The sequence below is a fragment of the Sander lucioperca genome, chromosome 15 (assembly GCF_008315115.2).
Source record: "Sander lucioperca isolate FBNREF2018 chromosome 15, SLUC_FBN_1.2, whole genome shotgun sequence".
Taxonomy (NCBI): domain Eukaryota; kingdom Metazoa; phylum Chordata; class Actinopteri; order Perciformes; family Percidae; genus Sander; species Sander lucioperca.
The window spans coordinates 27898503-28186860 of NC_050187.1; the positions used below are offsets into that span (position 1 = coordinate 27898503).

Sequence of the window (288358 nt, forward strand, 5' to 3'; positions counted from 1 at the left end):
GGGTGTTTATCAATGGAGGTATTATGACTTTTCATATGTTGGTTGTAGCCTTGTAGCTTGTGTGTTTACAGTACTATTTACCCTTTCTCACTTGCAGTTTAATGCATATCATACTGCCTGTGGTAGCTCATTAGCTGGTAGCGTTTACCTTGTAGTTGCTGATCATATTTTGCACTGCATTTGTCTGAAAGCTAGAAGCTACTGGACAATGAGCTAATGTTGCATACATGCAGTAAACTACAAGCTAATGTAAACGGTTAGCTACTGCAATTCTCCTTACCGGTAAGTGTTATGACTACTGTACAAACATGAACTCCCACGAGTTTTTAATTTATTGACATGGGATAAATAAGACAAAACGACTATTGCTTACATTAAAGCCTATCGGTGTCGGTAACGTTACCTACCTTTGCACGTTGCGAGCAAAGTTCCTGACAGAATATTCTCCTCCTGCAAGCAGACTGACGCCGATTCACCAACAGCACAGTTCATAGTTCCACATCCATTTCGTCCAGTGTTTTGAAATGAGAAACGGCTAGTCCGTCTGTTAAAAGCATAGACAGTGAGGCACTTTTATTTTTTCACCTCTCCTTCCTGTCAAAAGACAGACAGTGCGTCTGTCCAATCAGGAGGGTCCGTCCTCTACTAGATAGGCCCTACCTTTTCCGGTAGAAGTTAATGCCGTTGTGTTTTGTGATTTGTTGAAGTGTTTTCATATTTGCTGTCGTGTTTTCCTATTTGCCGTCGTGTTTTCATATTTGCTGTCTTGTTTTCATATTTGCTGTCGTGTTTTCATATTTGCCGTCGTGTTTTCATATTTGCCGTCGTGTTTTCCTATTTGCTGTCGTGTTTTCATATTTGCTGTCGTGTTTTCATATTTGCTGTCGTGTTTTCCTATTTGCTGTCGTGTTTTCTTATTTGCCGTTTTGTTTTCATATTTGCTGTTGTGTTTTCATTTTTTCTGTTGTGTTTTCCTATTTGCCATTGTGTTTTATGATTTGTTGTTGCGTTTCTCTAATTGCTGTGGTGATTTGCACTTCAGGGCCACCGTAGATTTCTCCTTATTTTGTTTTGTGGTTCAAACGAAAAAACAAACTATCAAAACGTTTGTATGGACATTGGAAAAACGAGAAAACGGAGCTCATATTTTGGTTTTTCCGTTTTTGGTTTGAAACCAAAAACGAAACATCGACCCGTTTTTTCGTTTTTTCATTTTTGATTTAAAACGAAAAACGGATTATACTTTAGTACCCTGACCGTTTTTGCTAAATTTCCACGGTAAATCCTAAATTAGATCTGCTAGAATGGTCGACATAGTTAGGTTTAGGCATGAGGAGTGGAGATTGGTTAGGGTTAGGGTAAGAATACCAGGGTAAGCCAATCAGAGGCAGAATAAGGCGGGCCACGAGGCACGTACTTTGACGTCGACACTTCCAGCGGATCCGATCTAGTATCTTCCGGTCCGGTGACTCACGTAACGGTAGTTGAGCTCGAGCTCAGCTGACTGAAGACTCCAGTGAAGTTAGCTCAGCTTCCTGCTGCCTTTGATGCTGTTGTTGTTGTTGTTGTTGCTGCTGTTAGGATAGTCTGTGATGCAGTAGACCCAGTTTACCTTTGACTGGAAAATGGAGCGGGGCGAGTCGGACACGGAGGGGGACGATACACCGCTGCTTCACCGAGGAAACGAAGAAAAAGTCCAGAGAGGTTAAACAAAAATATCACCAGCTAACATTAGCTAGCTAACAATGAGGTTGCCCGTAGGCGAGGTTCATTTCGGGTAACATATGTCTTAAAGCCGGGCTGTTTTTCGAAGTTTTATCGGGAAAAGGCCAGGAAAAGCAACGTCCCTTTAACTTAGCTATGCTTCTATAATTTAGTTAGCCTTTTGGCATCTTTACTTAGCGAGGAGACATTAATGATAAAATGAACACCTGCCTATGCACCTATGTAATCTAATATTCTAAAACGCCTAAAAATACCCAAGAGATCGAGATTGATCTGACTATAGTGTAACATAAAATCCAGCATTACGGTAGTAGCGTCACTAACATTGTTATTATTTCAGGGGCGTTGTATTTTATTACAGTAGTGTACAGGAGTTATTGTGTCCAAATGTTTACATTTATCACAACTATCAGCTAACGTTAATTTATTTACAGAAAGCTTTTGTTGCAGGGTGCATGATTCTGGCACCCAAGGTACATCTGAACAAAAAAAGGCTTTCAATGCATTCTCCACACCCATCCTGTGCCTTTGTACACATGCTGACATTTTAATTAGCCACGAGTCACGAGTTTAGGGACATCTGCCCTGAGCTCACGTCTTAAGACAAATCTACTGTTTAAGGTTACATATTAACTATGTCATGTTTTCAGACGTAGATAGTTCAATGAAAATACCAGTGTAAAAGTCATGCAAAGTCTGGATATGATAGCTCTAGTAGCGCTGAGAAACAGCATATCATTGTATAAGAGTGTAATGTTTGCCTTGTTAAAACAAATTATTTTCAAATGTTTTCTGTGTAGGCATGGACCTGCCAGAAAAGGACACTAAAGTTTAATGTGCTAAAGTGCCATTGTCTGCTATATAAAGACTGAGAGAGTAGGTGCTTTCCTGTTTTTAAATGAGCAATATAGTAGCAGTGGTTAACATAATGACATATACAAATTGTTGCAGCTTATGCACAATCCAGAGACTAATTGTACAGCAAAGTTTATAATGGAAAAACAATTTACTATGTCCTTTAATTGGCTGCAGATTAGAATGAGTAAGCAATCTGAAGATACAACTTTTGGCTCTAGGAACATGTGATGGTCTTTTACTTTGGCATTTTCTAAATGATTAATTCAATCGAGAACATTGTAGAGTTATGGAGTCATAGTTTCAGCCCAATATAAATTAGCCTTGATGGGTTATATTCATTGAATAAACAAGCAAAAAAAGTGCAAGAGCAAACATTTCTAAAACGCTACAGATCCATTTTGAGTTTAAAGATAAACATTTCCATGTTTTTTTCTGTATGTCTGGTCTGTATAGTGACAGAATAACTATACTCATGCAAGGACACTCACCTCTAAGAATATTACCTAATACATTTTCCATATTGTTTAATGGATCTGGTAACTACAGCACACATTAAGTATCACCTGCTAAACAGGTCTCATTATTGTTATTTCTGTCTCTCGCTTACCCTGTAGCCCCAGCATGTTGTTCATCGCGCTATGGCCTGGCGCTGCTCTCCTCTTTTGGCTTCTTTGTGGTCTACTCCTTGCGGGTGAACCTCAGTGTGGCCATGGTGGATATGCTTAACAACACCCACCAATCCGACACCAACCACAGCAGCTCAGTGTGTCCTGCTCATGCCAACCCTGCACGGCCCAAACACAACCACACGGTGAGAGCCAGAACGTGGCCGCAACTTAGAAAGACTAATGATGAAAACTGGTTGAACTGTTCCATGGTACGGTGTAATCCCACATAAGAGCCTTTTTCTTGATAAATTAAGTCAATTTTACAAAGTATCAACAATGCCAGTTGAATTTTTGTGCCACTGTATAACTGCATTTGCTGCCTGAAAAGACTTAGAAAGAATTAAATTAATTCCAACTACAAACAGAAAGTAAGTGCCAACTACCACATTCAGTTAGTCATTTCACTCCTCCTTGTGTGTTCCAACACACCAGTACTCACTCCAGATGGCAAACTCTTGTTGGCGGGCTTCAAAATGCGCCCTTGGAAAAACAATGGTTAGTAAAGAAAGCCATGTATTAAGCTGTATTTTTCTACTGTCCATTGAAAAAACCTAAACATGCAAGGATTATGTGAATCAGGAGACCATAGTTGAAATCTGATATTCAGCAGTTTGTCTTGGAAAAAATGAATCAGGGGCAAACAGTATTCTGGGCTGATAAACACATGTAGCTATTTCTATGAGTTTTTCATCTGGAATGACATGGCAACATCAGAAATCCTAATTACAGTGTGTTAAGTGGGCCACTATGCTTAGAAAAAGTCCCAGTTTACTGGAATATGATCTTCAGTGGAAGACTTCAGGGGTTTCAAAAAAGATGAAAAGAGAAACAAAGGAGAGAAAGCATCAAACAGATTCAACAAATACACAGATTGACTAATTAAAGCACATACACATGTACACACAAGCATTGGTATATTCAAACAACCAGGAACACTGTATTTTCCATTCTTCAGTATGGCTTCATACTATTTGACCTAGCTTATTTCCTAATATAATTCTTTTAACTCTTCCCCTGACAGGCCAGTGTATACGACTGGGACTCTAAGACACAGGGCTGGATCCTGGGCTCCTTCTTCTACGGCTACATCCTGACACAGATCCCTGGGGGCTACCTGTCTGGCCGCTTTGGACCCAAGTGGCTGATGGGCTTTGGAATCCTGGGAACTGTAGTTTTTACGCTGCTCACCCCTGTGGCTGCTGACCTGGGTGCAAGCTACCTCATCGCTGTCAGGGTGCTGGAAGGGATAGGAGAGGTAGGTTGTTTAATTCTGACACGAAGACGGGGGGACACCGAAAGTAGAGTTGAAAGGATTTGTTGAAGCCGGTTGTTTGTACCATAAGCATCAGCTGCACGGCATTCAAATATAAAATGTGCCTTATGTGCCTATTAAATCTCTGAGCACCCATAATCAGTGTGTTCTACAGTGTTAAAAAATTTTTTTTTAATAGATTTATAGACACAGACAGCCCAACAAACTAACAGAGATGGTTTGCATGGATAGATACGTGGATAATTGATTGTTCTTGAGGGATTTAGTGCACTCCTGTTGATGTTCTTGTTATGTTTGTCTTCAGGGAGTAACATTCCCTGCAATGTACACTATGTGGGCAGCGTGGGCCCCACCCCTGGAGAGGAGCCGACTGCTCACAATTTCCTACATTGGTAAGACACTTGGACACAATGGGTACAATGTCAACACAAAGAAAAATGTTTGACAAACAGATTAGCCAACAGCAGTGTTGGGTGTAACGCGTACAAGTCGATACAGACATTACATAGTATACACTAACACCGTGTAACGCCGACCTGCTGATGTGCATTCAACCCACGCTGGACTCGTTCATAATGAATCAGCCGTCACTCTGTGAGTAAAGAATCCAGTCTGCAGTGGAGTTCAGACACTTCACTGATAAACCATAGATTGACTTTATGGTCAAGGATAGTTTTTGTATAATTAACTTCAGTCTCTGCCAGAGACGCCTGCTTTTAAAAGTAATGTAAAAGTAACGAGTAAAGTAAAAAGTTACTTTCCATAGGGGGTAACTAATTAAAGTAACAGATTACTTTTTTAAAAAGTAACGAGCAAACACTACTTTTTAAAAGTAACTTCCCCAACACTGGCCAACAGTGAAAAATAATTGCTAATTGCATCCCTAAATGTAGGCACTGTGTGAAACTTTCTCTGATATATCAGTCTCAACCTAACCATGTGTACTTAAGAGGTTGGCATCATCTGTCACATAATCATGCTCTCATCATTCAGTAGTTACACTATATGCATTCAGGCAGCTGTGGGATACATATGTTTGTCTTTTCTCTTCCACCCCAGGAGCCCATCTGGGGACGGTAATATCTCTTCCTCTGTCTGGTGAAATTTGCTTCTACCTGGATTGGACCTATGTCTTCTATGTATTTGGTAATACATTTCCTCCTTACACTTATTCACCACAGTGCTTTTTTAAGCCTTAGACAAGCTGTTTCCAGTGTATGTTCCTTTGTTCCTCTCTGGTCTGTGGAAATGATGATTTAGCAAGTTAAAGAAGAAAATGTGCTCACAATGGAACCACTGCAGACGTATCACTTAATTTACTACTTGCTTTCCTGGGGATCTACTAATGTAGTCTCGCATTGCCAGACCTTCCTCCACAGTGCTGTGGAGGAGGGTCTGGCTAGTCCACACAGCGTTCCCGGATGGGAGAAAAACGGCATTTCCTTAAACCAATCACAATTGTCTTGGGCAGACACAATGACGCTGCCTCTGCAAAATAGCCTCAGGAAGGAACTTGTTTTGGTGGAACATGTGTACGTTCAAAAGTTGTTTTAGTCGTGCAACAGAAAACTCAGATTGGACAGATAGTCTAGCTAGCTGTCTGGATTTACCCTACACAGATCTGAGGAGCAGTTAACCATAGTCCTCATAAATCAAAAGTTTAAAATGCCAACACAAAGGCAGTGGAAGGTTTAGGACATCCGGCCAAAAAAGAGGGACATCCGGCAGAATATCCGGCGGCACCTGAAAACAATTCCGGAAGTGGAACGTCGTCAGTATAGACTAGTTCTAATAGTAACACTATCTCTAAACTAGGGCTGAACGATTTTTGAAAATAATCTAATTGCGATTTTTTCCCCCAAATATTGCGATTCGATTATTTTTTTAAGCTCTTTGTCTTCTGTATTATTCAACAAAGACAAACAATAAATCATTTTATAGTATGAACAACACACAATTACACACTAGACAGTTAAATATAGTATATAGTGTATACACACACACACACACACACACACACGTATTTTTTTTACAGTGCACAGAGAGGAGCTGCCTCCAGCCCCTCCCCCTCGTGAAGTTGCGTGCTGCCGTGTGCATGACACAGAACGTTGCACTTGTTCAGAGAGGCTATCGTTGCGTTAGCTAGTTGCTGGTGTTCTTGCCGTGGGATTAACTGTACTAATAAAACTGTTGAAACACCGCGGCCACGCTGTTGTGAAAGCTCCCCGACCGTTATTAATCAGTCTGATTGTTACCCCTCTCAGTGGCAGCTCCTCCACTCATATCTTTATAACGGAGCTAAACGCTAATCAGAGCTAATCGTTGCCAACCGAGCCTTCAGTTCTGCGTGCCTGTATCCATTAATTGCATGTATGGACTCGAGCCAGAATAAAACCCTTCATTTTATTAAAATGGCTGTAAAAGTTTTAAACTACAACTCAGAGTTGTTTGAATGACAGAAATCAGCTCAAGGTACGGCGTAGCGTTATCGTGCTAGTTGATGCTTTCTCTGTGGAGTGCAGACTGATTTGCTCTTGCGAGTCACGTGAACAAATCGCGTTTTAACATATCGCGATATTATCGCAAATGCAATTAATCGTTCAGCCCTACTCTAAACCCCTGGACTGATGTTAGTGTCAAAAACCGAGGCAGTGTCAGCCAATTTGGCCGGGGCAAATGTCTTATGAATAGCCCCGGATATATATATATATATATATATAATAAAAGCCCCAGAATGGCACATGCAAATTAAGAAGAAAATAATTTTCCAACGCATTCGCAGTTCTTAATTTGTTTTTTTTTGTAGAACTGTAACTTTGTCCAGTTTATTTTTCCGAGGCAAATAGAACGGGCAGCTATGTGCGGTGTGATGTAGAGCAGCGTACAGCCACTTCCCTAAACTTTGTCTCATTCAGAGACCCAAACGGGGCTCTGTGTCTGTCAGAAGGTCTGAGATCTACCTTATCAGCAGAGCAATCACGTAATGCAGAGCAGACTATGGTGCAGGTAGATTATTTTCTGAAATATAGCGACTTTATTCTTGTAACTTTATTTTTCTCAAAATATCACGACTTCTCCAAATCTCAGTGAACACAGATGGGATGAGTTATATTTTGAATGTGCACAAAGTTTTAAACATGAGCAGAAATCTTGCTCAAACTTAACAATATTACAGTCCAGGGGTTTATTAATAAATTAAAATGAAAAATGTATCATTGAGGTGAATAATTGTCGTGCACATTTAAGGAGGTTACTTCCCCAACAAAAGACGCAAAAGAGGAGGGAAGAGTAAATGATGCCAAGGCTACATGTGTGCTGACTCAGAGTTTAGAAAAGTCGATCTAGAGGAGAATAAATAGTTGAAAGCAATACAGAATGCCTGAGAGCCTTACTGCAATATATTCTATTATGTCTTTATATTTGGATTGTAATCTATGTTTCCCTTTACATAAAGATATTTCCAGCGTATTGATTCAGAAAAAGGTAGAAATAGGTGCATAAAAATTCACCAGAATGCAGGAAATGAAGTGTTTAATGCTCAAAAATTTCTTGCTTGAAATTGCTCTGGCTTGCTTGTTTGTGTGTCCAGGCGCTGTTGGCCTGGTGTGGTTTTTCTTGTGGTCCTTTCTCGTCTTTGACAGTCCGAACACCCACCCACGGATATCCGAGCGGGAGAGACTCTACATCACCACCTCACTCAAGAATGAGGTAAGACTATACTATATGCTTTAAAAAAGTAAACAAGGTTTCATAGGCTCAGGGAAAGGTTTTTTCCTTATACCTTATATCACTGGTCTACTGTTGTTGGACATTGTTCCCATAGAGGAAGTCATTATCAGAAATTCCAAAAAGATGGTTTAGTGCAATTTCTCAAAAAAAAAAAAATATACAGACTAGTTATTGTATGAAATGTGGTGGAAATGAAATGTGATGGAAATGTTAGTTTATTGGACTGACATATTGTGACTTGCATTGCTAAAATAGATTTGATTAAAAAAACTATTTTCCTTTGGTGCTTGTTAGGTCCCACATTCAGTGTGTAACAACTAATATACACTCCATGAAAGAGACAAAGTAGAATGTTTAACATAGACTTAAAGGCAAAATAAAACACAGGTTTGTGAGTCCTTTACTTTTTAGAAGATGTAGCTGTTATAGCTATGTAATGGCAGATTATATCCCCAATTGCCATTTTGACATATGATGTACTGTTCTTCACTCTGTTACTGTTAAGACAGTAGCAGCAGAGTACTGGCAGTCATTTCCTGTCCAGTACAGTAATCAGATACTAATGTTACTTAATCTTAGTGTATTGCAGCATTTTATTCTCTTATCTGTCTTCCTCAGCTGTAAGGTCACACCACTCACCATGACTCTGCAGTTTTTAATGACATTCAGATGCTGCCTCGTGACTCTGGACACCTTTATGTCACTGAAGTATAACTGTTGGATTCTTACCAGCTTGTACCAGCCTGGTTATTTGCAGTGTTTAGAAACAGAAAATAACCAAGAACACAACATTAAGTAGGAAAACATATTGGCTTTTTTTGTGGCCATAAGGGGGAGCAAATAACACAAGAAATAAAATGACTGAACAACATATGGTCAAAAGATAATTGGAGATGTAGCCTGTATGATGTATCCGTTTTTAAGGGTGGATGCATTCATTAAAAATATCCTAATCAATCTGTTTGCTACTTCCTGTGTGTCCCAGCTGTCCACCTCAGCAGGCTACATCCCCTGGCGAGCCATACTGACGTCCATGCCGCTGTGGGCCATCGTCGTGGCTCACTTCTCCTACAACTGGACCTTCTACACCCTCCTCACCCTGCTGCCGACCTACATGAATGACGTACTGGGATTTAGCATACAGCAGGTAAGGTCAACATCACATACAGCCATTCATTCATTCATGCTCCGAGATGCTGGCAAACACTAACAGGAAGAGTTAGATAAGGGTCAAAAGGTGATCAAATCAAAAGACAGTGTTCCTAGCCATGCATCTTTTATTTTGTATTACATTTCTATTCAAAATTCAAGATAAATATAACACGTACATTTCAGTACAGGCAAGAAAACCACAAACAAAATCCTCAGCAAACTTCTTTCAAAATTACAGTATCTGATTTAACATGTTCAAAAAGTTTTTTCTGGTCCTTCCCCCACTCCTATTATTTCTACTTTAGTAAAATAATAAAACAATTAATTATTTACCTATTTATATGCATATACACATGCACATACATACATACTTTATATACACACATGCATACATACAAACATACATAAGTATTCACATTGTTTTTCCCAGCTATCCCATACCAGTGTCCATGTTTCATGTCTGTTAAATCAAACCGAACAATAACCCATCCAAACTCGACATAATACTGTATATAAGAATCAAGAACAATACAGTCAGTACACAATACGATCACCTCGAATCCTCTTCGTATCCATTCAATATATTAAATTCAAAAACTTCACTTAAGGTTAGTATCATAGCAAATCCAGAGCACCTTTAAGTCCAGGTATTGGGAAAACATTTGTCCTGTACATTAGTAACAATAATGTATGTAACCGAATAAACAAGGGAGATATATGGGTAAACCCAAATGGGAATTTTACAACACTCATCACAAAATGACTCTTTGGAATGCACTGAACACCGCAGACTATGTAACCATAAAAACATATTCATGTGCTATTGTCTCCTCTTGTCCACAATAGAATGGTATGCTGTCAGCTCTTCCTTACATTGGCTGTGCTGTGTTGGCTGTGCTGAGTGGTCAGCTTGCCGATTACCTGCGGGAAACCTGCCTCTACCCCACCGTCGTTGTCAGGAAGTCCTTCTCCATTGTTGGTATGAAATGACAATATCACTGCTGAATCATGGAGTCATAATTATACAGGCTCTTGACTTCTGAATACCCCATGTCTACTACTTCTGAAGACGGTTATTGCGTTGTTTGTGCAGGTATGATCGGGCCGGCGGTGTTCCTGCTGGCAGCAGGATTTATAGGCTGTAACTACACCTTGGCTGTGACCTTCCTCACCATCTCCTCGGCTCTGGGCGGAGTGTCGGCCTCTGGCTTTAACATCAACCACCTTGACATTGCTCCTTCGTAAGAATTACCTAGTTCTCTTATCAAAATAACCTCTTTACTGTAAACATAATAGTGATTTTCGGCTCATGATGCAAGAATACCAAACCTAAAGGCACATCACTTTTTTACGTCCATAAGAGAATTATTGCTCCCTGAAATTCCACAGTCAATCGTAATTGTGTAATCCTATATCACAATTTTAGCGTCCACATTTAGTTTTCAAAATCAGAATTTTGCAGTAATGCAATGTGTAATTTTTTGCCATAAGTGTTTAAGGGTTTAGTGGGTTAATAACTACTCAGGACTTTCAACCATTAATGTACTTATGTTTGTAGGTATGCTGGTATTCTCCTGGGAATCACCAACACTTTTGCCACCATTCCTGGCATGGTGGGACCAGTCATAGCAAGAGAACTCACCAAACAAGTAAGAAACTCATGTACAATCACACTTTATTAGGTGGTTGTAGACTTTGAGTCCTAAAATTTAACAGAGCAGTAACTGTTTTGTGTTTCAAAAGGTCGAGACTTGAGTCTAGATTTCATATAAACAATTACGACAACCTTAAACAGCTGCCCAGTTTCATGTCATGTCATGGTTTTTTAGTATTTAGTATGCTGCTGCTTGCATACTAAGGTCACTCCATGTGTCCTGACCTCCAGTGTCTGGACTAAACAGATAGTATTTTTACTTGATGCTTCATTTCCTATCTAATTGGTTTAGCAAAGCCCGTCTACGGAAAGCCGTTCCACTCCCTATTCAGCCCCATTGTACCTACTTTGGTTGCAGTTCCACCAGAGTTCCACTGGGGGTGATCACGGTCCAGTGCAAAATGAATGGGACCCTATGGAGCTAGACGGCTAAATTTGTCTCTTTCGCCTGATTGTCGTTGAGAAATCTCAGATTTGATTGTAGTTTTTGCAAGTTCAACATGGATTATAGGTCAAAAGTTGAATGAACGAGTACTTATGCCCTTTCGATTTGTTACAGGTTGAGTCGTTGTTGCCCATAACACGCTAGCATTCTGCTAATGAATGCTGATTGGTCAGTGAAGGACTGATTACGATCGGAGATCCCGTTTGACAGCATCCGAAGCAGAACCAGAATGCCAGATTGAATATTTCGGCGTGGTCTTTAAAACATTAGCAAACCTCTTTCTAGCATGTGTATTGACAGGGAGAGTCTAATCTGTCAGCTATGTTGTCGATGCCTCGAGAGAAAAAAGGAAGCGACTCAAAGCTTGCCGTAAAGCAGAATCTCTGGCCGTATATGTGTATGACGTCATTGACATTTTAAAAGGCTTTTTAGAACAAAAAAGCCACTTTAAAGGAATCTAACACGCAGCAATGTGTATTTTCTTAGCCTCCCCTTTCAAATGCAACATTCAAATTACTAGACAAAATTATATCCTGAGAAAAGTGGATTTTGAGGGGTATAGCTCCATAGAGTCCCATTCATTCTGCACTGGCCTGTGAGCCAGGAACTCTGGTGGAACTGCAACCAGTTCAGAAGCCGGAAGTAACGAGAGAGTGGAACTTCTTCCCATATTAGAAATTCTTTGGGTTTAGTCAGTACAGGATTAGCATGTTAACATTTGGCCACCAGGGAGCATCGACAGTCCTTTAGTCATACACAGTGTTTCTGTCTGGCTTGATGTAGTGCTGCACAATATATCGTTTTTTTTTGTTTTTATCGTCATCGCAATATCAGCTGGCGCAATATATGTCGCAAAAGGCTGTGACATATCGCGAAAGACACTGAGATTATTTTTTTGTTAGTTGAAAGAAAATATCAGTGGAAAACGGCACTTTAAAATGTAACTTTTTTAGTGGTGCCTTTTTATATTCAATTCAATGTTCAATTTGTTCAATAAAAGAATGTTGGAAATGATTTCCTTTCATCGGTTTTAAATTCAACAAGAAATGTGTTAAATAAACAGTGTGCTCAGTTCTGCTGCTTTCAGTATTCTGCTAAAATACTGAAAGCAGCAGCAGTTTATTTACCTTAAGTAATATCGTTATCACGATATTCAACACAATATTTTCCTCATATCGTGCAGCCCTAGCTTGATGATAGCCAATACATTAACCTTGTTACTTGTTTTATTATACATTTCTCTGTAAAGAGGATAAGGAGGCTATAGCGTAAAATGGGAAGACATGCAGTCACTGCTGTAGTACTACGCTGCTCTCTGAAAGAGCAGATTATAGATTTTGAACTCAGGCCAAAGCCACACAATTGAGAACAATCAGTTTATTAGTCAAATAATCAAACAGTCTTGTCATCCAGATCCTCAACAGTGGCATCTAGGGGACAATAAGTCTATAACCCAATCAGCCAATCACATCATCTTTTAAATTATTGAAACTGGTAACCTAAACTCAACGAAATATTGAACAAAGGTGATGATTTTGCAAATTAACATTTTGCTTTGTGGACATTCCAAATATGACTTAATTTGAACATTTCCACCATTGTAGTCAAATTTTTGTGATTGTAATTGTAATTTGTTTTCGGCAGTTAAACAGGTTTTCCTCTTTAAGATGAATTATTACCATTTTGTCATAAAAGAATGTTGATACTGTTGGAAGAGACTTGGAATGTTTTGAATATATGTTCAAACCAAACTTTCAGGCTTTCTTTTGCTAAACCAGGTCGTAACAAATTGTAAAATGTTGACCCTGTTGTATGACTATGAGGGCAACAGTAGTTAGTAGTAGTAGTTAGTGAATAGCATTAGCATGTGTAAATGTTTCACAGAATTCACCAGTGGTTGAGTTAAATCACTAGTGACACACTAGTCCATTGAGGGCCAAAGCCTTATTTTTATTTTGATACTCATTATCAACTGTGCTGATTGTCCTTTAGAACACCATAGAAGAATGGCAGACTGTTTTCTACATCGCTGCTGCCATCAACCTGTTTGGAGCTGCGTTCTACACTCTGTTTGGTCGAGGAACGGTGCAGCCCTGGGCCGTCCACACATCCTTCTCTCATGGAGACTAAGGCAGAAGACGAGTGCCGGACTCGTCAATTTGATGATTCTGATTTGACAGATAGATGGGTCACAATCACGGGCGTAATCAACGGTAATCAGCGAGAGATGTGTTCCAGCTGTGCTTATAATTCTTGAAGCACAGCTAACTAACAGTGAGTAACAGCCATACAGTAATAGCCTCAAGGATGTTCTTTACTGTGACTGTGGGTGTTGACAGATAGTCACAACAATGAACAAAGAAGTTTGCAATTTAAGTAAAGTGAATATTTTTTGGAGGCAGTTATTATTTAGCAGAGAAAACAATCACATTATGCATCTCCAAGAAGTGACAGAAGAGGCTGTTATTTTGAAGAAAAGCACTCTTGTCACCAACTTAAAAAGGTAATGTAGCCAGTTAATTAGATAGCTACAGGTTATCTAGACCTTGTTGATTGTCAAACATTATGAACACCGTGATAAATAAGCTATGAAAGACAAATTTTACCAATGTCGTTCATTTTTGGTGTTCCGGTTTGCCAGTTAGCCAACTTGCTAGGCTCAATTGTTATATCTGCATCCAGACCACTTTGCTTTAAAATATTTTTTTTTTTACCCAAGAACGCCACAGTAAACCCTTCAGAGATTTATTGCCATAGTAATCGTCTACGCTCTTAAGAAGGGTGTTTTCTTTCGCTTGTGTATGGAAAGTTTGGGATAACACAAAATATGCTACTTTGCGACCCATAACTAAGTGCCAATATGTGTTGTTTTTAGGTGTTAAAATGGTTTGCCCAAAAAATAGCATGTAACAAGGGACATGTCATCCCGAACTAGACGCACACATTCGATAACGTCTTTTTTAAGAGTGACTGCACAGCACGCACAAAAACTTGTTTGCCTTATAGTGAAGCCTCCTTAAAATTATTTCTTTGTCTTTGCAAATGGACCATTGTTTTGTATTTACTTGTTATATGGTGCCGTTAAGGGATTTTATGTGCACAATATGTGTTGTCTTTTTTTAAGGATACAGTATGTCCACCAGGCACCTCTTTTTTGTTTTGTTTATGTAGCATATGGAAAGCACGGGTTGTTATATCTTTGAATCTGTAACACTAAGAAGATGTTAAGCGGTTGGTGCTCATGGCACCTTTCTGATGAAGGGTAAGAAAAAATGCTTTAAAGAGGTTTCTGGTGGACCTTACTTTACTCACAGGATTTGCACTTTGTGTCAATTCTCAGGTATCTTATGTCTTACAAGGATCGAAAAGGATATTTGTTTACTTTTTACAGATTGATTGATCTACCACAACCGTCAACTGAATTAGATCCCATTTTAGAATTCTTTCCAATAGCACAGTTTACAACTCAAAATATGGCTGGTCATAATTCTCTTATCAACTTTTCATCATTATGACCAGCTGATTAAATATAATTGTTCCCATAATGTTTGCACTGTATCAGGTCACCTGTAATACTGGGTATGGTATGTACCTTGCCCCTTTACATAGAGGGGCAAATCAGAATCAAGCCACAAGGAAAACGTGTAGTCATGGTTTTAATTTATGTCAACAAGTAGCATCAGCATCCCAATTTAAGATGCAATGCCTTATTACATTAGCTTAAACAGGGTCAGACAATTCAGGACTGTAGACTCATTGTTCTCATAAAGGAATCATTTTGTTACTGCTCTTTATTATTTAATTTTAAGTGTCTATATACAACGTATAAAGGGACCTTTGTATGTGTGTAAATGTATACACACTGTACTGAGTAGTCATTGTAAACTTTCAACCTGGAAACATTCCAGAAATGTATCATAAATCACTGTCATGTATTGTAAATACTTCATCATATACAGATATGCTCTAATCAGATATTGTGTTGGGTTCTTATTTCATTATCTAACCACTGTTCCACCCACATCATCACATACCCTTCACCATACCTAGAGATTGGCATGGGCTACTTTCCATGAAATCATCTCTCAATGCAAATCAAACCAGCTATTAGGCTAACTGAAATAGAACCATGCCAGTCTCTAGGTATGGTGAAGGGGATGTGATGATGTGGGGCTACTTTAATTCCAAAGGCCAAGGGAACTTTATCAGGATGCATAGTATCCTGGATCCATGAAATAACTGGCCTTTAAAAATAAAAATCTGCCTGCCTCTATGGGAATTTAACATAGGGGTGTACTTACCGATGCCCCATGTATTTTAAGGAAGAACATTTATTATAATTAATAATAATTAATTATAATAAATAATAAATAAATAATAATTATATATTTACGATACATTATTCATTCACAAAGAAAATTGGTGTCCTTAAAGGTTGGATTTTCTCCTATTTTTTTTAATTAAGGCATTAAGATCAATTTACAAAAGATGATTTTTTTTTATTCCTCTTTTTAGTCAACTTTAGCATGGGTTCATAAACTTATGAGCACCACTGTATCCCTAAAAAGTGTATCATGATTAGAAATTTCATAACTACACTATGTTTACCTGGAGATTTCTCTCCCTGCATCTTGTGATAATTAGCAGACCCACGCACTGGAAAGAAGTTAAGAGAATGGGGGTTCATTTTAATCCAACTAGGGAGCGTCTGGAAAGGTGAGAGCTGCACCTGCTGTGCGTGACAGACGCTGCTCGCTTCATTTGTTCACCACCCACACTATAGTAGCTCTCTAGTGACCCACTTCCACTGGGTATAATTCTGGATATAATTCTGCAGCTTGTAGTGCGATTTTATTCCTCTCGGATACTTTTTTCACAACGCTAACTAAGGCAGATACAACAGCAGCTGACAACAAAGAACACGAGTCGGTTAATTACATGTAGGCCTATCTACTTTTTGTTTATGTACGTAAAGTAATGTATGCGACGTCTATATTAATTCCCACACAGCCTTACCTAGTCAAAAATAGAGCTTCGCTTTAAGGTCACAACTCATTAACTACAAACTAAAGGTTACAAAGGCACAGAAGGAGAGCTCACGGAATAGAGCATATTCAGACGGGTCGTGTCCGACAAATGGATGCTTCGGTGGTAGCAGTGTCCTATGATAAACTCGTTTGCGGTAACTTCTCCTGGTCCCTCGTTGTGATGATGTACAACAGCGGGTGCGCGCAATTACGCAACACCCCGCCTGCCCTGTGCGCTATAACCGGATCAACGTCTCTCCTCAGCTTCTCCTGTCCTGCACCCAAACTAACACCGGCCAGCTCTCAGGTACGACACAGTAGCCTAGATGACATTATGCATTGAGAGGGATTTTGTTTATCGATATTATCAGGGAAATAAATGAGCGTTTTCTGTAGCGGCTAGAGACTCCAGGCAGTGTTTTGGGAATAGTGTTGTTGTTATTATGATGCCGGAAAGAGGGCAGGCGCCTGGTGCTTAGTACGCATCCAGCGTCAATGAGCGGGCAAATGATAGAACATGGCGTGAGGTTGACATTTCCGTTAAATATTCCAGACATAAAATTAATCGCAGTAGCTGTGCTGATTTTTACGTATTGTCCGCTGTTTTATAGATATATTTTAATAAATTAAAGCGCACTGCGGCAGCAGTCGTGACGTTATACAGTACATGAGAGAAGAGTTAAATACGCACATGTAAATATCTGTCCTGGCACTGAGTTTGTCTGGCCAAGAGATCATGTTACAATTGGATTAAAGCCACTGGCCTGTATACCTGCTGCAAACTAGATTCAGATCAAAGAAATTCTCACAGGGCTTATTTAGAAGACGAGTGCATGTGTCAGTTCTTGTAGTCAAGGTTATCACCATGACACTTCTACAGAGTTAACAACAGTGTTTACTCTCCTCTGCATTAACCTGTGTGCAGTGCACTGCAGTGTCTGAAAGAAATGGCTGCTACACTATCAGTGGATTTAGGACATGACAAAATGGTGGATTCAGGTTTGGAATGAGGCTGTAGTAAGTCTGTGAAAAGAGGTCAGTACTGTGAAACATCAGAGCCTTGTTTTTGATGTGTCTGTGCGCAGCAGAGCGGGGTAGCGAGGACAGGAGAGCAGGCTGGATGTGAAAGAGGAGAGCAGGCACTTGGATGGATGGATGGATGAATAGAGAGTAGGAGGGGCACAGGGTTTTGTGACTTGGCGCAGTTCAGTGGCCATTGATACCATCCCTAATCTTCTGAGACACTGTTTAAGAAGACATCTATTGCCAGTCAAGTGCCGTCATTGTCAGTAACCTGAGTTAAACATATCCAGGATCGATCGAACAGACAGTACAATCAGCTAAGGGCTGATGAACTAAAGAAAATAGACTCCTAACTTGTGCAGCATTTCAAATTCTTCCTGCGCCAGTCACCACAGGCATGATCACTCTACCAGTGTTTTTATCCCTCGTCCTGCAATGCATTTGCTCAATCTCCTGCTGTGTGAGCTTGCAAAGCCCATTCACTCTGACGGTGTTAAATTACCAGACCCTACAGCCTCTCTAACAGTACACAAACAATCATTTGTTTTTTTTTTGCTCACACAAAACCTTAAAATATCTGTCAAGCACAATAACTAGCACATGAAAGGTTTCCATTTCCTTCCCTGCGAACCACCTGCATACCGTACTAACTGTAATTTATTTAACACTGGTTTTAGCTGACAGACTCAGCCTCGTGACTTCAACCAGCTCCAGTTACCATGGGAAAGGAGAAACTCCACATCAACATTGTTGTGATCGGCCACGTGGATTCTGGCAAGTCCACCACCACAGGCCACCTCATCTACAAGTGTGGGGGCATCGACAAGAGAACCATTGAGAAGTTTGAAAAAGAAGCTGCCGAGGTGAGGAGATACAGGCCTCCTTGAATCAACTAACGTCTTTTCCCAAGATCAGGACCCCAACCCCTCTGACCATGAGATAAAAGCCATACCGACTATGAACATATCACTATTTTTTTTCCCCCAGATGGGGAAGGGGTCGTTCAAGTACGCCTGGGTGCTGGACAAGCTGAAGGCAGAAAGGGAGCGCGGCATTACCATCGACATCTCACTGTGGAAGTTTGAAACCAGCAAGTACTATGTGACCATCATCGATGCCCCGGGTCATAGGGACTTCATCAAGAACATGATCACTGGGACCTCCCAGGTCTGTAACATGAGGATGCTCACTCAGCCCTGTGTGTCACAGTTGTGGTGTCGTTTGTCAGCCTCTGTGCCTTTGAGAAAGAATAAACAGTGACTCTCATCTATAGTGACTTGTCCCTGAGTAAATAGCATTACAAGCAGCCACGTGTCATAATAAACAGCATCCAATATGTAGCAGCAAGTTAATTTACTAGGTTCCTGTTGAACAGTACAAGCTGTTCATATTGTTGTCAACTTCAAGTCCTAAATTAATTAGTGCAACGGTCAAAGCCACTGTAGTACTAACAGTCCTAATGTTTTATCTTCTGCATCTTCAGGCAGACTGTGCTGTGCTGATTGTGGCGGCTGGTGTAGGAGAGTTCGAAGCTGGTATTTCCAAGAATGGACAGACCCGTGAGCATGCCCTCCTGGCCTACACTCTGGGAGTAAAGCAGCTCATTGTGGGCATCAACAAGATGGACTCCACCGAGCCAAACTACAGCCAGAAGCGCTATGAGGAAATTGTGAAGGAAGTGAGCACCTACATCAAGAAGATTGGCTACAATCCAGACACCGTTGCATTTGTACCCATTTCAGGCTGGAATGGAGACAACATGCTTGAGCCAAGCCCCAATGTAAGTAGAACACAAATGATAGGAATGCAAGTGCTATAACAATTCATCAGACACACGCAGCCTTGAATTTGATTGCTAATTTGCACGGCTGGTGCCAGGGATGGGAAGCTGTAGCTCAAAGGCTAACCAGTTGCTGTGACTGCCGGTCCAATTCAAACAATCAGAGCAGCTAAAGAGTCTGAGTAACCCTTTTCCCTTTTAAGTAGACATATAAGTGGCCCTTGTGTTAGGTATTTAAAGCAGCTCTATGTAACTATTGCTCAACAGTGACCACTGTCAGTAGCACAAGTATAGAAAAGCCATAATATCAGAAAACTAACTCAGTATGTCACTTACACAGCAATATCTAGCTTAGGTTTGCTAACATTAGCCACCATATGCTACTGGTCATAGCAGACCAAGTACGGCAAAACCCCTGAGTGTATTTAATTGGGAAAGTGCTTTTTATTGCTTTTGAATTCCACGCCTCACTGAAAAAACAAAGATTGTGTTTTATTTAAAAAGTTATGTAGTCTAACTTTATTTAAAAAAATTGAGCCATTGGTGCTTTTTGGTCAACATTAATTACCTAAAAACAATGTACTCCAGCTAAAAATGGCAATCTAATCAGTTGCTCTCTTCTACTATGACCATAAGCCTAATACCTCTTTACTGACAGTAATTGTATAAAATGTATAATATAGTACATTATCTTCTTGTCTCTAGATGACATGGTTTAAGGGGTGGAAGATCAATAGGAAAGAAGGCAATGCATCAGGGACCACACTACTGGAGGCTCTGGATGCCATCCAGTCCCCCACCCGTCCAACAGACAAACCTCTACGTCTGCCCCTGCAGGATGTCTACAAGATAGGAGGCACGTAGCGCACTGATTAAGAAATGGATAAAATCTGAACTACAACAGGGGATAGTGTTATTGTGAAATAGACTCTCAAAACATGGCTCTTGGTCAGCTTTATTAATCAAAACAGTGTAGGTCTAAACTACATTAATGTTCCCTTTAAATGTCCTTTATTGAGTGTTCTCTGTGCTGAACTTCTTCTCAGGTATTGGAACAGTGCCTGTAGGCCGCGTGGAAACGGGCGTACTGAAGTCTGGCATGGTGGTGACCTTTGCCCCCGTCAATGTGACTACCGAGGTGAAGTCTGTGGAGATGCACCATGAGGCGCTGACTGAGGCCCTACCTGGCGACAACGTGGGCTTTAACGTCAAGAATGTGTCGGTCAAGGACATTCGCCGCGGCAATGTGGCTGGCGATAGCAAGAACGACCCACCGCAGGAAGCTGCCAACTTCACTGCTCAGGTAGACATTACAAAGGATCTATTTCTAGAAGTGAAACATGATTCAAATCAGCTTTTTCTTTAGCCTGAACTATTTATAGTCTTGAGGAATATTTGATATAAAATCTATTTTGAGTTATCTTCGAAATCCCACTTTAGCCACAACAATGGTTGGAAAGTCAAGCTGCAAGTTTGTCTAAATTTTTTCTACCACAAAACCCACTTAGACTGACATTGAGGGAAGGTGTCAAAATAAGACAATCACAGCAACAATCACCGGACAAGCCAACAGTTGAGTCTTTGCAGTGAACTTCTTTGACAGGAAGGAAATAATCGTTTGTTAATAGGGCATTCATGTTATCTCTTTGGTTCGTAGGTGATCATCCTTAATCACCCAGGCCAGATCAGTGCTGGTTATGCTCCTGTCCTGGACTGTCACACTGCTCACATCGCCTGCAAGTTTGCAGAGCTTAAGGAGAAGATTGATCGCCGCTCTGGCAAGAAGCTGGAGGACAACCCTAAAACCCTCAAGTCTGGAGATGCTGCCATTGTGGATATGGTTCCTGGAAAGCCAATGTGTGTTGAGAGCTTCTCTGAGTACCCTCCACTTGGTAAGTTCAAGTGTAGAGGATTTGTTGAATTTCACCAGCTTCCCAACACACTTTCTTTCACCCATCATAGGCTTTGTGACTCCACTGTAAGTCATACAAGATGAAACCATGACCTAAAATATCTAGCTCTACTCCTCTTTACCTTGCAGGTCGTTTTGCTGTGCGTGACATGCGCCAGACTGTGGCCGTCGGCGTGATTAAGGCCGTGGAAAAGAAGGTCTCTACCACTGGTAAAGTTACTAAGTCCGCCCAGAAGGCCCAGAAGAACAAATGAATGTTGTGCTACTCTGCCGACCCCAAGGTCTCCCAGGGCAGGACATCGGTCATCCAACTCAATCCGACAATTGGCTGCTTCAACCTAATAATCAAAGACTGGTTAATCATCACAATGCATCGCAAAAGCATTCGAAGGAAAGAACAACATTTAGATCTTAAGTCCTTGAGGCAGCACTCCTGACTTCATTTTAAATGGTTAGATTACCATTACGTACTATGTCATATCAAACAGATAGTTTTAAATGTGCACTGTTGATTTGGTTCAAGGCAATATTTTTCTGTGAAATTGAGACATTGAACAATTAGAGGTATTGAAATGTATCACCGCTCTAGCTCTCTGGAGTGAAGGCACTGGTCTCTTTACATGGTATATGTTGTGCTTATGTCTTGCTTTTAGTGTTTGTTTGCAACTACATGGTGCTCTGTAGGAGCCTATAAAAGATGATAAAACTATGTTCTTCTGAGTAGTAGATTAGTAGTAGTTAGTGATTTGTTGTGTTTAAGCTATAAAAAGCACTTAAAAACAAATGGTCCAAATTTGTCCTTCCCGAGGGACTCTGAGTAGACCACCTGTTGATTCTTAAAGCACTTTGATTGGCATTTTGCTAACTTTGCACTTCCACTGGAAAAGCTTAAATTGGCATAAGCTACTTTAACTTACTGTAAGATGGCATGAGCCTCTTTGTTACATTAAACATGTTTCAACCAAAATGTTGAGCTGTGGTCATTAGTCATTTTTTCTGGGTGTGCCGCAGAGAAGTGACAGGGCAACAGAAGGCTTTAACTTTCCCATCTTGATTTACTGGAATCTTAAATAAAACCGGTCTGACAGAAATCAGAGCATTCTTACGATACACACTCGTGTCCACAAGATGGAGGTATTGGTATAGGAATAAAAAAGGAATTTAATTTTCAAATGAATTGTAAGACTATTATACAATCACGTTTACCAGAAAAACTACAGGGGCGTGCTAAGAGGTGTGTCCTCCTACACTTGCCGGAAAATCTTCTGAGTATAACTGCCAGAGCAGTGTCATTCCTGTCATTGCATCACCATGACTGGTAGAGGGAGACCACGCAAGGCAAAGAGTCCAGACACAAAGTGTGCCACGTGTAAAACTACACCTGAGGAATTGAAACCAGTATCTCTGCCCAAAAGTCCAGGGAAAAGCTTTGCAGAAGAGAAGCAGAAACGCACCACAAAGGAAGAGAAACCAAAGGTGCAGAAAAAGGCAGTCCAATTTGAGGAGAAGCCATGTGTACAGAGCACCTGTAAAGACAAGACCACAAAACCATTCACAGAGAAGACCAACAAGCAGCAAAGTACACCTACAGAAATAACAAAGGCTCCTGTACAAGGCACAAAAGCCTGTGCTAACAGGGCTGAAACAACAGAACAATCTGCAGAAAAGATAACGAAGACGCCAAAGGACACTACAAAGGACTCTCTGAAGCCCACAAAAGCAAAAACATGTGGTGGGAAGGCCAAATCGGCAGAAGAATATTCAGAGGAGGTGACGAAGGTGCAGCCAGAGGCACCAAAGGACACCACGACGGCTTCTATAAAGACAACCAAAGCAAAAACATGCGCCCGCAAAGTCAAATCACCAGGAAAAATCACAGAGACAACCACGGAAATGCTGCCAGAGACACCAAAGGACACCACAAAGGTTTGTGTACCACAAGAAAGGTGTGAAGACAAAGTGAACTCTATCCTCAACAAAACTCTGGAAAATCTGAAGATTAAAAGGGACGAAAGATCAGATGCAGCAGAAGTCATCAATACAATAGTAAAAACTATAAGTATGCATTTGAGACGGAACACCCAATGCTTTAAAGAAGTAGAAGAACTACGCACTGGAAGTTACTATGAAAATCTAAAGGTAAGTAAAGTCTGAGTTCCCTCAAACAAACACTGGGTTCCATATTTTTTGAGGAGAGGGGTTAGTGGTCAGTATGTGTGCATAGCACTTTGATTAAAATAAATTTACTCACATTTGGAACGGTACAATTATGTCATTGTATATTTTGTGGTGCATTAAACAGTGATGTTTTTATCTATACAGATTTCTAATCCTGATGAATTCGACATCATGCTGGCCATTCCTGTTGACCGAGTGAACGTTAATCCATTCGGAGATGATGGAGCCTATTACAGTGTGGAATTAAAACGTGGCAAGAGCCCTTGGCAGAAATTTCAAGTGACCGGCACTTTATCCGCCAGCAAAATGCTTGAGGAGTTCAGGGACGAAGTGAAGAAATGTGTCAAGCAATTCCCAGGTGAGTACCAAAATTAGCACTTTTTAATTGTTGGGTTGGTCAAATGCAGTATGGGAATCAGTCACTGTGGCAGGCAGAAACAAAATGCCCTCCCTATGTTCAGACTACATCCCGCACTATACACAACATGCAATTTTGTCTTAGATGGGAATATATGTCAATGTTTAATAAAAAAGAGCCAGAGAAAGAAATCGTAAAGAAAACATCTGATATAGTAAGATTGTATGGTAACACTTTATTTGAAGGTATCTACATAAGAGTGACATGACTCTGTCATGAACACATGATGACACATGAAAACCGAATGACACTTACTAAAAGAAGCGTTGTCATAAACGTTTATGACTTGTTTATAATGTTTATGACAGTGTCATGTCAATCTTATGTAGATACCCTTAAGTAAAGTGTAACCGATGTTATACAGTTTATAATAAATACATTGGTATTTCCTATTTTTTTCCTTTCAGAATGGAAGGTGACAACAAAGAAAAAAGGCTGCCCTGCAGTGACCCTAATCACAACAGTACAATCAATCACCATTTCACTGGATGTTGTTCTCAGTATCATGGTTAAATCAAGCTGGCCACCATTCACCAATGAAGGAATTAAAATAGATGGCTGGCTGGGAACTAAAGTAAAGAAGGAATACAAGCGAATGCCATATTATCTAGTACCAAAATACGAGGGAAGGGGTAATGTGGAACATGATGGGGTCCTTGCCAAGGGTAAGTCTAACTCTTAACTTAGCTTAAATCTCAACGTGCACACCATTCTGGGGGTTTCATGTGAACCGTTTCATGGATTAAGACTAGAAAAAAGGGAAGCATCAAGTTCCCTTGCCCCTTGACTATTCTGGGTAACACTTTACTTGAAGGTATCGACATAAGAGTGACATGATACTGTCACGAACACATGGCACTGTCATGACACATGAACCCTAACTCTAACCCTAACCAATGACAGTTTCATGTCACTCTTATGTAGATACCTTCAAGTAAAGTGTAACCCTATTTTGTCTTCTATGACATGCAGATACTTGGCGTGTTTCATTCTCTCATGTTGAGAAGGCCATACTGAAGAATCACGGCTCGGAGAAGACATGCTGTGAGAAAGCCGGAGCACGATGCTGCAGGTTAGAGTTTAATGAACTTATTTCTGAAGTCAAAGTATAACAATGTATAGATTTTCTTGTATCCAAGTCAACTTATTTCCGTCACATAGAAAATAGATATAAAGTTAAAATAAAAAATGTCTCTATGTATGTTTGGAAATAATGACCATCATATAATTATTGTCCTCCTCTAATAATCCATAACAAGTATATTCCTTTCTCTTTACATACAGGAGGGAGTGTTTGAAGCTCCTAAAGCACCTTCTCAATCTGCTGAAGGAAAAGGACTCCTCATTTGACAAGTTCTGCTCCTACCACGCCAAGACCACACTCTTACATGCTTGCTGCTCTAGAACTAAAGACAGTGACTGGAGAGGCTCAAACCTGAGCCACTGTTTTCAGCTGCTTCTGAATGACTTTATAGCTCATCTTGAAGCTGGTGTACTCAACAACTTCTTTATCCCAACTCAGAACCTGCTCTCCGCTCCCAACCAGTTGAAGTGCAAAAGTCTGGCTCGTCGTATCAGGGAGGAATGTGAAAATGGTTTTCCTATTTTTAAGTGACAGCTTCACACTCTTTGTGTTGTGAGTCTACGGACGACTTGGTGGGCTAGTAAGCCTTGGTTTACAAGAACCTTTGGGTACGCTACTTTGGATTAGCGCTATGTGTTAAATCCAGTTTTGTGTGTTTTGGTAGATGGAATTCTGTAAAGGCAGAACATCTTCAACTATGTATTGTCTAGATGCAGACCAACATCAGCAGCAGAACATTTTGATGTGTACTTTGGGTCAAGGGTTAAATTCTAATTTTCTGCTGACCATACTCCTCACTGGTCGGTTACATGCTTTCCTAATCTCCGCAATCATTTTGAGGAGGGTAATGTTTTATATATTGTGTCCTATTGTTTTTCATTAAATGTCATGTAACTATATACTTTAGCTCTGGCATGTAGTAGTTTCAAATCATTAAATTTCTCCTCTGAATCCAAGGTTGCTGGGTGCAAGATTGGATCAAGTCTAAACTGTCCTGTCAAAATAAAGGCCTAAATATTCCAAAAATATAATCTTTAAAAAAAAAGTAGGGAAATGTTAATTCTTTCTCTACATTTAATATTGTATTGCCATTTTTTGTATTGTAAAGGTATGTTTTGTGTTGCAGATATAAAAATGGATCAATGTGTTTATTCTGTATCTCTGTCTCTTGCTCCAGCAGACATCCACCCTAAATCGTTGTGTTTTGGTTTTGCACCTTTAACACCTTCACAGCACACTTGACACACAGCCACGCATGGCTTTCATTACCGACTTTGTTAATCTACACACTCCATTGTTGGATTTGTGTTAACTGTAATTCAATAAACTGTTGGTTTTATCTTGCATGGAGTCTGTCCTTGTCGCATTCCCTGAGCCCGTTTGTAACAATAGTGTGTCATAAAAATGCCACAAAAAAACCCCCAATATATTTTAAAAAAAGTCATAGTATAGTAATTCATGAAAAAGTCATAGTATAGTGTCATTAAAATGTCATCAAAAAAGTTATAGTATAGTATGTCGTAGTATAGTAGGTCATAAAAATGTCGTCAAAAGTCACAGTATAGTATGTCATAAAAATAAAAAAGTCAGTCTTGTCAAAAAAAGTCATAGTATTGTCATAAAAAATGCATCAAAGTCATAGTATGTCAGAAAAATGTATATATATATATATAGTATGTCATTAAAAACTCATAAAAGATATAACATAGTATGTTATAGAAATCTCGTAAAAAAGTCATAGTATAGTATGTCATAAAAATCTCGTCAAAAAGTCATAGTTTGGTATGTCATTAAAAAAAGTATGGTATGTCATTACAAAAGTTAAGTCATATAGTATGTAATGTGGTCAAAAAAGTTATAATATAGTACGTCACAAAAATGTCAAAAAACTCATAGTATAGTATGTCATAAAAATCTCGTCAAAAGTCATATTATAGTATGTCATTGAAAAAGTAAAAGACATAATATAGTATGTTATAAAAATGTAAAAAAAAATCATAGTATAGTACATCATAAAAATGTCAAAAAAGTTCCAGCTTTCATAAAATGTCAAAAATGTCATCAAAAAAGTCATAGTATAGTATGTCGTAGTATAGTATGTGATAAAAATGTAATCAGAAAAGTCATAGTATAGTATGTCGTAGTATAGCCTAGTAGGTCATAAAAATCTCATCAAAAAAACTCAGTCTTGTCAAGTGTCACAAAACGCGTCAAAGTCATAGTAGGTCATAAAAATCAAATTCAGAAAAATGTCCAAAAAAGTCATAGTATGTCATTAACATTTCATCAAAAAAGTATAGTGTCATTAAAATGTCATCAAAAAAGTCATAGTACAGGTACATGTGCTGTAACACACACACCTCTCTGCTGTGTGTGTGTGTGTATATGTGTGTAGCGCGGGTATCGCTGTACAGAACCCCCACTATCTTCCAAAATGTAACGCTTGTATCCAAATGAACTGTGCTTGACGCTGCATGGCATTTTGTCTGGTCAAAAGTCATAGTATGTCAAAAAATAGTATGTAATTAAAATTTCATTAAAAGTCATAGTAAAGTGTCATAAAGTCAAAAAAGTCATAGGATAGTTTGCCATAGAAATGTTGTCAAAAAAGTCATAGTATAGTACGTCATTCTAATTTTCATTAAAAAGGTCACAGTAAATTCATAGTAGGTCATAAAAATCTCGTCAAAAGTCATAGTATAGTATGTCACAAAAGTCTCATAAAAAAGTCACAGTACAGTATAAGTCATAAAAAACTCGTCAAATAAATATGTTTTCAAAAAAGTCATAGTATATCATAAAATATTGTCAAAAACTCATAGTATATAAACTCAGCAAAAAAAGAAACGCCCCTTTTTCAGGACACTGTATTTTAAAGATACTTTTGTAAAAATCTAAATAACTTTAGAGATCTTCATTGTAAAGGGTTTAAACAATGTTTTCCATGCTTGTTCAATGAACCATAAACAATTAATGAACATGCACCTGTTGATCGGTCGAAAAGACAATTTGCAGGCTGTAGGCAATTAAGGTCACAGTTAAAAGAAAATTAGGAAAGTAAAGAGACCTTTCTATTGACTCTGAAAAACACCAAAAGAAAGACGCCCAGGGTCCCTGCTAATCTGCATGAACGTGCCTTAGGCATGGTGCAAGGAGGCATGAGGACAGCAGATGTGGCCAGGGCAATATATTGCAATGTCCCTACTGTGATGCCTAAGACAGCGCTACAGGGAGACAGGAAGCACAGCTGACCGTCCTCGCAGTGACAGACCACGTGTAACAACACCTGCGTAGGATCGGTCCATCCGAATATCACACCTGCGGGACAGGTACAGGTGGCAACAACAACCACAATAACTGGCCAGTCTGTTGCAGTACACGAGGAGGAGATGCACTGCAGGCTACTTTTGATTTTGCGCCCGCCCCCACCCCCCCCCCCCTTTGTTCAGGGACACATTATGTGATAGTTGGGGTCGGCTGGCTGTGAGTTTTGTTTATTTTCCCTAGCTGTGGTTTTTTTTCCTGTCGGCTCTGTCTCTCCCTGTGTCTCTTTTGCTCTCCCTCCTCCCCTCCTGTCTACTGCCTGCCAGCTGACGAGACACACCTGCTGCAATCACCACCACCGCTCTCCCGCCACGCATACCTGCCAGCCATCTACAATTAAGCACAGTACTTCAACACGACGCTGATCATCTCCGCTGAATCGTTGTCTCTGCTGCATCGGTGACGCTCGTATACGCTATTTGAGAAAATCCTTCTGCACTTCTCTGTGTGTTCCCCTGTCTTACCCTTTTTTGTGTTCGTTTTGCAGTGACTATTTCCAAGTCTCCGTATCCAGTCAGCTGGCCTCTCCATCCAGTCCCCCTCCCACAGCACCCTGCTTCACCCTACCTCCATCTCCGCGTCCAGCCAGCCCGTCTTCGGTCCTCTGCTTCCCTTCTCCAGTGCCTCCTCCTCGGACCCCCGGCCCCGGTTTCCCCGCGCTCCCCTGAGTTCCCTCGCCATCCTAGCTCCTGCCCCTGAGTTCCCACCGTTTAGAAAGAATGTTTGGTAACACTTTACTTGAAGGTATCTACATAACAGTGACATGACAGTCATGAACACATGATACTGTCATGACACATGAACCCTAACCCTAACCCTAACTTGTCACGACAAAAAACGAATGACACTAAAAGAAGCATTATGTCAAACGTTTACGACTTGTTTATATTGTTTATGACATGTTCATGACAGTGTCATGTCACTGTTATGCAGATAGCCTACCTTCAAGTAAGGTGTAACCGAATGTTTAACATTGTTGTCAAAGCCACACATACAAAAGCTGGCATGGCATCCTTTAGTAGTCAATAAAACATTGTGAAATATTCAATTCTTACGTAATCTGTTCTTGCTTTAATGTACTGCTTTGATTTTTTTTTTTTTTTTACCAAACATCTCTTGTAAATCTTATGGTCAGCTGAGCAAAGCCACTTCCTGTCCACGTACTGCAGATGAGCGCTTGGACTTGATGCAGGGTATCACTGTGGAAAGACTATTTTGGTTATTAAAAGTAGTAACTAGGATTGCCTTTCCATGTTTGAAAAAATAAATAAAACATTTACCTTTGGCATCTTCCAGGTAAACTTTTTTTTCTTTTTTTTTTCCATCTATCCATCCATCTCTATATGGGCGCCCGCTCTACCAACTGAGCTATCCGGGCGCCCATTCCAGGTAAACTTAACTTACCATAATTGTGGAGGTATATAAATGGTGCAAAGCAGATTACTGTATCATATGGTGAAAATTTACCAACTAAAGTTACAAAGCCAATAAAATACACTGGGTGTCACGTCTCTTCAAATGGAGAATTTATTATATGGATTTATTTCTGCCCAAATCCACAAATTACATTAACAAAATATTCATTGTGATACTAAACACTGCTATGGTTAGTGAGTTACAGACAGCAGAAAACAACATTGTAACAAACAAACTAAATTGTGCATTTTAAACATTTTTAAAAACGGGAGCACAACATAATGAGGTGTAACTGCCTCACTGATAATGGATGATAATCCAGTAAAACATAAAACAAATAAATCAAAGAAAACAAAATCAAATATACATTCAAAAGAAATTACAACATGCAGATTCAGATCTTGTTTCACCTTGCTGAGAAAAAAAAAGCACAGGAAAATCTAAATTAGTCCTAAATTATTATTCAATCAGAATACCTACTTTGCGTTCCATTAATACTTCAATATATGAGTCCTTTTGTAGACCTGTGTAGAAAACCTTGTGGTATGTGTGGACTTACTTAGACAATCAAGCATTTAGAATCCCCAGTTTTGGCTTCGATCTCTGCCTCCTCTCCCTCCATCTCTCCTTCCCCATCCTCCTCCTCCTCCTCCTCCTCCACCACCACCACCACCACCACCTCCTCCTCCTCCCCTTCCACCTCCCCCTCCTCTTGGATTGCACAGCTCCTTTTCCCTCTTGTGCCTCTCGTATCTCTCTGCCATAAGCACCAGCTCCTCAGGGACCTCCTGCAACAGGATTCACAAAGATTACATGATTTTACTAGGGTTTGCTAGTGATTTTATTAAATCTATTAAAAAAATGAATACATTTAAATAAGAAAACATGCTTCTAGGGCTGGATCTGAATATCTGTTCAATGGGTAGGTATTCGATTTTCAATCTTTTTAAACACTATGAAGGTAAAAAAAACTGAACTGCCCAAGAGTTTTAGTTACAACAGGTGACTGTGTCCTGCAACAACAAAGCAGTCTCTTTTCTTTCTCTCTTTTTCCGTGAAATGAAGCTGCCTTCAAGTGTGGTCGAAAACTGTTTCCGCCACCGAAGCTTTGAATATTCGCTATTGGAAAGCACTGAAGCTCGAAAAAAATGGTATTCGTTACAGCTCTACATGCTTCCTACTTGATAACACTTTCCAGCTCAGCTTTGAGGTTGCAAATACAACTTGGGAACAAAGCATTCTTTTCTGATTTAGTGACTTAGGGCCATAAAGAGTAGGGAACAATATTTTCTTTTTAATAAAAAACTAAATCAAAAGATTTTCATCAAACAAGCCCAAGTCTGTAATAATGCTGCCAATGGAGTGAACCCCACTATAGCCTTCTATGGCTTATTTCTTAATACAAAATCATCAGTCTGCAGTGAAATACCAGTAGAAGGTAAATATAAAATGTGTTGTCCGAATGAAATGTGTGGGCCCTAACCTGTCCCGCTCGCTCCAGGATGGGAATCAGCTCAGCGGCCATCCTCCAGTCTTGTCTTGTTACTAGGGTAACAGCAGCACCTAAGCGTCTGGCACATAAATGCATCAACGTCACAACCTAACCCAAGAACAGCCAGACAGAGTAAAGTGATCTGTAAACAGAGACACGCGCACACAGCCTTACCCTGCTCGGCCAGTTCGGCCCACGCGATGGACGTACTCCTCTATGTTACGTGGGAAGTCATAGTTAAAGACATGTGTTATGTCAATGACATCCAACCCTCGAGATGCTAAATCTGTAGCAACCAGGATACGAACTCGGCCTGGAAAAATAATAAACAGTTATTCTCTAATCAATTTAATCCTTTAATTATTTGAGCCTTTACTCATGACAGCTCACTGGCTTCAAGATAAGATCCCCAGCTTAACACCAAAATTAAAGTTTCAGTCTCTTCTGCCTTCCTGAGGTAGAGAAAGCCTATTTTTAAAACCACACTTTCCATGTGGTTACGTACTATCTTTAAAGTCTTTGAGGGCCTCTTCACGGTCATACTGTTCACGGTCACCATGGAGACTTTGCACAGCCAGGCCCTGCAGACACATGTCACTGGACAGGTCATCACACCTGATATTGCATGCAAATTAGAGACAAAAACAGACACACATGGAATTGTTAGTAAAAAGGTGGTAAGCGCTGCCAATGTCAATGTATGGTTAACTCTGGTATCTACCAGCAACTGTGGGTGGCAGCTGAAAACACTATTTACTCCCTTTAAATTTCCCCTTGGTTAGTGACCGATTCCCCACTCACACAAGCTTCTTGCCAACAAAGATGAGGACTTTATCAGTGGGCAGCATGTTTCTGAGGAAGTCAAACACGTAGGACTTTTTCTCGTCTTCATGGACGATCAGCACGGTTTGCTGCACTGTGTTAACAGCCTAAGACCCAGAGAAGCACAGGAAGCATGAAACCATGGATTCCACACAGACAGCATCTGAAATTCACTTTCTAAAAGCCATTCAACTTAACTAAGTAATCAGGTGGGACAAAGTAGGAGATTAGAACACACAGACATCAAGTACCCAGTCAACCGAATAAATGATTGACTGTATTCACTTCCACGTACCGCCAAGTCTAGGGTGCCCACATAAACCATCATGGGATTCTTTAGATAAGATTTGGCCAATCTTCTCACGCCGGTAGGCCAGGTGGCACTGAAACATGGGAGTTAAAAATATGGATAAAGTAAGTTCATTTGCAATTCTATACTGCACATCCTACAACATTTCAAAGTAAATCTCCAAAGCACTTCTTTAAGGAACAGTGTAAAAACTAAGTAAACAAATGCAGGGGTTAAATTTGCTTTTAAAAAGTTAAATTTTTATGGTATGATCTTCCTTTTCTTTTGTGAAAATAGAGATCAATTATACATAGTTGTGATACAGAATATATACGTTTTCTCTTAAGACAATCGTTTTTTTAACATGATGAAACAAACATAATCCCAGAGTCCATTAATATACGCATTCTAACACTCTCCAAACTGTGGAAGAAACATGACAACACTGGATGGTCTTAATGCTCAAGGTGAGCAATGTAAATGCTTCCAAGAGGGGGCTGCATCTGTACTTGTGCCCTAATGTCCTGTCCATTACTGTTTAAAGTGCTTCATGTAACTTGACTTGTATTGTACCTGGTCATGACAGTCTGTCGGTCTGGGCGAATGTCCAGGAGAATCTTCATAATCTGGGGTTCAAAGCCCATATCTAGCATACGGTCAGCCTCGTCCAGCACCTTTGCCCAATGATCAGAGCAGTTATTAAGAGCAACCCATCTGTATTCTCACACACAACTTTAAAAGATAAAAACAAAAAACACAAACTTTTGCTACATTGGTTTGAGCTAACACCTAAGACATGAAGAATTTCACAAATAGACTTGAGGCACTGAGATGCACAGAGACAAACAACTGACCAAGTAGGTGATGGAGCGAAGATTAATGAGTTCATTCATCTGTAGATCATTTAGTCGGCCTGGTGTAGCGATCACTATGTCCACGCCCCCCCTCACCAGGTTAATCTGGGCTCTCCTATCCCCTCCGCCATATATACAGACACTGAGAGAAGGTACAGAAGGAACAGTGATGGTCATGTCGCCTCTATGTCGAAAAAAACTATTTATTCTAAGCTCATCCTTAATGACGAATGATGATATAAGACTGCTGGACCTTTTGTAGCCCTTGTAGCTGTACTTTTTGCACTCTGTTTCAATCTGCAGGGCCAGCTCTCTGGTGGGAGTCAGCACCAACATGCCTGGACCACCCCGCTCAGCTCTAGGCCTATCAAGAAAGGACGGACAAAAACACAGAACGAGTTTGACATAATTATCAAAGCTGCAACCATCTCAAACAAATGAAAATAAACAGTACTTTTACGGTTTTTGAAAAATAACTGATGCCTTAAGAAAAAAGAAAAAAATTGCTAAAAAGTAAACAAAAAGGTCATGAACTCACAAAGGCTGTCCATCCATGTGAATGAACCCTGGCAGCAGGTAGGCCAGGGTTTTGCCTGTTCCTGTCTGAGCAATGGCTATCAGGTCCTCTCCGCTCAGTGACACTGGCCACGCCTGAGACTGGTGAACAAACAACCGAAAATACCATCGTACATTTATACGAAACGATTGAAACTACATATACACACACAAAACAACAACTGGTCAAGTAACTACTCTACAAATATACTGCATTAAAGTTAATATGCAAAATTTAAGACATGTAAAAAATTCACAAATTAGCAAAAGCAATCTACAGATAGCATTAAACGCCCCCAGACCCCACTGGAGGACCTGAGTCCCACGTAAACATAGTCTCACAAAATCCGGTGGAAAAAGAGGATGTGTGAGTAGACATGCAGTGTGGATCAAAGTAGAGGGTGCGGCAGTACACCAGCTTCACACCTACCACAGGATTCAGCACGTTTAATCTATTTTTTATTTTATTTAAGTCATTGCATTACACAGAACTGACTGCGGAACTATTTGAATGCACATGCCAGTGATGACAGTACATTCCATCAGACCAAGCCTCTTACTGTGAAATGAAAGTGAAATCTGAGAGGACGATGATGACGTTTCATTTCCCCTTGCAGCACACCCATGATTTTATGTTTCATAAAAAAAAATTACCAAAGTGAGGAGAGAGTTGGAAAGATAGAAAACTTATTGTAAATAAAAATTAAAAAAAACTCTGTAGTTAAAATGCTCACCAACTACTACTTCAGACAAAAGCACTCCGTCTTAATGTAGCACCCAAGCACCCATTTTTACATCTCTGTTGCAGCCACAATTTAATGATTAAAGTAGATAAATGAAAAGGTTTCTCAGAATTACATATAAAATAACTATAAAAAAAGTAACGTAAAAGTAGCAATTTCAGCAAGTTGGAAACAATTTTTATTGTGCATTCAATGTTATATTATTCCCTTGGGCAATAGGGATAATATACCTTCTATGGTGGCTTCCCCTTACTGTGAATACAATGGAAACACTGAATAATTATTCTAAGCAAAGATTCGGTTCAAGAGAATATGAACAGAAGAGTTAATTTATCTACAAAAGTATGAATTACATTTTTTCCCCCTCAGTTATCATCAACATAATGTTATCCAAGCTTTCCTTTCATTTCTGCTTTTTGGGGAGACTACAACCATAGATTATTTTAACAAAAGGCTCAATATTTCCTGTCAAGGCAGCCATTTACTGGTATTTCCAAATATGGATCTTGGTAAATCACGGGGATTACCCATGGAAACAGACAATGAACAAGATACGTCACTACAGCTGCATTTGTGCAATTTCTAACCACATTCCATTAGCATACCACACGGAAAAAAAAAATTCCAAAATAAGGTGCCCATTTAGTAATTAAAACTATCTGTGCATTTTACAGGGCAGAGGGCAATTTTTATCTGGTTGTATACTTACTTTTACACAGTAATTGACCCATATAATTGTTGGATTTGAAAGTATAATTAGTGATACATTACAAAATACATTTTCCCAGGTGCCAGGCTTATACCTGGATGGGGGTTGGCTTGAGAAAGCCAACTTGTTCAATATTTTCCATGATCTCTGGATACAGTTCGAAGGCCTCCAGAAAGGTGCGACAAGGATTGGGAATAAGACGCTTCTCCCCCTCCTCCTTCAGGTCGTCCACAAAGATATCGTTATTCTCCTTCCTGTGGAAAAAAATAACACAAACAAGAATAAGAGTGGTTGATACCAAAACTCACTACCATCCTAGACCAATATGCAATGTGTTATGCTGAAGTTTATGTTAAAAAAACGGCATTTGGTCCAAAGTATCCGATTGCAAACACCACATGGACATCAACTGTATATTGTGTTGCTTTTTTGTACTTTGTTTACAAGTTGGACAGGGAATATTCTTCCAATTTCAAAATCCAAGCCCTCAAGTAACACTAAATAAATTAAATGAACAACCAGAGACACACAGCTAACAGAGTTTAATAACTTGTGTCCTGAGAACCTTCAGATCAGGGCTTGATGCAATTGTGGCCTTTTTGTCCTGCACAACCAGACAACTGTCAATCCTTTGTTGTCAACTACTTTTCGTGTATTGCCCAGCAACGCGCTCTCTCTCACCCTTAATATGAGGTCCTAAAGATTGAGAACCTCTGACTAATTTCAAGTCAACAGGCTTGCAAGCGTCTACATCACACATTTGCATACAGTTTACTGTAAGTATTACAGCTGGACCTGCTCAGAGAACACACAAAGAGATGGACAAATGGCGCCACCTATTTGTCTGAGGCTGTAATGGAAAACAATGCAGATAACACAAACTTAAGTGTTAGTTGAAGAAATCCAGCAAAAGAAATGGGAGATTTCAGGTTTGCAAGCCTGTTCGTAACACCCTCAGTCCTTGCTTTTGACCTTGCCTCAACCCATAAAATTTCTTTATATTTTATTGAAATAATACTGCATTGTATAACATTGTGGACACCCCTTTTTACACCCTCAGGGAAGATGATGTGATAAAAAGGTAACACAGGCAGAATTACCTCCATTCATTGACTTCCTCTGCTGTGAGCATGGATACACTCTCTGCCTCAGTGTAAAACTTCTTCTTTAAGGGTGGGAGGTCTGAAAAAAGATGAAAATATTACAAACACTTTTAAGTCAGGAATGAGGCCCACTTATTTTTGCAAATGAAATTCTGGTGTTATATCACAAGGATAAACTAATCATCATGAGCTGGTAGAAACAACAGGGAAAAGGAAAATATATACATAAGACAGTTTTGTTTGGACTTTGTGCCAAATCAATGAAAAATCTATCACTTTACAAATACATGTGGACTGCAGTGTATGTAGAGTAGCGACTATGAGCCCTCACCCTTCCACTTGAGCTCTGCATACTTGTCCTTGTTCTCCCGGATGGTGTTCCAGTCTATGGATACAGGGGGCAGGGCAGCATCTGCAGCGTCTAATTCTGCAGCAGACCAGACAGAGCTATCCCTCCCTCCTCCACCACCTCTCCCTCTGTGGTCTCCTCCACCACCTCTCCCTCTGTAGCCTCCTCCATCATCTGCTCCACCATAGTCTCCCCCTCTACCAGGACCTTGGAAACAGATCAGTAAGTATCAGTCAGGAACTCAGGTTCCTTCCGTTGTTTTCGCCCAGTGTTTGTAGTTTTTCTCCTCCTCTGTGCATTCATGAGGTACATTCATTAGGCTCCGGGATAAGCACACATTTTTCACTCCAGTTGAAACTTTTTCGTCTTGACAGTTGTGGGTTTTTTTTTTCCCACCCCTCCTCAACTTGATTGGACGGCTAGGTGAAACTCCCGGGGACCAGAAAAAACTCCAAACGTGCATCGCTCATTGCAGAATAGGCACCCAGCGCCTCGTCATGATGCTGGTGTTTGGAGCATAGTGTAAATATGTACAGCACCCAGTGCAAAGCATTAAAGAAAATAGGCTGCCCTTAGACCAAATGCTGTGGTGGACACCACGCTCCCAGGTAGAGTGCACTCAGTGCATTGTGGCTGATTTAGTTAATCTAGAGATACTATGCAGATCTTTTTTTTTTCCCCAATTAACTAATCAATTGGTTGGAGAGTAGGTAGAATTTCAGTAGACCAAGACTCTTGAGTTGACTGCAGCCCTACTTGTGTTAGAATCTGACACATCAAATCACAGAAAATATGACATTTGCCTTAAAGCGTAACTCTCGCCAAAATACAACCTAGGGTCTTTTTGTGAATGTACCAGAGTCAAACTTTCGTTTAAAAGCATATTTAGGACGGAACCGCCACTTTTAAGATTTAAATTTAATTTTTTTCGGTCAAAATGGCCTTTTGAATGGGAGTGCTAGGGGAACTTTTATGCTAGCCTCAAAATAGCTATTTTTAAAACACTAAGAAGGCTCGACACAACATGAAACTTTGCTCTAAGTATCACCAGGGGCTCTACACCTTAACGAAAGCTTTGACAACATTGTTACCCAGAGTTTACTAAAAAAGGTTTTGAGCAACTCACGTTAGCAGTTGTTGTTTATGCTATCTGCCATTTTCCCAGTCAAAAATAGGGGACCTTCGAATGCGAATGAACGGACTCCATAGGAGGAAATGTCATTCTTATGAGGCTCCTTTTTCAACTACAAGGTCAATATTGTGTTTCACTAACAACAAAACAACAAATTATCCGTGCATTTATATGGAGCTAAGCTTTAGGAGCTTTCCATCTTTACTCTCCTCCCTCGACTATTTTTGACTGGCTCGATAGACGGCGACCGGAAGAACAGCTGCTACGGTGAGTTGTTAAAACCTTTTTAGTAAACTCTGGGTACACAAACAATGTTCTCAATGCTTGCGTTCATGTGTAGAGCCCCTGGTGATACTTTGAGCAAAGTTTCATGTTGTGTCGAGCCTTCTTAGTGTTTTAAAAATAGCTACTTTTGAGGCTAGCATAAAAGTGCCCCTAGCACTCCCATTAAAAAGGCCATTTGACCGAAAAACGAAAATACGGTAAATCTTAAAAGTGGCGATTCCGTCCTAAATATGCTTTTAAATGAAAGTTTGACTCGGGTACATTTACAAAAAGACCCTAGGTTGCATTTTGGCGAGAGTTACGCTTTAACACACAACTGCCAGGAATCCTTTAAGATCAAGGCCAACATTTTCTAGAAAAATGACTTTGTACCATTGCGAAATCGAGAGTTGCCATCTGCTACCAGTTCTTCAATCATCTCCTTGGCCTTCTGCTGGGCAGCAGAGGACCCAAAGAGGACCACCTCAGCTTCATGGTCCCCACTGTTTATCTAAAAAACAAAAAAAGTAACAGCAGAGTTACAAACAGGGAAGAAAACAAATATCCTTTACATGGTCTGTGTCATAGGTTTCTTAAATTACATCCCCGGTTCCTGCACTTGCTTCACTTCCTTTCGTCTTAGTCCGTCCCACTGAGGAAGAATAGGAGAGATGTGACTAAATCATGCGAGGAGAGAGGAAACAAGGAAATGTTTTTTGAGGGATGAGAGGTCCTTTCCTCTAAAGCGTCATGTAAATTAATCAGCTGTATGGGCGGAGTTAACAACTGCTTTCAGCTGCAAGGCTTTCAGGAAGGCTGCTGTCGTGAATCCTTACTCATAGTCATAGCTCCTCAGAGATCCCTCCTTGGGGCAGAAATAAGAGCGAAGGAGGCCCAGAACAACTTCCGGTTCAAGTGAGGAGCTATCAAATAAGAGAACTGAGATCCAGCCATGGTCTGACCACAGTGCCTGTTCATGCAAAGAGCAACATTCACAATGTTTAGCAAAGGATACAGGGCAATAGCACAAAAATCTTGCCAAATTCTGAAGATGATTTACAGCTTGACCTGCATTTCAGGTAATCTACTAAATCTACAGTCCATTTCCAGTTTACATTGTCTGGAATTGGTCCTGATCCCCTATGGTTTGAAATTAAGCTGACTTGGTTCTTGTCTTGGATTTGACTGTACCTAACTTAAGAGGATTTTACAACAGTCCTGATGAATAAAAAGACATGCAATTGTTGATTTTACAATTACATCTGGTAATCTGACTTCTGTCATTTACAATCACAGCCAACTGTTGGTTAACTTAGACAACAGAAATGCCCAATCTCATTTATTGTTCCTTTCTCAGACCCAAGGAAGAACATATGTCGTCAAAGCATCGTCAGTCATGTCCACGCTGCCCTTCAAGTGTACACTAATGTTGGCCACAACAGTAACTTATTGATGGATGCGCTAACTAACTTGCCTTGATCCTTGCACCGGTGCTCTCCTCAAGTTCACGAATTTTGGCTCCTCCGCGACCTTTAACAGAATTAAAATGTATTTAGAGTCTGGGCAAAATCTCTAGCTAACATTACATCGCTAGTTAACGTTACAGCAACGGAACATATTAGCTCCATTGTTATATTTTTTTATAACAGTTTATGACAAGTGGTAGAATAGGGATTAACTTTACACTATCATGTCGACCTAATTTGTTAGCATCATAGACTGTATATAGGTTAGCATAGCTAACGTTAACTTAGCTGACAGCTAAGTCAACCGGTATTTTGCTAAAACGTGATACTTATAGCACCCTTTAAAAATGAAACTAATTGTTTAGAAACCTACCTATTACCCTCCCAACTAAAGCATTTTCCACGGTGAAAGTCACAGGCTGGGAAGAGTCCGACTTTTCACCGTCAAAAGTTCGTCGTCCAGGGCCTCCGCGATCCGTGCTCCGGGGAAAAGGACCGACTTCGCCTCTACCTCTCCGACTTTCGAACCCCTCGCTACGATCGGCTCTCCACTCTCTTGAGGCTGCAGACCTGGTTCCATTTCTTACACCGAAATTTACATTTTGGCCTTGACTGTCATACCGTGACAAATTCCATGTATTGGGAGTTGATTTTGTAGCAGGCTTCTGGATAGCAACGCCGCCCTCGCTGTACTCATCTTCCCAGTCAGACATTTTAAATTTGGCTCCACACATCAGTCCTGCCAGCTAACTAGTTCACTAACCGCAATTAGCTAACTGTCAAGCTGTCAATCAAAACTATGCCGCCTTCAAGTTTACTCTGTGAATTTGGTACTTTGGGATGTTGGAGAGATTTTTGATGAATATTGTATTAATAAATATGGAATGTAGCCTAATCAAAACATATTGTAAGTATAGCATTAAAAGGTGAAGAAATTTGCTAAATAAATATTTTTTTAAATACCATACCCTTTATATCCATTATCCACAACCCCGAACTTGTTAAATCCTCATTCCGCAAAAGGCAACATGACCATGTGTCTTTTACTCTGCGATTTTATAAATCTTTATTGTTAAAAAAGACACACAAAACAGAGCAGTTTAGTTAATTTGTACTTTATTAATTAATAATAAAATTATTTAGCATTTCTCATCCAGAAAACATAATGTGCACTTTAATAAATTAATTTCAAAGAAATAATAATGTTAACATCAAGCGTTAAGGCCCAGTTGTGAAATAAATTACTGTTCAAGCAGTAGAGAAATGGTATTTTTAGCATTCAAAGCCATATAAAGTCTGTGGCTTAAGCAACATGATGTGAACTGGATTCCCAACCCGAAATGAGCAGTTTGACTTCAACTATACAGTATGCTATGGGCTATAGGCAAACAGGACCTTATAGCCATGTAAAGAAAAAATGAAGACTTTTCATATACAAGAAAGGCACCCTTAAGCATTTTCCAGATTGCCAAAATTAGCATGTTTTATGAGGGGAATAATCCATGGGCTTTCCTTGTGTTCGATGTATTGCTCTAAAGTAACTGTCAGTTTTGGTTGGCCTCTTTTCATATGTAGCAAACATTAATCAATACCTACCAAAAAATATATTCCAATATTAGGGATTAAACTACCATGTCACATTTCCAGGCTTCCCAAACTCACCCAAAACAACTGCTTTCAAGCTGATAATATATATCATCATCCCAAAACAACTTCTGAATGGGCTGTAGAATATTTCAAAATCAATCTAAAAGTGTTTACAATTGACATTTGTTAGGAAATAATACTTGTTATATTTTACTACAAAATGTTAATTTGCTAAGTAATGCACTTACCATTCAAAACAAAGGGAATATAACTGAAAAACAATGATGAATAAAGGTTGTGATTAACACATTAAATACATTTTTAAGACTGCTGTGAACATGCAAAAACAAATCAAAATGGCTAACAAAAATTAAGATGGTTGACATAGTTTTGTGCTATCAAGTGTAGTTTTTCATTTAAGAGAAACTTGCAAAACACCAGTTTCCATAGACCTGTCAGTGAAAGTTTCTCAATCTGAATATGGACTAAATGTCCCAAAATATGAATGTGTACACTTGAGTAATTTTAAGCTTTATAATAATCCTAAATGGTAAAATATTGTAATTATGATTAATGTGGTGAGGAGGGAGTGCATGCACATTCAAAATCCTGGTAAATTATACTTTTCTTTGTAAAGAGGCCACACATAACTCACATTTTAATTTCAATCTCAGATGAGATGCTGACTTGTCTAGTTAGCCTACTGCCTGTGAGTCTCAAGGTTCCTTGAGGAAATTCCTCTGGATAAGAGCACCTGCTGAGTGCTGAAGTACCAAAGTCACGGTATCAATTAGGATTTTGTATTGAGATTACATGGGTACATTTTTATAATCTCACTCCCTCCCGCTCCTATTCTAGCATGTAAATATATCAAATATTTTGACACTGTAAGCAGCAGAATGGAGACATGGATCAAGTAACAACATGCATACTGGATCAACAACAGTGCATGTACAGTATATTGTTATCATGAGTTCTCATCTGAATCCAAGATAACCTTCTATGTTATAAAGGGAGTATGTGCATTGTGCATTTCTCCCTGTATCACCACACTACACCTATTGTTGCTCTGGACTGGTAAGAGGGAATATGTTCAGTCCAGCAGCCTTTAATCCTCATTGATGCACATGATGCAACCAGCAGCACCCAGTAAAAAAATAGGGTTTGTCCAAAAAAACTTGAAAAGACCTCAAAAGGTTTGTTCTAAAAATGTATCCTGATGTAGTAATTGGGTTATTTATATAACTACTTTCAAATTAGAATATAATATTCATATATATGGATACTTTTTGTTAAAGATTTGGAGGAAACATTACTTTAACATGCAGGACAGCCAGGCCACTAGCGAGTGTGTGACTGCTCTCGCAACAGCTTAGACATGCAGCATCTCATGCTTGGCTGAGAAAGCCCATTTGATAAGCCTACAGCAATTCAGCATTCAGACCATTAGCAACTAACTCACAAGGCTACTGTCTAAAGTAACTGGGACATGGTCCAGCACCTCGTCTTGAGTGATTGCTGATAGGCCAATTTCCCCCCAATAGGATTGGCTCATCCAAATTTACTGACAATTTGCTGACAAATGAAATTACAGTTTTTGCCGATTGCTTACACACTAAAAGTGAATGCTTTGACAAAAGCATCAAAACCCCTAACTTTTGTAAATATGCATTAAACAAAGGCACCAAAAGTACAAACACGTTTTCTGCTTTGCACTTTGTTTGCAATTCTGCAACACACTTCTTGCAAAACACTACACATTGTTTCTTGCATTAGACACTTTGTTCAAGAACGAAAACTCTTGCAATCATTGGGAAATGCAAAACACTATCTGAAATTAGCAACACACCCACACACATGATCACCTTGTGTGCCGCCATTGGTCTGCAAGGAGTTATCCCTCATCATGCCATTTTAGGTCCCTACAATACTGCACACATAATCATATTTCTGGATGCACTATACAGGATGGACCACAGTAGCTGAGGGTTCGTTGTCATCTGGGATATTGTTAGTTTCCACTGGGCTGCTCTGGTCTGGGACTGGTTCACCAACCACAATGTTGAAACTTCACAGTTGTATACTTGGCCCCTTACTCCCCATTTCTCAATCCGAAAGAGGAATTATTTTTAGCTTGGCGTTGGAAAGTGTATGAACGCCAACCACATGCCAACATGCCTCTTCTGCAAGCAATGGAAGAGGCATGCAGAGGAAGGCAGGATCAATTAACCATCCACCCCATCCTTTACAAAAAAAAAATGTTTACCATTGCACTGTAATTTTACTGCAATTATTTATTTTTTATTGTTAACAGTAACATAGTGTACTGTAATTCTACTTTTCTTTGTGTTTTTTGTTGTAAAAAAGAATAAACTGTATAATATTTTTTTTCTAATGCCTTTCTTTTTTTACATTTATTGAAATATAAGTAAATGTTCTGTACTGGAACTTTCACAGGAGCCTGTATGAGAAATATGGGTATACAAAGTAAATTACCAAAGAGAGCAGTGTTTTGTATAAAGTACATGAGTGCGTTGTTGCTGCTTTGAAAGAGTAATTCAAGTGGTGCATGTGTGTATCACTTTGTTGCAAAAATGCCGTTTTCAAAAAGAACTGTTACATTTTGATTGCAGTTTCATCTTGACATAGAACTGAGATATTTATTTAGTGTTGTTTCTTATTTGGCTGTGGTGAAGAGTTTTGACACAATGAGCCAAATTCCACGTGTGTAAGCAATCAGCAAAAACTGTAAGCAACCATAAAAACATTAACTACATTTCTGTGGTTGTAGAAAATGAAAAGAATTGGGACAATGGATTTGACCATTAACTCTTTCTTTTTTTTTTTTTTTTTTTATAACTGAGCTATTCCTATCACACCAGGCTTCACACAGACTGTAATTCTCCTTTCATTAATATATTTTTGGAAACAGTTCATGCAGTGATATGTATGAAAGCATTTGTAAAATGATGACATTTTACATTGCCAAAGACAGACAGTGAATAAGGAGAGTGATTGAATCTTCTCTTCTTCCAAGAAAGTATTTAAATGAAAAGTATTGTATGAAAAACTAAAGTATTAGACAGTAATCTGTCAGTTACAGCTCACTTGGATGTATCTATCTGCCTGCCTGCCTGCCTGTCTGTGTGTGTGTGTGTGTGTGTGTGTGTACGCGCGCATATGAAAGAAGTGGTTGACCTATAGCTTCCAGTGGCTTGTTTGAGGTTAAACTACACTCTTGGCTTTTGTAACTTGCATCTATTTTTGGCTGTGAGACAATCATACACTATTCCCTTCTGATTTGATTCACTCATTCAATTTTCAAGGTTGCCACAAGGCAGATGTCCTTTAATTTCTACAACAAACACTCCTGCTTGTTTCAGTGATGTGCCAAAACTACTTTGGTTTGTGTTTAGGATCAGACAGAAGTTAAAATGTAAGACTGCTGGAAATGAAATTGAAAAGAAAGTTAACATTACTCACAGTATATTTTTGTGGTAAACCAAATTATTTGATGTGCTTCTACACTTCGATGTCTAATCTAGGCTCAGAAATCACAGGTAACATCCCTTTCTTGCTCTTTATTTTAAACAAAACTTTATTTTATCAATCTTTTTTATTAATATATGATCTTGTAAAAAGTTAATAAAATGAATCTCTAAATATCTAAATATCTTTAGATAAAGACCAAAGCAAATTCTCTTAAATGAAGGTATCTTGTATTTGTGTATTGTTTGTGTATTTTGTCTAATGTAAATATGCCCACTTTCATACATATTTTATACTTTTATTCTTAATAAAAGTAATTTTAGTACCCTATAAAAAGTATGTAACATAATGAATGAGTGGATATAATCATGTTAGACAAAATGTGAAACCTTGTATGTCCATATAGAAAACATTGATTGGACATTTCCAACACAATATATATAGAGTGTAAAAATACTTTGAAAGTGGCTTCCCCAACAATGGTTTGTACATACAGTATGCAAGTGTGTGTGTGTGTGTGTGTGTGTGTGTGTGTGTGTGTGTGTGTGTGTGTGTGTGTGTGTGTGTGTGTCTGTGTGTGTGTGTGTGTGTGTGTGTGTGTGTGTGTGGTTATGCCAGCTGTACGTGTGGGGACTGACTGAGAAACTCGGGGTGAGGTGCAGCCTCCTCCACAGTCTGTAAAAGGTCTGAGGGGCTGCTGTCAGGTCCCTGGGACAGTAAGTTGAAATGTTCTTCTGTTGGCTCTAGCTTGCACTCCCTAATGAAGAGTTCTGTTCCATCCCAGTTTCTAAGGTCACCGTAGGCATTGCCACGTTTGCTACCATTGCTGCTGCTGCTGTTGTTGAGCACGGAGGCGAGACCAGGGGCATGGTTGGTCGAAGGCTGGTTGAGATTGTTCACAGAGAGGGATTTTCCAAGACTGCCTTCCCAGTCTGAAGGCTTCTCTTCTGGGCTAGACGAGAGCAGCAGCAGGGGATCAAGCTCCAGGCTCATGTGCCTCCTCCAAACCCCCTCAGATTTCAAGCCAGTCTTCTCCCGCAGCTGCACCCTTCCCTGGGTAGGGCCTGCCTCACTGTCCCCTTCCTCATCAGCATCGACACTGGATCCAACAACAAAAGAGGGGCCCAGGCTCCCCTCATCCACCGGCACTCCATCTGTCATTTCATCTGGGACGGGGTCAGCGGAATATCGGAGGTGGGAGGGATGCATCATGGGGGGCAGCCGGAGGGTAAAACCCCCTGTTGAGGGAGGTGGCGGTGGGAGGTCAGGAAAGTGTGCTCTTTTGGAGTTACTGTTGGGGGTGAGCAAGGTTGGGTAGGGGCTATCGGGAGGCAGCAGGGGTGATGGGGAGAGCGAGGCTGTTGACGGGGGATAGGATGGAGGTGCTGAGTCTGGGGGGCCGTCATCCTCAGCGGGTGCCAGGATGAGCCGCAGGCCTCTAGGGTTGGCGCTAAGAGAACGACGTATAACCCCATTGTTATTTCTTCCGCCTCCAGTCGGATCACCTCTCTGGGGGGAGGGTAGATCCCTGCCAACGATGGAGGTCTGGTAGTCAGAGTTGCGATGCTGGTGGTTGTCCAGCTCGAACAGGGGGAGGGAGGAGAGGGTGAGTGCTGTGGGGCCTTTGTGTAGGACTTGGCGGTAAACGTCCAGCAAAGAGTCCAATTTTGATTCAATGGAAGTTACCTGGGCACAGAGAAAAGCATAAGAGAGTGAGAACATGTAGGGAGGCAGAGAGAGAGAGAGAGAGAGAGAGAGAGAGAGAGAGAGAGAGAGAGAGAGAGAGAAAGAGAATCTTGAAGAGCTGTTAAGCAATTTATGACTTTTATTGATCTCAATTTTCAACCAACAATTTTCCCGTAACATTGACAGATCTCTGGTGTTTTCAAAATAGATTTCAGACCACAAAGTGAATTTTTAAAGCCAGAAATCTCCTGACAAAATAATTCCTGAATCATTGGTATTGATCAAAAGCCCAAATCAGCTCCTTGCAGATCATCAACACTAAAGGGGAATACAATCTTGCAAATGCATTAGTAAAGGATAGTGCTGATGTAGTTTTTCCCATTTAGATTTTTTTCTCAACTCACCTGTCTCTCCACCTTACACACACGTCCCAGCATGCTCATGCTCTCTAGAGAGTCTCCATCTGGGTGCAGTTTGTCCCTCATCTTCTTATCCACAGGAATCTGGCCTTTTCCCAGAATCTGATCCACCCTGATCCACACACAAACTGGTGTTAATATACTTGAAAAAATATTGATGTTGTAATATAAGTAGGCGCCCAAGCTTCATTTCAGGTTATCCCAAGTCAGGCAACAAACCTAAAGCAGCAGTAGGATGTTAAGATTAGAGTTAGTAGAACACACATCACACATAGCTTGGCTGTATCAGTGCCCTTATATGAAAACCCTGTATCTCCAAAATTGTCAGTTTTTCTGGAATAAAGATAAACAGCATTTTCAGATTGGATTAAATGCAGTATGCAGCCTGCATGGGTTTCATGGGCTCTTTTTAACAAAAGAAAACCAAAAAAATAAAATAATAATAATAATCACATTTTCACAAGTCATTGGAAAAGGGAATAAAAGCACAAGTCATTTATGAGAACTATATCTCAAAATTAGGTTAACAAATACAGTATGTTCAAAACAAAGATCATATTGTTGATGTTGGGTGAAAACCTGATATCACAAGATGACAATACAGTTTTGAGTTAAATGAATTCATCAGACCAAGTGTTCAGAAAATGTTCTCAGCCTACAGGATTACCCTTCCGCTTGAAAAATACCAATACTGAAGTTACAAGGTTTTTGCAGAACAATTTTGTGGGTGCATTACCAGCTATTTATTTCAATTTCAATTCCAAAAGGAATAAGGAAGACGTATATATTTCATCATGTTTTACTTTAATAAATTTAAATCCAAGCTAGATGCTAAATGCTGCATTCAAATTACCAGTGGATCTGTAGCCAGCTTCTGAATGTCAGCATTGATCAAATTACACAAGTTCTTTGACACTGTAATACTGTTGAATTAGTGGAGTTAATAAAGTCCGTACATCTCTAACATGCATTGATCTAGTAAAGGTCAGCACCCAGAAAATGCCACACATGATTTTCTTTTATCTACAACAAAAACACATGAATTGATTGGAAAACACTTTCAAACACTTTTGCACACAAGTTAGCAACATTCACAGGCACAAATGTTTCCCTATGGATGGGATCTAATGTTACAACAGGGATGATGTGTTTGGGCTGGTTTGTGTATGAACGTTAGTACACATCTGCAAACATTTTTGATTAAAACCTCACCAAATGGCCGGAGTTAAATGCATTAGAATAATCATGTTTTAGGTCAACATTTGAATATGCTTTTTACTTTTAAAACCCCTTTTTGTGTGTCTGAATTGTCTAATGCAAACTCCAACCATCTGGTGTAGTAAGAAAGTCTGTTTGCGTGTGACATTTCACAGTCAGTCAGACACTTTTCAGGACAGCAAGGGAACTAATGGTCACCATAGGGGGAACTAATGGGATTCTAGTGTAGGTAAAACTTAAATGAATTTAAATAAAAGTAACCCTGAGCCAGGGAGCTTCTTCCTGTGGTTGCTGTAATAATAGTGCAGGGCAGGAGAAGACATGTTCCTTGGTCGGCTACTCAGGCTGGGACCAGAGCCCGCTGCACTGGCCAGTCTGGAGACAGGAGAAATACTGGGTCAGATACATCTCTCTTTCTCTCTCTCTCTCTGTCTGTCTGTCTGTCTGTCTGTCTGTCTGTCTCTCAACACACACACTAAAGCATGAAGCACAGGTGGACAAATGAACAAATCCAGTCCTATACCAGCTGACATTGACATGTAGATAAACACAGAGGATGAGAGGGAAATGTAGGCTGAAAATGTAGTTATCAAAGGCCAATATTGGTACTGACATTTTCTAGATGGTCATGCTCTGATTTTTTAATATTTTGAAATGTAATTATTTTCAGTTTGGCCATATTTGCAGTCTTAGTCCCACATTTGTATTCATGTCAATGCAGATAGGTTTATAAAACAGCATTTAGACTGTGATGTGTCAATAATAACCCACACTTCACTAATTCACAATAAAAAAGATAACTGAAAAAAGTATGTTTTTCATGTCATTATGTCTAGATTAATAAGACTCTTTTGATGAGGGAGGAACATACAGGAGTGGCAAACATGCCATAGCATGCACATAGCTTATCCACAGGTCAAAGGTTCCTCTCCAAGCCATGTTTAACAATGAATTTATACAAATTCAAAGAATCAGTTTTGCACTTCTGTTTGCTTGTCATGATGTTGGCCACATTAAGGTTTACATTATTATTACGTTATTTCTATCATCCTCAGAGAGTAAACCTGTGAAAACATAATATTACTAAGAAGACCGACATAATGGCGGTCTAGTAGCAATGCTAATGAGATACAGTATAGATTGCAGCACTCAGGTGGTCTGTGTGTACCTACAGCCAATAGACACACTTCTAGTCTTGCTGACAACACTGGCATCGTCTAGCATCACTCAGCACAACAAAACACAAGATGACCAAAAGCTTAAAACAAACTTCCTTTTTAAAAACATGGTTTGTAAATGTGAAAGTCCCAATCCATAACTGCATCATAGCACCCCCTGCTGAAACAATATTTCCAGTTTTGCTTTAAATAAATTAAGTGATTATAGACTTATTATACAAGAACTGAAAGTGTCTATATTGAAGCTGCAAAAGGAAATAGGAACTGAACTAAAACAGCTGGATTTTGAAGGAATTATGATAATCAGTTTCTTCATGTATCTAATATGATAAATGAAGTTGTATGACTTCAAATCAACTCTGGATTGGAGCTTTTACATGAGGTCAAAATAGATGCATTGCTTCTCTAGGTAGCACTGAGTATCTTTTCTGTCACCTATGGTATGTTTGTTAGCTGGCAAAATGTTCTAGTTGGATGAGGTCATCAAGGAGCCCAAATCAGGATCATCAGTTTCCAGTGAGACAGAAATAACTTATGTTAGTACTTAAAATATTATGTTACTTACTACTAATCAAATAAAAATGGTGTGATAAAGCACCACTTCCTTAGTTGAACAATGTGGTAAGAAAACGTTTCCAATGCTTGTTTCTTAATGCATATCATTGAGGCCCAGATCACCACAGTGATTTTATGTCCACAATGTAACATCTCCATCAAAAAGTTTTTTTTCTTTGTAAAACTTTGTCCATTATCTATTGCTTGAGCTCCTTAATGACCTCTAAAGCCAGACGTGGGTCAAGCAGCCAATTTGGTAAATTGTTTTGTGCATGTACAATGTATAAAGGCTACTATCTCAGATTTAATAAACCTCACCTATCTTTGACTCAGAGTAAACTAAAAACAAACTGTGAATATTTAATTAATAAAAAAAGAAAATTATTTAAACAGGACTGCATCTTAACACAATTAACAGAAATAAACCAAAGTTTCCGTGGCTATTTCCAACCTTTATGGGCTATTCAAGTGTAAGGACGCACTGCATTTTTTACATGCATGAATGCATGCTGCTTGACCCAGGTGCAACATCCTCAAAGTTTTCATTATGTTAGCGGGGAAGCAGTTGGCGAGGAGATAAGGACAGGGTAGGTCTAACCCCGGTGCAGACTGTTTCCTCCGGGCCTGGCTATAATATAAATGCAGGGAGGGAGAGGATAAGGTCTTGACGCGGCTGCTGAAAGGCCTTGGAGGGGGACCCACTACAGTGTCTAGTCTGGGAGAGAAAGGGGACACAGGTGTACATATACAGTACGTACACACAAACACACATTGGGTAGAAAAGACATAGTTGGAAGTTAGATCGAGGTTAAAGTTGGTTAATTGTATTTAAAAGAATTATCTGTAGAGTGATAACCTCTTATATATATATATAGGACTAGTAGTAACTGCAGCAACATTGGTGACAACATCCAAGTCCTGGAATAAAAACTTTTATAAAGAACAATTAACAGATATCAATAAAAAATAGTAAACATGAAGATAAGAGCAAGTTCACGTTAAAAAAGGGGTAAAAACATTGCCTAAATGTTTAGAGGATGATTTTTAGACCAGTTTTGTGGGATTTTGTGATGTGAATGTATTGTATGTTGGGGTGTGTGTATGTGTGTCTGTGTGTATGTGTGAGTCCTGACCTAGTCTGAAGGCTCTTGATGCGACAGAGCATGTCCAGGTGTCCTGCAGAGTACTGCTCTATGACATCCTTCACATCGTACGGACGCAACGTCTCCTTAAACTTCTTTTTTGCCACGTGGAACTTCATGATCCTACAGACACACAGACACACACACGCACACACACACACACACACACACACACACACACACACACACACACACACACACACACACACACACACACACACACACACACACACACACACACACACACGCAGGGCATGCTGAAGTTAGTAACAAAGTCAAAAGGGGCTTGAAAAATAATGATGTAATTACTACAAGGAACCACTAGATGGTAGCAGCAGCATTGGGACAATCCTTGTTAGATATCACTTGTTGATTTTTCTTTGGAGTGTTATAATGAAAACATGGTTGTCTTGTCAAATCCATAACAATCAAAATTAATGACTTTGAAACTTGAGCGTAATCTTCTATCTCCTTTATTTGGTGAACAGAGCCACTGCTGAGCGGATAATATTGATACAGGTAAGGGGATCCATATACTTGGTGCATTTGGATTCCCCGGTGGCTTCTGCTTTTCTCCAGTTGCCTGTTTTTCTCACAAATGGAACAAACGGTGACAGATGACCCTCTCTAATAACAGTCCTCACAGGGGAGGGGGTGTCCAACCATCAACCTGACACCCTGGGAAAGCCCTGGGCTCTGGCTGCCCGTGGAGGAGACCGGGGTTGGGTGGTACGGGTGATCTGTGGTGATCTGTGTGTGTGTGTGTGTGTGTGTGTGTGTGTGTGTGTGTGTGTGTGTGTGTGTGTGTGTCTGAGTATAGAGAAACAGAAGTGCTGGTAATAGAAGGGTTTTGATGGTCTTTGATTCACTAGAAAACAAACTACTTAGTAACTGCTTAGTAATTTCAGTTGTACTTGACTTGAACTTAGATCTTTATTTATAAAATAAAGATCTTATTATTGCACCATCTCAGTTTCCTGATAATTTATTAATTCACGCTCGGTATCAGAAAAGCCCCCCTACAGCAAGATAATGTCTTGGCATGAAATATCTTTCTAAACCTGCAAATATAACAGAATTTCAGAACAAGTGAAGTAATGACTGATTGGATATTATCATCAAACTATCATTTTAAGATGGAACATTGCAACAAATTTGATTTGTGTCTGTGGATTTTAAAAAGATTCCACTGGAAATTGTTACATAACTTGTACTATCTGTTAAAATGATAAAAACTGGGGCGCCTGGTTAGCTCACCTGGTAGAGCAGGGGTCTTCAACGTTTTTTAAACCAAGGACCCCTTAACTGAAAGAGAGACGGAGCAGGGACCCCCTACTACATATTGTATAAATTAAGTTGCATATTAAACTGGGCCTACAGTAACGTGTAGGGCGGCCTCAAGCCTTTATACATATTTTTTTTTGCATAGAATACTAAGCTTTTAAAAAAGCCTTATAATTGTTGGCATGATTTTATAAATTACATTTTAAATTTTAAAACATACATGCGGCACAGTGAATCCTTAGGATGAACTGTATCTGTGGATGGCTATCTTAGTGACTACCTTACCTATAGTCCAGTAAGCCTATCATCAGTGGGGATTTATATTTGCTAATAATATGCTGGATTCACTTTTTAATTTTTAAAAAAACTTCAAAAAAATTGACAATAATTTGGAGGCCCCCTGCAGTGACTCTGAGGACCCCCTAGGGGTCCCGGACCCCCTGTTGAAGATCCCTGTGGTAGAGCATGCGCCTCATGTATAGAGGCTCAGTCCATGTCATTCCCCCTTCCATGCCCAAACTGTCCTATCAAATAAAGGCCTAAAATGCCAAAAAAAATATCTTAAAAAAAAAATAGATAGATAAAAACTACAAATTCCAATATGGATAAAGTTGGATGTGACACACTGTGTTATACCCACCTGGCACTGTATACAACACAGGCAAGGGTCAGGTGTAGCTGGTAGAGCTATAGCTAGCTTAGAAAAGTTAAGAAAATGTGATTGGAGTGAGTAATACAGGGGGAAACATTTTTGGTAAGATACAAAATATTACATTTGTATACAGACAGACTCAGAAGCTAATTACATTAATGGAGGAGGATAACTAGGAGCAACACTACAAATCATAATGACTTTGTCTTTTATCTTGCATTAGAATTTCAGACCTTTTATTTGTGATACAGTACTCTCCCGTCACCCAGTAATAACCATAAACAGCTTTATTGGTTAAGTAATGTCATTTTAATGTTTTTTTTTTTTTTTTTTTTTTTTACCTTATAATGATTCTGAATTCTTAATAACATACAGAAAATGATTGCAACTACATCATATTTGAACCAGACGTGATTTTTCTCCCCAACCTAATTTTTTTTTTAATGGAAATACTGCTTTATTGATGGTGAAAATGGACATTTTTACAATAAAAAAATGTGAAGAGGGTGAGAAGCAGCAGTGGAGTGAGAGAATCAGTTGGCGCCAGTTGGATAAACATTTGCTCACAGGGTGCCGGTGCCAGTGTAAGAGATCAGGGTCTGCTGAAATGCACGCACACACACACACACACACACACACACACACACACACACACACACACACACACACACACACACACACACACACACACACACACACACACAACAGCTTGAACCCCCCTCAGGCAAACTCTCAAACCCAGCAGTAGGTCTTACAGATAAAGAGGAAAATATGGAGAACAAATAGAGAAATCAGTTTTAATAAAGCTTTGCTTGAGGGAACCAAATATTGTGTGAACCCCATGCACTACATGTATAGTGGAGGCAAGAAAGATGGGGCTGTGTTGTTGTGTTATATTATCTGTTATTGTAGCACTGTGAGGGGATACACAAGGAGAGAGGGTTTCACCTAAACACTGATGAAAATACAAACGTGTTTAGAATCTTCTTCAACAGTCATAATTTGTGATAAACTAACTTGTTTGGGTGTATCAAACCAAGCTGCAAAACATGTATACAGTAGCTCATTGACTCATTACATTATATAAATGCATCCTTCTGTTAGCTGGTGGTATTTTTTTTATAACCTGGATGGATTCATGTAGCCATTCAAGTCCTGCACACTGAGAGATTCATGAACCTTTCCATCAATAGCTACAGATCATAAACAGCCTATAAAAAATACTTAGGCCAATAAATCAAAAGGAAACGCGATCGGACTTGAACAAGAGCTCAACTACAGAAAAGATTGTTGCTTTGAATAATGGCCAGAAAGAAAAGTGTTTTTGCAGAATATTATGATGTTGCAGTGAAGATGACCTTTGACCACCAAATTCTAATCAGTTCATCATTGAGTCCAAGTGGATGTTGCTGGCGTGGAGGCATAAAAAAAAAGCCCTATGGAAGGAGTTGAGGAATTATGTGACTAATCAATTAGATGCCCTTTGTCAAGAAGCCACAAAATACATAGAAATAGATACCACAGTCAATCGGGAGAGCAGGAGGGCTTCAATGGCACTACTGGCCAACAGGAAACACTGTTGATTCCAACAAACCATCACACATTCCAGCATGGTTTCAGAATCAACAGATCATCAACATATAGCTATAGTAACTAACAGCCAAAAAAACAGCCAAACAGGAGAAGGGAAATGACTTAAATCATGTAAAAATCAAGATCAAGAATCTGCAGCTTCATATTTCCCACATAAACAGGAGAGTGGTATCAATCTTCTCATGTGACTCTAAAGAAATAATATATTTTTCCAAAATTTTACTTTTTTTTTTTTTTTTTTTTTTTTTAAGAAGGCAACAAATTAAAGCAATAGCTGTGGAAAACTCAGCCATGACTAAGTTGCCTGTCAGGGATGATTTTTCATCACCTTTAGGGAATCAAAGTTATTTCAGTTTCTCACTTGATATTAGTATTTGGATGCGCGTTTGAAAATGTGGTTGTTGATGTCTTTTTCACAGTCTCTTCACATCTACTTTACAGACTGAAACACAAGACCTCAAACATTTGTAAGATATTGGTAATTTAAAGATGCTAATGATAAGAGCATCAGCTAGAATGCCTGAAATGTAAAGTGTAGCAGGACCTCACCTGACAGCTCTGATGACAGCCTTGAGGGGAGCCGATAGATCCTCCACTGTAACGTCGCAATGGCAGCCTCTCTCATCAAAGGAATCCTCTGTGGTCATGCCTGTGTCCACTGAAAGAGACAGACCGTCTTTTCATCAATAAATGTAGCCCGGTGCAAAATCGTTTCCAGTCTTTAAATTCATAAAACGCTTTCTGCATAGTGTGTCTGGACAGGAGTCTCCAAGTATGTTTCAAACTGATACTATTTTGGCTTTTAGGGGGTGAGAATGTATGCCCTGCTTGGTTGGGATATTTAGGAATGGGCAGGGTTTTGCCAGCTCAGCTATGTAAGGTGAGAGAAGAGAGTATATATATCCTTAATACTGCCAATAATCAGGAGAGTAGGAGACACGGACAGAGAGACGGACACAGAAAAAATGGTAAAAGAAAAGTAAAGGGGGGAAGAAATGGAAAGAGAGTGAATAATGATATTGTGTAAGTGCACAGGTTATAAAATCAGTTCAAATAAAAGATACATGAGAATAAGAGGAGACACAGAGGTGCTATTAAAACAGTCAGCAATTTCATCTTTATTTATTTTTTTATTTATTTAGTTATTCTATTATTCCCCGCTGTCTGACAGTATCACATATAGATTCAGCTTGTTTCAGCTCTTCATTGAATGTATCTTTTATTTTTATGTGTATGTACAGTCTTTTTTTCATTTGATGCATCATTACATCATTGCCATGTGCATCATCTCATTAAGATTTGCCCCAAATTCAGCCAGACATACGGACATATGGTATCTTAGGAAACAGCATGTGTTTGTAATGGCATACTGTGCTAAAAAGGGTCATTTGTCAGATGTTGTGTTGGTTGGTTAGTTGCCATTAATAGTAAGATGGACAAACACACATAGTCCCACTCACCATCTGGGACAGCAGTGCGAGTCTGGCTCTTCAGCCTCAGTGACGGCCTAAACCGGGTCCGATCATTGAAGCTCCAGCTCTTCTGCACTTTGGCAGGGCTCCCACCCATCAGATCTGCGCCGCCCACCACCTCGTTGCCAGGGGAAGAGCGTTGGCGGTCGTTGATGGACGTCTGCCTGCTCTTCATGCTCTGACCACGGGGACTCGCCATCCGGACCCGCTCCTTAAAACTCAACTTCTGACTGCAGGGAGGGAGGAAAGAAAAGAGAGGGAAACAAGGATGTAGAAAAAGAAAGAGAGGGGAGAAAAACATTCAAAGACACAAAGACAAATATTTGGGATGGGGTAGAGAGGGAGCAAGAGGGATAGAAGAGTTGATCAAGTGATAGATGATGGGAAGACAAAGGGGAAAAGGTAAGGGAAATTAGGGAAAGGGAGTTTAGGATGGAGTTGATAGAGAAAGAGAGTGTGTGACAGAGGTCAGAGGTTGATAGAGAGACACAAGGAGAGAGAAAGAAAAAAGGGATGCTGTCAACACCTATTTCCCCTTAGAGAATAAGAAGAGTTCAGAGTGCAGACACAGGGCAACATTCTTTCTTTCCCTTCAGACCAAACATCATTGATCCAACTAACATGCCAAAACACCAGAACACAGCCAGGCTGCCCGCCAAGCCACCAAAACAAACCCTCAGTTGGATACTGAAGTGCTGCAATCCTCACCTGATCGGCTGATAATCTATTCATGTATTCACTTTTAAAAACAGAGCTAGTAAGATTTTTAAGGTGATATGTGAAGCATGGGAACACTAATACATCATCACCACATTAATTTTGAGACTATCTTAAACAAATGAGACCATTATTGAGAGAAGCCTCAAACAGCCTCAACATGATTTTCCATCTTTAGATATTTTTGGGAAATGTTGGAGTGCTTTACACCGTTCTTCATGAGCAAAAACAGCTAAATATTTTAGAGATTATGAAGGTAAATCCCTTTCAGCATTTGAATCAATGTTTATTGGTAAATCTAAACAATTAAAGATCCAACAACAACAGCAACAGTGTTTTATCAGAAATGTGGTTTTAATCTGAAAAACACAACCTTTGTTTTGGTCTCAATTATTCAATTTAGTTACACCATGGTGTGATATATTGATGGTCAAAATGCTATGTATAGTAACTTTAAAATACATTATACATTCTATTATATTACCATTAAAACCATACTATGAATCTTATTATCTTCCTCTATCACCTTATTTGTCAGTTGAAAAAAAACAACAAAACATAACATCAGCCACTGGAAAGGAAAATGCATTTAACCACATAATGTTTAGATCTTTGGTAACCTTACAGGGGTTGGTGGGAAGGCAGTAAACTATAATGTTGCTAAGGCGAATAGTTGAACATGCAATGCAGCAGACCAATGAGAGAGAGGTGCAGGGTTCCAACACATTTTCAATGCCACAATTTCACATTTTTCCATATCTCAGTGTATCACCTGAAATTCAGTTTTTTTTATCAGTTTGAATCACTTTAACAGAAGTTGCGTTTACTTGCATATTCCAAAACTTTTAAAGACTTTGGGAAGTTTTTTTTAATTAATTTGCCATAATTTCTCTACAGCCCTAAAACAAAATGGGGAGATAGGTCAGGTTATGTGAGACTATAATTTCCTAAACCTAGACCTGTGCTACATTTTCCTTACTTTCCCAGACTTCACATCACATGACAATGCATTCTCACCATGTTCAAGGCAAAATTATATATATATATATATTATTTGTAAGCAATACAGTGGTAGTGATAGTTTCCTGTTCTGAATCTGCTGTATTCTGTACCCTCATATTGAAACAACCACACATTCTTTTGTTAGATACAGTAGATAGAGCAGAATAGATCTTTTAGTAATACATTTATTTATTACAATTCTTTCCATCTCTTAAGCTAAAAATGACTGAAAAGAGAAGTGCAGCAGTAATGCAGGGAGCATGCAGTAAAATGAGGAAAAGCTACAATACCCACATCCATAATATACTGAAAAGTGCATAACTACTGTATGTTGTTGGGGGATAATTTAAGGTCCAACTGAAATCACATTTTCTTTTTTCGTATGGATTTTTAATTCTAAAGTATGAAAGTATCATGGCAAGCGACATCCCATGATGTCTATCTTTTAAGTGATTTTAGAATAAAAGGTGCTCAACATGCAATTTGTTGATTGCTACAGTGAATTCAGATTAATTTTTTCATTTATCTAAAAAAAAATACTTTTTTATTGTTATCTTTTAAAATCCATGTCTACTTTTACAATGTAAAGATTAGTTTTGGTGGAATTCCCCTTTAATTTGTTATACAATACTTGTTTGCATTCGACAGGCAGCAGGCAGCAGTAGTCGTTCCAGACAGAGTCCTAAAAAAGGGACTCAGGTAAGAAGGAAGTTAAGTTTGTTTTCTTTGTTTTTCTTCATGCTATTAGTCATTCCCACTTGTTATTGGGGGCTAAGGGCAGGGCAGAGAGGATGCTGGGTAGTACTGTAGGTACCTCCTATATTTCCGAGTGTACCTTCTGAAGAGCCTCCCATTACGGAGACCCTTACTAGAAAGAAGTAGCATAAGACGGATGGAGGAGGGAATGGAACGATAAAGGAGGAAGGAGATTAAAAGAGGAGTTCAGCAGAGGAAGGATAAGAGAAATTCTCTCCTGTCAATACTGATGCAAAGTAAATACACAGAGAATGGGCAGGGGACATTCCAGAGAAGGATGGGAGTGGGTAAACAGGGATGTAATAGAAGGTAAACCCATCTTAACTCTCTCATTTTGGGATGACAAATATATTTATGGTGTAAATTTCATGATGCACAGTGTCATCAAAGCTATATAGCATATAAAGCTATAGTATAGTTTTAAAGTATTACTCTGTACATGTAAAACCTGGATTATTTTTCCCAACAAATTAGACCAAAGTTTCACCACATGCTTCAGTGAGAAACTATTCACATTTGCTTGCCTGGGTTTGGCTCTTCAATCATATGCAAAAGCTCCAAATGAACTCCTAATGTCCTTGCAACACAACGATTGTTCTGTGACATGTGGTCTAACTGACTATGCCTGCCTGTGTGCCTGCAGTGCTGCTTAAAGTAGTGCTCAACAAAAAGTTGAAATAGTCACTAAAAATCAGGCTGTATTCATATTCAATTTAGGTGTTGTTTTAAATTAAATTGGCCGCGTTTGCCAGTTTAGTCTACTTTTCATTCTTTGGTGTGAATGCTGTTATTTGAGCCGTGCTATGGACTAAACAGCACTCGTACAACTACAAACACAGCACAAAAAAAAAGTTTGAATCATTTGAATGAACTGTACCAGGAGACACAAACACACACACCCTGAAAGGCACACCTGCCTACACACATAAACTCCAGATTAAACCCCATTATACTTTATTTCATGTTGCCTCTCATTGCCAATATCCATACACTCAGCATGATGTCCGCGGTAGCACTTTGTGGTGCGCCTTATGTTTACTACTGCTGGTGTTTACAAGTCTGCTTAAACAAAAACCACTAGCTGTTTACCACGGCACCTACCGCCGCCGAGCAGCCGAAAGTCTGTAAAACCACTAATAACACAGTGTTGTGTGTTCTCTCGGTGGAGGGGAACATAAAAGTGCACATAATTACGATTTCACAAGTGTAAATTGGACTGCAACAAACGAAAAGTGTAATTAAACAGTCCTAAACAGAAGCATTTCTGAGGGATGAATGCTGCTGTGGATGCAACAAAGTCTAATTAAAAGTAGTTGTGTTTAAGGATGCACATTTGTGTGTGTGTGTGTGTGTGTGTGTGTGTGTGGCTGTCTTAAGTTTAAATGCCTAAGAAGCTGCTGGCTCAATTTAAGACTCCCAAATGTTGCCAAAGTAGCGCTGCACTGTAAAAACTATACTAGCATAATTAAACTCACAAATCTCTCTCTGTCTTCTTCCCCTCTCTGAAATCCCCTATCTCCCCCACCCCTCTCCCTTTTTTAACTTTGCTCTGTCTTTCTTAGACTTGTGTTGATGATTATATAAATACCATCCCAATGGAAAAAGTGTGTCATGGTACAGACTCCTGTCTTTAAAGGCGTGTGTGCATGCATACACACGCACATGCGTGTGTGCACGCACACACACACACACACACACACACACACACACACACACACACACACACACACACACACACACACACACACACACACACACACACACTCTCTCAACAAAGCCAAAGAAGTCCATCACCCTTCCCTGCTTGAGAGTCAAGTGCAGAGAAGGAGGAGGAGAGACAAAAACAGAGATGGAGACGTAAAGAAAAAGTTGGAAAAGTGAGGTAAGAATATAAAAGAAAGAAAGGAGAAGAAAGCTGGAAAAGGCAGCACATTACACCTTCCAAAAGGGTAATTTATAAGTAGCTCTTGTAGTACTTTAATTGCTGTATAGCTTCGGTCTACCTGTATATGATGTAAAAACACATCTGTCTCTATCACTGCATCTCTTCCTGCCTCTCTTTCTCAAATCAACACAAACCAATAACTACTTCAGCAGAGCACATGAGATAATGTAGAGAATGTGTTACTCAAATGGTAAATAAATATTGATCTGACACCTCTGGTTTACATTTATCAGAACACATCAACCTTGTTATTGTGTAACTCTCTTCTGCACATTCTAATTATCTCTTTTATGTTGTATTTCATAGCACTGCAGTGTACCTTCTCTCACTTTAAATGTTTCAAACTTTTTCTTTCCTCCTCCTATTGTGGACATCATCATCACTTTGCTAGGTCATACTGGTTAAAAAAAGAGTTTAACATCAATATAAGTCAAAACAATGCCACAACTTAGTATTTGTTCTATAGGTTAAATAAGGGTTCAGTCATTCACTAAATCTGACTGACAAATAAATATATCGCAACCCTTTGATGTCCTCAATTGATTCACTAACCATTCACTATGATCCGGTGAATGTCAATAAACAAATAAATAAATTCATCATTTATTGACGATGAGACCTATGAAAGACCCAATCTGTAATCAAACAATGAATGAACTAAAGAATAGACCAAACAAGTCCGCACACCAGATAAGAGCAGATATCACAGTTTCAAAGGTGTAATTACAAAACATTAGGCATATCATTTAATTATAATTGCATCATATGTTGAGTGCATGTGTTTGTGTTTTTGGAGGAATAAACTGAGAGTCATACAAACCTGTAAGTAGTCTCTCCTTGGTCTTTCCTTCAAGGGTTAGTGGGATAAAAAGGAGGAGACAAAGGGAGAGACATTAGTATTCCAGCAGATTAAAAAATAGCATTACACAGATGTTTTCACTAATGGATATATGACGCATGAAGCCAAAAGGAAAGAAAAACAAAGATACTTGGATTCAATGGGGTTAATTATTTACAATCACGTGCAAGCTACGGCCATGCACAGTAAGGCTAAGCGTTAGCTGAAAGACAGACAAGGAAATCGAAAAGGTAAGGATCTATGTTTGGTGTGTATATATATGTGTGCTTGTGAAGGCAGGAATGGCAATCTGCTTCATCAGTCACACGCAAAAACTGTAGGACAACACAAATGTTAGTAAGCAACTGAACTCATAAATGCCTAAACTGAGTTTTGTTAGGAACCTCCAAAAATTTGTATCTTAAATTTTTTTAACTTGACCAAAGCTGAATCACTTTATGCCAGTGGTATATTAACAAAATAATGGAAGTTGTCCACTTTCTTTTGTTAATGTTTAAATTTCCTGCATGTCTGGTTCTAAGAACCTGGCATGTTAGTGTTTTCAACAGTAAACATTTATATAACTTCAATCTCCAAATTAATTAGGATTGTGTACTATTATTAACATAATACCTCAGTGACTTCCAATGAGCCATTCAGATGTTAATGCATTCAGCTGTCTGAATGTGAAAAGGGTGTTAAAGACCATGCATGCTAGGCAAACCATTCATGTTTGGAAAAAAAAGGTTAATATAGGTATGTTTATGAAAGAATGATTGCAATGCTGCATAACAGTGAGTCATACGGTGGAAAAAGAGTTGAACCTACACTGATGGCAAGGAGCAGATGGAGATGATAGAGAAAAGATGAGGAGAATGGCTGAGCAGCAGCAGCCATGTTTGTAAGTCTGTAAGTTGTTACCTACTTGGCGGGGCTGCAGGTATGCAACGCCTTCAAATGAGGCTTCCAGGTAGCAATGGAAACCGAGTTCTCATCAGCAGCATAACTACGCCAGACACACTACGTGCAGAGTCGACAGGATAAATAAAATAATGATAAATGAAACAATTAAGTGAGGGAGGAAAAAGGGGGCGGGGGAGGGAATGTATAAGTTGGGTAGGAAGTGAGAAAAGGAAGGTGAGGAGGGAAGAAAAAGAAAAAAAGCTGATTAGTTGTTGGGTAGTGTTGATGCATTGGGGCTGGGGGTTGTCGGAGGGAGCTGGGGGGGAGGGGGAGTGAAGGTGGTGGTGGGGATACATGCCTGAGGGGGGGGAGGGCGCTTTGGTAGAGGTGCCAGGTGGCTCTGAGGTAGGGACGAGCACCGTCAGTGGAGTACAGACGCCAAGCCGCCTGGGTGGGTGGGGGGGGAGCAGAGATGGACAGAACACACACACATTCAGATGTACACACTGACAGACACACACAAAAATGACACAGAAGGGCAACAGCACAAACATAGTGAGGAAAAAGAGACTGAGAAATATGTGAACAACATGTAACATTCACAGGACGTTTTAGGGGATGTAACCAGCTGGCAGCCATATTGGAGGTCCTCAGTATTGCCATGAAGTATGAAAACGACTTATTTTGACTTTAAGTTTAATAGGTTGTCTTGCTATTTGGACTACATTAAAATGTACATCCATCTTAGGCAACATTTTAAAAGCCAGCCAGAACCTGTCACCTGGGGTGCCAGTAGCTCAGTCTGTAGGAAGTTGGGTTGGGAACCGGAAAGTCGCTGGTTCAAGTCCCCATATGAAGCAAAGTATGGTGGTGGACTGGTAGCTGGAGGGGTGCCAGTTTACCTCCTGGGCACCGCCAATGTGCTCTTGAGAAAGGCACCGAACCCACAACTGCTCCAACTGTGACAACTGTCCATCGACAGCTACAGCCCCGTAACTCTGACATCTCTCCATTAATAATAATAATAAATTGAATTTGTATAGCGCTTTTCAACATCCTAGTGCATGTATAGGTACTGAGCATGTGTGTGTAATTCAGGCCTGGGTGTAATGTGTATTCTAACAACAGAGTGAAAACATTGTAATTTCCCTTGTGGGATAATAATTTATTATTATTAAATGTTTAATGACTATTGGCAAGTTAAATAATGGCTGTGATGGATGGGTTAGATTTAGCAAACAGAATGTCTAAGTTTAACTGACGGCAAGATGCTACTCTTGTGTTTTGAAGTCTTGGTTTTAGCTAACATAAACGGCTGGATTTTGTCAAAAAATGGACAAACACAGTTCTGTGTATTGGTTGTTCGCATATATGGAATTGTTTGTCGGTACGATACTAAGGTACAGTCCATGTGGTCATACATTTTGGCCTGCATGGGACATGGACCCTCACATGCAGAACATAAAACTTGGGCTCAACAGCGACGTTTATTGGGAAACAAATGTACCTGATTCAGCAGAAATGGCCTATATCCACCACATTCATTTCTGCAGATTGTTTCCTTTTTATTTTAAATCATTATTAACTTGCAGCCAACTGAACCTCATCGATGGCGCCAGGTGCCGTTACAAGATTTGTGATATGACTGGAAAGCTTTTATATAAACACTTTACACAGACAGGGTGGGACATTAACACCAGTCACTTGCCAAATGCTGGTCAATTTTGGCTGTTATGCTAGTCTAGAGACTGCTTTAAAGTAATTTGGAGATTCAATGTTGTTCTAAAAATACAGTAGCAAAATATTGTTGCAGCAGGTGAAATTTCGAATCGACCAGCTGCTGAGGCTTGAAGACAATGCTAATATCCTGCACCGCATACAGACAGAGACACACACACAACACACAGTGGTTTAAAGCAGGGAGAGCTGTGGGAGATGGGGGAGTGAAGTGACGGACAGAATGTCATCCACATATTTAACACATCAAAGCTGCTTCCAAGTTTCCTTTCACCTGTTGAGGAAAATGTTATGAGTTTGGCGGGACAACAGACAGCACCCAGGTGCTTGATACAAAGCCAAAAAGACAGAAACAAGATCAACACACGCAGGATTAATTGCTCCCTTAGTTGGTTATTCAGGATCAATTGGGCTCCAACTGGTCTTTGTCAAGCATAGCAACTGAAGCCCTGTTTACACGAAGGGAAGACGCAGATATTTTCCTGCGGTTTGGCCTCTCATTTACATGAAAACCCCGTTTTTTATCACAGAAAACGATTATTTCTAAAAACTCCGGCCAAAGTGGAGATTTTGGAAAACTTCGTTTGCATGTAAACTGAGACAAACGGAGGTTTAGGCAGCCGAGAGAGAGAAAGAGGAAGTGAGTCGTTGCTGTTGTTGCTATTTTCGGGATTCTGATTGGCTAACATGGGCTTGAGCTTCTTGTTACACTGCCACCTACAGGTGTGGCATGCTCTTGACGGCATTGACAGCATATATACACGGGTACATGTAAACGAACACTTTTCTGAAAACATAGAGGTTCTAAATGTCCGTTTATGAAAATAGCCGGCCACGTGTTCTCGTAGTCTCGTATTTCTAAAAACGTCTCACCGATTTCATACTGAGATCTGGGAATGAGGCAGCACAGGGTGAGGCAACTAGACAGGTTTGAACAAATCTCTGTATCATCTAAAACACTTATTTGGAAGTGAAACAAAAGTGAATGCACCCATACCGTCCTCATTAATAAACCGCTGTGTTATAGTGCATTCATGTGTCCATCACTAAGGTAAGTACTGTACGTCTGAGAAATTGTGGCTTAATGAGGTTTAATGATGAATATACGTTGTGATGCTTCTCTTAAACAGACAATGTACAACTTTCAAATGATGGTACATACCCATGCAATTTCCATTCACTGTAATATCCCGTGATTAACAATATACAATCAGTGAAGTTTATGGTTTCCATTATTTACACCCTATAGTGGCATTTTCATTGGTGCAGTTCAAGTGATATATTTACATGATCATATGATAGTTCTATGCTTTAATGTACAAGTTGATTGCCTGATTGCGCCATTAAATAATTGACAGAATGAATTATGGGATATCGATGAAAGAAAAATGTAGCATTTGTAGGTGTTGCCTTGTCAGCCTGCTGTGACATGTTCAGTCTAGAAACCCCTTCATTAGGACACGGATGTAATCTTTTACAACAGTTTGGGTAACAATAGACCTTTTTAGCAGCAGACATTTTGACTTGTCATAGTAGGAAAGAAACAGGTGTCACTAATAACATTAACGATCACTCCGTTCTATTCAAGTGTTCCAGTGAGATTGGCAGTACCAATACCAAGATGCTTTTCCTACTGTGACAAGTCAAAATGTCTTCTGTGAAAAAGGGATATTTAGAGTTTTAGGGTTATTTCCACTTCCAAATATTAAGTTTTGGTAGACATCAAGGAAGAAGCCAAGGCACTCGTCTTTTATGAAAAATATATATAAAATGCCTTTAATGCATCTGGCACATTTTAAATAGAATAAGATAAAAACAACTTCAACGCGTTTCGGCGTCCAGCCTTCTTCAGGAAGTTACAGGCACAAGAGGTGGAACAATTGAAAGCACCAGGTGCGAGCACATCAACAGGTGCAGCCATTCAGCAATCAAGGTCAACCCCTCTACATCAGTGTTCACTCAGTCTATCACAAAAAATGAATGTTGTCAGCAGGGTGCATCATCCCCAAAGGCCATTAGGGTCATTTGGTTTGGACAAAACATAATACCATAGCAGGCACTTTACTAGATGACAAGTTCAATTTAAAAAGTAGGTCAAGGTAGTTCAGTACAGTAAGACACACAGACACTGTCAAAGATACACATTCAGACAAACATAGAGAAACACACACACACGCGCGCGCGCGCGCACACACACACACACACACACACACACACACACACACACACACACACACACACACACACACACACACACACACATGTCAGGTATTTATTGTTCATTAAAAATTAATACAACTGGTCTTGTCTATTACAATGAGTGATGACTTGGAGGAGCGTCTGCCCAGGGACTGATTGCCATGGAAACGGCTCATAAATCCCAGCAGTGTGTGGGACACACACACACACACACACACACACACACACACACACACACACACACACACACACACACACACACACACACACGTATTAAGTACACTCTTAATAAAACAACCTCACTCTAATAGGAGGACTTCAACACACTCATCATCAAACTGCAACAAGTAGATGCAAGTACGCACGCACGGACGACGCACACATCACACACACACACACACACACACACACACACACACACACACACACACACACACACACACACTCATGCTGTTATTCTGACTCAGAGACACACAGTGAAAGGCTAAGAGCTGGTCAAAACAGATGCACACAGTGTGAAAATTTGCATTGTATTCACACTGGTCCTCAGCTGCTGCAACAAAGTTCAGTAGAGGTGAAGTGTATTTGTTGTCTGCATGTGTGCGTGTCTACCTGAATGAGGCTGGCAGCTGGGTTCCTCCTCTTTTCAAAGTGCTTCTGTCGATGCTGCTCCTGCACTTTCAGGGCAAAACCTGACCCGAGGATGCCCTATGCGCAGAAACACACAGAGTTCTAAACTTACACAAACATCCCCAAAGATAAATCAAGGTCCCTACTCCTGTTAGCATTAACTTTCTGGAGCTGTGATGGAATACATGTATTCATTAATTCGTTCATTATTCTGTGTTGTCATGTGATTTACTCACAGCTGGAAGAGCGAAGAAAGAGATCCCCAGCAGAGCAAAACCAGCTGATAATAACCGTCCGGTCCACGTCTGCGGGGTCTTGTCACCGTAGCCAATGGTTGTAAGGGTGATCTGAAGGGTGAGAGGTCTTGATTAGAAATTGCTGATTAGCAGATTTAAATGGATGATGCCCACTGGTGATGGCTCTTAGTTTTCTCTTGTGTTGACTCATACATATTAAAAGTTTATGTGGCTAAACTTCACCTTTTCACCATAATGATATAACAGTTTTTAGGATCTACCAGAAAGTAAGATACCCCTGGAGCAGAGAACGTGGGAACACAGTGTGTCTGAGTGTCAGTCCCACAAGCCTAACGAGTCAGTCTCACCTGGCAGCAGGAGAAAATTGAATTTATTGATTGGGCCATTTATTGTGTGTTTTTTTTCAAGGCATAATGGGTTTCAGATGTAGGAGGAAACAGTGCAGTACAGCCAGCCAAGTGTGACTCTAAAGGCCTTGTATTGCAGGTGTCATTAAGGTCAAACAGAAACTGTTAATGGTAATATATAACAGTTGTCAGATAGAAATACCCTAACTCCAATTGTGTTGCGTCCTTTGATTTTGCTTGGGATTAAAGGGAGTGATTGTACTGTGTTGGAAGGGAAAACTTATTCAAAACATATTTGATGATTTCAACACTATGTGACAGTCAATTTAATGACTTATAGTTGTTTAAGCCCTATAAAATCCCAGCCCTTGTGTGATACAGTACAACACACATAATGCTACGAAATGAGCATGAACAATGATACATCTTTCACCAAATAACACCCAAAAAGTTGATCGAAGTTGAAAATAATCAAATCACATAAATGAATACACCTTATTTACAAAGTTTGATTTTGAAAACACCTTCAGAGCCGTTACCACCAGCACAGCATGATTGTATTCAAAGGGCTTTTAAAAGGCCTAAACATATGTGTGTATGTAGTGTGTATATGTGTGTAAGCCTAAAGGTGTTTAGTATACTCAAGTGTATCTGAGTGCAATATGTATTTGCTCACCGTGCCCCACCACAGAGCGTCGGCGTAGGTGGCGAACTCCTGGTTGAGTTCTTTCTCCACCAGATACACCAAGAAGGAGGAGAAGATTAGCACCAGAAACCCAATGTACCAGGCAGTCACCAGCTCCTACAAGACACACAAAAAAATCATTATATTTACTAAATATAAAGCTTTACTAGGCACTTCACACAGTTTGAAAGTAAATCTAATGTATTGGATACATTGACCCTGAAAATAATTAACAATTGACCCCTTAGAGGGAAAAGTCTTCTTTTTATCTGATGAATTTGTTTTTTCACCATGCAGCATAGGCATTGAAAAACACAGATTTTTCCTCTCAGTTGTCATATAATACATACTAATTTTTTACTTACTAACTGTATTGACAGTAAAGAAGAAAAACACCTTAATTATTTGCTGTGATGTACATGTGAAAATTAGTCTACTGTTCCTCGTTTGGTTGATCCTAAAATTCTGTTTAGGATAAAGTATGCAGTACAAAATCATGAAACCACACAAATGGCCATGATATAATATACTAGTAGCACGTGCAACAGGCACATGCGTAGAGCAAATAATGCCTGCATATATAGAACAAACAAAAGAGCATATGATGTACTTGTAGCAATGGGGACTTAAAATAAACATGCCAATTTACAGACGTGAATCATGGTATTGTTAAATGATACTTATGTTAAAATATAGCATTGCTAATTGACAGTATTATTGAATAATAAACCAATGTTTTACCTTCAAGTGAATATACATTCACTTACACTTACATACATTCAATACTGCACATATTTCTAGTTATTTAAGCCTATTCAAACTTGTTCACCATATTCTTTCTTCATCTTTATATTTTCCTGCTATTTTGCATTGTGTTGTCATGTATATTACAACGCAATTATTATATTTATCATATACATTTATTTGAAACAGGCTCAAGTGTTTACACTGTTGATGTCTGTTTACTGTATATGCATGAACAACAGCATTACTCCATTCTTACTTTCTAATTCTCTTTTTCTTTGCTCTATCCTCCTGTTTGGTGCTGCAACAACTCATTTTTTACAGTCCAGCTGATGTTGCTCTACCTTATCCTCACAGTTACTGTACCTTATAGTGACTACACATACTCCTAATTCATTAAATTTGGTGTCTTAAACACAGAGTCTACGTTTGTCTCTAATTTGTCACTCTTTTTTTGAAAAGTGCTACAGTACCTAAATAAAGTTCAATGATATTATTAGTAATACATTTCTGTGTGCAATAGTAGTCTGGAATACACAGCAGAAGAACTGGGTAGTCAGCATGAGAAGCAATAGCCACCATGACTGAACGGACAAAAAAATGCTACCAAGGTAATGAAGACGAACCAAAGCAAATCAAAGGAAAAAGTTAAAAACAATACACACTGCTTGATTAACAGGTGATGACAGATTAGGTAAATATCTGAACCATATAAATAGTTCAGAAGAGAAGAAACTGTTCAAATTGTCCTACCTTACTATGTGCATAAACTACAGATCCCAGCAGCTTCCAGGTCCCTCCCCTGCGGTCCATGCGCACCATGCGCAGGATCTGCAGGAAACGAAGGCTACGCAGCGCAGAGGTGGCAAAAATGTTACCCTGGCTGCCGGCTGAAACCACGGCAACAGAGGCGATGAGTACAATGATGTCTGGGGAGTAAAAGAGAAAATGAAAGGTCATGGGTTCCACAATATTAGTTAACAGGAACTGTGGTTGACTCACCTACTTTTTAGATCCATTCACCGATCCATCCATCACCTTTAAACCAACTATTGATTCACTACATGCTGTTTGCTCCCTTTTCTGTCTCTATTAGTCTTCTTCTGTCATTCTGTCCACAACCCTAACATTTCCCACTTTTTCTTCTCTTGTATTTCAGTAAAAGAGTAAAGAGTGACATGATATCACCAGGGAATAATTAAGCTTAATATAAGAATGAACAAATACAATGTATGTGTTGAAAAAACACCATGACATTCATTTTGACATTCCCATGCGCAGATAGCCACCGAGAGACCTTTGTATTACAATATATATCTTAAAAGATTGTTTGAAAATACCAAGCTTCACAAGTTTTGTCTGACAGTGTAAGACAATCACACACGCGCGCACACACACATACACACACACACACACACACACACGCATACATACACATACACACACACACACACACACACACACACACACACACACACACACACACACACACACACACACACACACACACACACACACACACAGACTTACCTATAACACAAAATGGCTTCCTGGCGAATCGGAGGCGTCCTTGCCAGCCTCGGTAGCGGCAGCAGCAGCCAGCACTCCATATCCTGATGATGTACTCCAGACCAAACACTACAATCATCACAAACTCCTGCAGGACACACACACACACACACACACACACACACACACACACACACACACACACACACACAGACACACACACACACACACACACACACAAAACCCACACATTTAAACCTTTAAATGCTACAAATGCAGAAGCACAAGCAATAACGACAGGCCTAGCAAAGGGTCAAGGAAGTTATACTTTGTTGCTGAGCTTGTTCTAGCTGTGCTCTAACCACTGAAACTACTGCAATACAGAAAACACATGTACTCTCTGACCAATTGGCAACATTCATCAATGATAATACTTTGGGGTGGCAGTAGCAAAGTCCGTAGGGACTTGGCTTGGGAACCACAGAGCCGCTGGTTCAACTCAGTCACTCTCTCCAATTAGTGCATGTATAAGGTCCTGTTTGTGTATTTCAGGCCTGTGTGTAATATGTAACAACATAACAGAGTGTAAAATGTAATTTCCCCTTGGGGATTAATAAAAGTATCTTTTCTTCTTAACTATTTCAAAGGTAAATGTGAAAAAGATTACTTGTACTATGAAAACATGAGTGAGTTGTTTTATGGTAAACATGTTGACTGTCCTGGCAGAAAAAGCACAGATGTAATTAATAACATTAATAATGGCTGTATTCCACTGAGGTGTGCCAGTTCCAGGGCCCTCTCATTACGCATGCTGGCTCGCTAGTTTGACTTACTGCGACACTTCAGTGGAACAGAGCCATCGTTACTGTTATTAGTTTTACTGTGCTTTTCCTGCTATGACAGTTAAAGATGTGTGCTGTGAGAAAGGCTAACCTATGCTAAAGAGTTATATTAATAATATAATATTAATAGCAATAAGTGGCAAAATAATGTCCTTTAAAGGAATAGTTTGACATTTTGGGAAATATACTTAATCACTTTCTTGTTGAGAGTTGCACGAGAAGGTTGATAAGACTCTCATGTCTGTCTGTTGATTATGAAGCTTATGATTAGGTTAGCTTGGACTGAAAGCAGGAGGAAACAGCTAGCCTGGCTCTGTCCAAAGGTAGAATAAATCCAACCTACCTACCAGCACCTCTAAAGCTCACAAATGAACACGTTAAATCTAGTTTGTTTAATACTTGTAAAAACCTGGCAACCACACTGTGACAACAAGATGGAAAGTCATTGTGCTTGGCCAAGAAAGAAATAGTCCCTGTGAATTCTGTGGATTATCCACAATAACTGAAAAGACACGTTGCTGTTGAATTTTTTAAATGAGATTTTTCATTGCTTTGAGCACTATAAACAAAATCATTTTCCTCCTTTTTTATTAGGGTGTAAGCAGAAATTCAGAGACAGATATCTCATAACCTGGACTAATTAAAACAAAACTGTCTGCAAGGCTACTACTAGAGGTGAGGAAGTTATGTAACTGGCCCTATGATGTATCTACTCTTCTCTGTACATACACATGCTTGTTCCACCCCTGCTTCCAGTTTATTTGTGCTACGTTGTTTTCGTTCTCTCCCTGCTCTGACTGATGATTTTCTGCTAAATCACATTTGAGGCACAGACTGTTAACTTCAATTAAATTGTAACAGCGTCATTTTGATCTTGAGGGATCAATCATGACAGTTCTGAGAATGAATCAGCCTTTTGCAAAAATTATCACTCAGCCACCCCCCCCCACACACACACACACACACACACATACATACACACACATATGCTCAATACTATTAATTTTGTGACACTTTCAAAATTCATCAGTGTCGAATAATATGAACTCACTAAGCTCCCCGGGAGAGATGTCTTGATTGTGTGTGTGTGTGTGTGTGTGTGTGTGTGTGTGTGTGTGTCCTACCAGGATGAGCAGGCAGTGTGTGGAGAATTCCTGGTGAGCAGGGATGGTGGAAAACACAGAGAGAACCAGACATCCAAACACCAGGATGAACCTGTGGAGACAAAATGCACACACACACACACACACACACACACACACACACACACACACACACACACACACACACACACACACACACACACACACACACACACACACACACAAATCAGCTGTGATATCTATCTAATCACTAAGAGCTCATTAGCTCAGGTAATGCACACATCAGCAGTGGAACACATAACACACACAACACAATATCATAGCCTGCAGCACTGTATCAACTGCTTGTTCAGCCAGTGTTATTGTGAGAAGAATTTGTTAGCCTTCCATCCATTCATACAGTTCGTGAATCAGCTGAATCGCCACAGTAACAGCAATATAATAAAGCTTGATGGAGCTTTAAACAGTGCTTAGCCTGGTCCTAATAATATTTGGTACGGTTTATATCCTGCTTAATGTAGCCCTGCAGAGGAGAAATAATCACGTCACTTTATAGCTTGCCGGTTCACTTCCAGTAATTCTGCGTGTGTGTGTGTATGTGTGTGTGTGTGTGTGTGTGTGTGTGTGTGTGTGTGTGTGTGTGTGTGTGTGACTACGTTTGATTTGTAGTTAAGTTATCACTTAAAAAACTGAAGAGGGAAGAATAATTCTTTTAAAATAAGAATCTGCAAGTTATTTTAGCATTATTGTTGGCTCAACTTCATCAGTGGCCGCGTTCACATTTACCTCTAGTGGTATCTAAGCATATAGTTTTGGTTCTATTTTTGCATGTCTTTATGAATGTTATTTTCATTGCTATGAGTCCACAAAACAAAATCCCATCTACCACTGTATCAGGGTGAGGAAGTATCAGAGCTGATATCTCAAAAACCTGGGAACCTCAAACCAAAACTATCATAGACACCAATGGAGGTAACTGAGAAAATATATAATACAGACTGAATCCCCATTCTGACAAATGTATCAATGAAAAAAAATTGCATTTCTGGGGTGTGGTGCCTCTAAAGTTGCCAGTAATACTAAAGCTACTATCAGGATCAAAGTGGAGGTTTGGAGCTGTGATAACACTAATACACTCAGAGCAGAAAGATCCATAAAACAATGTTTCTAATTACAACGTAAACACAAATCTTTAAGCCCAATCAGAGCCCTCCTTACTGCCTGACTGACCCAAAATACCCCTCCTCTGCTACCCGCAAGGAAACCACTCAGTCCTTTGTAACTTCATATGGTAACTTGGTTAATGAGCAAATACAAATTCAAATTCATAAGGCAGCTTCCAGGCAACATATGCACTTGCCAGCAGCCCCAGCCTGCTGTTCTCCCTCAACGGAGGGAAAGAGGCCATTTTTAAAGATGCCATCTGTCTTTCTGATGTTTACTGTCTTCTCATCTCTGTAGATCTTTGAGTGTTTGTTTTCTGTGTACAGAATGTGTTCCAGCCTTGTCCCCCTCTCCTTTCAAGACCCCTCTCTGTCTTATTTTTTCTTTAATCTTTTATGCTCTTTGTCTCTCCCTCTACCTTCCTCCTCGCCTCCCTTCTCTATCTCCGCGTCAGTTCGTCTTTCTCTCTCTCTCTGGATTCCCTTAACATCACTTTGTCTTTCTCTCTCCTGGCACTCCTGTATAATTAATGCCACAATTTATTTTCCACGGGATCCAGGGGATCCACCAGGAATATAAAAAGGGAGGCATATGTGCATGTGTGTATGAATAGTGTGTGTACCTGCGGCTGAGTTACAGCAGAGGAGGACTGATGGTTCCTAACATCCAGCCCACATCTGCATCTGATAGTGGCTCCCTCTTTAATAGCTCTTTACTGTCATACAGACAGACACACAGCATGGAGAGCAGATTTACAAACAGCATCCAGTTCTGGTAGTGAAGTCTGTGTCTCTGTTGGCAGTGGTGGAATGTAAATACATTTACTCAAGTACTGTACTTTAAGTACAATTGTGGTTTACTTGAGCTTTTCCATATTTTGATACTTCTACTCCACTAAATTTTGGAGGCAAATGTTGTACATTTTACTCCACCACATTTATTTATTGGCTTAAGTTACTAGTTGCTTTGCAGATTTAAATTATTAATACAAAATCTAAAATCAAATAATAAATTATGGTTGAGCTACCCAGCAGTATATGAAGTAATTAACATTAGCTCCACCTCTACCAGCTGCAACATTAAAGTGATGTACACATTAATGCATTCATAATTATAATCCTGTAATATAATATAAATTATTCTGAAATGGGCCATTCTGTAAATTGAATACCTTTGGTACTTCAAGTATAGTTTGATGCTAATATTTTTACTTGACTACGATTTTGAATGCAGACATTTTACATTTAGATCACTTTTCAATGTATACTCACAGTCCAAAAATCTCCAGAATAAACACCTACAGTAAGTGGACTTTAAGTTTAGATTGTTTATCCAATGCAGTTTACGGGTCAAAAATGAACTGTCAAGCTCAACTTTGATTAGTTTGTGCAGTTTTTCTTGATGCAAATAATAATAATAAAAAAACACATTTGCAAAAGCAGCATGGTCCTCTTCAATGGCTATGCTCAAGGGTTTGCAGGTGTCAGTTGCATTACAAAAGCAGGTACAGGTAAAGAAACACAGATGTAAACAGTAAAAGTATGAGCTACTTTGTGCAATGGAAATAAAGACTGTGACTCCTCATGAACAAAGCAGAGTTCATGAGTGCTGAGCATATCAACAGGTGTTGTCAAGTTGGCTAAGCTGTGCAGTGAGGCTCTCATGTGTCAGCTGATAAGCCTGACCTTTCAGCTAATCAGAAACCTTTCAGATTTACAGATGTGTTAAGGGAAAAGATGCTTCAAGTCAGTATGTGTTTGTGTGCACGGTCAGGCCTCATCCTGCATCGGTGTGCAGACAAATTGTTACACTGAGTGAATGGATCAACTACATGTTAATGCCCTAAATAATGTACTGGTTTTAGGCCAAGTTAAAAAATAAAAAAAAAAGTTTCCATTGAAAATTGTACTTTGTAACATTTGTAGAAATGGGACAAAAAAAACTAAATCTGAGTCCCTATTTCTGAAAGCAGAACATAATATTTCAGGGTTAATGACAATTTATGCGAGTGTATGATGGGGAGGAATGAACACCAGTCCCTCCAGTCAACATATGAGCAGTCTGTTCTCAGGCAAACTCAGAGAACATTGTCTGACCCATGTCATATTCTCCACACCGAGTTTGCGCTCTTACCCTCTGGCAGAATATATAGAGTACCCAAATGTAAACTCAGCCGTTAAAAAAACTAATTTGTGCCTACCTCAATTAAAACAATTTTAAATAATGTTGCTTTAGGCTGCAGGGGTTGAGCAATAGCTTCATGGTATTCTTATTACTGGTTGTGCGATATATGTAATGTGAAATATGTGTCATTTGTGGTTGTAATTTTGCTACAGTATGTGCTGTTTTGTTTATATGTTTTTTTTATATATATATACAGTATTTCTACCATGGGGGCAGCTTTATGATTGCAACATTTGTGTCCAAGACAAATTTCCTTATGGGGACAATAACATGTAGCCTATTGTATCGTAAGGTATCATATAGTGCAAGTTCAAAAACTGTATTGACAATCAAATTGGTTTATAATGTACATTGAACAGCAAAGTGAATGTTCCTGACTTTTATTTCAATCCTACAACAGACTTTAATATAGTAAAATAAAAAGCTCAGTTGAATGTCAGCGTACAAATGAAATCATTAAGGCTATGTGAGTTTATGTACAATTGTGAAATTAAATTATTTATCATCAAAAAATCACATCTGCAAAAGGGTTGTTGCTCAAGGTCTGAAAAAAAATCTCGTTTCTGTTCTCTCTATTCACATTGCAGAACTTTGAAGTCTTGAGTGTACAAACATGAGAGTGGAATAATACAAACCAAACTGAATAACGTGCGTGAATACAGTGAATGAAACAAATACAGCATTATTTCTGTGTTCAGAGACCTTGCTTACAGCCTCAGGCGAAATGGGCCCATTATATGAAATTGAATAGCTTCTACAATTAACCATTCAGAAGCTACATGTATAACTTCAAAAATGCACATTATTTTTCTTTGATGGTCAAAACATTCAGCAGTTAGTCCTTTGTCACATTCAAAATTGCATCTACTACAGCAGCATTTTCCCTTTTGAGGAGGCCAGATACAATGATCATATGCCAAAGGAGACTATTAACAACTATTATGTTGTGTGGCAACGAGAAATACATTAACATGTACACTCTGGCTAACTTTTTTGTTTAAGTTAATAAGATTGGCATACTCTTAAATATGAAATCATTCTGCATTCAGCATATTATCAACATCACTATATGCACTCAGACACCCTGTGTGTTTTCTATCTGAGTGTCACCTCTGCCATATCATTTGATGATGAAATTATTTAGTGGGTGCACACAGACGAATGAGAAGCTGCTATTGAACGATGGGAGCACGATGACACATGCAATCAATAACCCTGTTACACTGATCAGTCCTGAGGTGAATTAGTTACTTGGTAGTCACTCACAGAACAAATTGTTGATTCTGATGTCATGCCATGTTTGAGAAGATTAGTGTTTGGGGACACGTGTGTATGGATTTGAGGCAAGGTTGTTCATTAAATATATATGGCATATATGTGACAGATCTCCTTTGGACTGTTGGGAAAAGGTCCATAGGATGCAATTTGTCATTTTCGCAATGATTTAGGCTATGTGCTGTAACTATTTCTTGGAAAACAACAGTGGGCTGCAGTGACATCCCACAGTGTTGTTGTCAATGTGTAGTAGGCAACCAGCCGATACGCTGCATCTACGTCTAAGATTTAGAGGTGCTGGTAGGTGTGCTGGAAGTTTGCACAGACTCATCTGCTTCCAGTTTAAACTAAGTTATTCACCTCCTGACTCTAGATCCATTGCAAAGACATGAGGGAGGTATTGTTTGTCTCTGCTAACTCTCGACAAGAAGGCTAATGAGCCTATTTTACAAAATATCTAACTATTCCATTTACTTTAACTATAGTTTTAAATGAAATGCTTGTGATGGATCACCTATCTCAAGCATTTCTAGTCTATGCAAGTGAATTTTACAAAGTGATTTTTGCGGTTTAATATATAAAATGGACTTCTTAAGTGCATAACGTTACCCAGGGGAAGGGTGTACGTTGGTATTGATGCTTAGCAGACAGTTAATTCCTTTTATTAAATATCTCAGCTGAGTGCTGCCCGCTCTGTCGTCAAACCAACATCTGGTAAAGTTGGTGCTTGACAGTGGACTCCAGACAATTTGCAGGTGTGAGAGTGCCAGCTTTGGTGTATATGACAGAGACAAACTCTCTTTGACTTTATGCTGATGAATGACCTGAGGACCCACAGACAAAACCATATACAGCCAAAAACTTGGGCTGCTTCTCTACAAGCTGACAAAGACGCCTGAGGAGAGGTGTGCGTGTGTGTGTGTGTGTGTGTGTGTGTGTCTGTGTGTGTGTGTGTGTGTGTGTGTGTGTGTGTGTGTGTGTGTGTGTGTGTGTGTAATCAGGTCCTTGGAAAAATGTGCGTTTCTAATTCACAGAATTTTAAATAGTGTTCCTTATTGTACTTTCGCCAAATGTTCATCTTGCACTTAACCAAACTAATCTACCTACTTCATTTGTTTTATTCACCAACTTTTTCAACAAATATGTGAAAATGTGTCCTCGTCACATTATCCTTTCATTTTGACGGTGCATGATCCTACGATGGATTGTGTCCACAAATGTCGTCTGAATGTGAGTTTGGGTTGCTAGTTTGCGATTAGGGTGGACAATATGCATGGATGATTTTAAAGGAATAGTTCGAAAATACACTTACACTTATTACTTTCTTGCTGAGGGTTAGATGGGAAGGTTGATACCACTCTCATATTTGTCAAGTAAAAATGAAGCTACGACAAGCAGCCGGTTAGCTTTGCTTAGCATAAAGACATGAAAGAAATGCGGGGTGGTGGGGATCAGCATACCAGCACCAGCACTACTCTAAAGCTCACTAATTATTGTGTTCAAATACATATGTAAGCTTGTTAGTTACAAGTTAAATGTACAAGAAATAATTAAATAAGTACATGCATACACATGCAGTCCAGTACACACCATCCACACAACTTCAGAAAGAGGAATATTTGACTTTGACTTTTTAATGTGGATAATAAATTGCCTCTCAGAAGACACATCTAAGTGGAAGATTTGACATCAAACACACTTTCAGCAGAATATGTGACTGTAAATCTACATCTTGCAAGGTATCATGAACATGTAAATATGACCAAGTATGTTTATGATAAAAAGGATGAACACTATAAAAGGGTGCACATTTTTATCTATGTGTTTATATGAAATAGGCATCCGAGAATGGGAATGAGAGAAAGTGTGTGTCGTGCATGTGTGTGTGTGTGTGTGTGTGACGGATTGGGTATGTGCGAGGTCAGGGTTTTCCACACAATACGGTCTGGTATCATTAACTATTTCCTTCTTTCTTTCTGTGCCAACCATGCATACCCTTTCAATCACGACGAAGGGAGGGAACGGAAACAGAGAGTGAAAGATTGAAAGAGAAAAAGAGAAACTGAGAGAGTCAGCGAGGCCAGTCGCTTTGGATAAGAGCATGAGTAAATGCATCATAAGGTGTCAAGGTAACAGGACAAAAGAAACAATGGAAGGTACAAAAGGAGGAAGATACGAGGGTCATGCAAAGAGAAGAGCAGCAGAGACGTCCACAGTGGCAATTAAAAAAATGCTGAATCCTGTGAACCAAAATGACTGAATGCTATAGGAGAGAGAACAGCAGGTTCTCCTGGATGAAAGCAGCAGGGCTGCAATGGGAAGATAAAGATTGAGCTTAACTATAAATAACATTTCTCCTTCAAGGAAAGGCCAGGTAGATCGATACATCAGAAATAAAAAGTGAGAGAAAGAAGAGAGAGATTAAAAAAGAGATGACAAGCTGAGAGAAAAGACTGAGCACAGTCAGTCTTTACTTTCCTTTCAGTCTCTCTTTGGATCTTACTATGTCATTGTATTTATCCAGTTTTTATTCTAAACAATACCTACAGTATTCTTACAGTACATGTTTGTGTGTGCTACTCATTCTGTCACATTTTGATTTTCAAACGTATATAATGCAAGAGGGAGTTTTGAATAAAAGCACACATTGGTAGATAGAGAGAAGACAAGGAGAGAGGAAAAAAAGGCAAGATGAGATAAAGAGGTGGTGGTGGTGGTGATGGTGGTGGTGGGGGGGTCGGGGTGGTGAGAAAGAGGGATGGAGCCAGGCTGACTCTCTGCCAACAGTCTATTAGTTAATCCTTGTGTTTATCCAGTCGAGTGCAGTATCTTACCTGATGATGGCAGCGATAAAACATAGGGTTTTATTTCTAAGCAACTACTTGACCAAACAGAGCTGGGGCCAAGGACGTTGCTCTGCACAGGCCAGTTTTCTCTGCACACTTTTGAAATGCTTTTCTCCATCAAAAGCAGTTGTTATAATAATAGTCATATATAATAGTTCAAGGAGCTGGGGCAGCCAAGTTGGAAGAAATTCAATGTCTCGATTAAGGAGGCGCATCTGTACTAATGCAGGGCTTAAACCAGGGCTACAGGGTTCTGGCTCCGTGCTTAAAAACACAATATATAACTTTTTACCTCAAAGCAAGTGTATTGTTTGAGTTCTTCTTCCTGAGTTAGTCAATTTCAGGCTCACACATTCAATTGTAACTCTACAGATAGAAGAAATGACAACACCAACAGCGGAGTAAGAGTACATTTCCTACATATCATTTTGACCAATGCGTTTTTTTTTCTTTTTTAAGCTAACTCCGGACAAAACCGCATCTTTGATGTATCATCAGATGTTTGTACAAAGTAACATACACCTGTACAGTGGATGAGCCTTACAGACAGAAGAAGTAGCTTGTCCAGACAACGAGAAAAATCATTGCTTCTCTGGAGCATCGGTGTTTATCAACATTTAGGGCAGTGGGTATCCTGATTACATAGACCATAAAAGAAAAGTTTACATAGAAAACAATAGGGGTTTTGTGTATTACCCTTTAGGCAATAATGGGCTGGCAATATATTGTATTGTATTATTTAAAATTAAAAAGTTGAATATTTGTGTATGTGTATAGAGAGAGAGCGAGCGAGCGAGAGAGAGAGAGAGAGAGAGAGAGAGAGAGAGAGAGAGAGAGAGAGAGAGAGAAATGTTTAGGAAAGGAGTACAAAGAAAAAGAGCTGGACAGGAGCCAATTTTCCATGATGGGGATGCACCGAGGATGGGTGACGGGTACGAGACAAGTCGGAAAGCTTTTAGTGTGTGTGTGTGTGTGTGTGTGTTCTCACTAACTAGACGCAGGCCGACATACTGTTGAAGAAAGCCAACAGCTAACAGGGTTCATAAAAAACATGGCCTTACAGGCGCGCACACACACACACACACGCACGCACGCACGCATGCATGCACGCACGCACGCGCGCGCACACACACACACACACACACACACACACACACACACACACACACACACACACACACAATACATAGATTCCTATCAGCACCCATCTTAGCACTAATACACTCCAAGACTCCTGTTTAGTGTGCTGTGCAGCAGATGTCAGAGGGAAAGATGGGGAATGGGTGTGATAGAGCAAGAGTCAAAGATAGACAGCTAGAGAGAGATAACAAAACTGTATTTTAAATTCATAATGTATGTTTTTGTTATTCTATATGAATCATCAACAAACCAAGCCAAAAACAAAACATCAGTCATCAAAATCGAAAGATGACAGTGAGTAAACTGGAGTGACAGAGCGGGGAGGGGAGGGGGTTTTAGCTTCTGTGTCTCTTTTTCCTTAACTTCATTCAAACACTTTTTATCATTTCATTTCTGAGAAATCAGAGTACACAAAACCACAGTCTCATCCAAATCAAACCTCTGAGCCAAGGGAATAACAAGCAGCAACTTTGCAGTTGCTGCTGCACAGTTAAAGACCTGACGTTATCTATTTTACAATAAACTGTGCTGGCTGTGTAAATCAAACAGATACACTTTCCTCTTTCTTCTTGCAGTGGTCTAAACAGTGCCATTTTTCCACTTAGCTTAGCCAGCAATATCAAGTGTATAATGACAGAGGGCATTACACCTTTTGTGTCTAAGGAAATCCACTGGGCTTAGTGGGCAGCCTTGATTAATGCCACTTAACTGTGAGCTAGCAGCATGTGCATGAAGGTTCATTACTCAGACCTCACTAGTACAATCCAAACCAAGCTATGAGTGAGCGAGTTCAATGTCTATGCAGCTTAATTGAGCTCAGTTAAGCCAAGACAAAAATATGGTTTGTCAGAAATCTTTGCTTTGTGTCTGTATTTTGGCAAGCCAGACATTTTTTAAGCTAATTTGGAAAGCATGCTTACTGGCTTTCTTTTTAAAAGGAAGGAGTGTTACTGTAATTTCCAGACCTGGAAATAAAATAAATGGAATATTTGAACTTGGGTGCACTTGGTTTAGTTTCTTTTGTGGGTAGTGTCCATAGATCGGAAGCAAATAAAAGGTCTGTTTAGTTTAATAAAGTATGTATTTTTTACCATTGATCATTTGAAAGCATAATCTTACCTTATGAAGTATATTTAGTAGAACTCATTACAGAATTGCAAGTTTAGTGGTGAAACATGTATATTTGTTAGGTATGATATTGGATAGACTCTAAAATACACAGTCAATACATGAAAAAGGTTGTTTTTTTTAGATCCTGAAGATTTTATATTTTTAAGATGAGTCACTTTTACTTTTATTTTTGCAAATCTTTTTGAAATCTATCAAGCATGTGTCTATTGCTCATGGTGATTCAATGGATTTGATGAGTTATACTTATTTCTAGGATCCTCTTGTGGCTTCAATGATTTGACTCCGTTGGTTTCCAAATGTTGGTACTATTGCAGACTGATGCATCATTCTTGTGCGACATATTGCTCTTGCAATTGCCTGTTCTTTGTGAAAATATCCAGATAATTTAGCAATTAAAGAGAAACTCCATCGATTTTAGACATCAAAGTCTGTTTACAGGTCTTGGGGAGTTCTACTGAACATGTAAAATAAGCTGTATAAAGGCTTGTGACCGTGTCAGTTGAGTCCGAAGACTACAAATTTGAAAATGAAAAAAGAAATCCAGGGGTGTTTAGTTAGAAAAAAGGGAGGTTACCAGACCCCTGCAGGCTGCTCCTTATTTCTGCTTGAGGCTAGCAGTTTTAAGCTACAATAGCCGCTACTAGCATAACACACCCGAATCTCTGATGAACTGTCAGCGTTTGAGTTGCATTGTGGGTAATGTAGGTACCAGATTCTGACAAAGAAGAAGAATGTGTGGAATAAAACGACAATATCTCTGGTTCGGTTGCATCAATTGGCGTACCACTCTTTTAAACAAATGCATTTAAAGTAGAGAAGCACTTTCGTTGTGGTTAAACAGCCAAGCCATGAGATGGCCATATGTCTGTATGTATGTCTTCATGGCCATATGTACATTTCATTAGGGTATATTTGGGTGCTTTGGATGTCTCAAAAAGAACATGAGGGGAGTGAGATGGGGCCACTAGCCAGATTCAAACTGGGGATGTTGCAGTTCATGTTAAACCTCTTGGTCACCAAGGCACCCCATGGACTCCAACTTAATTGGCCCACACATTTACTAAAAACTACAAATGCATTCAGTACTTCTCTTAAGTTGGTAAGGTTAAACTGAGGCTCTTCGTTCTTTTAAATCTCACTCTGTTACTTTTTAATGCACAGAATATTCATTTCCATTTTAAAACATTGTGCCCCTTTCTATAATAATAAAAAACACATTTTATTCAGTGGACAGTGAGGAGCTGGTAGGTTGTATGAAGCTAACTGATTATGAGATGTGTGTAGTAGAGACGACTGGGTAATTGGACAGTTCGAAATGACCAACTTTTCTATCATTAAGAGAAAACAGAACAAACAAGTAAATGAAATAAAAAAAAAACATAGTCAAGAACTGTGTAAAGCTGAGAGGCTCACACATACTGGGGAACTGTGGATGAGGGAATTAGAGGGGAAGCTTTGGTGTTGAATTGATTTGGTGGAGTAGAGTCAGCTCATTAGGCCAACAGATGGCTGACTGGTTCCCTTGGCACAGTGACAGGGTAACCTAACTGGAGAGAGGCTGACTCAGCGCGGCTTACGGCAGTGTAAGTGTGTGAATCTCTACTATATTATATATATGTGCTGCTTATAGCGTGTTGAGTGTGTGCATGGATATGCATATTTGCTGTCATTGAACACTCAGTCCAAGCAGCTACAGTATCAAGTGCGTCAACGCATGTATCGTCCCACATGGCCCCATCTGTTCTGCTGCCTCTTGCCTCCTGCCCTCTGACTGTTTAGTTTACAAGTTTTGAATATGATACAGAAAAGAGGTTTCATTTTTAAAGGTTAAAAAATGTTATCTGCTTCCTTGATTTTTAATCTTTTTCTTTTCCTCTGGGGTCCAAGTTATGGGAAGGGTGAAAAGGTCTGACTGACAAATGAAAAGCCTCTTAGAAGCTTGATCTATAAGAATTTCAATTCAATTCAGTTCAATTTTATTTATAGTATCAAATCAGTTTTCTTCAAATCAAGAAGAAAATTACATGGATATTCTTCATCTGGCTGTTAAATGTTATTGTACTGTACTGTTTTTGCACTACATTTAACGTCTTAGTTGAACAGTGTGACGTATTTTGGCTCAAATTCTTTGCTAATTAAGTTTGGGAATGATTAATTCCAATTACCTGCTGTTGCTGCTGCTGCTGGCAGTACAAAACACACCATGTGCTCCAGAGGGGAAGCTGAATCAATGTTTATTTTAATTTCATTTGATTTGAAACGGAGGAGCGCAATTCAACAATTCCTCATACCAACATTTTTTTTTAATAAAATCTTAACCTCTCTCTCTTCATTTCATAAAGTTTTAGCAACAATCAAATCAAGCACAAATGATAAAAGTGAAGATAAACTATCAATTCCAATTTTTCATGCAAATGGAGAGTGATCGTCACAAAATGTACATATATTAAGGATGACTGTAAGTGATGAGGAAAAGGTGTGATGCCCTAGAGAAGATGAGACTTAATAAGGAGCCAGAGGGTGAAAATGGAAGAAGAGAGAGCTAGAGATAGTAAGAAGGAATGAAAGTCAGACAGAAAGAAGAGAGAGAGAGACAAAGAGGAAGAAGGAGATTTTCCCCATTTCCAGTCTGGTGGAAATGGGACGCAAACAGCCTACAGGCTACAAAGAAATCAGCTACACCTCCTGTTATTGTTTCCCTTCTCTTTCCTTTTTTTCCCTGAACGAACCAAAAGACACCAAGAGAGCTGTATGTGTTTGAGAGAGCCACAGAAACAATACACTTTACAATTACTCGTGGCCCGTTTGGGAGGAGAGCAAACACATAGTTTTACGTCATAGCCCCAGATATCTGTGACTGCGTCTAAACTATTGATTTTTAATATCTTCATGTATCAAAATAACACACATTTTAACTTTTATATATCACATTTCTCCTTCATTTCATAAGACATGCAAAATGAAATCAACACATTCCTCTCCTACAGTGGAGAGGCCCTGCATCCTCCATTGTTCCTGTCATGGATTCATACACAGCAGTTTTCTGAAACATTTCAGATAAAATGCAGCAGCAGACTAGCCTGGCTCTGCCCTCCTACGTACTTCCGCTCAATTGTCATTTTCCTTCAGTACTACGTCTGGGTTTGCGGTATATTCTTGGGTTTTCTCCGGTCAAATCTTTACCGGTCCAATCAGCGAACAGAGGGAGAGGCTGAGAATGATGATGTTGAGGTTCGGTAACCTTCGGTGAGTTACGTAATGGCCGCAGAGAAAGATGCGAGCGAAGCCATTCGGTCCGTTGTGGTAACGCTGCCGAATATCCAGAAGTTAAAGCCCGAGCAAGAACAATCTTTGCTGAGTTTTCTTGGTGGCCATGATGTTGTGGCCCTCCTCCCCACAGGGTTTGGGAAAAGTTAGATTTTCCAGCTCGCTCTGAGTGGTGAAGGAGTTGGCTAAGGCTAACGCTAGCGATGCTAAGCCGACGTCACAACCAAACGTTAGCGATTGGTTATGGCAGATCCAGAGTGGCTCTGGGCAGATCCAACAGTTTTAAACTTCACCAGAGTACCCGCCTTCAAGGAAGTTAACACTTGTCAATGGAGAGTGGCCAGACTCTCTGTACAAATAAAATGTATGAGGGTCTGGTACAATGCTAGATATATATATATATATATAAAATTTGATGGAAACAGACAAATACAAGCATAACCCAAGACTAATAGGAAAACACATTACATGATTTTTTTTCTCCGTTTCATTATTACCAATTTCTAAATTATTGTTTTTTTGGTTGCAAATCCGGGTCCTTTTCATTGCACTTTTGGATGTAGGGTCTAGGCTGTAGGGGTAGCATTTCAACATTTCAGTGTGTGTGTATGCAGTAGTTTACGAATAATGTGATAAAACATTTCTTCCGGGACTCCTGGAGAAATCCGTCTCATACAGTATGTAAACTAGGATGGATGTCGGATGCAAAAACGGTCAGAGCCACTCAGACTGGATCGAAGAATGAGGAAGCCTAACCTTTCAGAATATTAAAAGAGAACATTTCTTTGGATTCAAGTTTACTAGCTGTTCTGTGTCTGACTGGCAGAAACCATTCCACACTAAGGAAATGAAGTGGAGGAACTGATGAGGAATAGACATGTAGGAAACATTGCTTTGAAGACCATTAGTGGCAGACAAAAGAGGAATGATGTGTAATTGGAGGAAAACTATAGCACTCGGTTTCCTTAGTGTGCACTCTGGACTCTCTTTGGGTTCCATATATCTATGTTGCTAATGGCTAGCTGGTGAAATACAGGCTGGCAGGCTGTGCTGACTGCATGACTCTGCTCTAGACAGGATCATTGCTGTTAGCACTAAGAAGTAAAATACAACCGTTACTCACCACTTAGCTGGACACTCACTGTAACAACGCAAGCCATTATAGAAAGCATGTGCAGATGCAGACACACAGTCACATGAAAGGACACAATATTTCCCGGTCACACAGATTAAAGCATCAGGTGTCAAATGTCGAAATCCTAAATATTCTTAATCTTTATAACATGTTTACACATAAATTGCCATGTTATTGATCGTAGAAGCACTACGTAAAACTGCGTAGGGCCGTTGTGATTATTATTACTGAAATATGATGGAATAAAATAAGAACAATCCTATAAAATAGACATGAAAACAAAATAATTACAAGGAAAAGTGTGCAGTTAGAGCCAACACTATAACAAGCAGCAGAAATGCCGACATTCTAACAGCAGGGGGAAGATGGAATTCTCGGAATGTCCTAGTCAGCCAAGCTGATGGCCTCCAGATAAGACGAATAATCAGCGATAGGGACAAATGGCTCTTTGCTAATGGAGGGAGATGGGAGAAACGTGTGCCCAAATGACACCCATGTAACCAGATCAAAAGCTCTGGCCCTCAGACTGCTGTTTGATGTCTGATTGGAGGGGAAATTGTGGGCAATCTAATGCCTGCGTCTGTTTGTGTAAGATATTTGTTTATGATTGAAGGCGTGTATCAATGAGATGTGCACAATGTGTCTGTGTTTTGTGTGTGCATATGTGTAACGCATGTGCCAGCACTGCATAACACCTGGCATCTGTTTGGATCCCGTCTCCTTGTGTGGTAAGGCCATCAGTGTGTAGGAACACTTTACATCTTCTTTTGTATTGATTTAATGCACCAACTTAATATGATAAAGCTGTTGATCATGATCGGTTGGTTTGAGTTTTGTAACATCACTTGGTTGGTCATTCTCCTGCGGATATATGGCCAATCATAAACAAATTACTGTGAAGCTGAAATATTTCTTGCAGCTTGACAGTAATTTGTTTATGATTGACCGTATATCAGGAGGAGTGTGAGAAACTAAGTGGACTAGAACGCAATGCTGCCACAATGTTGGTATGTTTGTTAAGTAAAAGGTCCTGACTCTTTCTTTTTCTCTCCTGGGAAATCTCACTGCTCTCTAAAGCAAGTTCGCTCTCACAAGAACTTACTAACTAGAAGTGAAAGAGACAAGCGCATGCACTAAAGGAGAGAAAAATAATACTCACGATAATTTATTTCACAAAACAGCTCGTAGGATCAGTATTACCAAAGGATCTCCGGTGTGCCTAAACTCTGACACCTTTTTAGGCAGGCTTATTGTTTATTTCATATATTTTTATCTATAAATTTGAATGAATGTATAGATACAGTTTATTTTAAATTGTCTTTTAAATCCACTCTAATAATTGATTTTATGTGAAGCATTTGACATTGTCTCTCTTATGTGACTTTTTTCTGTGTATGTAAAGCAGTTTGAAACTGACTTGGTCTATACATTGTGCTATACTGTATATGTAAAAACTTGCCTTGCTGTCCCGCTAAATAATGTGCTTACAGGTACTTTTAACAGGTGGCTCTGTACATCAGACAGCTGGATGACCTCACTAACTGCTGGGATAATCGGGACAACAAACTGTACTGGCTCAGGTGAGCCTTGGATCAGTGTTTGATATTGAAACTTTAGAAAAGTGTGGGGAATGACAGCATGACAGTATCATCTTTTTTCTTAATCACAGAGATGTTGCCACGGGAACAATGGCTCTGACCTTTGGTTCATCACTACTGGCTGCTTGTGACGAACTGAAACTTGAATGTTGACTGTAAATGTAGGAGAACAGAGTATAACAGAAGCAGTAAGGCCTTGAAGAAACCATTTTTGGAAAGCTGCTGAGTGTGCTGCTTTGACTGGTGTCTAGCCCCGAATCACTAACCACACACACACACACACACACACACACACACACACACACACACACACACTTCCCACCCCGGCCCACAGGGCTCTGTCACTGACAGCCCAAACATTATTCCAGCTGATTGCACGCCAATTCCCATCAAGAGAAGCTCTTCCCCACCCTGATTAACACTAACCACCACGCACTGCAATGTCTTCAGTATGTGTCTTTTTCCATCAATTCCTTTCCTTGCTGCTTTCTTTTGTCTGTATTTTTACTCTGTTTATATTTATCTACCTTTTAACTTCTATCTTGCATTGTTTTCGCTCCAGGCAACTTACAGTATGGCTCTCTTTTTCTGTCATTCCTCTTTTCCTCATTCCTGTCTTCGTTTTTTTCATTCTTTTTGGTCTTTGTAATGATTTCCATGTCAACAGTTTCCTTTTGGATTACAACCACCAACATTTTTAAAGAAAACAGACACAACCTTGTCCATAAAAGGCCGACAGACAGAGCCACGTAGAGTTTGGCATGATTTCCTCTTACAATTTACAGTAATACCAATTACAAACTACAAGACCTGTGCAAAACAAGACAAAAGTGAAAGGTCATTGATAGTTTTATGATCAAGGCCATCAGTTAAGTCAGTTGAGCCGCCCTGAAAGTCCTCTATCCAAGTATTTAAGACTAGATGATGGGAATGTTTTTGTCTATAAATCAAATCACATGCAGAAGTAACTATCATTCCTGCAGCTAATGTGATTTAGCATGTGAGGTTTTATTATCCCTTTTTACTCAGTGTCTTACAGCATCATAAGTACACTATTTTTAAACCATGCATACTCATAGTCTTTGTCATTTTATAGACTGAAATAAATAAATAAGGTCTTTAAATATCAATCAAAGCTTTGACAAAAGATTTGAGACTATGAGGTGACATTTCTTACTTTCTACCTTTATCTTTTATAAGACTTTTTGCTAAAAGATAAACAAAAACAAACAAACAAACCATACACTGAATATACAATAACCTCACCAAACACTGTTGCTGGTGGTCTGCACAAACAAACACTCAAGCACAGGAGCACTGAAGAGCTTTGTGGCTGCATGCCTTTACACTTGCGTCTATGACTTAAGCTGTGCCCAGCTGTTGCACATTGACAAGACTAGAGCCAGCAGTGTGTGTGTGTGTGTGTGTGTGTGTGTGTGTCCAGGACCGCTAGCTATTTCCTGAGCTGTCTGTTGTGATAGCAAAGAATTATATGTTGCTCTCATGTGCATTTGTGTGAGGTACAGTTGCATTGGTCTGCTATGACTGCATGCAGACATACAGATGAACACTGATTTGTTGCTTCCATTCTCTCATTATCTAATTGATAGGGAGGGCAACCCCCCCCCGCACAAATTCAATTTAATCATCCATGATATCTAATGAATTTGAACATAAATTGAGCGTCAGCGTCAGTTCTGGCAGGCCAGGTAATCAAGACGCTGCTAACCGCTATTGGCCAACAACACACTCGCATCAGCTGAGCTGCAACAGCTGATCTGCATCAGCGTATCAGCTGGTCAACTCCCCTCACTGCTAAATGGCTACACTCAAACAGGGCGCCCTACTTAAGCTGCTTTAGTTTGCTCCTAACTGCTTGTTGCTCGCATCTATGCTACCCATCTCCTCCCCAGCTCCACCTTGTCGTGTATAACATGGCATTTGCTTCTATGTCATCGTTGCTGCTCTGTTCATATGGGGGAATAGTTTAGCTCTCCCAGTCTTAAACTGTGTGAGCGTCCCCTAATGCTGCTGCTGCTGCTGCTGCTGCTGCTGCTGCAGCTGCGGTCAGGGGACTCCTCTGAACAGAGCCATACCGGCAAATTTCATTCGTAATTTATTCAATCAATTTCCTAAAGCATTTTTATTGTCTGTGTTGTTCTTGACTTTAATGGACCTGACCAAACTGAGAAGATCCGAGATTAACTCTGCATAAGGCTTCTGAAGCTATTTCAGTAAAAAAAAACAAACATTACTTTAGCCAGTGTTATTTTAGCATTTTTTTTGTTCAGTAATTTAAAAGTTAATCTCCCTGACACTCGCTCCACGCCAGAGTCTCTGACTGAGAGAAAAAACAAAACCATCAGAGAATTTTAAACATGAGGCACTTTTGGCTTAAATAACAAAATTAATAGCAGGACTTGGAACATGACAAGTGTTTTTTGAGATTGCCAAAAGAAGCAAGAGACAGAGAAGAAAAGAGATTGCATTTGTGTGTGTGTGTGTGTGTGTGTGTGTGTGTGTGTGTGTATGTTTTGAACTGATGGAGAGAATAAGAGTTAAAGCGAGTTAAAATTCACAGCGAAGAGAGAGAGAAGAAACTGAAGAAGAGCAAATGCAGCACATTGTGTGTGATCATGTGGGATGTGCGTTTTTGCACGTGTTCCGATTTACTGTTTGTGTGTGTTTGTGTATGCGAATGCAAGTAAGGGATGGTTTGATCTTGTGTTAAAGTGTGTAGAGATTTTCCATCCATTAGGGTGGCCACACTCCCAGACACAGACGCACGCACGCACGCACGCACGCACGCACGCACGCACGCACGCACGCACGCACGCACACACACACACACACACACACACACACACACACACACACACACACACTCTTGAGAAGGCGTAAGGAAAGTCACTCGAGAGCCAACGACTTATAACTCAACTTAGATGAATACACTAATTATATAATCTTTTGCAAGTTTCACAATTTCGATGAGTCTTTCGTGTGCATGCATGTGTGTGAAATGACTATGAACACAAAAGCAGTAAAAGGTACTCACCTACTCATTGCACAGCAGGAAACCCACATGTTGAACAAACAGCAACAGAGAGAGAAAGAAAACAGTGGATAAGAAGGGATGAGTACAACAAAACAGTGGTCTCATTTCTGTCTAGGCATTCATACATGTCTAGTGCCTAGGGCATCCTAAAAGTTAAGATAATTCCCTTTTTTACAGATAGGCCTATTCTTAGTCAGCAGTATGATTTTAATTGCTGGCCCTGCTGTGTTACAACTGCTACCTCCATGTATTAAATTGGTTTAATCAGAAAAACTAACTCTCTGGAGCTGGTTTACTTCTCAAACTGCAGGTCTACCTTACACCACCAATTACAACCACAAGCAAACCATAAAATATGTAATATGTTGCGGGAAGTCACTATTAGTCTCCCATTATCCATAAGCCTTTGCATTTTAAGATTCAGGAAAAGGGCGGAGATTTCTATTTTTTATTATAAGTCTTTCTGGAAAAGAATGTCAGCAAAATTCCTAAAATGTAAAGTACATGCAAACGTTGTCTCCCTGGAGGCGACTAATCTACAGAGTAAATGTTTAATCATGGCTGTATGATGTGACTGTGAGTAGCCTGCAGCCTTGTTGCGGAAAAGAGCTCTACGTAATGGAATATTAGTGGGTCTCGTGTCTGGCTTCCTATTGTAGCTGTGTTTCATCTCTTGTTGGAACACAAACGCACACACACACACACACACACACACACACACACACACACACACACACACACACACACACACACACACACACAGTAGTGGTGTCTGCGAGCTGCCTGTGGTCTGGACAGCATCACAGGCTGTGGTCAACACTGTGGTGTCTGGGTTACACACAATTTACACTTGTCTTCAAAGACACACAAAAACACACAGATACCAAGTGGAGACTGTGGCCGTGTAACAAGGTACAAGTGTATTTTACAGTTTTGCAGTGGCAAGTAAAGAGTCATATAAAGCCCAAAATCACAAATCAAAAATTTGGTTCAGAGGGCTTTATGGTCTGTAAAAACTGTAACCCTGGATTCGGATATGGAAAAACAATAAACAGAAATAACGATAAACAACAACACTGAGATGCAAAGTACAAAGTTGCAATTCATACTGAAGTTAAACTAACATATTTTAAATGATTGCAGAGTTTGATATTAATTAATAAGTTGTAGTTTTTTTTATGGCAGGTATCTGTGTGCTGCCATCACACATCAGAGTGTTTAAAATCTTAACAATGCAAGACCCTCCTGCATTGCTACAAACTGTGCAGCTAAGTAATGTTCAAACATGTTTATTCAAATTTTACAATTGCCAAAATTAGCAAATACGCATCTTTGGAAAGGCAGATTCTGGGGGAAGTTTTTCTCTCTACTTTCTTTGTGAAATATTGGCTAATTTGAACAGTTATTGAAATTAAACCATGTGAGACATTTAGATGGGAAATGTCTCTTTGGTGGAACTGCTGACAACTTATAGACATCTGAAACATGACAAGGTAGACTGTGTTTTTGTAAAAGGTGACACACCAAAAACACAGGCTTAATCTTTATCAATGTGTTGTATTATATAAACTCATTATAATCTAATTAAATGTATTCATCTGCAAAGTAACTACAGCTGTCAGATATATGTAGTGGAGTAGAAGTTTCAGAAATAGCATGAAATAGAAGTACCTCAAAATTTTATTAAAGTACAGTACTTGAGTAAATGTACTTAGTTACTTTCCACTGAGAAAATGATTTATAAGCCAGCACTGTAACAGCTGGTAGCTGCACTCTCTTTGGCTCACACACTGCTGATTAAAAAGAAAAGTCAAATTTAGCTTTCTGACCTTGCCTTAAAACATGATCCGTGAGCACTTAGTCACACACACATGATCTCAAACACGTGTATGCGTGCACAGCTAGAACCTATGCACATGAAGATTTTAGGAAAACTATGGCCTTCAAAATGTGAGCTCAAGTAATTGTAACGGGGAGGTCTGCAACCTGAACTGAGCCCGACAGGACCAGATCATGTGGCAAAATGTGGGTCTTTTGGACCATTTTTAAATATAGACATTGTGCTTTGGTTGGATTTGGCTGTTTGGTGTTTTAAGCCCCCAACGTCTCCTTCCAGGTAGCGCTGCGACCGTTGACTTCAAGGCACCTAACCCTAACCATAACCATTGCCTAATCCTAGTGCCTTCCAGGCAGCGCTGCCGCTGGGGGCTTAAAACACAGATAAACTATGCAACCGGTCAATAAATTACTAACCAATAAAATTCATCAGAAATATTAGAAGCACATTGCAGTGTGTAGGAACCCTATTTATTCATCTATGCTTTGGTTTACAGTTACAGGAGAGACCATGTAAAATGACATGCATGTTTTTAGTTCTCTCAGGTTACGTTTTTGTGAATAACATCCTTAATTCACCTCTTTCGACTTCTTTATTTCAGCATCTGCAGTTGCTATATACAGCAAATGTTTCTGTGGCCATTACCACTTTTTGTGCCAGGATAATTTTGAACATGCTGAGGTACAAGAAGCAGCTGAATGCCACAGGTGGTTTGGGTCCAAGAAGACAGATAGATGATGGTAGTGAGGTCTATAGATAGTGAAGGTTATTATACATAGCACGACAAAAAGTGTCTGGTGGCTGTGGTGGGAATCCGGGTCAGCTGTGAATTCCTCAGTGATAACTGTAAATCTTTATAAATGTTTGTGTAAAGGAAACAGAGAGTAAGAGATAAAAAGAGAGATAAAGACTCATGTGGTTTGAAGATCACATAAAGGTCTTTTCGTCATAAATATCAAACTATATTAAAAACACTGCTGTGTACTGCTTTTGTGCTCCTATGTGAGTTTCCTGTTATGAAAATATCAGTCACCTGCTTGTATTACTGTCTCCAGGCTGACTTGCCTCTAAATCCACATCTCAACAGCTGCTTTGGAGGTACAGTATGGGTGCGGCTGCAGAGTATCACTCTCTCCACTTAGTGTATGTAAGATGTGTGGTGTGGCGGTGTAAAGGATACACCTTCCCTTTTTAACTGCCCTACATTCCCTATGTCCCCTCCCACACACACACACACACACACACACACACACACACACACACACACACACACACACACAATGCTGTCTGTATATGAGTAATGACCGGACGATCTCATGTGGTCTTTGACCCTTGAACCTTTGTCTCAATGCAGTCTTAGTGCTCCTCTTCCCCGGGGCCCACACTGGTAGAGACTTCAGCATGTGCAAGTGTGTGTGTGTGTGTGTGTGTGTGTGCGTTTAAGAGCGCCTGGAAGAGAGAGGCCCCGCTCAGGGGAGCAGCAAGCCAAGCCTTGCCCCCACAGACGCACCCATTAACGGGCTCGCAAACTGGGGTCGTGGCCCTATTTACCAGCGTTAATGGCTACAAAGGGTGAAGGGGGAGCATTACACTTGGGAAAAATATGACACGAAGTAGCTTTGGGGTTGCCAGGTTAGAATCCAGTCACTGTATTCCTGTTTTCTCAATGCAGGTGTTCAGCGTCTGATGTAAAGTAGAGCTTTGGCAAAATGGGTCTACTTGTCAATGGAGGCGATAAACACCTGTGTCACCTCTTATTCTATCTATTTCTATTTTTTGTTTTGTTTGAGATTACATACCATAATATCACCAAGCAGTAAATAAACTAATGAGCTAATGAGGGCTCACTCTGCATAAAAGCTTCAAGTAAATGGATATAAAGTAGAGCTACATGCCTGCAGAAAAGCTGCAGACCTCGTTTGTCATGTCAAAATACGTATTAGCACACAGTTAAGCTCTTTTAAGGCAATTGTAATCTGGTGTAAACATCATAAGTCTTTGGTAATAGTTGCCATGGGAAAAATTAAAAAGAGCAGCGTGACATACTGGAACAAGCTGGAGAGTAGACACAGGCTCTAAAACAATGTGTTTAGTTAAACAGCAAGCGTCAGCTCTGCCTAATATTGCACAGAATTACATTTAGTGCTGCTTGCTGTATTCTTCATCATGTTGCTAAATTCTTCTGTTCAGTCTGGTTGTGACTATCTGAATCAGTTTTGCAGTGTGTGTTTTACCTCTTGTAGGAGTTTTCAACAGGATAGGAATTTTCCACTGTGGAATCAGTAAAGTACTACTATTTTACATCTAGTGGTATTACTATACTTTTGTATCTCCTGTCACTACAACTGTCCATCATGCTTCTACTGTTTTCTATATTACAACTATGGCTGTGGAGGTGCAGTAGATGGTCTACTGATCACAGGGTTGGCGGTTCGATCCACATGTTGAAGTACATTTGGGCAATACACTGGAAAACAAATTGCTCCTAATAAGACCATGTTTGACAAAATTGAAATCACTTTTATAGAACTGATTGTAAATACATTACATATTGAACGATGCCAATTGAAGGTCTTCAAAACTTTTTGATAATGAGTGGATGGATTGAGATGTTAAATGATGAATTGCAGGAAACTATATCAACATCGATTTGAAAAATATAAACATACATACAGTTTGTTTCTTTGTTTCAAAAGCCTGAAAACAGAAGCCACTCAGAGCTATCAGGGCGTGACTATGGGTTTTTGTAAAACACAGCCAACTCAACCACACTGAAGTAACTCTACTGCAGTCAAATTGCTGAAGATCTGTTTCCAAAAAACCTGTATCCATGGCACAGCGCTGAGGTTTGAGGTCTGTCTTGGTTCTATTTACAGGCTTTCACTGACTTCATTTCTAGCTGTGGTCTCCACTGAACTCCAGAAAACCCTTCTGGCAAGTGGAGAGCTAAATGCAAAGCTTTGTCTTGTCAACAAGGCTGTTTGTTTGGACAGTTTCTGCAGATTGGGCTCATTAAACTTTAACACCAGCAGTGGGGAGGAACGAGGGAGTCTGCCAGGGAAGGGCAGAGGGAGAAAGCTGGGTGGTGTCTGCAAACTGTGCTGCAGTCAATTATTTACGTGCAACTGAACTGACAAAAGTGCCTTCCTCACACTCTGTTACCCACTGTTCTGACCTTTGTGTCTTGTACTGTATGTTAGAGAAAGTTTTTAAAAATCGATTTAGAAGGACTAAAAACTCCCAAGGCTTGTTTTTCTGTACCCAAGAGGAATAACCAGTGAGGATATAATGTGATGCAATATGCCATTTTTACACTACAGTGTGTTTATAGAAAAAGCATGTTGAAGTGTTTTTTTGTTTTCATTACTTAATTTCAGAACATGACAAATAAACACGTACCCTGTAAATTCAGCTGGCACCTGTTTGGCAATTCGGTAGCACAATGCATGATGATCTGTAAAATTTCATCAAAAACTGGCAACTTTGGCCGGTCAGTTTTAGATTTAATTGTTTAGGCTACCTTTCATTTTAGCACCCACATCAAGTTTAGATATGACATCAACATGAAAAGAGAAGAAACAGGAGTCTGCAGCCGACCCTGTGAGGCTTTACTTAGGCACAAATGCTGGCATCAGCATGCTAACATGCGTACAATGACAATGGTGACATGGTGATTTAGCAGGTATAATGTTCACCATACAAACCATCTTGGTTTAGGGTGTTAGCATGTTAACTTCTGCTAATTAGCACAACACACACAGTCCAGCTGAGGCAGATGTGAATGTTTGCAGGTATTTGATCATAAACCAAAGTATTGGACAAATTGAAATTTTGACCTGATGATGGTGCTAGATGAAAAGTCAGGGGATCACAAAAGTTATTACAATTCATCCTTAGAGGAACATCAATGTCTGTACCAAATTTCACAACAATTCAATCAATAGTTACTGAGACATTTCACTCAAAATCACAAATACAAACATAGTGACACCAGAGAAAAAGTCTTCAAATTCAGTAGAATACATCGTCTGGGAACCATGAATCTCTCTAAAAAAATTGTGCCAATCCATGTAGTAGATTTTGAGATATTTCACTTAATAAATGAGAACTTTGATCTGCTGGTGGTGCTAGATGATAGGTCAGGGGATCACCAAAGTAGACTTCATCCTCTGGGGACCATGAATGTCTGAACAAAATGTTATGGCAATACATTTAATAGTTGTTGAAATATTTCAGTCTGGATCGAAATACTGGACCGACTGACCGACAGACATTGTTATCCATAAGGCCAAGCTGCTAGCATGGCTAAAAAGTGGGTTGAAGAGAGTTGGATAGCATCCAATGTATTTGTAACTGTACAACATGTTTTGTTAAACATGATGTGCAACAGAACGCTGTGTTGACAGACCACTAGTATTTTATAGGATATTAAGTGTGTTATATGGCTACTGTGGTATTCGAGAAACTTAATCAGTGAGATGCATTGGCTATGACAAAGAAGTAGTTGAGGTTACTCCCATCACACTACCTCGAACAATGGGGATGGGATGTTATATCAGTAATAACTTATTAGTATGGCCGGGGAGGCTAGTTGGATTCCGACTTTTCGAAAAGTCAATCCAGCGATATGAGTCACCATGAGGACCAAAATGAAAGTGTGACTCATTTTATGAGGCTGCAAATATCATGTGTTTCTGGGAGCCAGATGCTGCCGCTGGTATTCCAACACATGAAAAGTCTCTGTTCCTTCTGCTCTGCAGTGCCACAGCTTATCAAAGCGATGTCTGTGAGGAAATCCCTGGAGTGAGCAGAATGTCAAATATTATTCAGTTTTGTGTTCATCCAAAAATGGGAAAGTGCTGTTTTGTCATGGAGGAGTACTAGCACGTACGTTTGTACATGGTGCTGCTTAAAAAGAAATCATTTCTTTTCAGAGGAGAGGACCATATTGTATGTCATCAGTGAGCCTGTAGAGTGTGACTGGTGGTGTGCTACTCAACAGAGAAAAACGCTACGCAGTGTTGTCCTTAGTGTGGCATTAAGGAAGACAAACTACTGTGTAAATCACTTTGTTGTTGAAGTTTATATTGTTTAGAAGATAAGTGACTAATTAGCAACCCAGGTATTAACTGTCCTTTCTGATCTTAATACACAGAGAGGACAGAGGCTTTCAAACATTACAGTGATTTCTGCTTACTTTCTCTCTCACTGTATGTTACAACTGCAGTTCTACCAGTTCCCCTGTATGTTCACACATGCTAATCACTGAGCTGCAACCACCAGTGGATTTAACCCACAAGCTACTTCTTGGTCCTCTAATTTAATTGGACTCACACTAAGACTGTTTAACCAAAGATGTGAGATGCTGTGTGAGATCTTTGTTGTGTAATATGTTGAGAGTAGGGCTTTAGCGAGATTTTTGTCTCTCTACAGGAAAACAACGGCTCCAGCAGCACAGAGTGATTCTGCAGATGATCATATGTAGACTGTCAAAAGAGCCTTTCAGACCATAGGTGGCAACAGCACCACTGCACACTGAAACCCATTGTTTCCAATAGTGCACGAACTTTGGGCACAGCGCGCTGTAGATGTGCCAAACGCAGTGCAAACCGTGTTTGCTCTGAAGGGCCTATAAGGCCACCCTGAAGAAAACTAACACCAGCTAGCGCAAAATCAAACTGTCCAAGCTTTAAATATCTGAAACAAATAGCGGATATAGAAGATAGAATTCTGTCCGGAGAGCTGCTTTACCAAATAAGTAAAGTTAAAGACATAAATACACAAACCATTTGTCCTGAAGTCTTTTGCATTGCACAAAAGGAGTCATATCACAAAACTATTTATACTTAACTTAAGAAAGGCAAAGAAGCAGTTTTGTGTCACAGTCCAACCTTATTTATTGTATGTGTATTTACAATAGAGCAGCCAAAGATCTATTAAAATACATTGTGTAACGGAGTTAAAAATGCACTTCATTAATTCTAATTTCCAATTTATGTTTCATTTCATTTTAATCATATTTTAATCATTATTTAATGATTTGTTGGGTATTTGTGAATTTTATCTTATTGATTTTAATTTATTTATCATATTGCTATTGTTTCCGGCGGAGATGTTGTTGCCGCACTGTGCCTCTATTGTACCTCCTGAGTTGCCGTAGCTTCCGTCTCCTCCTCACAATACAGTCTTGTATTGCTGAGGTAAGCTGCGTGTAAAATGCTGTTGCGCTATTTTATGTTTATGTTATGTTTTCTTTGAAAATAGTGTTGTGGCCCTTCACTATTTAGTGCATCAAAGCTAATACGATATTAACTAGAGTCTGTTTAATGCCGTTTTTAAGGTTAAATATAAGTTTTAATGATGCTTTGCCATTTTCGCGCTGTTTATGTGCAGTGTGAATAACGGAGGCTCTGCAGCCCAGTTTGAGTGTGTAAATTCTGTTATTTAATGTTTAGGAACAGAGGTGCAGATACAGAGGAAACAGTAGACCAGAAGCCAATTAATGTAATATTGTCTTCTGCAGGTATGTGTATTTCTTTGTTAGATGTTATACTCTTTTTGCTATCTGTGCAGTCACCCAAACCCACGTACTGTTTAACTTTGCCCACTGAAACTGTTAAAAAAATATAAAACGTTGGTTCTCATGTTTGTCAAATAGACTATTGTTATAATTCAAGTGAGGTTTTCCCAGAATATTCTAATTACTCCTGTTGGCTAGCAATGTGCATACAAAGAGTTGAGTGAGATGCTATACTGTGATGGATTTTTGTGTATGTATGGTAGAAAATGAGATCACCCAAACAATACCGTCTTGTATTGCTGAGGAGCAGAGATGCAGATACAGAGGAAACAGTAGACCAGAAGCCAATTAATGTAATATTGTCTTCTGCAGAGAAAATAAAATTTGGGAAAACCGTCAGCTGAGGTTGTCTGTCTTCACACCCTAACCCCATCAGTTACAATTGTTCTGTGTGGTGTAATCCAGTCCAAAAAACACAACACACAACTTCAAGTCTTACAGCGCTTCCTTAGCCCTAAAGTATAATCATTTTCCCCCTTAGCTACTGTATTGTTAAAGATGTAGCTGGTCTTACAGTGAGTGCAGCTTGTTCTATTTTGAATACGATAATACAGATATACAAACACCATATGGCATTGCTAATAAACTTGCTCCCAAACTAATATAACATAATTCTTGCCAACACTGATCGTGAGCAAAGATTATTTCCCCTCTGTGAGCTGGTAGATATGTCTTCTAACAACTCACTACTGCCTGACTCATGGCGAAGGATTCATGGCAGCAGCTGCTCTGAGGCATCAGAATGCACATGCAAGGATAGATAATATAAACACAAATGCAGGCAGAGGCCTTGAATGTGCAAGCTTAAGGCATACTGAGGTGAGATTGCGCACGCCCACACACACACACACACACACACACACACACACACACACACACACACACACACACACACACACACACACACACACACACACACACACACACACACACACACACACACACACACACACACACACACACACACACACTGCTGTCTGCATATGAGTAATGACTGGACAATCTCATGTGGTCTTTGACCCTTGAACCTTTGTCTTAGTCTTAGTGCTCCTAAGAGATGATCCCTCAGTAAATCAATTTGTGATATTTGTGAAATGCGCCACCATAGATGAAATAATGAAATAGTAAATAGGACTACAGTAACAGAAATATGTGCAGAATTAAGACAGTCAAGACGGCCCAGTGTTTGGTGGACCGGGTACACCTTGTTCACTTAATAGCATACAAATCATCCACGGGATCAATTACGCATCACATGAGTTTGCCCACCCTACACAGCGTTTGTTCCTGGGGAGATGGATCCGTGCGTTCCACCTCCTGTGCACCATGGATGTCTGAGCCTCAACAACTACTAACTATAAAGATACAATTTGCCTGTTCCCAGCATTAGCACAACACTTTGCGATGGTTAGCTTGTTACCTGTGACGATATATGCTAAATGTAACATCTCTTTCACATTAGCAAGTGACTGACCTATCTGGGTGTGTTTTGAGATGCCTGATGAAGTTCGAAGTTGTTGATCCGGCATCATTTATCTTGGTGCCACACACCTTGCATGTAGCTGTTCGCTTACTGCCACTGTTTATGAAGTTATTGAAAGCAAAACTAATGACAAAAGGCACAACTCTGGGACGACTTGGTGTCGCCATCGTCAATGCATTTTTTTATATGTGAGTGCGAGCACATAAGGCATAATGCATGCGTTACGTTGCACATTATGGCAAAGGGCAGGGGACATGAGGCTCGTCATACGTTTCCTCAACGTATATGCGCCAATAAAAGAAAATAGAAATACATGAATAAATTTAGATTTAAAAATCAATAATTGCGTCTGAAGTCTGAAGTCAGCTGTTTGTGCAACTTAAGTGCGACTCGAGTCCGAGTCTCAGACTCGAGTCCCCATCTCTGACATGCACACAGACAAAAAACAGTACAATACATACATTTTCTTACAGACAGACACACACACTGAGATGCAGAGGATACACATGCACACACACACACACACACACACACACACACACACACACACACGCATATTAAACATCTCAGCTCTGGACATTTAACATCCATCTGAGTTGGCCCTTTTTTATGTACTGAGCAACAACTGGTGTGAGAAATTCATTAAAGAGCTCTTCCCTCCTGCAGCCAACTGGCTTTGGCTTTGGTTTTAGCAAAGCCCAGAATCTTTACCGTGTAAGTTGTTGGAGCGAAGCTTGGCAGTTGGCAGCGCATTTTGAATACAAATGCAGATCGCCTGACCCGCCCACTCCCCTGGATCCCAAACAACAGCCAATGCCACCGGATGACAGAGCTCCGCAAGTGTACCTGTAAACATATTGTTACCCTGTTTGTTCATTCAGTGGCATCACTATTCAATTATTATTAAGTAAAAACTATATTTGTCAAAAAAATATTTTGACTTTTTTTTTTTTTTTTACATACAGTCACATGTTTCTAGCATGCAAAATCAGTCACCACTGATAACATGTGGATGAAATCCGGGTAAGATATATTTCAACATGGGCTCACAGTGGGTCTACATCATTTTTCGGGAAGAAAATATTTGCTGTTGTTTTTCAGGTTCATTCTTCCATTTCCTCCCTTGCCCTCTTCCCTGTTCCCCTGTTTTCCCTCCTTCTTTCTGCTCCTGCTCGCCATCCTACAGAGGATTTTCCCTCCTGGATGTATTTATAGCCTGTCCTGTCAGAGTTGAGCTCTGAATGTGACAATCATAGTGGATCTGATTGAGTTACTCACAACAGCCTCTCTCTACATGTGGATTGACATGTTTTTGGAATCAAGTTCCTAACGTGTGCTGGAAGTTCCCAAGCTCATATCTTTAACCTCCAGGTTGCTGGTTGTTGTTAATGGAAGGTTCATCCTAATGAAAACTTTTTTTTAAACTCTACAACTAAATCAATGGGTAATTGACATTATGTTAATTAATGAATTATGCTTCTGAATTTCAAAGTAACTAAAGTTGTGCATATACATATGTGAATCAGAGTGCTGTATCTGGATATATATTGCTTTATGAACATGTGTGATTTCTTAGATGCTGACAGGTTTTCTACAGTATGCTATATGTATATTCAGCAGGTGGTTACACACAGACACTTGCTATTTAGTTGACAAACACACACACACACACACACACACACACACACACACACACACACACACACACACACACACACACACAAAACAAGTTCAAAATACATTCAGCAAGATACAAATACAAACAGACACATGCTATTCATACACAGTAAAACCACTGGATCAGAGTAGTGCCTGCTCTCAGTGCAGGCCCAAACACAACTGAATCAAAGGTCACGGCCGAACTCTGACAATGCTTGTTCATGTCTGAAACATCTCTAAACATCCATAATCCTGGTGGGATTAAGAGAGGTTTAGTGAGGCTGAACAGAGACATCAACCTCCACTCTGTTAGACTGTATCCCTCGCTTCTTTTTATCACCACCCTCCATCCATCTCTCCACTTTCCTCTAGCACTCTCTTTACCCATAAGTGCAGAAACTCAGGGCCAAAGATGGAAACACAAAACACATCTACATACTTTACATCAACTAAATATTTTCTTCTATTTGACAATCAATCTACTGCGAACATTCACAGAATCTGAGCAAAAACTATCACATGTCAAGTATTGTTGAGGTTAAATAGGTGGAAAAAAGAGCAATATTTGTATTGTGAAAGTGTTACAAAAGTGCAAGTTACCAGAAACAGAGGGGCTATGTGAACAAAGTGACCAGTTACAGTTTGAGTCCAAACATTATTATTGTAATATGACCTGAAAAAGTGAGTTTTGCTAAATATAGTTCTAGTAGCTTGGTGAAATAGTAACCTCTTGCAGGGCTAGCTGGCAGCTGATGTACTACAGTAGCTGGCGAGCTAAGCGCTAACATGCTAGCCAGCCTCGAATATGTCAACGTTATGTCACAATAGCTCCTCCTTACTTTCTCTGCAACAGGCTGTTTACTCCCTCTGGCATTTTGCTCTGGCTCAGTTCATCCAAAATAATTATATACAGTAAAAGGGAAACAAAGTTCTCCGAACTAATGAATGTGCTGACTGTCCATCTGTGACGTGACAGTTTATTCAAAAGACGTAATTATACTATCAACTCTCATTAAAGTCTAGAAACCGTGTCTCTTTTGTGGAGCAGTTCATACTCACTGCATAAATGGCTTTCTGTTGGTTCACCAACGTTGAACTTGGCACAACAAATTCACACAGATTTACTTTGCCTCTGCCAGCAAATCCACTCATTGTGACAATTCAACATTCATCATTACAATGAGCTTCAGAGCTTTGATTCTAAGCCAGAACCCAACTGGTCAAGTCTAGGCTCTAATGTCCCACTATTTCCATCCATCCATCCATCCATCCATCCATCCATCCATCCATCCATCCATCCATCCATCCATCATCTATACCTGCTGATCCTTTGCAGGGCCACAGGAGGCTGGAGCCTATTCCAGCTCACATTGGTTATATTTGTGGTTTGTATGTCATGTTAAAGCACTTTCTGAAATATTCAGGACCTGATAAGCTTTCTCTGCATTACCATATTACCTCTGTAAAAAGGACACAGATAAAGTGATGAGCATGGTGGTGCCTCAAGGACAGCTTGGCTCTGCCCCCACAGGGAATGTGAGATACCAACTTTGACATTATTGGCAGCAGAGAGAATTGTGGGCTTCGCCAAATATCGAAGGTACAAAATTCCGTTAGGATATGAAAATGAAAAACGTTTGAAAGGAATTCCATATGTGTGTGACTATGAAAATAAATGATTTAAATCAAATATTTAATGTGACTGGGTTCATTAAATGCTGCAGTGGTTTGACTTCGGCTTGGGTTTAATCGGAATCAGTCATTTAATGCTGAAGGACATTCAAGAAATGTACTGAAATGTACCAAGTCAAATTATTTTTCCAATAATTCAGGCTGTGAATATAATATTTTTTTCATTTTCATAATTACAATCCACAAACTATTATTTGATGTCCTGTCTCACTGAAAACAATGTGGTTCTAAACTTTGCTTGATTCTGGAAATCAGTGAGATAGTGTCAACTTTTAAGATAGAAGCCACCTTTTATCTCTTCCCCTGAGACAGGTTTGTCTGGTATAAAGTGTGTGTGTGTGTGTGTGTGTGTGTGTGTGTGTGTGTGTGTGTGTGTGTGTGTGTGTGTGTGTGTGTGTGTATGTGTGATGCCATGTGACAGGTAATGTCCTAGGGCTACTAAAGGATTAGCTCTCCTCATTCCTCTGCTATCACAAGCCTCTGACCACACCACTCTGACCACTAAACTCAGCCCATTCACGCACACTAATCCTGTCTGTCTGTGAGACCTGCTCTGAGTGTGTATGTGTCAGTCTATGTGATGTGTGTATGTGTGTGGAGAAATGTGATAAATGGGGAATAGCGATACATTTCCTGGAGAAAGACGATATATGTTTACAATTACAGTCACATGATTACATAAACCATTAAATTGTGCTTTCAGTGTCATGAGATCGGACTATTTTTAAACTTGCTTTCAAGTTTTGTAACATCATAAAACAATAATGACAGTAGGTCTATTCCACAAATTCAGTTTGCATTCAGTAATATCCTTTTTTAAACCACCAACAAAGAAATCTTGGAAAAATGTTCAGATCTACACTCACAGCATGACAATGTCAGTCCAGCAGAGATGGCAAAAGTACTCACTTAGAAGTACAGATACTTGTGTTAAAAAATACTCTGGTAAAAGTAGAAGTACCGATTTAACTTCTTTACTCAAGTAAAAGTAACAAAGTACAGGCTTGGAAATTTACTTAAAGTATAAAAGTAAAAGTAGCCTTGCGAATGACAACCATTTTTTATGCAAAGCTACCTGGACCACACAAATGTTACTAGAGTGCAAGCTGAGAAACTTCATTTGACATGGAAAAAAGGCTCTTTATATGCCATTACCTAAATCTTAAATAGATGTCTGCCAATAGCCCTAAAACATCACATATATGATTATTGTGACAGAGACTGGGACTCCAGGTTAATAAGATTTTGACTGAGTAGCAAGATATGAATTCAATTGTGATTCTGTGAGAATTCACAGATCCAGTTTCTCTTTTTTAATCTTCCCCTTAATGTTACCCCCATCAAGCCGCAATGATTTGCCGCGAATGAATGCCACCGAATCTGTCGAGTCGTCTCGTAGAAGTGCAACGTATATTCCCATCCAATTAGATTGAATTCAGTATTGATAACGGTAACTCCACTGAAATTATTTGAAACTAAAGTAACGAGCCAATTTTGTAAAATGTAAGGAGTAGAAAGTACCGATATTCGTGTTAAAATGTAAGGAGTAAAAGTAAAAAATAAAAAAATAAACAGTAAAGTAAAGTCAAAATATCTGAAAAATCTACTTGAGTACAGTAACGAAGTATTTGTACTTCATTACTTCCCATCTCTGCAGTCCATACTAAAATATCTCAACAACTACTGGATGAATTGGCACAAATGTCGGTACTGGCATTCTTAGTTTCCAGAAGAAAAGAAGACTTTGGTGATCCAATGACCTTATCTCTAGTGCCACCATGAGGTTGACATTTGTGGTTTTGAGTGAAGTGTCTCAACAACAACTATTGGATGGATGATTGGAAATTTGGTGCACACATTCAGGTTCTCTTCAGGGTGAACTGTAATAGGTGATCCCTTAACTCTAGATCTAGCGCCATCATCAGATAAAAATTTAAATTTGCACAATACTTGACCAAATAGCCTCAGCTGTACTTTGTGTTTAATGCTAATTAGCTAATGTTAGCATGCTGACACGCTAAGATGAGCAAGTAAGCATTGCTTAACATCAGCATGTCATCATGAGCGTGTTAGCATGCTGCTGTGTGTGTGTGTGTGTGTGTGTGTGTGTGTGTTTAGCTGTAGGAGGTCAGCTGGCTATGCTACAGTTTCCATGTTGGTTCTCAACCAACATCCAATACACACTGACTGAGAAAACATTATTTCTTTTTACATCAAATTGAAAGGATCATCTCCAATATTACAAGCACCTTGTATAATCTCTGTATAATCTCCTGTCATACTTGTGAACAACACTACAATACCCACAATTCCAGGCTACAGCAAGAATCAGACAGTTTGGCAGTTAGTTTGAAGAGCTGTAAAACTCTAGTAAAAGACATTTACAAGTCTCTGAGAATTTTTACACACCTCGGACCAGATTGTGTTTCCACTTTTAAAAAGAGAAGAAAAGACAAGAGTATAAAGGGAGAGACAAATGGGGACATAAAAAAAAAATAGGAAGGGGAAGAGCATAACATTTAATAAAGTTAGTAAATTATTTAAATTAAAGACTAACATTTATCACAGCCTGTGAAGGAAGCAGGAAAAGAAAAGCACCAAGACAATATTGTAAAATATAATCAAGCATGGAGACAGATGGGAATGACGCAAAGGCGTACGTATATCAACGCACAGGCAGCGTGTGAACACACACATGTGTCACACTCCCACAGGTGGAGAGGAAAGAAAGCAAGAGCCGAAAGAGAGAAAGAAAGACAATAAAACGTATGAAAAGTGCCAGAGCAGATGAAAGTAGTGGCATATAAATAAATGAGAGCTCATGGACTGTTGCCTGGAGCATTCACTGAGGAAATGTAACATAGGAGACAAATTAAACTGTGTTTTCACTGCCACCACACCAGATGTAATGATATTTACATGTATAGACTGCTGCACATTAATGATTTGATTTGATGCATGAAAACACACACACACACACACACACACACACATAAACACACACACAGAGCTGGCAGTGAGTTGATCAATTGCCGCCAACTTCATATTGTGCAGATGAAAAGGGCTGCTGGAGAGAAACCCATTGAGAGAGGACGACTATTTCTGGATTCCATATCAGTCAGCTCCTTCTCCCTGGCGACTGCAATATTAAAGGGAGGCGGGCAACTGGTGGCATGAAATATGTACAGCATCATTAGGCGTGACCAATGAGTCCACAGAGAGGGGAAAGAGAGACAGGGGGAAAAAAAGGAATCTTTACACACTATGTCATCCTGCTGCCCTCTTAGGTATTTTTGTCAAATTATTGTGTCTGTCCTTTGTTTGTACTATTGTAACTATTGTAATATAGCAAAAACTAGAGAAACTTTCTTTTTATCTCATCTTTATCGGGTACCAACATTGAATCCCATCAGAGTGAAAACTTGAAACGTGTGCACAGCAGCTTGGGGTTTTCATATGACAAGATAGCCGTGTAGAGGTGGGCTGGTTCACACAAACTGTACTAAGTGTGTTCTTAATGGTGTGTGTATGTGTCAATCCACTCTTAAAAAAGTTAACTGCTGAGAAAAAGCACCAACAATATATCTTATTGTGTAGAATAGACTATTTTTTATTGTGGCAATAATCACAAATACTGGCGAAATATCGCATTTCTTGTACTTTTTAGCTGCTTCAAACAAAAGCCCCCCACTGGTTCCAGAGTGGAATGTTTTCATGTAAAGCAGCAGCAACAGGAAAAGTTCAGCCGTCTTAACGCAGCAAATACGGCTCCAATACGGTGGTAGAAAAACACAAAGATTAAGTTACAAGCTAAAAAAGTATTAAAAGCTGAATATAACAATTTACCAATTAAAATATATTCTGACTGAAACAACAACAGTACTTGCTCTTTGTATGATGTTCTTAGTATACTGATTATAAGGGTGTAGAAGAAAATTGCTCTAGCAGTTATCCAACTATTCCAAACCCTGATACAGAGAAATCATTTGTCTGTGGTAAATATTTGAAATCAAAGCCAATCATATGGGATTTTTGATGTTAAAATGTGCCCTTTTTTCACCACGTTCTTACTATCACAAACACCTCAGCCTGTAGCAGTAAGGATGACCAGCCATGAGTTGCTTAGCTGGAACACAAACCATCAAAGTGACAAAGAGCAGGCTGCAATGACATTTGTAAAAGCACAGCGAGTACTGGTCAGTTGTAATGTCAGGCAGATAAACAGCAAATGAGAACACTAAATTCACCGACACAAATGCCCAGACCAGATAGAGGGGGTTCTTTGAATGTCTATATTCAGTATGATGTCGTTTGTGATTGTATTTTTAATGCTGATTCAATGGACTATGATTGGTGTGCAATTAAACAACTGATATCATCTTTCTTTTTTAATCATGGTGTGGTTATTAGTCTAGGGCTAACTCACAGCTGGACTATCACAAAACCTGTTTATGCAATTGTTTTTTTGCCCATTTTTTAAGCAAAAGTAATGGCAGAGTTTGCAGCCTGTGGCTGCACCCGGGTTTGTAACCCGTAAGGCCCCGTCCCTTTTACTATAGTGCAGGTGCATCTGTTGTTTAACAGCAAGTTGTCAAGCAGTATAAATATTGTTTGCAGTACAGATATCCAATTAAAGATTATGATTAAGTGCCTCAGCATAAGTAACAAAGGCTTACTTTATCAGTGTTACTCATATTACTTAGAATCAGTTGTTTTTTTCATGAGCTCTTTGTAAACATCAGAAGATAAATGCAAGGCACCGCGGCCCCCGCAAGCAATCACGGCCATTTAAGTCAATGGTTGATATTCCACCACCCGCGTCACGGTGTGTCCCAGAAGCGTGTCCCAGAAGCGTGTCCCAGAAGCGTGTCTGAAGCGGCTCTCCGCTAAAGATACGCACCAGTTCTATTTTCACGCAAGCTGTGGGCCGTTCGGTGAGCCGGGCAGGGAAGTAAAACAGCTAGAGCATCCAGTCAATTTACCAAAATATACCCTCCCCAAGATCTTATACGTCTCCTCTACAACACCATGGATGACGAGAGAATCATCTTGGAGGTCAAATAACATAATACAACACCACAGATCATTTTTATAAATGGCTTTAATTACAGGAGTGCTTGGAGTGGAAGGTAGATACTAGCTTAATAAACACGTGATTGTTCTTTCAAGTACTTGTGAGTCGGGCAGGCAAGATGCTCCACTTCTGAGACTTGCCCGCTATGGTATGGCGCGTGACAGAAAATGGAACAAAACCGCGGCACAGACACGCCCAGTGGAAAATCGGTGTTACCGTTCTTGGATTGTGTGTAAAAAGCTAGTGTGAACACGAAACGAACCAGAGTAAAATGCCATAATGTATAATTTATTTCCTTGGTATGGACCAAACAAAACTACAGGTGTGAAAGCACCCTAATTGATTTAAATCAAACACTCACCCAATTGAAGAAAAATAAAGAATACTTGCCCAGTTTTGGATGATTAAAATATTACGACTTGATTCAAGACCAGGCAGTGGTTATGTGAATGTGAATGTGAATGTGAATGTGCGTGTATGTGCACACACTGATACGTACAAACCTGTGTCCTAGGTAAGGTTTTGATCTGGTCAACCTGTTTTCCAACGCTTTGGTTGCTAACAGGAACATAAATGTTACGTATAGCCACAGAAGGAAGCATGTTTGCTAATAATATATCTCAAACTTGAATCTTCCAGTGTAAGGAAAGTCTTGCTTAATGCTTCAAAGCAGCTGATGAAATATGCCCACAGAGAGAAAACACTTTGGTATCCATGCTATTTTCATTTTCACAACTTAGATTTGGGTCATTACAGTATACATACTGAGAAAAGGAGGTTGTCTCTGTGCGTGATTGAGACTGATTTGCCAAAGCCTGTTATGTTTCTGTGCCAGTATCCCATGATTACAAAGGCAGGAAGCTTGAAGCCAGTTTATAACACCTTGGAAAGGTAACTGTTGTTAATGATGTGCAGGCTGTGAGGCTATGAGGCAGAACAGTGTAGCAGATGTGAAATATGTAATTAACATTTAAACAAGGGACTGCGAAGGTCAGAGAGAAACTCATCAGAGGATGATGAGACGCGGACACAGGAGAGTACCCAGACTCATATGAGCGCGCTCACATACATGCTTGTCAAACTATACTTGTGAGGATCTTCTATCAACTACACTCATTCTTTGACATCTAAATCTTATTCCCAACCTTTTCCTGTACTAGCCATAGTGCATCACAGTCATCTAGGATCTGCTGGATTTTGTTCTCCAAACTCATTTAGTATGACACAGCTGCTAACTTGTAAATAAAAACATGTTTAGAGACTTTTTACAACTTAAACTAAATCAACTATTTATATGATGAAGAAGATGTAAAAGCAGAATAACAGCACAAGATGTTTTTGTTCATGAAAAGCTGAGTACAACAGCTGACATCCATACAGATGGAAAAGTCAAGTTCTCATTTATTTACATATGATGTGTCAATTATGCATTGATTGCCTTATGTTTTGTGTCTCTCTGTTTTCCACACACTCTGCATTTCACTGAGTTAAAGGGACGCAAGGAAAAGGCAAAACATAAAGATGACTGTGTACGTACAGTATAGGTGAGTATATGAGAGAGGGACTGACAGAGACTAGAGCTGCCAATCTTCCACTAATATATAATACCATTCAAATATATGATGCTCAAATTCAACCCATTATTAATATTTACTACACAACTACCCAGCCTCTCATAGTTCCTTGCTCTAAGATCTCACAATGCCTTGTGTTGCTTACTCCCGCTAACTTTATTGTTCTATTTTCTTCTTGTTCTATAATTTTGTTTCTACATGTGGGTAGGCCATGGCGGTAAGGGCGAGATTTGCTTTGTATGTGTAAAAAAATACACACGAAATAGAAATTTCAGCCTTCGATTAGTATTGATTCTTTTACTGTTTGAATTATATTTGACTTCCGACATTAGTTCCAACAGCCTTAACAGAGACACAGACACAAAAAGAGAACTTTAGAGTGCAACCCAATAAACAGAAACAACCAGAACATAAAGACAGTTGTGTTGTTACTGTAGTGTTCCTTTTTGTCAAAAGAAAAAATATGACACAGATAGCTGCACTGTGTCACAGGGGTCTTGATACATTGTTGTTTTGTGACCACAATTTAAAACTGGATGTTGTTATGAACTGAAAAAGTACATCTCATGAATCGTCTTTACGTACAAGAGAGTTATAGAGATTACCAAGCACAAACAGAACAGAAAAAATGGCATAATTTCTTCTGGCATCAAGATCAAATTAAATGGAATAGAACAATCAGTAATTCATAATTGAAAAATCTAATGACATTTTCCTCTGTAAAATAAAATTCTAAGACAATTTATATATAAAAGAGAACTAACATACTCCTTTTCTGGTGATATATGCTTGTTCACCCAGAGAGAGATTAAGACTATATTGAAACTGTAAGCCTTAGCCAGCATGAGTCAGATATCAAAAGGAGCGGAGATCAAGGTGTCAAGGTAAGTCTTTTTTTCAGCTGAGGGATAGAAGAGGAAATCCAGTGTTATGAACTGAGAAATGACCAGCATCAGTGGCTCCTCAGGGCCATACACTGATGGACACACACAAACAACTCAGGTCCATCAAGCAGTGTTTTCCCCAGATTGAGAAGTTCACATAATAAATGACAAAATAGGTCAGTGAAAAAAACTATGTTCTAAAAACGAGCATAATATGAGCATTTTAACCATGACCACGATATTTCTCTAAAATAGTAGTTTTAGTTGTCCAAACCTAACCATGCATTGTCAATATGGACAACGTAAACATATTAATTGCAAGCTGTTTGAACTAATAACAAATGTTGTCTTGAATCATGACAACACCCTGCTTTCCCCTTAACTCTTCTCTCTCATACAGGAAGAGTTTCTGTGAGTTACCTGAAAAGGCATGATTAGGAGAACCCTAAAGATAAAACAATCGATTTATCTTTCATCTCAAACAGAGTGGAAACAACTACAATCTCGTTTCATTTTTTGTCATCCACTGTCATTAAGCCTGCCTGAATACTGCCACAGAATTGCCTTTGTGTCGCCACTCTTTCCTCCTATCAGTCAAGCTGTTCACGGCCTGTGATTGTATTTGGCGAGGCAGCTCAGCCGGGGCACAGATCAGCAGATTTCCAGTAAGAAATCATGTGCTCTCTGAAGTGATTTCATGTCTAATTGCTTTTATTAACTTGGCAGCTCTGAACTGGTGGCTGCCCGTATTGGCTTACTGTGCAAAACCATCAGGCACAAAAGTGAAAAAAGGGGAAAAAACATTAGAGATGGATTTACTGGTGTCATCAGCGCTGCTGGCAATTTGGACTGTTTGATTAGACAGTTTCCGGATGTTGTACATTTTAAAATGCTCATTGACTGTTTAAACCCCTGGCACTTCGGACACCCCACTAACCCAGAAACACTATAAAGTCTATAAAGTTATATATAGTCAAAACATAACTAACATTTCCAGATAACACACAATGGCTTAAAGTGCCCATATTATGAAAAAATCACTTTTTCTGGGATTTGGGGTGTTATGTTGTGTCTCTGGTGCTTCCACACACATACAAACTTTGAAAAAAATCCACCCATGCTGTTCTGAGTGAGATACAGTTTCTGAATGTGTCCTGCCTTCAGTCTCTGGGTGAGCTGTTCAAAATCGACACGGCTTGTGACGTCACAAGCCGTGTCGATTTTGAACACAAGCAGGCTAACCGCAACCATTAGCTCGTAGCGTTAGCATGCTAACGCTATGGCTAACGCTAGCATGCTAACGCTAGCATGCTAACGCTAGCATGCTAACGCTAGCATGCTACCTCGTTCTCAATAGCAAAGCACTGCTACAACACACACAAGTTCACCATAATCTACAAAAGAACTACTTACATGTGCGCCCTCATTTAGAAGTCTCCCAGCTAATCCTGCCTTGTAACTGACCGAAGTAGTAGAAACAGCCTTTCTTTTACTGTCTATGGAGCTAGCTAGCTGACATGATCTACATCTGAGCTACTGAGCATGTGCAGTGCAATCAAAGATAGTACAGAAGAAGAAGAAGAAAAGAGGTCTCACTCTGTAGCTAAAACAGAGACCAGCTGAAAAGAGGATCTGCAGCAGTGAGAGAGAGCACTGCAGTACAACACAAATTTGGTGTTTTTTGAAAATTAAACCATGTAAACCTATTCTGGTACAACCTTAAAATACAATTATGAACCTGAAAATGAGCATAATATGGCTGCTTTAAGTAACCCATTTTGACTGATTACATTGAGTATGCCTTAACTGTGCAGACCTTCTGTGTTTTTGTTTAGTTTTTTGTTGTTGTCTTAGTTGTTTTTAAGGTGTAAAAGGAGGGCTTTATTCATTACTCCGTGGCTGTCTTAAAGGACAATTCTGGCGCAAAACGAACCTAGGGGTTAATATAACAGATGTGTACCCACTCTGTCGCTCTCTGGAACATGTTTTCATGCTAATCGAATGTGTTTGTAGCTTGAAAGACGCTAGCGCGGACCGCTGATTAGCTTACAACGCTAGTATTTGGGGCACAGGGAAAGTAAAAATAAATTGCTTATTATACCACTAAAAAGGCTCAAAATATCAGCACACTTCAATGGTAGCATAATGAGGGTCCCTAAATGTTAACCGAAGCATTGAGAACATTGTAAATGTACATACAGTTTATTGAACGAAGAGCTGCGGGAGCTCCGTGAAAGGGCTACGAGAGAGAGAGAGCTACCCGTAGTCAATGCCGCAACACAGCCTCATACTTCAGGAAACTGGTGGTGTACCTGCGGAAATTGTGAAGCTATGGCCACCGAACAGGAGTGTGTGTGTTGCACGGAGTGGGACCGGTTGCGTCGTGACACCCAAGAGACGCAGTGTTTTGTACAGTCTGAAGAGTTCCCCTCTCTGATAAACAGGGCTGTACTTGAAACTTTTTTCCATGTCCCGAAAATAAATTGGAGACAGCGACCCAGACTGGAGGAACCAGATGGACACTTATCCACTGAGTAAGTACACTAGACAAGTTATGCAGAGTGCGATTATTTCAGATATATTGAGCAAATTGCTTTTGATTTTAGTTTGCATCACCAGCTGTAAGTCATGACTGGTTTTTAAGACGGCGGCGGCATGTAAACATGAACGCGAGTGTCTTTATAATGTATCTTTTCAGTAAACTGTCTGTACACTTACAAAGTTCTCAATGCTTCGGTTAACATTTAGGGACCCTCATTATGCTACTGTTGAAGTGTGGTGATATTTTGAGCCTTTTTAGTGGTATAAATAGCGATTTGTTTTTACTTTCCCTGTGCTCCGAATACTAGCATTGTAAGCTAATCAGCGGTCCGCGCTAGTGTCTTTCAAGCTACAAACACATTCGATTAACATGAAAACATGTCCCAGAGAGCGACAGAGTGGGTACACATCTGTTAATAACCCCTAGGTTTGTTTTACGCCGGAATTGTCCTTTAAAGCCTTTTTACAGTCACCACAGCCAACCTGTCGCGCGCCATGTGACGTCAAAATGACGTAGATATCGCTGGCGCACCAGGATTTTAAGTGCGCGACTAGAGGTCATGCACCACTCTATTTTTTTCAGCGGCACACGACAAAGTGGAAACAGGAAGCATGAACAAGTTCGAGGGGAACCGGATGCCAGGACTTTCAGAGTGACTGGAAGTCTCTCTTGTAAACTTACTGGGTTAAGATGAGTTATTTTATGGTGAATGAAAGGCTTGATCCGACAAAGTAGGTCATCGAATCAAATCGAAGCATTGACGGCAATGCTGCTGCCAGTTCTGCCGTTGTTTACCTTTTTCTTCTTCTTCAAGTCCGTAGAAATAGCAAAGTCGGTAGCCTTTCCTCATTAGCGCCACCTCTGTTCAGGAGAAGACTGCAACTAGTGTCGCGACCACCACGCGCGAGTATAAATAGTTACGGCGCTCCCATGATGTCACATTTGCGCAGGACAGGTCGGCTGCGGCGGGTATACTGCACGTTTTACTTTATGTTGTATGTGCCCCTTGGAAATTCAATAAAGATGAGAAAAATAAACAATAAAAAAACATAACTATAAAAGCTCTATCCTATATTTGCTACCATCATTTATTAAATTAACCACCAAATCAAATGGATTGAGCATATTGAATTTAAAGTATTTAGTAGTGAAGAACTTATTACATGAAAGACACTATGAGATTTGGTGCATTGTGAATGGGTTGGTTACTTAAAAGTTACTAAATGACCTTGAAGAAGTACACACATGAGATCCCTTTTTTCCTTAGTGGCTTGTGCATTGATCTATTTGTTTGTTTGCTCTGTTTTCAAGCACACAAACACAGACCTCACCCAGCAAGCCAAGTGGTAATCAATTGAGTCCCCCACCTCTTGAATTAGGAATAGGGTGTGTGTTTTTCAAAGGGCTGGGCGTCACCATGGAAACGGCCAAGGCACAGGAGACAGGGGTGTTTCAAGTTGGCAGTGAGAGAGAAGGCAGTGTTCCTGTTTGAGCAGAAAGATGTAAGTAATGGCTGCACCAGACATTGAGTGGATCATTTACAATAAACGTGTTCAGTGCCACAGTATCTGAGGAGAGAGGGTATTAGTGAACCCTGCATGGCAGGTGTAATTTGCCACAGAGGCACTCATGATGATGACCTTTCACTATTGTTAGGATTAATACTGCATGAAAAGCTTGATGGTGTTTTAAGTCCCCAATGTCTCCTTCCAGGCAGCGCTGCGACCATTGACTTCAAGGCACCTAACCCTAACCCTAGCCATAACCATAACCATTTCCTAATCAACTTCAAGGCAGTGCTGCGACCGTTGACTTCAAGGCACCTAACCCTAACCCTAACCATTGCCTAATCGACTTCAAGGCAGCGCTGCAACCGTTGACTTCAAGGCACCTAACCCTAACCTTAACCCTAACCCTCACTCTAACCATTGCCTAATCTTAATGCCTTCCAGGCAGCGCTGCCTGGAAGGAGACTTGGGGGCTTAAAAAAACGATAAACGCATGAAAACATAAAGAGCAGAGGACAGCAAGCCTATTATAGTGTGTGTGATTGCTTTGAATCCCTTTTCTTAACAGTGTTTCAATGTGCAATACAAACCTTGCCTTGTTTTGGACTCAAAATCCCTAACCTGCATGTGGAATAAAATGAAATGTGTCAAAAGGCAAATGTCATTTTGTCATATATACAGGACTTGACACCAGAGTATGGGGGTTGATGTCCTGTAAAAGTCAAGGTTTTGGTTAAATATTGAAAAAGTAAATGCATCCTGTCTCGGGCCTCAAGTCAGCGTTGACCCAATATATTTAGCCATAACCACAATCTTTTCCTAACCTTAACCAAGTGCTTTGAGCTGCCTACTGCCTACATCCACACTACTAGGTTTTTGTTTTAAAATGCATATCTTGTACTACTTTTACGCCTTGTGTCCACACTACTTCGGCATTTCAAAGCCCTTAAAACTGAGATGTTTCGAAACACTGCTGACCCCATTTTAGTTTGAAAACTCTGGGGTAGTCTGGACTGTAGTCTGGACTTCAATGTAAAAGTTGGACAGCATTACATTCCCTACAAAACATATTTGCTAATGTCAATTAGTTGGAAAATAACATCATTGTCAGCAGGCAGGGTTTGACATGGCTGTTTTGCAATTGTTTTTCCCATTTTAAACAGGGGATGTTTCTAGAAAAGTGGGATGCGTTTACAACAAACCACCTATAACCCCCAAACTCCCCCCTCCCACCCTCTAACCCGTCAATATGGATGTTTTGATCTCCTCCACTTATATACTTCCAATTAGAGAATGGGTTTATGGGCCAGCTGTATTTCTGAACGGGGGTGTTTTTGTTTTGCTTTGTAGTATTAGGCCCACTGCTTTTCTTAATTATGAATAATAAAAGTGATTCATAATGGAAAAAAGCATTCCAACTTCACACGCACATAGAAACTGATTCAACCACACATACAGTGGCTGCCAGAGAAGCCGAGTTAAAAGGACATTTCTTGGCCGGCAAATGTTGTTTTTCAGCAATTATTTTGAGATTGACGGGATAAAAATCTTTTTCTAATTTCTGTTAATGCTTCCCAACACTTTTGTCATTGTTCTGCTCTTCAGTCTCTGTGGCACGAGGACGCTGAAAACCCCATTATAAAAGACACAAAAGCACACTACCTCCCACTGTGTCACAAACACAGTTTATCTAAAGGCTGCACTGAGCCTTGTCATTGCATAGGGGAACATCTGTGTCACTGTTGTGGTAAGAGTTATAGTGAAGCTTCCATATTTTTCCAATAAGCTCTCCTAAATAAAATGAGCATGAACTCTGAAACGCAGATTGCTTGTTGTCAGTATGAATTATGTGAACATTGTGTTCCTCCACCACAAACTGGAATATGTGACATTCCCATGAATGGGTTTTTCTATTTTCTTTTGTTCATCACATGTAGTAAAGGTTATCTTTGTTTAGGACACTGAAACAAATTTGATTGAGGTTAAGCAACTGAGACAACTTGGCTATAGTTGGGCCTAAACTTGAGCTGAAGTTGGGTTGGAAAATTGAACCTTGGACAACAGATTTGAACCAGAGCTGTCTCCCATTCTGACACAGCCTACTTTTAACCTCATCTCTATGTCAAAGTCCTGAACTTGGTCGTGTCGAAAGTAGATGTGCCTGTCAAATGAATTGAGAAAGTACTCCAAATGTACTCAATGGTGCATGAACGCTTATGGATCAATGGTTTAGAACTGGATTAAGCTGCACAAGAGGTTTGAGAGGGTTTGTAGGGATGTTTTGCTACATTATGAGGTTCTTTGCTGACTCTCTAAGTCACCTTTTACATCCATTATAACCTGTGAAGTGGACTATAGCCATGATCCTTGGTGTGGTGGAAATTTCAGGCGTTGGTGACAATTTTGAGAATTTCAAAAATCTGTTTAAATCATTTCTTCAAACGTATGAGCATGTACTTATTGACAAAAACAACTCACCTCAAAGTCAATTTGATGGCCTGACGTCTTTATTTTTCTAGTTTGCTACTTCCGTCCACAACAAGAAACGCTGCATTATAAATACCAACATTCTTACGGACACTTCCTACACACATTTATGGCCCAGAAGTGATGACTTTGACCGTCCACATCTCCTCTGGCTGGAGCTGGACCTGGTCTGGAGCAGACCTTGTGTTCAGTGCCTGTCCTAATATCTTAAATGTGGCCGAGTCTGCTCTCAATGCACCATTTACCTCAGAAACCCCAGCCATAATTTATCCACCGGCCTCTCCGAAACATGTTGCCTTCCCCTCCCCCACTCCTTCTTTCTTTGCTTAACAAGGTCAGGAGACAGAGGGTGGGGGGCAGAAGATGTTTATTACTTGGCTCTTGTGGTGGAGAAGCTGCAGTCTCCGTCACGGTTCGGTCCGTCACATGTATTTGTATTTGTGTGTATGTGCGCGTTCTGGGTCTGCAAGTATGGAAAATCTATTGTGGTTGGGAGCTAAAGATGAGCTCATTTGGGGCCAGGAATCTTAGTGGATCTACTAGTGTGTCAGTTCAGTATATAGGCACGTATGTGTGTGTGTCTTTTTGGAGCCGTCCAATCACCTGTCGGTATTTATATTTGCATGAATGTGTGAATGTGCAGCTTCAAGGTGACTAAGCTATTGCCCCGTTTACACGAAGGGAAGACGCAGATATTTTCCTGCGGTTTGGCATCTCATTTACACGAAAACCCCGTTTTTATCACAGAAAACGATTAAGTGTAAGTGGAGATTGTGGAAAACTGCGTTTGCACGTTTGCATGTAAACTGAGACAAACGGAGGTTTAGGCAGCCGAGAGAGAGAAAGAGGAAGTGATTCGTTGCTGTTGTTGCTATTTTTGGGATTCTGATTGGCTAACGTGGGCTTGAGCTTCTTGTTACACTGCCACCTACAGGTGTGGCATGCTCTTGACGGCATTGACGGCATATATACACGGGTACATGTAAACAAACACTTTTCTGAAAACGTAGAGGTTCTAAATGTCCGTTTATGAAAATAGCCAGCCACGTAGTCTATGTGGGTCTCTAAGCCAAATGTTTGCTTGCTCTAACATCCCTGCAGGATCCTCTAGCTGTTAAGGGAGGCTGAATAAACTTTCTATACAAAATCGCACCATAAGAGATGCCATCATTTTCCAAAGAGGGCCTTAAAATTGGAGGGTTACACATCTGCAGTGAAGTGCCAGGAACACTCTTCTTCAAAAACCAGAAGATGAAATAAATTATTTGAGTATATTAGCCCAGTTTCCACAGCTCTGTCCCTCTGCTGCTACTTGCTGTTATTTGCATTTTATATGCAGCATTGGTATTCAAGGGATCTATTAGTTTTGGTTAAATATTCTTAACTGTGGACGTTTAAGCTTTAGCTTTATTAAATGCTAGGCTTAGAAATTATTTTCTTTTTTCAGAGGGCATATTTTGTCTCCTCGCTCTGATCTTTTGGGGCATTAAGGCCGTTTTGGGAAACCTTTGAAATAATTTCAATTTGTATTCCACCAAATGTGTTTTACCTGTTTTACCTTCTTTCCCACAGTTGGAAACTGGCAACAGGTCTCACAGAAGAGGATGGAGCCATTTTCCTTTCACTGTTGCCGACCAGTCCATCCTTTACTCAACTGTTGGCTTTTTAACTGTCTTTACAGTATACAGATTTTGTAAAGGCAGCAGTTCATGTGCGCACAGCTTTTTCTTCTCCTGCTGTCTGTGTGCTGTTTCCTACTGCTTCAGGCTCCATATTTTCATCCTTGCGAAAACATTTTTTCACCCATAACACATATACGAAGGGACTCAAAATATCACCTACCGCGGCTCACACTGAATGTACCCTTTAATAGGCTATGTCAAAGCACTGTGTGGTTCAGCTTTGAACACAAATGCAGTTTTTCTGAGTTACAGCGCTCCAGCAACAATTCCTCAGAAAATCAATTAGACTCAACAGCTGATATGCATTAGCAGCACTTCTGGTAAGTAACAAAAAACACCTGCACAGACAAATCAGGATAATAGCTTGACACCTTTCTATATTTGCTTCTCAACCTGCACAGACTGAGGACTCAATTGTCTACATTTCCTGCAGAAAAAGGGAAAGTGTCTAATGGTACATACACACTGAAGGGTGCATTTATGAATCCATTAGTATCTAACCCTGGTGTCTGTTCATATCTGACACAGCACGACACACATCAGATTTTGCTGTCGGAAATGGTCTCAACTGTAACGTCTTTTTAATTTCTAGTTTCATCGAGCAGGGCTGGCGGTGTTGCGCAACATGGTGGTGATTTATAGGAACGATAATTCTGTTTGTAACAATCCCAAATGGTCTGTGAGAGAGCAAAGGATATGGAGAGAGTTTCCTTGCGCCGAGCAAAGCGTGAGCGGGCCTGCGCTGCGCCAAATAACCATGTGGCCAAAAGAAACGGAGCAGCCAGCCAGGTACAGAAGGCAAAATGCAGGAAAAACTAATATTGTGTGAATTCCCCAAACTGATCTCTGAACCTGAGGGTCTCATGCACCCCCAGCCTCCTATTCCTTGCTGCTCCCCTTCCTCTTCTCACTAGCTGGGCCAGTGCTAGCATGTGCTTCTTAGGCAGACAGATCCATCTTCGTTGCTGGCAAAAACAAAACCACGTTTTCCCCTATTTAGCTCTGTCCTTTGCGACTTCCCCAAACACCTAGTCACATTGTGTGCTGCTGAACCCAGCGGGGAGCTCAAATCGTGTTGTGTCGGAAAGGGCCTAGAAGGATTTACATATATTAACGCTGTGAAGGGAATGCTATCATCTCTAGCCTTTGGTCTCATTATAAACAGCCTCATGCAGAATTTGATGGCGTTGACATTTAGCAAGTGTACAACACAGGCTCACAAATATCCCCCATCTCTGCTCTTACACTCCCTCCTACACTCTTTCCCTCTTTCTCTCTGTCCAACCAGACATGTGCCTGAGTGTGTGCACTATTTGATTTGAAAATATTTAATTTGTGTCTTAATTAGAGGACATTTGTTGTTTAATAGTCATTTTTTTAAATAACAAAACTCTCTTTCTCTTTCTCTATAAAGAAACAGAGATGGGCAACCTCATTTATAAAGACAGCATCATATACTGTCATATGTCATTCACACACACTGTATCACACACGTAAAGTAGTTTTATCCTTTAGGAAGAAATGTCTGTAACTTCTATTTAGTCATTGGAGACTTAACTATAACATTTAAGTTGTAATCCTTAGAACTGCAGTCCTGGTTGATCTGGTGGCACGTGTGGCTCAGCAAGTGCAGTTTAACACTACAGCAAACGTTCCTTGAGCAGCTACTTTCTCAGAAATACAATAGAAGAGCAGATATATCGGTTTAAAGCACAGCCAAACAAACCCACGTTGTTTTAATAAAGAAGTCAGTCAATAACTGGCCTTTTTTCCATCGTGCCATAAGCAATTGTGATCTGATTTCATGCTGAACTCAGCGTGAATAGTTTTTCACACAACAACAGAGCACACAGCTCACTCTGGCTGCTGATTAAAATGTAAAACAAATATTGTTATATTTATTATTATATAATTTTTGATGAATGATGTTAGTCAATGAATACTTTTAATGTAAAGCAGCAGCAGTAGAACATGTTGAGTTTGCATTAACAGAAATGTAATACAGCTCTGTGAGAGAGTAAACAGTGTTCTGAACAGGCTGATATCAACGAGATAAAATTACAGTTACGCTAAACATGGTTTGATTACACAAATATTTGCAATGGTATTCAAAGGATCTATTAGTTTTGGTTAAATATTCTTAACTGTGGATGTTTAAGCTTTAGTTTTATTAAATGCTAGGCTTAGAAATTATTTTCTTTTTTCAGAGGGCATATTTTGTCTCCTCACTCTGATCTTTTGGGGCATTAAGGCCGTTTTGGCAAACCTTTGAAATAATTTCAATTTGTATTCCACCAAATGTGTTTTACCTGTTTTAACTTATTTCCCACGGTTGGAAACTGGCAACAGGTCTCACAGAAGAGGATGGAGCCATTTTCCTTTCACTGTTGCCGACCAGTCCATCCTTTCACTCAACTGTTGGCTTTTTAACTGTATTGGTTGTTTCAGATTTTGTAAAGGCAGCAGTTCATGTGCGCACAGCTTTTTCTTCTCCTGCTGTCTGTGTGCTGTTTCCTACTGCTTCAGGCTCCATATTTTCATCTTTGCAAAAACGTTTTCTCACCCATAACACATATACACGAAGGGACTCAAAATATATGTGTGTACTTTAAATCACAACATGATTTAAAGTACCGTACACACTCACTCACACACACACACACACACACACACACACACACACACATATGGGCAACCTCCTCAATCACTTAGATAAAAACTCAAATGCTCTCTTATCACTCACTCTGTCACACATATTGTCATACACATCCACACATTACTCTCACACAGTACGCATGACTGTGTTAACCAGTCAACTGGGTCTGTTTAAGTTAAATCAAATTTTAAAAAGCTCTCGCTCTCTCTTTGTTTCGCTCACACACACACACACACACAAAAGGTGTGATGTTATCCAAACAGCCAGCTGTCTTGTTGTGTCAGGCTGGTTGCTCTGTTGGCTGCAGGCCTAAGACAAGGCTTACTTAAAGAAAACAGAGACTCACTCTACATTAGACTGACTCCCGTCAATGGACTGGGCCCAATGCCTGCGCGCGCGAACACACACACACACACACACACACACACACACACTCTCGCACTCAGAGAAAGTTTCTTACACACATGCACTCACAGGGACATTCTCTCCCCTCTTGCCTCATTCCCTCTCACACCCTTGCACACACACAGAGTAACACAGAGGACTTTTCATGCAGTGTAACATGAGTCGCTCGATTCTGTACAAGCTCTGGTTGCTAGGGCCAACATGTTCTTTGGGGGCTTTTGCTGAGTCATGTGGTAGAGATGTCACACACACATACACACAAATGTTAGTGTAGTACATGTACACAAACAAATTCCAAAGCACAGAGAGCTGAAAAGCTTTCATAAATTGTTGAATATTTGGAAAGAAACTCATAAACAAAAGTGACATTTGATCAGTCATTTTGTTACAGAAACATAGCCTACTTGGTAACTACACACACGCACACACGTGCATGCACGCACACACACACACACACACACACACACACACACACACACACACACACACACACTCACGCCTAAAACCTGCTCATCTTCCTCTTTCACAAATTAATCTAATCTTTCAGCTTCTCCTTCATTACATCCTCATCTTTGTCACATTTGCTCCAGAGAAACTCCCAGAACTACAACAACAATCAAAGATCAGATTTCATCTTACTAAAGTGCCCTTTACATTTTTTTATTTATTTGCTTGCGCAAAATCAAATATCATGGCAAAAGACATACAATAATGGCGTTTTTCCATTACATGGTACCTGCTCGACTCGCCTCGACTCTACTCGCCTCGACTCGACACACTGTGCGTCCGTTTTCCATTGCAGATTTTAGTACCGCCTCAGCGTGGCTGGTCGTCTTGCCGGCTCGACGCACACACCAGCGCACAAGTATAAACATCAGACCACTTGAGCTTGTTTTATAGTTCTGTGGAGGCTCCACGCAGAGCTTTCGCCGTAGCCTATGTAATATGTGGCCTGTTGTATACATTTGTCAGCTGGTGTGTGCGTCGAGCCAGCATGTGTGTGTGTGTACGTAGGATGCGGCGAAAGCTCTGCCTGGACTGGAGCCTCCGCAGAACTGTAAACAAGCGGCGCCGTAGTAAACTGCCGTGACCTAACGCGACACACACACAGAACGTTGAAGGTGTGTGTTGTTGCCAGAAGACACATTTTGTTTCTAAAGAAGCTGGAGGCAGCAAAAAAACAAACAGGTGGCTAAACTGTTTAAAAATAGCGGGTTTGTTCAGGACACCCCCGTCTGTCGCTTTCACGTCACCTTTTCGGATCGCCTCAGCTCGCTTGGAACCTCGACTGAGGAGGTACTAAAAAAAGTACCTGTTAGCAGGTACCAGGTACTTTTTTTCGTAATGGAAAACCAAAAAAGGCGAGTAGAGTCGAGGCGAGTCGAGCAGGTACCATGTAATGGAAAAGCGCCATATGTGAATGGCTTTATGCAGGAAAGGAAGGAAGCCAAAGTGACACACACAAAGTCCTCCCCAATCAAAAAAAAAATTGGTGTAATTACAAACTGCAAGCCTGGAATGGTAATTTAGGGCAAGTAAAACATACCTTATGTAAAAGACTTTGAACTGCCTTCGTGAATGAAAGGAGCTTTACAAATAAACCTGCCCTTTGAGCAAGGCACTGAACCCCCAACTGCTCGGTGCGCCTGTTTATGGGCAGCGCGCTTGCTCTGACATTTCTACATGAATGCATGTGTGTGTATTTGGAGCCTGTGTGTGTACAGTAATGTGTAAATCAACAACAGAGTGAAAAAAAATGAAATTTTGCCTTGAGGGACTGATAAAGGTATGCTATCATTTTCTGTCTAAACTCTGTACATATTCTGCATTCTTGACCTATTAACCCATTTGAGACTGCATTTTGAAATGGTTGTGGACCACACAATAGTGCAGGCTTGCAAAAGCGTGTGCTCTATTAAGTGTCAACACCTATCTATATAAACCACAAAGAAGGTGAATATAGCATGAGGCAGGCACACACATGATCACAGGGTAACTCATTTTGTGCTTTTGAAACAGTAAAATCCAATGTCCATTCAGTGTCCCTCTAGCCTATATATATATATCCACGACGTTCCACTTCCGGGATTGCTCCGTTGCCGTCCGGTACCTTCCGCTTTCTTTGTGTTGGAATTTTAAACTCTTGTTGATTCATGAGGACTATGGTTAACTGCTCCTCAGATCTCTGCAGGGTAAATCCAGACAGCTAGCTAGACTATCTGTCCAATCTAAGTTTTCTTTTGCAACACTTAAACAACTTTTGAACGTACACGTTCCACCAAAACAAGTTCCCTTCCGAGCGCTGTGAAGGAAGGTCTGGCAAAGCGAGACTAGTGTACGGTGCTGGAGTGCAGCAATGTGTTGCATCATTCTCACAAGTTTAATCAAGATGCGACAGTCAAACAAACAAATGATCCCATTGATCTCAAAGCAGGGGACAATAAAGATTCCCCACTGAGTAAACAAAGAGGAACAGATGATGGACAGCACTCGTACTCCTCAGGGGACACGTTCTGGCTCCTGATAGCTTTTAATAAAAGATGAAAAAAACGTAGCTTGCTCAGTTTCATTAAACTCTTGCACATATGCCCACAATTCTTCACTCAGAGCACTTCAAAGGTGCCTTCACAACAGAACAGACATCTTTAATGGCAATAAAGGAACATTGATTCACAACAGATTCGGCAACACAGAGAGAGGAAGTGGGAGAAATGTTAATCTTTAAATCAAACCGACGTAAAAATGTTGTGGGAAAACTGTCAGTTGACTCTGTTCATTAGCTGCTTTAAAAGCTTCTTCTCTATATGTCAATTGTCCGGAACAACACCATAAGAAACTGTTCTGTTGGAGAGATGAATGAGACAACTACTGGTAAGAGCTGACAGGTTATTCAAGCCTGACTTCTGCCTTCAGAGAAAGGCTCCGGCTGTTTCTACCTCTATCAGAGGAATTGTAATAAGTTCACACAATAAGTAAAAGCCAACTCACATGCCTACCCACATTAGCTCCATGTCAACAAGACAAAATGAAGAATACCGCGTAACAACTTTATTTTGTACTAGAGATGGTCAGATACCATTTTTTGCTTCCCGATACTGATTCCGATACCTGAACTTGTGTATCGGCCGATACCGAGTACCGATCCAATACCAGTATGTCATATATTTTATTATGTTTTAACAACTGTATACTACTATCCCTGTATGGATGTGATATGATTTCTATCTTTGTTGTCGGTCTGGCTCAGGTTAAACTCTTTGTGAAACATGAACAAACACAAACAATGAACGCCCCAGAACTTTCTTTTATTATGCAGTTTGACAGTCAGTTATAATGGAAAAAGAACGTAAATAAACTACTTTAACGTAGATTTTCTTTAGGGGTTTATTACGTGGTATCGGATCGGTGCATAAACTCCAGTACTTCCCGATACCGATACCAGCGTTTTAGACAGTATTGGAGGCGATACTGATACTGGTATCGGTATCGGAACATCTCTATTTTGTACTAATTTTGCTGTTGTCCTGTTACACACTTCCTTTCCTCTCAACCCTGTCCCTCCTCCCTCCATCTCTTATTCTCTGCTGTCTCAGATTGTCGCTGATTGTTGGATATTGATGCTGAGCTGGTTACTTTATAGTCCAGGCAAGATAGGCAATTTGCATAAAAGCCACATTACAGTATGTACGCCTATGTATATGCCTGAAGCATTGTCAAGGACGGCTGTACTCTTCTGAGATTAATATATAAATAAATATTCAAATCAGTTATTCTACACAATGTGAAAAAAAGAAAACAACTTTATCTTTTATTTTGCTTATTTGATGATTATTTTTATTATTATTATTTTATGTACTTGCATGCTTCTTGCAACTTTTGGTTGGTATCTTCATGGTTGAATGCACCTTTTGTCAGTCACTTTGGATAAAAGCGTAAGCTAAAAGGATGTAATGTCATCAAAACATCAGTATAGACATATTGTGATCAGTTTATCGGATGTGGAGGAAAAGAAAAATCCTCGTCTGATTTATGAGGGAAAAGCAAACTGTGGTGCTGCTATACAGATTTATTATTCATATCCATTTTACTAATATAGGACTCTCCCGCAGCATGGTGATATGTGCAGCATCCAAGTTCACTAGCTGCATTCAATGTCATTTGGGAAAAATTTGGAGATTTTGGTGTATTTACCTGCAGCTGGTCATCAGCCAATGGTAAATCGTTTCACATGAACTGGACCAATTATAAAGCGTCTGCAGGGAATGAATAATGGGAGTTAGGGCCTAAAGTCCTGCATATTGTTGATCAGAGAACAATGGAGGTTGTATGGATATGTTTACCATTAATCTGGCACTGTTTTCCTGTGGTCAATCATGTGCTGAAGTGAAATATCCTAACTCATATTGTAAACTCAGGTATTATAAACTTTTCAAGTTTACTGCAGGTATTTATCCATTTTGTCTTTTTCTCTGTAAGAAGAGACTGCTAATCTTGGGACCCTGAACTGGGATGCAGCAATCCTTCACCCATTTGGGCTTCACTGTCCCATTTCCCACCAGGTCAGAAGTAAATGCCATTATTTAGACCTTTATGGACAAATATTCTAAACCTGTAAATGTAGTTAAGCAAAAACTCTCTTCATTTTCATTGCCGTCCACCTCTCTCTATCTCTCTCTCTCTCTCTCTCTCTCTCTCTCTCTCTCTCTCTCTCTCTCTCTTAAGTAATTTTGGGGTACAGTGGTTCTGGAGAAAGCTTCAAGCAGCAATACCAAAGGCCAAGCAATCGGCCCGTTCCATTTTGAAAGGGCACTGTGCTAGTATAAAATAAATATGCAAGTCCTTACATGGGTTGTATCTCATAGCATAACAGTTTGTGTCAAATGAAGTACTCTGGAAATGAAAACTTGACAATTTAACATGTCTCATTGGCCCCTTAGATGAACGGTGTTGGGGTTTTTTCCCCAGGGGATCTCAGTTAATGACCTACGTGACGTGTTTTGCGTCATCCGGCGGATCACTGCAGACCTCGGCTGCTTGGAGCTCTGTGCACTGCGGCCACAGAGGAAAGCCACACAGCGTTTATCTGCACACTGCCATCACACAGAGCTGGATTTAAACCAGCAAAATATCTCTTTAACTCCCATGTTCATATAATGCATGTGGGATGTGCTTTCTAAGTCCAAGTGTATGTAACCCTTCGGTTAAAGCTATAATACAATGAACAAAATGGTAGTCACTTAGGCATTCTCATATCGTCACATCCTTGTGCCCATGCATTTCACAATTATTTTCACTTTTGATAAATCTGTCACTTTGTTAAATTAATCAACAATTAGTCTAGAAAATGTCAAAACGTGCTCATTACAAGATAACATGTTCAAATTGCTTGTTTTCTTTGACCAACAGTCCAAATCCCAAAAGATATTCAATACAATTTTATAAAACAACAAAAACTGGAACCAATGACTGTTGTTTGATAAATGAATTCAATTAAATGTGTCAGTGTGTGTTTTCACTTCCAGCACATACAGCACGTACAGCAGTGCAGAGTAATATCACTACTTGGAAATCAAATCACCCCTCTATCTGTAATCTCATTTCACTCTTCCTCTCTTCACCTCCTCTTTTCTCAACCAACCACTCTCTCTCTTCCTCTAAATGCCTATGTCAACTCTCAACGTTTCTCCAATTCCAATTATTCAACCGGCATGACTAATGACGTCCCCTGATCCGTCCACAGGTGAAAACATGCCAAAAAAAGCTCTCACTCTGTCTAAGAAACTTGTCAGCATGGGTGAGCTATTGTTGTTCGGCCTGAATCACTGTTTCACTTGGAAAAATGTTGATGACTAACCAACATAAATTATTCACAATATGAGTTGGGCTGAGCTGGCTTGTACATTTTTGCTACGATATGTCAGTGTATGTGTGTGTGTGTGTGTGTGTGTGTGTGTGTGTGTGTGTGTGTGTGTGTGTGTGTGTGTGTGTGTGTGTGTGTGTGTAAAGTAAGTGCAAATGTGCATTCCTGTGTCTTAATATGGGTGCATGTGTATACAGTATGAGGATCCGTGACTGTGTGGTTTTGAGTTACACTCTTGTTTAGAGAGCTGATAGGGTAACGTCTGAGATGTGTGCGGCGGGTCACTACAGCCTCCCCTGTAATGACGCAAACCCAGCAGAGGTGCACTCTGTGTGGGTAGGAGGACGGACAAGCTCAGCCTGTCTCCATCCATCAGCGCTGGAGTCTGCACAGCAAACTGGCACCTCCGCTGATGTACGAGAGGGCTGCCGGATGACTAATGAGCAGACACACACCGATGCTGACACACACTGATGCTGACAGATACACCGTGTAACCCTGCATACTCATACAGTCATGCACTGGAAGGAAAGCCTGTGCAGTGCTTGTACGTGTGTTACACCAATACTGAACACACACAATCAGTAATTCTGACAACCGCAAATATCGTACGTACACATTAATTCTCACACAAACACTTGCAGTCTTTTTTTCTTTCTCATTCACACACTCATAGAAATGCAAGTGTGCGCTCTAAAAGATCTCTTGCTCTTTCCCTCTCAAACCCTTCGACACACACACACACACACACACACACACACACACACACACACACAAACACACCCACACACCCACACACACACACACACACACACACACACACACACACACACACTTCCTGTGTGACGTGTGACCTGCTCGGATGTCATAGTATATTTGTCACTGCAGTCCCTTCCGATCTTGCACCTTCTCACCAGTGAGCTCTGGTTCTCTGATGAAACCAACAAGCTGATCTGGTCGTTCATCAAATCTCTCCACTCTGACGAAGGCTAATTAGCTCATTTCTTTTTGCACATTTGAAAGTGTATATATATATATATATATATATATATATATATATATATATATATATATATATATGAACAATTACAACGTGACTACAGCTAGTAGAAGTATTTTACTCGATCCCCAGATTCTCAAATGCTCTGTGAACTGGAGCTTTTGATATCCATAAAATAATAACTAATTCACAATGCTATACACGGCATAGACACAATTAACTGTGTGTTTATTATTAATGAAACATTTGTTTTAATGAGAAGAAAATTCTTCTGATAAAATAGACCTACATCACATGCATCACATCAGGTTCGTTGCTTGACATTATCAAATGTTTTATTCCAGCTCTGCAAAGTTGCAGATCTTGCAGAGCTGCTTCTTTGAGCTCTTTCTCTCTCTTCTTCAGTCGTCTTTGTTGTGAACACATAGTTAAGCACACAAAACTAACATTAGGCTATACATTTTTTTTAAATGCAAAGTTAACCAATTGTTAATTTATCATTTCATAACAAAATAAGGCGACTTTCACTTTCACTAACGTCACATCTGATTGTTGGTTGAAAACTCACGTAAGATATTGACTGTAAACAACGTATAACCTAGCATTATTCCAGAGCCCAAACCATCCCATCCCATTCCCTACAGAACGCACACTAATGTAACGGATGTAACGTAGCTACGTTAGCCTGCTGCTGCAATATAGGCTGTCATTAGCTTTGGTTGATAACGTAGCATTTTATGTTACTATAGCTAATGGCAATGCTGCACGACGTGATGCAAACATTACAAGCTGAAGCTGCACTTTATTCAAAGCTCAAGTGGATTTTTTGGTTACTATTCACAGGGCATTTGGCATAATCTCCATAACTTTAAAAACTCATGTGAAGGCAGAACGGCTTGGCTTTCCCTCTTTCATATGCGGTGCTCCGTGTGTGAGAAAACAAAGTCATGTGACTGGGGGCAGTGGGCATCGCTGAGGGCAAGATTGGATGATATAGCGATTTACTTTGATTTCAATTTGGTAATGGTGGATGGTCGTATTATTGTATTGCTGCAGCCACAACAGCAAAAAAAATAAATAAATAAAGAAAGAAAAGTTTATTTAGGCTCTTTCACCAGAGGGGCAGCTAAGCCAATCAGGGCAAACGGGCAGTTGCCCGGGCAACAATAGCCCGTACCTGTGCACATCCCTGTAACACTGGAATATTGAGGAGAATATGTAGTGGGTGTATTGAAACTGGATGCTCATGTGGGATCGTTGTATTCTAAGCGTTCCTGGTGAACTGGAAAGACACTAAACTGCAGACAAATACAGTGCGTTTTATATGACTTAAAGAGGAGAAAAGGAATTTAGGAGTGATGCAATAATCATGCATTAATCATCAGTTTGAACGATAAATTATACTCCCTGCATTACCACATAATGATAACACAACTATAAGGTCCACTCTGATGGATTACCTATCTCATGAAAGTCATCTTGTAGATTAGACACCCAAAAATATTTAATGGGACCATAATTCCTACAGGTGAGGGTTTTTTTTCCAATCACTACACCACCATGCTTTGTGGAGGCACTTCTTACTTCCTACAGCTGCTTTGGGGTCTAACTCCTAAATATGTGCTTTGACTTTATTTTTGAGGAAGAGAAAAATGTTTAATACGCAAACATCCTGGCATTGACGTGATCTTAACTAAGTGAACTTGCATTTCTTATACAATTGTCATTGCGTGTTAGCAGATCTTGCACACAGAGCTTCCTGTGAAATTATTCTGTCTGGAGATGACTATATGTGCAGTTTTCTTTGTTTAAAATCAGAGTAGGCAACTTTTCCATCCAAAGCACATGGAATAAACCAACTTTAAGATTATGCCTTTTTTTTTCATGCTCAAATTTTTTTGAATCTCCCTGTTCTCATCTTCACCTCCCATTTCACTCTCTCTCACTTCTGTCTTTTTTTTTGTACATGTTTTCATCTTATCTTGCTTCCTCTCCATCCATCCTTATGTTTTGCCCTGAATGCCATCGTGCCAACTGGTGACCTGGACACACAAATTCACACTGTGTCTGTGCTGTGTTACACTCTCCAGTAAAGACATAAAATAAAACATACATTACCTGTAATAGGGTACCCACTCTGTGCCTATTCATGCAAACACCGGAACTTATCATGACAGTATTTACAACACACAGACACAGACAGACAGACACACACACACACACACACACACACACACACACACACACATACACACACACACACCTCTCTTTCTATTCATCCCATTTAATGGGTCCTTAGCATTTTCCAGCATTTTCCATTGGGTGCTAGCCAACAGCCTCCTCCCTACCTGGAAATAACTCTGAACCTAAACACAGAGACTCTTCTACGTATGTGCTCAGGTGTCTCAAATGTCACCATGTTCTCAGGAAACATAGTGCAGTCTCTTCAGGACGCCTTTGATGTTCGTCAAGTCTGAGTGCATTTTACATTTTATTTTGGGATCAATGAACCTGCTGTTTGAATAATATGCGAGTGCAACAGCCTTTTCTAGTGTTTTAGATGCTTGTAAAGAGCAAGTACTGCGTTGGATGTAGGGCTCGGTATGGGTACTCAATACATTTTAACCGAAATTAACCCAGTACCGAGTAGTATTTAAACTTCTCCAGTCAAGCGATAACGGCATTTGATCCTTTTTTTTTACCTTTTATCTAGAAAGAAATGTTTATTTGTATGGTTTTGCTCGCAGACACTTTAATGTAACTTTATGTGATTGGCCCACTATCGCAGAAGCTAGTAATGGAGTGGTGGTGGCATTTTACACTACTGAATACTTCCTTTCACATGATGGGTATCGAATGAAGTAGAAAATAAGAGCACCATGAGTCCATGAACAGGGCAACTGACTGTGGTTAGTTCACACGTCTGTAAAAATCTAAATCTGCTAAAGTCAGTTGAACAGGGGGAAGATCACGTTGCCGGTAGCCTACCAGTTACAAACAGGCTAGTGAGCGAAAAATAAAACGGTAGCAACACAGTAACGTGCTGTAGATCCGGTGTTTTTAGCTGAGCTGGACCATATATTCGGTTAAAACAGATCGGTGATGCTGTTCTGTCGTCATTGTTCTCCGTGAAGTTAGCTGTAGCTGAATGTAGCCCCATTGTGTTTTTATGTGGACTGACTGCGTCGGACTCCGTTTAAAAATAGCCTTTGCAACGTGGTAACTTAATAGGCGATTTGGCCTTGTGTGCACCGATTAATTTGGCATGCAGTTAGTTTTAATGAAAACTTAACTCCTGGCTGCTTTGGAAGATGGAAATAACGAGTAACAGGTGAACTAGCTGTAAAAGTGAGTTTTCTTTAAGTGCTGTGGATAGAGACTTTTTTAAAGTAGCCTAGTAGCCTAGTGTTAAATTCAAATTTGAGAATGGAATTTTGGTGTGGTGTTATCACCACAGATATAAAACAGTGTTGTTTTATATCTGCATTATGTTCTATAGATCAGATGTTAAGCTGCTAAGATGAATTCTTAGGGTTCCCCCACCTGCAAGATCCTGTGTATTACACAAACAAGTTCTCACGCACTAACATCTTTTTAAAATAATTTTAACTGGAACCAACATGACGTAAAAGGGCTTCATAAACACAATCAGTGTAATCAAAGCCTTTTCACAAGACTTGGTGAACATTGTTGACCAGTCAAACCACTACAACCAACCACTCAACTTATCAGTCACAGCACAGATGTCACCCTTCCACATGGTACACCCCCCCTTACCACTAGTGAGGGGTCAAACTAAATTGCTATGGCTGGTTTCAGTTGGTAGGGCAGCAATACCAAGATGAAAACAAATATCTATACAAACAAATCAAGGCCATCAGATTACCAATTATTCATAAAACATAGTGGACAGTCAGTGGTATGTAGATGTTGACATATGGCCAGAACACCAGAAAAGAAAAGTGACAACAAGTCTGTTACTTCCAGCAACTGTAACAACGTGATCCACCTGGCTGGAAGACATCCAACAAACCAAACAACAATAAAAACCTGTTTTGGACCAAAGCAACCCAAATCAATATGCTTCAACTTGTTATAATTCACATAAGGAATCAATTATGTCAATGCTGTCTTTAAATAACTCTAACTAACTATCTAACTATCCTCCACACTCACACATCTTATCTTATAAAATAGAACTTTTGTACCCTCTACCATTCATCCCAACCCTCATCCCTCAGAGGTTTGTGGTACTGCAACACCATCAAGCTACGTCCACCTTTGCTACTGTGAGATGTTATTATTCGCACAACCACAAGAGGCCACTTGTCAGGAAAACTAGACATAGGTTGTTCAAAGCGTTTGATAAGGACAGTCTGTACTGTAATACCCAATGCTTATCAGTGAATGCTATGTGGCTGTTAAAATAGAAATAAAGTGACATTCCCTTTAAAGAGCCAACTGAAGCTGACAATTAATGCATCACAGATGCTGAACAAATCTGTGTGGTTAAAGTATAACATTGGACTGAGGTTGATCATTACAACAAAGTGCGTATCCGCCTCGTGGCAAACAGTCAGGCTGGGTTGATGTGCTACCTGTCGATGGACCAGAATGGCCCTGGGATCAATGACTGACGCACTCAAACCGTGCGAGCGAATCAATCTCACTCACACACACACACACACACACACACACACACACACAAAAAGTATTTGTTGAATACACACTCACACACCCACTTTCCCGATGCAGAAACATTACACACAAACACATACGAACATTAGGGCATGGACAAGACGTCATGTCATACTTGCATGAAACACAAAAACAGCAAATAGATAAATTGGGTGAAACATTACTCTCATACACACAAAAACACAGAAAGGAATCATCTTCTGAGTATAGCACATAATGGAGACTGTGGCTGGAACCCATTTCAGCAAATGTGATTAGGCCAACACACGCCATCTCATTAAGAGATTGAATCTTAATGCCAGCAGTTTTTCAGTGTGGGAGCACTATTTGGCAAGAGGAAAGCCCAGATGCTTATCAGTGTCCCGATTTATACTGCAGCCCATCAGCAGCACACCAGGGATTCCTATAGTATACAGAGTAATATACATACATCGATTTCAAATATACTGTAAATGCACATTAACACACATGCACTGTCAAGCTGTTTTCTGACACGCTTGCACAGCATGGTTCCACACACACACACACACACACACACACACACACACACACACACACACACACACACACACACAAATGCACAATGCAGCATATGTTTCTACAAAACCGCTTACTAATTAAAGGATCAAAAGGAAAATTCTCTTTTATAAATCATGTACTTTCTTTTGTTTGTGGGTGTGTTTGTGCATCTCCTACCACGTGTGAATGTGTTTATATGTAGCCATGTGACTGTTTGTATGTGTGGCCATACCACATTTGTCTACAATTGAGTGTATCGGCACAAACATATGAATGTTTTTGTGTCTTTTTGCATGTTTGTGTATTTACTTTTGCTTTTTCGTCTGCATACTGCATATCTACTGTATATGTGCAAGTGTGCAAGCCACTGCACAAGCACATGTGTATATGTGTGGTAACTACTCCCTGCCACCTTGCATTAACACACACCGCAGTGACTGATGGGGAGTGACCACGAAAGAAATCCATTTACTTAAATGGCATGTGACACACTGAAATAACTGTGAATTAAGGCAGACCATGACGTCACCATGTGCATTAGTACAAACAGCTAATATAATAGCCAACCATACGATTACTTATATCACTGGAAAGTATGCAAATGTGGGTGAAACTTACTTTTCTGTGGTTAGCAACGCAATCGTCTCTCATATTAAAGTACCTACATTGTCTGTAAATCACCAAGTCTGAAGTTTGAGTCTAGATCAAGATGACTCAGACTTAAACAAAGTGTCCTCCTAACCCTTCTAATCAAGATGCCGTACATTCACTGTGACTGTTGAAAATATCCTGTGGTCTCTCCAGCTTTCTTTTACCTGCTTCCCTAGATCAAGACGAATGTTTGGGTAATTAGGTAATTTTCAAAGTAATCTCTTGCTGCCCTTTGGGGCCATAAAATTGTTCTGATATGGTGAAATGCATTCAAAAGAGAAAACCAGTTTTTTTTATCGGATGGAATAATCCCACAGTCATTGCTGATTGGGAGTTCAATCTTATTCTGGTGGTGTTTTTATCATTACTAACACTGGATCTGTGTACGTACACACACTTGCTATTTAGGTATTTGCAGAGTTAGTTAGCATCACAGCGTAAAATATGCATGTACAATAAACTGCACTGAAATACGTATAGCTATGTGTACAGTAGACACATTCACATCTATGATTTTCATCGGAATCCTATTCTATGAATCTTTTTCTGCATCAAAGCACAAAAAAAAAACACACTCATGCTTTCTGTCAATTTCCCTGCAATGTGAGATTAGTTTCCTAATCTGACAAAGGTTTTCTTTATATCACTTGTACAGTTTATTTAAGGCTGGGGTTGTGAGCAGATGTAACAACTTAACCCCAGCGACCTCAGCTATCCCGCCTGAGCAAATAAAAACGTCAACATCCGGCTTTGCAGCCCCTCCTCTGACAGCTCCACTGCTTCCTTCTCACAGCGCTCCTCTTCCAACAAGACTGTTGGAAGTTGAAACAGGAAGGGATGTGGTGTTTCATCACTCCAACCATGCTGTGGTTGGAGTGATGTGTGTGAAAGAGATACTGCATATGTATATGTTGTATATATGCTGTATATACACAGATAGATAAGCAGACAGTGAGAAAAAAATGCATAAAGTGTGTATTCTTTTGGGATAACCACAGCTGTGTTAATGCAGAGCCTGCTCTTTCATGAAACATCAACTCACTGTTATAATCTGCCAAAAACAAAAGTTAACACGAGCATCGACTGTTTCCACCGCTGAGCAGACAGAAAAGCGCGTCACTCACTTACGAAAACGCAAACTTAATCAAGTCACAGCACCGCCTACACTGTCTGATTGACAGGTGATCTCTTGGACGTGCAGCGCAGAAACAGCACAGCAAAAAGAAAAGGAAGGATCTTGCAGATTACCAGTGTATATGACCAAGCAACTATCTCGCCACAACCAAGATAACAACTGGTGTGGATTAATACAGTTTACAGTAAGCGTGTGTCATGTTGACAAGCACCCTTGGGACACAGAGTCAGGCAAAAGAACAAAAAATCATATTAGTTAGACTGACATAAACCAGGAAAGCTCAGCCCAAATATAAGCAATAATCTGCAATATTTACAGTATTTTTTAATACTACAAAATTTCTACAAAATCAGAAATTTTGGCTATGAAGGAGCTATTTCCCACCAGAGGAAGCAAGCTGTGGTCAGCTGAAGGCTGTTTTGAATTTAAGAATTGAAACATGTCAGCTTTAAAAGTTTCCCTCCAGGACTTTTCCCAGAGCCGCTCTCTGTCCAAACCAGTGGTGAAAGACTCAAAACCATGCACGGGAGTAGCAGTTAATAATACATTCACCCTTTTCAGTTGACAGCGTGCTGACCTTTTCTAAGAGCCCTAAATCTGTTGGAGCTTCCAGTGTTACGTAAAGATCAGGAAGAGATTGGGCCTAATAAAGTACTCTGTCTGATTTATTGATTCTACATGCAGGTCTTTTGCAATTAGGTCTGCAATATGAAATAGGTGTGCATTGTAAATTGTAAAATATCTTCACATACCAGCACACACACCCGTAGTCCATGTTTAAAGTCATTAAATTCTAACTGTTTCCAGTACTGTGTTTGCACACTGAGGCTGGAGCAACAGGCGTTCACATTTAAAAGAATTCCTGCACTGACATACAGTGATGTAGCGATAAACCAATCAACAGGTGACTGAAATCAGGTCAATGATAGCACCACCATCAAAAAAGTTAGGAAAAAGAAAAGATCTTTCCCAGTCAGAAAATGTGTTTCTATGCATATCTGTGCATGTTTGAGTTCATGCATGGGGGATGAAGAGAGATTCATGTGCATATGTGAGAGACTAGAGAATAGAATACATTGTAAATGAGTGAGTGTTTCCACAAAAAAACTTTAAAGGTGCCCTGCCACACGTATTTCATTACTTTGTGGTAATGTCTGAAGTTCTACCATGGACTCTGTAACATTTTTTTGTGGAAAAAAATGCCTTGGTTACCTTGTTTCAAGCCATTCTAGCGTGGTATAGAAAGCCTGCAGGAAGACTCAGCTTGATTTGTGCCAGTTCTCATTAATATTCAACGAGCTATGCTGCTTGACTCTGGTTGGCTAACAGCTAGCCAATGAGAGCCTGGCTATCAGCATCCTTTACCCAGTGCAACTGGGCAAGCTCATGAATAGTAATGAGCTCAGGCAACATGATGTCAGACTGACCAGCTTTTGTAATTGGCCTGATTTCTCCGCTTATTTCTTTTCAGTGGCTAGAGCTGACAGAGCAGTTCATTTTCACATTCACGACATAACACAAACACATATGGACCTAATATATTTCAAAAAATGCAAGTAAAAACGGTTTTGTGTGGCAGGGCACCTTTAACTTCAGAGCTGCAAAGATTAATTGATTAATCGATTAGTTAGTTAACTAATAAATGAATCGCCAACTATTTTGAAAACTGATTGATTGATTAGTCCTGACTGCAGCTTCTCAAACGTCATCTTGGGCTTTGGGAAGCACTGATTGAACCTTTATTTTTATTTATTTTTTTACTATTTTCTGACATTAAATAGACCAAACAACCAATCAATTAATGGAGAAAATAATTAACAGGTTAATCGACAATGAAAATAATCGTTAGTTGCAGCCCTAATTCACTTTTTCCTTGGAAACCACATCTGCATACAACTGCATCAGTTTAATACCATGATGTGTGTGCACCATGACCCCAGCTGGTCATTATCATCAGGTGAACAACAGGCAATATGAAAACTTAAATCAGTTAGATTTTCAAAAAAAAAGTGGCATGTTTTATTGCTCCTTAAATGAAATATTCATTATGTTTTATACTTTATTTCCTTTAAATTCGGCCTTTACATGTAGGAATCTGGTATTCAATTGAAAAGAACGAACAGAAAACAAGATTTGAAGTAAGTTATGCTGTAAAGCTCTCTGCGATTACAAGTGCAAGTACTCACACAAAAGCGTGGTAGATGAACGCCCATTCCCTCGGTCTCTCCAACACATTGTACAGGTAGTTCTGGAACCGCCGGTACCGCGCGTTCCTGCGGCCGCTCTGTGCGCTGTAGATCAGCGGCTTCCCCAGCAGGCTGAGCCGGGCACCCTGCTTCCTCTCTGATCCCACAGCACCTGTCGTGGAGGGAGACAGGAGACCGTCACCGACCCGCACCGCGTTATTCATCGTCCTCTGCCCAGACTCCACATCTTTCAGTGCGTAGTCCTGCGCCCGGTGTCCTGTTGGGGTCTTCAGCCAGAGCCCAGTGCCGCTGCTCTCATCGCCGGTGTGACTTCGCGGCATGGCATCACCAGCGCTGTGCGCTGGGAGACCGGCAGACATTCATATGGAGCCAAGTGCTCTTGCGCTGGGTGTTTGACTACTTTGGCTTTCACTAGACACTAAATAAAACAAAGCAGAGGGAGAATAGTTCAATTTCTAATCTGCTCTCATCTTGTCATCCTGTGGCCGTGTGAGCAGATTCACAGTCCGGTTTGGACACGTTGGCCATCTGCGCAAGGCTGGAGAAGAGTGGGGTTATGAAGGAGTGGATCCATCGAGACATTTGGCAGGGGGAGGGCTCTCCCACCCTCCCGTTCTTCCCCAACTCACTCTCACTCGCCGTCTTGCTTCTATCTGTCAAAGTGTGTGGAGCCTGCCGGTGCTGCCCAAACCATGCTTCTCTTTTACTTATCGGACAGCGAAGTGCGCAGCACAGCCAGCAGTACCAGAACCACTGCGTTAGTAGGACTGTTCTCGACATCTAAGTTGCGGCTATATCTACGATTTTCTATTTGAATAATAATAATATTTGATTCATTAATCCATAGGCCAACACGCTGCATCCATCTGCCATTATGCTTTGAAACACTTCTAAACAGAAATTAAGTTTGCATTTATTTCCGAAGTCAGTCTTTAGGAGAGAACTGGGCATGGCTACTGATAACTGCAAATATTATGAAACGGTTTTTATACGATGTTCCCATAACTAAAACTTATCATTAAATTGGTTGAAGATTAAACACCACTTTGAGTTCAGATCATATTCTGAGAATCAAACTTACAATGAACTGTATCGGCTACAGCAGCAGACATGAGACGGTGATGTTTGCGTCAAAGTACCTCAGCCCGGTGTTGCACCGAAATCTGTGACCCGTGGTGATCTGTGTCCCTCCTGTTAAAAGCGTAGCGCCCCCCCTCCGTGGTTAAGGTTAGAGACAAGGGTTTGGTTCAGGTTGTGGTAGGGGGACACTGATCTCGATGGGTCACAGATTTCGGTGTAACACCGGAACCGAACACACTTTCTGATGTTAACAGCTGGCTCACTGATTTCTTTCTACTGGCCGACCATGAGCTTTTCCTTTCTTTTTTTTTTTGTGGCTGTCTTTCCAACCTGTTACTAAATAAGCTACCATAAGCCTACAACTGACACAAAGGCATGGAAGCAGCGTAATCGACAGCCTCAGTGATGATTTTAGTTTAATAATCAACACACTGAAGAACAGAATTATATATAAAAAAAAGGCTATTATTCCCATTGTTCCTGCTTTGTTTCCATCCATAACTAGTTTTTGTAGAGAAGTTTACTTTTTGGGGATCTGAATTTTTCCCACTTTGATTTCATCCACCCTGAGCTCGTGGTGACGTCAGCAATATGACGCCATCACGTGCAGTTTCCCTTTTCATGTAGGCCTATTCATTTATTTATTTTTAAACGCGAGAACATAACCTACTGATTTTTTTGGATTTTTTTTTTAACCAAGACATGTTATGTTTTTTTTTATTCATCCTGCTGTAATCAAAGCTTGACCTCTAGTGGTCAAACATTGGCATTACAGGAGTATGAAAAAAACAAAAAGTCCAGGAATGTGGTTTCGGACATCTGGATTTATCATCTTTGTTGAACTTTTATTTCTTGAAATAGACCTAGTCCATACTGTATCAGGTCTATAGGCTATTATAATACCACTCTATATGATTACATTGATGACCAATAGGACTTTTCCTTTTTCTTGGAGACAGCCATCATTTCCCACTCATATTGTGTCCTCCCTACTATGTTACCCGGGATGACATCAGTTTCGTATTGAGGCTAATATAAACGTTTATTCAAAAAGTCTGAAGATGTTTTTTTTTTTCACTTCACTGTACCAATTTGTGGATTATGTCACAAAATGATCCGTTCAGGCCTGTGTGTAATGTGTGTATTAGGCTTTGAGTGAAAAAAAAAAATTAATTTCCCCTTGCAGGATCAAAAAAGTATGTCTTGAACACAGGGGTGCATATGATGGGAGTAAACGTTTACTTGACAAGGTGGGATTAGTCTCTCTGCGTTCAGCTGCAGACACTTTTGTAGTAAAGAGCCCTATATTCTCTTATTTTGGCACTTTCTTTCCTTACCTACCTCACTTCCTTTACCTCACTTCCTTTCTTCATCACTATTGGTTCTTGCGTCACTCCTAATTACCTGATTGAGTTTACCTGGTCACTCCTTATTTGAAGCACCCATGTCTTTTTTGTAGTTATTTTTCATTTGAGTGGAACATACATTTTACTTTGTTCAGTTGACTTTTCCTGGCTTAGCCTTCTTACCGATGCATACATAGCACTCAACCTTTGAAACTGAACACCCTTTTAACAGAGTGATAGAGAAAGACATGGCTCTGCCTTTTAACAACTGTGCTAGGCCTAGATGCTACATTTTAGCAAACATTAAGCAACATACGTTAGCTCATTTATATGGAGGAAATATTTATTCATAATTCAAATTGAAAGTCCAAAGAGAAATTGAAAGTCCAAAGAGAAAACGAAGCGAGATCAAATTAAAAATATTATTATTTTTTTTAATTTTCCATTGATCAAATTAAAAATATATATATATATTTTTTTTTAATTTTCCATTTGGCTTTTCCATTTGGATTTAATATTTGGCTTTTGAATTTCAATTTAACATTGGCTTTTCCATTTGGATTTAATATTTGGCTATTGAATTTAAATTTAACATTGGCTTTTCCATTTGGATTTAATATTTGGCTTTTGAATTTCAATTTAACATTGGCTTTTAATTTGGATTTAATATTTGGCTTTTCGATTTCAATTTAACATTGGATTTTCATTTGGATTTAATATTTGGCTTTTGAATTTACATTTAACATTGGCTTTTCATTTGGACTTGACACATATCAATGTAAATGAGGAGGCGTGGCCCAAAGGCTGGTGGGAGGGTCTGAAACGAAAGGGGTGCAGAGGCACCTTATGAACAGCAGGGGGAGCTGACTGCTGGGGAGCACACTGTTGAGCATCTGTCTGCAGTTTGGCCACAAGGCTGGCTTATCCTCTTATTTCACATGATAGAAACTGATGATGTAGGCTAAACACAAACCACATTTCATGCAACAACAGTGAAGTTTTCATGTAGAATTGGGCCTGTGTTAGTGAGGACTAGATTAGGACTGTATTTAAAGCTGATTCTGGTTTCCAACTTCGCCCCAGGGGTGTCTGTTTAAAACACGGACGGAGACAACTTCTCTCTTTTGATGTTTTATTTAATTAAGCAACAGTACAAACATGGGTGTGGGTAGCTCTGCTACGTGTGTTTGTGTGTTGTCAGATCTCGAGGACACACACACACACACACACACACACACACACACAATCTCAACCGGGTAGTCATCGTCCGAACTGCGACCTCTCCTTTTTCTTTCTCTCACTTTTTTCTCCGGGTGGTGCGCGCAGTGTGAGGTGCGTGTCCGCGCTGTCATTTGTTTTCCGATTTTGAAACGATATCCAAATTTGAAAAATGGGTCATTTCAAACCTTGTTAATATTGATGACAATGTGTTCAAACGGAAAACAAGCCATATTTCAGGAAATAAACTTGTCCATGATTCTATTGAGAGACTTCCAGCTGACAGCGGTGTCTGTGAGCATCACTGGCCGGCCAGCAGGGAGGCGATCCCGGCCGCCACCAGCTGGCTGTCCCGTCAGACTGGAGCTTCTGACAACATCGGAGAAAATGTGCAGTTGGCCATCAATGTTTGTAAAACTGCCCATATTCAAACTCTACACAGTTAATTGCTCGCATAAAAAAGTCTCAATAGTGAATTTAGTGGTGAAATAGCAGACAAAAATTGTAAAAAGTTTCCAGTTGTTTGCTGCTGCTGCTACGGCAAACTCCCGATCTAGATTATAGAATAAATTGCTTTTTTATAATTTCCATCTGCTGTTTCACACATGTTTTCCATTTGAACACATTGTCATCAATATTAACAAGGTTTGAAATGACCCATTTTTCAAATTTGGATATCGTTTCAAAATCGGAAATCAAATGAACGAAAAAGTACACAGGCTGTACAAAAGGCCGTCAATCAGGAGTGATTGTTGTGAGTACGTGTCGGAGAATAGCGCGGACACGCACCTCACACTGACGCACCAGAGAGAAAAGTGAGAGAAAGAAAAAGGAGAGGTCGCAGTTCGGACGATGACTACCCGGTTGAGATTGTGTATGTGTGTGTGTGTGTGTGTGTGAGTGTGTGTGTGTGTGTGTGTGTGTGTGTGTCCTCAAGATCAGACAACACACAAACACACGTAGCAGAGCTACCCACACCCATGTTTGTACTGTTGCTTAATTAAATAAAACATCAAAAGAGAGAAGTTGTCTCCGTCCGTGTTTTAAACAGACACCCCTGGGGCGAAGTTGGAAACCAGAATCAGCTTTAAATACAGTCCTAATCTAGTCCTCACTAACACGGGCCCAATTCTACAAGAAAACTTCACTGTTGTTGCATGAAATGTCATTTGTGTTTAGCCTACATCATCAGTTTCTATCATGTGAAATAAGAGGATAAGCCAGCCTTGTGGCCAAACTGCAGACAGATGCTCAACAGTGAGCTCCCCAGCAGTCAGCTCCCCCTGCTGTTCATAAGGTGCCTCTGCACCCCTTTCGTTTCAGACCCTCCCACCAGCCTTTGGGCCACGCCTCCTCATTTACATTGATATGTGTCAAGTCCAAATGAAAAGCCAATGCTAAATGTAAATTCAAAAGCCAAATATTAAATCCAAATGAAAATCCAATGTTAAATTGAAATCGAAAAGCCAAATATTAAATCCAAATTAAAAGCCAATGTTAAATTTAAATTCAAAAGCCAAATATTAAATCCAAATGGAAAAGCCAATGTTAAATTGAAATTCAAAAGCCAAATATTAAATCCAAATGGAAAAGCCAAATGGAAAATTTAAAAAAAATAATAATATTTTTAATTTGATCTCGCTTCGTTTTCTCTTTGGACTTTCAATTTGAATTATGAATAAATATTTCCTCCATACATTTAGGCTAATGACGTGAGTCGGCTAAAAATGTAGCAAACTCCAACAAAACACCTCACACTCACAAAATTGTGTTTTAACGCTAGCTAGCCTAACTTTACCTCAAGATAAAATCCACCTTTGTCTCCACACCTGACCTCATGAATTGAAACACTGACATGTCTGAAATAGCAAAACAAGCCCAGCTGCAACAAACATTAGAGTGGGAATGCTAACCTCGCCTGTGAGTTAGAGTTTAGATTCTCGGCCCAAGCCCGACCCGAGGTCCGGTCGGGCTCAGGTCGGGCTCGGGCTTGGGCCGAGAATCTAAACTCCGTTATTTTCCGCCACATCCCCGCGCCCAAGGATACCTTATTATCCTATTTGAGTGGGGAGATAGCTATGCCATAATCAGAAATATAATAAATATATATATAGGCTATATAAAAGTAACAAATGTGTACAAAAGTTAGGCTGCAGTTACAAAATGCAGCACGTGTCATGCGCGGAGTCTCCTCCTCTCGCACGCATCACACCGGGAGCTTGAAGATGTAAAGAATTAACTTTGAGCAAGTGTGGAGGAAAGTCGGAGGTATGGAAGCAGTTTAAACAAGTCCTGGGCAGTGACAACAATATGTTGTTCATTATTGTTTCTTTTTTTTTTTTACGTTTCTTCATTCAGATCCACTTGCGATCCGTTCCATTCTAAACAAACAGCGCAGTTTACAGGCTTCGTCCTTGTTGTATTATTCTAAACAGATTTCTCCAGTTCAAACAACTCTGAATTGTAGTTGAGAACGTCAGTTATAACGGCCCACGTATTAAAAAATTGTCGGGTTTAAATCGGGCTCGGGCTCATAATTACAGTTAATGTGTCGGGCCGGGCCGGGCTCGGACACAACGTGCTCGGGCTCGGGCAGGTTCGGGCTTGATTTTTTGGGCCGATCTAAGCTCTAATGTGAGTCGCCCGAGAGTCATTTCCCGGAGGAGGGTATGGTAGTTTTAAGAGGGGCTCTCGTTTCCTGCCTGTAAGAGAATCATGCACCGCAATTCTTTTTCTTGCACACTTTTTCTTGCGCACTTAGGGTTTGATAGCTACTTCAGCTCCTGAATTGAAGTAAAGCCAGGTTAAGAAATGGCTCTATAGCAGGCTCCATCCAGCAATAGCCCAATAAGAGGCTCTGAAGAGTAGATTGCTGATTGGATGCTGGATTATTAGTTAATTCATGTTTCTTTAAAATATAGAAAATAAGTAGATCAAAGAATTAGCCTACTGGATTCAGCAATTCTTACAAATTCCTACTCGTTATTTTTTTTGGTAGCCTATTGCCATCACCCAACAAAAATAATAAATACTTTTTCAATTCGACGAAGTAGGCCTAGTCTACCTTTGAAGAATAGTTAAAAATAATAATAATAATAATAATCTGAGTAGAGATAGGCATAGGTAGCCTAGGCATCTGTGTTCGGTTAGTCTCGCTTTGCCAGAGCTTCCTTCACAGCGCTGTGAAGGAGGTGTTTGGTAGACCCTGTAGGCCTATTGAATGCTGTATACACATGTTTACTGTTGTATGTTTGTTGAATTAGACTATTGCTACGTTTGTTATTAGGCTATATTTTTTGTTCAGCCGTTCTTATTCCCATCCCAGTCCTTCCAGGATCAATTAAAGTAGCCTAATCCAGCCTTAAGTGGCAGAATCCCAGCACTGCTAGAATTAGATGGGTTATACTAACACTTTAATTATAGCCTACAGGTGAGTAAAGAGAAGGAGAGGGTGGGGATGTCCAGAGAGAGAGAGAGAGAGCGAGCGAGAGAGAGAGAGAGAGAGAGAGAGAGAGAGAGAGAGAGAGAGAGAGAGAGAGAGAGAGAGCGAGCATTGGTTGGGATTAGGCATGTGCTGCATAGGATTACGGCGCGCAGAAGCACAATTCCCTGCGCTGTGCGCTCTATAGATTTCTCTGCACGGCATTTCTCCGTCTACCTGAACTGATCGACACTAAACACCATCACCCGCACCCTTCAAGCCCACTGATCCTGGTGATAAACTATATGGAAACATGGCCGACGTCCCTCAACTCGTCAAAATTGGCATTTCCTTGAAGATGCTTCCCAACAACTCGGCGGTGCACTTCAAGTCCGACGGCGCCAGGTTTGGACAGACACGGACCATCAAGCTGCTGACCGGGTCCAAATACAAAATCGAGGTGGTTGTTAAACCAGGAGCGGTCGAAGCCACGTAGGTAGCCCTTCGATTTTTTGTGGATTATCCTCACCTGCTCATGAACCAAACTGCTATGTTAAATCTATTGATTCTAAATAAATAAATACAAAATATCACGGCCAGGCCATGGTATTCCTACAACACATTTACATCAAGGAGATTGCAGATTTCCCATATGGGAGGGCAAATGGACATATGGAGCCTTCCAAATAATAAATAATGGAACTTTTGTTGTGTGAATGTGGCATTTTATAGGCTACAACACAGCCGTTTATTAATTGGAGTGTTGGATTATAGTGGCGGTAGCCTATGTAAACTATTAGCCTACCCTATAGCCTACGGGATATTTTTGATCTGTTAATCTTTGCTCTATCTGTAAAATGTTTCTTCAGTTGTTTCGGTAAAATAGGCCTAGGCTATATTTTCCTTTTACAAAATGAATTTGTCTGCTTTATTCATTGCCTAAACGAACACTATAGTTTTCCCTCTTAATAACACAGAGTGGCCTAGGCTACATAAGAATTGAAATTGAAATGATTGATGGTAAATTAAAGAATCAAGGGTGAGGCTCATTCCTTGCATGCAATTACAGTGGTGACCTGAACAGAATGCAAATGCAGATTTTAAGGATGCATTCGCAGACAGTCGGATATTTGGACAGTTATGAGCCTACCGCAAATGAAGTGGAGGTTTTCGTGATTTCCAAGCTGCAGAAAAAAACACATCACTTGCAAATGTCCCTTAACGTTTTGTTCAACGTATCACACTACAATATCTTTGTGATATCATGTGTGACCAAAAGTTCTGCACTTAGCCTAAGCACTCAACAAGTTTTTCCAAGTGTAGCACTGAAAAGTAGGATTTTACGTAGAGCCCATGAAGGCAACATAAACCCCAATTGGCTGCTGTCAAATCCGACACAGATTAGTAGGTCTCCAGGCTTGGGTTTTGTGTCACCGCCCTCTTGTGATTTGCCTATAGTTCATGATTATGTAATCTCTTGTTGTACTTCCATATCCAAATAAGGATTAGTGTTGAACATCTAAATATCAGGCTGTGAAACATGCATGAATGAGCACTCAATGTAAAAATAGGTCACACGTGATGATGCATAGGAGATGTATTTAATTTGGGGCATGCTCATGAAACACAGCTGCATACCTAGTCTATTTCACTAAATGATTTGTCAACATGATACCTGGAACAAAAAATGCATCAGTGAGTATGAAGCTTACAGTAACAGTTCATCAAATCTTCACAGATAAAGATATTGGGTTATATAATATATGAATTAGTGCCTTTTAAATGGCATGTGTAATTTCTAATACATATTATCAATCAAATATTTTGGATACATCTTGTCTTGTTTTATTAACACGTGGTATGTGTTCTCAATGTAACATCCTTTCATTCATGCTATGATGTGGTCTTCTGTGGCCTCACATGAACCTTTATTTTTAACCCTTGTGTTGTCTTCGGGTCAAATTTGACCCGTTCTATATCAGAAATCTGAGTTTCCTGTTAACGACCTCATTTTAATTACCCAAAAATAATACAGCTGATTCCATACAACGCGCTTTGCAAGTACAACAAATGATCGGATCTCTACTTTCATTGAATTTTCGGTTTTATTAAATTTCTTAGCATTTGAAAAAAAAAAATTTAAATGTTTCGAAACAGTATTCTCGACTGAACGTTGACATATACCCTTCCTTTAATATTAGTCTAAATAATTCATAATTTCTGTTTTTTTAACTAAAAAATTAGGTATATTTTTCTTATAAATGAGGTTTATTGAATATGACTTCCAAAAATAAGTGGAAAAGTAGTTTTAAGTTGGTGTTAGTGGTGTTTATACATGGTAGTGAAAAGAAGCGCTAAATGTCAAAAAAAGCGGCAAAAACATTTTAAAAAGCGCCAAAAGTGACGAAAAAAAGAGACAAAACCATCAGAAAAAGTGTCGATTTCCGGACGATGACAACGACAAGTGCATTGTTGAATGGAAGAAAACACAAGGGTTAAGAATGTTTATGATTAGTCCGTTGTGTTGTGTACCTGTCTGCAGCTCGATGAGTGTGGGTGCCGTGACCTTCCCCCTGGAGCAGCAGTCTAAAGACCCGCAGTCAGTGGTCTATACCGGCCAATACGACACAGAAGGGGTGGCACACACCAAGAGTGGAGAGAGGCAACCGGTTCAAATCAACATACAGGTATGGATATACTGTACACGGTGCAGGGAACTAACTTAAAATCTGGAGGCAGAAGCAGGAGCAATCCAACATTCAAAAGGCATTTTATAGCCAGGAAGTGTTCAGGATTGTTTTGTCAATGTATTTCTTATTACAGTATTTTCTCAAAGTCAAAGGAAACAAGCATGGTGTTCAGGAGAGAAGAAAAACCGAAACAATGACAGAACACGTTTAATAGCAATCTTTTCCATGATCCAACATAATGCTGAGAACATCAACCAACCAAAGATATATTTGAATTTAGCTTGTCTGTAACTCCAACATTTAAATCCTCAGTTCCACTGATTCACCAAGTTAAATGATAAAGTTGGAAATTATTTTTATTAAAAATAACCCCTTGAGATCTTTATTAGATACAAAAATATACAGTACAACCACAATAAACACGACAGTTAACAGAAGAACAACAACTAACAAAGACAAAGAGAAAAGAAAAGGCAAAAAAAAAAAGGCATCAAGATCAGGCAATCATACTCAAGTTCGAGTTCAAGAATTTTATTGGATAGTAGTAACATGTGCAGTGGTATTTGCAGTGATATAAAGGTGTTGAGATGTTATGAATAGGTAGCTACAGTTGAGTCTGTAGTACAAAGACAGGGCACACAGTTAAATGATAAGTTTGGTGATATTCTATTCTTCTTGCTCATTTCTCTCTCTCTCTCTCTCTCTCTCTCTCTCTCTCTCTCTCTCTCTCTCTCTCTCTCTTTTTCTCTCGAACATTCACTAGCTCTTTCTCAAAAAAGAAAGCAAGTAATTTGTGAGGCACTTATGTTACTTCATGCACCTGCAAGCCTTGTGACATGTGTGTCAGGTGGAAGAGTGTGTTGAGGCACTTATTCTCAAAAGCCTTCATTCATACATTTTGTTGTCTTGGACAAAAGCATCATGCCAAATGAAAACATTTTACAAATCTCATGAAAAGACCCAAAGTAGTATTTGTGAATCCTCTGTTCTGTGGAGCTCCATTGTTTTCCAAAAAACTATAAAAACATTACATCAATGAGCAATGAGGGGAAGTCAGAAAGTTTTGAGAGACAAGCTAAATTCTTCCACAACTGTGTCTCAGCCTGTTCTAGGTTAAAGACTGAATTGTGGTAACGTAGTTCTGACAAGGGGTACAGATACTAACATCCCTGATACACAAACACACGCCACTGTCAAACCACACAGTTCTACCCATCTTTATAAGATGTGGATTTCCATTTGGTTCAAACACCAACAGCAAAATGAGTTCCTGGTGTTCAGTGTGCAAATCTCTTCAGCTAGCAGCAATACACAGATGGTCGGAGGAAGCAGCTGTTGTAGTTCCCGGTGAATGAAAGCACCGCTATCTGAGGTAAATGTTGAAATATGTTTTTAGCTTCTTTTTTTAATCTTCTAGGGAGAAAGAGAGCAGGACTACAGGTTCAAACACAATGTAAAAAAGATTCTTACATACATAATTAATCTGGTTTGACATAACGTGTGTGTGTGTGTGTGTGTGTGTGTGTGTGTGTGTGTGTGTGTGTGTGTGTGTGTGTGTGTGTGTGTGTGTGTGTGTGTGTGTGTGTGTCCATCTGTCCAGTCAGTATGCTTCCTCTTCATTTCCCCTTCACATGATTTTTCAAATGATGATATGGTGTGTGTCTACAAGGGTTTTTTTATGTGTGTATGTGTGTGTGTATTCCCATCTGTCCACTCATGTACTCGTCTGTGCATGTGTTTCTCCTTCAGTTCACAGAGGCCGGGATGTTTGAAACGGTGTGGCAGGTGAAGTACTACAACTACAACAAAAGGGACCACTGCCAGTGGGGAAACAGCTTCAACAGCATCGAGTACGAGTGCAAACCCAACGACACACGCACACTCATGTGGGTGAACAAGGAGATGTTTGTCTGATGGAGGAACATCTTGAAATATTCAGTGTTGTACTGACGCTTATATTAGTCTATTGCTTCCTGTTGCTAAAATGAAGCATATATTCTGTGAATTTACAATAGATACACACTCTACCTTACTATTTGGCTTTATTATAGTCTTTCAATCTTTCCATTATTAGAAAATCTAAAGGTTTTTTCTCTGTTTGAAAAGAAAATGCAACCCTTTTGTGCCGTAAAATAGTGATCAGACTTACTGCCAAATCGGATCCTATGGTAGAACATTTAAAATGCAGTGATGTTGCCAGTCATTTTACACAGGTTTTGTTTGTTTATGGTGGTTATACAAATGTGTCAAAATGAATTTGGTACATTTATTTATATATTATTGAGATTAAAAAGAAATGTAGCATTTCTCGACAACCTACAGTTTTAATTATATAATGCAGATTAAATGACGTTTTGAGATAAATATTTGTAATGTACCATTCCGCTGTGGCATGTGGTAAACCTCAAGTGTGTTTAAGCTTACGTGTATGTACAGTACTGTATGTGTATATGTGCCTGTGTGTTTAGCTACAGGATGTGTTTTACAGATGTTTGTTTTTTGAAGCTATTTCGACATGTTTCATTCCAAAATGACTTTCCAAGATTTCCAGAAATTCAAGTAATTTTTTCGAAAACTATTACTAAGTTCAACCAAGTGCCCTTGCATTAGTGACATTTTAATTTCATTGGCCCCAAGCACAATCTTCCCTTCTGTACTTGTATGGGAGCTTTCCATGACATCTGCAGCTTCTAAGGTTAAAAATGTGGGGTATATTTTTCAAAGAGCAGGGCAATATGACCAAAGAAAAACTCTCCACATAGTTAAAAATGAAATAAAATAAGGGAATTTAGTTTATTATTATTACAGGCATTTTCTATCAGCTACTTTAAAAAGCAGTAACTTGTACAGTACAAGGAAAACAACTCTACTACTCTACTACTCTCAACCTATTGTGCTGCTACTTTTAGTTGTAAAAGACTTTTTCACCTTGAAGCCGATCCTCACAAAACCGAACCAAATCCGTATTACTGGAGAGATACCACTTCTTTTTAAGGCAAGGCAAGGCAGCTTTATTTGTATAGCACATTTCAGCAACAGGGCAATTCAAAGTGCTTTACATAAACACGATTAAAATACAAGAATAAAAGTTACAGTGCAGTATAAGAAATTTTGAAATCAATTCTTTGAGGCACTGGAAGCCAGTGTAAAGACTTCAGAACTGGAGTGATGTGATCCACTTTCTTGGTCTTAGTGAGGACTCGAGCAGCAGCGTTCTGAATCAGCTGCAGCTGTCTGCTTGATCTTTCAGGGAGACCTGTAAAGACACCGTTACAGTAGTCAAGTCTACTGAAGATAAAAGCATGGACAAGTTTTTTTTGTCTTAATGTGGCTGTTGAAATTCAGGTCTAAGTCCATAATTACACCAAGATTTCTGGCTTTGTCTGTTGTTTTCAACATTTTCGTTTGAAGCAGAGCGCTGACTTTTAATCGTTCCTCTTTTGCTCCAAAAACAACCACCTCAGTTTTTTCTTCATTTAATTTAAGAAAGTTCTGGCACATCCAGTCGTTAATTTGTTCAATGCACTTAGTTTTTGTATTGGACTATAGTCCCCTGGCGATAAGGTTATGTAAATTTGTGTGTCGTCCACATAACTATGGTAACTTATTTTGTTGTTTTCCATAATCTGAGCCAGTGGAAGCATGTAGATATTAAACAGAAGATGCCCCAGAACGGAGCCTTAGGGAACTCCGCACGTCATATTTGTATGCTCAGATGTATAATTATCTATAGACACAAAGTAGTCCTTATTCTTTAAATAGGATTCAAACCTGTTTAGTACTGAGCCAGAAAGGCCAACCCAGTTTTCCGATCGGTCTAGTAATATGTCATGGTCGACCGTGTCAAATGCAGCACTGAGATCGAGTAATACTAAGACTGTAGTTTTGCCACTATCTGTGTTTAAGTGGATGTCATTAAAGACTTTAACAAGAGCCGTCTCAGTGCTGTGGTGTGGTCGAAAACCCGACTGGGAGGCATCAAAACTGTTGTTTAGTTACGATAAAAGGGTTAGTTGTTGGAAAACCGCTTTTTCAATGGTTTTACTTAAAAATGGCAGGTTTGATATTGGCCTATAGTTGCTCATTAGCGACGTGTCTAGATTGTTCTTTTTTAAGAGTGGCTTAATTTTAACTGAATAGTCCTGCTGATGTTGTTGCTGCCACCTCCAAACCCATTTAAAGTCAAACTTGACTGGCTTGAGACATAAGGGTGCACTGTGCTGCCACCCAATCATTAGGCAAGATGGACTAGGTTGTTGTTTGTCTGAAAGATTTACAAGGTAATGCAGTTGCCCACAAAATGTTACCCTGGTAATTTGATGAAATCTTTCAGTTCTTGAAAGTGTACAGGTCAGCTCCTCTGTGAGTATCTACGAGCTACTGTTACCCAGAAAGAAGAGAAGAAGAATATGTATATCTTGTCAAAAGCCTGCTTCAGCCCTTATCCTTTTACAATGACACTGCAGTGCACCTCCTCTGCGTCAGCACCTCTAAACCATGACATTTTGAGTGTTTTAGAATGAAACTGTGTAGCTGTGTGTATGTGTATTATTTTGTGGTACCATTTTGTGTACAGTATAATGCAGTATTGGATGTAGGAATTTTGTATTTGGGTGGAGTTGTGCCCCTATTTACAGTGTGTTTGTTTTCTCTACCTCTTCTGAAGGACATAGCCATGAATATGAACTATGTTTATTAAATTCTGCAATATTCTGAACATAAATTGTTAATGACATATTTTAAAACCATTTTTTCTATTGCTAGTGGTAACTTATATTTTTAAAAATAGTATTTTTGTACAGTGAACCTTTAAAATGTTTTCTTATTGTGTGTATATTGGTAGAAAGAAACTATAAAATATTTTCTCTTAAATATTGAATTGACCTATGCAAGAAATCAGAGCAACAAAGAAACAATGAAATGGTGCAATATAGTTGTGGGATTTACACATCGTTCTTACCTTTTTGTCAAAGTGTTGTTTGTTCGTTGATGTTTCTAATAGTAAAATGGAAAATCTTTTTGTGGCAAATGTATTCATTTAAGTAATTTATTCTAAACCTACTGACAACTTTGAATGGCATTAGGTTTATTTCAGACACACAAGTATTGACAATTCAAGTAACCAGTAGCTTACTGTAAATCACTATTACAAAGGAAGCTACACAAGTGAATCTTTTTTTTATTTTTAGATTATTTTTTGGGGCTTTTCCCTTTATTCGATAGTGACAGTGGATAGACAGGAAAGTGGGTGAGAAAGAGAGGGGATGACACGCAGCAAAGGGCCGCAGGTCGGATTCGAACCCGGGCCGCCGCAAAGGACTCAGCCTACATGGGGCACACGCTCTTGCTGGGTGAGCTAGAGGCCGCCCCAACATAAGTGAATCATATCATGAAACTTGTAAGATGTCACCTTCAAAACTGAAAACGATTCCTTTATTTATAAAAGATGGGATTTTTGCTCCACTATTCGGAATCATTTTAAAGATCATCATACTGCTGCTTCTACTATTAGTACTAGTATTCCTGCTGGCTAGCATGACTCTCACAGACTCTCATAGGGACACCTTTTCTGCAACCAGGAGTTCATTTCCCCTCTGTAACTACCCTGGTCATGAAGGAGTCCACACTTCATACTGATGTCTATATTCACCTTTATTCCTTATAGAAGTATGATGGAACACCGTGAAAACGTGTTCGCCTGGTAGACCAGCAGTAGAATAAAACAAAACAGGAGCTTAACAGTTCGCTATTCACGGTCGCCATTTCTCTCCTCCGCTCGCGCTTCTCACCAAAACATCTGGTCCTGAATCTTGTAGCTTACCAAAATAAAAGTCGTTCGTACTGAATATACCAAAAGACAAAATAAAACTCAGTTCAACTCATAAAGAACTCGAAATTCAGTGAACAATGTTTTATAATAATGTATAAAACTGAAACCACCTAGCAATCGTACAGATCACTTATATTAATTTTCGGTGTTGTCATGGCAACAAATATACACCTTCCAGCGTCAGCTACACCCTCCTGGTCACACTACGGAGGCTGTTGAGCTCAGCATTTGGGCTGACATTCGGGCAAAAATGAAGGATGGGCAAATCATGGCTGTGTCCTGTTAGGGTACAGACATATCTGGGTTACAGTAAATAACAGTTTGAAAAACAACAAAGGTTTTCAGATATGTCTATTACATATAACTAATATAACTTATTTCAACAATTATATTTCAAGTGCAGGAGCTGCTTTATAATGAAATTGAAATTCTGCTGAACCAACAGTTAGATAAACAAGATGTCTAAAACAGGTATCATTTTTTAAAACTTTGACTTCTCTATGAAACCCAGTTAAATCTACAAAGTTCTAAATCAATGCTTACTTGATAGAACATCTGCTACTGCTGCAGTAATAAAAAAAACACATTTTCAAACTAGATACAACTAGATTATATTTACTGAATCAATTCATCTTAGAAACTTAAGATAATTTTTTGGGGCATTTTTAGGTCTTTATGTGACAGGACAGCTGAAGACATGAAAGGGGAGAGAGAGGGGGAGTGACATGCAGCAAAGGGCCGCAGGTCAGAGTTGAACCCTGGACCGCTGCGTCGAGGAGTAAACCTTTGTATATGGGCACCCGCTCTACCAACTGAGCTATCCAGGCGCCCTTAGCTTAGAAACTTAATAATGTTATAATATGCCTCATCATCATTTACGTTTAGGGGTTGGGAATCAGCAGAGGCAGAGGCAACTTTGTCAACATCTGTGTTATCTAAAAAGATAAATATCTCTGTTTGTTCATCTCACTTCAATTTTATTGGTGCAAAATGGGATTGTCAAGCAGACAAACTGACCAAAACACATATATTTATATATAATAAAATATTGATAATTGGCGTTTGTGTATCCATACAGTATTGCCTCGGAAAATATCGCGATACTATGCTGTATCGATTTTTCCCCCCACCCGCCCCTAAGGTAAGTACATACGTAGGTACAAGTACATACGGACCCTATGTCGTAGCCTGACATGCACCTTTCCAGAAATGTAACATTGCAGCAACGCAGACCCATCAACTGTGATTGGTCAACTTGGCCGTGGCTTGGTAGCCCTACTCATTTCCAGGTTCTCGTTCTCCGTGAACAACATGAAATCAAGGGGTCAGAAGGCACAGGGGAGACACCGTCACTCTCTCACTTGCTCTGCTACACACTGCCCACGCACACACACATACCAGCTCTGCTATTTTCTTACAGAGATACACTAGAATAATGCAGACACACCAGCGTATGTATGAACCCTCACAATGGCATAGGCCACTTACCTAGGCTACGGTGTAGGCTCTGAGTAGAGCCTATGTACAACCATAAATTCGTATCAGTGTCCTACAATTCCCTCCTTTCACATTTGAGGGAGGGCTGTCTGTATTATGTAAAGACCTATCAGCATACAACAAACAAATAGAATGCATAGTTATTAGATGAGGAGCCTACAATCAAAATTAATAAGGCAGGACAAATTCAGCCCCTCTCAAATTTGTATCCGGCCCACAGAGCAATTGAGGTTCACAATACATTTTGGCCCACCTAGTTTTGCACCAAACCAAAAATACGGAAAACTGTTTGCAAACTGCAGTGACACACAAAGGTATGTTGGCTAAAACGTGGTAAAGTGCAGATTTTATGCGATGCGTGAGGAAATCGCCAGTGTCACAACTAGAAAGAGGAAAGCGGTTATGTGACTTGACAGTCAGTAACAAACGCATTCACCACTGCTTTGCACAAGACGCACGACACTCATAGCAGAATTTGGCAGATTTGCTGACTTTGAGACTCAGAAATACTACTTTTAAAAATGTATAATTTACTTAATTGAATGTTTGCCACGTTTTTAGGGCTTTACGTGGACCAAATTGTAAGTGTGAAGGTTACATGAGACATGCAATAATACAGTCAGCAAAGGCATGTCACTATACATGTCTGGCCCTTGATGTGATTCTCATTTTCCAATGAAAATGAGTTTGACTGACCCACAAATCCCAAAGATTTTCATTAAAAAAAATGTTTTAGATCAATATCTGCCTCTGATATGCTTGCTCTTGTAACAGGTGATGTGGACACAGCTAACTAGCATTGAAATACATTAGTTTAAAAAATGGCTGAGTACGAAAGTCACGAAAAAACTGGAAAATCATCAATTGTCTGTGTTCATTAATCAATACATTTAATTATGTGACTATTTCACAAACTGCAATGAGACTGGGTTGGGCCACATGAGGAGAATAAAAGAAAAAAGTAATAAATGTGATGAGATGTTTGACTGGAAGGGAAGGAGGAGCAAATTGCTTTGTGGCGCAGCAACGGCAGGCCGCTGCCAGACAGCAGATGTAGAACTTCGCTCTGCTGATGCTGTTGCTGACAGGTGTGGTGCCATTCAAGATTCAAGAGGTTTATTGTCATTTGCACAGTAAAGACAACTTACACCATGCAATGAAAAGCTTGCTTTGCCAGTCTTCTAAAACAAATAATAAAAAAGTTGTAATAAGTAGTTTGAAAAAAGTAAAAAAAAAAAAAAAAAAGTATTAAGTGCACTGTGCCTAGACTACCTAGCCTCGCATTGCCAGACCTTCCTCCACAGCGCTGCGGAGGAGGGTCTGGCTAGTCCACACAGCATCCCTGGATGGGAGAAAAACGTGCTCTGGTTTATTGGCATTTCTTTAAACCAATCACAATCGTCTTGGGCGGCACTAAGCTCCGGACGCGGACTCCGTGCCTCTGCGAAAAAGCCTCAGGAAGGAACTTGTTTTGGTGCAACAGAAAACTCAGATTGGACAGATAGTCTAGCTAGCTGCCCGGATTTACCCTGCAGAGATCTGAGGAGCAGTCAACCATAGTCCTCCTGAATCCAGTTTAGTTTAGAACGCCAACACAGAGGAAGAGGAAGGTGATGGACATCCGGCCCAAATGAGGTACATCCGGCGGAATTTCCGGCGGCACCTGCACAATCCTGGAAGTGGAACGTCGTCGATATAGACTAGGTACTACCCGACAGGAACTGTATCCCCTGGCTGCAGGAGGGCGTGTGCATTCAAGTGTTTCATTGCTGCGCCTCAATTTCACCTATTCAATGAAAAAATGGCGACGTGTGAATTATTTAATGCATTGTTTGAGCATTGTGGATTCGTCAACGTTTTTTTCCAAAATAATACGGCACATCTGACGCAAGTCACGCAGCGATATGTTTTCAGTGGGTGGAGGAATAGCTACAGGCTAACCTACTGCTATTATAGCTAACTAGCAAACAAATAGTTGGTTAGGAGTTATAGCTACAGGCTAACTTACTGACAATATAGCTAGCTCACAGGCAGTTTCGACTTACATTAGCTGTTTAAGTTTAATTACTAATGTTAACTAACATTTTAGTTAGCAATATTTAGCCTGTGCCTATGTTATCTCCTTACATATACTTACACTCTCCATCTCTGCAAAATTGGGAATGATTGAGATTTCTCTTGGCACAGCTACCAGAAGACTTACAACTTTCAGACAGGTTGCTCACGTCACATTTTACGTCGTCTCTCTCAGTTGGAGGCTGCGCAGTAACACTCAGCCCTCACCGGAAAAGTGGGGTAAGCTTCTCCTCGGAACGTGTAGCTCCTATGGCACCATTTTGATGCTAACAAGCCATCACCTCCCATTAGCATTCCATGGGAGCGTGTCTATGTTCCCCGGGTCCTATGTTCCCTAGGTCCTATGTTCCTTGGGTCCTATGTTCCCCTCTTTGTATGAGACTGGGGAACATAGGACCCTTTTTCAAAAAAAGGTCCTATGTTCCAGGTTGCTCACGTCACATCTACGTCATCTCTCTCAGTTGGAGGCTGCGCAGTAACGCTCAGCCATCACCGGAAAAGTGCTTCAAATATCCTTCACTGGTCTCCGTCCAGAGCAACGGGATCTGTTGGTCCATTTTATATATGTCAATGTAATAGCAAAGAATTTCTAATATGGGAAGAAGTTCCACTCTCTCGTTACTTCCGGCTTCTGAACTGGTTGCAGTTCCACTCTTGATCCATATAGGGGGTGCTCACAGGCCAGTGCAGAATGAATGGGACTCTTTGGAGCTATACCCCTCAAAATCAATATAATTTTTTGTCTAGTAATTTGAATGTTGCATTCGAAAGGGGAGGCTAAGAAAATACACACTGCTGGGTGTTAGATATTTTATTTTTAAAGTGTCTTTTTTGTTCTAAAAAGCCTTTTAAAATGTCAATGACTTCATACACATATACGGCCAGAGATACTGCTTTACGGCAAGCTCTGAGTCGCTTCCTTTTTTCTCTTGAGGCATCGACAACATAGCTGACAGGTTAGGCTCTCCCTGTCAATACACGTGCTAGAAAGAGGTTTGCTAATGTTTTAAAGACCACGCCGAAATATTCACTCTGACATTCTGGTTCTGCTTCGGATGCCATCAAGCGGGATCTGCGACCAATCATCGATTGTGATTAATCAGTCCTTCACTGACCAATCAGCATTCATTAGCAGAATGCTAGCGTGTTATGGCAACAACGACTCAACCTGTAACAAATCGAAAGGGCATAAGTACTCGTTCATTCAACTTTTGACCTATAATCCATGTTGAACTTGCAAAAATTACTATCAAATCTGAGATTTCTCAACGACAATCAGGCGAAAGAGACAAATTTAGCCGTCTAGCTCCATAGAGTCCCATTCATTTTGCACTGGACCGTGATCACCCCCAGTGGAACTCTGTTGGAACTGCAACCAAAGTAGGTACAATGGGGCTGAATAGGGAGTGGAACGGCTTTCCGTAGACGGGCTTTGGTAATAGCCTTCGCTGGTCTCCGTCCAGAGCAACGGGCTCTGTTGGTCCATTTCTATGTACTGTCTATGTAGCTAGCTGGCAAACAAATGTTTGGTTAGGAGTTTTAGCTACAGGCTGACTTACTGACAATATAGCTAGCTAGCAAGCAAACAAAATGTTTGTTAGGAGGAATAGCTACAGGCTAACTAACTGACAACATAGCTAGCTAGCAAGCAAACAAAATGTTTGTTAGGAGGAATCGCTACAGGCTAACTAACTGACAATATAGCTAGCTAGCAAGCAAACAAAATGTTTGTTAGGAGGAATAGCTACAGGCTAACTAACTGACAATATAGCTAGCTAGCAAGCAAACAAAATGTTTGTTAGGAGGAATAGCTACAGGCTAACTAACTGACATTATAGCTAGCTAGCAAACAAAATGTTTGGTTAGCAGGATGTTAGGATATGTAGTATTTTGTCTTGTATTTTTGGAAACTTGCTTAAACCTGATTTTCCCCTCTGTGCCACAGTGACCAGCCATACTCACCTGACGTGTCCATCCATTCCAGCCACGTCCAGCCTCACCTGTTGTCTCTGTTGGATCACCTGCACTTTTTAATCATTAAAACTGTATTTTCAACCTCCTCCTGTTTACGTGTCCTCATTGTGGGTCCAGTTGAAAACTTTTGCCAAACCTAACAGAGGAACAGCTACAGGCTGACTTACTTTACTTACTTACTTTTTTAACCAATCTTGCTCACTTATAGTAGACATGTGTATGTCTGTCCCGCATAGCAATGCTGTATGCCAATTTTGGTGTTGATAGAATCAAAGTATCCAAATGTCTATTAATTTTACTGTTTTACATATGCAAACTTTTATTTTATTTTTGACTGGTTGAACCCATAACACCTCTGAGAACCCCTGAGAGATCCCACTTATACCTGGTGAACATTGTAGGCCTACAGGCATCACTCATCAGTGTGTCTCTCACACACACACACACACACACACACACACACACACACACACACACACACACACACAAACATACAAACACAAACACACAGGCACACACACATACACACACATACAAACACACACACAGGCACACATGCATACACACACACACACACACACACACACACACACATTTCCCTACAAGTGTGTTTACATACTGCTACACTATTTAAACGTTCCTGTTTCAGTAGCTTTTGGATTATTGCCTCTGAGTTTGTGATCTGTGAAGCTTCACACTGTGCTGAATCAGGATGAACACCAGCGACTTTGTCACCAACGTGCAGTCCAGGATGCAGATGGAAATTAGGGATGAGGACAAGCTGTACAGGTACAACGGGGTGTTGTACCCGCGAATCTTGTGCCCCGAGGGAAATTTTAAGGCTCTGCAGAACATCGAGGCCAGAGAGAACGACATCATGATTGTGGCTTACCCCAAATGTGGTGAGAGATTGAGATATGATTACATTTTTTAAATATGTTCAGACAGAGTTACAACCGTCCTTTGTTTAAAAAACAAATGATTAATAAAGTTTTTAAAGGGTCTCACAGGAACATTTAACCTCTGACTTCCCCTTCACTGGTTGCTTTTAATGTTAATGATTGTGGTGAAAATATGTTCCTTTAGCTTTAAGCAGAAGTGGAAGAAGTACTCAGATCTTTTATTAAATAAAAGAAGTAGCCTAATACTACTACACGGTAGAAATTATTTGTTTCAAGTAAAATTCCTGCATTTAAATGTTACTGAAATAAAGAAAACAAAAGTATCAGCAGCATCTAAATAAACTTAAAGTGCCAAAAGAAAAAGTACTCACTGTGGAGATTAATATATATTATATTATTATGTTATAAATATTGATGATGCATTACTTTTTTATTGATCCTTTAATGTTGCAACTGGTAAAGGTGGAGATCATTTTAAATACTGCTGGGTAGTTTGTGAATTAATCGTTTTCTGTGAAGTGTCCTGAGATAACGTTTGTCATGATTAGACACTGTAAATATCATTAGATTGCATTAATTTGTAAAGTAAAGTTGTCAAAAAAATGTGGTGCAGCAAAAACTACAATATTTCCATCTGAGATGTGGTGAAGAACAGAGCCCCGGAAGGATCACACAAAATAATATGTCGAGGCATTGATAATTAAGGCACATGCACAACTTATTTTTTTCATTCCCACACTCTAACAACACGTGGCCACATCTTAATTATCTTGTGGCTACAAAATATAACTCATTGCCTCGAGATATTTTTTTTATCTGTGATCTTTCTGGGGCTCCGTAGAACTATAAAGTACAAAAAATGGAAATATTCAAGTAAAGTAAAAATACCTTGACTTTTTTTCAGAAATAAATGACTCCAACCGATTCACTGATTTTCAAAATTGTTGGTGATGGATTAATCTTTGCAGCTCTAAGTGTTTCCCAGAATGTCAAAGTATTTCCTTGACCAAACTGAAGTTTCCATAATGAGAATTTTTTAAAACGTTTCAATTCAAAACTGCTTCACGGGAGCCCTTTAAAGGTGCACTATGAGTTCCTGCATGACGTCACTTCTGTTGACGTTCCAAGTAAATACCAAACAAAACAGAGCAAGCTCGCCCCTCCCCCCATGTTTCTGTAACTGTCATGACTAACCATAGACTGTATATAAGAATGGACCAACAGATCCCGTTGCTCTGGACGGAGACCAGTGAAGGCCGTTAGAAGCACTTTTCTGGTGAGCGCCGAGCGTTACTACGCAGCCTCCAACTGAGAGAGACGACGTAAATGTGACATGAGCAACCTGTCTGAAAGTTGTAAGTCTTCTGGTAGCTGTGCCAAGAGAAATCTCAATCATTCCCAATCTTGCAGAGACAAAGAGCGTAGGTATATGTAAGGAGATAACATAGGCACAGGCTAATTATTGCTAACTAAAATGCTAGATAACATTAGTAATTCAACTTAAACAGCTAATGTAAGTCCAAACCACCTGCGAGTTTCTCCTGTACTATACGGTAATTCCTCTACTATGCGACAGTAAGTCTCGTGGTTATGACACAATCGTTAGCCTATTTTTACAAAAACGTCTGCTACGGAGCCATAACGTGAGGTACAAGGTAATCGAGCCTTTTATACATTGTCGTGTTTCTTTAGAAATAAATAATGGACGAATAAAGTCTTTAAACGCTTCAGATGTAAAGTTATTCACTGTCAAAGTGACGTCAAAATGAATGGCAGTCAATGGGATGCTAACCGGAGGTGATGGCTTGTTAGCATCAAAATGGCACCATAGGAGGTTTGGGTTGTGAGGAGACGCTTACCCCCTTGTGACTAACTGACTAACTGTCACTAACCCCGACCCCTCCCCCAACCATCTTGTCTGTGTTTAATGTCTTTCTCTTAAAAACACAAAATGCTCACAGTGTGGTTTTTGAAAGAAGAAAAGCGTGACATTCCTGCTGTCTGAACTTAACTGTTCCCTACGCTCTTTTTTTGCTCCCATCATAATTACTAGGGCCACTGGAGGGCAGTGCCGCCTAACAATAAAACATAATTTCTGATTGTACAAACGACTTATTGGGGCCTTTTTGGGGGGCGGAGAACAGTCTCCTTTAAACATCAGTATTTTAGACATCACTCTTACAACTCTTTTTTTGCATTTAAAGTGACCCGAGTCACATTTTAAACAATGTGTTTACCCCTTTAAATTACCCGGACTGATGTTTCCCCATCTGTTAACTGTGATGCAGAGTCATTATATAACAGAAGTGTGTGTGTGTGTGTGTGTGTGTGTGTGTGTGTGTGTGTGTGTGTGTGCGTGTGTGTGTGTGTGTGCAGGTTTTAACTGGATGGTGGGGGTGTTGAGGAAGATCATTGCAGAGGCGACGGGAATGAAAATTGAATCCAAGATGCCGCCGCTGATCGAGTTTTTTGGACCGGATGTAGTAAAGGTACCCATTGGATGTGTGTGTGTGTGTGTGTGTGTGTGTCTGTGGTGGAATGTAACTAAGTACATTTACTCACCGGACGTCACCGGACGACACAATCTTCTGAACATAGTCATACTGAGAAATACAGAGAGAGTTGTGTGGAGCTGATAGTCTTGATTAGCTTTGTAGCAACTCATTTGGCAATGGCTTGAATGTAAAGGACGTTCATTAATATCAAAAAGTTACACACTAAAGCTTTAAGTTTTAATTTGATGTACTTTTACTTGAGTATTTTCTTTTCATGCCACTTTCTACTTCACGACATTGATCTGACAGCCAGTGATGATCTACCACAGTTAAAAGTTTCCTGCTCCTTGAAAGCAGTTTTTATTTCATCCATTTTCCTTGCTTTGCAGGAGTTCTTTGTTTGTGATGTGCCTGATACTTCTAGTCTCTTATCTAATCTTTTATGATGGATCTAAATAAATAGGTTGATGATTGATCATATAATCATACTCGTCCTGATCATGTTTAATTCACAATAACAAAGCGTGTGATGAATAGCAGCATATAAAAGTATATTGTAATATATAAAGATGATTTCCCCCTTCAGGTCCTGGATAAGACACCCTCTCCAAGGTTACTGGGGACTCACCTGCTCCCCGACAACATCCCCAAATCCTTCCATGCAAAGAAAACTAAAGTAAGAACACCTCTGCACAGTGAAAGAAGAATAACGTATTATTATCATACTATAGTGCAGTTTATCAGGCATGAAAACAGTTGATTAGGCATGAAAAACTCATGATTTCTATTTCTCTTTTATGACGTTTTGATTTTCTTCTCTCTATATTCTTTTTTCATGTGTTGTACAGATGCTGGTGATCTTCAGGAACCCTAAAGACACTCTGGTCTCCTTCTATCATTTCTATAACAAAATGCCAGTCCACCCATCTGTGCAGTGGGATGCCTTCTACTCCAACTTCCTGAGTGGAGACGGTGAGAAAACACACACATCAACATGTTATCCCCACCCCAAAAAACATCAGCAGTAGCATTTAATAGTGTTAACTGAATAAGCACTGTCTATTTATTATTAACTGCTGAACCACGTTTGATGATGGTTCAGGCATGCATAGATTACCTGAGAGGTCTGCAGGGCTCAAGGGTTCAAGTCATCAATTTAACTACTTTATTGTGTTTTCAAATGTTTGAATGCATAGCTTATTAAAGAACAGCTTGTTTATTGCTAAGGCCATATGCTCAAATATAAATCTTTATTTAAAAAGTAAACAACAATTATTTATTTCACAAGTAAATTGCTGTTTTATGAACAAGCGCGCTTTATCAATGGTTCTGTCTTGAGGGAGGAAGTTAATACTTATAAAAAAAGCATATAGTGCTGGACTCGGTCGGACCAACTAGAATATTTAGCAACAGACAATAGAAAAATGTCTGGAGTCAGAGTCCAGACTCAAATACAACAGCCCTGCTGATTGAATTAAAAAAATCTTTTTAATTGGCCCAGTGTGTGGGGGCGCTGCATTGTAACCAAAGTATTCTAAAAATTACAATATTCCCGCTTCACAATAAAAGCTTGAAATGGTTGTATTCTTTTAATGTGAAGCAGCAGCAACAGAATACGGTAAACAGTGAGGCGGATGCCAATTAAATATTAAACATGTGTACTGACTGATCTATTTGTTGTTGTGGTGTGTGTGTGTGTGTGTGTGTGTGTGTGTGTGTGTGTGTATGTGTGTGTAGTTGCCTTCGGGTCATACTTTGATCATGCTTTGGCCTGGGAGAAGAGGATGGACGACCCCAACGTCATGATCGTCACCTATGAAGAGCTCAAACAGGTATACATCACACACTCATTGTTTCTTTGTGCCTGATAGAAAGTTGTGGCTTTTTAAGTATATTATGTTTAAAGGTCACGTTAACAGTTAATTTCTATGAAAAATTATCCTGCAGATAGTTAAACCTTGCTGCAGAGAGACAACCAGTCCCAGTCAACATTGAGTAGAAGTGTCTGTCTGTAACGGCTCTGATTCTGCTTCCTGTCCTGCAGGACCTGAGCGAGGGCGTGCGTCAGATCTCCACCTTCTTCGGCTTCAGCCTGACGGAGGCTCAGGTGCAGCAGATCGCAGAGGGGAGCACCTTCTCCGCCATGAAGGAGAACTACACCAACATGGTCACGGGAAACATTGTCTTCAGAAAAGGTGCTTCAAATAATTTGTTTCGCTACAACAAATCTTTTAGTTTTTACTCAAATTAACCGTTTTATCCGTTGATTGGTTTTAAACTAAACTGCAATTTGCATATTTACTGCACATACAGTGCATACAGCAGCTCTCATTGTGGGGCATGCAGAAATAAATACATGGAATACATACGAAGTACGATGCATTACTTTTTGTAGCTATATGTACGAGTGGTTCATGAGAACGACCTGCATTTACCATGACTGCATGATTTATTTGGCCTTTATATCTTAAAACATAAGATTGATATTAACCTTTGAGTGGTGAAGATACAGAATATTTGTCACTTTGAGAATAAAATCCAAGAGAACATCAGAGGGTTTAACTGCGTGATATTTTTGTCCCCGAGCAGGTGAGGTCGGGGACTGGAAAAACCACTTCACACCAGAACAGAGCCGAGAGATGGACGACGCCTTCAACAAACACCTGGCAGGAACCAGGCTGGGTGACAAACTCAACTACCAGCTGTACTGTCAGTAGTAGTTCCCCTCTGTAAGATCCTTTGTCTCTGTCATAGACCCAGCAGTAAATGAACACAGGAACACAGGTTTAAAGATAAAAAAGTTGGGTTTATTTATTAAAATAAAAAGGTCATCAAACCAATAAAATGCTAATAAAGTAATTTTAAACCAAATAAACTAATGTCTTTTATGTACTATTATGTGACTGCAATTTAAAATAACTCAACGTGTGGTAATGATGTGGGTAAAAATGCACAACCTTGGTTGCGTCGTTGAAACTTGCTCCAAAGAGACAATCTATTAAGTCCACAAAATGAAAATATTGTCATTATATCGAGGGGTCGGACAACAATATAACGAAATTTGGGTGGCAGTTCCCTGAGGCAAAAAACATACAACAATTAAAGACATAAAATCACTAATAATACAAACAATAAAGAGCAAAGTAATGTGCAAAGACAGCGAGCAGCAGCAGTAATGTATGCAACCCCCTTTTCATTCTCAACTCGTCAAATACTTTCAGTGTCTCTCAGCGTCAGATACCAATGCAAAAGTCACACTTTAGCATCTGTATGGGCAACACATTTTCACTATCCAACACATAAACTACGGACGCTTGGGCATGTGCCTTTGGCATTCTTATTCATATCTAAACACGCTTGGTCGGGACTCTTGGCATCATTTTTGAGGCTCTGGGTCCTTGGTCTCCTGGGTGAAGGTCCTGTGTTGTTTAACCCACCCGACCCACGCTGCTGATAGGATTACATTGGAATAAGTTGAAAGCCCCCCTGCGTCTGACTGGGCATAAAGGAGACTTTTTGCGTCTGTAACTAACGCCAAAGGCAACTGTCTGTCTGTTTTCACGCTGGGAGTGAGAATGTGTTGTTGAAAGACACAACTTTTCTAAATCATGCTGATATTGACTCAAAATGATCAGACAGCTTGGTAAAAACAGAGAGGGTTCTTCTACCAGCTACATATATATCAGGGCTGGACTGGGACAAAAAATCAGCCCTGGCATTTTTGGCCCACACCCACCGTGATTGGTCAGACACATTCCCTGCAGACAGTCCTCTTAAAATATGCGTGCATTCTATGATATGAGTTGCCTAATGTTCTGCGTTCATGTGATAGTTTTGGATCCTTTAAGAGGGGTCTCAAGACATACCTGTTGATCTTACACTTAAATAATTAATTCTTAGAGTTATGATTTGTATATTTATGATATTTGTTTATTTTTTAATTATTATTGATATTTGATATTGTATTGCCATTATTGTTATTATTTTATGTTATACTATTTTGCTTAATATTGGCTTAGCAACTTTTAAAAACGGTTTACTGTTAATTTGAACTATTGTAACATATTTTGTCGCTTTGGACAAAGGTGTCTGCTAAATACAATAACCATAACCATAACCCTTCCCAAAAGCTACAATAAAGCTGAGAGTAGTATATGCCCTGGAGAAGAGCACCAATACAATAGAAGCTAATTAAGCAATTCAAGGAACACTGATGCTTGTATCAACACTGATTTTATAGATCACACAGACTTTTCAGCTACCCAACAGGCTAACCGCTAGCATTTTCTATGTAAGCTTAAACAGTTTAATGTTACAGCCAAACTGCTTGTTGTCGTTATGACGTGAGGTGCACATAACGCACATGCACACACGCACATGCGCACACACGCACACACACACACACGCACACACGCACACACACGCACACACACACACACACACACACAGCCTCCCTCCCAGTCCCTGTTAATTTGCCTACTCCTTACCACGTCGTCAACTACTCTCTCTTCCATCTTTTCCTCACTCGCTCCCATGGCCCTGTCGTGGTCACTCTCCTGCTCCTTGGCTTCTTACCTGTCATAATGTTGTTTCTGCTTCTCTGTATAGCCAGCCACCTCTCCTCCTTCCTCTACTTCAGGTAATGCTGATTTTGAAGCAGTTACTACAGCTCCAAACATGTCAGAAATGTTGGCACATTTTGAGGCATCCGCCTTGTAATTCTTAATCTTTTTCTCCCGTAATTTCTCTGCACCTCCCTTGCGCTTTGGTTGTCGTTTGTCCATTTTAACGTGGATGCTAAACTTCCAGCATAACTATTACAGCTCGTGTCTCAGGGCCGGGAGTGGGGAAGGGGGTTCCTGGATTTGATTGGGTCAGGCCAGTGCCAATAAAGACAATTAGCCAATGGGCCTCTGTCAGTTCTTTATGGGCCGGCGCGGCAAAAATTCAAATTCAAAAATTGATTGTGCTTCCAAAGAAAAAACCCTTTACCCAGTTAAAAACTCTCCCAAAAAAACACATCATCTTGTGCAGCTTAATTAATCCTTCCTTCCACATCATGTGCTATTTAGGGCTGGATCCAAATATTTGACTAATCGGATATTTGTTTGTTTTTTAGGTATTCGATTTTCAATTATGGGATTCGAATATTAGTTTTTTGTTTTGTTTGTTATAAAGTTGAGTCGGATTCATCTTTTGGTCACGTGAGCGTGGATCAGACTTGTCAGAGTGTTTTGAGGCGGTGTGAGAGTCCAGTATGGGAAACATCACTGCCTCAAAGCACAAAAACTGGTATTCAGGACACCCCTAGTGCTATTGGCCTATAACTAGTGGGTTTACATGGATCCTTGCCAGGTTTCCTTATCAAAATGACCACAAATATGAAAAGTGTAAAAACAGGGGTGCTACCAAAATGCTGTAATTGTGGAGGCGCGCATAATGTGGCATATGGTGGATGTGAGGTTATGAGACTAGACAATTAAATCCAAAAAGTAAGAGTGGAAAGAAGGATCCATTATGCAGAAGATGTAAGAGTGTCAAGAGAACAGAACAATGCTACTAATGAAAAAGGAGCAACGGGGGTTTGAGAGCTACAACAAAGATCAAGTGACATGATTCATGTGGACAAAAGGGCTTTAGTAACATGGGAAGAAGTGAGAAGAGAGAAACTCACAGATCAGTCAAAATCTGGTGGACGGGCCTGTATGATATCCTACGAAATTAGGAGACCGCCTCTGGTCAACGTGACGCCGGGTGGCTACGAACTCCGGCAATTGCTAGTTGTTTAAGCCGTTACAGAGCATCGCGATGTGGGCTACGGACCTCTGTCACAGCTCGGTCGAATCAGCGGCAGTTAGTAGATGTCTTTAGCCATAAATGGGTGACTTAGTGCATTTAGTCCACAAAATATGAGCATTTTGGCGCACCAAAATGACTAGTTAAGATTAGGAAAAAGATCGCAGTTTGGATTAAAACACTCGTAAGGAACATGCATTTCCTGGGTGAAACTCTTGGGGAAATGAACTCTCTGGCTTGTGTTTGAACGTACACCCATCTTCCCTGACCTCCCTACACAGCCAGCCGCATTCTTATACATCAGTCGTTAATGCGGTGAACATTTTCTAGTTTCTTCTCTCCTCTGCGACAGTAAACTGAATATCTTTGAGTTGTGGACAACACATGACATTTGAGGACGTCATCTTGGGCTTTGGGAAACATGACGTTCCACTTCCGGGATTGCTATGCCGCAAATCTCGCCGGATGTCCTTCTTTTCGGCCAGATGTCTGTCACCTTCTTGCTTTCTTCTTTCTCGTACTTTTAGCGTGTATAGAGCCAGCATATTTCCACATGTAAATGGGTGAATTAAGGGTTTATTTCAACCAAACCAGAGCGGTGATTACTGGAACAGTGGAAAGACGAACCAAGATGGCTTTTGATAGTTTTTGTTAAATGTTGACTTTGAATGAAGTGTGTTTTACAATATAGTAGAATTACTGATTATTTACATGGAGTCTGGTGGGTTTGGTGATGGTGATTTGGGGGCTGTTTAATGTTAAACAAAAAGGATCTTACTCTTTAACAAAAGTTCTATCTCTGTAGGGATCCTTTCCATAATGTTGTCAGACACTTTGAATAATAATCTGAGCTTGTCAGCGGCAAAAATATCTTTTAGTGGACGCTAACTGAAGGTGAGCAATCGTCCGGCAGCTTGTTTTGTTGCTTAATACTGGACCAATTTCATTTTGTTGTAAATTGTTGTTCCCATCAGTCACTTAGACAGAAAAACATGGGAGGAAAAAAAATGAAGTTACTCTTTAGATTCCATCCCGGGTAATGTAGGATCCAGTCAGGATACCTTGGCCTCTGTTGTTTCAGTTTCTATCTTTTCATAACCTCTTTCTTGCAAGTATTATCCAAATATATAGTGGGGACGTCCTGCAGTACAATCATACCGCCAGTGGAGGGAGCCCACGCACAAACCTATTCAGAAGGTAAAGAGATAAATAAATAAATAAACATAACCTGTAGTTCCCGGATGTATAGTACTGCTGCACCTCCCCCCTTTGCCTCTTCTCTCCTCCCCTCCGTCACCGCCTGCTTGTCAAACCAAGCCTCCTCCTTCGCTTACTGTCCCCTCCCAGCTGGTCTCCCTCCCTTTGCCACTGCAGTGTAACCCTCGGTAAAAGGGAGAGAAGGAGAAGAGAGCCTGAAGCTGGGTGGAAAGCCAAGACGAGACCTCAGAAAGTACCACAACAATATATTTTTTTTGTTAGTTCTCGCCACAGCTCGGCGGCACTACCGACTCCCCCTCCCCTGTTGTACCTCTTTTTCACTCACATCGCTTGGATTTCATCATTCGACCTGCAAGATGGTAAGCAGCAACGGCTCTTAATTCACCCTCCGCCGACTGGTAAACACACCAGTGGGCAGGCCTGTGTCGATTATTGTGGCTTTCTGACAGGTTGTTTTTTCGTGGTGAGCGCTTTGCTTTAAGTTAACAGTCGACAACGTAGGGCTCCAGGAAACGCTTTTCTCACCTACTTTTTGGCTCCCTGTCGCGCTCTCTGTGCCCCGGGGATGACAGTATAGCCTAAAGCCTGTGGCCCAGATATTTCTTATCCCTTCTCGGTATAGCCTACACTCTTATTAGCAACGAGGCCTGTGCAAATTAGTTTTCGTGACAAAAATACACGCTCATTAGGCCTTGGTTGGCGACTAATTGTGGCACGTTTTACACACCAGGCAGGTAAATGCAACTCAAGTTAGGTTAGGTCTTTGCACTCGTACTAGCAGTGCTTCAAACTTGTATTTCTATTTATCTCATCATGTTTTCTAAGTAGCATGGCGCTGTGTTGATAGTTGCAACATTGTTTAATTTGAGCTCATAAGCTTTAAAAAATAGACCGAGGCTACATTTGCATCTATTTACAGCAGTTCTACAGGAGGCTGCCATAGCAGGCCACAGTGCTGTCCTAATTGTCTTTTGACTGGTACTGTGTATGTATATATATATATATATATATATATATATATATATATATATATATATATATATATATATATATATATATATATATATATATTGAATACACTATAGGCTACTAGGCCTGTATGAGGGTGAGTTGCCTAGTAACCACAGGCATACATGTAGTAACCAATAGGAGTGTACCTGACTGGGCAGGAGTGTCAAGTCCTGGATCCATATTCAACTTAAGAGAGGATCAAAGCTGACATGTAGTCAGTAACTAACTGCAAGGATGTGGCTAGGAATTGTGGGTTCTTTGCACAAGAGTTGAACCCTGCCTTGTCCATCCCTCCACTGTCTTCTCACACCCACAGTTCCTTTCCATCCAAGATCAAACACACCTCCGCACTTCAATTTTCTACTCAGTTATTGATGTCGTTGCACAAAATTGGCAGCAGCCACTTGTTGACTATTAGAATCTATCCAGATTCTGGACACTGTTGTTGTCTGGACAGAAAAAAGAGCTACATTTTCTTCCTTGTACCCATCGGTTTGAGGTACAACCATGGAAGCTTTGTTTGTTGTGGGTTTTATGGATTTTTTGGGTTGCTCAGACCCATTATTTACTGGTAGATTCAATTGTCTGTAAATATTGACACAAGCCAAAGAGCTGTCAAGTTTACAAACCATAGACCAATATATCAGCAAGGCAGAGATGAAAGCTGACATTAGCTTACTAAATATATCAATATCAGTGTAACAGCTGATAAGTAACAATACATGGCAAAGATATGTTTGACAACAGTGTCACCATTAGATAGTTTGTCTACTAGAGAACAGTCAAAAGTTTTTTTTTCTTCCATCTGTTAAATGCTCTGCAATGCATTCAGTATTGTTAGTGTAAGCACAAATGTAAACAAAAGCAGCCATATTTTCAGAAACATTCTCCTAAAAGAGCTGGGTTTACATTTACATTTTCTCTCTCAATGTGTAACATTTGGAACTTGATTTAATACCAATGTGTACTTTGAATTTGCATCGTTAGGATTGATGCCAGCACATTAAGTGTGAACTTAATGTGGGGCCTCTTTCTAAGAATCAGGTTTACGGAGAGATCGGGATACATTTGCTGAGTAAAACCTCAAATCTGGAGCATTGACTGACGTTAAAAGATCTGTTCTGCAAAACCAGATAACAGTAAACTGAATTCTTGGTTGGGTAACTGCCATATACTGTAGCTATCAGGAGCTCATGCATTGTGATTCAAGGTTATCAGGTAATAATCTGCATATTATAGTGAAAATACAAAGGAACACATACACCACACACAAGGCCCAGAAAATCAGGGCAGCATCATGACACAGCATTAAAACGAGCAACAGTAACAGTTGCTTCTTGACTTTTCTTATAATAAATACACTAATCAGAGACAGGTGAGCTAATAATGCTCAGGACCACTTGTTACATTTGCCCTGCAGCAGTCTCAACTCTGCCAGAGGGTATAAACTCAGGGCATGCATGTCGTACAGATTGTGTGCCAACTTATGTCCTGTCAAAATGTATTCTTCTCAGCTGCTGAGGGAGGTTGGGGGTAGGGACACACAGTTGCTTAAGCATATCATGGAATGATCTGATGCAAAGAGGACCATATGCTGCCTAGCAATCAAGCACCACCCACATAAGGATCGAGCCGTAGCTAATGTAAAAGAGATAAAAGCCACAGCGAACCACCAGCAGAAGTGATGATCAACACTACGTGATCCACACTGAACTCCCAACCAGCCCACTCAATCTGGATTTATTCTCCTCACTGGCCGTTGCATCGCTGCAGTGCTTTGCTTGCACTGGGTCCAGCAGTCACCTCTTGTCAGTAAACATCTATTTGTCTGGTGTTTCAGCCTCTGCGATAAGTTTAAAGTAACGTTCAAATGGCATGTCGAGGGTAGTTTGCCTCTGTAATTACTGACTTGAACAGGATGTTTAGGGGATTTAATGCATGGGAGACTGTTCGGTAGTGCTCAAATGTAGAAAAGGTCAAAATGGATGCATACATGCAAAGAATTCTAGCCACTGACATTGGTGTAGGAGGAGTTGAAGGCAATTTAAAAAGCTGGTTTGAGTTTTGTATTAGTTGGAGTTCTCTACCAGGGCTGGGCAATGTGATAAATACAAAAATCTGTTATCAAGCTGTGAGATAAAGCTGAGAATTAGTAAATACAGTATAGCTTTATCAAAACAAGGTTAATGCATAAGAAGATATAGGTTGTTAGTTTTGTTAGTTTACACAGCATTAGTTTACAGTTAGTTTACACAGCATTATGAGGCCTCTAAAAACCTTTATAGGTAAGCCCAAGTCAGGGATAGAAATGGCTAAGAGGATTAGCCCTGCCAGAGTTCCTTCAGGCAGCTAAGGTTTTGGTAATTATTTTCATATTTGCACTTGACTCCTGAATCTGGCACAGATCCTTGACACGCATACATCCACACAGAAATGCACACCTATCAACATAGAAGAAAACACACCTGCTCAGGCAATATTGCAAAACAATAATTACAGGTGAGAGATGATGCTTAGAGGAACAAAAGGAGAGTAACTGAATGTGTGCACAAAGAGACAGATGACTGTACACTTGTAGCAACTAATTTTAATTCTTACACATATCCTCCATGGCTTCTGGTCTATGTAATAGAGTAGTAAGTTATAGTGATTCTGCGTCAGCTGGTTGTTGGCCTGGGTTTGCTTGCTGTACAAAGGTTGGGCTGAAAATGGAGGGGTGAACTCTATTTAAAGAACAATCTCAAAGCACAGATCAGCTCTAGAATCTGCTGTGACTTTGGAGGGTTTAGCATGTTCATCGTAAAGCTCGGCTGTATGGCAAGCTTGTTACTTACACACACATTTGTGTGGAGGAGGGAGTCTGGTGATCCCTGAACTAATCAAGCAAGCAAAGGGGAGAAACGGCACACACAACACACCTTTTCACTTAAAAAAAGAATGCATCAATAACATGCATTGTGTGAAAGAAGTGACATGCATGTTAGACACGCAGATGTTTTAGTTGATACCCCATGTGCATCTATTGAGCATAATAAATTTGCAACAATGCACTTGATGACACGACATGACATGTGATTTGATCACACATTACTGCTGCTGTGATTTCAGTCTTACTTTGGATACTGAACAGCAAAACTACTGCAGCATCCAGCAGCTTTTTAAACATTACCTGCCTGTTACTCTCTCCACCAAAAGTATCAATACAGCAAGCAGCTTAATGAGGCATTTTGTCTAAAGACACCTATAATGTGCTTCCTATTTAAAGTAAGAATTGTTTTGATAGACATTGGCTTACATACAGTCATAAGACAACATCATTGCCTCTTGACACACTCAGCCGGGTTTTGTTCCACCAGATGTATATCGAGTTCACAGATTTTGTTTTAATGGTCAGGTACGATAAACCTACACATTTGACTTATTGGCATTGACACAGAGACATATTGATACAAACAGTGTTATAGTACATATAAATACACACCCAGGTGCGTTGCAGATGTTTGAGGCTGATACTGATGTTTGTCCTCATGATGTAGTTCAGTGTTTCCATCAGTCCATCCATCGTGTACAATATCTAAGGCACCACAGATGGGATTCAGGGAATGATGCATGCCTCTGCTCTGTTATTGCATTTTCTGCATTGTGCTAATTGCCCTAGTGCAGACACTGCAGCATTTATTCGTTTTTAGGATTTATGCATGTCATCGCCCCATTCCAGCATGCTCTAGGTTGCACTGACTGCACTCAGAGGGCACCACAGTGTTAAAATGTCTACATGATATGCAATACCTTGAGTGTTGCATTGATACCTTTGTGTATCAGATTTTGTATTGGATTTATTTTGTTCTTAGCCACGGTGGGCAATTTCAAACTTCAAGTTTTTCATGTCATTACTTCATTCTGATATTTATCTGTAAAATGAGTGGGTGAAGTGTGCAAATGTACAGCGGCCGAAAAGTTAGCAAAGCAGGCTCTTTATGAAAAGGTTGCTTGTCCGATCACATTTGGCCAGGGAAGTCAATGAATAGCGTTTGCTGATGCCTCGTGCCACTGCTGTGCCCTTCACCAAAGCACTAAACCCCCAAACTGCACATAAGGCAGCCTCCAGGTGTGTGTGTGTGTGTGTGTGTGTGTGTGTGTGTGTGTGTGTGTGTGTGTGTGTGTGTGTGTGTGTGTGTGTGTGTGTGTGTGGATAAAAAAAAAAGAGCATTCGTGCACAGCATAAAGGTTAAATGAGAAATCTTTTTTGGTTTTCAAGGAGTCATCATCTTAACAGTAATGAACGTGACTGACTATATGATGGGTTTGTGTCATACTAATCGGATCTCTTTTATGCCTGTGCAGTTATGAAAACTTAAGCTACTCCAAAAAAAAATTTAATTTAAGAAATTAAATATAAACAGGAAATGGAAAGAGGTAAGGATTTAAACGTTTTACTCCAGTATAGTGAGCAAGCAATGATGAAAGGATGACTTACTACTAACCAAATATTAATTTGCTCATTTGATTTTGCTTCTTGTAGAGTGAGAGCAGAATACATTCTCATGTCCTGCCAAAAATGCCTCAGGCAAGCCCCCAAGTCTGCAGCCACATGTACGGTACTGCCCAGTCTGTTTTAATGTTATGACTGGGTCTATAATTAGCTGTGTTTTGGGGTTGGCCATAGCGTTGCTGCTAAACCACTAGCGGCGATGCCTGACTCTTCATTATACAAAACGTGTTTTGTGTGCTAAGCCCTAATTGATTCTGAATGTAGCATGCATTATTGATGAGACAACATGAGTCTCTTTCTGCTCTCTATTTCTCTCTGTACACCCAAGATGCTTTTTCACTTTGATCACCTCCTTTTCTGTGTTTTTATAATCATCCCGGATATGCTTCATGCATTTATTTAAAGGGACAGCTGAGCTGACAAGAGTTACTCCTGACCCAACGTTAACCGTACCAGTTACCTAAGGCAGGCCTTAGTTAGTAAACCATTAATCCTCAACACCAAATCTGCTTTGCTGTAAGTATTTTTACCTCCAGGGGCCCTATGGCTAGCACTTAAACCACAATGGACATCACAGATGTAGCTGAGAGTAAGCCCACCCAGCATTTACCCACCATTTTGTTTAGGTGTTTTTTTTTCACCTTTGTAAGCTAAGATACATTTATCATAATATTTCACCAATACTGAAAACAAATGTTTTGAAATGCTTTGAAACCATTCATTTGGATGCACATATACTTTCTCTTTTCCTCTCTTCAAAAACACATTAGCCTACCTGTTCTTTTGAGAAAATACATTTGCATGAGTTACAACTCCCAGTTTGTTCTTTGTTTGTCATAGTAAGTTATTGCAATTGGTTTATTTTATTCTTATTTGACTCAACGCATGATTAGCTTATGCTGAGTTTTGTCAAAAGTGACAAATAGATTTGTCCTGTAGACCACCCACTGACTTGTCAACTACAGAAAAGAAAGCACTTGCAGTCCTTCCTCAACACTACCTGGTGTGTTCAATCCTAGTCTGACAGCTTTATAACTAATTATTTGGTTTTTGTTAGACATGTTGCAGTGCCAGAGCTGCATACATTTATTATATTGGTCATCATACAGAGGTTATGAAACCTGTTCAATGTAGTTTAAATGAATTCTGGCGGACGTTGTTTGTTTAACCCGGTCTGTTTTTGTTGTCATTCAAATTCTTTTGGACAACTGCATCGACAAGAGTATCGGGTCTACCTAAAGGTGATTTCTGGGAATTGGACTGTATTTATAATAATGCTTTTCTAGTCTTTACGACTACTCAGAGCGCTTTCACATCGTACAGGAACCATTCACACACTGTGGCCGAGGCTGCCATACAAGTTGCCACCTGCTCATCAGATAAACATTCACACGCATTTGCGCACACCGATGGTGCAGCATCGGGAGCAATTCGAGGTTCAGTGTCTTGCTCAAGGACACTTCGACACGGGACTGCAGGGCCAGGAATTGAACCACCAACCTTCCAATTGGCAGGCGACCACTCTACCACCTGAGCCACAGCTGCTGGTGCTGTTCATTTGTGGTTAGCTTTGACATGTGAAATCAAACAGATTTTCCCAATTTGTCTGCTTATCAACTATTTCATTTGCATGACTCCTAGTGTCCTTTTCTTCTGTTTCTGGATGTGTGACATAAGCCCCCTTCCACATGCATGACCCATTCATGGCCACCAGCCAAGATGCTGCCCTAGTAGCACTGATGGTTCCTGTGTTTTTAATTATTATAACTCTTGGTTCAGTTGCAAAAAGTTACTATGGTACCTTATGGCCATGCACCAAAAGGCAACAGTTAATCATTATTATTTTTCTTTAGTCCTGACCTGGTTTTCTTTGGTGACCTGAACCAAAATAAAGGTGTGAACAACAACCTAATTCTCACGTAGCATGGTGAGGGTGCGTTGAGAGTCTGTCCTTGAATGTGAGGACGCTTGTTCAAGGCCTTCAATCCAAAATCCTGGTGTCCTTTAGCAAGTCACTGTTTCTCTACAGCTGTAGTAGAGCACGCTCTGTGTAGCTGAGCAAACAAAAGGACTTTTCCCTGCAGGGATCAATAAAGTATTACATTGTCACTATTACCCTCTGAGCCACACAGGCAATAGGACACCCAACCCCAGTAATGCTGGAGTCATGCACTACACACTGAGCTACACTGGAATTCAATCCCTTAAACTGGCAACGCTCAGCCACAGTCAACTCCACAAAGTTCCACAGAGACAAAACATGTATATGTCAAATTCTGATCACTGCACTAGCGGCTGACTCTGCTCTGCCTGACAGGGTGTCAAATGCTAAGTCACTCTCCTGGCTAATCCTGTGTCACCTCTTTCTCCTCACTGCTCTTAAAATACCACAACCTCTCTGAGGTAAGTCTGCTGTTGTATGGCAGCACGGCGATAAACCAGTAGATGACATAACTAGCTTTTTTCAACCAGTTCAGTGTGTATAGTGTATCTATTTGTATCTGTTTGTCACTGCCAGCAAAAAAAAGAGTAGCTGTTATCTATCATAATGCATTACTAATATGTTGGTCTTCTTTGCAGATTTCTTGAGTTTTAACAACAGCGGAAAAGTTGTTTTTGTTGCATTCACACTGGCAAAAAAGCAAACCAAATCTCTGGCTTTTGTACTATATACAAATTTGTAAAGAAAGATTATGTAAAAATCCTTTCAGGCTGCAGCATAACTTCAACTCTGCTTGCTGTTATTGTCAAATATCACAATCCATCTCCTTGAACTCATACAATCAAACATCCGCTCTAGTTTGTTTAGGTTACGTTATGCGCATTCTCAAAGCATCAATAAAGACGCCGCAGACGGCATTGTTTCTACTAATTTGACATACACGATTTTCACATACAAATTATACTCAAGGGTTTTTTTAATCCAACTTCAGTTAGGTAGCTGTTATTCTGGACACTACATGTAGTCAACCTCTGGGCTCCATGTCCAGTTTGCCGAACACAGTCTCAGTTTGGTGTTCCTTGATGGAGCTGCAGGACAGAACTGGTTGATTGCTTGCTGGCAGGGAGCATCTCTCTCTCAGCTGTAGGATCCCCATCTCGTCGCCCCCACCTCTCTGCAACAGGGACTCCTCACTGGCTCCCATGTGAACGCTCAGCCTCACTCTGCCAGCAATCAGACTCAGGCTCAGCGGACACTGCAGTGTTTGATGGGATGAGATGCGGATGTGACTGCTGAACATGAGCCAATACCAGACAGTCAGTACCTTTACATGCACACCAATATTCCAATAGTATTCCGAATATGACAATATTCCAAATTTGATACAGGTCATGTAAACAGCATATTCGGGTTGGATATTCTGAAATAAGGCCTTTTTCCGAATATAGCTTTTTGTCGATTAAGACGTGGGATATTCCGGTATTATTCAGGTTTTAAAGGCATTGTTTGGACATGTATACAGCGCATTCGGAATATAGAAAAGCTGAATGGAAATCTTCCACATCCCGGACAGCATGAAACATGGCCAACAATAACTGACATGAAAGAACAATTAAAACTTTCCCAATTGAACCACATTCCTGAAGACGTAGAACCGCATCCTAGTAGATGGGTTAGATGCGGTTAGATTGCCAAGGCGACTTGTTCTGTTTCCGGTTCGCAACCTTTACTACTTCTACTCTGTTTACTGGTGGATAACAGCCATGCGTAGCCTATAGCGCCAACTTCTGATGAAACTACGCTGCCTAGTTTTTCTTTCTCCAAACCAGTTGATGGAACTTGGAAAAATTAGCTTAAAATTCCCTAGACAATTTCATAAAATCACATCTGGGGACGGCTGTGGCTCAGGAGGTACAGTAGAGCAGGGCATCACTAAATCACATGGTTGATCCCCGTGGTTCATCCCCTGCTGTCCGCATGAGTATCCTTGAGCAAGACACTGAACCTCAACTTGCTTCCGATGGGCAAGCCAGCTCCGCCACCATTGGTGTATGAATGTGTGTGTGAATGGGCAAATGAAGCAAATTGCTTTGTCCAGCAAGGTAGAAAGGCACTATATAAGTACAGTCCATACTGACAACCAACATACTGCCTGATTTTATCAGGCAAAAAAGTTTCATGAATACAGAAAAATGCCAGTTCATCTTAAATAAACTCAATAGATGTAATAGGTTTTGACTGAAACTCCAAATATATTGCAAATAATTTGAGGTTGTTCCTGTACTTATGTGACGTCTCCAGTTAGAACATCAGCTGACACCTCCGTTTCTCTCTTTCTTCAGGGAAATGAAGCCAGTTTCCCCCTGGAGATGTGCTCACATTGTAAGTATTTTAAATATTTGCTTGTTCCAGTTGTACAGGGCTCAGGGCTGTGTGAAATGGTGCCTCTGATGAAAAAGGATATTATCATCTGGTAATTTTATCTATGCACTTATTGTATTTGTTATTTTGTTTTTCATGCATTTTCATGTTGGGGTTTCAATGTTTGTGAAATTGTGAAGATGTCATATTGGAATCCAACTCTTGTTATGTTCTTGGTTATGCTTACATGATGTGAGCTCCTGACCTTTCAGAAGGGGGAGGAGAACTGAGGATATGACTCCCACCCCTCACTGCACGCTTTGGTGCAAATGGCACCTTTCACATCATGAGGTTGTTGGCTAAAATGGATCCGCTGCTGCTCGTGTTTAATGAGCACTGAGACAGCGACAGGTCCTTCTGTAGTGTAGGTGTACTTCAGGGACCATGTCACTGTTAAGATTAACCTCATCTCAGAACCAGAGTCGCACATTAATTATTATTTTCACATCAGGGCTACGAGATGAGTGGTTGATATTTTTGGTGCCATGGTTAAAGAGTTGCAAGAAGCAGACATGCTGTAAAATATATTTATTCTCCAAACGTGAAGGCCAATTATGAGCTATAATCTTGATCAAACAGTGCAGCAGGTAAAATGAGAGAGTTGTGTATGAGGGATAAAAGTTCTGCTAGAATTTAAAATTACGTGATTTGTTTTTTCTGCAATTTAGAGCATTTTCTTTTTTTTAATATCAAACTAAGCAGTTACTAAATCAATAGACAAACTTAGGATACATTACTAGACTAAAAGTGCATCATTTACATATTGAATGCATGCATATAAGCATGTAGACACTACTACTACTAACTGCAAGGATGACTTTTTTCTTTTCCGATTACACAGGATTTTGGAAAAAGTTTCATAATGGCAATGAAACGTACTCTTGTCTCCTAGATTTTCTTTCTGTGATTGATTTTTTCGTCCCCCTCTTTCTCTTGGTCTCTTTAGCTTTCCCCCTCTGTCTCTCTCAACCTCCACCAACTGAGCAGCTGTTCAGCCCATCAAGTGCTTGGACAGGCAGGCATTGGCTGTGAAGAAATTAGCTCTGTCCTGCTTGTCAGATACAGTAGATTAACCCTGCTGCAACCTTACTGCCATCAGTAATACGTAAACCAACAAGTCTAACAACCACTCACCTGTACCTGCCATCAGACAGTTCATATCTCTGTTTGTTGATGTCCATAAGTTCAACAAGTCTCTTCAACAAGTTGCTTGTCTCTAATAATCGCTCCGATAAGATGGATTGTGGAGTAAGGTCATTAGTCGATGCTGGCGGATGAATTATAATAAGGCCTGTATCCTCTTGTCAATGCAGTGTCTCACTGCTGCTGTGTCAACCGAGCTTCAGGCAAAATTCAATGGCCTACTTGAGGGTGCGTGCATTATTAGACGCAAACCACACAGACAGACACCTACACAACTCTATGCATATACATATTGCTAGTGTGTAAATGTGTAATATGTAATATGAAAGTGCACTTTCTTCTGCCACTCTCTGCACCCCCCCCCCCTCTCTCTCACACACACAAACAAACACACACACACACACAACACCCTCAACGCATCATGCTCCCACAGAGAAACGCAGCAGTGAGCCTGAAACCATCGCAGGTCTGCCTGTAGCCGCCCAAAATAAACGGCGCGCTGCTCGGCGGAGTTCCTTTTTGCTAGGGGTATCCCTAAGGGCGAGAGACACAGCCTCTGTTGGTGGGGGGGAGTTGGGGGTTTTCTGATGACGGCACAGCTATAAATATACACCCTCAGTGCGCTGCCCTGCTTCGTCCTCCTTAGTTTGGTCCAGTGAGCTGTACATTATCAGAGCAGCCAAAGCAATCATCCTAATGCACCGAGTCCTGTACTGTACTCAGCTGTATGGGAGAGAGGGTGTGTGTGTGTGTGTGTGTGTGTGTGTGTGTGTGTGTGTGTGTGTGTGTGTGTGTGTGTGCGTGTGTCTGATTGTGTGTGTGTCCTCCACCATCATTGGCTCAGTACAACCTCATTATGTTAATTTACAAAGTGTCATGTGTCACACTCATGTAATTACTGAGCTGTGCATGTAACCTTCTCATGTTTACCCACCCTCACACCTTATCTTGTGTGTTTGGGGAGCTATACACAGCAGGTATCTAGGCTGTAATCATCAGCAACATGCCGGTTCGCTGGGTTAATGCAATCATATGTCTCTATTCATGTGCAGAGTGAACTGTTTGAGGGTTGAGCGTGCTTAAGAGGACAAATTCATTACTGTCATTTTGGGAACATTCAGTTTTATAATTGAACACTAATGGGGAGGAAAAGCCAGTTGCACTTAGCTGATTTATTGTTCACACAGCTGTGCTGCTGTTTAATGTTTAGCTTGAGCTAGCTGTTAACTGTGGTACCAGTCATGTTGCAGGATGAAGCAGAATATTTAGTGTGCGCGATCTGAGATGCTGTCCATAAATGAGGTTGTTGACAGCTTGCACACAATTGTTAAAACACTGGTATTGATATTGAAATTTGCTGGTAGTTGATCTAAAATTCAGCCATTTTTGGCATGCATTTCCACATTGCTTTCAATATACAGCCAAAGAATTTAATTAATAACAGTATGGGTGGACATGCAGGACAAGCTATGGACCAGAAGGAGGGCCAATTGGCTAACCACTGCTGTATTTATTTATGTTAATTGATGCTTATGTGTGTGTGACAGACATAGTGTGAGCCTCCTGTGTGCACTCAAAAGCTGATGACCTCTACATATGCATGTTCTGATGAAGTGTGTGTGTGTTACTTTGGGGTTAACGCGTTTCAGTTGCCTAGTAACACAGTTGAGGGTGCATGCAGTGCTTATGAAAGTGAGTGTGTGTGTGTGTTCTGTGGTGGAGTATATGAGATTATCATAATCATCTCACAGTTACATTGGGTCTCCCTCCGAGCTGCTCATTAGCATAGCAGTGTGAGGAGCCTCTGTGACTGTGCAGCCCTATTCGAAAACCGTTTATTTCACATCCAGTAGGCAGTAGTTTTTCCCCTTGAATGTTCCATTGAATGCAATTCCTAGGTGTATTATCCAGCATACAAAATGTGATCATAGGTTTTGGGTTGATCTAGCCAAATCCTCCATCATGTAAAACCTGCAGCTCTACTGTACCTTCATCCATATTCTAACTAGCCACACGGGACACGGGTGTGCATTTGAGTGTCAGTTTGCAACATCGCCCACGTCATTGCAGCTGTCTCTGCTGCCAAAGGCTAAAAAATGCAGGCTATGGTCCGACGCTCCGATGGTCAAAAACACGTTTGTCTCCTCCAAAGCAAGCGGAGGTCATGGAGCAGTTTAGCGATCAGCAACAGCAACAGGTTTCGCAGGTTTTATGCCACCTAGTTTCAAACTTTCATATCAAATCCTTCCACAACATCCTGTGTTTTTAAATGTAGAAACAAGAAAGATTTGCAGAAACATGCCAAACCAGGCAGGACATTTACAATATTAAATATTTCATGTGATCGCAGTCAATTTTTCTGCAAAGGTAATTTTTCCTCCCATCTTTAATTGTATGTACAGGTGTTGTTGTGATTAAAAAAAAAAAAATAAAAAAAAAGAACATTTCATAGCTATTCTCACTGGCTCTCATATTTTTGCCCACACCTGTGACCCTTTGTTCCAGTTTTGTATTTGATTCTGTTCTTCCTCCTGCAAGCAAACCAAGACTCGCTAGTATCTTATTTGTTGGACAGTTTTTCGATACCTGTCATCGTACCACATTTTGAGATTCTGGCTACTGTAAAGGAGGATGGCAGTCAGTGCTTGTACAGCTGGTAATCTAGAAGGATTTAAGATTATTTTACTGCACTCACTGGAAATAGTTTGCATAAGAGCATGAGATAATGATAGTTAAATCAGAGAACCTTATTAGTTTATTGGGTGTTTTCTGTGAAGCCATAAACCTCCAGCTGTGATACGATGCAGAACTCTCTGCCTCTTGTCTGTAACCGTTTTCAGGAAGAGCCATATGTTGGACAAGTCAATTAAACTAACTGCTGTAGTAAAAGTACTGCATCATCGTCTTAATCATGAGTTTTATTTGGCTCAGCTGGGAGCCACGTCTGTCTGTGATGCTGGCAGACGTGGGAGTTGTTGGGTCGAGACCGGGAAACGGACTCGGACTGTGAGAAAGCTGTTGTCCTCGCTAGCATGAATAATACATGCACCTACTCACTTGGCAGCTCCAGAAAGCAGAAAGGGATCTGGGCACAGTGTTCAGAATTTCCCTGCTCAGCGACTGCACCAAAGTTTATTATGTGTTGGAAATGTCAGAGCGATTTTTCATCTGTGCTCCAGTTTATCCCGCTGACCTGACTGTGTAGCAACAAAAGGAATTCAAACTACGACAGGAAGCCGGTTTGAAAGGTTAACATTAACATCTGCTGTTTGGAGAGGAGCTCTCCATTACAGAATGAGGAGTGTATACATATTTTTAGGGCTGCAACTAATGGTTATTTTTATTATTGATACATCTGCCAATTATTTGATTAATCATTTGGTCTAAAAAACACTATAACCCCAAAAGTATTAAGTTTACTATCATAGGCAACTACAAAAAAAAAACAGCAAATATTTACATTTGAGGAGCTGGTACCTGGTAAAATTTGGCATTTTAAGCTTAAATGATGAATTGGTTATCTTTATTTATTATCAGCTCTACATATTTGGCATGTTTAGCCAGAGTGGCAATGAAGCCCCAAAACCCGGGTTGTGTTTTGTGTTCTGTTGAACTATACAGGAATTTATTCTCTTTCCAATTTCAGCCTTTTGAGCCAAAGTTAAACTCTCCATACTCAAGTCCACGAGTTATCCCCTCTATCCTCATTAGGCAACCCTATTACTTGTTGACAAGTGCTTTTTAACTATAAAGTTATTGGCTGTCAAAAAGGGGGAGCTGCTCTCTCGGTTGTTCTGTGCCGTTGGTTTTGCACACACGTGCAGAATGTGGGTGTGTCAGGAAGAAGCTGAACCCTAAAATACATTTATAACCACACTTCAAAACAAGATATATCTAGCTGTGCCTTGAGCTCCCTTGAATTAATAGTGGCTTTGATATAGGTCCTACAGTATGGTTATTATCTGTAGCATTTGATGCCCCTCGCACAGGCGTAACCGCTATGAGCCAAGCTGGTGTCATCTGCTGTGATCAGGAAATGGGAGGCTGCTGATAAGAAAGTGTTTTGTGTCAGAGCCTTGTACTCTGCTCTGATAACTTGCACCTAGTGGACACAGTAACCTTATTGCATGTATCATTTGTAATTGTGTACAGACATGTAACAGGAGTTGTCAGGAACATAAAACTAAAGCAGTAAACCAGCGACACCTCATTCAGAATAAATCTACATAATGTGTGCAAAACTCATGGAAATGAGACACATGTGTATAACAAGCATCTATTGTACTGAAGGGCTGTTTCTAACTGATGCACAGGGCAAAACAACAGGCTTTTGTATAACAAATTCTCTTTACCAGGTGCTTGCACAGCAGACAGACATGAGTTAGAGTTATACTTGAATTCAAGTTCTTACTTTAACATCAGTGTGCTGCTCTCATACAAGGCCAAGAAATTAAATCTTCATTTGTCGTCCCTTTAACGTCCTGGTTTTGCGTTTTCTTTAAAACAAGTTATTCTTTTTTTTTAGGATTATTTTTGTGGCCATTTTAGGCCTTTTATTTTAGAGGAGAGTTGAAGACATGAAAAGGGAAGAGAGGGGAAATAACACGCAGCCAAGGGCCACAAGGTGGAATCGAACCCCAGGCCGCCGCAGTAAGAACTGAGCCTCTGTACATGGGGCGCACACTCAACCAGGTGAGCTATCAGGGCACCCCTAAGACAAGTTATTCTGACATACTTTTACTATATACTACAAGGTATTTACTATACCAGGGCTGCAACTAGCAATCATTTTCATTATTGATGAACTTGCCTAATTTTTCACAATTCATTCATTCATTAATCATCTGGTTTAAAAAGAAAATGTGCCCAATAAGATGTCCGATAGCCTTAGACATCCGGTATACTCGCCAGTGTGACGTCAAGGGAGCGCTGTAGCTATTTATACTCGCGCGTGGTGGTCGCGACGCTAATTGCAGTCTTCTCCTGAACAGAGGTGGCGAGATCTACGCCATTTTGACTCCACATTGTAAAGAGGCCTTTAGGGTTCGTATTCAAATTACTTGGTTTTGCTGAACAACTGCTCACAACACAAATATATTCAATTCAGCTATCATAAGGAGACTAAGAAAATCAGCAAATATGCATTTGAGAAGCAAGTGATCTGCTTTATGTTATACCATATGACAAATATACCATCCTTTGTGGGACTGTCTTTACTATGTAGTTTTCCTGAGTATTTGTACATAATACGTGTTGTCCTGGAAAATTTTACTTTTGACTTCATGGCTTTATTATATTTCCCAGAAGAGGTGAAGTGACATAATCTTTATTCTCCCACTCTTCATTCATTGTTTGCTTGCGGCTGCTTAAAGAAGGGTGCTAAGTTCAAAACCTGTTCGAGGTCAAACGTTTGCTGCCTATAATATCCCTACGGTTTGTTTTTTGTGCACTCAATGCCCTTCAATGATTTTATAGCACCTTTAAGCATATACAACTCTTTGTTAACAAGTGACTGCCTGTCAGCTTCGCTATTAGACACTGAAAGCAGTCCAGTAGAGGAGCATTCAATCATAACTGTTTTATTTGCCAAGGACAATAAATGTAAAGGATCATTGGTTTGGACACAATGTTGACTGAACGCTGTGTACACTGATAATATCCATGTTGCAAGGACAGAAACTCGTGTACAGCTTAGTTACAGATTGTACAGGTTATACTGCTCTTAGTTTACCAACCAATACAAGAGTCTCCTGCTGTGACTGTGTCCATCCCAACTTCTCAATCTCTGTCTTTCTCGCTTTCTCGTTCCTCCCTTACTCCTCCACCACACTCACTCTGATTAGTCATCGAGCTGATGTAGAATAGCATCTCCGAACATTGAAACCCAAAACACAACCCTCTCTCTCTTTCAATTCAATTCAAGGGGCATGAAAGTTTTAATAACAATGTTGCCAAAGCTTTAAAGTACAATTTCTTCAACTATTAGGACAGTACACAACAGTTATATGAACATTAACACAACATTAAGATTGATTTATATTAATTATACTATTTTCTCTCTCTCTCTCTCTCAATAAGAAGTGAACAATGGGATAACATTGTATCAACTTGTTTGTCTTGTCCAAATGTGCAATCAGATCCAAATATAAATAGGGTGCATACGTTTCCTTTACTGTATTGTATCAGTGTGAATAAAACCGACACATTTGTTTGGTTTTTTTTGGTTGTTTTTTTGATTACTCCTCACTGTAGAAACAGAAGGCCTCACGTCTCTGAACTCTGCTTGAGGGATGAACACAGTTCTTCCAAAAGATATTCCCTCACTTGGTGTTTTGATGATGGTGGTGGAGAGCGCTGTCTACGTCCAAAATCTCCCATAGGTTTTCAACTAGGTTGAGATCTGGTAACTGTGAAGGCCATACTGTAGCATTTGTTCGTTCAGTGAACCTCGCACGTACCCCATATAGAAGAATATACATTTGTTATGTTTCCCCATTCATTTATTTAAGGTTTTCATTTAATTTACTACCTGTGATTGATGATGGATTTGATTGCAGCCTGTGTTGACACAAGTAGGAGATATCAGAGCCTGCAAAAAATCCAACATTACTACAAAAGTGAAGTGACATTTTCTTTTTTTGTCAATGTAAAATAAATTTGATAAAACTGATATGATGTGAACTTTACAGTACAGCTCTTATCTGTAACGTTAAGCTTTTTTTCCCACTCTGGGCCACTGTGCTTTTATAGTTAACATCATAAGTCAACCTTACAATGTTATCTTTTCCTATCGTTTACCTCAACTGGCTGTCCTCATGGAGGTCAGTAAACCTAGAATGAACTGAATTCTTAGCCTCATAAATCTGTCACACCCTTCTTTCACTCCTTCCCTCTGTTAGCTATGTGTTAAGATTAATAGATAGCCCATGTCATTTGCAGTAGGATCCCAGATTAAAGCAGGCAAAGTAGTAGTTTGTGGTTGGCCAATGGGATCACGTGGCTACGTGTGAATGAGTTTATGTAGTAATTAACGACTGACTTTGTTATTGCTTCTGGATTACACCTTGCCATTGTTCAGTGTACCGGCCAGGGAGTTAGGGTTGTTTCTGATGGCAGGGGAACGAAAGATACAGACACCATCTTATAAAAAAGCATCAGTAGACAACAAATGCTGTATGTATGCAAACGTTTTGTCTATTTTTCTTTCTGCTAATTCCTCTGTTACTACTTCTCCTCCACCTGTTCTGCTCAGCTCCTATTTCTCTAACTTTCCCTCGTTTCCTGTTTTGTCAGAGTAGTACCAGGGTTGGCTGGTGTTTTCAATAGTTGCACCCATTTGAGGTGTCTCTATAGAAGAAGCAGAACAAAATGTACTGTGGGTCTGCAGCTTGGTCCAGAAGTGGTGTCCTTGACCTAGTTGCAAGTGGTTGCTACTAAAATGTATGACTACTGTTCATGAAGATGTTAGCAAGGATATTTATATTTTGGATAAATGTCCACTGGCTTAGTGTATGGGTTTTTGGTTATCCATCTTGGGAGAATGTTGCTGCAAGTAAACAGTGCACCAAGGCTCATTTTTCACTTTGAACTATTTCCTGTTTTCTTCTTGTAGTATAAACCTCCCTATATGGCTGCTCTGAGTTTAGGGGCCTGTCAGGGCGCCATGCATCTGACCCCTGCACACTTTAGGATTTGTTTTCTTACAATTCTGATGATCTAGGAGAACATACTGTAGCTGAATGTCTGCAGTAAAATGTCTGATCCGGATATTCTCCCTCTTCTCTTTTTTTTTTGTCTTTGTCCAGTCGATGCTGATGAGATTAAGAGGCTAGGGAAGAGGTTTAAGAAACTCGACCTAGATAACTCCGGCTCGCTCAGCGTGGAGGAGTTCATGTCGCTGCCGGAGCTTCAACAGAACCCGCTGGTGCAGAGGGTTATCGACATATTCGACACAGACGGGAACGGAGAAGTGGACTTTAAAGGTAAGCAATAAACTAAAGATACCACAACACTGCTGGTATGGCATTGGTACAAATTGACTATATCATATTTCAGAAGGGCTTCATCAAAATTGCTTCACTTTAAATTTAGTGTTTGAATTTTGGAGTGCCACTTTCACAGTTTTTATGATCCTGTTGCTTTAGCAGAGCACCCAGAGGTTCACTTGTCTTTTATCTGACAAAAATAAGGCCTCAGTAATTGCTTTCATTTGATCAGAAGGCGTCTTTTTAGGCCTTCATCTTTACTCGTATTTTTAAATGCAGCCAGCCAACTCGCATGGAATGGTTAGTATGTGAATAGTGTTTTGAGTTGGTATTTAGCATCTAGGCTCTAATCTTGGCCCACCTTGCAAGCAAACAACAAATAGTTGCATCAGATACAGAGGCCACCAGATATGTTGGAGCTGAATATGAAGTGTGTGGTGAAAATGTGATTGTTACTACCTGTCATATATGTGTGACAGAAGTCACAAGACAATATCACAGGGAAACTCCTATGTGTCATGTACACCCCTCTAGCCAAAAACAGAAGTTACTCTCTACTAGAGACCTGCTTTGCGATGAGACAATAGAAACCCCTCCAAAGAACGGCAACTACTAGGAGAAAATGTGCAGCAAAACCAGTTTTATCAATTTTTTCATACTAATACATTTGCTAAACAACCACCAAAACAAAACAAAGATCAGCCTGTGCAAGAACTTAGTGTAGGTAGATGGTGGGGGGCATGAGGATTCATATTAATACAGTATTGATGTGTCTGTGCTGCAGGGACTTCTGTTTGTTTATTTTTTATCTAACAATATAAGGCAGGTCCATGTCAATAAACAAATACACAGCATTTGAGTAGTGAAGAAAATCCACTTTCTGAACTGAATACATGACGAGGAATTACCTCTTTGCACCCAGCAGTCTCTCTCGTCTCTTCATTACAATAGAAGTGCTTTCTGAAATGGAAAACAGGGAATCTATATATGTATTGCCATAGATCCTACTTCTTGGAAGTCAGTTAAAAAATGCTAGTTAAATAGTGTCATAACATTGAAGAAAAAACAAAGCAAAGTTTGGGAAGAGAGTTCAAATGCACTGATATCTTCTTGCGTAGTTGTAGATGGACTTTCAGGTCATGTTTTGTGTTTGTTGGTTTGAATGATATTCTACAGCTCTGTCTTGGTAATGCATAGCAAGTATCAACATGTACAGCAATCACCACATTCAAATGCTGCCATAATCTTAACATCAGCGATATTGAAGTCTTTAAGCCTGATTAGCTGTAAAACCCACAGCGCTGATTGTTGTTATCCTCTCCCAGAGTTCATCGAGGGAGTCTCGCAGTTCAGCGTCAAGGGAGACAAAGAACAGAAACTCCGGTGTAAGTAAAGCTGCTTCTTCATTAAAACCATATGGTAGCACTACAGGTTCAAGGTCTCTTATCCCCAAATATATCTGCTTGTTTTGCTGCTTAGGGACTTAAACCAGCCGGATCTTTGCCTCCTGTGCCTCCCCTGTTCTGTTTGTCTCAACTTGCCCTACTGCTATAACAAAAAAACTCCCCCTGGGGAAAAATGTAAACATTGAGCATTGTACAAAATTATCTTTTTGGATCACCTGCTAAGGGCTAGTGAAGTAAAAAAAAATCCTATCCAATTATTAATTTTCTATCCAGGTTTCTACCAGTTGTCAGTGCTATTAAAGCTAGTCAACCACTCTCAAAACAAAGAGGCTGGGAGAAAGTTGAGATGTCACTGCTTCTAGTGGAACCAGTGGAACTGGAAGCCAAACAAGAGCATGTTTGATAAGGGTTTGTTGTTTTGGTTTGCTCAAGACAAAGTTTAAGAGCAGGTGTCACTACCCGATGTGAGTCGAGTGCAGATGTGAGTTGCGCCAAGGGATCCGGATCGGGCTGCAAGCGCGTCCGTGTCATACTGAAATTTGTGAAATCCATAAAATAATAAACTTTTCTCATTACAAACAATAACAGAAGATGGAAATCATTTCAAAAACGTTTTAGTTATCTATGATTGTTTGATTGCTAACGTTAGCTCAAAATGCCATTCAAGTGACAGCCTTTGTTGTGTTTGATTGCTAACCAGCAGTGAATGAACTTTGTTATGTAGGTCCATTTTTATTGTATTGACATTACGGAAGTCTCTCGTTAGCAGGTTCTTGTAGGCTACTTCAGCCTCTAATCTAGAATTGACATCAGGGATCATGCCGTGAAAATGTGATGCCTTACGCTAAATAATAAATTACTGCTATGTAATGTACCTATCTCATTATTGTGTGGCTAACAGCAAAACAGATCTGCGCGAAATCTGGTCATTGTCGCAAAGATGCGCAACTCATATCTGCGCTTGACTCACATCGGGTAGTGACAGCAGGTAAAGCCTCCTGTGATGTAGCCGAGTCTTTCAAACATTACTGTCAGTCTGGTAGCTAGTCGTCAGAGATTCATTCATCAAAGTGCTCTGTAGGTGTTGCTATGTAACTGATTTACACTCTTCTGTTCCTCACCTCCCTCGTGCCACACCCTGCACTCACAGTCGCTTTCAGGATCTACGATATGGACAAGGACGGCTACATTTCCAATGGCGAGCTCTTCCAGGTGCTGAAGATGATGGTAGGCAACAACCTGAAGGACACGCAGCTCCAGCAGATCGTGGACAAAACCATTATCAACGCAGACAAGGACGGAGACGGCAGGATATCCTTTGAAGAGTTCTGTGCAGTAAGTCCAAGCCCTCCTGGGGTATTTTTTGGGGGGGTGGTGACATTTCAGCTGATGCAGCCTGTTATGGTGAAGGCAAATGTCAAAGGGGCAAAAACAAAACAGGCTGGACAGCACTGGGTTTCAGTTTCACACTTGCTGTTGAAATACAGTGTCAAGGGCTGTAAACGTAGGCTAGTGAGTTCTTGCTACACATGATGTGGCACTAAAAGTACAGACAAGGGAGGCAGTCAAAGGATGGTACTGGAGTGATGCAGTCCTGTCAAACGCCATGGATTAATAACTGATAGAATCATGGTAGTTTGATGTAGTTCAAATTAAGACATGGCTACTCTTTTGCATGTCACGAAAAAATATAGATATGAGTTCAACCTGGAGATATCTCGAAAATGAAGGAATTACGACTGGGTTACTCTCTAAATCTGTTCTTTAAAGCCTTGTCCTCAGTCAAAGAAAACACACAATCAAGACTGAGCCAATATTTAGCTAATCTGGGACTGCATTGCTGTCATGTTGATTTATTTAGATAGAAAGTTCATGGCCTTACTTATCTAATTCAAGATCAAAGAGGCAAGCAAAGTCTCTTTCAGCACAATAATGGGGCATTCACACCTTAAAAAGCAACCCGGCGTTTTGCCGCAGGGTGGTGCTGCGGCAGGGGGAGTGTCAATGAAACCGCCCATTTGTGTGACGTCCTATTGTGTTCTTAAACCCCCCAACAAATCACAAGTAGACTTTATATTTCAAAATGACTGTCTTCCTTCAGATCGTTAATAGATTTTGACATTTCCGGCCGCACTTGAAGGCAGCTTTATTTCACAGGAGAGAGAGAAAGAAATGAGACGAGTGAAACATAGCGAGTGCTTTGTTGTTGCAGGAAACATTCAGCTATTAAACAACTCCCGGGCAGTTCAGTGCTTGGGTTTAGTTTTTTACCCTCGTAGTGTTTTAAAACTTTCTTGTGGCAGCGATAAAGGCAGTGATGTTTCCCGTTTACTGTACGGGATTCTCACACCGCCTCAAACCATAGCTCAAAACACACCGACAAGTCTGATCGTCGGTTACACGATTGGCCACCGCAGCGTGACGTGACTCAACTTTTCGCCGCAGGCCCACAGCGTTTTTTTTGCGTGTGCCCCCCGCTCCGACAACCCCTGCCGCAGGCAAAATGCACTGTCCCCATTCAAAATGAATGGAAAGACCTGTGTTTTTGCCGGACCGTCGGACGGTCGACGCAGGCAGTCTGAACCAGACGAGCGGGAAGTCATTTTCGGCAGGGGGTCCTGGTGTGGGGGATTGGTTGTCTAGATGACAATGTATGTTTATTTTAAAACAACCATAAGTAGATTAAGTGTTCATAGACCGCATAACGGCCAAAAAAAGGCCTAAGTGCCACAAAATAACAGATTATGCAAAATCTTTCTTTTCCGACAGTATGTGACAAATTCTAAAAAGTTACAGACTATTTGTTTCTTTATAATAGGCATGCATAAATCACAATCATACTAGGCTAAATATAGGCTACCATCTGGGCCTGCACGGCGGCAGGAAAAAGACGCAGAGATGTAAGACACCATGTCTCTACCTAATGATGATTTCGGTACACCAAACGTAGATTTGCGTTCTGGAGTTCGGCTGATAAACTCTGCCATGAGACCCTGAATATCCAGATCATCCAGAATGTCTTTGTGGACGTGAAGCAGTGCCATGTGTGAAAGTCTACTCTGAGTGATAGTGCTACGGAGCCAGGTTTTCAGGCGGCGAAGAGCTAAGACATACCTTTCGGTACCAGCTGTAGACACTTGTAAACAGAGGCACAAGTGGAACTAAAATTACTAAAATTATCCCTCTCTTCATCCCACACCCCAAACATGACATAAAAATGTCGTGGAACAGAAACAACAACCAGAGATATTTATAAGCTATCATTTTATTGTCATCGCAGTATGCTAACAGGGGGTGCTGCAGCACCCCTAGTTCCTGCGTCTCTGGTCTGAACGTTAGTGTTCTCTTGTTGTAAAAATCATCTACGTACTGTAACTCTTGTTGGAGTTCAGTGGAACCTGCTTTGCTCTGCGACATTTTGTGAATTAAAGTGTTCATATTATGCTTTTTGGCTTTTCACCTTTCCTTTATTGTATTATATATATTTATTGTACATGTTATAGGTTTACAAAGTGAAAAAGCCCAAAGTCCACCCCAAAGGGACTTACCATCTCCAACAGAAAACACTGTTCACAAACTGCTCCAAACAGCTCTATTGTAGTCCAGCCTTTACTTCCGTGATGAACGTGCGTCACTTTGTAACACACGTTATAATGCTCGCCTAGCTGCTAGCATGGCACGCCCTCATACTCTGCTTCTGACTGGCTTGTAGTCCTTACCTAGCTACTGCGCGTGTGCGACTCCCAACAAAGATGGAACAGAAGTGAGGTGCCTCACTCTGTAGCTAAAGCAGAGAGCTCAACACACAGGGTGAAAAGAGGAGCTGCAGCAATGTGCAGTACAACAAAAATATGTTTTTTGAAAATTAAACCACAAAATACAATTACGATACTGAAAATGAGCATAATATGAGCACTTTAAAAGGCAGCAGTTGTAACTCTGTCAGACAAAAGGCCCACGTTCAATGGCGGTTATCTCCAGAGCCTTGAACTGAAAAGGCTGTCATCCTTGCGGGAGAGTATTAGCAGGGTAGCGCCAGAGAATAATAGATCCCGATGGTAACAAAGTGGCGGAGACAGTGTGACATGATTTCAGTCTGGCTCATAGTAGAACTTATCTGAACACTGTAGAGTGAAAGAAACCGTAACAAAGACAGTGTAAAAATAGGACGATGGATATAATAATAGATTTAGTCAGGAGATAGTAGTAGTAAAGGAAAAGAGTGTTTACCTCCAGTGCTGCTGCAAGATTTCTGCATAATAACAACACATTTGAGTGTTAAAGCTTAACTGTTGTGTAGTGCTGAAATGATGTGTCGATTTCAAGGGGCACTCCACGGACTTTACACATCAAGTTCATCTTACTTGTTATTTGATGTTAAGAACAGTGGCTGGATGATGTAGTAACCTTTGCTAAGGTGAAGCAGCGGTTTACTGAAAGATTCAATTGAGGTGCATAATGGGAAATGTAGGATCCAGTTTTTCTAGAGACTTCTCTTCCTCTGCTGCTTCAATTTGACCAGTCCTTGTTTAATGCGTCTCCCGAGTCCCTCACTTTATGAAAGTGTGATACTAAATTACTGGACTACCTGTTTTAATACACAATTAATGGACAATTTAGATAATCGGTTCATTTTTCGGCCTGTTTCCAGCTTCTTCAATTTGAGTAGAGCTGCAAAGATTAATCGATTTAGTTGTCAACTTTTAAATTAATCGCCAACTATTTTGATAATCGATTAGTCGGTTTGAGTAATTTTTTAAAGACAAAAGTAAAAAAAATGTGATTCCAGCTTATTAAAGTGCCCATATTATGAAAAAATCACTTTTTCTGGGATTTGGGGTGTTCTTTGGTGTCTCTGGTGGTTCCACACTCATACAAACTTTGAAAAAAATCCATCCATGCTGTTTAGAGTGAGATACAGTTTCTGAATGTGTCCTGCCTTCAGTCTCTGGGTGAGCTGGTCAAAATCGGCACGAGGTAGCATGCTAACGCTAGCATGCTACCTCGTTCTCAATAGCAAAGCACTGCTACAACACACACAAGTTCACCATAATCTACAAAAGAACTACTTACATGTGCGGCCGCATTTAGAAGTCTCCCAGCTAATCCTGCCTTGTAACTGACCCAAGTTGTAGAAACAGTCTTTCTTTTACGGTCTATGGAGCTAGCTAGCTGACATGATCTACATCTGAGCTACTGGGCATGTGCAGTGCAATCAAAGATAGTACAGAAGAAGAAGAAGAAAAGAGGTCTCACTCTGTAGCTAAAACAGAGACCAGCTGAAAAGAGGATCTGCAGCAGTGAGAGAGAGCACTGCAGTACAACACAAATATGGTGTTTTTTGAAAATTAAACCATGTAAACCTATTCTGGTACAACCTTAAAATACAATTATGAACCTGAAAATGGGCATAATATGGCTGCTTTAAATGTGACTTTTCTAGTTTCTTCTCTCCTCTGTGACAGTAAACTGAATATCTTTGAGTTGTGGACAAAACAAGACATTTGAGGACGTCATCTTTGGCGTTTGGGAAACACTGAGCCATATTTTTCACCATTTTATAGACCAAACAACTAATCGATTAATCGAGAAAATAATCAACAGATTAATCGACTATGAAACTAATCGTTAGTTGCAGCCCTAAATTTGAGGATTTGCTGTTTTATATGACATGGAACTTAAAGGAAAATTCTGGCGCAAAACGAACCTAGGGGTTAATAACAGATGTGTACCCACTCGATCGCTCTCTGGGACATGTTTTCATGCTAATCGAATGTGTTTGTAGCTTGAAACAAGCTAGCGCGGACCGCTGATTAGCTTACAACGCTAGTATTTGTTTTAAAGTAAAAACAAATCGCTATTTATACCACTAAAAAGGATCAAAATATCACCACACTTCAACGGTAGCATAATGAGGGTCCCTAAATGTTAACCGAAGCATTGAGAACATTGTAAGTGTACAGACAGTTTATTAAAAAGATAGATTATAAAGACAGTCGTGTTCTCGTATACAGGCGGCCGCCATCTTGGGAGCTACTGTCTTTCTAAATTATCTTTTTAATAAACACTCTGTACACTTAATGTTCTCAATGCTTCGGTTAACATTTAGGGACCCTCATTATGCTACCGTTGAAGTATGGTGATATTTTGAGCCTTTTTAGTGGTATAAATAGCTATTCGTTTTTTACTTTCCCTGTGCCCCGAATACTAAGCTAATCAGTGGTCCACGCTAGCTTGTTTCAAGCTACAAACAAAATGTAACAACAAAAATTCGATTAACATGAAAACATGTACCAGAGAGCGATCGAGTGGGTACACGTTATTAACCCCTAGGTTTGTTTTGCGCCGTAATTGTCCTTTAATATCTTTGTTTGAAGACTTAACCATGGGCGATTATTATGGGCATCTTTCACCATTGTCAGTTTGAAAGATTTGTTTTTTAAAAACAAACCGCTTAATCGATGATTCATTAATAGTTAGGGTTACTGTGACAGCAAGGACTCTGAGATGCATACATTTTTAAAAAGTTAAATGAAACGGAACACCATAACCTTAAACTTTTGTATTTACCAGCATTAGATTAATAAATGTATTTTTTTTTTGCCTCCCTCTCACTCCTTTCAGGTGGTCGGGGGTCTCGATATACACAAAAAGATGGTGGTGGATGTGTGAGCACTTTTTCGCTTGCTGACTCCCCCCTTCCTTCTCGACACTCGCTTTCTCCGCCATCTCTGAAGATCTGCTCAAGACGTCCGGAAAAACGCTCGCTGTGTAACTCAATGGACGTATTCGCTCTCTTTCTCTCTCTCTCTCTCTCTCTGTAAAGCCACTTTTTCTTTCAAAAACCACAGGCCTAGTGAAGCCAACTTTGAAGTGTTATTGAACTATATATCCTCTCAATAACCCGGTCGTAGCACTTTAAGAGACTGAAGGACATCTATTAGTCATTCGCAGATCAACTCTGATTTTTGGATGAGGGGGGAGAAAGTGGGTTAAGGGGGCGCAGTGAAGAGGCTTGTTCACATTTCATCCTTTTTTTTTTTTTTTTTTTTAGTTAATTATTTTTTATATTTATTTTTTGTTCGTCTTTTATAAAGAAGAAAAAATACAGTATATCTATGGTTGTCTTGTGAGGGGAAGTGTACGGCATATTCACACTAGACCTACAGTACAACTAGAAAGTAGGGTATGAAGTGCCAACCAGAACATATCCAGAAACCAGTCCAAGTTATTACCTACCATCACCACTGTCATTCACGCCAGACAGACTGGCTTTTGACACTTCCAGCTCATATTTCTTGCAAAACTAAATTTCAGATGTCATGACTTTTTGTCCTTTGTGTAAGCTTACATACACTCTCAGCAAAGCAATTCATGTTTTTCTTTATTTGTGATAAGATTGCTAGGTTTATTCATACTTAGTGTTTATATTGATTATCCTTGTTTCCAGTCATTAAATCATAGGTAGATTAATTAATGCCAAGAAAATGTCTTTCCAAAATATTTTGTGGCTGCAAACTGATACATGGTTTACTCTCGATGAAGCATTTTGCATTTACCAGTGTACATCCATAAGACAATCTCCAAAGCAAATAATAACTGCACTCACACTGACAAATGAATTGTAGTGGAATCATTAGATTTGTATTTAATGTTACGAACAGAGGCTGGATGGACTTGGCTAAGAACTGAAATTAATAGTGAATAATGGTGAGATTATACACGATTTGTGCGAGTACATAGCAATTTAAGAGAAATATCTGCAGGCATTTTTTAACCAATATGTGTATATTAGGTAATGAATGTGTGCACATCTGTAACAGCAAGAGGAAGAGGCTTTGCCTCTTCTTTACATGTTAAACTTACCTTTCTCAACACAGTACAGGACAGGTCAGAGTTTTCTTTAACGCAACACAAACACTTAAAATCTTAACACACTGGCATGATCAGTGTGCAATGGGATAAACTGTATATTGTAGTTTCTTTTATGGAACGTGTACATTTCAAAAGTTGGCTTCCTCTCCCAGTTCTTATTTTCTGTTACATTCACCTTATTTTCTCCCCTCGCATCCACTAATACTAACAGGGAGAAAAACAAAATCAACCAAATTTTAATTTCTATGTGAAAAATGCTTCCCGCTATAAACAACACCGGAATTAGCTTTTATTTTGCTTTTATACTGCAGGTTTGAACAGGAGTTTTCAGTCAGAGATGTTAATCAGGAGTGCTCAGTGTCCCGTATCTCAAAGCTCTGCACGGCTTGGGCCTCCCTGTGCTTGCATGACATGGAAATATTTTTTGTTGTGCATGTAGATCCATTTTTTATTTTTATTTTTTTAAATAATCCTCTTGTTTACACATAGATGGTGATGTTAATATATTTAAGAATTTAATGGTATACAATATGGATGTTGCCAAAATTTGGTAAATGTACACATATGAGAGGTAATCCAAATGAACTGAACTAAGTGTAACATTTTGTATTTTACCCAGGTCAGCAAAATGCATCTATTCCAGTAAAGGTTGCATATCTGATCCTGTCTCAAACTGCCACACACTGTACTCAGCTTAAAAGGGGAACTTTTGATGTTTTTTTTTTTGTCTTCCTTTCTTTATTTTGTATATAAGTATTTGTTAAAATGCAGTTCTGGCTCTCTGTTCTCTGTATAGTTCAGACCGCGCTTTAGTTTGTAAGTGATATTTTTTCTCAGAGGGAGTTGGGTTGTTTTTAGTTTTATGGGGATCTGAAAAGTTTAAGAACCTTTTTTTTCCTTTTTCTGCATGCTGCATCTTATGCTGTGGGACTGTTGGAAACTTGATACTGTATGAAAATTAAATACAATTTAAATAAACTTTGAAAGGATGAAAGTAATCAATGTATAGTCATTATCACAAACTTGATTTGTCATGCGGCAGCATAGTCATCTTTTAGTATTAGGTCATTAGTTCCTGGTCCAAAACCTGACATTTTATACACTTTTGTGACAATATTATACTCAGTTGTTAATGTGGATTGAAATGATTTATTTACATAAACTTATGCTTAGAGATAAGTGAACTCTGTTTATGCATGTATCATGATTTTGCCTCATGTTTTGGGTCAACTGATCCAACATGAGGCCATAACAGAGAAACCTGAGGTGTCAGTCCAAGAGGGAGTCAACAGTCACAGATCAACGTGGGAATTCCACCAGCCAACGGGGAAAAGATAAATACACACAGCAGCCAATCAGACTTCAGAATCTCTCGGCAGTCCGGCTAGCAACCACCCTGATGTTACCGTAGACCTTTGAAGGTGGACTTCCTGCAGAGGCAGAAGGGGTTTAAAAGGTTTAAACCTCTCAGCACTACATGTGAATTCAAATAGCTCTGTTCCAAATACGACATCAACCATCTTGTTTTACTGTATTAATCAAATATAAAAACAATATCTTTCTTACCTAAGATTAAGTTGCATATGGCTGTACGGGCCATCTTGATATTCTGAAAAGACCCTAATATGTGAACTTTTCTGTTGAGAGAGATGAGCGAGATGGAGGAGTGTTAAATGGTTCAGTAGGAGGAAAAATAAATGAGACATTCGTCTTTGGTTTGTACACCAACCCTTGTGCACAGGTTGAAGAGAAAATCACAACATTTCTCTGAGGTAAGAATTCAAAATTGCCAGTTAATACTATATCACAATAGTGTGTTTCTGCATTTTACAACAAAACACATAACAGAGTACAAAGGAAATTATGAATTAGTAGAGTTTTGGACCAGTACATGGGTCTGCTGTGTTGAAATGTGAAAACAGTGTCAGCTCATAAAAAGAAGATATTTTCCTGACTGTCATTTGGAGATCATTTCTTTTTACAGTAGTAATCCACAAATCATTTTAGTTTCTATGGAAAATTTGTCTTTGTTAGGGAAAGCAAGAAAATGAATTTTCAAACTTCTTTTAGTTTACTGTAGTAGAACTGTGAAATTACAATTTGTTAAATTGCCAAATAACACTGCAATTAAAAAAAGATAAAAAAAAAAAAAAAAACAGCCACATAGTGATTACTAATTATGGTAATAAAACAGTAACTGCAAAATGATCATTTTACAGTAATGATGCATGAAGAATACTCACGTCTCTGCAAGCACAATGCGAGTCTTTGTAACATTTTCAATGGTGAATTTTGTTTTTCCTCCCTTCCCTGCTATTCTTCCGATGGCTCTGGATAAGTGGTCTCCCTTCAGAGGTTTCACTGCCAAGACAGACAACGTGAGAAAACAATTAAATACACACTAAAGAGGACACAGGGTTCATTTTGCAGCAGAGAACGAAAAGTGTAAATAAAAAAATTATATATATATATATATATATATATATATATATATATATATATATATATATATATATATATATATATATATATATATAGAGAGAGAGAGAGAGAGAGAGAGAGAGAGAGAGAGAGAGAGAGAGAGAGAGAGAGAGAGAGAGAGAGAGAGAGAGAGAGAGAGAGAGAGAGAGAGAGAGAGAGAGAGAGAGAGAGAGAGAGAGAGTTTCAGAGCAGACATAAGTATTATGTCATCTTACCGTCTGTGACATCAAAGCTTTCTAGGAAAAGCTCATCTAATCTGATGAGAGCTAGGGCGTCCTGGGAAGAGATAGTGCCAGAGTTACACCACAACATTTACAAAACATAAATAATCAAAAATTGTAACAGCTATTATAAAGCTACGTGTTTAGATTTAAAGCGTAACTCTCGCCAAAATGCAACCTAGGGTCTTTTTGTGAATGTACCCGAGTCAAACTATGCTTTAAACGCATATTTAGGACGGAATCGCCACTTTTAAGATGTACCGTATTTTCGTTTTTCGGTCAAATGGCCTTTTGAATGGGAGTGCTAGGGGCACTTTTATGCTAGCCTCAAAATAGCTATTTTTAAAACACTAAGAAGGCTCGACACAACATGAAACTTTGCTCTAAGTATCACCAGGGGCTCTACACCTTAACGAAAGCTTTGACAACATTGTTACCCAGAGTTTACTAAAAAAGGTTTTGAGCAACTCACGTTAGCAGTTGTTGTTTACGCTATCTGCCATTTTCCCAGTCAAAAATAGGGGACCTTCGAATGCGAATGAACGGACTCCATAGGAGGAAATGTCATTCTTATGAGGCTCCTTTTTAGCTACAAGGTCAATATTGTGTTTCACTAACGACAAAACAACAAATTATCCGTGCATTTATATGGAACTAAGCTTTAGGAGCTTTCCATCTTTACTCTCCTCCCTCGACTATTTTTGACTGGCTCGATAGACGGCGACCGGAAGAACAGCTGCTACAGTGAGTTGCTCAAAACCTTTTTTAGTAAACTCTGATTACACAAACAATTTTCTCAATGCTTTCGTTCATGTGTAAAGCCCCTGGTGATACTTTGAGCAAAGTTTCATGATGTATCGAGCCTTCTTAGTGTTTTAAAAATAGCTATTTTGAGGCTAGCATAAAAGTGCCCCTAGCACTCCCATTCAAAAGGCCATTTGACTGAAAAACGAGAATACGGTGAATCTTAAAAGTGGCGATTCCGTCCTAAATATGCTTTTAAATGAAAGTTTGACTCGGGTACATTCACAAAAAGACCCTAGGTTGCATTTTGGCGAGAGTTACACTTTAAGTTCCTGCATATATAAAAGTAAAATATGGCCACTACAGTCTATGAACATTTTAAAAATTTAAAGAATGAACTTGTACTTGTTTAAACAATGGGTCTTTAAATTAGGAATATCTGACAAAAATATTTGAACAATAAAATAAAAACTACAAAATTCACTGCAGGTTTTAGACTGTTCCTGTGGCTTCATCTAATTGGTTATTAGACGATATTGACTTGTTGATTTAAACATTTGATGAAAGTCCAACGTCAGCAGCAGAGATCTAGTCCTAATCCTAAACCTCTATCACTGCCCCCTCACTTTACGTTGGCTTGACAAATATATATTTTGTACAAAAACAGACAAAGAACCGTGCCTCAGCCATGAAATTAAAACATACACAGTTCACCAAAACCTTCCACTAGAATACTTACTTCAACCTGGAATCCCAGAACAAACGCTTTAACAAAATCTGATGCTTTTGTGAGCGAGCCAATGTCCTGTGTTTCTTTGCATGTCTGAAAGAAGGAAGGCTTATTACACACAATGTGGACACAACCGTGGGTAGCAAAGAAAAACAAATTGAAGATGGGCATTATTGTAAAATAGCTCAGTCGAGTCAACATTGCTTTAATGAAATGGGGAAACTTACTTTGATTTCAACATTCCTAGTTTTGAGGTTAAATCTAACTTGAAGCTGTAGGTTCTCTACAATGGGGGTGAAAATCTTCAGCCAGTTTTCCTTCAGCGGGGTGTATCTGTGAGCTGGGACGGCAATTTTGCGCATCTCATCTGGTCCCTGAAACACACACAAAACAATTAACATCTTACTGTGCATCACTACCAAAATTGTGTTCTGTGTAACTAAATTGGGATTTATTTGAATACCATGGTATGGTATATTGACACTGATTGTCCTTTTCAGTATTTAATTAAAGATGCATTCATTTGCAATTTTAATTTTTAGGTTGTGGGTGTTCTTACTAATCCTTATACTGCTGGGTAGGTATTAGCTACTTATGAATATCTGATGAGCTTATCCAATGTTTTGCATTTAAAAACCTATTCTACAAAGTAACTTCAGCTGTTGACTGCAACCATTAGCTACATGCTAGCTGGTATGGTCGACTATTGTGCAACGTTAGTAAAATAAGTCGCAAATTTGAAGTGGGTTAGTAAAGTGCTAGAAGAACCATAACACTGTACACATAACGTTACACAGTAGTTATTAGTTTTCTGGTTCGCAGTGGTGGAATGTTACTAAGCACGTTTACTCAAGTACTTTACTTCACTAGCTACATTTCAGAGACAAATATTGTACTTTTTATTATCTGACAGGCAGCTTTAGTTAACGTTTACAATTTTGTATACCCTTTCTGTCCAGTGAAAACTATGTAAAATGTATTTCTATGCAGATAACACTACTGGTATTCGTATTGGATAACATTAAGACACTACACAGAGCACATATACAAGGATAGTATTTACCCTTAATTTGTCGCTTGAAATTGCTGGAAACTGCGGCCGCTTGCTTGCCACGGGCCCCTCTGTGTCCATGTCCACTCCATCTTGTTCACGTTTTCGTTTCTGAGTCTTTCTAGACTTCACTTTTGTGAAAGACTCCGTGTCATCTTTAGTCTCCATGGTAGCGCCAGCGTCTGGGGTTGTATTTTTATCAGTGTCCATGTCTGAAATTAGTTTTATATCAAATTTAACGGTCAAAAGTCAGGCAGACTGTGGTTACACAGACATGTGGGTGTCCTCGTGCAACGAAAAGGGACCCAAACAGCATCGTCGACGCCTGTAGAAATAATAATAATACATATTCGTGTAGTTATTACAATATGTCTAATTTGGGTTGCAGAATTGAGTTTGAAATATTACAATATCCGAATAATTGTTCTGTGCATCTCAAATACGTAAATGTTTAGTTGAATTGTAAACATTTGCTCAGGCATCTCTTTAGGCAGCCTCATGCTCAGCTAGTTTTAAGCATAGGTTTTAAGGTAGGAGAGTCAAGACTTCATTTGTTTTGGCAGCGAGCTCGAGTCGGCCTTTTAACAGGGTTATTACCCGGAATATATATCTTTACAAAGTTGTTGCTTTGTTTGTTTGTTTTAGTTGAATGTATTAGTGATGGATGTTTAAAGTCATGAAGCTACAACATAAAATGGAATAACATCCATTTTATTTCCGTGTTTACACGCACCGGTAGAGTAGGTGGCGGCATGCTCCTTTAACAGTGGTGCGTTGCACGCCCATAAAACTTCAGAAGAAGAAGAGGAGCAGGAGAACAAGCAGCAGCCACCATCACCACATTGGACGGGTTTTCTTGATACTTTTACAAGAACAATTCAACCGTTTTACACATTATTTCCCAAACGGCAAATATGTCATCGCCACTAGCAAAGCCTCAGATTATTGCGCATTTTCAGAAGAGTTTGAACTACACAGTTTTTGACACTAAATGGATTCCCTGCAGCGCGAAGTTCGTCTGTATGGGGAACTTTCCCAGAGGAACCGGAGTAATGCAAATATATGAAGTGGAGCACGGAGATGCTCAGCTTATCAAGGAGGTAGATAACACGTAAACATTTTACTCGTGTTTGCTCTTGTCTCCTTTTTTTTTTTTTTTTACTCATCTAAACGCATCATGTAAACGGCCTATTTGAGGGTTAGCTAGCTTATCTAAGGTCTAGAAAAGTCTTGCTAGGTTGTCTCCATAGCAACGAGCAACAAGAAGACAGCCGATGACCTCGAACGCCTCTGCTACTCAAAAGCTTTTGAACACACACCCCATGTTGTGTATGTAACGTTACAGATTATGCTACAACTGTTGTTAACATACGGAGACTTTACAGCTTAAACGTTTGACCTGCCTAGTCCACCTGCACTAATTTACAGCACTACTAGATCTTAAGAGGTTGCTAACAATTAACGGGTCCTTTAGTGCACAGACTAACATTTAACTTCCACCACTGGAGGCAAATGGTGGTATAGAACAGCGTCAGAAAGCTTTAACTGTCTTTGAGCACTGTGTCATACTGGCAACATGTTCTAATGGCTATGTAGCTTGACATCTAGCAGACATCAGGGTAGAGCTAAAAGAGAGTCATCATAAGAAACTGCTCACTTCATTATAGAGTATAGAGAAGGTGTTGAGTTAGGGGTTGGGCATGGTTTGGATTTTAACAATTCTGATTCCAATTCCGATTCTTCCTTTCGATTCCAGTTCTTATCGATTCTCGATTCCAATTCTTTGAGGGGTGGAATTGAAATGGGTCACATGCTTATTTCACAAATAAGAGGAAAGTTTTATTTTGATTCAATAGTGGTTTGCAGTTTTACCGAGCCTTTTCAACGTAAAATAAAGCCACACTAGAGCGCTGCTTACTGTGCTCCATGGCTGCAACACAACAAGCACCTGGCCGCTTCGGAAACCAAAACTTGCGCATATTCAATTGGGAAGCAATGATCGAATTTGAAACCAAATCCTCTAAACGATTCCAAGCAATTCCAATAAAGAAACGATTCTACTGGAATCATAATTTTTGAAACGATTCCAAGCAGGAATCGGTTCTCGATGCTCAATCCTAGTGATGTATGTAGCAGCTTGAAAAGGCACCACATCACCAGGGTTCAGAGGTGAAGAAATATAGGACCCTGGAGTAGACCATGGTCTGGACTAATCATTCTTAGTTCTAAATTGTTGGTTTGTGGGTCAGTGTTTGATTATATCTGAGTAATTCCAACTAAATAAACTGTTACAGAACATTTCTCATCGCTCTCATACATATCTAAACATACAGTTTTTCAATTTAGGATGTTCTCCATTAACACACGGCTCAAGATCGCACCCAAATAAGTATACATTGTTGCTTCCTTACTGCTATTTCACTGCTTGTTGCATTGTCTCATAGTTGGAGCTAAAGAAAATCTTGCATCTCATGTGTTTCAGGTAGAGAAACCCAAACCCATAAAGTGTGGAACATTTGGGGCCACCTCTCTTCAACAAAGACACATAGCAACTGGGGATTTTGAAGGAAATCTCAATATATGGTATGTTTATCCATATCCACTAAGTATCTTCATCTTTGTTTTGTCAGCGAAATGGTGAAAGAGAGGTTTTAATTCAATCACAAACCACTTCATGTGCTAACTGTAGAGCCTACATCTAAAGCTGTTTTAATTCCAAAGGCTCAATTGGACAACTATAATTGGCTTCTTATAAAGATGAATTGCTGTCTGACTTAATGGAAAGTGAGGTCACACTGACAACTGTTTTTAAGTCTACTGGTTTCTTCAGTGCAGATGCTTCTGTTGTCCACAGGAATCTGGAGATGCCTGAAGTGCCAGTGTATGCTGTTAAGGCCCACAAAGAGATAGTGAATAGCATTGATGCTGTTGGCGGCCTGGGGATTGGTGATGGTGCACCTGAGATAGTCACTGGAAGCAGAGACGGTAAGAGCATTAAAAAAAGTTTAGGCATATGCAGTTTGCAAGTAAACGCTTTTTAAAGCAATGACACAAAGAAAACAAAGTGAGCTAAAATGTCAAGTGATCTTGTGTGTTACAGGGACAGTCAAGGTGTGGGATCCCAGACAGAAGGATTCACCTGTAGCCAACATGGAGCCCATGGAAGGAGAAACCAAGAGGGACTGCTGGACTGTTGCATTTGGTGTGTGAAATAGAAGTTTTCAGCTTATGGAAGTACCACAACTTTTAGATAACGATGGCTGTTTTAGAAATGCGAGCAGTCCCGTTTCAGACACATGCTTTCCAAGTACACACGGATAAGTGTTCCTTTACCATTGTCAATGAAAACACTGCTCATTTTCTTCACAGGTCATGCCTTCAACGATCAGGACCGCTGTGTGTGTGCTGGCTACGACAACGGGGACATCAAACTCTTTGACCTGCGGAATATGTCTCTCCGGTGGGAAACCAACATTAAAAACGGGGTGAGGTGAACACGTGTTGAAGTGTTGAAACATCAACAGAAAAAACACATCTGCTAATAAGTGGTGTGACAGCCCATGTGGCATGTGATTTTTGTAAGGTTGTTGAGGTTTATCACTTCCCGGGAAGATTCTCCTCTTGATTTCTTTAGTCGTGTAGAAAGTGTGGCACCACAGCAAGAAAATGACAACCATTTCTGAAGAAAATGAAAACAAACTGAGCGATTCGGTCAGCCTAGTGCTGAAACACGAAGAGTAGTCCTCGTAATTAGAACTGATGTTTTTATTAGGATAGTCTTTCCAAACATATTATTTCTTTTGCACCGCAACCTGCACTTGAATGAGAATGTAGACACAAACAGGATCAGATGTGGAGACAGAGCTGAAAATGACCTCCCAGCTGGACTGTACTTAAAACCACAGGGGAAGTCTGCATGTTCCCTTTACACGTCGTATACAAAGCCCTGCACTGATTTTATTACACAGTCTCTCTTATTCATCACCTCCTGAATGCAGGTGAACCCCCCCCCCCAGGGGTCATTGTGTCACACTTCACATTATGGAGAATAGTTTGTGGTGGACCCATGCCATGTGATAAATGTCCAGGGAGTGACTGTTATTATTTCTGACATCATGACCAGGTATGCTGTGTGGAGTTTGACAGGAAAGACATCAGCATGAACAAGCTGGTGGCCACGTCACTGGAGGGAAAATTCCACGTCTTTGACATGAGGACCCAGCACCCCACCAAGGGCTTCGCCTCTGTTTCCGAAAAGGTAATTGACCTGTGTGGAGAGAGCCAGACGGATGTTTGGCTCCCTCGTATGGGAAAAATGTCAAAAGGTTATTATCATTATTATTATTTTTTTTTACATTTGTACACTACAGAGGAAAATGGGGGCACACGTGGGTTTGACCGTTTTCACAGCTGGAAGTGTTTGGGGTTGTGTTTGTCTAATATTCTCAGTGGCTTTGTGACACTGGCCAAAAATGACACTGGGCCGGGGCGAAGAGAGAAGTGTGGCTTTTTGTGGGGAAAATGCTAGAAAAACACACTTAAATCGGCATTAGTGCACAGCACTACGCACCAAGTGTTTTGCTAGGTCAGTTTTCTAAATATTTGTCCAGTTCTTCTGAGTGATCAACAGTTGGCACATCCGTGTCTCACACCATGAATCACAAGGTTCCACCAGATATTTTCTTTTTAAATAGTATATCAGTGTGGCTCTACAAAGTCTTAACAGCTTTGGATTGTATATACAGTGGCACTGATAAGTTTATGAACCCATGCTAAAGTTGACTAAAAAGAGGAATAAAAAAATCATCTTTTGGAAATCGATCTCAATGCCTTAATTAAACCAATTTTCCATAAAGTCATCTCTCTATCATCTCTTTATCAGGCTGCATAGTATCCAGTAACCATACCTACAGATTGGCATGGTTTTATTTCAGTTAGCCCAATAGCTGGTTTGATTTGCATTGAGAGATGAGCTTATGGAAAGTAGCCCAAGTAGCCAAGGGTATGTGTTGATGTGGGGCTATTTTAATTCCAAAGGCCAAGGGAAATTTATCAGGATGCATAGTATCCTGGATCCATGAAATAACTGGCCTTTCAAAATAATAATCTGCCTGCCTCTATGGGAATTTAACATAGGGGTGTATTTAGTTAATCTCCCTGTATTTTAAGGAAGAACATTTATTTATTTACAATACATTATTCATTCACAAAGAAAATTGGTGTCCTTAAAGGTTGGATTTTTCCTGTTTTTTTTTAAATTAATGCATTAAGATCAATTTCCAAAAGATTTTTTTAATCCTCTTTTTAGTCAATTTAAGCATGGGTTCATAAACGTATGAGTGCCACTGTATTATTATAATAAACATCCCAAAACTTTAGATGAAAGTAGCCAGTGGATTCTGAAGGCACCATGTTTTTGTTAATTAAATGGATATAGTTCCTTTTTTATTGTTTTTTTTTCCATGTCAGCATATTTGTGTGTTGCATTACCAGTGTTTTCAGTGTTTTTCTGAAGGTGTTCTGCATATGTAAAAGCTAAGTAATGGCTTTCCACAATGTAGTTTGGCTAGTTAACATAGGGGAAAGTTGCAGAGATCACACTAGGGATAACAACTGTTCCATCATTGACGTAACTTTAAACAGACTTTAGAATCTAAGTCAATACTAAAATACTAAATAAATACTAATGTTTAAGTGACAACAATCTTGACAAAAAATGAGCAAGGCCACATTACTTAAACCCTCAGCAGCAGATTAAAGTGATTTGGAGGTTTTCTACAGTTTTACAGTGTTTTGAAAGGTGCTAGGAATGTAATGTCAGTGTACTAAATCTAATCTGTACTAAATTGTTTCGGGAAGTAAATGATCCCTATCCTTTATTTTAGGCTAATAAATCAACCATCTGGCAGGTGAGACATTTGCCTCAAAACAGAGACATCTTTATGACTGCGGGGGGTGCAGGCAACTTACATCTATGGAAATAGTAAGTCATCCTTCTTAAACTACAATGTTTTGTTCCATTTCAAAATACACAGACAAGTGCTCATCATGACGGGCACTTGTGTGAATCACAATTCCTACTTTACTAGAACCCAATCTCTAAAATATTTTTCCAGCGAGTATCCTGCTCAGAGAAGCAAGAAAGGCTCAGATGACATGGATGTGGGCGTAGCTGGCTCCGTCAACCTCTTACAGAACGCCACTCTGTCCACTCAGCCGATCGCCAGCCTGGACTGGAGCCCCGACAAGCAGGGCCTGTGTGTGTGTTCGGGCTTTGACCAGTCTGTCCGCGTGCTCATTGTCACCAAACTCAACGTGGTTTGATAAAGTAGACCACAACAAAGACTGATGGTCAAGATCTGTGCAGCTTAAAAAGAAATCAGACCCAACTATAGAGATCCGCCAACAGTGTGTAAATCGCTGCCTTATTGTGAGGCTGATTTGTTTTTTATTAGATGATAACAGTTTCCTACTGTGGGTCTTGGCAGCTGTCTGTCTAGATTTTGTACAATTGATACTTGTCTTTAGACTCATCTTGCCAGAAAACCATTTAACTCAAATTAACTTGGAAATCCTTGGTTGGAGTTATGCCGTTTTGTCTCTGTTAAATGCTGTCCCTGAAAAATGTGTAGTGCTTGGCTGAGCCCAGCAGGCAATGAAAAAAAAAAATGTAGTGCAGATAAATACCTTTCCTGTATTATCAAAATTCCTCTATTGGGATGAAGAAATCATTCATATAGCCTCTGGTTTGAAATGACACCAATATTTAACTTTATCTATTTCCATTTCTGTCGGATGCTCACTGAAACACCTGTCTTTTTGTTGCACTACTGGTGAATATTGATGTACTCCAGTTTTGATATGTAATTTTTATTGGTAACTCAGTGTTTTCAAATTAAATGTGCCTTTGGAGAAAAGGTGACCATTTTCTCAGTGTCCTCTGTCTAATATAAATGGCTTATTTATAACATCAGGTGTAAGGTAGAAGTCAAGAGGATTACTATATGTATGCACATATAAAGTGTCTTTAGTGCAACACCAGTCTTTTTGGTAAACAGCAAACTGTGAGTCACTCAAGGATTTAAAAAGATAATAAATACAGGTATTTGTTAGAGAATTACAAGCATCATTATGTCCAGCATTTGAACTTAAAGAAATCCTGTAGTTCCTGATCGTCCTCCTGTCTGTCATGGATCCCTGCGTAGACGCTCTTCAGCAGCTTGGTCATACACTTCCCATCCAAGATGTCGATGTATTTGTCTATGCAACCTAGGGACGCAACCACAGATTACTACATCGACATTACTGCAGTCACAATGACACTAATACTTACACACATGAAGTTTAATTTTAAAACCGTTGTGTTGTTTGAAGTAAGTTCTAATTTTGTGCTTTATTTGATTTATAAATCAAACATATGTGAGACTTCATGTTATAAATGTATTTAACATAATTACACAATATTAACCCGATTTTTTTCTTCTTTTTTTTCTGTCCTTTAGAGCTGCCCCATCTTATGTTGTGTATTTATAGGTATGTGTATTGATGTGCTGTGTATATTTATGTTTTGCTTATGCTTTTTCTTCTGTTAAAGCACTTTGTAAGCTGTTGTTTTTAAAGGTGCTATACAAATAAAGTTATTATTACTCTAGCTGGCCATTACAAAGTCAAATGTGATACAAATCTATAAATAGCACATCATGGCATGTCACATCGGCCTGGCTGCATGATTTCAATACCCAATTTAAACAACACATTTGTTAGATATAGTCAAGGTAACTACTCTTTAAATCATGGTTTGCAAATAAATATTAAGTGCAGTGTTTGTTTAAATGTGCCTGGCATTCAAGACGGGTGGAGTTTGTCGCATAGCATAAAGAATGTCACCGTTTTATTTTTTCCTAAAGAATTTTAAAGTATTTTTTGTGGCATGCAATCAATGTGCAATCTGCAAATACTGCATTATTTTACCAGCTTCTATTCATCTTTGTCATAAATGGTTAACTACTAACTAACTATTCTGTAAGTAAGTACCCATTTTCTTAAACGTTAAATGTGCAGTAGGTAAGACTTATAAAACTGACTTTCTGTCATATTTGCTGAAACTGACCCTATGTTTGAGTAGAACTACATGAAGCAGGTCATTTAAAAAAAAATCCGGCTCTTCTGGCACCACCTACAGACTGTTGTGGATTTGCAAAATCCACCGCTCCCTGTTCAGATGCACCAATCAGGGCCAGGGGGGGGGGGTGTCTAACTGCGTGTCAATCACTGCTCATGCACACACACTCATTCTCCCTTGTGGGGGGGAGGGGCTTCGGAGACCGTTTTGGGTTATAGCGGAAAGGGGGGAGGGACTGAGAAGTTGTCGATGTTCAAATTTTTTGGCTAAATCCTGGATCTTCACAATCCTACCTACGGCACCTTTAAAACCCTTTTTCCTGCTAAAAAAAAAAACAAGTTTAATAACACTACTGCCAAGTTTTGACTTTTCCCAAGACTAATATTACTATGTCTACAGTACGTATAACAATAGCAGAAGTAATCACTTAGGCCCATGACTTTGCCGTATGCTACGAGGCTGGGGCCCAGCTGCGGGTGGTCGTACAGCTCCAGCGTCATCAGCATGCGGACGATCTCTCCTGTGATGAAGGCATCATCGAAGCTTTGCTGGGCCACAGGCTTCAGAGGGAATCTGCAGTACACCTCCACTGCAGCCTGAGGGTCTGATGGCTCCAGCAGCTGCACAAGCTCAATGTAGGCATCGTGGACCTAGACAGTCAGTGAATTAATCAACCACATCGTATCTGGATTACATCAATTGAGGGAAATCAACACCAGACATCTGCCAACTGCTTGTAAATCTCTATAAATAAAGACATCCACATTGAAATATAATTTCTTCTCTTTGTTATGACTGAAATGTTTGTTTTAGAGTAAAACTGCACTAGCCTCTCTGTGGGCAGTCATAGACCTACCATTCCACTGGACTTATACACCAAGACTGGAGTCACACAGTTGGGTGGGTGTGAAACTGGTGACGTTATTTTATTTTATAACATAACCATTGTAAGTTGCATTGTAAAAGCATTAGATGAATGCCTGAAATCTAAATGTAGCAGATAACAACTGACCCCTGGTGCCATGGAGATGACCTCTTGGTAGAGCAGCCTTGCCTGGTCCTGGGTGTCTGCAGAGCGGGAGAGGGCACGGGCCAGACCCAGCCGCGGGATATGAGACCTGCGGTTCACCAGACCAGACATGCTCACTTTGTCTGCCACAGCGGGCTCTGAATACACACAGAAAGTATAATTGACTCCTTTGAAAAACCCAGGAAGAAAAAGACGATAAAAGTGAATGCTGTTTTGTCACATTTGAGGTTTTACAATTGACACAATTGTTGTTCAAAGTGAAACTGAAATATTTTGTATTTTATACTTGACCTGTTTAAAGCTCCATTGTGTGATTTTTTTGACTTGATTCTTAGCAAAAACCCCTTTGTTCTTTCACAAATATGTGCTCATTCATGTGTAATTACTTCCACCAACTAATCAAAGTATTCTCGTACGCGTATAATCTGCCATTTAGAATCATTCAGAATACATAGGAGAGAGTCGCGCGAATGACGGCCGACATGTTGCGCCTCCATCTTTAAAATACATTAGCCAAAGAGGGACATGCCTTCGCCTTTCGCGCTTTTCACTTATTTGCACTGACTGTGACGAATGCCAGGGAGGGAGGGGGAGAAGATTACTTGCGACTGCCGGCAGATTTGAAAGCCTGTTGGATAAAGGTAGGATTGCACCTATTCTCGAGGACATGTAACGGAGACGCCAAGGAAGTTAAAAAGAGAATTAAAACGACAACGCGACAGGCAAAGCAACAAGACCAAAGTCATTATTGGAGTGGCTTTTCCAAGATGGAAAGAGCTCATAAGGGGCAAGGATTTTAAAAGGGACACCGAAGTTGCCTGCTTTCTTCTCAACAGGTAATTCTGCCTATTTGTGTAAATTCAAAGTTTTATAGTTGCTACTTGCTAACCTTGGCTAACTATAGCATGGTTGTGCATGACGCTAGAATGACGTCTATGATACTTTTCCTCGCGTCAATGATGAAAAAGGATTGTCTACTTTGTAACATAAACGTAATCATACTTGTCGTGATTTCCCTGGCAGACAACTCACGTAATGGAGTTGTAACACAGACTAGCTACAGCTAGAACAGCTGCGTGTAAACGATGGAGATACTAAGAGCTAATTTCGGTTTCATTGACATTGTTCATACTGCTCAGAGAAATATTTTAAAAACACAAACCTCCGTTGCTTCTCTCCTACACTGTAAACATTGCCTTACACTATTAATCTCATACAATATACAGAATAACGATAGTAAATAGATACTTTACTAACATTAGCTTGCATATGTTTGGGAACCTGATAGCTGATGTTAATGAAATGGTACCAAAATAACGTAAAACTATTATTACACTGGTTTTCTCGCTAATTTCGGGTTCGAACCGTAGGAGTTTAAACGCGCTCGGAATGGGGGGGGGCTAGAAAGTAATATTCAGTTGGTTGTCATATACAATTTCACCGCTAGATGGGAGAAATTATTCCACAATGTAGCTTTAATGTTTACATGTTCTTGCCAAAAAAGGTGTAAAGAAAAGTTACTGCACCTGAAAAAGTGTTAGGTGTGATGATGCAATGTGACACATCATCTACATTTGAACAGTTATCATTTAGATTAAATACATTAAATACATGATGATATAGTAAATCACCATATATGACGTTTTTTCCCCCCAAATCATGAAAAACTAAGACCTTGGGGAAGAAAGGTTTATGTATGTCACTGTCAATGCTTTTGTCATGTCTTACCCTCCGCTGTCTCAGCAGTATCGTGGCAACAGTCCTGTTTAGTCTTGTTGGCAGGGAGCTGGGCTCGTGTACCATTGTTGGAAGGTTTAGCCGATCTATCTGGCTTTGCTGCTGCTCCAGCTCTTCCCCTATAAAAGAGAACATAATGCTCCAAAATGGATTACAAAATCAGAGAGATACAAGTCTAAGTTTTGATAACGTGTATACACATACACAACAGAACTACTAAATGTACAGTCGGGACTTATTTTTTTACATATTTGAGTGTGGTCCTCAAACTTTTCAAGACCTGTTAATGCTTCCTTAATTCACATAATTCACTCTTCATAGAGCATCTACAAGGATAGAACTGAGAAAAGTAAGCATCCACAGGAAATCATCCATGAATAAATAAACAACCAAACAATCCACAGACAACCACATAAAAGGTCGGCCAAACGCTTGACTCAGGCTGCCAGCGTGACTCACCTGGCTGCAGGGGTTTTGGCTGGAGGCTGGGCAGCTTTCCCTCCCCTGATGGGGGCTGGGGGGGTAGGAGCAGGAGCTTTGGTTACAGCTGCTGCCACTCGTCCTTGACCAGGTCCTCCCCTGCCCCGCATAGCTCCTCTCTTGGCCACACCGGTGTCAGATGGCCCCTTCACTCCCGCAGCTTTCTTGTTTTCAGCCTCCTGCCGGTCCTGCCACCACTTTTGTTCTGAGCAAACAGGGGGTGGTTAATGTGGCTGTCGAGTTCATCTCTATCATAACTGTTGTTGTAAATGTAATACATGTATCAATTGGAAGTACCTCAGGTAGCAATATTATATAGCCAGATGAGCCCTGCATTCAATTTTTACATAAATGTAAGATAAGGCCCATTTCTATGTAATTCTCTGCTAGCCAGCTGTGATTCTGAGTGAAAATCACAAACAGTAAGTCCACTGTGCAGACTCACTGCTCAACTGTTTAAGTGGCTCTCCGCTCTGAGTCTTGTGCTCTAGCTCAATGCTGGCCTGGAAGCTAAGGCAGGCATCTTTTATGGTTTCCTTTGATCTGTCGGAATTTGGGTTGCTGTCATATTGAGCCAGCTGTGCCAGACCCAAGAGACACAGGGCGTGGCTGTCCCGCGGTGTGGTCACCACTGCCAGCTGGCATGCCTGTACACAGTGCAGGGGTGGTAGGCAGAAGGTACAAGTGAGATTTCTCTGTCACACCAGGACATAACAGTCTATATATGGACTAGCTACCAAACCAGTAAACCAAAACAATGTAAAATACAAATAAAATATGCATTCTGTATGTTTCCTTGCCCTCTCCTGCATGTCCAGCAGCTCCTGACAGGGGGCGATAGAGGTTAGGCGTATGAGAGCTGTGAGGGCCTGGCATCTCTTTGCCACCAGGGACTGCTTCTCGATGCCCACCTTGGCCTGGCGCTCACCCTGCTCGATCAGCCTCTGCAGCAGGGCAAAATGAGCATCCAGGAGCACCCACTCCAGTTGCCCCATTATCTCGCCACGACACACACACTGACTCACACTCTGGGCAGTCAGCACTGCTACACTGAAGCATTACAGCACAGAGACAAGCAGACACAGGGTTTTCATGCACTTATTAACCTGGCTAAAACACTGCATAAAAAGGTAATATCTGTACATTTCGGACTTAAACAAAACTACTGGTTTGTAACATACATGTGATAGACCTGCTCTGCACTCAAGGCCTTCTCAGACAGTGTGTTTCTCTGTTGCAGATGGCCCAGAGTGAGAAGGCCTCGCAGGAACTGTGTGCTGATGCTGGACAGAGGGGCTGATGGATCCTGCTCCACCCAGCTGTAGACAAAATCATGAAAAAGGGTAGCAGCACAGAAAAAGCAGCCGTGATGACCATGCTCAACTTACAGTACATACAAGCAAAACAGACAAATCCAAGGCAACGGCAGGAGCTCCTTGATTGTAAATCCCAAAATGTAACCAGCAAATTTCTCCACTACTAAGGAATCAGATCTCTGAATCTTTCTAAAACTTTCTCCAGTAACTGACAAAGAAGGTGGTTAGTGGAAAACCCAAATCTATACTGACTTTGAAGGTTTTTTTTCACTATCCTAGTCTCCCTCCTACAGGCTTAAACAGAGCATCCTGGTACATTACTGATACACTCTCTCCCTCTTACTGAATACATCCACCTCCACCACATACACACACACACACACACAGGCACGCACGCACACACACACGCACACGCACACACACACACACACACACACACACACACACAAATGTAAACCTCTTGCTGCAGCGCTGGCTGACAAAGTGCTCCAGTCCCTGTTGTAAGAACAGAGCAGCCTCCTTCTCTGTGTCTTCAGAGGCTTTCTGCTCCTGCTGCAACAGAGCCAGCCCTGTGAAGAATCTGAGAAAATGAACGCAACACAGGAAAGATGTTGAAGACAAAACTAGCTCTGCCGGGCCTTGTGTGAATACACAATTTCCCTACATGATCATTTGTCATGTAGGAGTTGATGAGTTAATGATGGCCATTATTTAAACTATTACAGCTACTGACACAATAAAAGTTCTGCTTCTACTACCAACAAATGACCTGACCTGAGAGCAGGGTGTAGCGGGCGCAGTGCCAGGCCACTCTGGAGGTGCTGCAGGGCTTCCCTGCTCCTCCCCTGCAGCAGCAGAAGCCTTCCTATGTGGAGGCTGTACTCCCAGCTGTCAGGACTCAGAGACCAGGCATCCAGGTACTTCATCAGGGCCCGGTGGACACAGCTCTCTTCATCCCGCACGGCTGCACTGCTATCCTGCAACAACAGGGGAGGGAGTTCAATTTCATCTGCCATATATTGATGAGTAACTATTTAGTGGGTGCTTTTAAGTATGTGTCATGGCAGTCTCTTACATTGCACAACAAGCAACATAAAAATCCATAACTTAAGTATCCATAACCTGTGACACTTTCTAGTGTTTTATTTGCTACATCTAGCAATGGAAAATAAATGACATGATAATCTGCTTTCTAAAAATCCACTCAATTTGCAAAATGATGACCGACAGAGGAGAGCTGCTCTGCTCTGCTATCTATCTATCTATCTATCTATCTATCTATCTATCCATCTATCTATCCATCAAAGTCCCTCTTTGACATTTACTTTTTAGGTATGTCAATGGTGCTCCTAATTAGAGCAAGTGAAGTAAACTTAGAAGCAACTTATGGCACAGTTACCTTGCCAGATTTCTTGGAGAGCCAGATGTAGAGTGTCTGAACATAGTCTCCTCTGCTGGACTGTCCCTGCTCTTTGAGCTGCTGATACTCTTTATCCAAGGCCTGCAGCTGGTTCTCCACTGTGGGCGTGCCGAGGAAACCGTGGAGCTGGCACACAGCCAGGATGTCATCCTGACGCGCTGTTGCTTTGGCGTCGCTTAATTCATCCCTGTCTCTGTCAACCTGGAGAAGAAACGAATGAAAAGGTTTCGAGAGGTTGGGTGGCACAATTCACTGTTCTCAAATGTAAGAACCATTTTCACCAACAATATGATTCATTATCAACATTCAAAAATGTAGGGTTAAGTGTTGAGCTGTTAAGACGAAAAAGCCCATGCACACTGTATTTGCAAAGTAATACAATTCTATATTTCCTTTAAGCTTTGTCAGATGTATAAATCCCTGGACCTCAATGTTATATGAATGGATTTTTGTCAGGGCATTTCAGGTGTGTTTGCGTGGGTAGGACATGGAAAAGAGTAGCTGGCCAAATGTGGGTGGGAAAGCCCTTGAGCCTGGTGCATTACCACCATTTCAGTCAGGTTAGGGGATATATTGTACCGAGCACCTGCCAGGTATAAATGTGTATAATAGTGTCAGTGCTTAAAAGAATTTTAATAAAAAATGTCTTAATAAAAAGATTTAAAGAAGCTATTTAGTTATGCATGTTTTGCCACAGCTAGTCATCTGAGCAAAACCTCACAATTCGTCACTGAAAGAGCTGGCTTTTCCCCAGGACATGTCGTGACACTACCTTCCTCTGGAGGCCGTACATCTCTGTAGCGTAGTGCTGCTCCTCCAGAACGAGACCCAGCAAGAAGTGGAGTCTGGCTTCTCTGGAGCTGAGTCTGATTGCTGATGCATAGTGGACAGCAGCCTGCTCCAGGCTATGCAGAGGAGACTGGCCATCCTCATACTGCAACACATCCCCTGTTGAAATGTGAGAAACACACACTGTGGTATATGGTATGCATACAGCAGACAACAAGACCAGAGAGTATTTGAATATATTTGTGAGATAATTTGCATTAATGTAGAGCTGAAAAATAACATTTCATAGTGACCTTAGTACCTGCATTATACTACAGGTAAAACCAGGTTTGGGTGTAGATTGACTTTAAATAAGAAAAACCCACAGGGTTTTTGCCTGCATAGAGAAAGTGTTGACGCCACTGTGACTGACAGACCCGAAATTGGAATGAAAGAAAGAAAACATTGACCAAACGTATAGTCGCGCACCCTACACGCGCAGGCTCAAGAGCTCAGAGATGTTCTAGAATGCCCATATTTCTGGCAGCGCCGTAAGAAGAATCTTTGCCCTTTGCGAGACAGCTACAGTGGGCTTCTTTCATCTATCCATTCATTCATTCATCCATTCAGCCAGCTAGCTCTGACGAGTGTGAGTAGTACAATATCACTAACTGATATGCAATGAGTGCTTTAGCAAGCTTTTGAATAACATGCTATCGATTCATGTAGTACAATATCTCAAAATTATAATGTATTCTCATGTAAACTATGTCAGCACAGACATTTTTGTAAATTGCTTAGCCAGAGTATTATATTACATGTCATTTAGCTGACACTTTTATCCAAAGCGACTTACAATTGCTATATATGTCAGAGGCCGCACGCCACGGGGTTAAGTGTCTTGCTCAGGGACACATTGGTTGATGCATCGTAGTGGGAATTGAACCCGGATCTCCCACACCAAAGGCATGTGTCATATCCACTGCGCCAACACCACCATACGGGTTATCATATTGCCAGATTCCAGAAAATCCCACTTACAAATATGAATAGGCCTTTATATGTATACTGGTATGCTTCCTAGTGACATTAATGCAAAAATATTAAGAAAAAACTATTCCACCTGTGTGTGCATGGTTAAAATTCTTTCATCCATAGATAAGAATAATCAAGTCTAACCTCTGAGTGCACCAAATTGATGCATTTAAACATTAAAATAGACAAAATGTTCTTACAGGGGAGCGTGCCCATGGACCCCCCCTAGTGGGGCTTGGGCCCCAGTGCAGGTCTAGGTCTAGTGGCCCCTGGGGCAGTGTCCCCGTTTTAAGTTTACAAAGATAAAAACATTACGTGTTTTGGAGGTATTTACGCTTCTGAGCTGAAAAGGTCCCCGGATTTTGTCTCAGAAATCTGGTCACCTTATAATATGTGTTACCCGAAAGGCCCATTCTGAGCCAGGAAAAACCCTGGTCTATCATGCCTGTCATGGGTTATTGGATGAATGATGAGATGGGTTAGCTAACTAGAGCAGGAACAGCCAGTGAAAAGGTTGTGTTACAGTTACACACTTTATTTGCTTTTATTGGTTTGAGATTAAGGCTTATTAATCCTTGTGGATCCAATTTTCTAATTCTGTGGAACGTTGCTTGCTCACAGCACTGACATCAATCAGTAAACAGCTGCAATACAAGCCGGACGTGGAGGTTTTGCTCCAAAAATTACAGGCTGGGAAGCTGGCAACAAACTAGTTATTCAGTGTTAGATTTTAGAGTGTTACATTTAAGATACAAATATTTCATTTCAAAAGAACAAAAAATAAAATGACAAACTAAATGAGGCTACAGACACCAAATGACAATTGATGTGGATAAAAAGGTTTTACTTTCATTTCAGACTGTAATGACCGTCAGAACGAACAGACAAACAGCCACTTCAACAATCTGTTGACAGGTTTCATTCCTGTGTTACGCTCTCATGAAAAAGGTTTCAACGTTGTTAAGGTCTCACACTGAAATTAAACTCTTCCACTAGTGTTTTTTTAAAACCGTGTTTCTGTTCCATTCAAGTACAAACACTTCACAGTACACTGCATAATGAGGAATAAAAGGATCTCCCATTTAGCCGCCTCCTCTCTTTCGCTTACGAATGTTTGCATGCGTCCTTTGCATGAAACACAGCTTCCCTTGGCAAGAGTGCCCTTTATCTGGCAGAATGACCTGCACCTCTGGCAGACGATACAGAGTCCCTTGCTGTAAACTTAACTGCTTTAAAAACTCATTTGGTCCTACCTCTGTCAAACTTTTAAACAATGCTACTTGAGGCTGTAGAGATTGTGCAATAGTTTCATGGTGTTTTACTATGGGGTGAGGGAAATACGTGCAATTATGTGCAATCTATTGTTGTGACTGCTTCAGCTGGTGCTGTAGTGTTTTGTTTATAACTGTCAAGGCATTATATATGTGTGCAGCTTGGAGTCCAAAACAAATGTACCTAATGGGACAATAAAGTATATTGTATTGTATGTCACAGCATCTAAATCCCGGAGAATATTGCAAAAACATATCCAACAAACCCATTCTGCAGCTGCTGCCTGCTGCTAAAATTCACTTTTGCCAATCATTTAAAAGATTTCTTTAACTAATATACCGGTATATTAAATTTAAAAAAAAAAGTCCACTCATTTAATGAAAATGTTCTGTGGGCCTATGCACATATGGCATAGCATGCACCTAGTGTTACTGTTATATATTATATGCAGTATATATCTCTTAGTATTAAAAATTAAAAAGTTTTAAAATTCCCAGCCTTGACGATATCTACACGTGTAACAACATGATCGTTGTGTTTTTCACAACACAAGAAGTCAGACTGAATAACACTTCATCATCCTTCATGCAGCTTGATCGTGTACAACAGAAAAAAAACTTGTTTATATTTTAAGAAGTAAAGATTAGCTGTCTCTATCGCTCCCTATCTCATACCAACTCTCTCTCTCTCTCTCTCTCTCTCTCTCTCTCTCTCTCCGGTGTTACATCTCTGTTCGGTTCTGATGACGTTCATTCAGTCCCCCAGGGATCAGTCTCGAATGTCACTTCTCAGGGTCATCAAACAATTAGCAAGGCACAGTTAACTGAGAAACAATGAGCAGTAACTTGAGTGCCTGGCACGTCAGATAGAGGAGGAGGCTTCAGATGCAACCGCTAGCTAGCCCATTTTCATGTATTCTTTTAATGGCTGAAGCTGAGCTGCTGTGCCGAGGCAGGGAAAGGAAAATGACTCTTCTGTCCACTGGCTGGGGATGCATAAACTCACCAGCCTGTGTTGTTATTTAACTACAATACAAAAGAAACTCTCTGTTAAAGTGTGTGGTAATCTAGACAGTTTAACCTGCATTTTATAAGTAAAAAGAACAAGAAGGGAGGGTTTTAGTGCAAATATGGTAATATGGAGTATGATATATACAGAGAATTTTTATATACATATATTGATCTTTATCTGGATTACACCCCCTGAAAATTCAAAATCAAAAAAATATTTATTTCGGTCACCTTGCATGGTGATTTATTTAAAGTATAAAAGTGTAGAAGGTTATTGGAGTCAGGGGGGTATGTCTGATAGTTTAGTGGGAGGAAATAAGGTCTATCACTGCTGCAATTGATAATAGTTGCCAATATAGATTACTTGACTTCCCTTTCATTTCTGATCCTTCACTCTTGGTTTGGAATGTGCTACTTACCTGGCTTTGGCAGGCGTTGCCGGTAGAGTTTTGTGTTATCCTGGGCCAAGGCACACAGTTTATCCACATTGTCTTCTCCCGCTGCCATTTGTAGTCTTTCCTCCCAGTTACGCACCTGCATTAGACAGAGATAACAATCATCCACCCATGAAGTGCAGCAGGCCAAGCAGCAAAGCAAAAATATTCTCTCATATTGGTAAGTGGTATTACATAAGTTATATAAGGATGGGAATTTGTAAGGGGAGAAATGTTGATTTCAATTTGATCAGTAAAAGTCAAAGTTCACCCACCTTTATTTACCACAAGATAGTTTTCTGTACTATGTGTCAATATGGAACACAATGACATATGTGAGTATATAACAGAATCAGAATGACTAAGGCAAAAAAAAAAAAAAAAAAAACGTGACAAATGATTACAGTGATTTTGACTCTGCATTCGACCCTGAATTTGATCTCTACTGTGCAAGGTGAGAATAAGTTGTTATATGTAGGAGAAAATAAAGCTTAATAACCCTTAAAAAATCATCTTTATGTTAAATGAATGGTGAGCCTACCTATGGGGGTCTTAGGTGGTGTGTCCAATGCAGTTTAATTTCAGACTTGTATACTGATAATGCAAAGTAAAATACATGTATTACCTCCAGACTGTGTTTAGTCTCTATCTCCAAACAACTGGATGATGCAAAGTGCTGCTTATACCAATCAGTCTCTGTCACATCCTGAAAATGAACATGAGCACAAGAGAGATGTATTGATCAGATGCAATCAATAAAAGATCAAAGCTTTCAAATGGATTGACCTGGTGAATCTATTTACTATAATGAACATGGGTTCTTTATTGTTAGTCGAGGTATACTAACATGACACACCTCTGCATACCATCCTCAAAGGACCTTTATACACTCACTAACTGTGTCAGCCCCACACACACAAACACAAGATCCTTAAACCAGCACTTAGTCACTGTGAAGTATGAGCAGAGTCAAGGTCGATAGCAGTGATTCTGGCAATGCAGAGCTCTGTTTAATCTTTCATTCTGACCTTTGCATCCAGGTCCCCTGTGGGTTTGTGTGGACAGTCCAGAGAGTGTGACCCCAGCTCAGACAGTTCCATCACACTGTCACATCCTTTGTTTAAAAAAAAACAACCACACACATCAAAGACACAATATATCACACACTAGGAGTGGATAGTAGCGTTGTCTTCCACTACTGAAACCGAAAAGACCACTTAAATGACACATTTGTGACCAGTGATTACAAAATGACTCCAGTTTAATTAACAACTCTGCAGAATTGCTTTTCAATTCTTTCAAATTTATTTTTTGACAAAAGTATTTAACTACTGTTGTAAACATGTCTATTACATATTGTTCGGGTGTGCACTTTTTTGTAATTCCCCAGAACTATCCTCTGCAAGTAAAAAAAATCAATTAGAAAGAGATCTTTGTTGTCCAGAAATACTTGTCTGACTAAGCAGGGCTCAAAGGAGGCCTGATATAAAATGCAGCCTACAACATCTAGATAGACAAGGTCTTAATTAAGTAATAGTATCCCCCTCATTACAGTAACATAATACTTGTCTACAGTGACATCATGTTACATGATAGTACAGGGAGTATAATCAGGACTGCTGAGAGGTAAGCCAGAGTGTATACCTAGCACATTACCGATGTAGTTATATAAGATATCAGTAGAAATAACTCAACTGATGTAGAAAAATCTCAATGGCAGAGTCAAAGAGTCAGTTTCTCTGAGTGTAGGTTGACTGTGTAAAAACATTAATGGCAAGAAAGGTAGAGGTCTGAGAGGAACCATGTAATGGCAATAACTTATCTTTTATTCTTTGATCAATGTGACTGAATGCATGCTTCGGGGAGGTTAGCAAGCTATTACCTAGCTATCCTCCTTTCTACACCACTTGCTTTTTTCACCACAAATAACAGTGGTTCTAATATTCTACCCGCTGACTTTTAACTCGACCAATAAGCACCTCCACCGCAGTTGTGCTTTAGACACATCTCTTTGAGGAGCTAAGACTCTAAACTTCACCTCTGTAAGTAAAGAAACACTTGACCCGAGCAGCCGACATCTTCCTGTCAAGGTCCAATTCAACAACCTTCCAGCCGTCTCCCAGAGGACAATCGCTAAGTGGGTCGACTTTTGATCTTCGTGCCAACATCTCGATATAAGGCCTTGAGAAGATGTGCTTTGGGTCACTGCAAATCAACAGGGAACCAGTTAGATCTTGGCGGCATTTGTTAAACCAATATAGAAGGTAGTATGCCCATAGTCTAAGCTATGTACTGCACCATACAGCATTTTTTTTTTCTAATTTCAAATTATAAAAAACGACCAAAGTGATAAATGGCTCCAACGAACCACAAGTGTAACAAAATAGCAATTGATGCCCTAAATTATAAGTGTTATATATTGGGGTATGAGAAATAACTATTAGATTGTGCATCCGATACTGATTGTCATTTACTTTAAGTTATTTTACTATTGCAGGAACTGTAAAAGAAAAACAATGTTAAAATATATTATGAATGTGATAAAGGAGGTAACTGCTGTTACAACTGCCAACATTTTCTCATATCAAGTGTGTTCCTATTCAGGTCTTACCTGTGGTTGATAGATATGGGTCTATATAAAGCAGTCAGAGATACTGGACATTCATAGTCCAGCCGCTGCTTCTCATCAGTGAAGGTCACAGCCATGGGGATTAACTCTCGAGTCACCAACACTGTGTACACCTGACAGAGTCAGAGGGACGTTTAGAGCCTTTGAAACAGCACAGCATTATGAAACCTAAAATTATCCAAACAAACTCTACTCTTGAAAGCTGACTTACTGTATATACTATTATTTAGGAACATGGAACCACTAACTGTGTGTGAAGCTTTAAAATGTAAGATTACTACAGGTTAACAGGTAAGTTATTAGGTAAGGATATGGTACACTGCAAAGCAAGATGTATATGTTTTTGAAATATAATGTCAAAAATGTAGTGTGATGAAACATAAAGTCGTCCTCTTCTCATGTCTCATCCACCTGCGAATTACTGCCATCTGCTGAACAGACTGAGATCTCCACCACAGTGTCTCCAAAATTCAGAGGGACTGTTTGTGAGCTGTCCTCTCGATTCACTGTAACTTTGATGTTTTTGTCTAGCACCTTGGGAAGCAGGGTCACAGTATTACAATGAAAGGGAACAGTACCTGCAGAAAAAGAGTTTACAGTGGGAGTGACAGAGATCAAAAACCCAAACAAAAATGGATCTTTTTTGGAAATTTGACCAACTGATAATCATAACACAGAAAATATACAGTATACACCCTTACACATAGGCTACCATATTTTATTATTTATGCAAGTAAATTACCATCAATTAATATATTCACAACACACAACTACTGTTTTAACTTTTTCCCAATCAGTTTTTCTTGCAAATAAATATGTATTCATTTCTTTGTTAATTAAAACATTGAATAATGTCCCAATTACATACTGTTACTTTAATACAACTGCCTTACAGTAACACATAGGCCGCCTACTGTGTCATAGTGTCACATGAAGTCTGTACTCACTGTTATAGTCATAGATTTTGGTGCAAAATGCAGGTTGAAGTGGAATATCTCCTTCCAAAGCCAGATTACTGAGTTCTGCAATCTTTGCAGACAGCCTGGTGATTTCCACACAGTATTTCTTTATGGTGCCATCCTCAGCTACCACTTCAACTTCTACTCTGTTTAACCCAACATTCAGTATAATGGTGCTGGAACCGTCACCAAAGCGCTGAAATATAAAAAAGAGGTTACATATGACTTTATGTTTAGTTTTACTAGATTAACCGGAGAAAAAGTGCACACAACTTGTAGGACGGTACTCACAATACTGTATGACGCCCCGCAGTCACTAGTATTCAGGTCCAGAGTCACTTTGTTGACATTGCTCTCCACTGTCACTTTGTAGTCTATAACTTGTGGTGTGAAGGCTGGATGGAGCTTCCCACCAGAGACTGAAAGCTTCTCCAAATCACAGTTGTCCATGTCTGAAGGCTTTTTCACGGGTGGTTTACTTGTGTTCAGCTAACGGTGTGTACAGCCCAAGTCCTAAACGCACTTAAACTGTTTGGACACTTCGTTTACTGCAATGACGCCCCCGGTTACCATGGTAACGTGAACACCCCTGCTGCCTTAATTACGTTAGTTAATAATAGCATGCGTTTTAGACGCGTTTTGTCTGAGGAAAAAGCGCAGTCATGCCGCTTGGTGACTAATAAAAAAACAACTTAAATCAACAACCTGTTGTTAATTTATAATCTTAGTGTTAAAAAGCATGTCAAATCTGTAGTTAGTAGCATAGACTGATACAGTCTATCGTTAGTAGTAGCTAATTTGCTCTTCCAAACGGCAGACGGCAGTAGAGTAGCTACAGAAGAAGATGACAAATTGTTTTTAAACGTCACTTCCTGTTGGCTAAAGCGTGTTGCATGCTTAAAAGGTAACGTTAATCGAAGAAATAGCGAACGTTAAATGTCGTCCGATTCCGTTTTCAGTTATCTTGTATTGCTGTTAACACAGTTATAATTGTTGCTTAACATATATTATATATATATGCCACTTTATTTCTGTTAATGTAGCTAAACGTTCCCCTGTTAGCAGCATGTGCAAGCTATCTTACTAGCTAGCTAGCTAACGTTACCTAGCTAGCTAGCTAACATGGCGTTACAACTTTGAATGGGAGCTTTTTGCTATTGTGTAACGTTACTGTGTAATGAAACAATCACAGCAAACACAGCAATTACAGCAAAGCTTCACAACATTGTATAAATATAATTATTTTACAGGAAGATGGCAGCGGACAGCAGAACTGAGGACTACCCTCACGAGATAGACGAACAGCTCACATGTTTCGACTCCTCAGTTTCTTCTATCAAAACCATGTTGGAGAAGTTGATGTCGATGCCCAGGAATGACCTGCTCCAAAAGGTAGGCTGAAGACCTTTTTATTCTTATTTTTTACAGCGGTCATTGTCACTTGTCAAAACACTCGTTGCTACTAGGTACACCTGTTTCTTTTTCTTCTATGACGAGTTAAAATGTCACTTGTGAAGAAAGCCTTCATCACAGACGGATTATCAGATTGACAACAAAACATACAAACATATTTGGTTGTTTTGATGTGTAAAAACCAGATTTGAACCGTATCAAAGTAACGTGTATCTGTGAGACGAAGTTCTCCCACTCGACCAAACATAACTGGGAAATATTGTGCTCCATCCATAACTCATATACATCCTGTCGAGGCTTGCAGTGGGTTGGAGCTTCTCCCATCTCATATTGGGCTAGAGACAGTGTAGACCCCTGGACAGGTCACCAGTCTATCACAAGGCTAACGCACAATTAGGCGAACAACCATTCACACCTATACTAGGGCTGATAATTACCAGTTACTTTGAAGAATAACATTTTACATGGTAGACATGCAATAATCTCATAAAATATAATGCGTTGGTGTACCCAGCAGTCTATTTTGCTTATTATTTACTGTGGTGATTACATTTTTGCAGGTAAAGGACTTTGATTATGTGTATGCAACTGGTGCTAATTAAACTAAATCTGGTTTATTGACAGCTGGACCCTTTGGATCAAGCCAAGCTGGATCTGATGTCTGCCTACACCCTTAATTCATTATTCTGGAGTAAGTATTTTCTGGATTTACTGTGATTACTTTGTGGATTTGGGGAATATAAATTTAAGGCAGGTAGTACTATACAAAACATTATTATTATTATTATTATTATTATTATTATTATTATTATTATTATGATGTTGACTTGATACCTGGGGGGTTTCTATACAAGAGACGCCCCATACATGTGTCTCCAGTATACAAGTAAACCAAAAAGCCAAATGCACTCCTTCTATTCGGGCACAAACATGTTTATTTGTCTGTGCAAATGCACCAAATTCCATTTTATTTGGATAATATTGCCAACCAAAGGATTTCTGAAACACAGTAAACAAGTTGAATGCCATTATGGACGTCTACCACTACTTGTTCATGTGCCACCACATAGTTATCCACTTATATATTCACACAACAATGAAAAAGCATGATTTGGTTTCACTGGCCCTCATTTATGAAACGTGCGTACGACCTAAAACAGGCGTAGGACGGGCGTACGCCGATTCCCTACTATACACGGCAGAAAAAGTCTGCAACATTGTTTTAGCCTGTGGGGTTCTGCACAACATTGTGCAGGAAAACAGGGTGTCATAAATGTAGTAATGGAGCCAGATGACTCGATGCCCAGAGAGCAGTGTCCAGCACAGCCCCAACTGGGGGCTATACCAAGGTGACAGGATATTATTCCTCACTTTTAAAAGGTATAGTGTTATGTTTGGCAATGATACTCAATACATGAAACATGACAACATTTTTAATTATTCTTCAGGTTTTCGTTTCTCTTTTAAAGTGGCGTTAATGGCCACAAGTGAACAATGAAAAAAAACACGAGTAAAATAAAAGACACTGCATAAACTCAGCTACTGTGTGTTTGTTTTTTTAAATATAGGTACACCATGTAGGCCTAAGAGATTGATATATATATATATATATATATATATATATATATATATATATATATATATATATATATAAGCCTGTATATTACTATGGGGACTATAGCATACATATGTCAGGGATGTATAAATTAAATAAACTTCAGCTGGAGTCCAATTTACTACGGCAACACTGTTCATTGCATCAGTGATCTCTTTCCATTCCACATTCTTTCTACAGCCTTTAATACCAATTTTCAGGCTGACAAATAGTACACACGTTAGTGCAAATGAACCTGATATATCAGGGTTTCAATCTCCACCTCTGAAAAGTGCTGCTTCTTAGCCAGATTACGTCTCACCATGTCGTAAATTGTAGGGGCGAGGCCTCAAAACCGAGAATATATTGGGGCGTGAAATTTAAATTACGATCGTTTCCAGCCGCTGCATTTATCAATGTACGACCATCCTTATGCTCCAATTGGTGTGATACGAACGTTTCATGAATCACACGTGAAGCCTGTCGTAAGATGATTTCTGCGCTCATATCTGTGCTGGTTTCTACATTAGGTTGATAAATGAGGGCCAATGATTGCACATATAATTTCTTAGCAAAGATTCTGTGAGGAAATTTGTTGTTGGATACAAACATACAAGCAGTTTTTTATATATATAAAAAAATCTTTTATTGAAGTTGTCTTGGCTTTGAATCAGATTGTATCGGTATTCTTTTTCTGGACATGTAGTCTTACTTTTGTTCTTGATTACAGTGTACTTGGTTACACAAGGTGTAAATCCCAGAGAACATGGAATCAAACAGGAATTGGTATGTATGTTTTCTCTGCACTGTCTTTGACATGTTTACACTTTCTCTATTTATTTGCATTTTCTTATTCCTCTGTAACCCTTCTCTGGTTTTCAGGAGCGAATAAGGACGTACATGAACAAAGTGAAAGAGATTACAGACAGGAAGAAAGCTGGTCGTCTGGATAAGGGGGCTGCTGCACGCTTTGTCAGGAATGCTCTGTACAATGCAGACGAAAAAGATTCTAGAAAAAAAGCAGCATCCAAGAAAGCGGCAGACACAAAGTCTGACACCCCGCAGTCAAAGCGTCCAAAGCAGAGCTGAAGTAGAGAAGGAGCTGTACAGTCTGGTCCCACTGCATTTTGTACCTCTTTGGGGATAACAAACACTTTTTGTTCACAAGGCAGCTTCTTAAGTTGTGTTACGGGCATCAAACAAGGCTGTCAATAGCCTGTCAGATTGCAGCATTCATGTTGCTGGATTTACCAAAACACAAGACTTGATTGCCATCTACGATACACCATCCCCGGTTTTGCTGAACGTATTGTTGCTCCAGAATTTAAAGGTCCCATGGCATGAAAATTTCACTTTGAGGTTTTTAACATTAATATGAGTTCCCCTATGGTCCCCCAGCGGCTAGAAATGGCGATAGGTGTAAACCGAGCCCTGGGTATCCTGCTCTGCCTTTGAGAAAATGAAAGCTCAGATGGGCTGATCTAGAATCTTCTCCTTATGATGTCATAAGGAGCAAGATTACCTCCCCTTTCTCTGCTTTGCCCGCCCAGAGAATTTGGCCCACCCATGAGAGAGAGACATCATGGCTTTCAAACGAGCAAAGTGGCAGTTGGTCAAGGCCACACCCCCACCCTCCACCTTACCCCCCCCCCTCTCTCCTCCTCAATAGTTACAGACACAGAAATGGCACATACTAAGGAAAGTTCATTGTTGGACTGGCTCTAGCGGCTGTAATTCTGCACCAAGGCTGAATTTCGGGAAAGAGACTTAAGATACTGCATTAGGGGACCACTAAGGTCTCTATAAAAGCATCCAAAGAGCACCATGTCATGGGACCTTTTAATAGACTCGATTCCATAATACTTTTTTAATGTTACAGTTGTAAATCTTCTTCAGGATTCCATAACCTTGAAAAAGTATTATTTTAGTAAGACAAGTGAGTAAAATCCTGGTCCATCTAGGTATTGAAATATGTCATTTAGGAATGTTTGGTTCCTTCTTTCAGATAAATGAGAATTTCTCTGTATTTTAAAAGTGATTCTATGAATCATGCGTTGTTTTGAGGTGTTATTATACACGTGCAATGTGTCAGACTTGATAAAACCTTTTTTTGCAATGTATTGCTTTTAGGATTGACTTCTGTATAAAAATACTCACCAAAACATATTTGATTTTTTTCCCCCGTTGTATAAGATAAACCTTTATTTATCCCCAGTGGGGGAAGTCGGTTGTTGCAGCAGTACATATTGCACCAAATTGGTAATTGGATTTTTATGTAAAACTTATGCAAGCTTCCAACTGGCCCCAGTAGACCTTGCTCACATTTTGACATGTCACAGTAGGAAAAGCACAGGTGTAAATAATAAAATGAATGATGGCTGAATTCCATTTGGCTGATTAAGTTTAAGGTTCCTGGTATAGTGCATGCTGATGCACTGTCACACTCTCATGGCTCACTGGGTCACATGAATACACCGCAGCCATCGTTAGTTTTATTAGTAACACCTACTTATGCTACTTGTACTATCCTAATTTTCTTAAGAGCAAGGCTATTCTGGTTATGTGATGAGGTTGAGCTGTTCACATTTTATTTACGTCTTCCCAAGTTTAATGTAGAGTCTTTTAATCAGACCTACATTACAGCCAATGCGTTGCGTGAAAGGGAGAACTTGTTCGGATGCGTGTTCTGGGCTGCCAATAAACCAATGTCCAATACATTAAATATCGTTGAGTGCGGTGACCCATTTATTTAATGATGGCATGCTCACCATAGCACTGATATATTTCAGTTATGTGCATTTTCTTTCAGGTAAGTTTCATTCTGCTTTCCAGTTAAACACTAATCAAACAATAGCACTGACCAGCCACGCCGACACGGTAAAAAGCTGTTTGCTTTCCCCTTAGACACACCTGTGGACCTCTGGCTGTTGATTACCCTTAATGCATTTCTGGTGACAACGCTCCATCCAGTTTAAACTGATTACCAGTGGTTAGTGTCTCAGCATCGAGTCTGCATGTTATTGTTTGTTCAGTGCTGTATGTTTTCCTTGACAGTCTTCAGCGAAAAAGTCAATTCTTTTTTTTCAATTATTTTTTCTTCAAATTTTAACTTTTTCTTTCATGTCTGCATGTTTCATATTACATATAAAATTAGCAGCAAATATTATTAAAAATACCAGCTCATCTCTTTATTTTTACTTGTAGAGCTGTTGTGCCAGGAACTATAAGACATATAGAGAATAAATAGAAAAAGTTGCTAAATATTACATTACCAGTCAAAAGTTTGGACACACTCTCTCATTCAAATGAATGGAAAAGTGTGTCCAAACCTTTGACTGGTACTGTAGATATGAGAGAGGTTGCCTTTATGAACTAGTTAAATTTGTGTGTATCTTACTGCAAATCAAGCAGAGCATTACTTAATTCATGGTTGTAATTTAGACCGGCCCTTGTGTGGGTCAAACCTGTGACCTTTTTTTATTACAAAATGGCCTCTGTAACCATCGCAAACGGTGGTGTAGCTGCATGGCTGCACAGTGTAAGCGTAGGCCGTAATGAGACTTCCTTTTATAAAAACCAATGTCACATTTGATAAAGACACCCATATTGCTTCCTTTTGGTAATTCCCTCTGGACAGCTGAGATCTTAATCTTAATGTACCCGCAACTTACTGCATCCCTCTAATCAAGCCCAGGAAACGGTGAGGCAGTGAGTTAGATTCCCAGGAATGTGTCTTTTCACTCTTTTCATCATCTTGCTTTTTTCTCATCCTCCCTGCCGCAAGCGTCCAAAAATGACATTTGTTTAGCCAAATCACCCTACTCCATCCTTTTACTTTTTCCACCAAGTTGTTTCTAACTGTTCAAAGACGTGTGTCAAACCTTTCTTGATGAACAACCCCGTCTGCCTATTGGAAAAATATGGATTTTTCCACTTTTTTTCTCCCCTCTGTATTGTTCGCCTTCCTATCCCCTCCTCCCCACATGTGCTCAGTATAAAGGAGTTAGGTCACTGTGCGAGCAAATTTGAACAAACAAACTCTCATGTTGAAATTGTGCGCCCTAACAAGCTCCAAACCCTGGTTTGTCCCGCAAATGTTTATTTATGCTGTTTGTGAGCAGCTTGTGGTGAGGAAGTTTATATTATATATGGAGTGAAAGGCATCAGACCAAAATGACCTCCTCAGGCAAGATGAAGCAGCCTTTTCAGTCTAAAAAGGATGAAGTGTGCTGCCAAGAGACTGCATTAACCTGCTTGGAGTACCAAATGAGTTCAACACATCAGGGGAAAATCACGTAATTTGAGGTTAAGTTGTCAGTAAGTAGATGCTGTAAACAGATGGGCTTCAAATACTTGTTGCCATTTGAGTGCTATATTCACAGCATGCTAAAACTTAAAGAACTTCCCACTAGATACATTTAGGGGATCTGATAGACTAGGGTTACAGGAATAATCCAAAAATGTATGTCTCAGTCTGTCCCTCTCTATAGCATTTGGTGTTTTTCTGCCCATTTGAAGTGGAAACCAAAATGTTGATTCATTCCTTAAACAAATCAGGAAGAAGTCAATGTTTTTAGGTCATGCTAATGTTCCAGTGTAGAAATGGAAAGTCATTGAAAACTCCTGGAATTTTGCAACACAACACTGTAGTTAAACAAAGAAAAGACCTCAACATTTAGAGATTCAAAGTTTGCGCTTGATCTTGCAAACACCAGAAAACAATCTCATCAAGAGGTCCATTTAGCAGATGTTCCGGAGCTTTCGATCATCTCAGCAGAGGGAGTTGTCGTAAATGTTCAAATCAAAAAATTTTCAGAGCACTTTAAGGACTTCTAGTTCATGTTGGCTTAAATGTTGAGATTCAAGGTTAAGTTATGACTACACAGGGGCAGAACAAAACATCAAAAGTGAAACAACATGGCAGGATTTCAAAATGAAAAAGTTTTGGCTTGATGAAGACCTTATATGTCGAAACGTTGCATTAATAAAATAACTTGGGAGCTTGCATGTTTCAATGTTTGGACAGCTTCTCCTTTTTCTTTGTACCTCCTTATTTAATTATGGGGGGTGGGGGGATACATCTTATTTATAGCAGGTAATCCTGTATCTGAGTGATGTTTTATGATTTACAAACCTGAAGTGTATCACCCACTACGGAGGGAAAGACGAGTTATTATGAAGCCTGCTGGAACAAGCTTTGCTTTGAATAAGTGGGTGAAATTGAGAGTGAGTGAATCACGAACATTGCAGCTTTATTCTGTCTGACACACCAGGAATTCCATGCAGTCATTTGTGCCACTTTCTATTCACCTTGGCCCCACTGACAGAGCCACTGATTAATAATGATAACAATGTTTTCCATTTATTTAGCCCTCACCTCCCGGCGCCGGGACAAATTACTGTCTGTAAGAGTCAGCAGGTAAGACTGAAGCTCAGACCACCAGGGTGTCCGACAGGAACTTGGGTTACATCCTTTTATTCTTCTTTTTAACTCTTTAGATTCTAATATTGCGGACGTTTTTTTGTTTTTGAAGCAATTTAACTAGTCATGGTTTCTACACTGAAATTAAATTAACAATTTAAATAAACAATAAATAAGCTAAATAAATAAAGTAATTTCTCTTTTAAAAAGTAACTTACTGGGCTGCCAGGTTTAAGGGTTCAATATCGAAAGACAATGTGAAAAATCAATTACAGGTTTCTAGCTTTTTGGAATCACATTCTTGAAATTATAACACCCTGTTCTCTCACGGTTTCGCCATTTTCGTCACCCTTACTGTCACCTTTACAATGGTGTGACTGTCTTTATTTCCTTCTCTCAGGGTCAGCATCACTTCTCCGTCAAGTTCAGTAATTGGGATTTGTCTTGGTGATATTGTGCAGAAGCATACTGACAACTTGGAAATAGTTAAGATCAATCTGACACATTAGTAAGATTGTGTTGCCCCATTTATATTATTGTAATCCATCTATGTTGACTTTCTGCAGTGTGTTGCTCCTCAGTGCAGTTTAGTGACCCCCATTCACTCTGGGATTTTTCAAATCCTCAACAGTTAGTCGAAGAAAGGGAAGCAGCAGTACCTGGACAACGTCATCAGAGAGAACACAAAGCTCTAATGCACCTTTCATAATGTCTTCATTGCTCTCTCCCTTTCACTCTCTACTTCTCTCTCCCCCACTACTGTACCCCAGTGGGGTTTGGCAGTATAAGAAAATGACGCCATGCTGAAAACATGCACAGAGCGGGGCCTTGAACCCTCCTAAACACATCACATCATCATCACACTTTATTGAGTTTCAATCCTTACATTACCTTACTCCTTCTGCCAGTGTGTTTAATCTACAGAGAAGAAAAAAAACTGCACAGAAATACTCCTCACTCAATGAGTTAGGGTTGGCCTGCCATCTGTCATGCTTAAATGAACTATTAGGAATGAAAACACAAAATCATTTTAGAGATCCAAGCTTGGGCGTGGTAGAGGATTACAGGTTCAAATGTAGGGAGAAGCTGAGCGAATCTCTGTGAGTAAGTCCTTTCTCTCAAAGTTAAGTCAAAGTTGCACTGGTGACTGTGTGGCTGTACTGATGAGATGTGTGTAATTAAATTTCAATTACCTTTTCATGGATACACAAAGTTTAAAAAATAAAACATCCATATTAAACACAGATTATTCATCTTCTTTCTCCCATGTGCAGACCAGCTTTATGATGATGTCACTCCGACTCTGCGGCCATTTGAAGGCCTCATCTATTACTGTGGCCCGGTGTTTACCTCTGGTGTGGACCTCACTTTAAGCAGTCCATATGGCTGCAATGTGAAATCAGGGCTTTTCCCCTTTAAACCATGGGCTTCCGATGCATAAAGCCGCAGGATAACTGCTCAGCCATCAAAGAGCTGAACGCAAAACCATCTCTGAGCCCTCTACACACAAGCACACGTGCACATGTACACAGTCACACACACAGAGGGAGTTAGGCAGCTGCAAGCACACTGAAAGTAGAAAAAACATTCACCGTAACACATGTTGAGGGACGTACAAGGAAACAGAGAAAATGGCTTACACATGCATCTACGCACACTCAAGAGCTCACTGGAGGTGTGTAATGGATTGGATCCCCCTCATAATTCCTGGGACAGCGTTGTCTTTGAGGTCCGTATAGAGGCGGATGAGACCACAGCTGTTTGGACATAAATTTTCAGAGGAATGCCTTAAGTCCAAGCCCTCAGCAAAAAGAGCATGACTGAAAATTCCTCTCGAAATGAAAAATGATCGCCCAAAGGACTGTTGTGTGTGTGTGTGTGTGTGTGTGTGTGTGTGTGTGTGTGAAAAGGGTTTGTCATGCAGGCAAGGTCATCGAATGCGTGTTTCTGTTTCTGTGTATGTTTTGTATAATGCACGAGTGTGTGCGTATATCATATATATGACATGTATGTACGCATACCTGAGATGAGTTGTGTGTACAGTATGTGTGTGTATATATGTGTGTTGCAGCAGGTTGAAGAGAAGTAGGAAATGGCGTGCAGACAGGAATTGGTCTCCTCTGTTGGATCAGGAAGACTCAACAGCTGGGGAAGGAGAGGAGGGCAGCTTGCCAGGTCTCATAAAAAAAGTCTGAATCTCAATTTTCTCTCTATACAGTAGCTAATGCTGGGGTCATGTTATCATACAAGTGTGCAGGTTTATAGGAATATTTTGGATAGATTAGGTTGCATATGCAGCTTGTAGTATGTGATATTGTTTTGCCAACGAAGCAAAGTCTCAATTTTCTGTCTTCCTGGATCGTGTGTCTTCATTGGCAGATATTGCAGGGCTACATGGATATTAATGTGGTTTAATGACCATGTATTTACAGTGTAAATGTAAGCATTTTAAGCTATTATGAGTGTTTTACACCAGATAAAACACCCTTTCTCATTCATCCCAGAACAATATAGTTGAATTGTCAGAATGAATACTTACTTCACTTGTTCTGTTATCACTTTATTTCACAATAAAAAAAATTAAAAATCATGAATGTCATCAATGAATAGCATAGTGTGTGGGGCTTTCATGGATACATATCCTCATGAACAGAGGGTTAGTGGTTGATCTGAATGAAATAGCATTTTCAATCATTGGAGAAATATTCACATGCTTGTCCAAATTGCAAATCTAATTCAGTGCAGTTTATGGGGCTCCTGGGCAAACAAACAAAACAAGCTCATGGACAACATCTCCTGTTTCTCCTCAGTTTTCCTCACAAGAGACACACCTGCTTGGAATGGACAGCCAGAGTGCCTCCTCTCATGCCACACACCTAGTTTCCTTTCTCCCTCGATATGATAATGGGGTTTATAGCACATCAATAACCCCTCTCATCCCTCTTCCCTCTTACATTCAGAGCCAGGTTTACAGCTAGTGTGGGGCGGAAGGCTGTAGGCCTTGATGTGAGAGCCTGGGGCTAACGGTAGCGCTGGGTACTGTAAAGTGATGAAGGGCCTCCACTTTTACGATGATGTGAATGATGTAGCCTGAGAGAGTAAAAGAGCTTGTGAGAGCAGCAGTGTGTCCATTTACTGTACATGACTGAACTGCAAGGGAACTGGAAAGATTATATGTCCTGCTACTAAATAGTTACATCCTCTTTAAGAATATTTGCAGATGCTATAATCCCAAATGATGTACAGCAACGACGTTGACTAAAGTTGAGAATTAGAAACATTAAAAGGAGCCAATAATAAGGAATTCAGCAAAACACCAGTGTTAATTACTGTAATTTAACTTGTGTTCAAAATCATCAACCCCATGCCTGTTTTATAGAATTCCACATCCATCAGACTAAGAGCCAATCAAACAATTGAGCAGACTTTATTGCTTCACCTATCAGTAAACAAGAGTCATCTTCAGTCACTGAAAAGGGGGAGAAAGCTGCAAAAAAATAGGCACAGATATAAGTGGGACAACATCAGTGTTCTTCCTGTGTTCAGATTTAAGGATATTTTGTATTTTTCTTTGTCAACCAATCCCATTAAAAAACCTAAACCAACAATAAATTATATTAACCCTTGTCATGTGCTGTGTAGCCCAAACCTGATATAACGTACTCCTCTGCGCCATAGAGCTCCATTGTTGTCCAAAACCGATTAAAAACACATCAGTGAGCCACACTGTTCCTCTGGGTGACATGTCCCTTCATTACCATGAACATGCAGTGCAGTTTATTTTGAGTAAAACCCTCACACACTTCCTGCTGTCATACATACTTGCTTGTGCATCAAATGTGTATTAATCCACAGCTGAAAATAGTCCCCAACAAACTGTTCAGACTGTTTGAGTAATGTTTGCTAAAACCTAAAGTGCCCAGCTGTTTCAGGAAATCATTTAGCCTTAAAAAAAAGAAACTATATATTGGTTGTCTATTCTTAAATATGTATGTCTTCAGTAGCCGTGAATAGGCAATAGACAGGCTGGGGAAGTCGGAAACTATTTAGAGACATTTTTTCGGTCTTTTTTATCGGATCTGTTGATAGAAAAAAAAAAGAAAATATCACAAATGTTATCCTTTAAAATTTATATAACAAAATAGCATGTATGGTCAATCTATGCCAGTTAATCAAAGCTGAATGTCTTATTAGAACTGGAGAAAATATTATTTTGGAAGTGAAAAATATACAGCAATATCACTGGAATTACACGCATCACACAATTTAATTTAGTTGCTTGTCTCTTTGTCTTCACTCTCTGTGATTAGCAAAGAGCCAATAAGGTAAAGCACTCAGAGACAATAGGGTTCTGCATTATTTCATTTCTATGCAGACCACTTCACATGAAATAGTGTCCCTAATATTTTTTTTTTGGTTTTAAATTTCTACAGGACTTTTAAAATGGCTTGGGAAGAGCAGACAGGGCTCTTTATTCAGCCTTAAGTGTAACAGCATAAGGAGGTTCGAAGAATGATCAAAAGTTCCTCCTAGCAGCCAGAGGGGGGCAGTCCAACACCGCTGTACAGGCCTTTTTCTCTGGTCAGGCTTGAGTGGCAAACTGAGGTTTGCTTTTCCTCCTACCGCAGAGCAGATTGGAGAAGATTAGCCCTCGCTTGGCCGGTAATCACCCTTATCACACGAGAAAACGACAACAATACAGGGAGTTTAATGACAGAAGTAATTGTTGTGGATGTCCCACGTTATGCTGCGGTGGTGTGATGAATGACAACCGCAATGCACCGTGCTGTGAGGAGATTTGCTGCATGCTTGTAATTTAAACCCATTTGTTATGGTTGCAACTTCCGTCTAGGGTTGTTTAGCTGAGGGCACAAGAAAAGTTTTCATTGTTGATTACAAATGAAAGTAATAGGCTATTTTGTGGATGTGTGTGAAAGTAGACAGCATGTGTTGTGCCCCTTTCTCTGCTTTTCTGTCTAAACAGATGGACAGTTATGTTGACACACATACATAAAGTGTGGATTTGAACTAAAAGAACCAATAGTTCATAAAAATGTATACGCATAAATATTCATGTTGGACTTTCATTTTTCTAGTTATCTACACATAAAACACAGTAAGTGCATTTTGGCTTTTGTATCCATTGACTACACTCCACCCTAAATTGTCTATTCATAACTGTAAATCTGCATGAAAAGTACAATCAAAATGTATTGAGTAGAAACTGAAAACTTGAATGACAGTTGATATAAGACTTGCAATAGAAGTTGCTGGTATTATTAACTGCATAAATCCCCCAACAAAAAATCTGGATGTTCTACGTTCCGCTTGCTGCAGGCAGTACGGGCTAATCATGATCTAATACGCAGGCACTGCATGCTTGGATTGACATCAATTGGCTGTTTTTTCTGTGCATGTGGCTGTGTGCATACCCATATAATTGTGAGTGCATTTGTGTGTGTGTGTGTGTGTGTGTGTGTGTGTGTGTGTGCCTGTGCGTGAACTGTTTGTGAATGTATCTGCATGGGTGTGTTTGAATGTGTGTTTTCTCCAGAGTGCCTTTGCTCATGTAGTGGTGTGTGTGTGTGTGTGTGTGTGTGTGTGTGTGTGTGTGTGTGTGTGTGTGTGTGTGTGTGTGTGTGTGTGTGTGTGTGTGTGTGAGGCAGAGATTACAGTGCTCTTTAGTGAAACTTTGGAATGCTTCATACCGAGACAGCTGCAGACAGTCTAGACTGTCATTCTCGCGTCACTTTATCGCTTCGGGCCTAAAAGACAAATAAAGAGAAGCACCCAGCTATGCGGCCTCATCTGATAAGAGAGGTGGTATGAGGATCTATTGATGACTTCTTCTTCAAACTAGCAAGAAAAGGCAGCTCTGGTGTCTGATACAGCAAGCACTGTCAAAGGGTTCTTGGGTAGGCGATGACTACAGAGCATGAGCTGTCCAGCTTCTATATGTATAAGTAACATGTGTTAACGTATATGTTGGTGTCGTAGGAAGAAAGCTCAGAGAGGGTTTTTACACAAAGGTCTACATTCACTGTTTTAAGCCTATTTTGACATAAAATGTAAACTCTTAACGTCTGTGTTTTCATTTTTCTCATAAAAAAGTGTCCCTGTTGTGAAGCGCAAGCGGGAAATCTTAAAAAAATACAATAAAAAAAGAATTATTTAATTTGACTGGTGAAAGCTGTGAAAAGCTTTCCAAATCAGCCAGACTAGGAAATGCCAGTCCTAATGTCAGAGGGCTGCTCTGTCCTATTATGGCAAATCGAAGCAGAATGTGTCATTAGCTAATTGAGGGCTAGTCTCTCCTCCTTTCAAAACAGCAGACAGAGGGCAGCCTCTGTCCCTGGCGCTCTACCCTTCAAAGGCCCCCATTATACTTCAATGGAGGGTAAACAGCAGCTCCCAAAAATGACGGTCTCCAAAGTTTAAAGCAACATCGTTTATCACCCCTGCCAGCCACTGCAGGTGTGACCCCATTCCCACAGCCTCATCGACAGCCTGGGCCAAGGGGAAAGTATGCCTGTGTGTATGTGCATGCATGTTTGTTCACGTGCACGACATTCAAACAGTACACCTATAACAGCAACAAAATACTCAAACAATACTTTGTCTCTGTTTTTTTTGCAAAACAAGCATGACCTCTGAGATTCTATTGAACACATCAACTCAAATCTTTGTCAAATGCAAACATTAGCTAGTCTCACAACTCCACTAATGTGTGCAGTAACACGCTTTACTTAATCAATTCCAATGAAGGTAACGTGGCTGAAAACCAATGTGGAAGAAGGCATTGTATACTGGAGAAGATCTGTAGGATTTGATGGACTTTCATTGAAACTCACACTTTTCTGCACCTTGCTTTGTGTGTGTTTTCAAAGTGAGGATATGCTAAAAGAGGTTAGCACACTGCTATAACCTTTTAACATATGGAGACATTTAGCTCACTTAATGAGTAGAACTACAGATGGCATCTGAATTATTTTTGTTGACCATATAATATTTTAGTGGGTTTTGGATGCTCAACAACTATTAAATGTCAATGACGTTTGACGTCAGTTTGCATTGAGGGTTTGGCAGATATCTATGCCAAATTGAAATAGATTCTTTGCCAGTGACCTCAGTTTCCACCGATTCCTACAGTATGTCTGTGCTTTCGCCTTTTTGGTTGACATTTTAATTTAGTGTCCCACAGTGCCGTGGGTGCATGCATTTTTTATTTTGGATTGCTAAAGTGAAAGCAAGAACTTTCACCCTGGCAGCATGAGCAACATACATGACTCAATGCATTTTACAGATCAGCATGTTTTTCAGCAGTATTTTCTACCTTTAATAAATGCTAAATAAAGGTTTAATGACAGTCATGATCCTCAGTGACTGCTTGTTATGTCAGTCTGACTGAACTCCTCTGCTACCTTTCTTAGAAGGATTCAGAGTTGGCCAAAGTTCTTTAACACAAGCTTTTATAAAGTGTGTGTGTGTGTGTGTGTGTGTGTGTGTGTGTGTGTGTGTGTGTGTGTGTGTGTGTGACAGAGAGAGTGAAAGAGAAAGTGTGTGTGTGTGTGTTCAACAATTTATTGAAAGTCAACTAAGCATGCATGGTCTACTCTATAAACATCAACACCACATTCACACAGTTTCATGCATTCACACCTGGGACCATCTCTGCACAGTCTTGTACTGTCAGGGTCAGGCACAAGCAGCTCTACAGGAGCAGTTGGTCTGGAGCCACTTGACTTTCACAGACATTGTTTTATTGGGTAAATACTGTATAATCCATGCATGTCTGCCATCATTTAGCCCAAAAATAACTGTGATAACTTGGCTGTAACGTGTGTCTCTCATTGTGTAACTTGTAAGTTTACTGTATATTTATACCCGATATTTATCTTTTTAAAAGGGGCTGTATTCGATATTCAGAAAAAAAAAAACTTCCCCCGTTCTCATACTTGTCAAATATCAATGCTTTGTCACGGGCCTCGCCTCTGATACCGAAGCACAAGGCACTCACATGTACACACGGACGGACCGGCTATCAAAACAAAAAACAGAAGCTCAGATTACAACACACACAGAGGGAGTGTGACTTCATTCTCTCCTCAGGATGCCATTTACTCCACTGTATCTTTACATAGCAAATATTTGTTTACTGCTATATTATGTTCTGAATATCGTATACAGACCGTATAACCAACTTAAACAATTTCTTTGCAGCTTTGTTTTCAACCAGCAACAAATCTTAAACTCAACAACATTTGTCTTGGAAATGATTTTCTTTAAGTGCCCATATTATGAAAAAATCACTTTTTCTGGGATTTGGGGTGTTATTTTGTGTCTCTGGTGCTTCCACACTCATACAAACTTTGAAAAAAATCCATCCATGCTGTTTAGAGTGAGATACAGTTTCTGAATGTGTCCTGCCTTCAGTCTCTGGGTGAGCTGTTCAAAATCGGCACGGCTTGTGACGTCACAAGCTGAAACGAGCAGGCTAACCGCAACCATTAGCTCGTAGCGTTAGCATGCTAACGCTATGGCTAACGCTAGCATGCTAACGCTAGCATGCTACCTCGTTCTCAATAGCAAAGCACTGCTACAACACACACAAGTTCACCATAATCTACAAAAGAACTACTTACATGTGCGCCCTCATTTAGAAGTCTCCCAGTTAATCCTGCCTTGTAACTGACCCAAGTTGTAGAAACAGCCTGTCTTTTACTGTCTATGGAGCTAGCTAGCTGACATGATCTACATCTGAGCTACTGGGCATGTGCAGTGCAATCAAAGATAGTACAGAAGAAGAAGAAGAAGAAAAGAGGTCTCACTCTGTAGCTAAAACAGAGACCAGCTGAAAAGAGGATCTGCAGCAGTGAGCGAGAGCACTGCAGTACAACACAAATATGGTGTTTTTTGAAAATTAAACCATGTAAACTTATTCTGGTACAACCTTAAAATACAATTATGAACCTGAAAATGAGCATAATATGGCTGCTTTAAGGGCAATTTTTCAGCAGCTGTTGGCAGTGTTACTCATTCACCTTCCATACCCACACTTTCCCAGATAGTTCAAGGATTGTTCAGTTCAGTTCAGTTCAATTTTATTTATATAGCACGTTTAAAAACAACCATAGTTGACCAAAGTGCTTAACAAAGTTCAAAATCAAAGAGATAATATACACAAACAATACACAGTATACAATACAAAATAACCAACAGCACAACAACAAGGTCAAGATATCAAAGCTCAACTTGATTTGAAAGCCAAAGCATAGTAATGGGTCTTAAGCAAGGACTTGAATGCTTCAATGGTCTGAGCTGTTCTTACATTAATAGGTAGACCATTCCAGAGGTTTGGAGCAGCCACTGCAAAGGCTCGGTCACCTTTATTTTTTAACCTGGATCTGGGCACATCGAGGAGCATCTGATTGGAAGACCTCAGTGCTCTGACAGGTGTGTGGACATGTAAAAGCTCTGATAAATAAGAAGGCGACAACCCATTTAAGATTTTGAAAACAATTAATACAATTTTAAATTTGATCCTGAAACAAACAGGAAGCCAGTGGAGCGTGGCCAAAACCGGTGTGATATGGTCGCACTTTTTAGTCCCAGTTAAAAGTCGAGCTGCTGCGTTCTGGACTAACTGTAACCGACGAAGGGATGACTGATCCAATCCAACATACAAAGAGTTACAGTAATCTAAACGGGACGTAATAAATGCATGTATGACTCTTTCAAAGTCTTTGCGTAGCAGGTAAGGCTTAACCTTAGCCAATAGTCTCAGCTGAAAGAAACTGGTTTTAACAACAGAGCTTATCTGTTTATCAAATTTAAAAGCACTGTCAAAAATCACACCCAGATTCTTGGTAAAAGGTCGAATATGGGAACCTAAAGTACCAAGAGCATCAACACAGGCACTAAAATGTTCAGCGCGACCAAACACAACAATTTCAGTCTTATTATCATTGAGACAGAAAATTCTGATCCAACCAAATTTTGATATCACTCAAGCAGTTCAACAAAGGCTGGACAGTGTCCTTGTCATTGTTTTTTACAGGCAAATAGATTTGTACATCGTCTGCAAAACAGTGGAAAGAAATGTTATATTTTTTTAAAATGGACCCTAAGGGCAGCATGTACAGAAAAAGAGCATGGGTCCCAAAATGGAACCTTGGGGGACCCCACAAGAAAGAGGGGCAGCAGACGAAGAGCAATTCCCAAGGTGGACGCAAAACTCCTATCTGCCAAGTAAGATTCAAACCATTTTAGGGCTATGCCCGTAATGCCAACACTTTGTTTGAGTCGGGATAAGAACCAATGACCCTTCAGTCACAGTGCCTCTTCTGTAACATCTAAAATGTGTGTGTGTGTGTGTGTGTGTGTGTGTGTGTGTGTGTTTGGTTGAGCCAGCTGACTACAGCTGCACTCCCAAGTGTGTGTAAGTGACTGTGTCTTTATCTACGTATGTGTGCTTTATCAAATGCATGTCCTCGGTTGAGCTGAATTAACAGAGGCCATGTGAACGGATCCCATCAGGGTCAAGGTGATCGAGGCGTCTGAGCAGTTGGAAAATCAATGAGATTGGCTCACACAGAGCACACCGACCACTGGTCAAACACAGCCACTATTGATTGACATGTTTACAGCGGAAGTGTGTTTAACAGTGGAGTTCATGTGTTGAACACACATTGGGTACTGATACAGAAAGAAAAGCGGTACCCCAAGTAAAAAAAGACACTGCTAGGACAGTATACCTTTTTTTTTTTTTTTTTTTTTGCAGATTTAAGTTCTGCAGATCAAATTTTTCAGATCAATAATTTTTTTAAATTGCAAGTCAATAAAACCTGAAAACATTTGATGTTGATAATGATGAATACTGTTAGTTATCTGAATGAATAGGTTCCACTATTCTGTCATTGCATTCATTCAATATATTCAGTATTAATACAGCGTCCATATGCCTTGCCATTTAGTCACCCAGCCGCTGCTCTGATCCTTTCTAGAATTCACAAACCTTCCAGGAAAGAAAAGGCCAATGATGCAAAAATGGGGCCACTTTTCATCATTTTACTTTGCTTCTCAGATCAAAACTAAGCTGCAGCAAAAACACCTAAACTCTCATTTATTCTTCATGCAGGCACTGGGCATTGGCGTAGAGACACAGAAAATAAGGTAGGATGGGAGAGAGAGGCTATGGAGGCGATTCTGGAAGGGGGAGAGACAGGGAGAGGAAGGGAGACAGACTAGGGAGTAGATTAAGTAGCCTTGAAAAGGCTGGCTTCCCCACACACATATAAACCCCCTGTGAAAACACAAGCTAATTATTAAGAAAACAAAGGGGGAACCGCAGTGACGTGCCAACGCACACAGATCCCCGGCAGAGTAATTGTGCGTGAGCTATTTGGGCTGAAAACAGCGCGATTTGGTGCTCTTCCTCAGCACAGCCAAGCAGAATGAACAACATCTGTTCCCTGGGATGGGGTTTGAAAACAAGCACAAGGAATGATCTGTTTTTTCCTCCTTTTTTTTTTTTTTATTGCGATTCAATGGTGTCTGACGAAAGACAATAGTTTTTGGATTTCTTTTATTCAGTCACTTCGAAACAACAAAGAGTCAAAGTATTTTGTAGGTTTTTGTTTCCCTTTGCTACGTGAGCATGCTAATGCTAATGTAACCAGAGGTCATTAGCAAAAAACAGTCGTTCTGCTATAAAGGGATCCCATCATCAACATGAAGGGCCAGAGCTCATAAAAGCTTGGCTTCATAATAATGCTATCACTCCCAATGAGGCTCAGAACTTGGACAGCATTAGCAGGGGGTGAAAAAAAAAAGTAGTGTTTTTGAATAGGCCCTGAATGTTTCTGTATTGCCTTCTTTCATGCATGATTAAGTTATACAATCTAAGAGGCTTTTTGCGCGTCCCCTGTGCTTTTCAAATCTTTTCACAGTATCAAAATGATCTCTGTCCTACACAGTTGAGCATATTACTTCCCAATCTCACTCTGCATTTTAAGCGGTGAGGGAAGTGTCGCTGGGAATTTGATAATACTCAGCAGCGCAGTGGATGCCTTGGTGGAGAGCCATGTTTTGAATTGCCTCTGAAGCTGCAGCATTAACCTTAGCAAGACGCCAAAAGCATGGTTCCATTTGATTTCTGACGGAGTCAAAACAACTGATGTCAGCTCATGAGAAATGGTGGTAATAGCCGCTCAAAGAGTCATTGTTTTTATAATGTGACCGGGCTTACTTGAGTTAGCATGCGGTGTGCTGGGGGCGTAAAATTAGCTTTGGTGGTGTTTGTGAAGTGTCTGGTCTTTCTTGTTTTTACTGTACATCTCTTGTTTTTATCTTTCATTGTGTCTTTCTCTGTGAGGCACTTTGCGGCTTTTAGCAAAGGTTGGCCACACTTTGCTAAAAGCCCTTTTAAAGGAATTTTGACTTGACAGTGATTGATGATGACAGAAGGTTGTAATACTGTATTGAGGGGTCATCGGTGGGCGTCTTGGGGGAGGTTTCAAATGACAATTGTCTTAGTATGGCTGTTTCCCTCTCTCTCTCCACACCAGTTAACTCCTCACTGTGTGCTCTAATGGAAACAATGCCAGACTGTTAAGTTGTGTGTGTGTGTGTGTGTGTGTGTGTGTGTGTGTGTGTGTGTGTGTGTGTGTGTGTGTGTGTGTGTGTGTGTGTGTGCATTGTACACCTGCACGTGTTGGAAAGAGAGCTGCCTAGCACGCTGCTGCTGATGAAGAACTATGTTAAGTGCACCAGTGCACTGTGTTCTCAGAGACCTGCAATCACCAGACACACCACATTCCTCCTAAACATGCTCTGTTTGTTTAAGTCACGTGCACGTGCATACACACTATGTGCACACACACACACCATGTGCACACACACACACACACACACACACACACACACACACACACACACACACACACACACACACACACACACACACACACACACGCGCATGCATACACACACAAATGCACGCACGCATGCACACACACTTTAATAACCATACACATTTTTCCATTTATACACACATACGTACACACCCACAAACACTTTTAAACAAATTCTGGCCCTGTATAACTCTGATTATATGAGCTATGGCAACAATTAGATATAATAGCCAAAGATAATAACAGCAATTTTTATACTTACGGGAATGATTAAACGCCAGCAAAATATGCAGTGAATTATGTTTTAAGTAGCATGTGGCGGTTTGTTTGTGTGTTTTATTCAAGCATGTGTTTTCTTTATCGTCTCAAGTGTCAGTCAAAGACACAAAGTCTGCCAGTTTCTCTCAGCTTTATGGACAAATAAAAGTAGTTTTGGACTAACTTTAGCTAATTATGTGTAGATCATAATGCCACCCAATTACAATGCAGATTGCATTGATGCTCTAAAACTTTATAGAGCAATATTGTAACGTTGTCAAGTCGATTTAGTTCCAAATTAATTTTTTGCACTTTTCATCAAACAAGCAAACAGATTTGCAATAAAATGCAATTCACGTAAAGCCAGATAAATGAAACCAAAGTACAATCACTAATTGCTTATTTTAAGATAATCTTTATCTTTAAACAGACAAGAAACACACAGTATTTCCCCTTTATCAATGAATACAGGGTCTGTTATGTTGGTCATGCAACTGGCCACACCTGCTAAAAGAAACAAATAAGTAATGAATAATTATAACTTATCAGACGCATACACTATCCATGGTCACAAGTTTAGACCTATTTACATTAATTGAAATAGTTATTTTAACCAAGAAATCACTAAACAGCTTCTTATGTATGAACAATGGCGGTTTAAAGCAGTCTAAATCTGCTCAAATTAAAAGGGAGAACTTAGTTTTCTGCCTTTTTTGGTTTATTTTATTACTCGAATATTCACATTCAAACCAGAATCAATATAGAGAACTGGAACTGGAGTAAGAAAATCTGAAACAAGAAGATCTAGACCGTATCTAATTATACCAGATGGTCCATATTTTTATGTTTATGGTAGTTGGGAATGAGGCGCTACTTACAGGAGGTGGACACTCAAAGTGTGTTAACCTAACCCCAACACACTTCAAGACCAGCAGCAGAAGAGTGGGGTAATAATTTATGGATGAGGGTGTGCGACCACCCAAAGACAGGGGCCCCCTCACAGCTGCTTACCATGGAACACATACACACACACACACACACACACACACACACACACACACACACACACACACACACACACACACACACAAATATGCACCTGTGCTTATTGACATACATACGAACATGCAAGAAATATCAAGTAATGTAGTAACATATTAGGTTATATGGCAACGTGCAAGTATTTACATGTACTGTTTACCTGAAATGTGTTGTGTGATGCGTTTTTGCTCACCGTGGCACCCATCTTCCAACACTGACTAGCTGAAGAATGTGAGGTGAACCTTTTCTCAACAAGGACATTTTGACTTGTCATAGGAGGAAAAGCACAGGTGTAATTGATTATCATTAATTAGTGCCCTGTTCCATTTTCAGTGTCCAAATAAAGCATGCCAATGAGCAGCATGGGCAGTATATGGCCATGGAACTAATAAACCTATTATTGTTATTAATTACACCTCTACCTTACCTGCTATGACATGTCAAAATGTCTGCTGTGAAATGGGCCTATTGGGAATCTCTAGGAATTGCATGAATTTTTTTGTTCAAAGAAATTACAGGCTTTAGAAAAGCAACAATGAGTCTTTATTGACTTGCTGAATAGTATTATAAATCTCCATTAAAATGATTTTAAAGAATGGATGCCTTGTCTAGCATGGCCCTGAGCTGGGCGTTTAATACCCAGCTTAAGCTATCTGTATTTCAGTTCAAACATTTTGTTAAATGTAGGGCTATTTGTGTTTGGAAAAAAAGAATATTATCCATACTTGTAAAAGTAGTACCCAGCTAACTCCTACAGCCTACTTTCCACAGCAGAGACTCCAAAAGTATGCTTGAATAGGCTGTGCTTATGCTCACATTTCACCCTGCACACACAGTACAGAGGTACAACCAAAGGTACGTTTCTGATCACTGAACCTGCTTTGGAAAAGATAGCTCTGCTGGCCCATGAAAAAAGGTTCATCTCTGTATTGTGGAATCCAATCGCTCCTCCAGTGATAGAATCCCCAGACAGTTCACCTGCTTCTATTCATGCCGGTAGGTTCTTGTAGGGATCATATCTGCTGGGAGAGGGACGGGGATTAACTTTTCCAAAAGAAAAGACAGGGACTGGAAGCTTAGATGACTCTTTTCTTGAAAACCAACTCGTTTTGGCTCCAGGCACCCTTCTCATCCTCTTATCCTCTTCTTCTCTATCGTTCCCATCTTCTGTCCTCAGGACTGCATTGAGGGAGAGTGGTAAAAAAAAAACACAAGTGTAATTGGAGTGATTTTGTACTTTTTACTTACTTACTGCATGAGTTTAAATATGTCTGTGTGCAATTTCAATTATGTTCACCTCAGAGTTTTGTGGCTAATTTATTAATGATTTTGTGAATTACAATTAAGCATGATTTGTGAATTAAAGTGAAGCATGTTTTACATCTATGTCTGCCGTTTATGCTTGTTTGTACATGTGCCTATATAAATATCACTACATGTAAGTTTCAGCAGTGGCATGTGTATGTCTACATCTCTACGTGTGTGTATATGTGTACAGGCACTTCTTGTATGTCTGTGTTCCAGGTCTAAGGCTTCTTTTATCCTTTAAGAGCCTGGTGAGATAGGAGCTGTAATATATGCCAGTGCTGTATTCTGTGAAAGGTCACTGGAGAGGTGGAGGTGCAGGGGAGGGCAGGCCAGTTGTTCCCCCTGGGCCAGAATTCACTCTATAAAGCATGTCTACTCCTCTTTTACAAATCCACCAAGACTGTAGCGCCTCTATGCCTGAGGTGGCACACCAGGGGAAACGTGTCAGTGCTCTGTAGTGTTGTTGGAACTGGGTTACAAGGTGACGGATCAGAGCAATAGGTTTGTGTGCTGTGGGGATTGTTTAGCTTTTGAGTTCACCCCTCCTTCCCCCTCTTTGGATTTCACTGTTGCTATCGTTTTACAATATCAGTGACTTCTGTGTGATTGTTCTTTATTGGCAGGGATGGTAGCCTTTGTGCTATATATATATATATATATATATATATATATATATATATATATATATATATATATATATATATATATGTGCAAATATTTCTTTACCATTGCACCTGCTGGAAAATCTAAACATCAGTAGATTGTTTTTTCTTTTTTCTCTGTCCCTTTTCTCTCTCCCGCTTTCTCAATTTTAACTGTAAAACGGCTTCTCTCTGAAATTTGAAGGTTTGTTACATTCTGAACACTCTTCTCATTAGTTCCACAAAGCACACCGATAATTTAGCCTACAGTTAATTAGGGTGGCCTTATACCTTTTAGTTTATGTAAAATGATCTTTTGCATCGAATCAAATGTTTTATGGTCACGATCCATCTTGTAGCTGTTTGGCTTGGTGACTATAACACTTTTGATTCAGTGCAAAAATTTACAAAACTGTATACATAAACGATAGGGGATAGACAATGATAGCAGCTCGCTACCTGTTCGTAGGTGCTGTAAATATTTCCATAGTAACAACGAGCTCCACCAATCAGAGACAGCGCTGTTACTCTTTGGATTCTGGGTAGTGTAGTACTTCTCCTTGACGTCGCAAATAAAACACGTTTTTCTAAACGGTTAATTTAAACTGAAACAAGGGTACGTTGAACACCCTGCTGTGTGCGCAAGCGCTCTGCCTTTTTATTACCACGAGTTTACGTCGCTACTGATTAGGTATAAACCATATAAACCATCCGGGTGAGTATGTTGCTAACGAATTGGATAAATACAGTGAACACACATAGTGACAAAAAGTCAATTTCAATTGAAAAATTAAAACTGCAAATACTTTAATATCTAAGACAACTTTACGCAAACTTGACAAACTTGACGATGAATGTTTGCAAATCCATGTTAGCTTGACTAATAGCATAACGTAACTGCTAGCAGTTATGCAATTAACAAGTAACGGGAAAGTTCGTGCTCCATAGTACATGTGTATCATTTCCATGTTATTTTATTTTAACATTACTGTATTTGACTTCTGTAAGCTCCATTTATTTTCAAAGCTGCTAGTTTAAGTTTTTTTGTAACAAAATGTTTTTTTGTTAGAATTTTGTTTAACAACCAACACCTGTTTTTTACAGAAAATTATGTATTTTCAGCAGCAATTTTAGTTTAAGGAATTATAGGCATAATTTATACTTTAATTCTAGTTTGCTAAAATAAGTTTTCATGAAAACTGTTAGTCTAAGCTTGGTGAAGAATATCGTTGTGTGTGGATGGGTTTGTTTTTGCAGTTGTGTGTGAGAAAATGTGCTTGTGTGTATGTGAATAAAGCTGTTTATGTATATATGTATGTCCATAAGTATATGAGCTATGAGCATGCATACTTTTGTATTTTCCCACACACTAAATGTGATTAATCGCAATACAATTACAAAGTTTCAAGCTTAGCTTATCTTGACCCTTCTTTTTCACTCATCATATAGGAGGGAGTTTATTTTCTCTTCGCTGTGCTCCGATTAGTGCTCATTTATCCATGGTGAAGAGAGGTTGTGGCTGTTTTGAGGAGTGTAATATTTCGGACTCTTTGACCTCTAACTGATTCCAGCAAAACGCTGGTGGATCATGTGTACCGACGGTCAAAATGGCAGATGGAAAATGCATGTTACTAACATGAAAACATGGTTGACAACACCATGTGCTTGTTTATGAATATGGGTTTGCATGCGTTGAAATATGAGTGTTTGTGTCTGAATGCGAGGATACATATTTATGTGTGCAGAGTACATGGGTTTATGAGTTGGCACATTATCAGTGTTCTGTCAAAACTTTGTAGAACTTCCAGATTTTCCTCATCAAAGCTCATGTACAATATGTTTTACATTACACAATTTGTTTTCAATGTTTTGACTTGCTTTTGCCTTAGGTTTCTGAAACTTTAATTTTTTTTGCCTGTGCAGTAGTATCTACCATCAGTTACAACATGAAAGAGAGAGATAGAGTTAAACGTGCCTTGACTTTTGTGTTTTTAAAAATTAATGTAAGGGTTCACTGATGTACTCCAATGTCACTTGTTCTTATGCGACTATTTTAACATATCAAATCGCGATACCTTATGAAATATTTACTGTACACAAATTGGATTATAGTGACCTAGAAATAGAAGAGCAGTGCCAATCCAACAACAGCCTTGCTTATTTACCGTTATACAAAATGATTATATATATGCATACTAATAACTTAATGATACATGGATTATTTATGCAAGAAAACATCTGAAAATGAATGCCTTCTCGTGTGTTGTGTGTGTTGTGTGTGTTGTGTGTGTGTGCACATGAGTATATCTTGGAAGTCTTTACCCATACTTACCACTTCTGACTGAAATCTATCTTCTTCCCTCTCCTGCCTCTTCACAGGAGGCTGTCATCTGCCTCTTTGATGCTAACTAATTATGGACCGTAACCCTCCTAAATTTCAGTCCCCAAGCCTTGGGTTTCACCCTGTGTAAGGTCTCCTTGTTCACCATGTCACTTGTTTCTTGCTTGGTAAGCACAGGCAACGTGCTGCCTGCCACTTCTCATGTATCATTTAGACATGAATGTTGATTGTACATACACAGCCATAAACAGATACACAACACTAAAATAAATCATGATATCGGTCTAACTATGAATACAAAATGCCCTTGAAAAGGTTAACTGTTGTCTGCCATCCCGTTGAAAACCTCTTGCTCTTTGGCTAGTTAACTTATGTTCAAGTTTCTCTCATTCATGTGTTGAGCGTCAACCTTGAGGAGCCATGAAGTACCCACGCTGAGAGCAGAGAAATCTATTTAGAGCACCTTATTTTATTAAATAAAATATCAATATTTGGTGCCAGTATATCAATTCTCATATTGTATGAAGATAAGAAAAATAAGATAAAATAAACCTTTATTGTCATTGCACAATTCCATTGTATGGTTCTATACAATGGAATTGTGAGTGCCACAACTGAAGGTGTATTAAAGATAATAAACAAGATAGACAATAAATAGCTAAAGACAAGAATAATTTAAGACATATAACACTTAGGACGGGACAGGAAAAATATTGCACATGGTGTATGATTATTGTAATAATATTGCGGGATAATAAAGAAGGACAACGATATATGGCCGTATCGATATTTTGTCACACCCCTATTTAAGAATGTGCATGCTTGTCCTAACCATCTGCTTGGGTATTTATCATTTCCTCGAACAGCTCTGCAGCTTTCTTAAGTAGCTGCTTTTACACCTTTTGGCCAGAATTTTGTGCCAAGTAGGACTGATTTCTACTCTATGATGTTCGATCGATATGGCCCAAGAAATGTCTCAAATACAGAATCATGACAACGCTATGCTATTCTCGAATACTAAGGAGTTGATGTTACTGGTAAACAAGAGTGGGCATGTACATACACAGTAAGTACCTGGCATGGAAGTTTAAGAAAATGGATGTTTTGAGGTAGCCATAATCACTAGAGGAGAAGAAGACAAGCCATTTTCATACTGTTTGTCTGTGATAAACTCTAATCAGGCAGTGTTTGATGGTGTGCACACATATCATTATTATGCATATGTATGAGTTTAGTCGTTAAATATTCATCAGAGAGTGTCATTGTTTTTGGAGGGCTACATATGGGGTAATTAGAGCAATAGTTTATATCTACATAACAACTGCCTTCTGGTGCGAAGGGACTCGGCTTTAATGTCAAACAGGCAGCGACAGAGGTGTGTGCATGTGTGTGTGTGTGTGTGTGTGTGCGTGTGTGTGTGCATGTGTGTGTGTGTGTGTGTGTGTGTGTGTGTGTGTGTGTGTGTGTGTGAGAGTGAAGGTGGGGGTGCCATGTTAAATGTGAAACAGACAGTGGCAATGCCTCAGTGGCACAGAGGGAAAGCCGTGACCATCTAAACTGGCCCCTGGAGAACCAGAGAATTCATCCCAGCCACAGCTCTCTCTCTCTCTCTCTCTCTCTCTCTCTCTCTCTCTCTCTCCTTCTCTCTCTATGTGAATGCAGCTGCAGGAGATATGAAAGGTCAGGTGATATGATGATACATTAGGGTTAGCATGATACCAGTTGGACTCTTAACACTGAAGTACCGAATAATTGGATTTCCTTCCGATAATCACGAGCTTATGATCATGGTCACTTTCTTTTTCAAGTAAATTGCATTTTCAATGTTCAAACATAGTCAACAATACAGCAATATGAAAAACAAAATGCAGTTAATTATTACTATGCTTTGGTATTAGTTTGGTGGAGGAAATGCAGAAGAGAAATAACATGTTTAAAATGTTCTGTCCTTTTCTCACCAGCATGCTAATAAAACTGGTATGATACCAAACCATCATAAACTGAGTGCTTTGAATTCAAGAATTGAAATATGTCCATATCTCCACAAACAACTGTGAGATCCCACTGGGTTTTTAAATGTTGAAGTGGCAATCCTTACGATTTCAGTCCTGGTTGATTTAGAATTTAGAAAAGAAATATAATTAATCTCATTCTATTTCTTTGGTCTGGACTGGATTCTTGTTGTTGATACATTAGCCTAAAGTTTTCAGAATTGTGTGCATAGTTCCATTTACTGTAATAGACCGAATCACTGTGACATCACGCTAACACCAAAATCTCTTCCGGGTAGACAGATGGCAGTTGATTTGAATTGCGGAGATATGTGAAATTGAAAGTCGAAGAGGGCATTGCTCTTTGATTCTGAGGGGCCAACACCAAAATGTGATGTGTACTGTTAGTTCTTGGTTGCCCAAGGTCTGTCTGTCCTGTCCGCAAACCCCCAAAAAAACCTTACCCTTCATCCGGCCTGCGGCAGAATTGAGGTGGCTGATGAAGTGATGTTTGTGTCTGTGGTGGTGAAGGTCAGCTCTCCCTGCTGTGTGTTGTCATTCAGTTGGTCTACCACAGTGTGTCAGGGACAAAAGTGTGGCTTAGAGCTTTGTCTGTGAGTGTTGAATGAGTAGGTTACTTATTGGCACGCATGGATATGCTTATTTACGTGTATATCTGTACGCATTTGTTTATGAAGATGCTATGTTTATGGGAGAGCGTTTTTATTTCAAACACATGCTTGTATATTGTTTTTGTATGTTTTAGCTATGTATGCATTCAAAGGTCTTTTGACCTGCTTATGCAATTCTTTCACGATTTAGAATGTACAATAGTGCACTGGTGTTATGTTGTGTGGAGTGTGTGTTAGAGAGTGTACAGTATGTGTTTGTGTGTCCTGTGAATGCATTGACATTTACCTTTGCCATCACATCATCAAACACTTCCCAAGGACTTTTCATCAGTTACCACTGCACTCCATGAAACAAAGCACAAAACTACCTTCCTTAGCCTAGGAAAATCCCACCACAGCAACATTGCATGTATTACTCACTCACAATTCATGGCATTCCAAAAATGGATATGCTACACAATACTCAAACAGGGCTTGCGTCTTTGCATCATTAATCTTTGGCGCATACTTTGTTTATAGCCAGCAACTTGACCACTACAAATTAGATTAAAACTGGGAAAGTAAGCGAAAGAGAGAGAAGTGGTAGAATTGTTTCAGCAATAAATCAGAGCCAAAGCGGAGTTTCCATTTTGTCGTAAAAGATGACGTTGTGGTCTTGAATGCATGCAGTTCATTTATTTTATGATGTTATAGCATTCTCTTTCTTAGTCTTTCACACCCCTGCTGCTCTGCACACTTTATACTATTTTTGTTCTCTCCATTATTTAATTTGCTTTCTGCCGTCTCTTCTACTTTTACTAGTATTACCGCACTATCCTTCTGACTGTGTTATACTGCCAAACAAAATACAGCAATGGCATGAAATGGTATGTATGTGGCATTGTCTATATTACTATGGAATCAAATCACTGGGTATAATGTAAAATTATCTCTCTTCAGGATCCTAGTTGGGTTTTACTAGACATGTATAGTATGGCTGAGTCTTACTCACACTAATCTCCTGTAGGCAGCTACTTCTTGAAAAAAAAAAACAGTGATAAAACCACTGTACACTACCTGCCTAGTACCAAATGACAGATGGACAGAGTTAATGTGGCTGGTGAAAAGGGTTGAGCAGTAGCAGCCAAAGACCCAGATATTTTTCTCAGGAGTGACGGAGACCAAATCAACGTGCTGTGTTTGCTGGATGTGAAAGTAGGCAATTTCTTGCCAACATTTGAATAACACAACTTCATAACCCTATAATGTGTTGATACTGTGTATCTGAGATTTACTGATGTTTTCCTGACCCAATTGATCAAAATAATGAATAATTCAGCTGTAAGCATTAATCTGACTAACTAATTTGGATATTTTGGTATGATTACTGTAATTTAATAATAATAATAATAATAATAATAATAACAAAGCAGTTGGGGGTTCAGTGCCTTGCTTAAGAGCACCTTGCCAGTGCCCAGGAGGTGAACTGGCACCTCTCCAGCTACCAGTCCACCACCATACTTTTGTCCATATGGGGCAAACCAGTGACCCTCCGGTTCCCAACTCCCTGCAGACTGAGCTACTGCCTCCCCAGTTAATGAAACTATTCGTGGGACTGGTGGAATGAGTGAGTTATACTCATCTCAATTGAGACTGGCAGAAATTTCATCTAGTTCAGTATTAATTGGGATTATAATGTGTTCCTGTTTTTGTTTTTTTTACTGTTTATTCCTTTTTTGCTATGAAGTTTCTAAGTTCCCAAAACTTTCAAGGAAACCTGATAAAGGGGATTTAAGACCTGTGGTTGCTAATCTTTTTGCCGTTGTTTCTTTTTTATTATACTAATGGCTCAAAACTAATTATGCGTTATAAATTGTGAGAGGAGTAGTTTGTATTCCTTCTTTAAACCTGCCTTTGCTGTCTTTTCCACTGCTTCTCTCTCCCTCTGTCTCATTCTACCAGGGCAGTAGCAGGTAAGGAGAAGCTTCCTCTCAAAAAAACACCAGGCAGACCTGTCTTGCCCCGAGTCAGACCAGAACGAGCCCACGGCCAGATGCACACATAGAGGAAAAAAGTAGAGTGATACTTGGCCTGGAAATGGGGGTGAGAGGTGAGACAGAGAAAGCTAATGTGTGAAAAACAGGAGAGCGGTTGTGTACCTGTGGTCTTGAAAGCTAAAGTGTGCATTAGGTTTCTCTTTAATTTTTGTGGAAGGAACAAACTTTAAATAATACCCTTAAGACTTACTGGTAGTGTAAAAACACTTCATTGGCAAGATTGAAATGAAGGCTCACATTGTGTTACGAGAGATTTATCTCAGTAGCAGCAAGAGAGATATAAGGCCCTATCTTGCACCCGGCGTAGCGCTGCGCAAAGCCCGACGCAAGTGTCTTTGCTATTTTAAGACCATGTCATTTAAATAGCAAATGCATCTTTGCGCTCGGCGCTTTGGGCGTGCTGGTCTTTTAAGATTATTTTTTTGGGGGTTTTCCCTTTATTTGAAAGTGGATAGACATAAAAGGGGGAGAGAGATGGGGGATGACACGCAGCAAAGGGCAGTAGGTCGGATTCGAACCCTGTGCCGCTGCAGGACTCAGTCAACATGGGGCGAACGCTCTTACTGGGTGAGTTAGAGGCCGCCCCGGGAATGCTGGTCTTACAGGGAGGTGTGTTCAGGTGAATTCTTGGCGTATTGCTATGTTGAGGCAGCAGGAAGTGATTGCGTCATTGACCAACAAAAACCTGGTCTAAAGTCAATAGTGCAGCATTTCATTATTTTAACAGCAAATTAGTAAAATGCACCTAGGCTTATGCACAGCGTGCACACTATGCTTGTTACACACACACACACAGGGAAGCGCAGCACACAAACATGCAAAAGATTGCAAATAAAAATATTACGGTGCAAATCCGCCATCATAGCAATGTGCCAAGGTACAAACGCGCCTGGCTTTTAAAGGGAATGGGAAATGACACTCTGATTGGTTGATTGCATGTTACGCCCAAAACACACCTATGAATTAATGAAGACACTAAGTACAACCCCTTTGAACCATGCGCCCGGCGCACAGACCCTTTTTTCCGCCGTCAAACTAGCAAAAGTGGATTTGGACACGCCCTAAACGCACCATGCGCTTCACGCCGTGCGCTTACATCGTTTAAATAAGGCTCATATTGTTTAATGGGAGCTACAGTGAACTTGATGTAAATAACAAACAGTTAAAAGATTAACTATGCCACTTTAATTTGCAATCAATGCACCTCTAAAATGATTAAAACAACTCCGAAGAAGATGCGATGATATATGTGTGATAGTATAAGTACATAAAGGTGGGCAGGTGTGTCGATGTTTATGTATTGTATACCATATGTGTGGATAGAGATTATAAATCAAGATTCTCATTATGATCATGAATTGAAGGACTTTTCAGTTACTTTACATAATTAAGTGAATATGGGGCCTTGATTAAAAATGTGCCATTAGCAAATGTGTGAGGCAAGCCATAAAATACTCTCTTCAGTATTTCTGACTTGAAAAAAATTATATTCATACCTCCTATACATTTTCCTGTCTGAAACATAGGCTACCATTCAAAATTCGAGAAATCGCACAACTAAAGGAACCCTATTTTTCAAAACAGTAAAAACAAAAGTCTATAAAATCCATTGACACACGCACGCACACACGCACGCACGCACACACACACACACACACACACACACACACACACACACACACACACACACACACACACACATTTTTATATGTAAATCTATGCACTGCAAACACACATACACGCACACTTGCTCACACTCTCAGGCATACACGTGCATGAACATACAGCAAGCATGCATACACACAAAACAACACATGAACACTGTACATTACCAACACTCTGCACATACAGAAACAACGTGTATACTGCCACACACCTACACACATACTTCACTACATCTGTGCGGACATACATACACTTTGGGAATATTTTTTTTTTGCAGCAGCAGTGGTAAAATGAGTGTGGTAATGTAGTGCTCTCTTTCTGGGAGTTTAAAGGCCACCAGGGACCTCAGTGTGGCTAAATGGCTGCTAGTAACAACTACCACACTGTCAGCATGCAAACCTTAGGGATCTCATTATTTATAATAACACTGCATTGTAAATATTTGAGTTATAAATAGGGATTTAGTTCTTGTTTAGTTTCTCCACCCTGGTACTGACAATACAATTCGATAAAACAATCAGCTCTGCAGCTTTTAAGGAAGCAACATTTTAAAAAAAATGTTAGCATTACACCATTATCAAGAGAGATTTCAAATAATCTAACAGAAATGTTAAGAACAAGAATGCACTGTTAAACTGTAAAGAAAATAGCCATTAAAGACGCTTTTTTTTTTTTTTTAAATCTCTATGGCAATTTTGACATTTCAATTTGGACTGATCTAATAACAGGAGTAGATCTAAAATAGGATGTGGAATCATTTGAATCAGAGATTTTAGCTTACATTACAGCAGTGATGGACCTTTGAGTGTTTGGTGTAACTATTGAAGATGCTTTTGTTTTATCTCTTCTTTCTGTTCTTTTTTGGTATATTCTTCTTTTTATTGTGGATGATGGGCAAAACATAAATTAAGCTAGTTTGGGGATCCAAATTATTAATGATAAATGTCAGATTTTGGCCTCAGTTAACGAAAAGCAAGATCGACCATTCAACCATGGTACACTACAGAAAGAACACACACATACACACACACACACGCACACGCACACACATGCACGCACGCACGCACGCACGCACGCACACACACACACACACACACACACACACACACACACACACACACACACACACACACACACACACACGGTACAACGTTGGATACTGTATGAAGTTTCACATTGGTGAACTGCACCATAAATTTTACTGACCACTTTCCTCTTCATCCTGAAACACTGTTTTGACTATGCCAAACAATGGGTGACATTCAAGCCCTACATAAGTTACATAAAACCAAAGAGCTGGTTTCGCGGCATAGCTTTTCTCTCTGTTTGGGTTCCAAGTCTGACCAGAGTTCTGGGTCTGATTTCAATCACCAGATACTATTGCAGTGGCCAGGGCTTTCAGTTTCAAGGGGAAAAAAAGTTAAATACTGTAGAAAAAACATTGCAACACGTAATCAGATATGCCATATGACATTTTCTTCCCCCAAACTCAAAGTGCACTCGCCCTCGCTCACACACACAGACACTCTCACATGCATGGATGCAGACACAAAGTATGCTCCAGTAGTCTTGCATAAAGTGCACACAGACAGACACATAACTGCATACACTGTCTGCCTGCCTACCAGAAAGTCAGAGCCTTTTTCCGCAGACAATCCTTCACTGTTTCCTCCAGTCTCCTAATTGGCTTTACCCAGACCCAGCCCACAGACCTGAGTCAGAAACAATTAAAAACTTCATTTATATTCCTGCAGTAAGCTCATGGGCTCCCACGGCGTGCAACTACACCCATCAGCCCTCATCATCTGTGTGTGATTTTAAACTTCAGGCCATTTTACATATTTATTTGAACGTGGCCCGACTTGAAGACTGTAGAGCGAAAAATGCTTTTTGATCACACAAATAATCTGTAGCTCGTCCAGCGTTGCCTTTAAATAAATATCTGATTCAGAAAATATTAGCTTTCCAAGCAGCCTGTTTATTGTTTGACTTTTCTGAGGCTTAAATCGACTAGGTAAACACTTTTGCTTTTACATCGGCAGTGATTCAAAAGCCTGGGATTTCAAAAGGGGGCCTGACAGAGGTAACAACCACATTTGACAAATAAACAATCCCCCCGTCTCCATCCCACTGAATTGGTCCAACCCTGCGACTGGAATTACCTTTTGCCCTAACAGCCATTTTTAGAATGTACCAAAAATGTATAGATGACCACATACCAAGCAAAAAAATATGTGAATTTAGCAAATCTCAGTTTTACCCATGTAACCAAATCCAGCATGTGGACATAGATTTTTATCAGAGTCCATTTGGTTTTTATTTGCAATTTGGGCAGCAGTGGACCAGTTTAATGACAGGAGTGGATCTAAAATAGGATGTGGCATTGTTGGAATCAAAGATTTAAGATTAAGCTGTCAGCATTGCAGCAGCGATAGCGATCAGATTCTCTGGTGTATTTTCTGGATCCAGTGTTGTCACTTTGTAAAATGCAACTTGATGCATAGGCAGATTAAAGTGCTCAAGCAGTTAGAAAACACAGAAGTGATACCTGATCTTACCGCAGGTCAAAATGTTCATCATTGTTTTAGAAGAGGACATTCACTTGAGGAAATGACTTGCATTGAACTACTTTTACTGCATTTGTGAGGCCTATTTCTAAGTTTGAATGTGTCACTTACTGTTACTTCAAAAAGACTTTCTGAACAAATAAAATAAAACTAACAATACTGTCATGTTATTAGTTCTTTAAAAAGGCTTAGAACCACATTAACAGTGCTCACAGGCAAGATGAACATAGCAAATTAACACAACAGAGAAAGTAAAAAAGTTAACAGACAGAGCTAAAGTAAAGTTTGTGTGTGTGTGTGTGTGTGTGTGTGTGTGTGTGTGTGTGTGTGTGTAATATATGAGGTGTTTGTGGAGATGAGCCTTGCGTGCCAGGGGCCACAGCAGGTGCAGTAAGTCTCTGGAGTGTGTCCTAGTATGTGTTGGGTGGAGGGTATCCTTCCTTCTCATAATCTCAGCTTTCTCCACCTCTTCTCTCTGTCGATATAAATAAAAACAGACAACTCACCACAAAGCAGCAGTGGTCCTCTGGAGCAAAGGAGAGACATTTTTGTTGACAGTGAGCGGCTTATGGGGTGTCGGCTTGAGATTCTCTGTGGTTATCTAAGGACACTTGAACACAGCAAGTGCGAGTCATTTTGATTAGACATTTTAACCCATTTAGAGTTGCTGGATGGTGTTTGTAATGAGGGAAATCACATTGTGAACATCATTTAACATACCTGTTACTTTCATATTAGGGATACTTTTTTGATACTTTTCTTCTTTCTTGCAAAATGACATGATTTGAACGGTTTAATATTTCTCATTTATTCTGTTGTAAACACCTGGCAAATAGTCAACAAGTCTTTATACCAAAAAACAAAGTAGGTTGTTTGTTAGTGCATTGCCTTTTAGGTAGTACAGTCAAGGTAAGACTAGAATACTAGGTACAGATTTGGGAATGATTGTGTGTTTTGGAGTATATCGAGCAGCAAGAGAGTTTTTTTTACCTCTTATTATCCCATAGAAGTAGAGAACTTTTGGTGTCTTGCATCTGTTTTTCTGTATTTGTTTCAAATGCCTGCTAAACCATTATTTGCACATTTGTTCTCTCAGCATCCATGATGGTGCCAGATGTGATTGCTTGAAAACATGTAAGAATTATCTTAGTGTTCTTTTGAATGACTAAAACTAACTAGGAAGAGGAAGCATTCTCTCTTACTAAACCTTAGATCACTCATTTCAATTGGCTGCATTGAGTAATACACTTTTCTGGGCACAGAAAAATAATTTCTTTGAAGACATGATGTAATATTTTACTCTGCTCCACTCTACCCAACCCCAGCATCTCCACTTTGCCTCTGGGAGTCCTTTTATGAACTGTCGGAGACTAGCAAAATCCCCTTCCTCCAGTCCTCTATCCCACATATCTCCCGCCATCTCCAGTCCTCCTGTCCACTCCTCTTCCATTCCATCACCCCTCCTCCCTCTCCGTTAGTAATGGATTACATGTCTCCACTCAGCCTTTCCTGTCCTCAGTGAATCATGGGGCCGAAGCCAAGGGTGGACCTCAGGGGTGGGTGGGAACTCCAGCAAACCGAGGGGAAACTCCAGATATTGGGTTACTGTGTTCTTAGCTCCAGATATGATGTAGTGAGTGTGAGTATGTGTGCATAGTGGGGCCTTTCATTGTCCTACACATCCATCGCGGGGTGAGGTCGATGTGGAAATATGGGATGGATCTGTGGCGAGAGGGTGATGCTGGAAGGACTCAAGAGGGAGATACTATGATACTATATATCTTTAATGTGAAGTGCTTATGAAGTACATTTGTGTACATTGTATAGAATGAAACCTCATTTTGCACAATACAAGTATCACTTTTACTAAGGTTTCAATGTCCATCATTAACTATTTATACTACTATTAACTGGTTGGTCTTTTGAACTCAAAAAAGTGTTCTGATGTTTATTTGCAGCTGAAAACGTAACATGATGTGAATTAGTGCTCACTAATAAAAGCATATAGTTGTTTTAACTGTAGATACCTTCTAGGAATATATACTATATTGATACAAAGATAAAGAATAACGCAAACTAGTACATGATAAACAATGAAAACCTATTGAAACACAGCAGAGGAAAAGGGTGAATATTGTATGAGCATTCATAATATGAAATGAATACCAGTTGTGTGGATATCTACTGTAGCTTGACTGCAATATAATTAACATCAGAGCTCTTTGTCGTGTCAGATGCTAATTATTAGCTTTGTCTGTGTGCTGTTAGTTATGTCTGCAGCGGCTGTCTGTGGTTGTCTAGGACAGCAGGACTTTGTTGGCTTTGTTCCGTTTTTGGCTGCGATTCCTGCACATGTCAAGCCCAAAGCTAGATGCAGCAGTAAATTTGTTGGGCAGCGATAAAAATACCATTACGGTGGAGTGAGGACAGCGCTGAAAGCTAGCATAGCTGTAGTTCATTGACTAACATCTAAACTCCCCTTTTTCATCCCTGTAAATCAGACTAGTCAGGGGCTTAAGTGCCTAACAGCCAAGGGACACCAGTCAAACGTTGTTGAGGAGGTGGGAGGGGGGGGGGCGCGAGTTGAGTAGTATAACCACACTAAGCCTGCTCTCAGGTATCTGGTCCAACATGAAAACTTTAGTTTTCCATAGGAATACTAAGCCATTTTTGCTTGAATTTCATCAAGTGATGACATCCTATAACCTTTGAGAGTAGGCCTAAAACTATAGTTTGTATTACAAAGTTAAATATTAGATTATTATTGGTTTGACAGGCAATCTGCATATGTTATGTTTCATTATTTCCCCAAGTAACGGCGAGTAATATCTTTAATTGTTTTAAATTAATAATTGTGTGTGAATATGTATCTGTATGATAATATTTATATGGGAAATTTTATGTGACCATGCCCCTGGCATGATACAGTGAAATGAGCTCAATGAATGAAGTACTAAAGTAAGGGTTTATCTATGTGCAGGTGGCCTGATGCATAGAGAGCATGTGACCAAACGATGACATGTTTGATCCCAACAGCTGCCAGGGTTACATTAACACTGAATACAATTAAAGTTGATTATTGCCCCACTTCCTGTTGCGAAAGAAGGAAATCGGAAGTAGTTTTATGTCCAGCTAAAGCATCTACTAAATGCAGATTTACAGTTTGTGTTATCCCAGCGTGCTTATAGCTGCCTGTATGTGACCAAACTACAGACAAACTACAGACATAAAAAAGCATGGCTCTCTTTGCATAAAGTAATGAGTTTGTTTGTGTACAGTATAGGATTTAAAGGCAATCTTTCAGAGGCAGTGACAACGTTCTAAAAATCCCTAATAAGTCTAATAAAGTGGTCCATCTGCCCTTTGCTTCTAATTTTCAGTTGTAAACAAAGGCCGTTTGGCACATATGTAAATGTAGATACGCAAAGTGCCAAGGAGTTGTGCTGAGTGCTGTATAGATGCCATTGTGACAAATAAATAAATGTAATCCTCATTCAAATATGGCAACCTCTGGACATATTAAAGCTGCATGAAGTCAGCCAGAAATGGTGTTAGTAAAATAATAATACAACTTTTTAACAGTTTGATTACAGTTTTATTATGGTCTTTCTATGTCAGACATCAACCCACTCCATAACATAGTGTCTATTTTAAAGTTGCCCTTTTGGCAGGTCTACAGCTCACATTCATGAACAGCAGAGGAGTTTCTTTCTGTCAGCTTACTATATATTTCAAGATAAAAGAAAGCCAAAATAATGACTTTAATATTATTGTTAATGTGCTGCAGACGGTGTACTGGGTCAAAGTGACTCAGACATCAGCTAACTTAAGCTTGAGAGTTATAACGTTGGACCCCGATCCACGCTTTTCATCAGTATAATGATTTCTTAATTATTTTCTCTTCAGACAGTGAGAGGACACACTAATGCGCTTTGCAGTTTAATTAATGCAGCTTTTTGGGTTAAGGTCACCAAACATTGCCAAATAGATATCCATCAATTTGTTTCATATAATTAGTCTATTATGCTTTAAATAAGAATGATAAAAAGGTGTTATTGTGGGCCTAATAACTGTCTCCATTACATTTCTTTGAATATTAACTAACATTTACACTTCTTTTGTAACCCAAATCATGCTCTTATTAATTATAGCAGCAGACATGCTAACTCTATGGTTTTCAACTCGTGCACTAAGACCAGTCCTGCAGCTAACATGCTCAGTTTTAATTGGCTACCTGTGTGAAGAGGCATGCTCCACGCTCCACACAGGCAGCCAACATCAGTGTGCGTCGGACTCATCCACCTCTATAAAGGTTGTCTGTCCTCCTGCATGAAATTAATGAAACTCACCACGTTCTTTTCCCAACTTCAAATGGACAGAAACCGTCTGAAGTGCCAAAATCTCTGTAACAGAGAGTCCATAATGAGCTCAGAGTTGCCGTTTTCACCTGACTCCCCACTATTTATTACTTGTGGAACATGTGAAATAATTAGCTCACTTTCACAGTCTTTTCATCAGAGTGGTACGAGAGGTTGCCTCACCTGATTGTGCCCTGCAGCCAGAGTAAACCTCCACTCTTTAAAGATGATAGAGTCTGCTAAAGGACATACTGTATGAAAAGTGTCATTACATAATACAGCACATTATCACTTAGATTATAAGGGGGTACTTTACATGCTGCAACACTTGTGGTTTAACTGTTACCAGTGCATATATTGCAATAGAGGAATTGTTGATGCATAACAATTATGATAAAGCAATACTTTGGTACAATACTGCCCTGCTATATATATATATATATATATATATATATATATATATATATATATATATATATATATATATATATGTATATAAGATGTCTGAGTATGAATTCGAATGACCTTTTATAGAATACTTGTTACAGACTAAAAACACAAGTGAACAGGCTTCACTTACATATATAAATACATTATAATTGTTAATCCTTTTATCTCCATTTATTACCCTTGATGTTTATTGTCCTTTGTGAGGCATCAATGGAACTATTTTACAAGGCTACAAGTGAATTTAGTTAGACAAAGCCACACAGTATATAAATGATTGAAATCTTTCTGAAATCTATTTTTATGAGCATTTGAAGTCAGCATAATCTGACTTTTTTGAACATAAGGTAATAGATAGATATACTTTTTTTTTAGATAATATTTAAGCTGGAAAGCAGTAATAGAGGCAGAAAACAAGAAACACAAGTGGAGGCCCTCATGTAGCACGAAGTGTACATAAAAACATTTAAGAGATCATCAGACTAAAACCAAAAGCTTTTTCAGTAACTTTGGAAGGCTGTAAAGTGGATGGTAATGAATTGTGTTTTCCAACTTTACTTTCTTTTGCAAAGGCATGCAGCACCTTTATGAGGCAAACACTCACTTTCTCCCCTTCATTCCCCAGATTAACTGGGCTGCATGTTTTAAAGTCTTGGCTTGATGTCAATGAGACTGTAAAATAAATGAAATCAACTAAATTGAGTTGGATTTGCAACAGCTGTCCTCTACAAAATAAACAAATAAAAACTCTGCTGGAGTAAATTTGCATTTCTACAAATTGTTCTGCGCACTCTTGCAGATTAAAAGTGTGTATGTTGCAAATATACTCAAAGTATTTGACCAAATACATTTACATTGTAGGCAGCTAACGTTCTTATTAAGATTAGCCTACATTGCGTGCAATAACTAGATTTTAGTTTTCAGTACAAAAATACTGGACTGCTTGTTTACTGTAAAAAAACATACAGAATATTTTAATACCACTTTTAAAGCAAAAATAGAAATAAGAAACATATGTTCAACACCATGGGTTTTATGTAACATCCACAAAATACTGTGCATCAACAAACCAATGAGTGAGCGAGTTCATCAGCCCAGTTTAGGTTTGGTATTCCCCTTTGACCGCCATGGCATTCAAACTGTTGTTTTGTGAAGAATGGGCAGTGTGTGAAGCCCTGATGTTTCCTATGTGCCGCTACTGGTTAAACAGACAGATGCGTAACTGTAGTTAATGAGGTGTTGAAAGAAGAAACCCTATATGTCCCTCTCTTCCCTGCTTTTCACCACTGACATATTAGATCCTCCTTCGCTTTCCTCTTCCACTTTCTGCACTTGATGATATTGCTGTCATGCTTGACCTTTAATACCTTTTCTCCTTTGCTCTTATTGTCTTTACACACTAGAAGCAACTCTGTGGTTAATGTGTTTGTTGGTGAAGTTAAGTCTATGTAGTTGCCCAGTAAACCTAGAAACTTTCAAAGTTGGTGTTACAATGGTATACAATAAAGAGCTTACTAATGACCCAAACAGTGGATGCATACATTCTGAGCTTCGTTATTCCTGGAGTCTAATTCATAAAATGTATGGACAACACTGGATGGCTATGAATGGCTGGATTAAACTCTAGAATTGCCACTCCTTACTACTTGTTGCATGTTATATTGGAGAGCCATGAATGCATGCTTATTCCAATGTAGCATTTTGGATAAGTCCAAATAGATGCAGCAGGTACCTTTCTTTATTCCTTATGAAGAAACGTGTGAGAATATTGCTATTTCTTCTTTTGTCTGGCTCCTGTGAAGACTTTTGGATATGGTAAAAACGCTTTGCCTTTTCTCATCAACCCACTCTTTACTGGCCAAAAGTGTACTTAAGACCTTCTAGCTTTAATTTAGAGAGGATGAATGTTCCCAATGTTCTGCCATGAGTGTGAATACTGTTTGATTGAAACAAGGTGGCATGCACTTGATTTAACCCCCTGAAAGGAGTGTCAGTTCAAATTCTCCCCTAATCAGAGTCTGGCCTGTCACAGTGGCCTCCAAAGCCAGAACAGCCTGAAAAATATGTGCCTTGACTGGCCTAATGACATTTTACACGTAATAAACTTACTCTTGGACACCATTTACCACTACAGGGAGCTGGTCTGAGAATTTGACACGACTTTTACAAGGCCCACGGTAGTTGCCTTTCTCTAAACTGCTTTTGCCTGGGGTGAAAATTATACTGAAGTTGGTGATTGAACCTTTTGTGCATGCACATTTTCAATGCAGCGTGTGCGACTAGTGGGTATGGTACTGATGAAGAAATAGGATGTTAATACAGTACAGTATGCTGTTTTATGAATTGCAGATCCACTGTGAGCACTTTTAGCTCTAATTACACTGTTCATATTAAACATTGTATTTGATAATCTGTGGAGAGATATACAGGAAGTATAGCTCTTTTTTATTGTTTCCTCCACCAAGGAGGTTATGTTTTCAGCTCAGTCTGTTTGTTTGTTGGTTTGTGTGTTTGTTTGTTTGTTTGTCAGCAGGATTACGGAAACACTATAGGCCCGATTGTCATGAAACTTGCTGGAAGGCTGTAGCATGGGCCATGAAAGAACCCATTCAATTTTGGAGCAGATCCCAATAACGGGATGGATACACACATTATTTTTCAAGGGCATTAGTAACCAGTGGTGGGCTGTGACTTTTCCACTAGGTGAGGCTACGGCTTTAAAGGTAGCTTAGTGTATTTTGTCCGTCTCCGTTATGTTTGCAGATGCGACCCAAGATGCCACAGACAGACACTCAGCGGCAACATTTAGATGGTGTGTTTTAGTTTGTGTGATTATCACGTTACATTTATAGTATTAGCTTATACAGTGTTACCCTCAAATTGTGCATTTTGCAATAAGTTTAGTAGTGGTCACAACATAAGTTTAAAAGTGGTCCTGACTGCTGGTTCTAATAGTTTCGGAAATATATGGAGACATTTATATTGGTTGCGGTTGCAGATTTTCATATCATAGAAGACTGGACTATTGGCCTTGGCAAGGTGGAACGGTAGCCTCATTTTGTGCTTTAGTCTGGTAATATGGGTGTGTGTTTACATAGAAATGTTGTCTATTGCAGCTGCAATTGTAACTGTAACAGTGATCCTCATAACGAAGAGCATGAAAACTGCAAAGAGAGGAAGAGTTTTAAGTGATCGAGTACACAGGAAAATTGACCCCCCAAAAAGCTGCCATTGTCGATGATGGATTCCTCCCTAATCGAAACAGTTTGCCCAGTCGCCCAGCTGGGCTTCATGTGCTTTTGATTACTCTCCGCCATTTAGTTCCACAAAATTACATGCTGCCTAATGGCCTTTTAATGGTTATAGGTTTCTCTGCTCTTTAATGAGCCTGCACCAGTTGGTTGCTAATGCCCTATGGAAATTTGGCAACTGTCCAGTGTGGTTAAGTATATTTCCCTCCAGTTTACAACTTTGTTGTGTGAAATCACAAACAAGGAGGTTGGGTGTGAGATGTGGGAATGTGGCTCCTGCTTCTCCTGTTGGCTTGTTTTGTCTTACTGTGGAGGCGAGCCACACAGCTCCATAATTGTGCTATTAGGCGTTTGATTGTTAGCACTCTCATGCTCCCTGTGATTTTTCTGAGGTGATAATGTGGCAACTATTCTGTCTTCACACACATGTGCAGCGCACACATTCCTTGCAGTGGTAAACAACACACAATAAGACACACAGGATTGCCAAACATCTCTTATGTCTCAGCTTTGTAACTAGACATGTATACACAGGAGGCTCCCAGGTGTCTGTGTGGGTCAAGAGGTCAAGGTTAGAGAGTTCACCCCCCCGAACTGACCTTAATCATCAGCACAGCCATTACTAATGTGTTTGTTTGGTTTTTTATCTCTACGGCACGGCTGTTTTTGTGTCCTGGTGTGTATGTGTATCTGTGCGTGTGTGTGTTTGTGTCTTAATGGGGACGTTAGCAGCTGCTTTTTGATGAGTGCCTGTTTACTGGACCTAATTAAGCAGAAAACGGCCACACATCTCCCCTGCTAAAGTAGGAACTTAAACAGATGGCCTGAGGACCCAAGAGGCTGTCTGACACCTTGCCCGCCCTGGATGGCCACTCTTCAGCCAGTCAAAAAAAACCAAAAAAAAAACAGGCCAGTCCACAGTGTCCCTGTCAACACCATCCCATTTGAAACAAGGTCATTATCATTGCAAAAGTTCCCATCTGATAAAAAGTGATAAGCCACATATCAGTTAAAATGGATTACGTTTTAATATTTCAGTTCAACTTATTACTGTAATCAAATCAATTTGATATGATTAACACTTGTCAGGTCAGGTTGAACATATTCTGCATATGTCCACTGAAAAGTTAAAAGTCTGACCATCTGTTTTTTGTCTTGCAACCATTCACTCACCTCTTGGGGTTATTCCCTGTTTAAGCCTTTCTTTAGAATTTGACAGGTCTTGGGCGAAAACAAACTGCCCGATTGCCTCGAGGAGGAACTCTGTGATACATTGTCTGCTTTGTTATTCTTCATATTGCTTTATCTGTCTGGAGTCTGACAGACACTTACCTGAGGGGACGTGAAGGACTTTTGCTGACACTAAACGGATCACGGAAGCAGCTCGCTACATGCCTCGCTGATGTAGACATCACCACATAGCTATGCAAAGGGAGAGCTGAATCCTCAGGCCGCAAGCACCGTCATGTTTTAAAGAGTTGTTTTAACTATTACAACAGTGAACTGAAAGAGGCACTCATGGACTGCAGTAAAGTCTTCTGGGACTCTGTTGACTACACTCTCAGTAGCTCCAATACTACCAATGATTTTCTTACTACAGCTACTTCTACTCCTACCACTTGTATTATTGTAAAACTACCACTGCTGCAACTAAATTCAAAATATACTCCACATCCGCTAGTTGGTCAATCATTTCAAAATGCTGCACGTCCTTCACAGGTTGCAAATCATGACTTATTTGGACTGTCCTTGTTCCACTGATCTGCTCAGGAACCCCACTGTGACTGTGTGTGTGTGTGTGTGTGTGTGTGTGTGTGTAAAAGGGGGGTGTAAATGGGGGTGTAACAGTACTCTAGAGGGCAGCAAGAGACCATGTAGGATGAGTGGCAAATCTAGGACTTGGGCAAGGGGGGGAGGAGGGACCTGGGTGTTGTATGAGGGTGGCACATGGCAATCAGTTATGATTACTACTTTTGGCACACTTCAGTTTTTTTCATTTACAGCTTTTACAGGTCGGAAAAAAAAACAAAAACATTACTGTCATCAAGGCATATACTATAACAGCAGTTTATTTAGCATATGTCAGATCAATCCATAGATCAGATGTGTTAAATAGGCTGACATTCCATGTTAGTCCATGAAAATCACCTTCATACAGTTTTACAGCATGTTGATAATAAGAGCTGAACTCTATTACAGGATTGTCCCCTGTCATCACAGTCCCAGAGTAGACTGAGGAGGGCTAGAAACCCGACACTGCTGTTTGTGAGTCCAGGGAGAAACAAGCAGGATTAGCCTCGGAATGATAAGGCCGCCCAACATTGTAAACATTGTAAAACAGTCTTTGAGTCTGTATCCCCTGCCGACAACATGCTATGTTTTAACATTATGTTCCTACATTATGTCATATATCACCGTATCAAAGAGGCGTTGGGATGATATCTGTCAGACACACGGTCAGTTTAGGTTGCATATGAAGCTAATGGCACATGACCATATGCCTGTTTTAATGGAAAATAGGCTGTTGGAAGCTCACAGTGCCACTGGACAGCTATTGCTTTGTATTTAAAAAAAATAATACTCATATTTTGAACATGTGAAACATCTGTTTAATTACTTTTCATAGTCTGTGACATTTCTGATGCAAATATAAAGTCGCAGACGGCGAGTGATAAACTGAGACTAGATGTGAGCAAATAAACAAAACGGTCCCTGCACTCTTTATTACCCCTCAGTACTGTGTACTATATATCTATACTTCAAGTATACATCTGACCTTTCCTGATGTACACATTGCCATCGTTACACCAGCCCAGCCAAGTGCAACGACACCAACATAACTGACTATATTTGGGAGAAACATAGGTCAATGACACATGTCGAGACAACGGCTGGAGTTTGGCAAATGCTGATGCCATAAACAGGGTGATCAGTGTGTAAATGTCACCAGTCTTGGGAGCTGCACAAGGCTTTTTATTTGTTAGCTTTTATTACCTATCAGGGAGACAAGATGCCTATTATGTGCTGCCAAATCCACTCGACATGCCCAAACGGCCCTTGACCTTTTTATACCCAAGTTTACAGCATGGAAAACCTAGCCATACAGCCCATACACAAGCAGTATACAGTGTCCCATAACGTAGCTTATAATAAATATATACCCTGTCACAGGCCAATCTGGGGACATGTTAAACATCTCAATTTAAGATTCAGGGCTTTTAACAGAGCCTGAGTAAACATGTGTTAGGTACAACTGTCTGTAATTCCTAAATATATTTAGTGTTGTACATAGAAAATGCTTCAACATGAGTACAAGGGAAAAAACATTTTCTTACTTACAATACAGCCCTAACAGTGTGAGATATTTGTACAATGAGGATATCAAATGTCTTCTTTCTTCCTCTCTGTTATGCACAACCACACAACACACTGACATACTGTATGTGGTTAAAACGAATGGAAAGGGGTGCATTAGTGCTGTGGAACTGGATATATTCCCTGCTGAGAATCTATTGCAGTCGCACACAGTCAAACACACGCGCAATCTTCATTTCATTTTACAGGCACAAATTGAGCAGAGTCAAGCAGAACAATGAAATTATGTCATATATTTATTCACACACATGCACGTTAGGCATATGGATAAAAAGCAAATAAGACAGATCTAATTTCAAGAACATCAGTGCACAGCAACAAATTTCTTGGATACACTTTAGATTACGTCGGGACTCTCTTATTAAATAATAGATCTTAGCAGCCAAATTCTGATTGTACATCTTTTTCTATTTGATTTGATAACTTGCCCAGCTAAATTTAGATTCCTTGTAATCACATCTTGCTAACCTTGTTACATACAGTACTTGTAGATGAGCCAAGGTACAGCTTTCATCTTATGACCATCAAGGCAACTCTTAAGCTAACATTAGTTTACTTGAGTTGATAGCTTCCTTTTGGCTATATGACTACAAATCAAGCTGTTAGTTATTTAATGCTTAAACTAAGCTTAAAATGATACAGGTGTTGTTTATTCATCAAGACAAACGACTTATCTTATAATTTGAACGTTATCTCAAAGTCATCAAGTAATTTCCTGTTGGCAGGCATTATTTTTTAGCTCTGCCATGCGTGTTTCAGAGCCTTAATAAATGGGTCTTTCAGCATATTCTTGAATCCAGCTTGAAGACTTAACTTATGTGTGGTTTTTCAACAGAACATTAATAACTTGTAACAGTATGTGTTATTAAACACATAATACTCTTGAAAAGTGACACAAATGCCTGCCATCTGAAAGCAGACACGTGGAGTGTTGGAAATGACACCTTGTGTTTTAAGAGTGTGTCCTTATTTAGCAAGATGCTTTCCATGGTAGCTTTATGGGCTGAATGCTGTCTGTCTGAATCACCCCTTTTAGTTAGAAGGGCCATTAACAGCTAAGGCTATCCATCGCTAAACTGTGCGGGAGGTAATGAAACCTCGGAGTCACGACACTTAACTCCCTCTGCAGTTACAGCTCCAACATGGCTGCCAGCCCAGCGTCGTATAGCCTGGGAGAAAATTAAGACAGTGTGAAATATCAGCATCTCAGTCTCTGCTCGCAGATAGCAACAGGTTTAAACACCCCCATCTTGTACTTTAGTGGGAAGGGGTCTAGTTGTGGTAAAGGCGGGTATGCCTGGCGCTGTGTCCCATCATGCCAGAGAGTGTAGCGGGTATACTTATACCCATTAGTCTTCCAGCACATGGAGCTGTTAAGGCGACATAGTGACTGACGTCACAGAGGACAGCTAGTCTGTCTCTCTGCGGGTTTAGTGCTATAAAAATGGATGGAAGAAGTGATGAGTAATAATATTAATAATAATATTAATACAACTTTACAGAGCACCTGTCTAAAACAGGAAAGGAGAACAACAAGAATAGTAAGAGAAGCATATGTGTCACAAATCTTGGATTAACCAGGCCTGGTCCAAACCAGCCTGGACCAGCTAAAACTGCTCACCGCTCTTTTGATGATCTGAAGTGAGATTGTAAATTATGCTGGTAGACCATACAAGACAAGCATGTGCTGAAAAAATTATCCTTAGCTGGGCACTTATTAAACATTTTTGATTAGAAAATGATGAGCTGCACCTCAGGACACAAACACTGATGATGGGCTTTTGAGCAACTAAGTACTTCTAACTAACAACTACGTTTTCTGGTCAGTGTTTTTATGTTAGTTTGTTTTTTGGACCAGTATAATACCATCAGAGCCACGCTTAGAAAGGCTAGCAACTAGCACAACCTAGTTTAAGAGGGTTTGAAAGAAGAGACAAATGTAATACAGATTAAATCTACCATTTCTGTATGTTTTATAGCCCAGGTGTCGGGCTGTATATATGCAACGGATATACAAATTACAAATAAACAGATTACAATATGGGACACAAGGTGAAATAATAGTTGCTGCAATTTCTGTTGAAATACTGTATGAAAAAAGTATTTTTTTTGTCATTGAGAAAATGCCTCAAGATTAGAGCATTTTGAGACAGTAAAATCTTCCTCTGAAATTCAAATATTTTGATTTCTTAGTATCTTAGACACAGTCTCTATTTAGTGGTGGAGTAAACGTCATGCATTACATTTTTAAACGAGGAGTTGATCAAAACATGTGAACGTAATTGTAATTGTGCCAATAATGTTTACATTGAGAAGTAGCTATGGTGAGGAAGGATACGAAGGACTAAGGTTCAAAAATAATATTTCATAAAAGCCCATAGTGTCATGATTCATTAACCCGCTCACACAATTTGACAGATTAAAACCCTGTGACATTAAAAGCGGTTTCATTTCAGCGTAGCCTTGCTGGCTCAGCACTTTGACTGGTCACTAGAGGTGTTAAAGAGGCAAGGCAGATCTGTGCTGGCGTGAGTTACATGAGCTCTGGTACTTAGTGTGGCTGAGGATTTGGATGTAAGTAGGAGCAGAGTGATCCAGGGCAAGGGTGATGACTCAAGGCAAATTTGTGACACAGAAAATAGTTTATGTACGCCGTCTGAGTGTTAGTTCAGGATTTCAACCACTTTCAGGAACAAGGCTTAAACTAAAAATAATTTGTTGACATTTTACATCACATTCACCATAGTTTCAATAAAAACAGTGTTATGTGACAACCTATGTAACAACCAGTATGCTGAACAAGACCTATTTGGGTGATACAACATCCCAGAGATGACACTGATCTTAAACATTACAAGAGCTAAAACTTATTGATATCATCCCTTATCTAGATATTTTTAAAATATTGTTTGCATGATCTTTGCAGGACCAGTACGACAAAAATATTTTACTAATTAGAACTTATGGGGGACTAAATGGATTGATGTTAGAACGTTAAAAGTAATGCATTATGCAATTGCTCCTTTATTTGAAGATATAACTGATTAGATCGTACTGTATGATTTGATAACAAATATCTTTAGATGACTTCTAAAACTTGTACAGTGACAGTAATACCAGTAAAATGGTCAGATGTGTCTGTACTTCTGTTGGTGAAGTGTGAGTTTCTGTAGGTGGCGCTCCTTTCTCTTCCCAATCATGCAAACAGCCAAGTTTATCTTAAAATATGCCAAGCATTAGATGAGGCACAGCTTATAACCACATCCGCTGTCAGTTTTGTCGAAGCTCTTTCAACAGTTTCATCACTATGTGTTCTACTTTGGCACAAGGCAGTAGCAAGACAGGTGGCAGGAAGTTATTTCAATAATTAGTAATAATATCATCAGCTCACACCCTTGCTACACACATGCACTCACACAGGCACGCATGCACGCACGCACACACTTCTTTCATGGCAACGCATGCTGATCACTGCTCACGGGGTGTCAGTGTTTCCCAGCATGCAGTTTGGATGTCTAAAATAGGCCCCTGCACAGCTGGGGCTGCAGGAATGGCGGGAGAAGCAGATTACCAGCTAGTTCCTGTTTGCAAACACTCATACCGAAGCTGGCTAGTGCGGTTGTTATGCTTCATGCGGTGTCTCGCTGCACTGATTCATGCAGAACCGTGCTCTGCGTTCCCTGGCAGCGATCAAGGACAGACGTCGGCTCGCTGATCAAGGACAGAAGTTGGCCTTCATTGTGGTGCTTGACAATGTTGCACCTGTCTAATGGTTATGCACAGACTATCCCTTTGATCTTCATGTGCTATTGTTATACTGTAAGTTACTCTTGTCGAGTAATTAATTTGCTTGTCGTCGAATGAAAGATGAGAGACTGGCCCTTTGTACAAGCGTTCCTCTGGGAGACAGTGCACACCTATTGTATTTAACTAAGTAGATATGATAATAGGTGAATACTCACCTATATTTTATCTTATTATATTATATCTTTGAAAGGCATTATATAAATCACTTTTTAGCTCCCAACTAAAATGTAGGCCTCAGCAGACTATTGCTATGAAAATACATTGATGAATTATTGAAAAAAAGGATCAAATAATTAAGACAATCTGTTGCCTAAATTTGCTGCCTCCTTTCATTCAAGCTAAAACTAAAAGAACTGTCTGTATTTTCCCTTTGTTGTCATATTTTCTGTTTGATTTTCTGTATTCCCACTCTGCTTCTTGAACGGAGCTTTGTATCACTCACTTCACAATATTGAATCGCTTTATTTATTTAACCCAGAGAGTGGAGGGGAAAAAAACATTTTTGACACTTTCAATTTTCCACTTCAGATGTGATATTATTTAGCGAGTGACTTCAACAAAAGGAGACATTTTGTTTGAGTTAAAGAAATTACAATGGAACAATTAAAATAAATCTTGAGTTGAACTTCCATTAACCTTGGCTTGGTTTAGGTTTCAGCTCTCCGGGCCCTGAGGATGGCGGCCCTTCATTTGATTTATATCATCCTCCTCTTTGACTAAACTAGAAGTAGGAGGAAAATTACATAGTTTCACAAAAAAAATACGGCAGATGAAATCCCCTCCCCTTTTCTGATGGGAGGAAATCTTTCCTCCCTGCTTCAAAACTTCCATTAGTTTGCGCTGTAAATCTCCCAACAACAGATTAGATCAGCAGCAGCTGGAGGGATACTTGTTTTTGGTTGCTTTTGCTCTTTCAATTAAAAAAAAAATGTAGCAGCAAACTGCAGCTCTAGATTCCACTGTAAGACGCTGAATTCCCCTTCAATCACAGTTAAAAGATCCTGAAACACATTTTCTGCACGGATGCATTTTTTTGTGGAGCTGCGATCAGCTTACTGTATATCATTCTCAAGTTATTAAGTACGGAGGGTTTTAGCACAGGACACAGCTTGGTTTGTTCAAAAGTAGGAATCTGCATTTACTTGATTTTAAAGCTATGGTAAATATTGCATACATAAACCTGCTGTATGCTAATATACATTGTAGAAGATATGAGAGTGATACAAAAAACATACACCAGTCTAAATGAATTAGAGGCTACAACAGATAAGAGCTTCTCCTTCCCTCTAAAAGAGATGCTGTAAATTCTGTTTTCACAAAGAATATTGTAGGTGAATGGAAGATTCACTGATAGAAAGCTGATGAATCAAATCTCAAACCTGTTCACAGAGAGAAAAAATTCCCACAAGACAATAAAAACACTAAATTTAGATCTAAGCACAGCCTCTAGTTCACTGCATGGATCACATGGCAGAATTTAAAAGTAATACATTTCTTTAAACACACAACAGTTCAAATTGTTATTTCCTGCTGAGCCATCAGAGTACAAAGTTGCTTAGTTCAAATTAAAGCAAAAAGTATAAAAAGACGATGGCTTTTCACCTTCCGGTGATCACTAAGAGAAATTTAAAACAAATGTCACTCTGGATAAGATTGCCAGCTACATGTCTAAAGGGCAAATGTAAAATGTAGTTCATCCACCTTTTTATATGTCTATATCGGTTCTTAAATCAACTGTGTTTATGTTTCGAAGGCCACAGTGATGTGGTCAGAGGCGAGTCTTTTTGGGAAGCTGGCTCCTGTGATTGCTGTGTACTGATGTAAACTCTGCTCTGCTGGTTCATGTTTCAGCCCCGAAGGCCAAAGTGGCAGGTTTGTGTCGAAATGTATAAACACTCACATGCCGACACACAACATCTTCAAACACAAACACAGAGGGACATGCACAGACCAACATCCCCTTGGGTGCACACGCACGCACGCACGCACGCACACGCGCACACACACACACACACACACACACACACACACACACACACACACACACACACCTAAATTGGACCTAAATGGACACACATTGACCATGAGGGAAGAAAGGAGGTGTGGGTCATGTCATTAAAGTTAGTCTCTATTTTAGGAAGGCTGAGTTATACGTAAATGAGTGTGTTTACTGGTCTGTCAGTGTAAGATTAACATTACTGAATTTGTGCAAACAAATGTGCTGCATGTACCGTAGCACTCTAACTGAGTGCAATGTTGGTACAGAAATAAAAATGTTCATTCAAAAAAGCATGTGTGAAAATTGTGACACTTTTTCTACATTCATAGAATTATGTTCAACACCATTCAACATACAGTTGTGTTTCAAAAGCAAATACATTAAATCATGATTGTAAAGAAAACTTTCAAAACTCTGTTTCACAATGCCTATTAAATATGAATTTTCTTTTTATCTTAAATATTGAGCATTTATTTAGAACAAAGCAGCAACTCAGGACCGTTAGAGTAATAAGATCTGTTTCTGTCTGTCTGTATTCTACCAACTCTGTCCACAACTTTGGCATTTTAGTGTTAATTTCTACATCTCAAGCGTCTCCAACTTGACACTTGGTTCAACTTTCCACATAAATTCCTAATGTTAATCTTCTGTATCTGATCACTGTGCTGATCCAGTTCTGGTGTTTATGTTGGAAACCGTTGCCTAAACCAAACTGCCAGATAATTCATCATTAACAGTTCCTCCAGCTCCAGCCTGAAAACCAGCACAGCTCTTCTTACCTTGTGTTGTCATGTAAAACTTTGTATACATTTTTCTTGCCAAAACTGTGTGTGTGTGTGTGTGTTTGTGCGTGCGTGCATGCGTGTGTGCGTGTGTGTGTGTGTGTGTGTGTGTATGTGTGTGTGTGTGTGTGTGTGCGTGCGTGCGTGCGTGCGTGCGTGCGTGTGTGTGTGTGTGTGTGTGTGTGTGTCACAGGTGCAGTCGAAGAGTACAGTGTGATGTCGTAACCCACAGGCAGCAGAATGGAGTTGGGTTTCAACACACTGTGTCAAAGATGCAAATGAAGCAATAAATCAACACTTACTGCAGGGCCCCTATCTGTTATCAGCCACCTGCCTTTCTGTCTCACTGACAAGACAAACACAAACTTACACACACTTTTGCACCGTTATAGCAATATGTAATGGTATACTATATAGCAATAGCAACACCTGTAATAATGCAGATGCTGCTGTAACTTCAGCTGTTTCTATTCCCATCAACAGGATCCAGTCTCATATGAATTAGATTCATATGCAACTAATCTATATTAGCGATTTACTATTTTATATTTATTTATATTCAGTGCCAATGCAGTAGTGTGACTTTTTTATATAGCGCAGTGAAAAGTTGGGGTGTATATGGCATTCACCTGCAACATCAGCATCCCAGCTTTGTGTCCCGTCTCATACCAATAGCCAGCATTGCATTATTCACTCAGGATTGAACTTTCCCAAATGTTATCCAAGTCGTTATAGTTATATTAGTATTAGTTATATAGCCTAAAATTAAATTGGAGCTCTTTATGTACTAGTCATAGGGAGTAGTAAAAACTTGTAACAAAGCTTGCATTACAAATTGAGTGTATGGGAAGATGTGGGCTTTTACCAGGCAGTGAGGGTGTCACATACAGTAAAGTCATTAACAATTTGCATCATGGGCAGTGTAGGATCCAGCATTTTTGGAGCTTGACCTACACAAGGGACTAAAAGTCAGAATATCTTTCCCTCCGCTGCTTTGATTTTAAAGAAACACGCTGACTTATTGGGACTTTAGCTTATTCACCGTATCCCCCACAGTTAGATAAGTCCATACATACCCTTCTCATCTCCGTGCGTGTCGTAACTCTTTTTGACGCACCCACCGCTAGCCTAGCTTAGCACAGATCCTGGAGGTAACCGGCTCCATCTAGCCTACTGCTCCCATTAAGTGACAAAATAACGCCAACATGTTCCTATTTACATGTTGTAATTTGTATAGTCACAGCGTGTACAAATAACAAGGTCACATGAGACACAGCCATCTTCTAACCGTATACATACTGGGAACTATATTCTTAGAAGGCGAAGCACTGCTACTTCTGCTACTTGGGCGGAGTGATTTGCACGAGAAGCCCCATGGTGAGGAGCAGAGAGTTCGCCTGGAGTTCGCTCAGAGTTGGAGTAATAATCACTCCGCCCAAGTAGCAGTGCTTCGAGTTGAGAAGGGTATGTATGGACTTATCTAACTCTGGGGGATACGGTGAAGTCCCAATAAGTCGGCGTGTTCCTTTAAATAATATCGAAGCCTACTTCTACTATTAACTGCTGAGGCTATCTGACAACAGCAACCCAAATCCATGTATTTGGTGACAGCTCAGACTGATATAAAAAGGTACCATTATTGCTGCTACTGTACCACTACTGCTACCACTACTGCTGCTGCTACAACTTGAGTGACAAATGTGCTGTCTGTGTGGTAGTTTGTTTCTTGACTTGTCATGTGAGAGGGAAAACATGCAGTGATTCGGGTGCAGAGTCTGTACTCGGCTACTGGAACATGTATCATGTAGGCTACAGCATATCTGTCATACACTAATGTGTGGACATGAAGACAACTGTTTTGAAACACGTATGGACTTCAGTATATTTTACTGTGTGGCACACGTGTCAGTGATACAGAAAATTAAAGTCATCTATTAGTGACAGGATACAAAATAAGTCAACATGACCCCACATTGAGGTTATTGATGTTCTGGGATGTCAATGTTTGTATTTGCCGTAAAACTTGTGTTCATGATATCTTAGTGTTAAACCGTAAAGTATTTTAATGTTTCATTCAAATATTTCACACAACTGATCTGTTCTTACTCAGCTAAGAAAACAAATTTGAGGTTCATTTAAAACGGGATGCATTTTTGCATAACAGTACATTTACTTGATTAACAACCAATGCTTTGCTTTGCCTCTAATGTTTTTGGAGTGAATAAGTGGTCAGAGGGCAATGTGAAATGTAGTTGCTTCAACTTGGGTGCTTTAGCACTTATGCCTCGTTTATCACAGATAGTCTAGGCTCTGCAGTCACAGAAACTGTCTCCACTTGCATTTAGCAACACAATTTACCTTTGCCACTTTGCATGTAGTCTATTTGTCACTTTAATCTGGGTCCTGTGCGTTTATCTTCCCTCAGTCACTTTAATGCACGTGGCGGTTGGCTGAGGCAGTCTGTCAACTCATGGCTGCATAAGGGCTCTAACGAGAATTAGAGGCACATTCTTCACTAAGATACATGAGCACATTTGCATGCACAAGCACACATATTGACCATTTCACACATACAAACATATACATAAACATTGACACGCCCATGAGACATACAGCAATAACTCTTATCTAATGCAACCATGGTGGAGAAGGGCCATTACCTTGTGATGAGTTACTGTACCATATAGTCACTTTCTGAAGACTTAAAAAAAAAACTTTTATGTACAAAGAGCATCTGGCCGAGTGAATAAAAGGGCCACTAAAGCTATAGATGGCGAAGAAGCAGATTATGGTGGTGGTGACCAGTATTTTGTTTTATTTAAATAAGGACCATACCATTTTTTTTTTAAGTTTTAGTCCCTAAAGATTCATGTGTACTTTCTGTTTACATTTTTGTTTACAAAACACCGTTTGTTTTTCCAACCGTTTCAGGAAGTTTGTTTCCAATCATTTCTGCATGGTATGAAAATCGATTATAGACTCTTGAAACTGGCTTGAGATATAAAATCCATCACAGTTGACATCAAATCATACATATTTTTTTTATTTCAAAGTTTCATTTCAATTTTCACATTATTGATTCGTGGTAATGCAGCGTAGCCTTTTAAAACCAATCTGCAGTTAAACTATAGGAAAAGTACATCCAAAATCCTACACTAAAACAGCATGGTTTGCTAAATATTTTGCTGCAATAAAAAGTGAGCTAAAACACCTATCCTATGCTTTCTGTATGCAGACTCTATCACCTAATGCCTTTGAAATAATTTCACAAACATGTTCTTATATTTCACACGTGAACATCTGATCTGAGAGGGTCAGCTGCTATCACCACAGATCTGAAAATCTGTGCTGATAGCAGCTGTCTGCCATGAAGGTTGTGAGCGCTCTGAATCCAGGTCAGGCTGCTCCACTGATTATGCTGTCTCCATCTCTTTGATTTCCTGTCTGGCACAAGGAGTCAGTGATGATTTCCACTAGCCTCTCAGTCATATAAATCAACCAGGAAGCCCAGACACTGGGACAAGCACTAGACAGACTCTGTCCGGACAACGCCAGGAGTGGTTACAGCACAGAAAAATCATGGGACTAAGGGTTAAAGGATGATGCTGTAAATTTAAGGAATCTCCCCTGATTGGTTGGTGAAAGTCAAGGAAATGACTGGATAGACAGTTTTAATCATGCACAGCCTGCTCTATTTCACAGTAGTTTAGGTCTCAAATGCAAGGAAAACACAATGCCTGATCCTGAATTTGACATTAAAACATTAAAGAGTAGCAGTGTCCCTTTAAGAGTTGTTAGAAATGTTCGTGCTAGCCTTGATCCAGGGCCTTTTTGGGCAGGTGCAGCAAGTGGGCCAGGGTTGGAACAGCTGCGATGGGATCAAGGGAGGGGGAGAGAGATATAGAGAGATACAGGAGAGAGAGGGGTTTCTTCTGAGCTGCTGCCATGTCATGTACATCTCCCATAAATCTCTGTCCCAGAGAGAGATAGAGAGAGTGAGACCAGCTAGCGTTTGCATTTCATTTGCTGGCTGTCTTTCCATTCTGCCTTTCCTCCCCCACCTCTCCCCTTGTGCTGTTTATTTTCAGCCCTCAACATTCTCCGAAGGCCTGTAAGGTAATTATTTCATAAAGTTACACCTCTGCTGTCACAGATGACCATAGTTGGCCCACACTTGAAAGCCTAAGCCAATGATTAATGTTTGAAGGCAGGCTGTTAGGGAGAATAGCACGGCTACCTCAATTTGTAGAGGTAACTTTTGCATGACAAGCAGACGGAGGGGGGGCTGAGGGCATGAGTTGCAGGGACATTTTACCCTCTCCTACCACTGCAAATCAATTATTTATCATTAGGAAAAGCTCTTCCTTTAAGGGAAGTTTTATACATCTCAGGTTGAGAGTTTAGGATTTTTTTTAACACATGCACAAATCAGCTTCTCAACATATTGAAGTAATAGCAAACAGTAAAGCTGTTTCTTATTTTGGAACAGTACACGTTTGAGACCAAAGAGGTTGTAGAAGTCCAGGGCTGCTCTTAACATGGCCTGAAACTACAGCAGTGATAATCTGTTCTTCTTTATAGAATTAAAAATTGTTTTGCTACTTATTATTGCCAACTCATATATGACACAAGAATGATTCAAACACTGCTAATCAATGTGTTCTTTCCTAATACATTTCAAATAGTTTTCTATTGTGCAAACACACCACTAACAAACACATTTATACATTGTAATATGCTATACACAGTTCACTTGTTTGATAATGTTTGGAAATGACTTAAAATACATCTTGGGGAAAAAACTCAAATAAAAAGACTGAAGTTATAGTACTACAAAAATGTGTTAAAAGTTTGTGTCATAATAACTTTTTTTTCTATTCTGTATACTGCAAGGTTTGTTGGGTTTGCCTACTGACACTGGCTGCCAGTGGCTACCAAGTACACATTACTGTATGTATAGTTAGTTTCTATAGTGCAGTCTTCATGCCTTCAGTGAACAGGCATATTATTATATTATGATATGAACAACACAACTCATGTTGTTCATATCATCATGTCATCTTTCTCTCATTGAATAATAATGTACAACAGTAACTGTAATGGATGTGTGCGAGAATGAGGTAATAGTGGGAAGTAATGCTAAAAAATAATCACCATAAGCCATATTTATCTTACTTTAGTTTAAGATTCTTCAAATTGAATAATCCCACCAGCATGGAGCTGTGGTGCGGGGGAAATTAACAGTGCCTTGGGGTTGAACACCCAATAATCAATCACTGTTGGTGCCATAGTTTCCTGTTAAAGTTGTAAAGTTGTGGGCGCCCGGGTAGCTGAGTTGCTAGAGCACGCGCCCATATATAGAGGTTTACTCCTCGATGCAGCGGCCGCGGGTTCGACGCCGACCTGCGGCCCTTTGCTGCATATCATTCCCCCTCTCTCTCCCCTTTCATTTCTTCAGTTGTCCTGTCAAACTAAAGGCCTAAATGCCCAAAAAATAATCTATAAAAAGTTGTAAAGTTGCATGTTGCTTTAAAGTATTTTGCCTAATATTGACATAATAAACAATTTTTAGCAGTTCCTCAGTTTGTTCTTATCATTTGAACATAACAACTAATTATTGTAAGTTTAGTCTTGTGCCACATTGATGCTCATTAATGTTTTATGGCAAAATATTGTAAAATCACTTTTATAATATAGTAAAATCAGATAAATCTGAGAAGGATTAAAAATAAGTTTAGCAAGGGGCGATGTTAGATATTCCCTGCCTAAGTGTGTTTTAAAATCATACGCCAGTGATGCTGAATAGAAATAATTAAATGTAACCATTAATCATCTTCATGTGTGTGAGTATTTCCCCTTCGCCTTTTGGCACAGTGACTTCTAGGTTTGTTAAGAGTGTCTACTTCTCCTTATGTAAAGCTGTGCGATTTACACACTTGCAGATAAAAGCCTGTCATAGCCATCCATCTTAAATCACATGCCTCTACAGAACAGCTGTCTGTGTGTCTGTGTGTGTGTGTGTGGTGGGAGTTTGTGTGTGTGAGAGAGAGGCTATGGGTGTGTGTTTCAGATATAAAAGCATAGGAGTCCTGTGAAACATACATACATGCACACAAATATACTGGAGGTGCTATAAATTGTAGAAAAACCAAACAGACTCTCTCACACAAACACACTTTAGATACCCACACATACAAGTACGCACACAAAGATCCCTCAGTGCTGCTCGTCAGGGTATGTTCACCCAGATCATAAAAGTGCAGAGACACGAGGGCGTAGTCAGGCCCATCATGATTTTCAGAAGTTATAAATAGAGGAAAAGCTAATAAACATTTATGGAGTGGCCATAAATCGCCTGCAGTGTAAACGCTTGACAATAAGTTCTGTTATCCCCACAATGTCGTTTGAGTGCCCTTTACTGGTGAGGCCATTACTCATCCGGCCCCCTCTGTGATTTCAAGTGCTGCGATTGGCCATGGCTCCTGGTTCCTCCAATCAGTTGACCCGATGAGGTTGGGTGTAGTGTCCGCCAGACCCCGGCTGTCGTCTCGATGACATCATGACGCTTGGCCATTAATTCAACTCTGTGAAGTGTGAAAAGAAGTGGAAGGAAAATGTTATCGTGTCTTAAATATGTCAGTGTTATGGGTGGGATCGTTTGTGTGTTTGTAGAACAGGGATTATTGTTGTCACCACTGTTGATTAGTTGCCTTGCTCGGTCTAATGCAGCGTCTTTGCATACTCAACACCATCAACAATATTCACTGTGTGGGACTGGTAGAAATGTGTTGTGAAAAGGAGCTCTAAAGAAGATCCCGTCTTTTATTTTGTAAAGAAAACTGTAGCCACGTTATGAATATTAACAATTTTTTTTAGTTTCATTATGAACAAACATGTCTTTGTGTTTTAAGTGCAGATACTGATTACAAATTAGCATATGTGGTCATCTTAAATATTTGGCTTACATGCAGTGCTGTGAAATCACACACACACACACACACACACACACACACACACACACACACACACACACACACACACACACACACACACACACACACACACACAGCTTTACTCTTTAATTTCATACCCCTTTCCATGTTGGAAAAATGATCCTCTATGACATAGTGATAGATGGAAACATATTGGTTTATATGATAACACAAACAATATTGCCATTTAAAGAACAAACTATAGATTTAAAGCTGTATAAATATATGTTATAATAGTTTATGGGTACTAAATAATGATCTTGGTAGAATAGCATAATGTTTTGGAATTAAATGTGTATAAATACATAGAACATATAGTTCATATTGTCCTTTCTAAATCCCATTTGCTTTACTGTCCTCTATGTTCAGACAGGAGCAATGGATGATGGGTTTGTTCTCTGGTTGCTGTTCCGGTCCTGAGCAGTGATGGAGTGTGTTATGTTTTAAAAGCTAATTAGCGTCACTAGCAGTATCAGGAGCCATCAATCTCAGGCTCAGTAAATAACCAAAATGGACCAAATAACCAAGTTTGGCTGATGATGGTGGATGTAGCCTTTGTTGCTAATGGTGGTCATTAACCTCTCAATGGTTAAATAATAGCATCTTAATTAATTTGTTTCAAAGGGAAAGTTTGTAGTAGAATTTAATTATATTAATGGGGGGAGGCCACAAGGTGCACAGCAAGAGGACTTTAACTTGGATGTGATTACACTGGTCTCGGCGTGTGCATGTGTGTGGCCACAAATGCGATTCTGCCTGTGCTCATACATGTATTTATGCACATACACACAACACTCTTTAGACTTGTCTGTCAGCAGATAGGCTTTAAAGGATCGTTGAGCAACACTTATTATCCTTAAATATAATATGACCATTAAACAATGTATAATCTTGTTAATGATAAATGATAACAATATTACCATACGGCAGATTGTTCCTGGCTGGGATTGTGATGTTTTATTGTTAAACCCATATTTTTAACTTCCTCTAATGGAAAAATGCTAAAACCGTCTGCTGTTTTCTACCTTCCTGAACAGTGACCTCTGACTTCTAACAAGGCACACTGTTATAATAGAACATTAAATGTTGTTTGTCAATGCAACTGTGTAAATCAGACAGGCAGATGAGCTGAACAAATGGTTGCGGTCAGACAGAGAAAGAATGAATGTGGGAGAAGACAGAGATAAATGAAATTATCAAAAATACAGCCATATAGACTAATGATGTGTTTTACATATTTTAATGTTCCTCTGACTCCTCTGCTCATTTATGATATAGCCTACTGTATATATCTTGTTTGGATTTCATGTCCTTTACCGTAAGTGCATTTTTTAGCCCCTTTGGGTTGGTTGTGTGAAGTGTGCTACATTACAGTAATAAAATCTGATTTGAGTTTTGGTGAAAATGGT

General features: G+C 39.9%; 12 protein-coding genes and 1 long non-coding RNA gene across 16 annotated transcripts; 8 read left to right on the forward strand and 5 right to left on the reverse strand.

Moving 5' to 3' along the window:
- Window positions 1-1432: 1432 nt before the first annotated feature.
- Window positions 1433-15476, forward strand: slc17a5 (solute carrier family 17 member 5). The gene is made up of 11 exons (XM_031315931.2): window positions 1433-1704; window positions 3198-3394; window positions 4273-4506; window positions 4829-4916; window positions 5584-5670; window positions 8114-8232; window positions 9239-9400; window positions 10252-10384; window positions 10499-10646; window positions 10964-11054; window positions 13497-15476. Exons 1-11 carry the CDS (start codon window positions 1626-1628, stop codon window positions 13632-13634), a joined length of 1476 nt encoding a protein of 491 aa, XP_031171791.1. The 5' UTR covers window positions 1433-1625; the 3' UTR covers window positions 13635-15476.
- A 1120-nt stretch (window positions 15477-16596) lies between these two features.
- On the forward strand, window positions 16597-22213 carry eef1a1a (eukaryotic translation elongation factor 1 alpha 1a). The gene is made up of 8 exons (XM_031315932.2): window positions 16597-16838; window positions 18232-18417; window positions 18542-18721; window positions 19038-19334; window positions 20040-20190; window positions 20381-20637; window positions 20992-21226; window positions 21376-22213. Exons 2-8 carry the CDS (start codon window positions 18274-18276, stop codon window positions 21498-21500), a joined length of 1389 nt encoding a protein of 462 aa, XP_031171792.1. The 5' UTR covers window positions 16597-16838; window positions 18232-18273; the 3' UTR covers window positions 21501-22213.
- Window positions 22214-22318: 105 nt separating this feature from the next.
- On the forward strand, window positions 22319-26265 carry cgas (cyclic GMP-AMP synthase). Its single transcript, XM_031315930.2, has 5 exons — window positions 22319-23385; window positions 23569-23782; window positions 24250-24507; window positions 24815-24914; window positions 25127-26265. The coding sequence occupies exons 1-5, from the start codon at window positions 22558-22560 to the stop codon at window positions 25455-25457; spliced, it is 1731 nt and encodes a 576-aa protein (XP_031171790.1). The 5' UTR covers window positions 22319-22557; the 3' UTR covers window positions 25458-26265.
- Window positions 26266-29754: 3489 nt separating this feature from the next.
- Window positions 29755-40228, reverse strand: ddx43 (DEAD (Asp-Glu-Ala-Asp) box polypeptide 43). Its single transcript, XM_031316146.2, has 17 exons — window positions 39818-40228; window positions 39453-39508; window positions 38372-38489; window positions 36565-36789; window positions 36231-36312; window positions 35225-35384; window positions 33662-33780; window positions 33377-33487; window positions 33124-33265; window positions 32843-32943; window positions 32276-32363; window positions 31960-32087; window positions 31664-31773; window positions 31333-31471; window positions 31150-31237; window positions 30226-30454; window positions 29755-30080 (listed from the first exon to the last, which is right to left on the reverse strand). The coding sequence occupies exons 1-16, from the start codon at window positions 40176-40178 to the stop codon at window positions 30242-30244; spliced, it is 2241 nt and encodes a 746-aa protein (XP_031172006.1). The 5' UTR covers window positions 40179-40228; the 3' UTR covers window positions 29755-30080; window positions 30226-30241.
- A 3948-nt stretch (window positions 40229-44176) lies between these two features.
- Window positions 44177-139655, reverse strand: kcnq5a (potassium voltage-gated channel, KQT-like subfamily, member 5a). Of its 2 annotated transcripts, XM_031316090.1 has the most exons (16): window positions 138841-139655; window positions 71955-72045; window positions 70010-70136; window positions 69233-69408; window positions 67727-67852; window positions 66683-66793; window positions 66429-66524; window positions 61903-61997; window positions 60960-60986; window positions 55708-55949; window positions 54797-54905; window positions 50710-50841; window positions 50175-50291; window positions 48105-48218; window positions 46611-46737; window positions 44177-46206 (listed from the first exon to the last, which is right to left on the reverse strand). In XM_031316090.1, exons 1-16 carry the CDS (start codon window positions 139218-139220, stop codon window positions 45130-45132), a joined length of 3147 nt encoding a protein of 1048 aa, XP_031171950.1. In that variant the 5' UTR covers window positions 139221-139655; the 3' UTR covers window positions 44177-45129. The 2 variants fall into 2 exon arrangements, with proteins under 2 accessions (XP_031171950.1, XP_031171951.1); XM_031316091.1 differs by lacking the exons at window positions 48105-48218; window positions 50175-50291.
- A 6409-nt stretch (window positions 139656-146064) lies between these two features.
- cnrip1b (cannabinoid receptor interacting protein 1b) lies at window positions 146065-150648 on the forward strand. Its single transcript, XM_031316126.2, has 3 exons — window positions 146065-146418; window positions 148469-148613; window positions 150366-150648. The coding sequence occupies exons 1-3, from the start codon at window positions 146240-146242 to the stop codon at window positions 150528-150530; spliced, it is 489 nt and encodes a 162-aa protein (XP_031171986.1). The 5' UTR covers window positions 146065-146239; the 3' UTR covers window positions 150531-150648.
- A 13590-nt stretch (window positions 150649-164238) lies between these two features.
- Window positions 164239-166197, forward strand: LOC116061660 (sulfotransferase 6B1-like). The gene is made up of 4 exons (XM_031315967.1): window positions 164239-164362; window positions 165128-165222; window positions 165435-165585; window positions 165980-166197. The coding sequence occupies exons 1-4, from the start codon at window positions 164239-164241 to the stop codon at window positions 166105-166107; spliced, it is 498 nt and encodes a 165-aa protein (XP_031171827.1). The 3' UTR covers window positions 166108-166197.
- Window positions 166198-170467: 4270 nt separating this feature from the next.
- On the forward strand, window positions 170468-199677 carry ppp3r1a (protein phosphatase 3, regulatory subunit B, alpha a). The gene is made up of 6 exons (XM_031316168.2): window positions 170468-170763; window positions 180192-180231; window positions 189219-189395; window positions 190724-190783; window positions 191955-192139; window positions 197429-199677. The coding sequence occupies exons 1-6, from the start codon at window positions 170761-170763 to the stop codon at window positions 197474-197476; spliced, it is 513 nt and encodes a 170-aa protein (XP_031172028.1). The 5' UTR covers window positions 170468-170760; the 3' UTR covers window positions 197477-199677.
- LOC118493272 lies at window positions 179375-192903 on the reverse strand. Its single transcript, XR_004895277.1, has 3 exons — window positions 192893-192903; window positions 190696-190699; window positions 179375-179654 (listed from the first exon to the last, which is right to left on the reverse strand). It is a non-coding gene; the product is annotated as an uncharacterized LOC118493272 (long non-coding RNA).
- Window positions 199678-199808: 131 nt separating the features above from the next.
- Window positions 199809-204224, reverse strand: pno1 (partner of NOB1 homolog). The gene is made up of 7 exons (XM_031316167.2): window positions 203919-204224; window positions 203083-203229; window positions 202865-202948; window positions 201376-201436; window positions 200923-201040; window positions 200246-200316; window positions 199809-200109 (listed from the first exon to the last, which is right to left on the reverse strand). Exons 1-7 carry the CDS (start codon window positions 204114-204116, stop codon window positions 200042-200044), a joined length of 747 nt encoding a protein of 248 aa, XP_031172027.1. The 5' UTR covers window positions 204117-204224; the 3' UTR covers window positions 199809-200041.
- Window positions 204225-204434: 210 nt separating this feature from the next.
- Window positions 204435-210624, forward strand: wdr92 (WD repeat domain 92). The gene is made up of 8 exons (XM_031316166.2): window positions 204435-205006; window positions 206389-206489; window positions 206761-206891; window positions 207007-207108; window positions 207276-207391; window positions 208030-208164; window positions 209792-209889; window positions 210023-210624. Exons 1-8 carry the CDS (start codon window positions 204821-204823, stop codon window positions 210228-210230), a joined length of 1077 nt encoding a protein of 358 aa, XP_031172026.1. The 5' UTR covers window positions 204435-204820; the 3' UTR covers window positions 210231-210624.
- Window positions 210625-210963: 339 nt separating this feature from the next.
- On the reverse strand, window positions 210964-226873 carry LOC116061803. Of its 2 annotated transcripts, none has more exons than XM_031316165.1 (20): window positions 226410-226873; window positions 226107-226314; window positions 225571-225737; window positions 225142-225272; window positions 224569-224735; window positions 223559-223644; window positions 223156-223236; window positions 222516-222630; window positions 218784-218959; window positions 217991-218212; window positions 217366-217568; window positions 217049-217171; window positions 216457-216594; window positions 216076-216325; window positions 215721-215922; window positions 215255-215480; window positions 214787-214914; window positions 213041-213195; window positions 212456-212678; window positions 210964-211175 (listed from the first exon to the last, which is right to left on the reverse strand). In XM_031316165.1, the coding sequence occupies exons 1-20, from the start codon at window positions 226566-226568 to the stop codon at window positions 211036-211038; spliced, it is 3300 nt and encodes a 1099-aa protein (XP_031172025.1). In that variant the 5' UTR covers window positions 226569-226873; the 3' UTR covers window positions 210964-211035. The 2 variants fall into 2 exon arrangements, with proteins under 2 accessions (XP_031172025.1, XP_035848663.1); XM_035992770.1 differs by having other exon boundaries at window positions 217037-217171.
- A 21-nt stretch (window positions 226874-226894) lies between these two features.
- On the forward strand, window positions 226895-230494 carry c1d (C1D nuclear receptor corepressor). 2 transcript variants are annotated; one of them, XM_031316170.2, is made up of 5 exons: window positions 226895-227022; window positions 227369-227510; window positions 228156-228222; window positions 229856-229911; window positions 230008-230492. In XM_031316170.2, the coding sequence occupies exons 1-5, from the start codon at window positions 227012-227014 to the stop codon at window positions 230212-230214; spliced, it is 483 nt and encodes a 160-aa protein (XP_031172030.1). In that variant the 5' UTR covers window positions 226895-227011; the 3' UTR covers window positions 230215-230492. The 2 variants fall into 2 exon arrangements, with proteins under 2 accessions (XP_031172030.1, XP_031172031.1); XM_031316171.2 differs by having other exon boundaries at window positions 227001-227042; window positions 227367-227510; window positions 230008-230494.
- The last annotated feature ends 57864 nt before the right edge of the window (window positions 230495-288358 follow it).

What these genes read in the sequence shown, in the direction of transcription:
- slc17a5 (XM_031315931.2), top strand. Translation starts at nt 1,626, where the DNA reads ATGGAGCGGGGCGAGTCGGACACGGAGGGGGACGATACACCGCTGCTT. An exon ending in TGCTGGAAGGGATAGGAGAG is followed by an intron (nt 4,507 to 4,828) that starts GTAGGTTGTTTA and finishes GTTTGTCTTCAG; the next exon opens with GGAGTAACATTCCCTGCAAT. An exon ending in CAAGAGAACTCACCAAACAA is followed by an intron (nt 11,055 to 13,496) that starts GTAAGAAACTCA and finishes ATTGTCCTTTAG; the next exon opens with AACACCATAGAAGAATGGCA.
- eef1a1a (XM_031315932.2), top strand. Translation starts at nt 18,274, where the DNA reads ATGGGAAAGGAGAAACTCCACATCAACATTGTTGTGATCGGCCACGTG. An exon ending in TTGAAAAAGAAGCTGCCGAG is followed by an intron (nt 18,418 to 18,541) that starts GTGAGGAGATAC and finishes TTTTTCCCCCAG; the next exon opens with ATGGGGAAGGGGTCGTTCAA. An exon ending in TGATCACTGGGACCTCCCAG is followed by an intron (nt 18,722 to 19,037) that starts GTCTGTAACATG and finishes CTGCATCTTCAG; the next exon opens with GCAGACTGTGCTGTGCTGAT.
- cgas (XM_031315930.2), top strand. Translation starts at nt 22,558, where the DNA reads ATGACTGGTAGAGGGAGACCACGCAAGGCAAAGAGTCCAGACACAAAG. An exon ending in TGATGGGGTCCTTGCCAAGG is followed by an intron (nt 24,508 to 24,814) that starts GTAAGTCTAACT and finishes TATGACATGCAG; the next exon opens with ATACTTGGCGTGTTTCATTC. An exon ending in GCCGGAGCACGATGCTGCAG is followed by an intron (nt 24,915 to 25,126) that starts GTTAGAGTTTAA and finishes CTTTACATACAG; the next exon opens with GAGGGAGTGTTTGAAGCTCC.
- ddx43 (XM_031316146.2), bottom strand. Translation starts at nt 40,178, where the DNA reads ATGTGTGGAGCCAAATTTAAAATGTCTGACTGGGAAGATGAGTACAGC. An exon ending in TTTAGTTGGGAGGGTAATAG is followed by an intron (nt 39,509 to 39,817) that starts GTAGGTTTCTAA and finishes ATTCTGTTAAAG; the next exon opens with GTCGCGGAGGAGCCAAAATT. An exon ending in GGCCGAACTGGCCGAGCAGG is followed by an intron (nt 31,238 to 31,332) that starts GTAAGGCTGTGT and finishes TTTATGTGCCAG; the next exon opens with ACGCTTAGGTGCTGCTGTTA.
- kcnq5a (XM_031316090.1), bottom strand. Translation starts at nt 139,220, where the DNA reads ATGTCTGCCGGTCTCCCAGCGCACAGCGCTGGTGATGCCATGCCGCGA. An exon ending in TTCATCTACCACGCTTTTGT is followed by an intron (nt 72,046 to 138,840) that starts GTGAGTACTTGC and finishes TTGTCTCCACAG; the next exon opens with GTTCATCCTGGTGTTTGGAT. An exon ending in AAGAAGCTCCCTGGCTCAGG is followed by an intron (nt 46,738 to 48,104) that starts GTTACTTTTATT and finishes TGTGTGGATCAG; the next exon opens with GGTGGATCAGATTCTGGGAA.
- cnrip1b (XM_031316126.2), top strand. Translation starts at nt 146,240, where the DNA reads ATGGCCGACGTCCCTCAACTCGTCAAAATTGGCATTTCCTTGAAGATG. An exon ending in CCAGGAGCGGTCGAAGCCAC is followed by an intron (nt 146,419 to 148,468) that starts GTAGGTAGCCCT and finishes ACCTGTCTGCAG; the next exon opens with CTCGATGAGTGTGGGTGCCG. An exon ending in CGGTTCAAATCAACATACAG is followed by an intron (nt 148,614 to 150,365) that starts GTATGGATATAC and finishes TTTCTCCTTCAG; the next exon opens with TTCACAGAGGCCGGGATGTT.
- LOC116061660 (XM_031315967.1), top strand. Translation starts at nt 164,239, where the DNA reads ATGCTGGTGATCTTCAGGAACCCTAAAGACACTCTGGTCTCCTTCTAT. An exon ending in CAACTTCCTGAGTGGAGACG is followed by an intron (nt 164,363 to 165,127) that starts GTGAGAAAACAC and finishes ATGTGTGTGTAG; the next exon opens with TTGCCTTCGGGTCATACTTT. An exon ending in AAACATTGTCTTCAGAAAAG is followed by an intron (nt 165,586 to 165,979) that starts GTGCTTCAAATA and finishes GTCCCCGAGCAG; the next exon opens with GTGAGGTCGGGGACTGGAAA.
- ppp3r1a (XM_031316168.2), top strand. An exon ending in CCTGGAGATGTGCTCACATT is followed by an intron (nt 180,232 to 189,218) that starts GTAAGTATTTTA and finishes GTCTTTGTCCAG; the next exon opens with TCGATGCTGATGAGATTAAG. An exon ending in CGGAGAAGTGGACTTTAAAG is followed by an intron (nt 189,396 to 190,723) that starts GTAAGCAATAAA and finishes ATCCTCTCCCAG; the next exon opens with AGTTCATCGAGGGAGTCTCG.
- pno1 (XM_031316167.2), bottom strand. Translation starts at nt 204,116, where the DNA reads ATGGACACTGATAAAAATACAACCCCAGACGCTGGCGCTACCATGGAG. An exon ending in TTTCAAGCGACAAATTAAGG is followed by an intron (nt 203,230 to 203,918) that starts GTAAATACTATC and finishes TGTGTGTTTCAG; the next exon opens with GGACCAGATGAGATGCGCAA. An exon ending in CTAGGAATGTTGAAATCAAA is followed by an intron (nt 202,949 to 203,082) that starts GTAAGTTTCCCC and finishes TCCTTCTTTCAG; the next exon opens with ACATGCAAAGAAACACAGGA.
- wdr92 (XM_031316166.2), top strand. Translation starts at nt 204,821, where the DNA reads ATGTCATCGCCACTAGCAAAGCCTCAGATTATTGCGCATTTTCAGAAG. An exon ending in CTGCTGGACTGTTGCATTTG is followed by an intron (nt 207,109 to 207,275) that starts GTGTGTGAAATA and finishes TTTTCTTCACAG; the next exon opens with GTCATGCCTTCAACGATCAG. An exon ending in TCGCCTCTGTTTCCGAAAAG is followed by an intron (nt 208,165 to 209,791) that starts GTAATTGACCTG and finishes CCTTTATTTTAG; the next exon opens with GCTAATAAATCAACCATCTG.
- LOC116061803 (XM_035992770.1), bottom strand. Translation starts at nt 226,568, where the DNA reads ATGGACAACTGTGATTTGGAGAAGCTTTCAGTCTCTGGTGGGAAGCTC. An exon ending in CAAAATCTATGACTATAACA is followed by an intron (nt 225,738 to 226,106) that starts GTGAGTACAGAC and finishes CTTTTTCTGCAG; the next exon opens with GTACTGTTCCCTTTCATTGT. An exon ending in GCCAAAACCCCTGCAGCCAG is followed by an intron (nt 214,915 to 215,254) that starts GTGAGTCACGCT and finishes TCTCTTTTATAG; the next exon opens with GGGAAGAGCTGGAGCAGCAG.
- c1d (XM_031316170.2), top strand. An exon ending in GGAATGACCTGCTCCAAAAG is followed by an intron (nt 227,511 to 228,155) that starts GTAGGCTGAAGA and finishes GTTTATTGACAG; the next exon opens with CTGGACCCTTTGGATCAAGC. An exon ending in CCTTAATTCATTATTCTGGA is followed by an intron (nt 228,223 to 229,855) that starts GTAAGTATTTTC and finishes TCTTGATTACAG; the next exon opens with TGTACTTGGTTACACAAGGT.